Genomic DNA, 288,358 nt, shown 5'->3' with positions numbered 1-288,358 from the left:
GGGGGCTGCTCTGATCTGGTGCAGGTTGGAAGAGATGAAGGCGAGCAGCGTTACTTGCAGCAGCAGCAGCAGAAGAGGAGAGGTGTCAGGGGTGCCATCAATCACGGTGGCCCAGGCTACCTGGCTCAGGCTGGGTAACCCAAGCATCGGGCACATCGACACCCTTCCTGGGAGCAAGACCGGATGGGGGGCTCCATTGCCCACTTGAGAGAAAGAACACCGACACTAAGAGGTCGGGGGGGGGGGGGAGCTTAGGCCTCCGCTGCCTTACGACGGGCAGCTTGGGGGCATCTGGCGGCGTCCTTAGCTGGGCTGCAAGTGGCTTCATGAGACACTGTTTGCTTTCAGACAAAAATGGGTTACTTCTGGGCTTCTGGATCCTGTTGTGATTGCACACTCTCTTTTTATATTCCCTTCATGGATTGTAGGTGGAACATGGATTGAATGCCAATGGCCAGGAGCCGCTGTCATTCTCAGCGTGGGAAGAGCCCTGTGCGGGAGGGGGGGACCTGAACTCTGGGCACAGCTGTCTACACGCCCCCATGTGTGTGACCTTAGGCAGCTCACAGGGCCTCCTCGTTTCCTCGTCTTCCTGTAATGCTCACCTGTGGCTCCACACCAGAGATGGAAACCATCTCAAGACAGCTACCGCGGAAGTCCTCCTTTGTGACCTGCAAGGGTGTGCGAGCCCTCCCTCTCCCTTGGGAGCGTGCATTGATTTCTTAGGCTGGTTCACTGTATCCCAGCACCGAAGAGATGAGATCACTGAAACCAGTGGTTGGATTTGAATGGTGGAGTTTTAAACCCAAGACTCTCATGATTGGGTTTGCATGGCTGGACAGGCCCTGGGAGACCTGAGGGGTGGAAGCCTAGTGGGGTGGCTGGTGCTATCAGGAAGCAAATTGAGGGAGTGGGTGCTGAATGACCAGTGGATCTGGCACTTGCCCCTCCTCCCTCAGGGCTCACATCTAGGACCGCACCTGGGAGACACACTCTCCACCCCATAAAATGCATTGATTCAGAAATTTTATGCTCCTTGTTTTTATTAGTCAGCACACAAAATTGATAACTGAGCGTCTAGACAACCACAGTGAGTGGATGAATAATTCCAGGAAAAATTAAAATATGTATACATGTGTTTGGTTAGCCTGTATAGCTTATTGTGGATAAACTCATGGTTTTATTTCCCCCCCTCCCTTTTCAGAGTTGAAAATAGGTAATGAACTGGCTCTTGAGCACCTCCAGGAACTGGGAGGCTCAGGCTGGGAGGATGAATTTCTAGATGAGGAGGGAGAGGGCTCCAGAGGGGCATGTGAGACTCCTATCCAGGCTGTGCGGCGCTGGGAATCCCACACCCGGGGCTCACCTGGGGGCTCCCTACCCCATTGTCAGTGCAGGTCTGGGTGGTCTGTGCAGAGCCAAAGCCCCAGGACCCTCTTGGCAGCCAGCTTGCAGGCAGTCCTCTAGACTCCTGCTTTTTCTACCTCTGCCTGAGTCTTGGCACGAGCTCATCTCCCCAGATCCCTGACACAGGCTAATTGCTTGTAACAAAACTTGGCCTTAGAAATGTCAGGCATAATGGGAAGGGGGAGGAGGAGGAAAGAGGGAATCAAAAACAAGAGGAATTTGGCAGAAGCCACCACAGAGGGTGCAGCCTCCAGGACCCCCAGGCCAGCCAAGTTCATTAACTGATCCAGATTTAGAAGGTCACCACCTTGCACAGCGGTGGCTCCAGCCCAGCGGCCCCCAGGTAGCAGGTGTCATGAGAACACCTTGGAAAGGTCAGCGAAGTGTCAGCGGGCCCCACTGCACTTCTGAGGGCTCTGCGGCCTGGCCAGGGTCTGCCCTCCTCCAAATGCCAAAGCAGAAACATTTATTAAGCCAGTTCCTTCCAGTCTGCTGGGTCCACTGCTGACAGGAGGCAGGCTCCTTCGGAGGCCCGGCCTTGACTCTAGGAGGCCACAGGGCCCCCCTCTTGATCACTCATCTCCTCCTACAGCTGCTCAGATAGGCAGAGCTAGAAGCTAAGAGATGGGAAGCACGACTTTGGACTCGGCCCCCAGAAACCCGGTTCTTAGTACTTAGCTGATTGCTATTTTTAGACCTCTTGTTTTCAGTCATTTAAAAACAAGTAACAATAGGGCTTTTGGCTTCTAGAGTGTTTGCACTTCTCAGCTGAAAGGTCTGACTGAGGGCACTGCCCCAGGCAAACCTGCTGAGCTGCAGGGGAGGTTGGGCAGAGGGGTAGGGGGGCTCCCTTGGCCCTTCTGCCCCTCCTGCGGGGGCCCCACTCTGCCCCCTTTGGGCTGTGTGAGTCCCCATGCCGGGCCAGTGTGTCTGCCAAATATCATAATCCTCCGCAGCCAAATATCATTATCAAGCATTTATGAGGTCAGCTCAGCTCCTTGCCTCTCTGTTACGGTCCCCTTGTGTGTTCAGAGGCAGATCCTTGCACACAACTAAACCCACGGAGCTTGTGTTCTGGAGTCCCCAGCAGACAGGACGGAGGGGAAAAACCAGATGGCCTGGGTTCTCTTCCTGCCTCAGTACCTTCTAGCTGTGCGACCTTGGACAAGTCCCTTCACCACCCTATACCTCAGTTTCCTCATCTATAGAACAGAGAGTATGGCGCCTACCCTCACAGCATTATTGTGATGAATAAGTGAGTGAAAAAGTAAAGTACTTAGAACCATGCCTGGCACACGGTAGACATGTGTGTATTAGTATTACAATTCCTTCAGTTGCTATTTGAAATCTCCTGCTTTGCCAGCTTTTCTTTCCCTAACAACTCACTATTAGGAGAGGGTCTGGATGAACAGCATCAGCCGGTAGGGCTTACTGATCACCTACTACACATGTTAGGTTCTGTGCCCCAACAACAAAGAGGTCGGATGCCAGCCACTGTGCCCCTTGATGGAAGTAGGTTTCAAACTAAAGACGTTGGCAAGCGTGGACTCACAGAGCAACAAGGGTGGTGGAGGGTGCCAAGGGCCACGGGGCAGTGATAGCGAAGCGTTCAGTTCTGCTGTGCCAGAGGCTGGAACCAGGCCCTCCTGACCACAAATGTGGCTCTTTGGTTGGTTTATTTATTTATTTTTTAAAATAAAAGTGAAAGAGACTGAAGAGACATATCAATTCAATCCAATATCTGGACCTCGTTTAGGTTTTGTTTGAACAAAACAACTATCAAACCACATTTTTGAGATATTTGGGAAAATTTGATCATAGACTAGTTGTTAGGTGTGATAACAGTATTGTGGTTATATTTCAAAAAATCTTTCTTAATTAGAAATACATTTAGATGTTTATAGATGAAATGATATTATTTCTGGAATTTGTTTTTTTTCCAGCTTTACTGAAGTATGATTGACAAATATATTGTATATATTTAGATTGTACAATGTGATTTTTCAAAAATCTTATTTATTGATTCATGAGAGACACAGAGAGAGAGAGAGAGAGGCAGAGACACAGGCAGAGGGAGAAGCAGGCTCCATGCAGGGAGCCCGACGTGGGACTCGATCCTGGGACTCCAGGTCCACACCCTGGGCCGAAGGCAGGCGCTAAACTGCTGAGCCACCAGAGCTGCCCTACAATGTGATTTTTAAACGTATATAATGTGATGACTTACTTTACATAATCATCGTGAAATGATCACCACAATCAAGTTAATTAACACATCTATCGTTTTGCAGTTAACTCTCTTGTGTATATGGACCTTTTCAGTGTGAGAACATTTAAGATCTATTCTCTTAACAATTTTCAAGTATATAATACTCTATTGTACAATACTCTATTGTATTGTATACTTGATCATGCTCTACATATACATACTATACTTTAGATCCCCAGAACTCAATCATCTTATAACTAAAGGTTTATACCCTTTGACCAACATCTCCCCATTTCCCCCAGCCCCCAGCCCCTGGTAACTACCATTCTAGTCCTGTTTCTAGGAGTTCAACTTTTTTAGATTCCACATGTAAGTGAAATCATGTAGTATGCATCTGTCTGCATCTGGCTTATTTCACTTAGCGTAATGTCTTTCTGGTTCACCCATGTTGTCATAAATGGCAGGGTTTCCATCTGGTTGAATGGTTGAATAATAGTCCATTGTATATCTATCCCACACCTTCTTTATCCATTCATCCTTGGACAGACACTTAGGTTGTTCTCCTATCTTGGCTATGTGAATAATGTTGCAATGAACCATAAACATTGAACTATAGATATCTCTTCGACGTACTGATTTCATTTCCTTGGAATATATACCCAGAAGTGGGACTGCTGGATCATCTGGTAGTTCCATGTTTAATTCTTTTGAGGAACCTCCATACTATTTTCTCAGCTGCTACACCATTTTTCATTGCCGCCAGTGTGCAGGATGCCAGTTTCTCCACTTCCTTGGTAATACTTGTTGTCTTGGTTGTTGTTGTGGATGTTTTGATGATAGACACCCCAGCTGTTGTAAGATGATCGCTCATTCTGGTTTTAATTTGCATTTCTCTGATGATTAGTAATGCTGAACACATTTTCATATACTTGTTGGCTGTTTTTATGTCTTCTTTGGAGAAAAGTCTATTCAGGGCCTTTGCCCATATTTTAATCAGGTTATTTGCTTTTTTGTTATTGAGTTGTAGGGTTCCAGCTGGAATTTGCTTTATGAAACTTCCACGAGGCAACAGGGGAAGAATATAGATAAAAAGACGGACCAAACATGGATAATTATTGAAGCTGGGTGACAGCTTTTGGGGGAATTCATTTTGACCGTTTTTGGGGGAATTCATTTTACTTTTCTCTCCTTTTGAATCAGTTTGATAATCTCCATAATAAAAAGTTAACACAAAAACACAGTGAACCTCCTTAAATATAGTCAACTGACCTTTGGACAAAGGAGCAAAGGCAGTATGATGGAGCAAAGCTGGTCTCTTCAATAAATGAACTAGAGCATCTGGACATTCACGTGCAAAAAGAAAAAAAATGAATCCAGACATAAACTTAACATCTTCCACAAAAATTAACTCAAAATGGATCAGAGACACTGATGTAAAATGGAAAACTATAAAACTAGAGGATAAGAAAGGAGAAAACCTGGATGACCTTGGGTGTGGTGACACCTTTTTAGAGACAACACCAAGACATGATCCATGAAAGAAATAATGGATAAGCTGGACTTCATTAAAATGGAAAACTTCTGCTCTACAAAAGACAATGTCAAGAGAATGAAAAGACAAGCCACAGACTGGGAGAGAATATTTGCAAAAGATATATCTGATAAAGACTCTATCCAAAATATACAAAGAACACTTAAAACTCAAACAATAAAAAAAGGCTCAAAAAATGGGGTAAAGATCAACATAGATACCTCACCAACAAAGATAGACAGATGGATGGCAAATAAGCATATAAAAAGATATTCCATAGGTCATTAGGGAAATGTGAACTATACAAGATAATACTGCACACTCATTGGAACGACCAGAATCCAAAACCCTGACAACAACCAAATACTGGCAAGAATGTGGAGCGACAGAAACTCATACATTGTTGGGGGGAATACAAAATGGTACAACCACTCTGGAGGATAGTTTGGTTGATTCTTACAAAACTAAACATACTCTTACCATATGATCCAGCAATCATGCTCCTTGGTATTTACCCAAAGGAGTTGAAAAGTTAAAAACCTATACCCCTTCATCAAGATAAAAACCTATACATACCCCTTCATCAAGATAAAAAGCTTCCATGCAGCAAAGGAAACAATCAATAAAACTAAAAGGCAGCCTACAGAGTGCGAGAAGGTATTTGCAAATGACATACCTGATAAAGGGTTAGTATCCAAAATCTATAAGGAACTTATTAATCTCAACACCCCAAAACCAAATAATCCAGTTAAGAAATGGGCAAAAGACGTGAATAGACACTGTTCCAAAGAAGACATCCAGATGGCTAACAGACAAATGAAAAGATGCTCAACATCATTCATCATCAGGGAAATGCAAGTCAAAACCACAATGAGATACTGCCTCACATCTGTCAGAATGGCTTAAATTAATAACACAGGAAACTAGATATTGGCAAGGATGTGGAGAAAGGGGAACCCTCTTACACTGTTGGTGGGAATGCAAACTGGGGCAGCCACTCTGGAAAACAGTATGGTGGTTCCTCAAAAAGTTGAAAATAGAACTAACCTATGATCCAGCAATTGCACTACCAGGTATTTATCCAAAGGATACAAAACTACAGATTCAGAGGGACATGCGCATCCCAATGTTTATAGTAGAATTATCAACAATATCCAAACTATGGAAAGAGCCCAAATGTCCGTGGACTGATGAATGGATAAAGAAGATGTGGCATGTTTGTACATGTAAACACACACACACACACACACACACACACAGGAATATTACTCAGCCATCAAAAAGAAAATCTTGCCATTTGCAACAACACGATGGAGCTAGAGTGTATTATGCTAAGTGAAATAAGTCAGTCAAGGAAAGACAAATACCATGTGATTTCACTTGTAAATGGAATTTAAAAACCAAAAGAGATGAACATATAGGAAGGGAGTAAAAAAGAGAGAGGGAAGCAAACCATAAAAGACTCTTAACTGTAGAAAACAAACAGAGGAGTGATTGAGGGAGGTGAGCGGGGGGTGGGCTAGGTGGATGCAGGGGATTAAAGAGGGCACTTGTTATGATGAGCACTGGGTGTCACATGGACGTGATGAATCATTAAATTCTACTCCTGAAATCAATATGTTAACTAATTAGAATTTAAATACAACTTTGGGAAAAAAGATACCTTTACCCAAGGCTGCAACAGCTTTATTTTTAGTTGCCATAATTAAGAAGCAACCAAGATGTCCTTGAGTAGGTTAGTAGATAAACAAACCTGTGGTACATCTGGATGACGGATGATATTTTTCATCATTCCGAATATTATTCCAAAAAGAAATAAGCTATCAAGTCATGGAAGGACATGGAGGAACCTCGAATGCATACAACTGAGTGAAAGGAGCCAATCTGAAAAGGTACCTACTGGATGATTCCAACTATATGACATTCTGGAAAAGGCAAAACTATGGAGACAGCAAAGAGATCGGCGGTTGCCAGGGTGGGCTGGGGGGAGAGATCAACAGGCTGAGCACAGAAAACTTTTGAGCAGCAAAAATAGTCTATATGATCTGATAATAATGGATACATGTCATCACATGTTTATCCCAACCCATGGACTGTGTACCAAGAGTGAACCCCACGGTACGTGGTAGGCTTGGGTGATGGGGACGTGTTCACAGGGGCTCATCCTTGGTAAGCACCGTACCAATCTGGCGAATGATGTTCGTGATGACCGAGGCTCTGCATGTGTGAGGTCAGGAGCTACATGGGAAGCCTCCGTAGCTCCCTCTCAATTTTGTTGTAAATTTAAAACTGCTCCAGGTAAATAAATAAATACAGTCTTAAAAACACCCACAGTGGAGAGGCAGCTGCTTTGGCTCCCAGAAGACCTTGGTCTTCACAGCTGGCCACAGCCACCCGTTTCTGGGCCCCGTGTTCCCCGCCTGGCCCCATCCTCTGTGTCCATGGAGAGGGCAATCTTCAACAGTGACACCAGAGGTGAGAGGAACCGGGAATTCGTCTTCTTGAAGCTCTTCCTCATGTTGTGGTGCCCGTGCTCTCACCCCTCTGACCTGCTACTGCGAAGGCCTCTGGGCCAAGGAATTGCTCTATAATTTCTAGCCTCAGGTTGCATGAGGAGATGGTTTCTATTGCCTTAAGAGGTCTCTGTGTCCCTTGGCCCTGTGTCCCTCGGCTCCTTTGCCATGCCATTTCCAGAAAAGTCTGCCTGTGGGAGAGAGCAGGCCCACGGCCACCCTGACAGGGTCTGGGGAGTGTGCCTGCAGCCCTGTCCCCCAACATCTGCAAAATTCCTGTCCCTTTCCCATTGTTGACCTGCAGTCCTAGATGCTGGGCAATCTCCCAAGAGGCTCAATCCACACACCCGTGTTGGAGCTTAGGAGAGCAGGTGGTGGTCACCGTGGTGGAGAAGCTGAAAGGCCCCGGGTGGGTCGTGGCGGGGCACTGGAGTAGAGGTCAGAAGCTCTGGGGTCCAGAGGCAGCCCCTCTCTTATCTGGTTTGTGTCATCCAGGGCAATTCCTTTTCTCTTTTGAATCCAACTGTTCTCATTTGGGGCACTGGACAATATTTCTTCTTTTCTGAGAGTTTCCGTTCCAGTGAGAGTCCCTTGAATGGTGGCTCCTTGTCACATGAGCCCACACAGATCCCATCTCTCAGTGCAGCGCCCAGGGATGCTGGGACAGCCTCAGAGTTGCTCAGGGGCCAACCGCAGGCCCACGGGGGCCCTGGCCAGCTGCAGGGGGTGGGGGTCTCACCTCTGCAGCCCTTCCTGAGCTGAGTGGTAGCCAGGTTAAAACCGCCCCGCATGCACCTGACGGAGCGGATGCTGTTTTGCTAGGTCTGCCTGAGTCTACATTCTAGAACCTTTGGAGCAAAACTCAGGATGCCAGCAAATCAATGAGCAAGTTTTGGGTGAGCCAATCAGCTAGCCCGATTTCTTGCCATTTGAGATCTTTTCCCATGTACCTGTGATCCTGGTCTCTCCATCACCAGCCCAAAGGAACACATGTCGACTGGTTGGGGTCCTTCCTGAGTAGCCACTGGCACCCTGTCCCAAGTCCCCCTGGCCTCTGGGTCCCTTGAATGGTGACAATGGTGTCCACCATGGTCTCTATCCAGAGCCAGTTCAGTGTGAGGGTTAAAAAGAAGGTTCTAGAGCCTCTGGAGTCAGAACACCTGGGGCCACTCCCAGCTTAATGGCTGACTAGTCCTGTGTGTGAGGGCCGGTTATTTTGGCTTTCTGGGCCTCAGTTTCCCCGTTTGGGAAGTGGGGATAATAATATTCCCTATGTTAGGAAGTTCTTTTGGTGAGAATTAAATGAGTCGAGCTCCCAGAAAAGCGTCTGGCACAGTGGAGGGCTCTAAATCTGTTGGTTACACTTAGGGCGCCTCTACCTGCCGCCAGCCCCTCACCGCGTCATTTCCCACGACTGGCGGCTGGGGCAGGTGGGAGCTATTGTGTGCATGGCAGGGGGGGAAGCTACGGGACCATCACCTGCTTTACTAGCTCACAAACAGGGAAGAGGCCTGTGTCCTGGGGCTCACCCGGTACCCCGGGAAGCAGCTCAGGCATTTGGCCGCTTCCAGGGCTCCCTGTGCGTCTCTCCGTGGCCAGCAGTCCTGGGGCTGAGTTGAGGGAAGGCCAGCTCTTTCTACTGACCTCAGGCCCCACACCTAGCCCCTTCCCTAGACGGTGTCCCCGTGACAGGAACCCAGGAGGCAGACCCAGTTTTGCCCAGAATGTCTCATGTTTTGGGTGCTTACTGTGTCCACCCACTTGGCCAGGTCCTGGGGGACCCCAGGCTGAAAGACAGAAGCTCAGCCTCCTGCTGGCCTCCAGGCTTCCTTGCCATTCCCCGGCTAGCTCAGCCACCCCAAGTGCCTGTCAAGGGCCCTCTTGCCCCAAGGCCTACACCTTGCTGTTCCCTTAGCTTAGAACCCTCCTCCTCTCAGATCAACACACAAGACTCTCTCCCTGGCTCCCTGCAGGCCATGCTCCAATGCCACCTCCTCAGGAAAGCCTTCTCTGATCTCACCACTTGAATCAATCCAATACTCTCTATGCCTTTTCCCCTGCCTTTTGGTCTTCACTGAGCTTTTCACTACTTGACATTATCTTATACATTCGTGTGACTTATTTTTTGCCCAACTTTCCAGACTTGAATATATATCAGGTGTTCTTAACTTTTTTGTGTCCCACGACCCCACTGGCAATCTGGTGAAGCCTACGGATCCCTTTTCAGAATAAAGTGTTGTAAATGCATAAGACGCCACGTGCATAATACATAATAATACAAATGCATAATACACTTTGTGTATTAAAAGGAAACCAACATATTGAAATACAGTTATCAAAATACAAAAGAATCTTGAAATTTGTGATACAGGAATAAATGTGCTTCTTTAATAACACATAAAATAACAGTAATCTAGAGTGGTCGGCCAACTCCCTAATTCTGAAGTAATACTATTTCTAATAAATATTTCCAGATATCTGCAATAACTGCAATGTGATGCAAAAATATTTATTTCTGTTAGTGACAAAGCTACAGGTACTGCTAATACTAGTATGGTCTGTTGCTTACATTCATAATCGAAGGAAATGCTAAATTTTAGTTACCTTAGTGAAAATAAAGATGCATTGTTTCCTCATCCGAGTTCACAGGTTCATTGAGTTCTTAACCTCTGGTTCAGCTCTTCAGACCACAGATATCGGGTTCCCCTCCTAGCACCCCAAACCGTGCCAGACATATCACAGCTGCTTAATAAATATTTCTTGAACAAATAAAAGCCCATGTTACAATCTAATAATTAAAGGGTTAAAGTTTGATCTCCAGTCTTTCACATCCGTTTGAGTAATAAAATAATAGCAACAGGGGATCCCGGGGTGGCTCAGCGGTTGAGCGCCTGCCTTTGGCCCAGGGCGTGATCCTGGAGTCCCGGGATCAAGTCCCACATCGGGCTCCCTGCATGGAGCCTGCTCCTCCCTCTGCCTGTGTCTCTGCCTCTCTCTCTGCGTGTGTCTCTCATAAATAAATTAAAAATCTTAAAATAAATAGCAACAACTAGTATTCAATGATTGCTTGCTATGTACCAGACACTGTTTGATAGACATCATCTCATTTAATTCTCCCAACAACTCTGAGGTATGTACTAGTAATATTCCCTTTCTATGGTGCTGGAATTTGGCTAGCACTCTCTTCAGACCAGCTCTCTTCCGTCCTCATCTTCTCAGGGGACCTGTGGTGGTATCTGCGGGATCTTAGCCACTCCTGGCTTTGCAAAACCACCTCAAAGCTAATAACCACTAGGTCAGGATCTCCAAAATTGACTTCTCTTCTGCTCTCCAATCCATATGTCCGCCTGGCCACTGGCCACTTCCCCTTGATGTCCTTCAAGCCCCTCTGTGCCGAAGTAACTTCCATGAGGACTTTTTCGATCCTTCCCAGGTAGAACTGCACAGTGTCTCCACTGTCTTCTATATATGACTTACCACCACCGCCCAACACTGTGTTATCCAATTTATTTACATGCCTGCTTCTCCTTGTCATTCTGACAGCTCCCTGAGGACAGGGACCATTTCTACTTTATCTCTAAATCCCTAGGAGAGCAATGTTTGGCACAGCAGGTACACTATGGATGCTCCTGAATGGGTAAACCAATGAATGAATAAGTAAGTGCATGATTTATATGCACGAACCTAGTCAACACTTTGGCTACTGCATTTATTATTATTCACATACAACCAAAAGTCTAGTCCCATTACACAACCCAAGGGAAATGGATTCTGAAAATGCAAAGAAACGATAGAGTCTCTCTCTATTCCTTAGCTCAAAGTCAGTCTTGGCAGTAAAAATACATAGAACTAGATCACAACAGGGTATGATAGCTATTTGTTTCAGTTCTCAAATCAATTCAAACCCCGTTAATACTTAATTTAATTCCTTGGCTTTTTTTCCCCCCTAGAACATTAACAGATGTGTTATTAAGCTGTGGGGTCATCCATAATTGGTCGTCTCTCCGTGAATTAAATTTTAAAAAGGAAAAGTAAGATCAAAGAATAATCAGATTTCCTATTTATGCAGGGCAACCAAGTTAAATTATATTTACTTTCTAAAAATAGATTATTTTCTTAAGAATCAAACATTTATTTTTATCTCAAGGATTCTCAATACATCTTATGTAGAGTTAACAAATAAATTCCAGGTAATCATATTACATATTTAATAAATGCAGCCTGTATTGAATGATGTGTGAGTGCAAAGCATTGAGTAAGTTCTGGAGGCAAACAAAGATAGATTGAACACAGGAGTTTGTGAACAATAGAAGGGTGTGAACCTTAAGGGAAGGGCTGAGCAGAGATGACCATGGAACTTCTATTTCAAATACCAAATGGAAGCTTTGAGGCATTTTGAAGTCTAGCCTAGTGACATGGTAAATGGTGGAGGGGACCTTTGGGTCTGAAGATAAAGGAGTATGTGGGATAAAAGTATACTTTAAACTATACTTCCTTTATTAATTCCCCACAGTGATGGGCACCTACACTGTGTCCCCAATACCAGTTGTCACAAACAATATTCAGTTGAGTATTCTTGTACATGTTACCCTATGTGACATCTTTGGCATATGTCTCCAGGATTGCTAGGTCACCAGAATGGCTCTATCTATCCTGATAGCACATAAAATTTGAGTATAGACCAGGGTTTCTCAACTGGGGATGATTTTTCTCCCCGGGGATACTGGCATCTAGTGGGTAGAAGCCAAGGATGCTGCTAAACATTCTACAGTGCAGAAGACAACCCCCATGACAAATAATTATCTGGCTCCAAATGTCAGTACGGTGAGGTTGAGAAAGCCAGGCATCTAGCCCAGGCATACATATTTTTTTAAAGATTTTATTTATTTATTCAGGAGAGACAGAGAGAGAGAGAGAGGCAGAGACACAGGCAGAGGGAGAAGCAGGCTCCATGCAGAGAGCCTGATGTGGGACTCGATCCCGGGTCTCCAGGATCACGCCCTGGGCTGAAGGTGGTGCTAAACTGCTGGGCCACCCAGATGCCCTAGCCTAGGCATCTTAATCTTTCCAATGATCCATTGATGGAACTGAGTGATTCCACAAACCTCCTGTAAATGTATGCCAAACTTAATGTGTGTTTATGAGGTATGGAGTGGGTTCAGCAGCTTCCCTCCCCATTCATACCCACTCAGGACCTCAGAATGTGATCTATTTTGGAAATAAGGTCTTTGAAGATGTGATTTGTTAAGGATCTTGTGATAAAATCATCTTGGGTTTAGGGTAGTCCTGAAATCCAATGACTGGTGCCCTGAGAAGAAGAGGAGAGACACACAGAAGAAGTCATGTGACGATGGAGGGGGGTGAGAGACTGGAGTGATGCTGGCACAAGGCAGGGAAGGCCAGGAACCAACAACAGCTGGGAGAAGCATAGTACCATTCTCCCCTAGAGCCTTTGGAGGGAGCATAGCCCCTGCCAGCCCCTTGATTTCAGATTTCTGGCCTCCAGAACTGTAAAAGAATAAACTTCTGTTGTTTAAAGCCATCAAGTCTGTGGGAATTTGTGACAGTGGCTTTAAGACAGGAATACCAGGTGTGTGCATTTTTATTGGGCAAAGGGTGTATTTCTTGGCTGCCCAACCATCTTTTTTCTTCTCTTCTGGCCATAGCAGCACTATTCCTCTCCTACTAGCTCAGTCTGAGTGTTAGTGAGATGGTCTCCACTTCCAGTCATGTGATCCAGACACAACCAGTTAAACCAAACAATTGCTCAGGATTGGGCATGTGGCCCTTGGTCACGTCCTATGACTTCCCACAGAATCCTTCCAGCTAAGGTTGTGTTGATATATAAGCCTGCCTTTGCTGGTGGCTCTCTCTGCCACCATTGAGAGAAAGGCTGACAAGAATAAAGTTAACAGAGGACAACACAGCTGAGAGAGAGGATACCCTGATGGCTTTACTGGAGACGCTGGATCTATCCTTGAGGATGTTCATCTCTTGAACTTTCCTATCATGTACCCACTGAGTTTTACCCTCAGTCCCACATCTTCTTTTGTTTGTGTGTAAATTGGGGTAAATTGGGTCTCTGTCACATTAAGCTATCTAAAAAAGTTCTGGCAAATAGAATCCCTAGTTTTCATTGAAAGTGCAATAGAGTATCCCCCAGAATGTTTAGGAACCAATCCCCAATCCTTTTTATCACCAGTAGAAAGATTTGTAGTTCCGTGCCTAAAAGGACCATCACATGGCCACAATAATAATAGAGCATTCTCAAACCCAGGAATAGGGCCTTCTTGGTTTATTGAATTTGGAGTTTTAAAAAGTTTTAACAAGTTCCTAGGATCAACAAATTTTAGAACTGACAAATGATATCAGAGATCATTCCTATTTTTTTTTATAGATAAGAGCAAGGAGAAAGAATATATTATACACTGACAATCCAGATCATTAGAAATATAATTTATTTCAATGGTCCTTTAAATAAGCACTTGTCATTGCACATCAAAAATAAAATCTTTAGAAAAATATTTCTGCTTAGAACTTCTTTGGAACACATATATTATGTAAAGAAAGATGAGCTTGTAAATGATGCAATCATATATTCAAATGAGAAGTGAAGAGGAATATGAAAAACCCACTTGTTTTGGTCCACATTCCCTATTTGAGATGCCTGTCTGAATTCTCCTTGGTTTGTGATTCATGCAGTGCGTTCAGAAATTCCTTAATAAATAACGTCAACACTCCTCAATTGTTCGCTCTTCCTGTCTTCTCCGATCACTTCTCTCTGAAGAGTGAAGTGGATGTTTACAGGAAATGTGAAAATGATGATGTTTGGATCGTTATCATGGCTGTGCTTAGAACCAGGCATGTGGACTTGGCAACCACCATCTCCAGGTTGATACACTTGTTCTTGGTGGTTCAGAAGGTGCTCTATTTTCATCCCTTCTTCACATAACTCCACGAGGTCTTGATAAACGTCCTTCATGTTGTGTTCCACATATTGGCATGATGGAGTGATCTCCCTGACTTCCCCTTGACCCCTTCAGCATTGTGAGGCAGACAGAGCAACATCCTTTTCATCTGTTGGAATGAGGAAATAAGAGATGTTGGCCAAACAGCTCAATCCTTCCTTAACATGGGGGTTTCTGAAGCTCTCTTGAGTAGATCTTGAAGAAGACACCAAGGTAACATTGAAGAAACCCTTCTTCTTTTCCACATTCTTCTGAAGAATGACCCTTAGGCTTTGAGCAAGCAGCTACATTGTGTCCTCATGCTGGGCAGGCCTGAGGGAAGGAATGGCAGGATAACTAGGCCTGTATCCCAACCCTTGGGTTAACCTCTACAGCCCCTTTAGGAACTCAGGGGGATTTCTAACCTAAAACTGCAGCCAAGCTAAATAAGCCCCACACAGACATGGTTTGCAAGCATATATGAAGGAATCACAATACAACAGTAACCACTGAAGAATAAGGACAAATCTTGCAAAGGAGCTTACTTGTACCCATGTGTTCCAGCTCTTCTGTTGATCATGTGTAGACATAGAATCAGAGCTCCTGAGATAGGAATATCACCCAACCTCTTTGTCCTGTACACAAAGAACCTAAGACTGGAAAGGTAAAGAGAATCCTCCAATGTGACAAAATGAATTGCTGAGGTGGGTTCAACGCAAGCATCTGACTGTAGTGGTTTTAAAACATGGTCACCAAATTCTTTGACATTCCTTCTATTGAGAAGGTGTCTATGCCCCTTTTTCTTGAATCTGGGCCCTATTATTGCCTGATCAATAGAATGTGGCAGAAATGATGCTATAAGCAGTTTCCCAGCCCACGAATTTAAGGACCTAGCAGCTCCTACCTTTTGTCTCCTGGAGCGCACAGTCTTAGAATCCAGCTACCACACTGTAAGGAAGCCCAAGCAGCCCTGTGGGGAGACCAGTGTAGAGAGGAATCAAGGCCCCTGGCTCGCAGCCCTGGCTTAGCTTCCAGCCAGCAGCCAGTACCAGTTCACTAGCCATATGCGCAAACTGTCCTGTAAGGGAATCCTCAGCCCCGCCCCAGCCCGAATCAGTATTGCAGAGATGGGCCTTCCCTACTAAGCTTTGCTCAAATTGCAGATTGGTGGGCTAAGTAAATGTTTTTACACATTTAGTGGTTAAGCCCCTAAGTTTTAGGCCACCATTGCTGTTACGTAGCAATACATGATTAGAATAGTCCTTGTCCAATACACTTCCTATAATACCATCAACCAGCATCTTTTTGGGAATGGGAGCTGGGGCCACAGGGGAAGGTGCTGCATCAGTGGTTCTCAAACTTAGTTGGTTACGATGATGATTTAGGAAGCTTGTCAAAATGCAAGTCACCTGAATATTGCAGTAGATCTTATGTGGGTCTGAGTACCTGCATTTTGAACACATACCCCAGTTGCCCTAAAACCCTGTATAGTCATGAGTTCAGATTACAGTTATTCTAGTGAAAGAGCAAGTTTACTGGCTAAAATGCTTTGGGACAATTACAGCTGTCTTTTTGATCTACCTTCTCTCCTGCCTTCATCATTTTTCAGCTTGAAAAGACTGGTAGTTGAAACTCTATAAAGAGGGACAATATATTACTTTAATCCACTTGATCCTATGAGGTAAAGCTTAGTGGATCTGGAATTTTGCCTTGCGTCTTCCCCATGGCTCATCACTTGGGGTAGGGTGTCCTGGTGGTCAGAGCACATGCCCTCGAGTCAGACAAATCTGGCTTCAAAAAATCTGGGGCTTCTTATTAGGTGTGTGGCCTTAAGCCAAATACTTTCCCTTTCTAAATGTCAGTTGACTCATTTGTAAAATGGTAATAATCATGTTGCCTGTTCCATAGGATCGCTGTGAGGATCAAGTGACGAGATCTCAGCCCAATTCCTGGCACATAGTAAGTGCTCAGCAAGTACTCTGTATTGTGACTTGCCCAACAAAAGATAAAGGGGCGCTGTACTCATCCTTCAGTGCTTGAACTTATACTAGAGACGGAGAAATCAGTGGGAACCTCAGTTTGATGTAAACCGGGGTCAAATCATTGGGGCACGTTTTGAAAACACAGATTCCCGGACCGCAGACTCACAGATTCTTCTTTAGCAGATGTGCGCAGGCCCCAGAATCAGTGCAAATAATTCTGGGGAGCTGTCAGGCTTGGGATTCAGTAACACACTCAGTGTTCATTGCTTCTGAACATGCTGGACACCTTACACATTAAAATAATTGGCAAGATACTAGTCTGTTCCAGCAGATTTTCATGCATTTTATGCACCCCACCCGTGAAAATGAGGTTATCAAGCTCCTTAACAAACTGGAATGACCGTAGGCCTCCTTCCTGTTTTATCTTCCAAAGAGGCCAGGACTCCAGCATGTCCAAGGCACAGCCGGAGCGTGAGGGACATCCCGGGGCACCTCTGCTTCCTTAACCTCTTCGAAGCTTCACATTAGCCACCTCCGCACCTGACCCAGCTCTCCACCCATAGGATGGAAGTATATGTCACTCCTGGAGATTTTAATTAATCGTCTTTCTATTTTTTTTTTTTCCTTTTGGGTCAGACTCTTAAGTGTCTATCATGCTGATGGCGCTCTAGGGAGTCTTTTGTTCTGAATAGGTGAAAAATTGTACCCACAAAAAGAGTTCCCCATCCGATCAATTCTCTCTAACAACTTTATTGATTAGCTGCAGGAACATTTTTCATTTATTAATTATGAAGATGTTTCAGAGATTTCTTAAAGTTAACAATTGTAATTTTTTAAAAAAAAATACTGAGTTAACACTGACTGGCTTGCCTCAAACTGCCTACCAGGGCCCAGAGTCGTAAGGCAGGTATTTGGGGCCCTGGCAGAGGAAGCTCTTAAGGTACCTGTGAGCATAGGCAGTGGTTGGAATCTTCATTTGGGTCTGATTAATTGATTACTTGGAAAAAAAAAAAAAAAACATGGCTTGTCTTTTTCAATAATGTGTTAGCATCAAAATATCATCCCATTATGATGTCCAGGCTGGTGATGGTTAATTAATTAATAGCCGCCAGTTAAAAACAATGTTCGACCCAGGTAAATCTTTCATTTATTAAAATCAATTTTGATAATGGCTTTGCGAAGGGATTCGGGGGCAGTCAGGAGACTTGGCTGGCTCCTTCTCTCCTCCTTCCTCCCTCCCTGCCTCTCTCTTCCTCCTCTCCGCCCCCATCCCTCTTTCCCCTTCTCCCCAACCCCTGCAGTCCAGTTCCCTGCTGACCTGTCTGCGGCAGGTGCGTCTGTTAGAGCTCCCTGGGCTGTGGATTCTCTGGACTTCGCAGGCTGGCTTCTGACATCCTGGCCAGCTTGATTCCCGAGGCTTCCTGAAGAAGAAGGCAGGGCTGCTCAGAAGTGAGGGAACCTCTGTCAGGAGGTCAGATTCTTGCTTCTGGGCACCCGTGGGCATCCCCAGCCGCTGCCTTCACCACACCAGTGGACAGCCAAGGCTCTAGGCAAGTAACCCTCATCCTGGATACAAAATGCCCAATTCCATTCCACAAACAGTAGGGCTAGAAGAACCAGTACTGTGCTGAGTACAAACAGAAGTATGGGCTCAGTCTTGTCCTCAGGGGGATTGCAGATCATGGCCATAGCCTGAACCATTTTAGGATTTTAGCAGAATTGAGGGATGTTCAGGAAGAAAGCTGGTGGGTAAGATCAAAGAGGAGATGCCCGCCTCACCTAAAATACCTCAGAGGAAAAGGGGGTTGATCCCAAAGTAAAAGATCATAAAAGGGAGTGTTTCTCGTGATGAAAAGGAAAAGGTAAAAATGAATCAAACTGAGGCGCCTGGGTGGCTCAGTCCATTAAGCATCTGCGTTTGGCTTCTTAGTTTATGACCTTAGGGTCCTGGGATCAAGCCCTGCATCGGGCTCTCTGCTCAGCAGGGAGCCTGCTTTTCCCTCTCCTTCCTCCTCTGTCCCTCCCGCCTTACTCATGCTGGCTCTCTCTCTCTCTCAAATAAATAAATAAAATCTTTTTAAAAACCCAAGTCAGATTATCAATTGTGAATGATTCTGGTGAAAAGGAAAAGGAAAAGATAAAGCAAAAGAAAACAAAGAGCAAAATCCTTGGTGGCTGCTCTGGGGGGTTTCAAGGCAGCATTTGTGGGGTTGGGAAGTCCTGGGACAGAGAGGGCTGACCCACTGTGGGGTGGGGGAGGAGGGCTGGGCCAGAGGGACCCTGGTTCCCACAGAGCGGAATAGAATAGCAGAAGCTCTAAACCATGTGTTTGGCATAAGAAGATAAGTGATAAGGTTGGTGAGGGATTATGGGCACCAGGCCCAACTGGGTTCTTGAGCGAGAACCAGCCTTGCTAGTGATGGGAGCTGCTGAGTAGTAGTGAGGAGGAGGAGGAGGGCACAGGGGAGCATGAGAAAACTTGCCATGGGTTGGCGTTTGCAGCTAAACTGCATGCCAGGCTCCTAAAAGAGCTTGCAAACCTGACCTTAGTACTACTTTCGATTGTTAAGAAATTAAGGAAAGAGGATAGGAAAACAGGTATTGGCAGAAGGCCTCATTTTCAAATAAAAAGAAAGGCTAGATTCTAGCCATCTTAAACTTGAGCCATCCTCTATCCCCTGCCATTAAGCACAACACTCTGATAAAATTCCAGAACAGATTATTAAGAGGAAGATTGGGGGCTCTTAGAAATGAATCTAGAGGGTCTTCGCAGGTAATGTGGACTTGGGAATAGCAAAGCAAACTGGCCACATCTCCGTTTCGATAGGGTTATAGATTTGTGTATCACAAGTACGACACAATCAGGGCTCATCTTAATTCCAGCAAAGCAACCGAGCTAATCTTTCGCAATATGCTGATGGGCAAGTCTGTACATTCTGGGTTAAATTTGTGCAGTTAGTCTGAATCACTATCAGTAAGGAGTCTTACTGAAAAGACCTTGATTACTGACTCAAAGGAGGAATTTCGTTTAGAATTCTGTTCCGAAGCCTTCCTGGCTCAACATTTTTCTAAAAGAAGGGAATGAAGGCACAAAAGACCGGCTTCCCAGATTTACAAACCTGACTCTCACCTGGGAGGGGCCCAGTTTACACAGCAGAAGAACAAGTCAATATTCAAAGTTATTCTGTTAGGTTGGAATATGGAAATACACCAGGAGCATAACAAGAATAACAGAAAGTCTGGGTTCAGGTTAAAAAAAAATCAATAGCCGAGACACAGCATTAGGAAGTATGACCTGGCAGCAGCTGACACAAAAGAAAGGTTGGAGGTTTATCTGATCGTAAAATCTGGACGAAGCACCAGCCTGATGTGACTGCTAAGAAAGCTGATGCACTCCCAGGCTCTGCGTCAGGTGCCACCCCTTGGAAGCAGGACCCGAGATAAGGATTCCAGTACAACTAATTAATTTGGGAGGTGACCCCATGACACTTCCTCCTGTAGGTGGCAGGAGAAGTCAGACAGGGAAAGAGCCAATAGGTGAGGATGAAGCCAGCAGCCGTGCAGGAGACAGGAGCTTGAAGCTGCTGTGGAACCCCCAGAAGGGTGAGAACGTGAATCTCGGGGCGTGACCCCTGCTGAGGGGTGAGAGAGCTGCGGCATCTATACTCCGGGTCCCACCTGTCATGCATTGAAGTGCATTCCCAGGCACTTCTGACCGGGCACAGTCCAGACACTGTCCAGAGAAAGTCCTCAGGCAGAGACATCCAGGTGCTGGCTCCTGGCAGGTGCAAAAATGATAAGGCTCTAGGGAGTGTGAGCTGGGCAGTTACCCATCTGTTGTAGTTTCTAAGAATTATATAACAAGCTGTCTTGCTGGTCGACCATTATCTGTATTTAATTCTGGGTGCCACATTAGAGAGGATCCTTGAGAACCAGAGTGTTTCTTAAAGAAGGGGCCCAAGATAATAAGGAGTTTCGGTTTGAGGATCACGTCATCTGAAGATGGAACTAAGGAATCCCACCTTGGACTTAGGGGTGCAGGAGAGATTCTTGACATCTCATCTTCGCTGTCTGATGGACATCTCCAACTTAACATGTCCAAGTAGGAATTCCACTCCCCCCCTCAACAAAATGAGAACATTGTGTTTGAAATAATTTTGCAGAAATAGAGAAAATGTGACCCTCACTTCGCACTAAAAAACAAACAAACAAACAAACAAAAAAGTGGTGATGCTCTTGTTCTAGAGAAATGATGGGGAAGGAGAAGGGAATAAATATGAAAGATCAAAGACCAAATGCCAAAACGCTTAGTGTGTGTGTATGTAAATTCTTTTAAAGATTCGCTGAGTTTTGATATTGAAGCAATTGATTGAAAAAGAATATACAGACCTTGGACAAATTCGTAATCTGAGACTCTAAAAGAACCAGGGGAATTGTTTGTAAGAACTTTAAAAAATACCATCACAGAAGAACAAAATGAAAGATTATTTACTACTATAGGAGAAAAAACAGATATTCCCCACTTTTCAACAGTTCGTGTTATGCTACTTCACGTTTATGAAAGACATATATTAGTACCTGTTTTCACTAACTGAAAGAAACCCAAAGAGGATTTGCACGTTTATGAAAAAAAGCCCTCTGCGCTTGTGTGCAGGGAGCCAGTTTGGAGGCAGCGCGCCCCCGGCAGTGAGAGCGGCGCCGACTGGCTTCTTCCCTGGGAACCACACTGGGCATCTCAGCAGCAAGCCCCAGAGCTTTGAACTGTCTGAGCATCTGTGCTGTATCTCGATTTATTTTGTGCATCTGTTAGCAAGATGTGTCGTAAGGTATCAAAAAAGCCTATGAGAGGTTATGTCTTGCGTCTGGGAACGCTCAGAAATGTTTCCATATAAATTAATGGTAATTGCTTCTTTGCTTTACACCATTTGGCTCATGAAAGGTTTCATAGGAACGCTCTCCTTCTGGATAGCAGGGGCAGAACCTGTAGTATGTGAATAAATATCCCTACACACTAATATTTGCACTCATCATCTAGCTATAGGTATATTTACCATTAACTATTCACACATCCGGTGTGTAGACACACACTGCAGATTATAGCTGGGTACGACACCATGGTGATTTTAATATTAACCCCAATTCCTCCTAATTGGTGAAAATAAATTATTGACACACCCATAAATAGAATATTAAGCTAGGGAACTCTCTATGTATTGCTATGGAATAATCTTCAAGATACAGTTTTCCTGAAATAGGCAGCCTGGCGCCCTTGCCACACACACTGGCCCTGTGTGTTTTATGGGGTTTTAATGTTAGAGGATCCTCATCTCCTCATCTTCCTTTCACAGCTTCTGGGGCCTTGGTGGGCTACTTACTTAACCATGTGGCAATCCTTTAGCTTCTCAAGATTCTAGTTTCCCTAAAATGCTTTCGTCATCGCCATTGTCTGGCTGTGATGAACAAGTGGGAAGAGGATTGAGCTTGGAGGATTTAGCATTTTATTTTCTTATGAATTGGGCAGGCGGTAAGACGGAAGGGGAAAAAATGTCCCTGAAGCTATTGTAGAAAGGAGCATTTATTCTTCTTTTTCACTTAATATTACTCTAGACATGGGACAAAACACTCCCAACCCCCCCTTCCCCGAGGAGGTCATCAGCGATGCAGTGGCCTGAACCCACCGTAATGGACAAATCAGAACAAAAGCACAACAGTACAGAGAAACAAAGAAAGCAGCCTCATCCCAGATACCTGGGTTTGCACAGTTCAGGTCAGGAGCTGTGGCAAGAGTGCTCTGGGATTCCCAAGTCAGGGTCGAGCAGGGAAACTGTCAGCTCTCATCTGAGCTATTCTGAGACCTCCCGTGACGGTCAGGATTCCACAGCAAATTGAATAAGCAGAAAGACACGGTGTGAAGAGCAGACACAGGAAACGTCTCCCCCAAATTAAGAAGAGCCGATAGGATGCCAGAGGACATGCCAATGTCTAGCAGTCACAAAAACAAATTCAAGCAGTCTATTTACTTATAACTTAGGGCAATTTGTTACCGTACAAATCCAAGACACCAGAGTTAATGTTTAAGGCAAAATGAAACAGTCAGAGTTGGTCCTGATGATGTAAAGATTTTAACAAGAATCACACCGGATAAGCCATCGCTACCAGTGCTTTCTAGAGAATGAGGTGGAAATGGGATGGAACGGCTCTGTCCTCTTTTCCTGCCAAGGGCTCCTTGCAAGGGCTGGCATTCCCGGCAGCTCAGAATGCTGGGCTTTGGGGGATGCTGGAGGAAGAGTAACAATAGCATCTACCTGGCCAAGTTGTCACTGATTACAGAGTATTTTCACGTCAGTTATCTAGCCGACCTCGACACCACTAAGAATAATATATGATGAGGTCAGAGACTGTCAGCGAGGTGAGGGGCTGCTGGCTTTGTGCAGTTAGAAATGGTGAACCGGGACCAGTTCTTTCGGTGTGTTCCTTCTGCTGTACTCTTCCTGACAGTTCTACAAGCCACCCTCCTCTCCTCAAATCTCTCACCTTGACCTACCCTGATGCAGGAACTGCCATCCCTGAAGTGCCATTCTTTCAGCAAATATGTCTTGGGAAGTCCCACACCACCATGAAAACGCCTCCAGAAGGATTATTGCTTTGATGGCATTATCTACCAAGGAGGACAACTCTATCTAATAGGACCCATAAGAGATGGAAGACAGGACACATATGTTCCTAAATAAGGCCAGGGGGAGTATAAGAAATCTGGAACATGGCACTGTTGAACAGAGACAGTGAATCCAAGCAAGGGGCCCAGAGGAATCTCTGGGTAGCTGGAGAGCATTTTGAGAGTGTGGAGTAGCCCAGAGAAAATGGGTAGGTCCCAGGACAAATGTCACTTACATTGAGGTTCTTATTTAGAAATGATCCAGGTTATCTGACTTGTGCTAGGTCTTCAGTTTCAATATGGCAGACCAGCTAAAAGAGGTGAAGAGTGGTCTGGTTGAAGTAGACAAAAGACAGCCTGGATATGCAGAGATGGCCACTGGGGGTGGTCAATGAGCATTGGAAAAGGCACTTAAGGACTTTACACCTAGATGAGGACTGTAATCCCAGGATCTGGGGATCAAACCCATGCAGAGAGGAAAACTATGTGGAAAAACTACTGTGATGGAAGCCAGAGTCTCGGAGGTTGAGATGAGGGTACACACTAAGTGGCTGAGGGTGAGTGGACTGGCCAGATGCCTGAAAATGCACTGGATGCAAGTTAGAGACACAAGCCATACATGAACAGAGGCCTGGGCCCTGTTACCCAAGGTACCAGAGATTGGAAGTTGGGCTCAGAGAGGATGTGGAAATTGGGAGTTCAGAAGGACAGTATCCCATTTAACCTACAGTTCCACCCCAGTGAATTATTTTATAGATATCCTCATACTCGTGGGAAATGACACGCATACAAGAATATGTGGCATTGTTAGTAATGGCCACAGGTTGGAAACAACCTAAATGTTCATCAGTAGAGAATGGTTCAAATAAACTATGGCTTACTTATGCAAAGAAATAAGCTGTGGAGCCTCCTATGCTTAGATCTGGAGCTACCTTCAAGACATATTTTCCTCAAAATAGGGGCAGCTGGGTGGCTCAGTCGGTTAAGTGTCTGACTCTTGGTTTTGGCTCAGGTCATGATCTCAGGGTCCTGGGATGGAGCCCTGCATCGGGCTTCCTGCTGAGCGAGGAGTCTGCTTATCTCCCTCTCTCTCTCTGCCCCTCCCTCTGCTCATGTGCTCACTCTCTCTCTTTCTAAAATAAATAAATAAATCTTTTTTAAAAAAACATATTTTCCTCAAAATATGCAGAGTAAAACAGTATGTACAGTGAGCTACCATTTGTATTTCTTTTTGTAAAGCATGTCTAAGGATCTCTCTGGGCATGAGAACTGGGTGCCTGGGTGACAGAGAAGGAAGGAAATATTTTTCAATATGTCTTTCTGTAATTGTGAGGATTTGTACTGTGGGTCTGTATTACGTATCCAACAAAACAAAACAAACAAACAAAAAACCACCCCACTTAGAAGGAAAGATGACAGGAAACAGGAACTGAAACCCAGAGAAAAGAATTGACAAAGATCAGCTTAGGCAGAGGCAGGAGGTGGCAGGGGCGGGGGGGGGCAGGAGGGGCCCAATTTTGGGCCAGTGTGTTTGTTGCCCCGCATTCCCAGTCTGGGTCAGGAGGGAGCTGAAGAGTGCAGAGTGGGGCAGCAAGACCCAGCAGGGGGACACTTGACAGAGTGAGGAATGAGGAGGGGCAAGTGACCCGACAGCTAGCTCCCCAAGTGACCTGCTGCCATGGACCCTCAGTTCCAGAAGAGAATTTAAGGTCGCTCAGTCCAAAATGTGAGTGCGTGATTTGGCTGCATCATAACCAATTAAAGTCCTTATTAACAAAATTAAACTCTGTGGCCTCATCCCAGACCCCCGAGTCTGAAAAATCTCGAGAGTGGGGTGGGGCTTAGCATCCCTGCAGATTCTGATGTTGAGAATGGTTGGGAACAACTGACCTTGAGCACGCATCTCTCTCATGGCTGAATGGGATTGCCAAGAGTGATAATGCCGGTGCGGAGCATCTGGCAACCACCAGATCAAGCAGGAGGATGCAGGTGAGGGGAAGTACCTAGAAGCCATGCTGTTCATTGTACAGAGCAAAGAACACAGGCTTGGGTCACACAGACTGTGCCTGAGTCCCGAGTTTGCTGCTTAATAGCTATGTCTTTGGAGATGACTTAATATTGCTAAAGTTCAATGTTCTCGGGATCCCTGGGTGGCGCAGTGGTTTGGCGCCTGCCTTTGGCCCAGGGCGCGATCCTGGAGACCCGGGATCGAATCCCACGTCGGGCTCCCGGTGCATGGAGCCTGCTTCTCCCTCTGCCTGTGTCTCTGCCTCTCTCTCTCTCTGTGACTATCATAAATAAAAAATAAATAAATAAATAAATAAATAAATAAAAATGTTTAAAAATTAAAAAAAAAAAAAAGTTCAATGTTCTCATCTCCTACATGGACTTAATTATGCCTACCCCAGAGGCTCAAATTTATACTCTTTTTTAGAAGATTTTATTTATTCATGAGAGACACAGAAAGAGAGGCAGAGACACAGGCAGAGGGAGAAGCAGCCTCCCTGCGGGGAGCCTGATGCGGGACTCGATCCCAGGACCCTGGGATCATGACCTGAGCCAAAGGCAGACGCTCAACCACTGAGCCACCCAGGCACCCTCCATAGATGCTCAAACTTTAAATAAGATTTTATATATACGAATATATTCTCCAGCTGTTCTTCTTCTTGCTCTATTGTTATTGCAACTTCACAGGGAGGTAAGGATCTTGCTTAGAGACAAGGGGACTGTCATCACGGGAGGAATCAGATACTAACTGGCTGGCTTCGGCAGCATCCCTGAAGTCCAAACCATCCGAGGAGCTACAGCAAAAAGTGGGCCCGCTATGACATCAGTTTCCTGCAAGGATCATAATCCCATGACTTCCCGCTTAGGTCTCTGTCCTGGTGAACATTTAGTGTTTAATTATCCTCGAAATATACCATTTTATGCTTGTCGTGGGATTGTCTTAGGGTTTATGCAATGGGCCACTCCGGAGGGGAAATCACCTGCTTCCCCATCTCTGGAGGGCTTGCAGCACTCGGCATTTTTTGTCACATTTAACTGGGCTCCTGAGCATATCCCTGCTCTGGGATTGCAGAATGGAAGCTTGAGGTATTCATTTCTTCTCTTTTCCCTCAGCGTGTGTAACTCCATTAGTGACTACAGGACGCATTCCTGGCACATTTAATCCTTCATTAGGCCTGGCCAGCCGAGACCCCAAAGGCCAGAGAACTCAAAGTCTGGAGGCTTTGAGGAGTTCTTCTTGGCCCCTCTTTCTTGCGCAGGACCATATTTTACCCAGAGACAAGGCCGCAAGCACAGATTTCTCCAGATTTGGGAATTTCAGGAGAGGTTTGAGGCAGAGCGTGGTAGTTTGGTTGCAGCTGTGTTTTTAGAAAATTCTTATTCCTATTTTTTTAGTGGCTGAAGAGGGTAGAACAAATCTGACACTAAAGCTAACTGGTACCTCTGCATTCCATGGGTCAGGACTGAGCTTCATCTCTGCTTCATTTCGCTTTGCTCATTTTCTCCAGAATGCAGACTTCATCAGTACATCTAGAGTGAGGGGGAAAGGGAGAAAAGAAGAAGAAATGCAAGGTGATGAGGCATAGAACTCACCCCTGAAAGAAGTCCTTCCATGGAGCAGGGAGGATGGATGCAAATAGGGGCCGAGCAAATCCTTGGGGGTTGTGGCCTACCCTACCTTCACCAGGAAGGGGAAACTGAGGCTTACAGTGGGAGGGGATTCTGTGGCAGATTGGGGACCAGAACCCAGATGTCTGAATTTAACTAGTTTAACAACATCAGGGAGAAAGCCCTAGATGGGAGAAAGGGAATAGAGGCTAAGGAATTAGGGCTAAATTTGTCAACAGACTTGTCCCTAGGATTTTTTTTTTTTACAAAGTAATTACTAAAATATCATTACATAAGTGTCTTACTTTCTATTGCCGTGTAACAAATTAACACAAAGCTAAGCAGCTTAAAATAACAAACAATTATTATCTGTGAGTTTTTGTGGGTCAGAATTCTGGCACAGTTAGCTAGATGCCTCTGGCCCAGGTGTCTCACAAGGCCACAGTCAAAAATCAGCTGGGACCATGGTCTCATCCAAAGGCCTGCCCCAGAGAGGGCCCACTTCTAAGCTCGCTGATGTAGTTCTTGGAAGGATGCAATTCTTTGTAGGCTATTGGACTGAAGGGTTTAATTTCTTCCCGGCTGTTGGTCAGAGGCCCCCACTGTTCCCTGCCACCAGAGCCTCTTCACAGGGCAACTCGTAACACAGCGGCTGGCTTTTCTCAAAGCAAGCGAGGGAATACCCAAAACAGAAGCCCGAGTTTTTCGTATCCCAATTTCAGAAGTGACATCCTATCAACTCCGCTGCGTTCCCTTCTTTAGAAGCAAGTCACCAAATCCAGCCCACACACGAGGGGACAGGGCATGGATATGAGGAGATGAGGATCACGGGCTATCATGGAAACAAACAGGAGATACCAAGGATTGGAAGGATGTGGAGAAAAGAGAACCCTTGGGCACTGCTGGTAGGAATGCAAATTGGTGCAGCCATATGCAAAACAGTGTGAAGGTTCTTCAAAAATTAAAAATAGAGCTACCGTATGATCTACTTCTGGGTGTATATCCAGAGAAAATGAAACCAGGATACTGAAGAGATGTCTGCACTCCCATGTTCACTGCTGCATTATTCACCGTAGCCAAGCCATGGAAACAACCTAAGTGTCCATCAGTGGATGAAGGGATAAAGACGATGTGGTATATATGCCATGGAATATTATTCAGCTATGAAAAAGAAGGCAATCCTATCAATTTGTGGCAACGTGGGTGGACCCTGAGGGCATTATGTTCAGTGAAAGAAGCCAAACAAAGAAAGACAAATACTGCCTCAAATGGTAGAAAGAGAGGAAGAAAGGGAGAGAGGGAGGAAGATGGTTGGCTTTTCTGAGAATCTCCCCACAGAGAACCCAGAGCCATGGGGATACTGAGTCTTCATAGGAATGCCCAGTTCCCACAAGAAATGTCTACCACATGGGCACTTAACCATATGGGCACTTCACCTCATGGCATACCATGGAAAATCACTGCCTGCAGGCAACGAGCTGGAGGTCAGTAATATCGGATCAATGACCAGTTATACTAACTAATTTTGTAACTTCTGGCAAATCATCTCATCTCTCTGGAAATGAAATTGTTGGGCCAGGTCAGAGCAAGTAGATATAGAGCACCTGATTCCATTCTTGCACCCACGGCAGACATCGGTAATGGATGACTGCACTCTCTGTGATCAGTCCACGTGGCAACCTCCTGACTGGCTATCCAGGCGGATGGTACCACTTGGTTGAGGTTGCCTTCTAGATCATTGTCTTGGCCCAGATGCTCTTTCTTTGCCTCATTCACCTTCTCCACAAGAAGCTGGGATTATTTAGCCTACAGAGGAGATAGTAGGAGCTAAGAGAAGAAAGGGCTATTATGCAGGACGCAGAGCAGTGTTCCTCTTCCCTTCTCAAAAGCCTAGCTGTTTTGGTCAAAATACTCTCACAGGGCCCCAGCAAAGCTGTAAAAGAAGAAACTGAGCATCCTTTCAAGGGGCTAGCTTCGTACCTGGGTTCCTTGTGACAGCCCAGGGGAGACATCTTTTTTTTCCTCCTTGCTTCGGGGGGCCTGAGGTAGCCATAGAAGGGGATGAATGTTTGCCTCTTGGTCAACACTATGGACCCATGGCCAGGTGCAGGTCTCAGGAGATGGTTATGTTCCTTCAGTCCTGGGGCTACCAGGTTGGTGACCTCAGGTGCAGCATCAGAAGGAAAGGACACAGCTGCTGGGACCTGTGCCTTTCATTGTGGCTGAGCTCCTCACTCTCTTCAGTCAGCCTCTTGGTTTGTCCTGGGCTTGGGATTTCTGAATAGAAATCAGCCATGAACCGTGAGAAAAGTAAAAACCTGGAGTGCTCTGAGAAATTTGATTTCCAGGTCTTCATCTCAGGCTCTAGAGCACAACCTTGCCCCGAAGTGGGACTCCAGTCCTTGGCAGCGAGGCAGAAGTCAGGACTGAAGTGTCTCTGCTGACACCACCACTGGAGATCACTCTACGCATCATGTCCGGCGTCAGATGGAAGAGGGAAGTGCAATGATTGGTAATAAAGAGAAAGCAAGGCCAGGAGAAGGAAGCAAAAGAGGCCATCAGGGTGAAGGTAGAGAATGGCTTCTGGGTCAGAGGGACCAACATGATCACCTCACAAGACAGATGGTAGAACAAAGCAGGGTTCTGAGTCGACCATTGGCTGGGGATAGCTCGTTCTCACAGGGGGTCTGAAGGTGGTGGCGGGGTCTTGGGAGTCAGGCCAGGAGAGGCAAGTCGAGCCCAAGGGCAGCAGGCAGGATCCAGGCCCAGGGAGGAGGAATCTGGAAGACTGCAGGCTGCTGATCAGGGTGGGAGTGGATGCACAGGAAGAAAAGCCAGGCAAGCAAGGGACAAGGTGGGGCCAGGCATCAAAAATCAGGCCAGGAGGCAGTGGAGCAGGGAGTAGACAGTGGCAAGGAAAGCTCTGGGGAGGGGTAGTTTCCTGTTCAGACAGAAAACCTACTGCACACACCTCCTCATGGGATGGGACCATCCGGCAGGGTGGAGGGAGCCAGAGCCCGCAGGAGTCAAGAGCCAGGAAGTACCCATCTAGCCTAAACGGAAGAACTGGGCCAGAGATAGGAAAAGATTCTGATTTCAGTGATTAGACTTGGGGGGGGGGGGTCTCAACTCCCATGTTGTAGCTCATTTTTCAAGCCTCTTCATAGGAGTGTGCTAGATTTTGATCAAAGTGTACCACTAAGATGCTACTTTGGTACCTTTTCATGTGGCTCTAATATGAGTGGCTCTAATCCCATAGGGTACAACTGGGTAACACTTGTCAAGAGGAATAGGTAAGAAGCATAGCATAACGTTGGGCTGATGCCAAAGAAAGGAGTGTTCGCTGGAGCAAGGAAGAATTTGCCTCAAGAGTGTACAAGGGCTCAGATAGAGCCAAGACATTCCAGCCCAGTGGGGAATGACAACTCACCCAACAGCGTTTATAGCCACTTATAGAGACACCGAAATAACAGGTGCCAGCTGGCTGTGCTAATTGCCAGCTGGTCAGTGTTACTCTGGGTCTTTGAGTCACTTCAAGTGTGCTGCCACAAATCTCAGGGTTCCTAAGCATGACATGAACACAAAAAGATCAGCAGCCAATGCCCTGCGGTGAGAGGAAGAAGGATACCTGGTAGGCATCCAGGCCCCACTTAGGATGGGTTACCCAAAAATATAGACCAGCAACTCAGCGATTCTCAGCTTTGGCTGCACATTGCAGTCCCTGGGCAGCTCCACAACTTCAGTGCTGTGGCCCCATGCTAGGAGGCTCTGATTTCATTGGTTTGGGGTGGCAGTTTTAAAGGCTCCCCAAGTGATTATAATGTGCAGCCAAAGTTGAGTGTCACTGAGCCAGCTGCACAGCATTGACTTGGTCTGGGGTGGGAGGAAGGAAGGTGAGCAGAATTCAGTTTTACTTTAATTTCCCTTTGCAAACTACTAAAATGGAGGAGCACCCCTGGAAAGCCGGCCGCCTTAGGGAGGAATCATTATTGACACTAGCAATTGACTGGAAACAAGGTCAGAACTTGAGCTGAGTGCAAGAACAGGTTTCCCCACGTTGGTGCCTTCTGGAAAGGCTCTCCATCTTCCCAGTAAAGGGGTTGGCATCCCATCCCTTCAATAATTTAACAATGAACCTAAAGCCATTTCAGGAAGATGTCTACCCACTACCCTATGTTGGTGTGGCTTGGGTCAAATCACCAAATGGGCCTTCCTCATCTCTCTTTTATATTTTTTATGGAGAAACCGAGAGTGTTACTGGCAGAGCATATCTGGTCCCTTACCCTCTTGATTCCTCACTCTCCCGCTCCCTGTTTTGGAGCTTCAAGGACCCCTGACTCACCCCCTGATACCACTCCCCACCCTGACCTTACCTCCCCAAGTGGCACATCAGATGGCAATTTTCTTCTCGAATCATCAAAATTTACTTGCCTCATGTCCCAATTATTCAGAGTCCTAATAAATGATTTCTAGGGCATGATAGTAGTTTGCTGAGTTAAATGTAGCACATAGCCTTCTGGAGACTAGGTGTTTCTCAAGAGGATGGCACTAGTGAGGAAGACCAGGTAGTGGGACAAGACATGGTGGGAGCAGTGGTGGGGGGTTGGGAGGGCAAGCGAGGCTTTTATCATGCCTCAGTGCTTACAGGTGGTTTCATCTGCCCAGGATCAGCTAGAAGAGGAGAAGTGGGGGACATTGCATGTAAGAGGGATGGGGAGGTGAGAATATTGGAAAGAAATAAAGCTGGAAGAAAATTTTAGGCTATGGTTGGAGTTTATTGGTTCCTTCATGGGAAAAAATCTAAACCATTTCCTTTAATGACAGTGAAGCATATAGTTAAGCTATAAGTCTAGGGGCTGATGTGGGAAATGAGACCCCCAAGGCTGGCATCTTGGGGTCTGTGTGTGTGTACGTTCGGAGCAGAAAATCTTTTCTACATTAAAATATTCACAGAATAAGCTAGAACAAGACTCACTAAATTCTAATGATATATTACGAGCAATTTACTTTATCTTGATTCATTTCCTTGAAGGGGAAGGATTCAAGATTTAGATCTAGGCACAAAACTCTGTGATCCCAACGACAAGTTGGTCATGGAGAAGAAAGGAGAAGACACCCAGAGAGAACCCTCACAAAGCAGATTTCTATAAATTGAAGGAATTCATAGGAAGTTTCTCACTATGTAATAGAGAAAAAAAAATCAAATAGGTGACAAAATAGGGGAAAAAGCAAACGTCCTTTAACTAATTGGCTCAGGGGAATCCAGAAGAACACTGGGATGTGGCAAGAAGGGGATGTGTAGCAAGAAGGTGCTGTGTTCCTGGCCCCCAGGGCAGGGAGGTGGGAGCAGAAGGAGGAAGGAGGGAGGAAGGGAGGAAAGGCCAGACCACTGAGGAACAAGGAAGAGGCCGGACCACGCAGGCACAGGAGCAGAAAGGCCAGACAGGCTTTTATGAAATTTTACCAGAAGTCTTCTTCACTTACATTACACAAACGAAAAACCCAGGAAAATACTGTTCCCTAGGGCCCACGGGGGCAAGCAGGTAACAAAATAGCAGAGGTTTTCATGCGTCTCTTTTACCTCTGTCTTTACCCAAAGCTGTTCTACGGTGATGTGAGGTCTGTGGGTTACACTCAGTAACCACAGCAGACGTTTTGTCTCTGGTGGGACCGGTTCCCAATAATTCTCAGGCTTTCTGATCCGCAGCCCCAACCCTGGCTGATGAGTCCCGTAGTCTTCCTTTGTCTTCAGCCCCTGGGTTTGTTTTCCAGGCCCGGAGTCCCACCGCATGTGACGTGCCCGGGCCGCATACCCGGAATACAGCAGAGCATCCTTTGCAAGACGCTGCCTGAAACAGAAGTCACGGGGACTCATGACGCTCAATGGAGTGGACGTGGGGAATTTGCAGGGACCACTGGGGAGGAACCAGCAATTATTCTGAGTGTTCCCCAGAGAAAGGGTGTTACCTTGGGAGCGTCACAACGAACAAACATGATGCCCATCATTTAAGAGGCAGAAAAAGATGACCACATTTCCTCACAGCCCGATAAACTTAACCTGGCTCCCAGGGAAGATGCTAGAACAAATCATCAAGCAATCAATGTGCAGTCAGCCAGAAGGGGGCAAGGCCTGGGGAGCTTATGGACACAGCCGTGTAAAGAGTAAATCAAGTCGGACCAATTTAATTTCCTTCTATGATAGAGTGACAGGCCATGTAGATAAGGTGCAAGCAATAGATGTAATCGACCTGGGACCTCAGCAAGGCATTTGCTTCTGCCCCACGTGACGGACTCAGCGACAAGCCAGCTTGCTCTGGTTCAGGGCAGGGGTCAAAACCCTGGCAGCTCTCACACGACATGGCAGGGGATCCAGTCCCTGCCATGCTCTCCTCCTCTGTGCTCCATCGCCTCAATGATTCAACGTTTCTTGCCACGCAGTTTTATTTGACAAACATTTGTTTTGTGCCCCCTGTGTTTGTGCGGTGGTGCTTCATAAGCGATTGTTGCATGGATGGATGGGTGGATGCTTCTGCAGATGGGCTGCACCCTTGGGAGGCTGGCACAGGGGAGCTTCACCCCAACCCACCTCCTCCACCACAAATGGCCAACCAGCAAGTACCCAGCAGTTTGCTCGTCCATCTCTTCAAAAATCCCAGTTTTATATGGATACTGTAACTGAGACTGGGTGTGTGCAGCGTCAAAAGCAGGATCTGTTTGCCCAATGCTTGCCATTTTCTCAAAATCGAGAGAGAAACAGATAGAAAGTTCCAGAAGGGAACTAAATGGTCTTCAGATTACCCATTTCTCTATAGCCTAGATGATAAAATTTTAATAGTGCAAACCATCCATCTCATAACAAATTGAACGAAGTAGAACAGGGCACAAAAAATCACTTTGTGCGATGGCAACACGTGAAATGGAACTGAAGAGATTGCTATCGGGTATGACAACTGCCACCAAGGGCCTAAGCGTGATAAGTGAGGCACATCCACCTCTACCTCTGCCTCCCCTCTTGGTAAAGAAAAAGGAAAGGGAAAATTGTGTTTCAAAAAGTTTTTTTTTTATTTCAAAGTGAGACAGCCAAAGACTTTAAAGAGTCCTAAAAGACTTCTATCCAAAACTAGTGGGCCCTGACCCTAATCCTTCCCATCCCCAAGTTCTGCTCTCTGGGCTGCCTTTTTTTAAAAAACAAAAAAAAAAAAAAACAAAAAAAAAAACTCTTTTAGCTGCTTCTTTAGTTATTTACCTTCGAATAATATGCTTATGCTGCACTTCTTGATTTTATTGATTTTTTATATTGTTTGTTGGTTTTTATTATGGGCTAAAACAATTTAGCTCTCATTTGCCAAACCCTGACCACATTTCCATCCTTGCAGTATGGCTACACCATCATTTTTGGTGAATTCAATAGTCTGAGAGTTCAGGTAGCTACTGCTCGCTGCCAGGCCACGTAGTGTGCTATAATTATATGTCTTTTTGTGTGTATCTTGGACTCAAGAGTTGTTGTTGCCTTTCTTTGTTTTTGATTTTGGTTCTGCTCGGTTTGTTTTTCTGTGTACCATCCCTAGTTCTTCCTAAAGTCACCAGCAGAGCTGTCTTTTCCCTTGTTACTTTCCACTTGGGAAAACAGAATCAATAATACGCAAATGTGGCTTTCCTCCTGAATACACCATTTCTGGAGCCTCCTACTTCCCACTCCAGATAGGTCTGCTACCCCACTGTCATTCTGGGGCCACTCCTCCCATTATCCATCAGTTTTCTCCTGCCCCCATATCAGTTTGCTTGGGCGGCCATAACAAAGCACCCCTGACTGAGGAGATTCAACAATGGAAATTTATTGGCTCACAGTTTTGGAGGTTAGGTGGCTGACAGCAGGGCATTGGCAGGGCTGTGCGCCCTTTGAAAGCACTGAGGAAGCATCTTTTCCAGCCCTCTCTCCTTCTTCTGATAGTTCTTGGCTTGTGGCAGCATGGCTCCCATCATTGCATGTAATCGACCTGGGACCTCAGGACATCAGTCAGACTGGGGTAGGGGTCCACACTCCTCTGCATAGTAACTAATTACATCTGCACTACCTCTGTTTGCAGATGTGGTTGAGGACTTCAACATATGAGTTCTGGGGAGAACCAGTTCAACAGCTCCTCACAGCCCCTCCCATATTTCTAGTCTCCTAGATCTCATGTCCTTTCTTTCTTGGCTTATTCCTTCACTGGGGAGGATGACACTTCAATAGCTTTCTTCTAAAGGATGAATGGAAGGCTATTTCCTATCTTGCCTGTCTGAACATAGTTTCCCCTGGAATAGGCAAATTTTTTGTGATAATTTGGCTAGACAGAAAACTCTAAACAGAAAATCACTTTCCTTTGGAATTTTGATGGCGTTGTCCCAGCGCCTTCTGGCTTCTTGAGTGGCTCTTGAGGAGTCTGATATCATTCTGATGCCTTTATGTGTGAGCGTGTTCTTCCTCCTGAACGCCCTAGGATCTCTTGCTGCCAGGTGTTCGGAGACTGGTTTGTTTCGTTGTAATGAGCCCTTTCTCCATCTTTTCCATTTGGAAACTCACATGCTACCATGGACAGAAGTTCTTTTGTGTTTTCCATGATTTTACCTCTTCTAGTTTTAGTTTTCATTCACAATAATTCCTGTTAGTAGGATCTTAGACCCATTAAAATGATTCCCTAATTTTCTGATGATTTCACTCCCATTTTTCCTTCTATTTGACTTTTGTTCTTTCTGGAAGATTTCCTTACTTTGTTTTCTAATCTATCTCCTGCTTTAAAAAATTTTGGTTATTTGATTTTTAAAATTTCTGAACATTCTTTTTTTTAAGTACTACACGCTTTTCCTTTTCTCTGGATGCAATATATTTTCATCTTCTCCTGAGAATATTAACTATGGGTTATTGTTGTTTTTGTAAAGTTTTCTTCTGTTACATGCATTGTCTCTCTTTTCTAAATTCCTTTTAACTGTGTCTTTGTCTTTCCTATTGGATTTTTTCCCAGAATGATGGGTTATACATGTTAAATTTGTGGCTTAGCTGTTGTAACAGAGTTCTCTCAAGCCCCAAATACAATATAAAATTTTATTTTCCTGTCACATACTTGTCCAGACATAGGCTATCCTGCTTATGTGACTTTGGCATCCTCAAAATATGCCTTTCGTCTCAGGGTCCAGGTTGGCTGCCTAAACTCCCACCTGCGCCCCACCCAGAGAGAAAGGGGAAAAGAGGAAGAGAGTACTTGCCCCTTCCTTTTGTGTGCATGACCTGGAAGAGGCACACATCACTTCTGATCACACCCTATTGCCCCAGACTTAGTCACATGGTCACATCTTGTTGCAAGTGAGACTTTAAAAAGTCTTACTAGCTAGCCACATATTCAGCTAAAACTCTGGAGCTTCAGAATTAAAGACAATAGATATTAGTAAAAAGCTAACAGTCTTAGCTACAGTCCAATTTCTACTGTATTGCTCAAGGGTTAGCAGCAGGCCATAAAACTGAAATCCGTCTACATATTAAAGAAGAAAGGAATTTAATACAGGGAACTGAATTCTTTCAAAATCAGTGGACGGGCTAGAAGACTGGGCTCTAGGATTCTATGCTGAGCTCTCAGTAACTTCAGAAAACTACTACTTTGCCATACAGAGAGACAGGGAGCCAGGAGGCTGCCATGAGAAGGGCTACACTTAAGAACACTTTGCCAGTGATGCAATCCAAGAATTGGGAAACTACCACAAGTTATAAGAGCTCAATAGTTACTCACTTGCCACAAAGCTGGAAAGGCGCCCTGGGAGGGCTACTGCAGGACTCCTCCATACCCTGTTTGCCAGCAGAAAAATATCCCAAAGCATCAGGAAGATGGTCTCTATCTTCCTTCCATTCTCCCAAATTATTCAAGTGCTTCTTATTGGTGGAACCAAATCTCTTCTCACACTCTGGCCGCAAGGAGGTCTGAGGAAGGTCGATGTTAGCTTGCCAGGTTCTAGAGTACAGAGACACAAATTTAAAGGAGGCAGAGATGAAGCTAGTGCTGATACACCACATCCAAGACCCCAATGAAACTGAGTTCTTCATTCATCTTTAAAAGTGTGGCAGAAATCATAGGTGGGAACCTTGCCTCTTTATTTGGGAAGTGGACTTCCCAAATGTTATTAAAGGGAATCTTTTCTCTGGGCCTTTTAATTTCTGTTCAGAAAAAGCCTTCAAGGGGCACCTGCATGGCTCAGTTGGTTAATCATCTGACTTGATTTTGGCTCAGTCATGGTCTCAGGGTAGTGGGATCAAGCCCTGTGTAGGGCTCTGTGCTCAGCATGGAGTCCGCTTGTCCCTCTCCCTCTGCCCCTCCTGCCATCTCTAAAAATTTTTTTTAAATCTTAAAAAAAAATGAAAAGAAAAAGCCTTCGATTTCCAGCCTGGAATAATAAGCCCGTCATAAGCATCCTGGGAGCTGCAGGTGTTAACAGCTGGTGTGCTCTACTCTGCCCTCCCTCCATGTGAAGCCCTTGAGGTAAGGGCTTAAGTTTTAACCTAAAAATTCATGTGGATTTTGCAATCAACTCCATAATAAATCTTAGTTTGTTTTAACACGAAAATATTCTCTGCTGAATCTTTGGGTGAAATGATGCGCCAGAAAGCTGTTCCACACTTAATTTGTATTTTAAAAACTATACCCTGATACATGGCCACAGATCCCCCAGAGGTATGTATCCTCCAGTTTGAGAAATACAGGCCTGGATTATTTCCCTAATATCCTAAGATCCTATGACTATTTTTCTCTTCTTAGTAGGTAGGCAAAAATGAAAAACAACAAAAGAAAGGAAGAGAAGCTTGAGAAGGAATGGCCTGCCTCCTGTTTTAAAAATAAATCATAGCAGGACAAAGCTGGAATAGAAAATTCAGAACAGTGATCAATACTTGGAGAAAAGAAACCAAAAGGCCATGTTTTATTGCGTGATCCATGCACTGTGTGCAAGAAAGCAGCTAGCTGTGAACACAGGTTTACAGGGCTAGGAGGAGGTAGAGACAAACCCTTTATTCAATGAAAGGAGCCAGTAAGAGCCTGCTGGAGGTAAATTCAGTGCTTCTGGAAAATGCTATAATCCTGGTTAGGGAAGCTCCCAACCTGCATTTTTTACTGTATGAGCACCAGACAATAGCAAATCACTCCCTGCTTCCTTCCAGCCCTCAGACTGGCTGATGGTGGCATGCCCAAGACAGCACCATGTTTGGGTGTCAAGCTGGACAACATCAGGTGGCATATGCTGGGTGAATGACAATACAAATGGGAACAGAATGTGGTTAAGTAAAATGAGAAAGACATAGGGTAACTCCTTTGAGTGAAGAAAAAAGGGTAGAACAGTGAGTGAAGATGCTTAGGTGTGTGTTGCACTCTGTGGGTGGAGTATTAGCTTAGACATGATCTCCTCTGATCCTTTCAACCCTGTCTCACACCCCATTTTATGGAAGAGTAAATGAAATCTGAGCAAGGTTCATGGTTTTGCTCAATGTTACAAAGATAATAAATAGTAGACCCTAGATTCAAACCCAGGATTGTGGGATGCACAGACAGATGATCTTCTAACTCTACTCCTTGGTTTGAAAGGAAGGAGCCAGCAGGCTGGACTATTGTGTGATCTTGTGCATGTTATTGGAATGCTCAGTGCCTTTACTTCTTAGTTCCTTCATTTGCACAACAGATAATAATAGTATCTGCCTCACTGGATAGTCAAGGGGATTAAATGAGATAATATATGTAAATTACTTAGCACAGGGCGTGGTGCATAGTAAATACTCAAGAAATGCTAGCTTCTTTGCTGTGCAAACATCTGGGAACTATAGAAGAAAGGAGCATTCCAGGAAAATATTCAACAGAAGAATTCGGAATGCCATTTCGGGCAAGAGACTGGGCTAATCACATTCATTTCCTGGCCTTCTCCTATTCTGCAGAGAGTCACAGAAATCTGAAAACTTATCAGGCTCCTTTGCCAGCTGGCTTCCATGTAATTTTGACCAATGGGAGGCTGTATCAGTCTGGGCTCTCTCTAGAGAGAGAACCAATAGGAAAGAGAGTGCCTATGGGCATGCACAGACAGGCACAAAGGTAAAAGAGAGAGAGAGAGAGAGAATCAGAGAGAGAAAGATGACAGATAGATAGATGATAGATAGATAGATAGATAGATAGATAGATAGATAGATAGATAGATAGATAGATACTAGATTGATAGGAAGATTTATTTTAAGGAACTGGTTCATGCCATTGTGACAGTTAGGCTCTCAAGTCTAAAATTTGTAAGGCAGACTGGCAAGGCTGACAACTCACACAGGAGTTGATGCCACAGTCTTAAGGTAGAATTTCTTCTTTAAGAAACCACAGGTTTTGCTCTTACGGCCTTTGACTGCTTGGATGAGGCCCACCATCCTATCAAGGGTAAACTCCTTTACTTAAGGCAAGTGATTGTAGATGTCAGCCACCATGTCTACAAAATACCATCATAGCAATATCTAGATTAGTATTTGATTGGATAACTGGTTAGTAGAGCCTAGCCATGTTGACTTATCATTGCCTTTTTGATCCAAAAGACATGCTTACAAGATCTGCCTTCTCCATCAACTCTTAGCAGAGATGCTGATAGAGTCCAAGCATGGCCATTCTTCCCGAGTTGCCCATAGCAGCCCAGAGTGGTAGAAAATTGAGGAAACAGGCCCAACTCCAGGGTGGGTAGGGTCAGGAAGGAATGGATAGAAAAGCAGGGAAGAAAAGTTGTTTCTGTGGTGGGGAACACGCAAGTCAAAGACTGAAAGAGAAGGTAGACGTAGAATTCCCGTGTGACTCATATGCCTACAAATGACACAGGACACCTCCTATCCCCACTAGTTTATTAGAGATGAAGTCTGTCTGACAGCAAATCCCCCAGCCCTCTGCTCCCTTCCCTTTTCACCTGTACCACCTGAGCTTTGCTCCTTCTCTTGTCACCTCTCAGGCACTGTCTTTCCTCCAGAGTCAATGAAGAGCATAAGTGGTGGGAAGAATTGGGCCAGTGAAGCAGCCCACCCTCCAGGGCCCCCACTCCCCATTCTCTAGCAGTTCACTGCCCTGTGTGAACCATCAGGCTGAGGAAAGCAGTTACCGGACAGTTCCAGCAGGTGCCAGGCCCTTGGTGGCTCCTCCACTTACAGCTGAATGGAGTCTTCCCTTCTGCAGCTCAGCACACAGGCTTCCCTGTGCAAGCCAATGACTCCTGCCCAAAGCAATGGACACATCACTGTGGCTTTTTCCCTCTCCAAGGTCCCACTTCTCTACTAACTCCAGCCCTCATGAGTGGACCCCTTCCCTGAAAAGGCAAAGCCACGTCGCCAGAGCTTGTTTTCTTCTTGTGTGCTTCTTCCTTTCTCTAGCCAGATGTGAAAGCTCTTTGCTTGCTCCCCATTTCCTCCCACCCCATCACCTAGCCCCACTGCAGGGACGCAGTGTGTTGACAGACACATAATGTCCCATTGCTTCACATATCTCACCTTGGGGAAGCCACTTCCTCTCTGTTTCCAGACAGTGAGATAACAGAGTAAGAGGCACAATAATATGAATAGTTTAGCCAAAGCTACCAGCCATCTGTACTCCTTTTAATTATCGTAAAAGGAACACATGTTTGTTTTTAGAAAATTTGGAACATACAGAAAATAATTTTTAAAAGTCACATGCATTCTGGTGTATTTCCTGCCAGTGCAAATACCCACACATCTTCAAGGAAATTGGAATCATAACACAGATTTTTTGAAAATTGGAATATGAAAATATTTCTTTATTAGGATGCTTATAAGCATAACGTCATTTTTCATCCTTCTTTTCCCTATATTATTTTATTGGAAGACTTTTCATGTTAAATACCTTTCATGTTGTTAAATATCTTTCAAAAATGTAATTTTTCACAGCTGCAAAATATGCCAGCATATGGATGTGCCTTGCTGTATTGGCCTATTATTGGGCATTCCAGACATTTCCTGTTCCCTGCCGCCTCCAGGCCTACATTCCACTATTTAGCCCCATGATACATCTACACAAATCATTCTCAGACCATGCCTTATCTCAACTAGCCCCTCCACCAAGTTCCCAAGATCTTTCTCTTCTTCCTTTTATTCTGTCTTCCAAAAGAAGCAGAGAATCTTTAGATCTTTCTCTGTCACCATTCACCGTCTGCCCCTCAATCCCACCACGGTCAGACTCACCCACAACACTTTAATCAGTCAGCCTTCCTGAAGGTTCCAAGGGCCCTAACAACCAGGGCCAGTGCCTGTTTCTCAGTCTTCTTTGCTTTCTTTGCCTTTAGAGGACCCATGATCACATCCTCCTTTCTGAACCACTCCCCTCTCCAGGTCTCCAGGACAGGGCTCTGTCTTGCTCCCAACATTTTTCCTCTCCTTTACTTACATTTCCATTCCCACCCCTAAATGGGGATGTACCACAGGCCTTGTCCTCAACGCTCTTTTCTCTTCTTGACCAGCCATGACCACACCATTGGTGTGTGACCATGAGACCTGAGTAAGGTGGTACTGGGAGAGTGGGAATCAACAATGTGCGTACAGGTGGCTCACACTTGGCCCCTAGTCATTTGCCCTTTATAAGAGGCTTGGTATAAGGTCTTCAGAGCCTCTTCTTCTGTTTTGAGAGGGCTCTCTCTGGACCTCAGACAAGTTTGCCTTTATTTATAAAGGGTGAGTTATCCTCTCACTCAAGGGCTTTTATGGGGCTGAGTGAAACCAGCCAACACTAGAGCAAACAGGCAAAGCCTGTTGATTTCTTTTTTTTTTTTTTAATTTATCCATTCATGACACACACACACACACACACACACACACACACAGAGAGAGAGGCAGAGACACAGGCAGAGGGAGAAGCAGGCTCCATGCAGGGAGCCTGATGTGGGACTGGATCCTGGGTCTCTAGGATCATGCCCTAGGCCGAAGGCGGTGCTAAACTGCTGAGCCACCCAGGCTGCCCAAAGCCCTGATTTCTAAGAGAAAATGGCATGTGGGTTCACTCTCTAGCTGTGTGAACTTGGGGCATAGCATATCTCTTCATGCCTCAGTTTCCTTACCTGATAATGGAAATGAAGTAAGGATCATTTAAGTCATGCAGATGACATGCTGAGAGCAGTATCTCATGTGTAGTAAGCATTTACTAAATATTAGTTATTATTAACAATGTGCAGATCTTTCTCTCAGGGAGATTAAGAGGCAGAAAAGATAGACTTGCCTCCTTGTACTTCAACCCGTCTCCAGAATGGAGGGACTTTGGGGTCTGGGAGGGATGCTATGGCCCAAATACATCAAGGAAGATGGGGTGGGGAAGGTTTCTTTCCAAGCCTTAAATATGATCATCTTTTCTTACATGCATATTTGGGTTTATAGATACGTGGCTGTGTCCCTGGCTCATCTCTCAGGACAGGTTGTTGGGTTGTGAGATACTTGTAGATCAGAACTCTGCTGTGATCATCTTTGAATCTCCATGGTAAACTGCATACAACAAGTACTCAACTAATGTGACAAATGGAATAAGCTAAGGAAGTTATTCAAAGAAAGAAAAGTCAAGTCAAAGAAACAGAGGTTGGTGATGTCGTCAACATTTCAAATTCTTGACCAAGCTGAGAAGTCCGCTTCCTGATGATCACGAAGCTACAGCTGCTTGGACAACAGAGAACAAAGAGTTGTGCATTCTCAAACAGCAAGCACACTTCCCTACTGCTGATTATGAAAGAAGAGGCACAGAGCAGGGAGGAGAGAGAAAAAGAAAAAGAGAACTTTTTAATGGACATGATCTTAAGATGTTGCAAAATGAAAGCCAGTAGCTATTATTAAATTAAGAATAGTATTCAAGTGATGCCCCAGGACCTATCAGGCAACGAGCTGTGCATTAACTGGACAGCAATCATCAGAATATTCAGAATATGGAGTTTGTGAAAAACTGCATCTTGACTCAGGATGAGTAAAGTGAAAAAAGATGATGATATGCCTTGTTATGGGCACCAAGTCAGTGCAGATAATCTCAGGGCCTTCTGGCCTTCCTTTGTGGGTCCCTCTCCCTCTTTGGCATTGCTCTATCCCTCTAGTCCACGGAGGCCCTTGTGTTGGGCAAACTCCATATATGGGGCTTCGGCTGGACAGTTAACTGTGCCCCAGATCGCTCCTCAACCTCCCCCACACCTTTCCTCATCAACCTGGCCCTGAAATAAATTGCCAATGTAGGGCTAAATGGTTGTCCTCTCGTCCCCAAGTTCATGCTCACCCAGAACCTCAGAATGTGACCTTATTTGGAAATACAGTCTTTGCAGATGTAATGAGTTAAGAATCTCAGGAAAAAATCATCCTGGATTTAGAGTAGACCCTAAATCCTACAACTAGTATCCTTATTAGAAGAGGAGAAGATACACATGGAGACATACAGAAGAAGCCATGTAAAGAGAGAGGGAAGCAGAGATTGGAGCGATGCTATCACAAGCCAAGGAATGCCTAAGGCTACCAGAACTGAGATAGGCAAGGAAGTATTCTTTCCTCAAGCCTTCAGAGGGAGCACAGTCCTGCTGAGACTTTGATTTCAGACTTACAGCCTCCAGAGCTAAAGAGAATAAATTTCTGTTGTTCTGAGCCATCAGGTTGGTGCTAATCTTTTACAGCCACCCTAAGGAACTAATACAGCCAGTGGGATGCTGGTGACTGAAAATGGGTATCTGTTACCCTCAGAGCATTTTCACTTTAAACCTAATTAATGGGAGAACTGATGCCTTAAACTCAAAGGAACAAATCCCAGCTGGTGAGGTTTCAGCAGTATGGTGAGCCAGTGGGGTTCTTAGGTAGGGGTCCTTTGCAAGTTCACCCTAAATGACTCCATAAAGGTAACCAATGCTCCTGTCTATGTGGCTCAAGCAAGTAGACATGAATCTCTTAGAAGATGGTAAGAATTTAATGGATGTTAATATTCCAGTTTCCCAAGTCATAGGCTCATGTTTGTTTCAGATGAAAATTTAATTTCAAAGTGGAATAATTAAGGAAGTATGTAGAAATTGTGCTAAAAGCAGCTAGAATAATACAGAATGATATTAGGCAAGAAATTTACTTTTCAACCTGCAAACACTGACTGATCCATTTTCTAAGTGTTGCATGGAAAGGTAAGATAGAGTACAGAACAGATGTGATCTAATGCAGAGGGTTAATAGCCCTACCTATGAAGTAGTCTACAAAAAAAGAAAGAAAGAAAGAGAAAAGAAAAAGAAAGGAAGAAGGAAGGAAGGAAGAGAAAAAGAAGAAAAGGGAAGAGGGAAAGATATAAGCCATGACTGATTAAATCTTTAGGTTTAACCACAAATTACATTAACTGTAGAAAAGAGAGGACCATACTTAAGGACCCAGGGGGGATCCAATCAACAATGTCTCTTAAACTTAACCCGCATGGAAATCATCTGGAGAACTTTAGGGGGCCAGATAATTCTGATTCTGTAGATTTGAGGCAGGACCTGAGATTTTGCATTCCTAACAAATTCCCATTCAATCGAGATCACAATTTGAGAACCAAGGCTATAGAAGATCATTTTTCCTGTTACAAAACCATTAAAAATTACAAGAAAAAAAGAGATGGAGGAGGAACATTTATATCAATAAGAAATAAGAGATATGTCAACCAATAGAAATTCATATATGTATGTGTGTGTGTGAAATGTCAACCAATTATCTCATGTGTGCACAAGTGTGCACGTATGTGTAAGAATCAGATAATTTTGAACACTGAAAGATATTTGATGATCTTAAGAGAATACGCTAAGGTCTTAGATGTGATAATTTTTTAAAGCATACATATTGCAAAATTTATGGATGAAATCATAAAACGTTTGGGATTTACTTAAAATCTACTCAAGGAGCAGGTAAGCAGGAAGTTTAGATGACACATGATTGGCCATGAGTTGATCATTACTGAAACTGATTAATGAGGACTTGAGGATTCCTTATGCTATAGATTCTCTACATTTGTACGTATTTGAAACTTTGCATAATAAAAGGTTAAGGATAAATAAATCAAGCAGAGGGTCATCTTTAGGTTCATCTAACACGTATGCAAGGCCCACTGTGGGCAGCATTTTCACATGTATCTCATTTACCCCTCACAGTACAATTAGCCCTATCTTATGGAGTTTCAGATGACTGGCCCTGGCAGTAAGTGGTAGAGTCAGGAACTCACATTCAGTCCTTCTGACTCCAAGTACAGTGCTCACTCTTTTATATCGGTGCTCATCACACCTAAGAAGGCAAAGAATCATCTTGGGAGTTTATTGAAAATGCAGATTCCAGGCCTCCCACCAAAATATCTCTGAGCCAGAGGATTTGGGGTGAGTCTCAAAAATGTTATTTTTAATAAGTCACGCAGGTGACTGTAATGTGCGCCTTGAGAAACAGGGCCTTGGAAGGCTGAGACAACGGGAGCGAAGAATGCTAGAACATAGTCCAGATCCCCAAGAAAGACATCTGAGTTTAGAAGAACTCCAGAGAGGAGTCTACCAATCCCTGGTTCCTTCTGTAGGTATTGGGGTGATGAGTCTGACTTTGGCTGGGTCTTTAGGTCCTTCTATAATGGCAAATGATAATGCGGTACTACGGTAGAAGGGACAGGGTTTGAGTCTCCTGGAACAATCTTCTCAAGGGCATGGAGTAGAAAGGCACATCTAACTCATGAACAAGCCCTGATACTGTACTTCTCTTAAAGGAGCAGCTTCCCAAGGCTGTAAATATCAGCTGTTTTTCTTCTTTGCCATACAAAGGAATGAGTTCTTGTCAAATTCTAATCTTGTCTGTTGAAGTTTGCCAAAGCCTTTAATGAACATTCTGGAGCTCTCTGTCTTCTCTTGGAAATGCTAATAGAGCAGCTGGTGGAGCGAATGTTGGGAGAGGACGTCGTGAATTCCTTTTGAAACTTAAGGAGGCAGAGTTGACTCCCTTCTGATACCCCAGCCCCAGTTGGAGAAGGCTCCTGGGACCCAGTCTCATTTTTGCTAATGAGCGGGATTTAGAGAGCAGATTATAACTTCTCTTTCCTCAGCTACATATTTGAATCATCTAAGGATATGTGCGAAACTCTGAACACCCAGGTCCCCCTTCAGACCATTATATCAGAATAGCTACAAGTGAGACCCAGGTGTCTATATATTCTAAAACTTCCCAGGTGATTCCTGTGCAGCCAGGATCGAGAACCACTCCTAGTGCTTTCAACATTGTCTCTCCCTTTGAAACCTGGCTTCCAGACACTTGGTACTTGAGCTCCTTGGTGACGAGGGACCAGATATCCCGTTCTCCTGTATCTTTTTCAGCATCCAATTTTAGTATATGTGCTGCTGAAGCGAGCACCTTTTTCAGCATCCAGAACACTGGGTATAGATACTGTCCTTGAAAAATATTTCATTTATTCAAGAAGTATCCATTGGACCTACTGTGTGCCCACATGTGAAGAATATGAAATCCCTCATAACACACAGCCCTGGTTGTATAGAAACTGGCAGTGTAGTTGGTGAAACAAGATACAACAACATAGAAGTTAAAATAGTGATAAAAGAACTAAACTGCAAATCGAGATACTCTGCTGCAGTCACTTATCACATGTGAACCCACTGAGGGGTTTCAGAAGAGCGAGTAGTTTTTGGGGTGACCTCAGGAGGTTTTACCTATGAGGCCAGTCTTGCGGATTTGGAAGATTAGGCGGTGGAAAGAGAGAAGGGGAGAGAAGACCTCGGGATGTGACTTTTCCAGATAGGTGGAGATGCCCACATTTGAGCCTCCATGCTGAACTTTGCAGTGCAAAGTCCTCCATTTCTAGAACATGCTAGCATTTGGGGGGTATTTCATTTTTACTTTCTGATGGAGAATCCAGATTGATGTATTGGAAAGAAGACTGTATCATGAGTTAGGAAACCAAATAAGGTTTTTGGCAAGTCTCAACCTCTCTTATCCTCTGCCTCAGTGAAATGAAGGGCAGATACTAAGAATTTTAATGCTGTCTTTCCATCTCAATATTATAATTCATCTCCCAGAACAATGAGACACAGACTCCATTTTTAAAATGAAATTTCCACCTATTTTGAATGTACATTTTGATGAGTTTTCACATACAATCACCACCACAATCAAGAGAAGAGACTTTCCCATCACCCCCAAAAGTTCCCCAAGCCCCTTCCTAGTCGAGTGTCACTCTCCCCACTCCAGCTCCAGGTAACCATTGATGTATTTTCTGGCACTGGAAATTATATTCATTTCCCCAGAATTTAATAAATGCAATCACATAGCCTTTCGTGTCTGGGTTCTTTTATTTAGTACAATGTTTTGAAATTAATCCAGCTGTATACATCAGTTCATTCCATTTTAACACTGAAGAGTATCCCATTGAATGGATATATCATAATCTGTTTCTACACTCATCTGTTAATGGAAGTTGGGGTTGCCCCCAGTTTTTGACTACTTTAAATAAAACTGCTATGAACTTTCATGCATAAGCCTATGTGTAAACATGTATCTTCATTTCTCTCGGGCTTATGTCTAAAAATAGAATTGTTTGGGGCACCTGGGTGGTGCAGTCATCCGAACGCCTGACTCTTAGTTTTGGCTCAGGTCTCAGCGTCATTGGATCGAGCCCCATGTAGGACTCTGCACTCAGTCAGCATTCTGCTTGACCTTCTCTCTCTCCCTCTCCCTCTGCCCCACCCTCATGCTCATGTGCTCTGTCTCTCTCTCTCAGATAAATAAATATTTTCTTTTTAAAATTGTTTTCACAACAAGTATACACTTTATAAGAAATTACTAAACTTTTCCAAAGTGACTGGGCTATTTTGTATCCCTACAAATGGGTGTCCCATTTGCTCTACATTGTTGTTAACACTCAGTACTGTCAGCCTTTTTCATTTAGCCATATGGGTCTGGTTTTATCTTAGATTTTAGGTCATGCCTCCCAGCAAAGGATGGAAGGACCCTTACAACATTTCAGTGGGACTCCTGTATGATGCTGCCTGGCCCTAGAATTGGTTCAGCTTTGTAAAATATAGGCATGTCAATACTTTTTCAGGTTCAGATACAATGGTCAGTTTTACAGGAAGTTAAGGTCAGGGTGAGCCCAATGAATTGACTCAGTCTTTACCATCCATAGCAGATAAAGCCCTAAGTTCTTCTATAGTTTGATTTCACAAGCCCAGAACTCCAACCAGTGCCTCCCTGGGCTCTCCTACAGGGTTCCCGACACATTTTTAATGAAGAGAGGCTGCCTTTGGGTCCCCAGATGCTTTTCTTCCCACTTGCGCCAACCCCTTCATTTTATGACATGTTTTAATGAGGGAGGATGAAGACAGAAAATGAGTGCCAGATGTATCTGAAATGGAACTGAACAATAATTACATTCTGCAGTGAAATTACAGAAATGCTCCATTCAATATGCTTGGGAAAGAGCTGGCAGGAGAGAAATATGTGTTCTTGGAAGCACAACTAAAGGAGCACATTTTAAAGTTCTAGCATAAAAAAAAAAAAAAAGATATCTAAAACTCCCACAGAGAGCCAAAGCTTAACATGCCCCTTTCACTTTTTGGAAGGAAAAATATGAATTGAACCTCAGTGAAGAGTGAGAACGATCAACCCCACCTGCAATAGATTCTTCCCATGATGGGTTCTAAAACACTTAAAGGAAGATGGTGTATCCACCTAACCTCCCCAACTTTGGGGGAATATAACTGGGGGAAGGTTGGTCAGATCCTTTAGAATCCAGAGTCCAGAGCACCCCAATGAGGCTGCTTGCTCTTCTTCCGCCAGGCCACAACTTGTCTAAGATTAAAGGCAAAGGGTCAGAGCCCTCTGAGCCCTCTCTGCCCTTGGAGGGTGACGTCGGGGAGGGGAGGGAGGACACACACCCAGGGAGACCTGCTCACCCATCTAGCGGGCCTGTCACTCCCCTGAGAAGACATGGCACCTGCCTCAAAAGTCCAACGTTTGAGTTCGCATCAGCCTATGCATGAGCAGCAGCAGCCAGCTTGAAGCAACGGCCTAGAAAGCCCAGCCAGCCACACAGCTGTCTCAAATTGCCAGCAATCGCCATTTTTCTTTCATTTCTTTATTTACCACCACCACCCACACCAATACAGTGAGCTAGCCTACAGAAAACACAAATTTTAAAATACAAATGTAGACATCAGATCTAGGGAAGCCATTTTGTAATAGGAAGCCAAGTGTGGTGAATACATGCCCTGGTCACAATCATAGATCTGAACTTTACTACCCTTCACTGAGGTTCAATTTGTATGTTTTTCTTTGAAGAAAAGAAAACAAAAGGAATGGTTCTCGGTGTTAATATCCTGGTTGTGACATCGTACTACAGTTCTGCAATATGCTACTATTATGGAGACCTGGTAGGAAGTCCAGGGGATCTCCCTATGCTACTTCTTACAACCGCATTTGAATCTTATGTCTCTTACTCAGCCTTTGGTTCTATGTAGTACACCTCCTGGGATGGGACCCACTCACACTGCTCTACTCAGTCTACTAGGTCAGATGCTGATCTCATCCAGCAGTGCCCTCACGTATACATCCAGAATCCTATTTCACCAAATAGCTGAGCACCCATTCACTGAACCCTCACAACCTTAGAGGAAGTTACTTCACCTGTCTGGGCTAGTTTCCTCATCTTTAAAATGGGCATAAGGGTAGCACCCTCCTCACCCAGCTGGGGAGGAGTTCAAGAAAGAACACGGAAAATACTTAGCCCAATGCTTGGGACACAGGAAGTGCCTGAGCTCTCTGGGAGGAGGCAAGTAGAAAAGGAGGAGGGAGGAACCAGATCAGAGCTAACACACCTCTAACTTGACTATCTCTCTACCCTTGGCTCCAATGCCCCATTCTCTCCTTATTTCTCCTCTTTGCAGCCACTCTGACACCCACACTTGCCTTAGAGTGGCACTTGCAAGAGTCTAATTGTCCTCCTCAGGATCTCAGATTAAGACTGAGGCACAGAGAAGGCTGGGTGGGTTGTAGGGACTTTATTGTCTATTGCTCTGACATGTGATGTGGCCACCGAATGGCTGCCTCTTGCACACTGTAACTGCTGTTGACAAAACACAAAAGCTCCCCCCCCCATGCTAAGCAGGCTCCCAGTGCTGCCGTGCTTGCTTCTCCGTGGAGCCAGCTAAACGGTGACATTACCAGCTGGGGATTATGCCTTACAGTGCAAGCGTGAGGAGCCGGGGGGGAGGCGGTGGCGGAAGTGGTTTATGTGAAAGAAGTCTCCCCTTTACACACAAATATCTAAAAACTATTAATTTTGGGGCAGCAGCAAGGAAGAAATACATGAAAGGAAAATTGATTTCTATTTAAATGGTATGTTTTCATCGCCCTTCTTCAGAGCCTAAGCATTCATCTTTGAGTACCTGTGCTAATTGATTTCAAATGCAATTCAACGCAATCGCTGTAGAATAATAAATCTCAGGGCAAAAGAGGCTAAAGGGGGAACTCGAGCGGAACAGGAATGGGATGTAACCTGTGACATTTTAAAGACGTGTCTTCACCAACCTGGGGGGAGCTGGGGAGCGGTGGTGCCCTGATGGGAGATGGGATGGGTGCTGGCAGCAGTGTGTGCTCAGTTGTTGATACCATGATTAATCTCTTGAACTTGAAATCCTTCTGATCCAGGGAGTATCAATTTCTGGGCCATCCAGGGAAGGACTCAGGTAGGTGGCCTTCCCAGTCCCCAGGGGTGCTCTGACCCTCCTCTGGAGGAGGATACTCTTGGGGCTACTCTTCTGTTCCTTTTGGCCTTTCTTGGTACCTTCATCCCCATGGGTTCCTCACAGGGGCTGCTTTCACATGCCCTTCTTCTTCCTAAACTTGTGCCCATCCCTCCCCAGCGACTGTCACTTAGGGAGGTGAGCCGCTGAGCTGGTTCCTGGAAGGTCTGACTGAGCCTTGCTACAGTCTTGCTAGAGACCCAGAAGCCTCCTACAGGTGGAGGCAGGAACCTCAAATGCCACAGGTCCAAGCCCCAAAGGGTAAGTGGACCCTTTGGGTCTCATCCAGGTGACCCTCTATGGGTGCCCGCCCACCTGCACTGGAGTCCCGCCATTGCTCATCCCTGGGAAACGGGAGGGCTGAAGATATGAGAGCTGGCATGCAAGACTGGACAGAAAGAAAAGGAATTCATCCAGGGCTCATGTTTATTCAGGAGCCATCGGGCAACTTTAATGCTGCTTTTCTGAGCAAGAATCTAGTTGGTCAGGAGAAGCACTAATCTGTTGAAATGCCCTATTCAGAGATGGTTAACAGCCACGAAAAAGTGATGTGCCCACTCTTGGAAAATAATTCATGGGCAGTAGGCCCAATCTCTGGGCGCTGGGTCAGCGGGTGACCCCACTTGGAAGGAAGAAGGAAGGGGGATGGCCATCTGCAGGAGCTAGAGAAGGGCTGGGACCAGAGACCTGCACCCATCTACAGAACAGTTGCATCCTGGTGGGCTTTTGCAGTAGGTGGCTGCTAGGTTTGTGCAGGGCATCGGGGTCAAATCTTTGCAACTACCCACTTGGCATTCCCAGAATTCTGCTGCGGCCAAACTACTCCCCACCAGGACTGAACGCTCTCCAAGGGCTTTTCTCCAAAAGATTGAGATCAGGAGTTTCTTTCAGAGAGTGGACAGCCCTCCCCAGGATGTATCTACGTAGGCCAGAAGCAACGTCTACATACAATTAAAAAAAACAGAGCCATTTCAGTCAGTTTGGGCACAAAGGCAATTAATCCAAATTTCCAATGCGGAGACAAATTATCCCAAGACGATTAAATTATTCATGGACTTAATGGCTTCTTTTTTGTATTGATATCACTTCATTCTTTGTGATAAGTATTTCAGGGGCTGTATGAGTACATTTCAATTTAAAATAGCGGCTTCTGTTACATAAAAGCATGAAATGAGCTGAGTCCTCATGTCCCACATCTCTCCCCATTACCTTCATAGTCATTCATTCATTCATTCATTCAGTCTCTTACCCTCGTGGAGCTCACTGTGGGGAAAGACAGACATTAAACAGATGAACATTTGTCCCTGTGTTGTGGGTATGTGATAAGGGAAATTTAAAACAAAAAGTTCTGGCGACCAGTTAGGCGGAGCCAAGCTTTTATCTTCCCTCTAGTTTGCCCATCTCCCACCTGCCAACCTCCCATGGGGCCTACTGATCCCTGACATCCGTGATGTAGAGGCACATGTCGTGATACCTTCCAGTGTAATGTTGACAAAGCCAAGAGGAGGCCCCTCTGGCGCGGGCTGGTAGTCCCTTGTCCCACACTCGCTTCCCTCTGGAGCCAGCTCCAGGGTTACATCCACAGCTGGCGGGATGCAGGGGCAGCAAGATGCCCCACAGACGAAGGAAGATCAGTAAAATTTCTGTTGGGCCCATTGATCTCCCCACCAATATAATAGTCAGGAAGGTGGAGACGCGGCAGGGAGAAGCCGCTGTCTAACTGGCTTCTGAGGGCAGAGGACGTCTCTAGGTAAATCTGCCACTCGCTGAAGCAACTCGCCCTGCTAACAGTACGTGGGGACAAACCCCTGACTCCGTGGCCCCAGGACAGAGGGAGGTGGGCAGTAATTTGGAATAGGAAGGACCAGGCATTAAGAAGCCGACTTAAAATCCCCATTTGGTGGTGAGGGGGTTTAGGCTGGCGACCTTCATGCCGCTCCCCCTCCGCGAACAGCAAGCCAGGCGGAGTCCAGGGCCTGGGTAGGGACGCAGAAGGTCGCCCTCTGTCCCTGCAAGGCCCAGCAGGGCCACAGGGCATGTCTGGCAGGCTTCCCTCTGTGCCGGGCAAGGCACGGCCCCTCGTCCTGAAGAAAGCCCGGCTCTGGCTGCTGAGAGCCAGTCCTGTTACCTCATTCCTTTGGCCCAGGTTCTGAACTAGGAAGGGTGCTTGGAACTCGGGGCCTGGCTCGGGGGTTCCTGGGCCAGAATCACGCTCTGCCCCTGGTGGGAAGACCCCCCCACCTGGGCACTGGCCTCCCGGAATACAGTAACCCTGGGAGCAAGTGTGAGGAGCTCCTCCTGGCCAACTGAGGGCGGGGAGGGGCCAGAGGCAAATGTCACTGAATTCCACGGAGGCAGTGCCTGGTCACCACCCAGGGCCGCTCAGGCCTCCCCCTTCGGTGCCCTCTTCCCTCCTCCCAGGGCTTGCTGGGGCTGCTGGCATCTCCCCCTGGCTTCTTCCCAGCACACCCTCCTCGAGCCCTGTCTCTCCGGATCTCTCATTTGTCCTCCATCCACCCAGTGAGACATCAGCATTGTACAAGCGTCCAAGCCTTGAGCTGAAGGGAGGGAGCTCTACCCAAGGTGGGTGGGCAGGGCTTTCTGGAGTGAGAGAACATTCTGGGGAAACCTGAGCCTTCTGGTTCTGCTGGAACCACACGCAAGGCTGAGCACCTGCGTGCAGCTAGCCTGGAAGGTCGCGATGCATGTTAGGCACTGCTGTAGTTGGAACCTGCCAAGCCCCCCACCCCTTGTCCCCAGTGCACAAGATGGGAGTGACAACACTGTCAGCCAGTGGCTATAAAACTCTACAGTGCTGCCCGCTTACTGCAGGAGCCCCTCCCGGGCACCCCAAAGCTAACTGCGGGTGCAGGAGGCCCCGCACTGAACTCCTCAGTAGGTCAAACTGAGTATCTGCCCTCAGCTCTCCAGCCCCAGACCCCCCTGCAAGCTCACCCTCTCCTGGGCTCAGGCTGTCAGTTCTTTCATGGGTCTTCCTGGGCTCCAGGCCCACTTCACTCTGGACCTCCAGGTTTCCTTCAGGTTGTCACAATCAGGGCCAAGTGTCCCCACCATGCTAGAGAGTTCTTGCAGGTGAGAGTAAAAAAACTCAAGGAGCTGGTCCGTGCAACCATTCGTCTGGGAAGGGGATGGTTTCCAGCTTTCAGAGATGGGTAACCTTCCAGGTGGGTTAGTTTTCCCTTAGCGCAATGTATCTTCATTGGGATCTGATTCAGTTACCTCAACAGGTGTTTCCTGGGGATGCCAGTAACAGGCACACAGACCTGGTCCTTGTCTTCACGGAGCAGTGAGTCCCGAAGACAAAAGACAATGCAGACGAGGAAGCGGAATTTCTGACACACGGTGGTAAGAACTTCAGCAAAGGGGAGCAGAGGGTGCAGTAGGGCTCCTGAGCTCTTGATGGAGTGGAGCTCTGTGAGACAGAAGCCACGTCAGAGCTAAGCCTTAGGGGTGAGCCCTAGTCAGGGGGCGAAGCCCATAGGGAAGAAGGAAGGGAGGGAAGAGGGCGGCAGGGTGAAGGGAGAGCATGTGCACAGGACGGAAGGAGAGGGCTGGGTGAGGTATGAAGGCCTATGAAAGATACAGTCGGACCTGGGACGATGGATGCTGCTGCTGCTGATGTTGAAATGGAGAGAGATAAGGCTGGAGGAGTCGCTAGCGTGCAAATCACCAAGGTCTTCGCAAAGCCCAACTAAGGGTTTGGGCCTCGGACCCCGAACCCCTTGTTGCCAGGTGATGCAACATGCCGTCCTCTGCACCCCCGGCTCCTGGCACATAATTGCTGGTAAGCAGTGTTTATTGAATGTGCGCATGAAAGCATTAATAAGTGAATATAAGGCAGAGTCTCTAACTTCAAAGTTCTTAGAGTCTTCTTGCAAGACAAGATTATCCTACATCAAACAATTAAAGAACAGCACAAGATGGAACATAATTAAGTTCTAAATCATCTGGTTCAGGCAGTGAGTGCTGGAGTTTCAGAGAAGGGAAAGATCAATGTGGGCTGGAGGAGTTAAGGATGGCTTAAACATAATTCCTCGACATTACAGTGCCCTGGAAACAACAGTGCCTGTCTTAAAACTGAAGAGAGATAAAAGCCAATACGTAGAGCCTTATTTACCCAGTGTTGTACAGCAGACCACCACGATATTGGGGGACTGAATTAATAACATTGGCCTTGGGGGTAAATGCTGCTCAAGTGGATTTATTCCTGTACAGTGAATAATGGGCTTTGCCATGATTTATTCTCATCATATTCTTTTTTTAGATATATATTTTTTTAAAATCTCGGTGAAATTCATGAAACACAAAATTAACAGTTTAAAACTGTACAGTTCAGTGGCATTTGATACATTCGCATTGTTGTACGGTAACTAAGCTCCTCTATCTAGATCCAAAACATTTTCATCACCCCAAAAGGGAAGCCTATTTGCTATACCCTGGAGCCAGCAAAGCAGTATGGTTGACAGAATGAGCCTTGAAGTCTCACCTGTAGACTATGATGAGGTCACTCAGATCTGGACCTGGGCAAGTCGCCAATGATTTCTGGGCCTCAGTTCCATCATTTGTAAAATAGGGGAGTTTGATTAGGGATGATAACCACAGCCTCTTCAAGCTTTACAACACCGTAATTCAGAGCACAGTTGTCTTTCACATTTGAAGATGATTAGCATAAAAATAGATTTATTGGTTGGCCATGATACACACCCACACAAAATCATTGTGCATGCGTGTGTGTGTGTTTTAAGGGGTGGAGATGGGACAGGCGGAGACTAGCTCCGCTCTACTGTTTCTCCTTAAAGAGCCAAATTTAAAAACCTGTTTCTAACTTGGGCTTTTACATTTCACTTATAAATCTCATTTTTCTATATGGAAGTCTCACAAATTTTAACAACCACTTTAAGGGACACTTTGATTCATGGTTGATTCCATTTATAAACTTGGTTAATTAAATTCCTTTAAACATTTTAAATGGCAGTTATAAATTTACAATGTCCTATTTCCTTTTCAAGTACCTCATTTGACTGATTTAATAAACAAAAACCTCCCAGCTACTTACATCCTTATAAATCTAATAAATTAAACATAGGAGTATGGTAAACCTTAAGTTTCTCTGACTGTTTTAACCCTGTCTGTTAATTTTATAAGATTTCCACATAAGAGCACAAGTCTAATGAATTACTCAGTTCACATTTTAAGCTAGTATCACAAAATTTAACAATTTTCTTACAGAAGACACATTCTCTTAAATATTGCAAAGGTAAGATACCATATATGCACAGTTTCCTAAAACAAAATGCCAATGCTAACAGTTTGATTTTTAATTTTAAAAAGCCCGGAGTTAAAATATGCTTGCATTCTAAGGAAAGAGTTTTTGTCATCTGAAATAAATTTGGGGGGCATAACTTTGCCAGGCTTCCCCCGCCCCCCTCTACAGGCTGTGATTCCTTAAACAACTAGGGGCATTAAGCATAAATTGATCAGATTCTCGTTTGCCACTCCAGCATCCACGCTAAAACCACGTTTCCGGTCACTATTCATGGTTTGCGAAACTCTAGGAATGGGATGGTCCTGTAGTCCTGGTTCTCCTCGGGTTATGATTCAGATAATCTTTAAGTCATGCAGTGTCTGTAACCTCTCCTCAGGTAACCACATACTTGATTGGGTTCAATAATCTATTTGCCACTCCATTCCATTCTGATTTATTTTTTATTCTTCCCCTCTGTTAGGGCTTTGCAACTTGTATGGATATTAAATATAATAACTGATTGAATTCTGCATGTCTCCTATGGCCGTGTCTGACTCGAATTACAACTCCCACCAGCAATATTCATGCACGTATACACAACACTCACACACTCCAAGATATCTTTTAGGCCCACCTCGGATCCTGGACAAATTATTGGCAAACTCTGAATATCCAAGAGCATCATAAATCTAAAATTTTGCTTAGTGTGAGTTACCAGAGGGTTAAATAAAAACATCTGCAAATTAAAACAAATTAAATATGAAGGTGCTTACTAAATAAAGAAAGACGGGTCCGATTGAAGATCTGAAAGAAATTCCAGACTAGCTTGGGAACTGCAAATCAGTTGGTGGCACAGCCTCCACCCCTATTCCCACTCCACCTGGAAAATCTTTTCCTTTCACTGTAAGACTTTTAAAGACAACGTGAGGGATTCAGAAGTTCGTTTCTCTCTCCTCTAGACTCCACGCTTAAGCCCCTTGTACCGGCATTATCATAAAGCCTTGGTAATTGCTTGAACATGTTAATTTATCTTGCAACTCACTGGTTTCATCCGACTATTTAAAGGATTGAGAGTGTAACAGGGAAGTGCTGGAGAAAGGGGTTTGGTCTGTGAATGCAAAAATCTGAGCTCAGAGATGGATGTGTTAGGACTCGAGTTTGCTCAAAGCATTGAAACGGAGTGGCTCGCAGCATCACCCCGGCTGCTGTGGGCCCTGCGCTGTTTCCCCTCCCCTCCCTCCTCCCTCCTCCCTCCGCCCTCCTCCCTCCTCCCTCCTCACCTCACAGCTAGCTCTGTCACAGGCTCTCTCTCCCTGCCTCCTCTGCTCCCTCAATCCAGAGACTGTAACCTTGTCACAGAGTGGTAGATCGACAACCCTTCCCCCTCCCCCCAAAATCTTATTACTGTTGCTACAATCAGAGCCAGGAGCGGTTTGAATGCACATATTGATAATCACAGCTGGGACTGCATAAGCAAAATAAAGCCAGCAAAATAAGAGCTAGTGGACATTCAGAGACCATGGAAAACCCATCGATTGTTACTGTGGCTTCTTTCCGTATAGCAGAATGAGCACGGAAGAGCTGAACTCTGGGTAATTTCTAGCAAACAATGTGCTGTGGAGCATTATTCGTAGGTCCTGAAAATCGAAATGGAACCCCCAGCTCCCCCTAGAACATGCTTCGTTAGTGTGGAACAAAGAGCTGGCTGCTGGCTGGGACAGCGGTTGCCACTCCGCAGGGCGGCGGCGGGGGTGTGGGCAGGTCCGGTGGAAGCTCCAGGGAGGGGGTGCGGAGGGGGCCTGGCTGACCAGCCCTTGCATCAGAGGAGGTCCAACACAGAGGAGGGCCACCCGCCTCCTTCGGGGGGTCTGCCACTGGGGAGGTCAAAGAGGCCACCGTCCTGGCCCTGGCACTCTCTAGCTGTGGGGCCCCCTGCAGCTGCTCATCCCAGGGCTTCAGCTTCCCCCCTGCTTCCACCACAGGCCTCTTGAGGGGATCAATTATGAAGAGGCTGCCAGAAATGTCCACCGTGTCCCAGGATCCTCAGATGACCCCTAGGACTCAGAGAGGGGACTAAAGAGGAAGTTCTACTGCCCTAGTCCCGGGAGGGAGAAACCACCTGCCCGCCCACTTGCCCTCTGAGCCTACAGACTCAGTGTGTTGCCTTCAAGAGGTCTTGCACGTTACAAGAAGGTGCCTAGACGTTCTCAAGAATAGAGAGCCCTACACACACACACACACACACACATACACACACTCACACACACATTTTTTTTTTTTTTTTAAGAAAGCAAGCGAGCAATACTTGATCTAGATGCAGAGCCCACCATGGTGGAGCTTAGGGCACTGTGAAATTTCGGGAGGATATTTGGTGGCAGGGAGTCTTCCAGTATTCCCAGATCACAATCAAAAAGATAATGACCCCAAGGGCACCTGGGTGGCTCAGGGGTCAAGCAGCGGCTCTTGGTTTTGGCTTAGGTCATGACCTCAGGGTCCTGGGGCGGGGAGCACTGCTTGAGATTCTCTCGCCCTGGCCCTCTGCCCCTCCCCCTACTCGGGTGCTCTCTCTATATATAAATAAAGAAATCTTAAACTAAAAATAGATAAGGACTCCTCTGCCTCCACAGAAGGCTAAACCAGCTTTGAAGCCTTCTTGTTCCAAACAGAATAGGAGAATAGGATGGGAAGGCAAATGGACCCGTGTTGCAGCTTTTCCGCAGCATGTGAGGCATCTGCAAGGGGAACTGGGTCGGAAATTGCTGAAAATGGAAAAGTAGCCCGGAGTGACCTTCCTGGCAGATGCTGGTGGGCGCAGGTGGGAGACGGAGGGAGCGCCGGGTCCCGAACACCTGCTCTGGGCCGCACGGCCGTCCATGTGAGCACAGGAACAGGCAACCCGGGCCTTGGACAGCAGGGAAGGGAAACCAGTCCCGGGTCCTATGGGTGGAGGAGTTCCCGGAGAATCGCACCTGCTTGCCTGGCTTCCCTGAAAAGGAAGGGAGCCCCGGAGAAGCAGGCAGAGGTGGCCTGGCCCCGCGACTCGTGGCGATGACCTAGGTCAGCCCCACGCAGAGGGTGTCAAGTGGGTCTCAGCATATTTACGACCGTATGAGCTGGGGGAGAGCCAGGGGCAACCGGCTGTGGGGTTTCTCGGTGAGCAGCCACCCTGACAGGCCGCAAAGAGTGTCCAGAAGATCACAGCACCCACACGACCGACCAAAGGAAGGAGAGCCAGGAGGGCCCCGGCGTCTCCCCTCGGAGCCTCAGGGGGACTCTAAGACCTCTTGCATTTTTGCCTGGTTTGAACGTAAATGTTTTCTTTAATACATTAGCGTATGAGGGTCTCATTGATTATCATAAGATAAATGATGTCACTCTGAAAAACATTTTCTCTCTTTCATCATTTTAAATAAAGGCGACAATATATCAAATGGTAAAAACTCTCCTTAGTTTTGGGTTCTTTCTGGACCCATATATTTCACAAAATAGATTTTTCAACTCACTGGAAAGAGACCCAGAATGGGAAAGAAAAATGTAAGGGTTCCCTCCGCTCCTCTTGCCAATTTCCTTGAAGTTGAAAATCCATCTTGCCCGGCCTGATGCGGGCTAATTGCCAAATTGGGCTGCTGCCTCCTTACGTCCCTACTTATTCAGCTTCTTGGATGGTCTCCAGACCTGCTCCGAAAGGGCCACAAAGGGGTTGAAATGTGCTTTTTCCTGGGCAGGTCAGGAGAGCTCTGGGGCTCTTGGCCAGTCAGTCATTTCCATGGCAACCGTGTGCTCCCAGCAACACATCCCTTCTCTGCCATCAGGCCTCCCGGACAGGGTCACCCCCGCTGGCGGTCCGTATGGCCAACTGTCTGCCTGGCTCCCACACGCCATTCACTGGTCCCACTCCACGGAGCCAAGCCTCAGCCTGTTGGGCAAGGGAGGGATTGAAGGCAATCTTTCCTCAAGTGCCTTGATGTCTTGCTTCTTAGTTGAGTCATTTCCTAAATGCCTGTTAGCTATTTTAAGGGCAAGTCTTGGGAAAATGGCTCATATTCTGGTTATGTAAAATTCCCTTAAAGGCAAAGACTTCAGCTCATACGAGCTTTCGTTGTCAACACTCAGGACCAGTCATGGCTCCGTGAAGTAGCTTGGGTCAGTAGGAGCCAGTGTCCCCAAACTTGGGCTCAGAAAACTTGGATGTGAGCGCCCGTCAGTCCCAGAACTGACATTAACCTACTGGGCAAGGGACTCATGCTCTGCCCTTTGCAGGGAACTGTGGTGAGGATTAAATGAAACCAGGATCTTTTAGCCACAGAAGATTTTAGAAAGCAGCTCCTGAGAAAACTGGACTTAAGGGTGAGTGAGTAGCAACCAGCCCCTAGCAGTTCTAGGGGCACAGGCAAAGACCCCAGCTGGGATGCCCAGCTTCTTCCAAGTGTGGGTCTCATATTCCCAGGGATGGTGTGAACGCTCCAGACAGTCTTAAATGGAAAATCTGGAAACATCACATTAATGGTGTCGCTTTCCTGTTCAAAAGCTGTCCGTGGTTCCAAATGCCTTCTAGATGCTCAGGTTCAGCATTGCAGGCTTGCCCACCCAGGCTTCTCTCCTCCTACATGAACCCTCCTTTCCATTCAGACTGGTCTACTCACTGCCACCAGAAAACAGCTTCCATTTCTCCCAGGTTCTCCCTAGGAGACTCTCCTCCTTGGGGTCCAGACTCCATCTCACGCCTCTTTGTCTGGGACAACTTCTTTCAGCAGCCCCTCCACCTGGGTCTCTCCCTCCTCTGGAACAGAGTACTTATCACTCCTCACAAGGCAAAAGCCATGCACTGACCTCACGGGGGATGTTTTGAGCTGTGATTCAACTCTTGAATTAAGATATAACTTTTTCTGAGTCTTACCTTGTTTCTGCAAGTAGGTTGGGAACTCGTGGGGGGGGGGGGCAAGAACTGAATCCAATTCCTCTTTATATCCTCTGGCAGACGGTAGGTGTTCAATCAATGTGCACTGAGTGATCAATATGAAAATCCTTCTATCTCCAGAACTTTGTTCAGATCCAAAAGCAGAGAGAGCAGAAAACAGTCTCACTCAGTGACCTAGTTGAGAGCTCTCGTGTGCTATGATTACAGGCCGGGAAAAGAGCCCTGTTCCTCTATTTACCTTGCTTCCCCAGGACCTCCAAAGACTCAAATGCCTTACAAGTAACACAGTATGTTTTACAGAGCTGGAGAGGTGAAGCTCAGCAACTGGTCTTATTTCTCTCTCCTCTCTTCTCCTTTCATATCCTCCAACATAACTGTTCAGTTACAGTTTGATGTAGCTTAGTAATAATTGCTAGCATTTATCGAGTACCTGCTGTATGCTTAGCCTGGTGGTCACCACTTCTCACATGTTATTTCTCCTAATCTCGACACCAATCCTTTGAGATGGGTTCTATCTCCCACTTGAAAGGTACTGAAAATAGCAGTGAAGTTGTTGCCCAGGGGCACGTGGGTAGTGGATACATGATTGACACCTGTTCATCCATCTCCTTCTAAAAACCCCTATTTTTAAACTACTGTGAACTGCAAAGGAGAGTCTTCATCTTGGTGGGGGCAGGGCAGTGCAGACAATGCAGACCTGTACTGTCTTCGACCTCATACAGTCCAGCTGCTAGGACGCAACGCTTCATTATGGTTACCCCATGCAAGGTAGGACAATCAAAGCAGCCGCACGGACATGCAGGAACAGGTCAGTTGATTCACTCAGGGGGTACAGCGTATTCCTATGCAGGCCACACACCATAACAGGTGAGTGACATGATCATACGGTATTGTACACAACTCACTACTGACCAACAAAACCTACAGAACACTCATTCACTCACTCATCCATACAGCAGGTGTTCATTGAGGGTTTACTATAGTCCAGGCACTATGCTAGGGATGGTGTGGGAGTGGGGGTAAAAATAATCAACCCTCAGCATTAAAGGGCCCACTGAGAAAACAGATATGCAGATACACCATTTCGGAGCCGAATCGGGGAGTGAGCAGTGTCTGCAGGAAGCTAAAGGAGGAGAAACCAATGGTGCCTGGGGATGGCAGGGGAGGCTCTCCTGCAGCCCTGGAGTCCTGCTCTCTCTCCTCATGAATTTCATGCATATTCACATTTGACACATGTACCTCTTCCCACTTCCCCACCCTCTTCCATAACACTGGCAGATTCTCTTCAGGAGAAGGGAAATTTTACTGACAGCTCAGCCTAGAAGCTCTGGGAGCTGCCAGATAGCAGTTCAGAGTCTTCTGGAAGGGCTGAAGGTGTAGGAGGGAGAAACAAAAGTGAGGGGGCTGGAAAGAAAACTAAAGTAGACTGCCTACCTGGGAGCACCTCAAACCTTCTCTCTCTCTCTCTCTCTGAATCTCTGAAACATGTATAACCCTGGCCACCACTAGCAACAAACCAAAAAACCTAAGGCATATAACCAAAAAACAAAGCATATAATACATAAACATATATGTACACATATACACACAAATACATGTACATATATGAGTGTGTATATATCTACATGTGGATAATATGCACATGATATGTACATACACATATCAGAGCCTCCCACTTCCTCACTAAACTCAGTGCCCTTTATCCTGTCCTCTCTATGGACTCCCCAAAATAATCAAAACCGCAATTGGAGGGGGTATGGGATCTAATCTGGCTTTGAGCCATCTAGAACCCATCGGCAAGCTTGCCTAGTCCCTTGCCTAAGAAGCCATTATGGGAGAAGTTAATTCAGCACAGCCAAGCTTGTGATATGAAGGACAGAATGAATCAATCAGAACATTCATATATATTTGATGAATGAGAACCTTGAATGAATGAGTAAATGAAACTTTACTGAGGGCCTCCTCCTATATACCAGGGCCTGGGCCAGGAATGTTTAAGAGTATTATTTGGTTTAATCCTCATACTAACTTGATGAGGTAAGGATTATTATCTTCATTTTGGATGGCAAAGATTCTGAGAGTCAGACTGGATACCTTGTTGTCCCCCCACCCCAGGTAACATAAAAATGCTAGTAAGTGGCCAAATTGGAGTTTAGTAGATTCTCCGTTGTTTCACAACTGAAGCTGTGTGCCCTGCCGGATGGTAGGCACATGAGAGAAGTGTAAAAAATAGAAGATACTTGGAAAGCTCATGGATTGGCAGAGAAGAATAATATGCCTTTCAGATACAACGAGAGTGTAGGGCAAGAACAGCCATCCCCAACAGAGCATACGATGAGGCATGTCATGGGGATTTAGTGGGGGAGGGCTCAGGTCCTGCCAGGGTCTACACAAATGCCATGTGGAAGCACAGAGCTCTAAGCTCAGAAGAACATGGTGGTTTCTTAATGACTGCCAGGTTGGTCTGGTGCAGATAGATCAATGGAGAAGCAAAAGAGAAAGCCCAGAAACAGACCCATGGGTAAAAATAATTTACTCTATGATGAAGGCAGCATTTCAAGGTAGTAGGCATCCGATGGCTTAGTCAATAACTAGTTTGAGGACAACTGGCTTAGCCATTTGCTAAAAAGAAAAGCTATATTCTGGCTTTCTACACTACATTTTTAAAATTCCAAAAGAATCAAGACTGTTCACGAAAATAATTCTAAAAGAACCCTGAAAAAATTAGGTGAATATCTTAACTCAGGGGGAAATTTTTTCTAATTATATTGGCAAAGGAAGTTTTACAAATAAAAGAACAGATTCAACCTCATAAAAGTTTAAAACTCCGATAGATCAAATCAAATAGTTTCAAATTTTAAATGCTATGCAACAAACTGGGAAAACATTTGAAATATATATGAGAGATGGAAGTTAGTGTACTTGATATATAGGATGCACTTACAATCTATAAGAAATGATGCTTCAATTTTTTTAAAGAATTGGCAAAGATATATATATGGCATAATTCCCAAATAAGAGATGCAAATAAACGGCCAGTAAGCCTGTGAAAACACTGTTCAGACTCACTAAGTTTTAAAGGCAAATTAAGATTTTGAATTGGAATAGTGTTTTTTGTATTTTTCCCACTTTTATTTTTTGGATAGTGAGCATATTTACATAGTTTCAAAATCAGAAAACAAAAAATACGGTGAATGGTCTCCTCTCTCCTATTCCTGTCCCCCATCTGCCTAGTCCTCACCATTCCCCAAACAGGTGACCACTGTTACAGATATTTGTATCCTTCCAGACTTCCATTTTATGTATGCAAACAAATATCAGTATGCATTTTTTCCTCCCTTTGCAATGAAATATAGGATATTTTACGTACAGTTTCACACCTAGCTTCTTCTTCTTAACAATACATATGAGACGACTTTTCATATGGGTATAATAAGAGCTTCTCCTCTGTTTGTCATTAATAGTTTTTCATGGTATAGATGTACAATAATTTACTTAGGTATTTTCTAATCTTTTGCTCTTACAAACAATGCCACAATGAATAACCTTGAACATACGTCATTTCTCAAATATGCCAGGGTAACTGTAGAATGAATTCCAAGAAGTGAAATTACTGGGACCAAGGATATATGCATTTTTAATTCTGAAAGAGGTTGCCAAATTGCCTTCTACAAAGGTTTCATCAATTTACACACCCACCCAAAATGTATGAGTGTGCCTATTTCTCCACAGCCTTGCCAATAGAGTGCGTTATCAAGCTTCTGGAATTTACCAAATGGATGAGCAAAAGTGGTATCTCCAGATAGCTTCAATTTGCATTTCTCTATTATAAGTGAGTCTGGGCATCTTTCCATATATTAAACAGCCATTTTTACTTCCTTTTCCATAAAATGTACATTTATGTCATTCGAATCATTCCCCATTTTTTCTTTAAAGGATAATATGTAGGAAGCATAAGAGCACAAGGACCCAGACATAATCTATAAGCAGCGTAAAAACTGATAAAAATGGCTTTCAGGGGTCATTTGGCAACATATATCAAAATCCTTAAAATGTGAATATTTTTTGACTTATAAACTCCATTGGTAGAAAGGCTTCATAAAAAAAAATAATCACAGATGTAGAATGATGTACACATGTAAGGATGCTCATCAAAGCATTGTTTATGTAAAAAAAACTAGAATGTGCCTCTCCCTGGATTTTCTTGGGTGCTCACTTGTTTCTCTCTGCACCTTTTTTCCTATAATCCAGCTTTTCTCATGCCTGTCAGTGTCAATCACTGATCATCACCTCACAATGGCTGCCCAAATATGGCAGCCTCATTAACCAAGACCATCTACATTGGCTAACAGTGTTATGTCAGGGCCAGTGTTGGCAACCCTGTGAACCAACCTCTTTGAATCCCAATTGCAAATTCCTGGGAGAGGGAATATCATTGTCTCAGTAAGATTCTATTTTAGGAGGAGGATGCCACCCTTCAATAGTGATGTTTGAAGAAGAGACCATTCTTGCCTAGTGGCTCTGAAAATAGAGTAGTGCCTGGCAGTTAGAGCTTTGGAGCATCAGAAACATGCATCCATTTATCACTTCAACCTAAACACCTGCCAGTGCCTCAGAGATGGTAAGAAGGGTCCAGACCCCAGAAGTTTAAAAACACGAGACTGGTCCAATGAGCTAAAGTCATTATCTATCATATTACAAAAATGATTTCTTCAGTTGGTTGGCAGTTCAAAAACAAAGCTTATCAAATTAAGCCAAAAAAAAATTAAGCCATAATTCCTGTGATGTTAGTGCTTGAGCCTGCATCCACGTCTAGTGAATAGGAAAGAAAATACCTCAGCTACAGTATACATACTGGTAGAGAAAAAAATACTATTTCTGATGTCTTGAGAGCATTCTGTAATTGCAAAAGATCTATGCTGCTTTTGTTCTGTGGATGCAAAGGGGAGGCTTACATAGTATCTTTGTTGGAGAAGAAAGGGCCTCTGGTGAGTGGAGGACTTGCCACCAGTTTATCCTAAGCCCAGCGGAAAATTCAAGAGTCATTTCAAACTTAGGAGACTTTGGTACGGTAGACAAAGTAAGAGAGAATTCTGCTTTGAATTTCTAGTTTGGGAACTTGAGTGGATCATACTAAATGGAGTGATCCAGAGTACAGAAAAGACAGAAGTAGAAGTCAACATAGGGAAGGGGCAAAAATTGATAAAATGTTTCAGTTTGGGTTATGTTGATCTTGTGATGACATACTTCTACAGATGTTACAGGTCTGGAGATCTTCAGTGAGTCTGGCACTGAAATTTCAACCATTGAGTATTCTAATTGGGGTTAAAGAACCTGAGACACAGATTGGATGTAGGTAGTTTAGTTGAGAGGTGATGCTAGGGAGTAAAGGAAACAGGGGAGTGAGACAGGGAATTAAGAAAAGCCAATAATGGGTATGTTGTTGAGTTGTTTATCTCAGTGGGCAACTGGGACTCAGTCTCACTGGAGAGTCTCAGTAACCACGCGGATGCATGGAGTAACCACTTTAGAACGATCCCTTTAAAGATGGGAAGCTAGAGCATTTATCTACTTACTCACATCCTCCCTCAGCTAAGGGTTGCACCCATGAAATGTTAGCTCCTCCATACTTCCTACACCCAAGCTGGGCCTGGCATAGCTTTAGAAGAAGCCCTGAGGCAGGACAGCAGGGAGACACTTAGAGCATGCATTGAGTTCTTCCACATAGCTGCACTAAAATCCAGTGGGCTGGGGAGATGTGATGTGTTGCACATGAAGCATGTTCTATGGTAATCAAGAGAATTTGGGTCATATTTGACATCATGGAGTAGATAAGATTGGTCTTAGGACCCAGAGGAAAGGACAAAGAGTGATCAGAGAGGCAGGGGAACCAGGATAGTGTCACATCAGCCAAAGGAGACATGATTGTCAAGGAGAGAAAGTCAACAGCACCAAATGCTGCAGAGTTAAAAATGAGCTGAGGTCATTGCTGACTTTGGCGGTAAGAATGGGGACAAAAGCTTCGCTGCCTTTGGAGATAATAGATATAATATGAGGAGAGGGAGGTATTAAAGTATCAGGCACTCTTTCAGGAACTTTTTTTTTAAAGGGAAGGAGAGATGTGCTGATAGTTGGGAACAGGGGGGTTGGAGCAGTGATATGCTGGTAAACTTAACAACTCTAAGGAACACACATACACTGAAACTGCCAATATTTGCAGCACTTTCTGACCTCTATAATGTGAATACTCCCACTGAGGCTGATTTCAATCTACTAACATGATGTAAATGGTCTTGCAGTATTCCTGAAATTATGGCAATCAGCTCTTGTATGCTGGTACCAGTTAGCTCCAGCACACCACTGAATGGGAGGCTAGGAAGTGTTGGTGATCTTGTTCTTGTTAATTGGAGACATTTTTAATTGAGGGGACTGAGCCATTGGAGGGGGAGAGACAGAAGATACAGAGACAAGTAGAGTACAGTGAAAAGTCTTGGAGTCAAGTCCTGAAGGAAGCAGAAGGGGATACAGTAAGAAGCACAATGGCTGGTCACCTTGGGATGGAGTAGAGTTAGGATTGAAGGCCATGAAGAGGTCGAGGCAGAACGGAGAGGCATCCAGGAAGTCAAGTGCATGCCTTAGAGGGGTGGGGGTGGGGCTCCCATTTTTAATAGATAATATCGTCCACTAAGAGTTCAAGCAAGAGATGAGAGTTTAGAGCACTTAAGACCTCAGACTTAAGAAGACACATTGGAAGAAAATGCAATGAGAATACAGGGTGGAAAGGAAATCCAGCAGGGAAGTCACAGACCTGAATGTGAGTACCAGCTTCACAGCTTACCTGCTGGGACAGCTGGGTCAAGTTACTGAAACTCTTGAGCCTTAATTTCCTCATCAGTAAAGAAAAAAATTGGATTAAATGCCTACTTCAAAGGATCCTAATAAGGGTTAAAGAGGTAAGTATGTTATGGTGAGTAGCTGAAAATAATAGCGGTAGAGTTTGCTGAGCACTTAACCTTGTGCCAGGCACCGACTTTATGGTAGTAATCTCATTTAATCTTCACATGAGGTAAATTCTGTTATATACCAATTTAACAAGTGAGGAAATGACCTCCAAGTGCAGAAAACTAATACTACAGCCAGAATTTGTGTTTGAGCATTCTGGTACCTCTATTAACCATTGCACAAAACTGCCTCCTGTGACATGCATGGAAGCCAGGAGGTGACAATTTTATCCCCTCCATGAGGAGGGAGAACAGATTGTGGAAATGTTAACAAATGGCCCAGCAATGGTGTTTAATTAGAAATGAATCAAGGAATCACTTCTCAATATTCACAAGTGAGGTCAGAAATCATAAGCTAGTCATAGTGTCAATCAGCACAGTTCATAAATGTTCATTGACTTGAATGAGATACTTGCCTCTTTCCTGTCAGTATGTTTTGACTGAAGTGCTGGAGGGATTAGGAGGGCCCTGAGACTCTGAGATGGGGGAAACAGAGAGGTAGGGGTCAGAACCATCACTTTTCTCTACTAGATCAGACCCAAACTATATGGTTGGCCAGAAGGATAAGCAGAGCATTCCATGGAAATCCAGCATGTGCCACCTAACAAGGGATTTTAAGAACAGCCATGGTCAAACCTATCCCCATATCCAAGTCAACGTAGCCAAGATGCACTTCCAAAAACAAATGGTCTCAGCACCTTTCCCCCTTATTTAGTTTGGGATGGGGTGAAAAACAGCAGTTCTTGAGTGTTCTGGAAACTAGAAGCCAGGACACTGTCCCTCAATAGCTATTATCTGGGACAACGGTGGCCAGAGTCTGGACACCTGGCCCTGCTTATCTTTTAAGTCATTGAGAACTTTGACAAATTGACAGGATTGTTTGACAGGCAACTTCTTATAGGACTTGGAAGCAAGAGAGATCTACAGCACAGAACGGATGTCCTAGACTTTGTGCTTCCCACATGAGGAAGTGGGAAGGGGGCTCAGAAGGCACCCTTTGTTTTGTTTTGTTTTGTTTTGTTTTGTTTTGTTTTGTTATGCAGCTGTACTTGGTGGGAAGTGTGTAATTTTATTTACTGCTTGAGCATCTGGTAAACCAAGGCCAGTGGTTCACCTACAAGCACTGTCAGGAAAAAAATGTCAATAGGCCACAGCTTTGCCTCTTAGGACAAAACCCTTCTCTGGCCCATCTTCCATGAGGAGGGGGCTCAGTTGAGTTTCCAGGCCACAGGACATTGAGTGGTGGGAGTCACCCCACATCTCCTGTAACAAAGAGATTTTTGCAGGCAGGCCCAGCAGTTGTGAGTATGACAAACTGTCTCATATTTTTTAATGAAAAAATGATACTTCATCTTTCTAATGACAGAGAACTTGGAGGTGGCTTACAGTAATATATGCCTTTTTTAATACATGGCTCGTCATCTCAGAGCAACGGCAGTATGAAGGATGGAGCAGCAGACAAAAGGTTAATAGAGCATTGGGCCTTTTTTAATTGAAAAAATGACTGAAGGACCCCACAGCAGACCGAGTGGTAATAGCATTACAGACTATAAGTACCATTCCAGAGACTTACTATTCATCTGGGGGTAGAGCAACAGACATCAACCACGCCACCAAGCCTCAATGCCAATGGGAGTCCATTCCCAAGGAGGTTAATAAGTAGCACACGGTATTTTTCAAAAAGATATATATTAAAAAAAATACATCTCTCCTTTTTTTATTGTTCTTAATTTACTATCACCTCTAAGAAATAAACACACCATGTGTTGGCAATGTGAATCAATTCTTCTTCGTCCGTGTGTCTGACTCAAATGTAGTCATATTTTGCAAGATCAGTTCTCTTTCTGGGCAAAGTCTTATTTTTTTTTCACTCAAGGAATAGGGGGAAAAAGTATTTTAACTTCAAAGAGCACTTTCTGAAAGGATCCAGTGTGACACAGAAAATGAGTCATTTTTGATGGGCTATGGGACATAAAAAAGAGGTAATGGGTGAGGAAGTGCTTTGAGGGTATAAATATGTAAATATGAGCTTCTCCTTCAGCTCGATCTTCATGTATAGCTACACTTGTTCACATTAGGATTTTCAGTCTCCCAGGGTAACTTGAAATCTTCTGAGTCTTATAGTATACAGAGCTGAGCCCAGGAATGGCTGGATTTGTGAACATCTCAGCTTGAAGTAAAGAAGGGGCTACATGTAACCTTGAGCTTCCTAAGTGCTTCCCAAGCAAACACAGCGAGCCTGTTCAGAGGAAGACTTAGGAGCTGCCCTGGCAACAGAAGGATAGCGGTGAAGCTAATGATGGGACCTGTCACAAAATTGTTCCCAACTTGGGAGAAGCCAGCCCCCTCAGATGCATCATGCGTCTGCACGCCTCCTGGCTGACACCCCAGTGCCTTTACCCACATGGAGACAAATGGAGTGATTACGATCAGCAAACATAAGGCATCTCCCCCTACATAAAGCCCAGGCTAAGACATCACAGCAGATGATGTAAGGGTGAGACAGCCATCTTCCCAACAAAGAGCTTCTAACCCATGACTATGACACAATCACTGTGAGTCTTCTGGGTCTCTCCAGTCCCCTCCAAAAGCAAATTTCTGATCTAAATTACCAGAATATATATTCTAAGTGCTCTCAGCAATTCTCTTGCCCAGAAACAGAAATGCTTCCAGGGAATACCCTTACTTCTTTAGAAGACAAGTAAGAATTCATTTTCATTCATAATAACGCAAAATTCATCTGCTAAATACTAGTCTAGAAGATGACTTTGTCAAAGGGCTTTGAAAAGACAGGGGACATCTAGAAATGATCATTCCAGCAAGCACAACCTTGCAACAGGGCTCCTTTGCAATACCCTATTGAGTCTCATAGAATACACATCTGCTCTGCTGTTGTTCCAGTTTTACTTTATGGAAATAACACAATTTTCAAAGACAAAGTAAAATCAGTTTGCCTTTCTACTCCAAAACAATGGTGGAGTTTCAAACTCTAGTCTTCTCAGATTTTGAATATATCCAAAAGACAAATGGGTGTGAGAGAAAGGCATTTTAGCTCTCTGAGAAGTTAAAACACCACATTTGTCCCCTGAAGTCCTCTGCTGTCTGGAACAGATAGGAAGGGGGAGTAGAAGGTTTGACACCATCTGCATGGAAATTTGGGGGCTGGTTGATGAGGGGTTAATCGGGGCTAATTTGAAATGCACACACTAGAACCATTTTCCCTGGAGGACCCATAGCAGCATCTTAAGCTTCCCTCTGCTGAGAGATGATGGTCTCCAGCTCATTGTTGGTTGCTCCAGGGAGCTCAGAGAAATGATATGTACATGGACCCAGTAAAAAAAAAAACATAAAAATAATAAATGAAACTAATAATGCAAAAAGGGTTCGGAAATAAGTAGTCCCCCCTGACAGGAGCTGTGCTGGAAGCCTTGAGGAAAGAAGGCTGAAATATTAAATGAAAGATGTAAATTGTAAAAATTGGAGCAGTAAATTTTCCTTTGGAAGGAGAGGGAGCCAACAGCTCCCTCAGAGGGAACTGAGTTCACAAGGAGCTGGTTTCCAGTTCAAGTTCAATCGTAGGAGGGCAGCAACCCCTTCCTTCCCCAAAGGGGCTCAGGAGCAGGGAAGGCAAATGGAACAGGTGAGCAGGACTTGCAACCCACCATCCTTGTAAAACAGAATGCGCTGCTTCCCTGGGGGCTGCAGGGGCCTGACAGTAATGCAGGACAGCAGCTCCTTGTTAGACCTTTTTCTTTCTCAGCAAAGGTCTCTTCACCGCTGCCCACTTCTCCCCTGAGATACCCAACCAAGGAAATAATGCCACAGTGGTCAAGTGGAAAGTCCTGACAACAATGAATAGAAAAACCTAATGAGGCAAAGCTGCATGAATTTGATGGCAATATATTTCCAAGTGAGTGCAGGGCCACAGGATGGAAAGATGAGGGTGTTTGGTCTGTTTTTGCTCTGAAAAGAAGGAAAGAACAGGGGGAGGGTGGAAAGACCCTCTTGCTATTTATTGATTTGTATGTTGATGATTTTCTGGTCTTAGCCACAGGGCTGCCTTAATTTCATTTGGGTGGTTATTTTCAAGTGATAATTTATTGGGAATATTCAGACATGCTCTAGGTCACAGCAATACAGAGGAGCCAGATCTCACCAAATTTCATCCTTTGTCTCAGGCAACTGTGCCACACCACCCACCTCTGAACCCAGCCTTGGCTCACCTCCCTCCTACCCACCATCTACGCTCCTACTTTTAGCAGATAGAAGATGGGGGCCTCAGAGTCATGGGGTTAAGAGCAAAGGCCCACGGCCCCTCCCCAGCCTAGTCCCTTGCTACTGCCTCCCACTCTGTTGATCTGAGATGTGAAGAATAAGAGCAATCTGGGATTGACATCACACTCTGGGGGCACTCTGGGGTCTGATGTCCCCCACCCCCAAAGTGAGCATCAGTAGCATGTGAGGGACAGACCTGGGGTTCAGTCCTTTTGCTCACTAAGTCAGCACATGGCCTGTATTTATTAATTTAGCATTTATAAGAGAGTAACTCTCTACTGAGCATCAAGGATGTGCCAGGCACTGGATCTGCAGTAGTAAGTGGAACAGATGTGATGGATGCCTCCATGGGGCTTTGCGCAATAAACACAAATTATGCCCTAAGCACCCAGGGAAGGTGGGAAGAGATATAATTCCTGGTTCCAAAGGGCTCCATCCAGTTGAGGAGATCATGCTTGGGCTGTACAAGTGAAGGAACGCAACCCAGCTTCACAGAGTAGAGAAGCATGGTTTGGGTGGGGTAGTAGTAGAGCAGGGTCAGGACTGCAAGGGAATACATTCCTGTTGTCTTCCACTCCACGGCTGCAGAATGTGAGCAAGCACCTTTTAGACTGGTGGCTGAGGTGATTCCATCTTGGTCTGCACCTCTTCTGTGCCTTCCCAGCCAAAGCACAGTCCCAAGCAACCCTCACTGACCAGCTGGCAGCATCACTATGTCATTGTCATCCCATCAGTGCAGCATCAACCAGCTGTCTTAGTGTCCCAGGGCTGCTGCCACGAAGTACACAAACCCGGTGACTCAAAACAACAGGAACGTATTCCCTCACAGTTTGGAAAGCTGGAAGTTCAAAATCCAGGTGTTAGCAGGACCGTGCTCCCTCTGGGACTGTGGGTAGGATCCTTTCTTGCCTCTTCCAGCTTCGGGTGGTGGCCAACAATCTTTGGCCTTCCTTGGCTTATAGAAACCACACTCCAATCTCTGCCTCTGTTGTCATATGGCGTTCTCCCTGTGTGTCTCTGTCCCTGTGTCCAAATTTCTCCCTTCTTATGAGGACACAGTCCTTTTAGGTTAAGGGTCCTCCCTTTCCGATATGACTTCATCTCACCTTAGCTAATCATATCTGTAATGACCCTATTTCCAAATAGGCCACATTCTGAGGTAAGTACTGGGGACAAAATCTTTTTTTGGGAGAACACAATTCAAGCCATAACACAGACCACACCCATCAGTTCACTAAAGGTCCCTCAGAGAAGCTTCCAGAACTATCGTGCTGTAAGGCAAAAAGAAACAGCTTTCGTGTCTCTTCCTTCACCATGGCTACTGTATACCAGAAGGCGCCTTCAATCAATATTTATTGAATGATTCTTCTCAATCTCCTGATATCCTCACCCCAAACATCACTGTACCTATTTTTAAAAACAGAATCTCAGTGGCTGCTCGTCTCTCAAAAGTGCAGCCTGATTTCACAAAATCCCCACTCATTTTCTCCTCCCATATTTATTGCACGCAGTCTTTGAAAGATAGCAGGCTAGACACCGTGGGGGCTACTTTTTAACATACGCTTACCTAAAGTAATGGTGGTGAAGACAAAAGAAGAAAACAGTTGGCCACTGGCATGCTAACGTTGTTAACTCCTGAATCCCTTCCCTGGGAGGTAAGCTGAGATTTAGCCAAGGTATGGATCTGTATCGCGTAACCTTCAGGGACATGAGGGCAAAAGCAGTTTCTCTGGCCCATGAGTGAGCCTAGCCACCTACCCGTGTGTGATTCTCCTCGCGTCAGGGTCTGTGCCTGCCGAAAAGGTACCCACCAGCCCTCTGCGGCTGCTTAGATTTAATATTAAATTAATTAAAATTAAATAAAATTGTAAATTCATTCTTCAGTCACACTAGCCATATTCCAAGCAATCAATAGCATACGTAGCTACCCCACTGGATGGCACAGCTATGGATTTCCATCACTGCAGAGGTCCTATTGGACAGTCAATGCAGTAACTGGAGTGAAGCGGTAAAAATACTGCTGCTTTGTAAACATAATGGCTCCCACAGAAAGGAAGCTCTTAACCGGATGAGCACCCTGAGGAAGAGGTGAAAATAGGCTCTTGAGTGGAAACTGCAAGTTGTGTAGAAACAGTTATCCATGGTGAAGAGTGAGAGCTGTGATCTGGATACCTGCAAAGGCCCTGGGCACATTCCCTGGGTCACAGGCCCACTCTGTAGCCATCATCCCTCACAGAAGGTAGACACTGTGGTGTGCACGTTCAGCTGAGAGGCACCCTTTGGCTGTGGGATCATGGAAATATTTATGGAGAAGTGGCATCGGAGATGAACCTGGAAGGTCCAGTGGGGTTCAGACCCGCAGAGATGAGGGGAGAGTATTGCAAGCACGGGGAGTCACGGAAGAAACCCTTGCCATGCTCCCTAAATACAAAGCAACAAGAGAGGATGACGTTTCCCTTCTCGGGGGTTCCAGAAACTATAGCAGGTGCATTTGAATTAAAAAAGAAACTCACAACACAAGTAATCTCCAGTCCTGATCTACCTTGGGAACCCACCCCACATCCTAGCTCATCCAGGCGAATAGGATAAAACGAACATGTATCATGGCAATGTTTTGCTGTGCATTTACTGGAAGCCGCACACCATGCGTGTCTGCTGGGGAAAATCCCCACCCTTGAATTCAAAATGTCCTCGACTATCATCTCCCTCTCCCTTTAAAGCCCAAGTCCTTCCAGAAGATTTCTGTGACTTCCTGTGAAAGCTACAGCCTCCTCTCCTTCAGCCCTCATTGTCCTCGCAGTCTCTGGATCCTCCCTGAGCCACCTGGGCCTAAGTCTCCTACCCACCCCACCGCCACCACCCAGCGTGCATTAGGGGACCTGGCCTCGCCAGGCGTTTCTTGAGTGTTCCCTGGGAGAAACTGGAGAACTGGGAGAAAGGTCACCTGGAAGGATGCTGTGCACACTATTTCCCATTTTATTTGGCCTGGTCTTCTCCACCCCCACCTGTGAAAGCCCTTTCCTTCCCCCCTCCACCCTCCCAGCTCCAGTTCCCAATTCCTCTCCCTCCACTTTGCAAAGCAGCTTCTCCCTTCCTCTAAAGCCATGAGTGGTCAATACCCAGGCCCTGGGGGCTCAACCCCAAGTGGGCTAATCAAGGGTTTCTTTCCACATCAGAAGTTCTCCCTTATACTAGCTGCAAAGAAAATAGCATTTTCTGTTTTCTGCATCTCGGTGCAGATGCGGTATCTCGCACAATCTCCCGCGGTCCTATGGATGGGTGCAATTACTGCTCTCCTTTTGCAAATGAGGAGACGTGACATGGTGATGGTTATGGAGCAGGAAAGTAGTCGGACCAGTTTCTACACATGTGTGCGGGGCTCCAAAGCCCTTAGCCTGACTCTCTCACCCATTGCTGGGCTGACCCAGGCAGAGCCTTATTCCCCTGCTGCCTCGAGGGGAATGGGAACAAACCAATCGAAATACAGTGGGGTTTACAGAAGCTCTTTCCAAGCCGTTTAAAAACGACTGGGAAGATAGAACCCTCTGGAAGACATGTAAGATGCTGCTTGGCAGGAATTCTAATGAGCCTACAGTCTCTGCCGTGCACGTCTGGACTGTATCTATTGAGGGTTAGAAATGAGGGATTTATTCCGCCCGTGAATCAGAGAATAACTATTGTTATTATTTAGCATTGATTAATTGTTCCTCTGGCCCTCTAGGCCTCTCCGCACGGTTCCCAGAAAATCATTAAGCTTCCAGGGCTGCCTGGGCCTTGACATTCTGGGTAAAGAACTGCACTGCAAGCCCTGCAAGGATGAGGCGGGTCTCCGAGCAGCCCAACCAGGGGACCCCACGAGCCAGGGGGCCCAGCCCTCAGCGGGACCCTCCAGGACCCCTGACCCCACAGTGGCTCCCGGGCAGGGACCCAAGCCAGGGCCAGAAAGCACGGACCTCCACTTCCCAATTCCGAGAAAAACAAGCAGGCCCCGACTGTTTCCAGCGTGGAGGACTTTGGGAAATGCATGCACATCGCATAATCCCTAATAAGAAAGGGGTGCTCTTCGGGGTCATTATAGCACCGATGCCTCAGCCGCATTTGCGCGCCTGATTAAACGTAACGTTGTAAAGGGAGCCGAGCAGTGAATTTTCATCCTGACATCCAATAACACTCCCTGACCCTTTGGATATTGTCCTCCCCAGAGGTCAAAAATATGAATAAATTATGGTTCTGACAACCTTGACACTGAGTAGAGGTGGGATGAAAAGCTCTCCAGGAGAAAAAAAAATCTGACATTACATTTGTGATCACAGAGAATAAAGGAAAATCCATATCCTAATTTTGCTAAATTTAGGCTTGACGGGAAGAACAGAGAATAACCTTTGACGTGATGTTTATTCAGGAGGCAAGGGGCCTTCGGAGCTCAAAGCCAAGATACAGCCCCTGTCGTTCAACATGAGGGGGGAGTTACTAGTTCACACGGACAATTTTTATTGATTAGCAATGGTCGACCCGGGAGACTGCCATCCAAAGGAGTTGGCCCTGACACAGTATTGTTAAACAGTTAACAGTGATGCTTCCAGTTAGGTCAAATGTCTGTCCGGAGCATGGGGCCATCGCTCATGTGTGAGGAGCCTGTTTACAGACAGACAACCAAGCCAAGGCAATCAGCCGGAGACCTGCTAAACTGGGAATTTATAACAGTTGAGCAAAGGAAGGTTGTCTCTTGTTTTAGATTCTGTCGGGGGTGGGGGAGGAGCAGAAATCAGGGCCGGCAAGAAGAGGAGTGATTTACTCAGGTGGCCTTGGGGAGACCGTCTTTGGGATGAAGGGTAGGGGTCAATGTCCAGAGACCATCCATCCATCCCTCTGAGCCTGGAGCCTATCTGCCATGAGTTCAGAGACCCAGCACGCAGGACATAAAACCGACCAGATTTGTCATTGAAGCAGCAGGGAACATGTCCAGGCAGGAGCCCTATATCACTCAAAAGGCTGGACTGATGGCAGGAGAGGGATGAGCAAATGCCCTTGTCCTTGGACATCATGACCTTGATTTGACTGTGCCCTTGGAGTAGTCTGCTCAGCAGCCAGTGTGGGCTCCCCTTTCTCCTGAGTCCAAATGGGTCCACAGGCTCATAGGTACAGACCCCGGAACAGTAGAACCCAGTTTCCAGCTAATCACGGCTCTGTTGGCATTTCCATTCCATGAACAAGGGATAGATTTGATTTTGTGACGCAACAGACTTTACAACTTTTCCTATTGCTTCGATTATTCTTTTCCCTCAAAGTGCTTCCTCTAGAGGCTTCCAAGCAGTAGAGGGCAGTGGTTAAGCATCCAAACGGAGGAGCCCGACTGCCAAGGTCCTAAATCTGTCTTTACTTCTTCCTGGCTGTAGTGGATACTTCGGGGTACCACCCAGACAGCCCCTTCAGGACCAGGGCACTCGGTCCTGGCTGCAGGCAGCAGCTCCATGCCAGCCCACACTGCAGCTCACAGCAAGAGGAGCAATCAATACTACTGACCCCATTTTATGTAAAATTTTCAGAAGTGTTTGTTTATCACAGAGGGTTGATTTCATTGTAATTTCTGATAATTTTGTATAAAATATTACTTATCTTGCTTGCTGTGGTTTGGCACCGTCCCCACTGGGGGTGAGTATCTCATTTCTCTCTCCCTTGGCCTGGTGCTGGCAGGGAGTAATGGCTGCTGGTGGCACACAGTGGAGCACCTCTCCAGAAGGACCCTTGGCCAGAGGAAGTTGCCTCACACCAGTGTGTGCCCTTCAAGTATGGGGGACAGCCCACATACAGTGACTGGTAAGTAAGGAGGTTCAAAGACCCGGCCCTCGGACTCAGCTGGAGGAACCCCAAAGGGCCATCCCAGCTCCAGAGCTCCCATGAGATTGACTGTACTGGTTTCCGTTTTCTAGGGCTGCTGGAACAAAGTACCACAAACTTAGAATAGTAGAAATCTATGGTTTCACAGTTCTGGAGGCCAGAAGTCTGAAATCGAGGTGTTGGAAGGGCTATGCTCCCTCTCGAGGTGATAGAGGGAGGATCTGTGCCAGGCCTCGTCCTAACTTCTGGTAGTTCCTGAACTGCCACCTTCCTTCTCTGCCCACTCTGCCATTTTTCCAAGTCTATTCTCCCCTCCTCAGTTAGACACAGGGAGAAGACCAGAGGGTCTGCTGCATGAGCAATCAGGAAATGAGATGTCAGGCTCCCCTTCCTGCAGACATGCCATGCCCGATCTCCATGAGGGATTCTCATGAGGCTCCTCTGAGTAGAGCTGGGGAGGGATACCCTTTCCCATCCACCATGGGGAGGAATCATAGTAGCCTCCATTGGACCAGTAAACCCCACGTTCCTACCAGCTCTTCCTTTCACCGCTCAATCATTTCCTCATGTTGACTGGGAAGTTGTGGGGAGAGAGCTCTTCAGTGAGAGTCAGGTGGCAACAGAGTCATTCGGCCAACTCTTGGTGGGCTTTTGGAGCACCGTGACCAACACCCCCCCACACACACACACAGACACACAACAATTCAAAACCTTTGTCTTCATCTGTGGATCCTGGTTGCTGATCTTGATGCCACAGAGGGTACCATTCAGCATCTTATTCCTAGGATTCCCCAAGGGACCTGATTCTCATGACCCTGGAGACAGTCACTGGGGGAAATGTGTCTGCAGCCTGAGTCTCCCTCCATGAGGACAGGCTACCATTGTCACTGCTGTCATCACCCCAATCTCCACTTTAACCCAGCCTGAGAGGCACACTGCATGACTTCCAAGAGGAAGCTTCTACTGATGGCTCCAAAGAGCACCAAGTCACAAGGCTCTGTTTTCTGCACATTCCGTGAATTTTCTAGTCTAAAATGTGCTTTAAAGTTAGATCAATTACTGCCAGGTTAGCACCAGAGGTATCCCGGCCCCCTGGTGACATCCTGGCCTCCCTGCCCAAGGGCTGCCTCAGCTGTCGTTTGGGATCATCTTCACTGCAAAGCCCAAGCAGCTAACACCTATTCCAAATACTGCTTCACAAATGCCATCATAATCACAGTCTAGTAATAATAGTGAGAGCTAACACTGAGTATCTAATATGTCCTGGGTGCAGATCTAAGCACTGCACTCAGAATTTAGCTCAATGGATTCTCGTGAAGACCCTACAAGGTAGGTATTTCAGGGGAGTCTCATAAAAGACACATTTAACTTGGGCAAATCCTACTGCATATTAGTTTCTTGGAGGATTGCCATAACAAAGTGCCACCAACTGGGTAACTGAAGCAAAAGACATTTATTGTCTCACAGTTTGGGAAGCTAGAAGTCTGAAATCAAAGTGTTGGCAGGACTGGTTTCTTCTGAGGGCTGTGAAGGAGAATCTGTTCCAAGCTTCCTTCTCAGCTTCTGGTAGCCTCAGGCGTTCCTTGGCTTATAGAGCCCCCTCTTCTCCCTGCATCTTCATATTGCCTTCCCTTTATATGTGTCTCTGTGTCCAAATTTCCCCTTGTTATAAGGGCACCAGTCACATTGGATTAGGGCCCATTTAATGACTTCATTTTAGTTTGATTGCATCTGTAAAGACCCTGACTCCAAATAAGGTCCTGGGGGTTGGGACTTCAATATATCTTTTTTGTAGGGACATAATTCAACCCATACAAGTTGTGCACTGAAAGGGAGGAGGGGTGATTAAGCAGCAAGGGTGATCTCATCAGGCTTCCACCGGAAGATGGGCTGTATGGAAAAGGGGCAAGAGGAGACACAAACTTCTCCCCCATCCTATTCAGTTCCTAAGTGCCTTCCAAAGGGTCAGCATTTCACTGTGAAGAATGTAATTATAATATTTTAAGAGAGCTATTTTTCATATAACCTGGCCCCCCGAAACAAATCGGCCACAGCCTCTTTTGATGAACCGAAGAGAGCTTGACTTGTGTAGTGAGAGATGCTGTTTGACCTCCAATGAGAAAGAAGAATCTATCACTGAAGTGTGGTGGGTTTAAAAGGTTTTCAATGGACGCTCCAGCCAATAGTGATTCCTTCCTTAGACACTGATTTTAAAATCTAACTGATAAAATTGCAAATGCTACCGTATTGTCTCCATTGCAGGAACAGCAGCCGGAGAAACTCTCAGGGTTAACACATTCCTTCCTCAAGATCATTCAGCTAGTACATGGCGCAGCTCCGCTTTGGTCATTGAGTTCAGGCCTAACTGACTCCGAAGCTCTGTCCTATTGTCTGTAATTTGCCACTAAGCCAAAGGAGAAACTACATGTCCCTTCCTACCCCAATCTCAAGGATCGATGAGTCAAAGCTGCGTGGGATTTGGAGAAATCTGTTTTCCCCTAGAAGGAAGAATGTTTGTTCTTTATTCACACTTACCATGTTGAACTAGCTGTAGAGAGGCCCAATCTGGGCCTGGCTCCTCTATTCCTTTTCTCTTGGGTTCTAGACTTATGGGAAGAGGCAGAGAGAACCACCCTACCCACAGGCAAAGAGAGTATCTTTGAAAAGGGCCCTGGGGAGCAATATTTTCTCCACAGATGAGTTCCAGAACTAATTCCTGTGAAACCCAATATTTCTAATCTTTGGCTAATGTTGGCTAGCCCTTAGGAAGGGCTCCGTAAGTTATAATTCCCCTTGATTGAGTGGTGAGTTTCCAATAATAATTTTTCAGAAGCCAGATCCAATCCTATAAGGTCCTATAAGTCTATGGGGAAGCCAGGAAAAGGAGAGGGGAGGAATCAAGACAGAGATCAGCTCCTAACGGGCTATAAGGAATAGAGCAAGAAAACATCTTGTTTCCATTTAGTGAGCAGTGAAGCCATAAAGCAGGGCTTATCACCAGTCTGAAGGACACTTTGGTCTCTAAAAATGATAAAAGTAGACGTCCTGGTGGGGCTGGGGCTGGGGGCTGGGGGCTGGGACGATGACAAGAAACAATCAGTCATTTGGGGAAAATTAAGCCTGTTGTCTGCGAGTTTAAATATCCATTTGAATATAACCAAAATGCTTTGGAATCCAGTGCTTGGAAGTAATTACGGTGATGGATTTTGCATTTTGTCGCACAATGCAATTAAGGGCTAGGATTTTGCCAACATCTTAAGCCTATTAAGAGATCCTCGCGAAAGCTGGCCATGTTTTCAATGACTCTGATGAGACTGTGTCTCACCTGTGGTGCTCTCCGGCCCGGCCTGCCAGCTCAGGCCACACGCTGCGGAAAGCAGGTAGCAGCAGAAGGGCCAGACGAACCTGCCCAGCCTGCTCCCCTGTGACTCTGCAGCGGTTTAATACATCACCATTGTGGCCCCTGTCACCTCTGACAGCAAATATGATTTTAGCTGTCAGGCAGCTGACAGAAAACAAAACATAATTTACAGCCAAATTCAGCCTGCAGAAGCACACACCTGGCTCCCAGAGGCTCAAGCTGCAGAAACACACCCCTGGGCAGGATCTCACTGGACGGGCTGAACTGGTGAAACCGCCCCTCCCTCCACTCCCAAGCCAGTTGAAGGAAAGGGAAAATGGAGATATACCTACTATTTCCTACTTCAATTTCCAAAATACACTTTGAGAATTTTATGACTAATAATACATTGTGTCCATAATTATACTGTTAGCAATGAATTGCGTCCTGAAGCAAGACTTTTTTTTTTTTTTTGCCAAACTCCAAGGGAAACCATGAGACTTTGTTTCATTCACTACCTGCTTTGTAGATGGAGTCTTCTAAAGTGACACTGGGGAGTGCTCCTGTGTCCTCGGAGAAGGACACAATTTTAAAGTCCTAGATTCTCATGCTGGCTGCTTGGGGTTGGAGGGGATGGGAAGGGGTTGGGAGAAAAAAATCTGGGAAAGATCTGAAAGTCAGAAATGTCAAGATCTGTTTTCAGGCTTGGCAATGAGCTCTCGGAACTGAATGGATGAGTGTGTGGACATATGTGCTTGTATGTAGCTGAGGCAAATTTGCATCAGAAATAACTAGAAAGAAAAAAAAAAAAAAAAAAAGAAATAACTAGAAAGAGCCAAACAGATTAGGTGATGGGAAATCTAAGTTGTCTGTGAAAATGGAAAATGTTGCATGGTGGATTATTTTTTTAAGACTTTCTTTCTTTCTTTCTTTCTTTCTTTCTTTCTTTCTGAGAGAGAGAGCATGGGAGCAAGTGCAGGAATGGAGAGGGACAAGCAGACTCCACATTGAGCATGGAGCCTGACGAGGGGCTCAATCCCCAGACCCCGAGATCATGATATCAGCTGAAACCAAGAGTCAGATGCCCAACCGCTGAGCCACCCAGGCAGCCCTTCATGATGGATTATTTTAAAGGATGCTTATCAGCCTGCATCGGGGCTCTGGGCACTGGAGTGAGGAGACCTGGCTCCTAGTCTGTTTGTTCTTAATTCCTTGTGCAACCTCCACCGTTCAGCACAGGGTATTGATAAAGCAGAGAAGCTGGACCAATAAGGCCTATCCAGGTTCAAATCTTGGTTTCATCACTTACTATGGCCTTGGCCAAATCACCTAATCTTGCTAAGCTTCAGCTTTCCCCCCGTAAGATGGGGATGAAGAGTGTACCTACTGCAGAAGGCTATAGAATTAAATGAGATGAAGTATGTCAAAGTGCAAAGCACAGAGGTCAGACATAGTAGCTGCTTGAGAAGTGGTGCTATATTTGCCACATGCTGATTCATTAACAAGCAATGATTGAACACCTGTTATGTACAGTACAGGCACATAGAATCATACAGGGGTTAAAGGTATGGACCTACTTTCAAGAAGTATGACATGGAAGCAGATAATACAAGGTGAGAAGAGATAAGACCCATGAGAGTGATACCTGGATGAAGTGCTCTGGAGTTGGGAAGAAGAGAGAGGAAAAGTTCAAGTCAGGGAAGTTGTACACATCACTTCATCTCCTCACCTAGAAAAGGACATAATGATCTTCTTTTCTCTCATCTCTTAGAGCTGGCATGAGGCCCAAACGAGTTAGAGACACACACACACTGGAAAGTGCAAACACTCTAAAAACCATGGGAGTATGAGAAGGGTGATGGTGGCAGTGATGCTGATGAGAGGATTCTTGAGAATTTTGCATCTTGGAGGTCTATGAAAACCAGGAGCAATCCTCAGGTGCACAAAGTCACAGAAGATTGCCTGAGGCCTGAGAATTGTAGCATGATTTCAAATCCCCGACTCCTTTTGAAAGCTTCAACCGGCTTTTAACTGGCACATGATCAGTCGCTTACACACTCACAAATGGGAAGTTAAAAAGTCACGTGGAAAAAGTGGCACAAAGAAAACTTGTCTTTCCCTGGAACCTTCTGCTACTGAACCTCTCGGGAGGGAAGAAAGAAGGAAGAAAGACCCTTTGTCCAAATTTCATACAGCTCTAGAAATAAAAGCTGCATCCAGGACTGAATCATGTGGGTAAAGTCAATTGTTCGGGCAAAAGGCAAACGAAATATTGAGAGGGATGTCCGAGGTCTCTGTACTTCTCCTGGACATGTAGCCTTACCAAGTCTCACCAAGGAGGGACAGAGGTGCATCCCAGGGAAGTGAAAGTGGATGCAGCCAGACCTCCAAGTCCCATTCCTCCCTGACCACAGGCCAGAAGAGTATCCCCCTCCCTCCCGAAACAAGTATGTCCTCAAGCTACCTACTATCAGCTGCAAGCACCATATGTACACCTGGAGCAGCCACCCCTACTTGTCTCTGCCAGCAGCTTGGACTGGGAGAGCCTAAGGAGCCTTCTTGCTCACCTCACCAGTGGTCCTCAGGTCATGGAGTACAACATCTATGGGCAAGTCAAACATGCAGATTCTCAGGCTCCATCCCAGCCAATCGAGGGTCCAAAGTAGACGCCAGAAGCCAGATTTTTACCAAGCCCGAGGGCCACACTTGGAGAAACACTTGTCCACCAGGATCCTTTGAAACACAAATAAGGAAATTAAGGCTTCTAGGTGTGGTGACTTACCCAAGGTCACAGAACCAGCCATTGGTAAAATCCATTTGAACCTTGTCATTCAGATCCAAAGTAACAATGATATCAACTCAAGACAGTCAATTCAGTGGTCCACAAGGCTCTGCTTCTTCCCCCATGTCCCACTACCTCTCCCTACTTCCCAAGGTCTTGTTTACAAAGATGGAACAAAATCAGATGAAAATTAGAATTTGGGTCAAAAATTCTCTGAATGAATATCAAAGGAACATTTGAAACCTCTAAAATATCTGTTTCTTGATTTTCTCTGCCCCCACTTCCATCTCTTGTCTGTCTCTTGCACAAAGGGTTTGAGACAGTAGATACCTTGTCTATGTGGTTGCCGAACTGAGCAAAAGGATGGTACAAGACAATCATCAAATAGCTAAATAGATTTCAAAATTCAAAAGGAAACTGGAATTTTAGCCCAAATTAACATGGTGTATAATTAATATTTGTGCTTCCACCAATCTCTATTTATGACTGGGTAGCACCATAAGCTTTGCCTCACAAAAGACCATTTTATACACATCCACTCAGGGCTGAAAAAATAATCTTTCAAGATTATCAGAGGAATCCAAGGTGGAGGTGACTTCCCTCTCTTGTGTGCTTGAACTTGGGAAGACTTTCAACATAATGGTTGACATATAAAAGACATTTATAATAATTACTTAGGCACTAATGACAGTTTGGACAATAAGAAGCCTGGTTCCAAAGTTCCTTGACCAGCAGTGTTTGCTGTGACTAAGAACCATGTAGACAGCAGGCATCGACTTGCCCTGACCTTTGCACTTGTAATAAAAATGCAATAAAGCAATTGGTTAAAATAGAGACATGCCTGATAAAGAATATTTGCTTTTTAAAGTAACTGGCTAAAATAGGAGCATATCTGATAAATGAGTTTATGGGGGGGGGGGGGGGCGGAAGGCCAAGCCTCACTAATTAGTCAAGATTCAGTTTCCTACATAGATTCCTTCTTTACCCCTTTGAAGAGAAATGAAGCAATGGAACGATGAAAATGTTCTATAGTATTGACCAATAGCATGTCTACTCCTCAAATAATAGAGAGTTGTTTACATGCTATAACACTTGTTTTACAATTCCCTTGCTTCACAACATGAAGACACAGCCTTCTATGGTGTATTTAATCAGAAAACTGTGCTTCCCACCAGGACACCAATGTACTTGGACCATCATTGCCATAAAGCAGAAGGCACTGAGGTTCTCTGTAGCCCCTGGTCTCTTAATTCATTGCCATCTACACCAGAGTTGAAAATCTGTCTGGATCAATCTTATTTCCCTTGAGAATCTGCTGTACACTAGGTCCCTTTCAAAAAGTTCCAATTTTTTAATTAAAATTCTATTTTTTAACAACTAAATATATAAAGGATGACATTCAGTATGATTATGAGAAGGCCAGAATACATTACACATGGCAATAGTAGTAAGAATGACAAGGACGAGGGTATCATAAATATGCATGCATTGATTGTTCACCTTTTTGTGTCTCCCTAATAGCAATTAATGAACCTGGAAGGCAGCCATATTGGCTTGGGGCACTGTATAAAGTGGAGGTCCCTGGTACCCAGGAAATGATGCTTCCTGAGCCACTCTTGGTCTGGCCCTAGGGACTGACTTTAATCAAGTTACCTGAAGCTACCATCTTCTCCTGTTGGGATAAAAATGTACCTTCCTAGAGGCTCCCAACCATCGGCCAATCTGGAGGAAGCTACAGAGAGCAAAACAATCTTCAAGGATTTGCCCTTCAGGCAAAAGAGCAGTCTCTTTACATAACCCAGCAAAGGGAGAGAGAAAATTCTAGAGTCACGGCACCACCTGTCCCGGTACCCAAGCCTGGGAGCATCAAATCAGGGCTGCAGACAAGATCAGGCCTCATGTTCATAATCACTTGGCACTTACAGGGTGTCTGCCTAGACACAATCCTCTGCTGTGAAGAAAGGAAGCATATCACCCAGATAAAAACTAGAAGAAATGCCTGACACTTCCTAGTCCAACTGCATCCCGCATTTCCTTCACAGTTACAAAGACTTATTTTTTAAGTCTTGCCTATTTAGAGAGGAATCTCAATTAAGCAGAACCCATCTAATTAGAATCTCCCTGGAATAAAAAACTTTAGTAAGTATAGTGAACACTTGCACAATACTTGCCATGAGCCAGGCACCATGCTAAGCACTTTACATTAAAGCTGCATGATAAGTGGTTGAGGCAGCTTCTCTATTATTATCCCCGTCTTATAGATGACTAGCCTGGGAATCAGAGAAGTCATTGCATCTAGGTCTACAAAACTGCAGAGTGAGCACTGGTACCCAATAGCCAAGCTTCTTAAATCCAACACAATCCTCTGTTAGTAAAGATTAAATTCTGACCACGAGACTGGACGTTCCATAGCCCAGAGAAGGCTTTGAGGGTTGGGAGCATTTTGAAAACATCAGGTGTTAAAACAAAGTCGATTGAATGATGAAACTTTAGTTGTCCCAGAAATTAATTCGTGTCCTCCAATGATTTCCTGATTCTCTCCATTCCCTCTACATCACTCTCCCTGGCCTTGTGATTCATCCTTCTGGGGATGAATCCTTCTGAATCCAAAGTGCCTTCCAGCAAAAACACCCCCATTTTCGGCACTGGAAGGTATGCAGGTATGCAGGATGCAGATATCAAGACAGAGCACCCCAGACTTGGACCCCAGCCTCCACAGTTATGTGAGCATCATGCCTTAATGCCAAGCTGGCCTGAAAGGAAGTCTCAAAGACGATCTTAATAGACTCCCAAATGATTAAGAAGGGGTCACTGCTAGGCTTTACAAGAAACGGACTGACCACCACGGGGCTTTTCAGTGCATCATCAGGCCCTGGCGGAGGTAATGTAACTATTTTATAAACTGGGAGAGTGACCAGGGCTGTGAGGAGAATGGGTGGAGCTGTCATTTTGAAAGAAGTAAAGTCATGCCCTATTTCTTCCACGAGCACGGACACACACAAACATCGCCATCAACATCGGGTGACTGTGCCACTTAAGTACACTTACTGAGCATTTAGCATGTTCCAGGCTCCACCCTAAGTCCTTCACCTATGGAGGTGCTATTTGATGCTCATAACTCCATGAGGTAAATTCTATTATTAGCCCAATTTAAAGAAAGGGAAACTGTGGCACAGAGAGGTTCAGTAACTCACCTACAGATGGCAGCCGTTGGAGGATTCGGCCTCGGGCAGGCTGACTCCAGAGCCGATGATGAAACTAGGTGCTTAATGAAAGAATATCGATTTGATTAACCAAGAGACTATTCTGCTGCGGTTAGTCACTCTTGCTCTCTAAGTAAACGTGAAGTCCACACAAGACAAACATTTGACCAGTTCTCTGATAAGGCTGGAATGTCCAGTTACAAAAGCAAGAGGCCAACATCTTCTGGGAGAAATGAAGAAAAATGAGAGGAAGCAGTGGCTGGAAGCTGGAGGGAAGAGCGCAGTTGAGAGGAGGTCTGTTCAAAGTCTTCACAAGTGCCCCCAGGGACTGGCTGTCATCACACACCCGGTGCAGAGACAAGTATTCAAACCACCCTTGGTTTGGGGAAAGTTCATGCGTCCCCTGCAAATGTCCTCTGAGGGTTGAGCAGAGCTCTCCTCCCACCCTCCTGGTCGTATCTGAAACCAGGACATTTGGAGATTGGAGAAAGCCCAAATCCTTCCTTGAATTTTCCCCCTATAGTTATAGGATTGAAATGTGGAGAAGACATCCCATAAACGGTTTTGCTTTCCTAAAGTTCTTCACGGTTGCTAGGCAAATCTCATGATAAGAGCATCTGGCTCATATCCATTGGGGACTGGAAACCCATGCCTCACAAACCTCTCTCGAGGTGTCCCCAGGCTGCCCAGCCTTCCTGCAATGCCTCTTCCTCCTACAGCACATTGTGCACCAGCCGCGACACTTCGGGCTCCATGGAATTAATCAAGGCTGCTCTGCTGATGTTCAGTGTCAACGATGTTCTTCTTGTCTACCAATCTGCCCTCAGGGGGAAGGGGTTGCCTGTGGGGTGCTGCCCAGACTCAGGTCCCTTTTGTTGTGTCTCCAAACGCTCCCTTCCTATCCCAGCACTTTGTGAAAGGCTCCGTGGCCCCACTCCGTGATGGCCTTTGCGCTGCCGTTTCCCCTTCTTACCCTCCTCGATTTGGATTGTGATTAACCAAGCTAAGCTTCTGGGAAATCGAGCAATTTTACAAATTATCAATTTGCACAAATGGTTAAAACCAAAGGAGCACATATTTTACAGATTGGCGTACTCTCCCCTAAGGGTTAATTCCATGAAGTTTCCCTAAGAAAGCATTATTTCCAACAACTGACAGAGCAAAAATTACAGGGAATATACATTCCGAGGGAAATAGCCAACTCAAAGATTTTCCAGTAGAGATTCCTAGGTCTCTGAACCCCAGACAGTGCACACCTTGGTTGTTATTGTCTGGGGAGCCCATTTTCCCCACTATGCCAAGTCTCTGACTTCCTGTTCCCAAGAATACTGTTAATAATGGAGGATAAAGATACAAAGGCTTACGGGTGACCTCTACATGATTCTAGCTCAACGTGGGGAAAAGCAAAGAATTGAGTCAGCCAGGCTCCTGATTTGCCCCTGCACCACAGAATTACCAATTTTGTTGATACTATTTACTAAATTAAATTGTCTTCACACTGAATTGACCAGCTCCGGCATTGAGCGGGGCATGAAGAGTGTATTAGGAGTAGTTCTTGCCGGCAACTGGGTTAGGTTCACATATAAATTTTCAGCCTTAGAATGAAACAGTCCTGGCTGTAAAGTGTTTAACTCAACCACTCAGAACCATGTCCCTCTGTGCCTGCTGTGAGTTTGTGAGCCTTTCAACAGCTCGACTGTTCCACTGACCTATTTACTTTCGGTTTTCGGCCCCTCTTGCCACTAGGGAAGGAGGAAGGTGTTTCAGCAACAGTAGTTTCGTAATCCTAAATCCTCTTTTAGGAAGTGGTAATAATCAAAATGCAGCTTTATTCATGCTAATCCGTTCACAGAAATGGGAATGAACTCATTAGGGTGTTAGTGGCAAGCTACCAAGGAAAGAAACAGCAACTTCTTCTCTTCTAGGCCCCCAGGTTTTTGGCCGACCTCTCTGGGATCTTCCAGGTTCTAAATGAGCCGCACGAGGGCTCCCAGAGGTTTCCTGGAATGCAGAAGCAGGTGGAGAACCGTAATTAAGGCTCAACTGGAGGTGCAGACACAAAGACAGTTTGAGTTCAAAGTGCTTCCCCGCCCTGGCAGTTGCTCAGGTGGCAGTAATTGAGGACAGGGAGAAAAGTGACAGGTGCTGTGGACACCAGTCTAACAAGAACAAAGCTCAGACTTCGAGGATCTGCAGGGCAGGTGAGCATTGCTCATCCTCTTCAGCAAAGTACAAGGAGCTGCTGTGTACTTGCAATAGAAAGTAAATTGGTGACAACCCTGGATGTGGGGATTTGGAGCAGAAAACTGGGTGTAGGACTAGACTCCCGTCCTCTGACCCATTCGAGATAATCTATAATACTCTACGAGCTGGTTTGGTTCAACAATTTCCCTTCCCTTGAGCCCAACATCCTTAGACATCAAAGGGCATTGCCATGCCTGGGCACTTAGATTTGAGACAATAACACCAAGACCATCCCTTTTATACCATAAGCGGCTAGGCCTGGGAATTTGCCTCTTGGGAATTATGCTCCTCACTTAATCTGAGCCATGGAGAGGCCATGAAATAGCCTAACTAACCTTGGCTTATCAAGGCAAAGTACACTCCAAAGCTGATCCAAGACCAAGAGCATCTTGGAAAAGAATTGGGCTGCTCACATGGCCCCACGCATATCTAGCTGACAAAAGATCTTGAAAAGGAAGAACCAAGAGTTCAGAAAGTCATGACCTCCACTTCCCTAACTTCTTTCTGTTTCTTCCCCTTACCTCCTTTGCATCTCTTTCCAATAAAGGAAAGGGGGCTACTGGCCTATTAGGAGTCCTTGCCTGATTGATTCAGGAAAGTTAATTTCATTGAAATAAATTCGATCTCAAAATTGTAAGCAGACTCTTGTGAGATTTAATCCTTGGAAGCCCCCAACTGCTCTAGCCCATGGAATCATCGCTGACATGCTACATGCAAACTGTCAGATAGCTGGTTCCCTTCTTCGTTGGGCATTTGAATCAAATTGGATCATTATCTGTACCCTTCCTCACTCTTTGCAGCTTCAAAGTTCCTTGAGGGGAAGGAGAATCTAGAGTTTTCATGGTTGGTACCTGGGCTTGTGGACATTAGCAAGTTGCCTTATAAGAATTTGAATGGAAAGAGCCTGTAAAAAAAGAAGGGCCAGATGGGATGATTGATAAAGCACTTTCCAGTTTAGCATTCCCTAATTCCATGACCTCTTTTTTTTTTTTTTTTTTTTTTTAAGGAATGGGCATTTAAAGTCTCCCAACGATTTAGGACTTGGGCATTCAGATGCTTTTTCTTAGGAACTGGAATTAGAACCAAAAACTAGGCTTCCAGAGGTTGCTGATGAGCAGAAGAATCAAGGTGAATTGACAGACAGCAACATCTTTTAGAGTAATTGGAAGCAATTATCATGTAACTTCTGATTCATCAGGGACCTAGCCCACCAGCACTAAGACTTTTAAAAAGAATGTTAGACTCTTTTGCTGTTTAACATGAAATTGGAGAGAGAAATTGGTGTCATGGTCTACATTCTTTTACTACAAATTAGCAGGTACCCTTCGCTCAAAATATCCAAGGCTTTTGTTGTGGAGCCAAAATTGATCAAAGGTTACTGCAATCTAAAAACAAAAGAAAGAAAGGGAGAGAGAATTCTCCAGTTGCCTGGTTGCTAAGCAACCATAGTCTGTTCTGGTAACTGGGTCCGGGGGTCTTTGCTTTCATTTGCTGCTGACTTTCACTCCATATATAATATATACCAGCATGTTTATTCTCCTGTAAATGCCCAGCAAATAAAAAGCGATAAAGCCCTTTCACTGAAATTATTCATGTGCTAAAAGCTTTTATCCACATCACTGGTGTGATTGACAATATCATACCAGCAAGCTTCCCGAATTAGTTCTTGTTCTGCTATTGTACTCCTGGGCTTTCTTTCTTTAATAAAAGAAAAAGAGCTACAGTTTTATTTAAGCTTTCTATAGTCTGGCATTACAGCTCCTCAGTACCAATGATTAAGATGTCATGTCTATTCCAGGCACGTTTTTTTCCTTCTAGTTGCTGTCAACTTTCTAGAGAAACTACCTTTCACATGATTTTCTCCCCCTTAAAAACTTTGGGTTGCCTTTAGAGCTAATCTTCAGGAGAGAATTTGAATGAGTTATGAGTCCATTCTGAGAACCCTTATGGAAATCCAAATGGTGTATGACACCCTTCAGACTGTTTCTCAAAGTATGTACCAAGGACCACTTACATCAAAATCAAAATTCAGGTGCTAGGCCTGGGGATCTATATTTTATCCAACACCATGCGCCTTTCCCTACCAGGTAACTTTGATCCACCCTGAAGTTTGAACACTACTGCCTGAAAGGACTTGAATGTTTTCATTTGTACAAATTCATCAGTCCTGGGTAAACCTGCACTTTGAATTCAGAGATGAGGAGTTTCTATTTGGGCAAAGGCTTCAGAGTCCCTCAAAAAAAAAAAAAATTCCTATGGGTAATGGCTGTGGGCACTGGTAAGCAGACTGATCACTCCCTCTCCAGGAAAGTAGCCCAAGAGACAGAGGTCTTAATGTCAAAGATGGCCATACATGTGGGGCTGGCCATGGTCCACAGGCACAGGGAGATAGCTTGCTGGTCAACACCATCTTCTCTTTCCTTCTACCTAAAGATTTTACCTTGGCACTGAAGATTAGTAGCCAAAAGTGTTATGTTGTTATGTGGCAGGTGCAAATTTCATAAGTCACAACCTCAAGGGTTTTTCCTTTCACAGGATTTCATTTATTTATCAATATCTCATTTCTACCTGATGGCCGAAACTCAATCTTATTAATTTCAGGAAAACGTCAAATTCAGTGATGATTCAACCATTTTGGGTTTGTTTAAACCTCACTCACATTCGGGATTTTTCCACCTTCCTTGTGCCTTCCTGCAACTGATCCTAAGCTCCAGGGGAAGGAACAGAGCTTGTGTGATCTTGCTATGGCCCAGTGTGGATGGGAACAATTTCTTCTTTGCCCTGATCCAGCTGCATCCTCTGCTGCTATGTAGGTATGCCATGGGTGGTCTGCTTATCTTCCCAGGCTCCTGCAGTTCTTTTACTTATTCCTCACTTGCTGGCCAGCATGCAAAACCCAGAAATTACTCTGGCCCTCAAATGCCTACACACATCTCATCCACCATTAGGTCTGCTCCACTGCTGCCCTACTCTGACAGTCTGGAGGATTTGACTATGAGTTTTGCTGAGTCCCTGGACCTCTACCTGGAAACAAGTCACATAAGCCCTCTCTGCCTTTAGGTTTCCAAATTTTAAAGGGGATTCCAAGAAGAAGGAAGGGTTATCCCCCTCCCCAAACTAACACTCTTCATTCTCATTAACTTCTTCTCCCCTCCAACCTAGAAGTTTCTGCCTCTTTGTCTGAATGAAGATGGGAAAGATACAAGATTCATATCAGGATGTGTAAGTTTAAATCTAAGGGAGAATGGGGATAGGGGATGAGTGAAGAATAAGTAAAGGAACTGCAGGTATAACAACAATCCACAAAAGATCATACTCCTCATCTCATCACACCAGAGCTACATGGGGCCCCAGCACTACATTTATGGTGCAAAATAAACAATAGACACAGTGCGAACAAAAACACCTTCAACTTTGAATTTTCGATGCAAGAAACTTCCACCCATGCAGGCTTGCCCTCCACCAGCCTTCTTTCCCAGCGTCAACCTTTGGACAAATTTTATGGCTGCAACATTGCTTCTTCTACTTCTAACAGGCTCTGAGAGCCACTAACTGAAGAGTAAAAAATAATCCTCTTCTTGAGTGGGTTATCATAACCTGCAAAAAACGGATGCTTTGCAAGCACTGAGTGGTTTAAATAGTCATTGCATTCATACATGGCCGTTTTCCATCATCATCTTTTATATGGCATTAATTATTTTTCCTATTCTTTCATTGAAAAGGCTTTCAACCAGAGAGAATCCTAATTAATTTGAGGCAAGAATAATTTTTCTTACATCTTGCTGCTTCCAGTCTGTGATTAAAAGGAGCAATTTCAAAGTGGGCATCTTCAAGCCTCTCATGTAATATTGAGTGGCTCTGCTAAATAGCTTTTAGATATGCTGTTCATGTGTTATTTTGATGAGAGCTAGTGATGGTGTTAATTTCTGATAGAATACTACAGATTGCTGGGTTCTTTCTAACTAAGAGATATCTTTGCACAAAGGGAAGGGCTCCAGCATCTCATTTAGTCAGATTTTGCTATTTTTGCCATAATATTGCTCATGGCCTCTTCTCTTCTACGTACTCCCTCACATATTGCCTTGGGATGTATTGTTTCACTTACATGTATTTTATCTTTCCAAATGAACTGTAGTTTTCAGAGTGGGGCCAAGCTTTTTCCTACCATCACAGGGTACATTATCTCAATGAAAATACCAACTCAATTCTGCTCGCTTGAAGAGAAAAGGGAGATCATTTAATTTTATGAAGAATCATGCATGTTTCATGGCCTTCGTGGTAGACTGGCATCAGAAATGGAAAACCATTCTGACCCCAAGGGTATATGTGGGATCTGGCTATGATTCAAATCTGGGTATCATTGGCTGTTAGAGGATTATGAAAGCCAAGGGTGTAAATGAAATTGCTTTAGAAGGGGCAAGGATGCCTGGGTGGCTTAGTGGTTGAGCATCTGCCTTTGGCTCAGGGCATGATTCAAGAGTTCTAGGATGGAGTCCCATATTGGGTTCCCCACAGGGAGCCTGCTTCTCCCTCTGCCTGTGTCTCTGCCTCTCTCTCTGTATCTCTCATAAATAAATAAATAAATAAATAAATAAATAAATAAATAAATAAATAAAATCTAAGAAAGAAAGAAAGAAAGAAAGAAAGAAAGAAAGAAAGAAAGAAAGAAAGAAAGAAAGAAAGAAAGAAGTGGGAATAGTTCTCAAACAATGAGAAGTGGGAATAGTTCTCAAACAATACCATTAAGTGTCTGGATAAATTGAATAAGCCCAAAAAGGATAAGGAGAATGGCTGAGACAAAGAGAAAAAATACAACATACAACAATCTACTGCAGTAGGGAAAGCATGATCCAATGCAGGTCAACTCTCTTCAATGCTGCATGAAGAGTTAAGAGAAGAAAGATATCTGTTAGACTTAGCTATACAGAGATCTTGATAAATAGTTCTGTGGAGCTATGGGGATGGAAGCCAAGAGTGGGTACGTATGAGGACCAGATGAAGAACTGGAAAGCAAAAGTAAGTGAAGCTTTCAAGAAGTTTGTCTATGATGGGAAAGAGCAAGGGTGATCAATGATGGGGGATACAAAATCTGGGGAGATTTCTCTCCTATATTTGGAATGATTCCATCACAGAAATGGAAAAGTTCAAGGTATACAGTTATACAGAGCAACTTCTTTATTCTTTTTAAAGATTTTATTTGTTTGAGAGAGAGAACGAGAGTGAGCAGGAGGGAGAGAAAATCTGAGACAGACTCCATGCTAAGTGCAAAGCCTGACACAGGGCTCTATCCCAGGACTGTGAGATCATGACCTGAACCAAAATCAAGAATTGGACGTTTAACCAACTGAGTCACCCAGGCACCCCAGAGAGCATCCTTTTTAAAATATGTATGCTCCTCTCGCATCCCCACCCCAACCCTATACACAAACTACGTAGCACATCAATGTTTGGCCTTTCTAGGAGGATAATTCTCCAGATAAAAAAGTAAAATCCAAAGCTATCCCTTTGATGCCAACATACAACCCAGCTATCATTGCAAAATGATGTTCAAAACCCCTCTCCTAGGAAGCATAGAGAATGAGAGTTCCAATCTAATGATATAAGGATAACTGGTGTTTATGTGGTCTTTGCCCTGTGAAGTCTCAGAGGGCTAAGTCCCACCTGGCTTCTAAACCAAATGCTTTTTGAATCTCATAAGAGGACTTCTGTGTATTTTTAAATAGTAGTTTGCACCACGTATTTTAGGTCAGACAGACAGGCCTGGCGAAATTGTGACTTGCCACTGACGATGACAGAAGTGGGCCCAGATGCCACATCCCCCCAAGGTAGGCCAGGTCTTCCTACACAACAGATGGGCTGCTTCTATCTCCTCCTCACTTGGCAGCTTTGCCTTCATCCTTGACTCACAGAACAGAGAGTTTTAGCTTAAGAAGCTTGATGGGTACTTTTCCCCACCACTGCCACACCCATCAGCTGACAGTTGAAAATGGAGATCCAGAGAGAGCAAGTGACTTAGCCAAGTGCAACCAGCTAGATCTAAACCCAAGTCCTCCCATCCTCAGGCCAGCATGCTTGTGTCTGCACCATGTGTCCCATAAGCAACTGACAGGCTTGGGTGTGCATCCTAGCAGTTTGGCAGAAAGAGTAACACTTCCCTTTCTTAAGAACGTGACCATCTCCCTTCAGGCCCCCCGCCGCCCGCAACCAAGGACTTGACATTGTCCAATTCATTTCCTCTGGGAAGAGCCCTATGTTTCCTCAGCTATAAATATTAAATCCTGAGAGGTTTCCTCTCAGAGTTGAGGTACAGCTAATGAAGTCTAATATCTGTGCTAAGTGTGACCTGAAAGAAAAGAATTTTTAACTTTCAGGCCCATCAGAGGGAGGAGAATTTTCTTTCCACAATCTTAATAGGCCAAAAGGGGTTTCCAAAAAGGAAATCTTCACAAGTGGAAACTGTTGAGGCAAGAGTGGTTATTTCTGATCACCATGGAAACCCCCAATCACCACATCCCTTGCTGCCATGGTGAGGAAGGTTGCCTTATTTTCCTACCCCAATTTCTCCTAAGATGAGATGGTCCTTGAGTCTGCCAGCTTATATCAGCCACCCAGCTCAGAGTCTATGCCCTTCACATTGGCCCCAACTTGGTCCCTTCATCACCCTCCATACTATCCCTAAGACCAACTTTTCACCAGTCTGGAAAATTTTAATGCCTTAATGTCTCCTCTAAATCCAACTTCTCAATGGCCTACAGTCCTCTGTTCTCTCTCTAGGTCCAATGATCTCTATCTCAAAGTCTTGAATCTCAGTTTTGGTGTTTAGACAAAATAATGTTGCTTGTGTCCTTTAGACCAATTGCCTCCTGTGCTTTGCTGCCCCTGCTTCCTTAAGTCTTTGCAACCTGATTATCACCATCACATTAAATGAAACTATTTTTTAAGGCTAAAACTCAAGTGCTTTGTCTCATCACCCTGCTCTCATTTTTTTACAGCATTTGACACATTTAACAACCACACACACCCCCCCCCACTGCCCACCCACACATACCCACTTCTTTAAAATTCTCTCTTCCTGAGGCTTTCTTTATAACCTTTTGACTACCTCTATCTTCTGCAGTCTGATGAGTTTCAGACCTTTCCTCTTGGATGTTCTCAGTCTCAACACATCCAAAGCCAACTTAGTGGTCTTCCTTTTAAACCGACTTCCCTGTGTCTTGAACGTCATTACCATCTCCTGGCCTGGCAGGCTAGGTATCAAGAAGTCATCTTTTTTTTTTTTTTAAGATTTTATTTATTTATGCGGGACTTGATCCCGGGTCTCGGATCACACCCTGGGCTGAAGGCACTGAGCCACCCGGGCTGCCCAAGAAGTCATCTTTGATGCATTTCTATTCTCAGCCCACACATTCAATTAGACCCCAAATCCTATTGATTCTTCCTTCAAAATGTCTCCCAGACTTACACCATCCTCTTCATTACCACCTTGTTTTCTCCTTTCTAACCTATCTAGCCCATCATTGATTGATTAATTCACCTTGCTCACCACTGATGGATCCCTAAAACACTCACCACACGTTACCAACAGCAACTCCCACTTTCCATATGAAACTAAAGTCCTTGCTCTGAAATCCTTAAACATGGGGTACCTGGGTGGTGCAGTCAGTTAAGGGTCTGACTCTTGGTTTTGGCTCATGTCCTAATCTCAGGGTTGTGAGATCAAGCTCCACATCTGGCTCCATACTTAGTGTGAAGTCCACTTAGGGCTGTCTCTTCCTCTGCACTGCCCCCCCCCCAGCATTCCTCTTTCTCTCTCTTAAAAATAAATAAATAAAATCTTTTTAATAAATAAATAAATACATAAAATTTCTAAACTTGCCTGTCCTATCCTGCTTAATCACTTTGAGCTCCCATTACTCCATAGCATGAATTCTTTGCTGCAGCCAAACTCCACTTGTTGTATTTCTACCTTCATGCAAATGAAAATGATTTGCTTGTTTCCACTGCCAGCAGGTTGATGTGCTACTCTCCACCCTGGAAACACCTTCCACTCCACTCCACTCCACTCCACTCCACTCCACTCCACTCCACTCCACATTGCCCCATATTCATCCTGCAGGGTTCTGTTCAAGCCTCACGTCCTCCCTCATGTACCTGGTGACACCCGGTCACCTGGAACTCTAATTCTTCTTGCTCTCACTGCTGATACTTCTTATATCACTACATAGAACTAATTATTTTCTGGAGGGTGTAACTATTCGATTCAACATGCTATTTATTCTGACCAAGTCACTAAAATGGAAAATACAAAAGGTGGGAAGGGAATACAAAGATTGTTTTTAGTGATTTGTACTACTGGCAGTTTGGCAGTACGGAAAAGGAAAGTGAAAGTGTTCCCATAATCTCCTTTAGCCACCTCTTCCATTTTCTCTCTTTTTTTCCTCATAAATATAGAAATTTATTTCTCACAGTTCTGGAGTTGGGAAGTCCAAGATAAATGTGCTGGCACATTTGGTGTCTAGTGAGGACCTGTGTCCTGGTTCATAGACAGCTGTCTTCTCACTGTGTCCTCACATGGCAGAAGGGACAAGAGAACTCTCTGGGGCCTCCCTTGTAAGGACACTGATCTCATTCATGAGGATTCTATTCTTAAGACCTAATCACCTCCAAGAGGCCCCACCTCCAATATCATCACATTAGGGATTAGGTTTCAACATATGAGTTTTACCCCCTCCGTTCTTTAACATGGATCACTGATGTTTTCTCAATTTAAGGTAAAATCAATGGAGCCTGTTGAGGTACAGCTTTCCATTCCACCTAGCTAGAAATTCTGAAACCTCCCTTGTCTGTTATAGACCAAAGAAGAAAAATTGTTATCATGTGGAGTCCATTCCCTGACCACAATGTGATATATTTAGATATCAACAACAAAAAATATAACTACAAAAAAATCTCTATGTGGTTAAAATACAATAAAATGGAGACCAGGCTTGAAAATCCTCCAACTGACAAAACCATGTGAGCCACGTAAACAGAACTAAATCCAGCTTGTTTCATTAACAGAAGCATAACTTAACTTGCATTATTTCTTATAAAGTAAGATCATCATAATAAATACTTAAGTCATCTTCCCAAAAATGGTGTAAAAGAACCACTTTTATAAACAATCCACTGCCATCAGGAAGCCCTCCCTTGTAATAATCAATCACTGTAAAGGTTAAACTACTTCCTCATTTCCACTTTATAAGCCACCCAGTAACATCATGGCCCTGAGTTTCGGATCAGTTTTCAATTTGAAAGCTCCCAGTTTGTGAACTGTTCTTATACCCATGCTCTTTTATTGGTTCAAAGGTTTAAATGTGCTATTTCTGGATTTTCTACAGTTTCCAATATCAGAAGTGAGATCCAAAGAAGAGTCCCAGTAACTCCACAGCTGGTGAATAACCAAGTGTCAGTATCCTCAGAGGCCACTGTGCTCACCACATTCTCTGTAATGACGGAGTTCTAGGGTAGATCCGTTGGATCTGGGCTCTGCTCCCCTTGCACTGGGGGCTCTCTGACCTTTTGCACATACCTGCATTTTGTTTGTTGAAGCTTCTTGGTAATTTACCCTACCTATTCTGTTCAAAAGGAGGTGGGGGTGCACATGATTCCCTGTGTTTTGGAGTAGCTGTTGGAAAACAGGATCCCTCATAGTTAAGATGTCTTAGGGAATCTAATGGCAAAGATGGTTTCCATTTGGTCTTAAGGTCTCCACTTCCCTCCAAAACTCCTGCTTCCTATGTGTATACCCACTATGGACCAGGACTGTGTGCCTTTTTGGAAGATGGATGAACTTTTGGATAATTTGGTATTAATTATAATGACCACTTCAGAAAAGTTTAATTTAGATAAGATAGTCCATCTTAAGGGGCACCATTGAGAAAAAATGGATCCCAAACCTGTGGGAAACACTGGAGTCCCTTTGATTGGTGTGCAGAAGTTTTTAAAAGACAAATGACTCCAGAAATACCTTCTCTAAAATAATCCTTAAAGCATGCAAATAATAAATCTTTAGTATAAAACTTCTGGCCATCTGAGCAGGTAACCTTAATTTAGTACATCTATCAGAAACACAATTTAGATCAAGCTATTTTTTTGAGTTTTATATTACTGTATCTGAGAAAGGCAAAAAAAATTTAAATGAAAACTATTAGAGCTTTGTTTATATATTTACATATGTCTATGTATGCATGTGTGTTAGATATATATGATAGTTTTTTCTTTTAAGATTTATTTATTTATGATAGACAGAGAGAGAGAGAGAGGCAGAGACACAGGAGGAGGGAGAAGCAGGCTCCATGCCGGGAGCCCAACGTGGGACTCGATCTCGGGACTCCAGGATCGTGCCCTGGGCCAAAGGCAGGCGCTAAACCACTGAGTCACCCAGGGATCCCCTATATGATAGTTTTTATAGAGTGCTATGTAATTGGCTTTAAAAATAAGCACATATCAATTAAGTATTCCTAAAATTCTCAGAAATATAGAAACCAACTCATATGTTTTTCAAGTTTACATGATCTCAGATAATCTTTGATAAATAAAAGAAGGTTCAAGTTTGTTGGTTTAGTAAAAACAAGCATGTCTTCAAAATTTTCAACACTAAATGTAATGCAAACACACAACTTTTTCTACCTGGCCTTCTTAGTCAAATGAGCTCATACTATCTCTATGTTATAAAATTTGTCAACAAGAAAAATAAGATGATGGTTAGCTGTTTAATGTCTAATCCAGACATAATTGTTAAAAGCAAGTAATTTCATTAGATGTAAGTAAGATAAAAGTTTGCACTGAGTTAAACTAAATAATGGATATTTGTTGAATATCTAGATAATTTCCAAATAACATAATATACTGAAATATTAATTTCTAAATAGAAGTTATATACTTCTGGCTTCTTTTTTTGTTAAGTATTTTCCTGATAAGCCTCACTATCTCACTTTTTTTTTTTGTAATAAAAAGGCTACTTGAGTTCTATACATAAGTTTCCTACAAATCATTTTGTGAAAGTACTTATCCTTGAGATGCTCAAGGAAATTATGTAATAACCTCTGGAATAAAACAATCTCCTTTTCAAAGCTTCCATTTTGATCGCATACCAAAACTATAGCATACATCTAAATAGTATGAGATGATCAAAAATTCCAAAGACACTACCAAAAATACTTTGAGGTTTTCCTGGGGAAAACTTCTTTCAGGATTTTCTCTTTACACTAACAAAATAGTTATATGCTGAAACTCAATGTTTGCATACAATTTATCTACGCCCACGCCCCAAAAAAGCCTAACAGATATCAGGCAAAAAGAGCTATCCAGGGAGTCACATCCTTATCTTGGTACTTTTTATAGCAGCAGAACCAACAAATTAGGAATATAATATGACAAGAATGTATTATTAAGGCAGGGCTCCTCACACTGTCACACTGCCTTCATACTCAAATCTCCACTTTACACACCACCTTATCTAAATCACTATCATCTGACCCAACAAATGCACCGAACCTAGACTTAGTCACATTCATTCGATATGAGGGCTGATATTTACCAATCTTTACCCAATTTGAATAAAAATATAGGTTTAGGTGGAAAATGTCTTTTAAACATAATTATAAAATAAATAAATAAATAAATAAATAAATAAATAAATAAATAAATAAAAAAATTATAGAGTCTCAGTATCAACAGCTCTCTCTCTCTCTATATATATATATATGTACACACATATGCATGCATTATATGTATATGCGCATGTGTAATCTTCTTGCAAAGAACATTTTCCCAACTATTTTAGCTTTATATAACACCAAATATTCAGTCAAAATAATTTCCAACAACACTCAATTTATCTTCTTTTTTTTTAATAAAGAGGGTATTGAGGTTACTAAATATTAATGGCTAAGCATAAGTTTATCTACTTTTGGCTTCTTAATTTTTACAGAGACAAAATATATTTGGGCGTATTAATAACTATGTTTTTGCCACATTAAAAAAATATACCATGAAAACATATGTCTCTAAAATATATAAATTTTATAATTATATATTAATAAATTTGCTAATCTTTCATAGGATGCTGATATATGATAGACAATTCTCAACTGCCTGCTTCCTAGCTTTCCTTGGAAAGTCAAAGTCACTACTAGTTAAAATTCATAATCATATGTAAAAATAAAACTACTAGAAACAGTAAAAGCAAAGGAAACAATTTTGTGTACAAAGTATGAGAAGAAAATGGCATTTTTTATACGAAGAGTATGCAAGGAATACAGGATATGTTTTTATTTTTTTAATTTTTAAATTTTTTAAAAGGTTTTATTTATTTATTGAGAGAGAAAGAAAACACATGCACTCTTGTGGGGGTGGGTACATGGAGAGTGAGAGAGAATCTCAAGCAGACTCTGTGCTGAGTGCAAAGCCCAGTAAGGGACTCTATCTTACAACCTTGAGATCGTGACCTGAGCCACCCAAGCACCCCTTATTATTTTTTAAAGTAACTTATCCTTAAAAAAATGAACAGTTTTTTCAGAATACCAAAAATAAAAAAATAAGAAAGACAAGACAAAACATAAATACAGAAAACTGCTGAAAGCTTATGGAAAAAAATTATGTTGTGAGATCAATGCTGGCTAAAATTAAATAGATTTATTTATAAGGGTTTTTAAATAAGCTCAGTAATGTACTGATACAAATCTAGAGTTTAATTTTCTCTCTCAAAATCACAAAATGTCCTAGATTATTGATCTGCTTTTAATAAAAGATTATATAAAGTTTTCTTTACCTTTAATGTAATCATCCTAGGAAATACATTTTTTTTTCAAGTTCTATGCCCAACATGGGGCTTGAACTCGCCACCCTGAGATCAAGAGTTGCATGCTCCACCAACTGAGCCAGCCAGACATCCTAGGAAACAAATATTCTACATCTCCTCAAAATATTGTTAATATTTATTAACAGTAAATGTTAATTAATAATATGTTAATAAGATGCTTCATGTTTTTATCAGATCTTTATTTAGAAAGACAGTCTTTTCAATATTGAAAGAGCTGAGTTTTTTTTTTTAACTACGAAACTTTCTGTATTCAACCTTAAAATCTTTTCATTGACATTTTGGCTGAATGGATAACTAAGTGTTGTTTCACAGTGACCTGTGATTCTACTATTTGATTAAGTGTTTTAAACCTTTTGACGTTTTGGACCAACTTCCCCAAATCAAATTCTGAATGAAGTCTTTTTGACCTTGAGATAACTTAGTGAGGGTCCTTGGAAGATCACAAAGGATTCGATAAAGGAAATGTTAGTTAATTTAGACTTCTTTGATATTAAATTGCATGGGAAACATTATCAAATGAGAAATGATACTTAACTTTCTTAGGTTATATTTATATAGGTATATATTATTAATGTAAGTATTCAGAAATTTATGTGTAATTCCTAAAAATCTGATATATCTTGGAATAATGTTATCAGTCACAGTTGCCATTATTTTATAAAATTGTATACCATAAAATAATGAAATTTACTTATCAATTGCATCATTTTTTAGTGAATTCTCATCAGACCTTTAACCATGTCTATTTCTTAACCATGTCTATTTTTAAGTCTTTTCTCATTCACAGAATTATTATCTTACTGTTGATTTTTCTCTGAAAGCATTTATAAATCTTTTAATTTTTTTATTTTTTAACATGTTTTTATTGAAGTTCGATTTCCCAGCATATGGTATGACACCCAGTGCTCATCCTGTCAAGTGTCCTCCTCAGTGCCCGTCACACAGTCACCCCATTCCCCCCACCTGCCTCCCCTTCCATACCTCTTGTTCGTTTCTCAGAGTTAGGAGTCTCTCATGTTTTGTCACCTTCTCTAATTTTTCTCACTGATTTTCCCTCCTTTCCCCTATAATCCCTATCAGTATTTCTTATATTCCCTGTATGAGTGAAACCATATAATGATTGTCCTTCTCTGATTGACTTACTTCTACAGGTAAGAATGCTTCATGGATAGTAAGCACTATAGAATACAGTACTCTAGGATACAGGTTTCTTATAACTTTAAGAGCATAACACTGAATTGGGTGAAAATTTCTAGAACTCTAATAGAAAATTGATTGATTCATAAAATTGCTAACTCAAGATCAAACAAACATGATTTAATTACATGAGCCTGAACAAACTAATTAAAATGATTATAATTTTTGTGAGTTTATTTAAAATATTGTTGGTTCTTTCATGTTTTGCTTTCCACAGTTAATGGATCCCTTCTCTCGTTTCTTTGAAGCTCTCTATAACTTACAGTTTGATAAAGTATACCTCAAAGGCTAAAGCATTTAACTCTTTTTGCCCCACCTGATCCCTTCAGAATTCAGAAACTCTTATTTTCTTGTTTTTCAAGACATTGCGTACTTACATAAATTCAATAATAATCTGTTCTTTTTGTAACAGCACATAATTAGACAAGTCCTTATTAGACAAGCCTTAGAAAGACTAGCTAGACCTAGCTTCTTTGTCTAGAGAGACTTTTAAAGGTCTAACCCGAGATTCCTTATTATCCGGCAATTTTAAAGAACTAATGTTGACTTTATGGAGCCAGTAAAACCCCTTGGATATTAGCAAAGCTTTGGCTAAAACGTCATATTTGAGAATATGTGTAGAGTCATTATTCTTACTACCTTTATATAAGTAATCAAGCCAAGTTTAATAAGATTAGACTTATTTTACAAGCAAATTAGTTTAGCTCTGATTATTTTTTATTAAAATGAGATGCCCATAGAAAAAAATTATGTTTTAATAGAAATGTTTTAATTGAAAATAATAGAAAATGAAAATAATTTTCTATTATTTTAATAGAAAATAAAATAAAATTTAATAGAAAAATGTTTTAATAGAAAAACTACAAATACACTCATGATCAGATCCTAGTTCTGTTCATTGTCTTTAAGGATGTATCATCTATCTGTAAATCTCAGATAAAGTACCACAATAGATTATGTATAAATAATCTGTTATGCCTGTTACTACATAGACCTGTTACTACATAGACCACTCAAAAGACTTGACAGGAACATCCAATGACATCATCAAAGACAGTCAAACTGCAAATCAGGAAAATCCATCAGATTGAAACTTCTTCCATCCTGATGCCACCATCGAAATGCAAAAATTTGTATTTGATGCCTTCAACTCAAATGTAGAATTTCCTCAACTGGCTGCCCTCCAAACTCAGAAATTAAGTTTATAGTTTACTCCAACTATTAAACTTTATTTTTCTTTTGTTTTCACAGAAATGCCTCTTGTTAAATCACCTGATTACTCACATCATATAGAGGCTATGTAGGTGGAAGCTCACCTGCAACATCCCTTCCTGAAACAAAATATCTTCGTGTTCATCTTCTCCTAAGTAATCATGAAGACAGTGATTGCTATTAACATATGTTGTGCCTATGTAAATAACTCAGAAAAATTGAGGCCTGATTATATATTATTCAGAAAAGTGTAGGTTGACTTAAACAAGAATCTTAATATAAGCCTTTTTATTTAGCTAGTTGGTTAAATGTTGGCTCCGGGGAATCTCTGCTCTGGAGAATTCAATCCTGGGCTATTAGTCTCTTTGTAGTCATCATATCAACGTCCCTAGTGCTTTGTATCCTCTTCAGGGTTTTAAGTGCTATTCGTAGGTCAAATATATCCATCAGGATTAGACAACTGGAAGAACCCAAGGATGGTTATGCAAATGATGAAAACAGGCACTACGTGACCCTCCATCCCAACTACTCAACTGTTGGAGGCATCAAATACATGACTCTCCATCCTGACTAGGTTAACAATGATATCTGAGAGTTATGCTATACTGGTTAGCTATGTTCTAAGCTTGCTGAAAGAATGACCACAGAGAATTGTTAAATAAAATCAAATGGAGACCGGGTTTGAAAATCTTCCAAGTAGACAAAACATTTAAGCCATGTAAGTAAAACTAAATCTACTTTATTTCAATAAACGTAAGTGAAACTCAACTTATTTTTCATAAATGCCTCTTATCATTATAAAGGAAACTTCAGTCATCATCTTTAAATGGTATGAGATACTCACTTTTACCCAATCCCTTGCTGGCTGAAAACCCCAACTGTAACAACCAGTCATTGTAAAGGTTAAATTACTTCCTCATTTTCACTTTATTAGTCCCCCTATGACATAATATCCCTGAGTTTCATAGCATGTTTGAATTTGAAACTGCTTTTATACGCACACACACAAAATTCTTACTAAGCACTGCCTTACTGATTTGGTTTTCATTTTTCCATTTCTGCATTTCACATGATTGAAAACTTCAAAAGAAATTTTTTTAAAAGATTTTATTTATTTATTCATAAGAGAGAGAAAGAGAGGCAGAGACACAGGCAGAGGGAGAAGCAGGCTCCATGCAGGGAGCCTGACATGGGATTTGATCCCGGGTCTCCAGGATCACGCCCTGAGCCGAAGGCAAGCACTTAACCACTGAGCCACCCAGGGATCCCAAAAGAGATTTTTAAACAATTCCCAAGCTAGGAAGAAATACAAGTAAACTACAAACTATTTATAATTCAACCACAAGAGTGCTACGTGGCAAAATTTATTGGATGTAGTCAAAGCAGTACTTAGAAGCCAATGAATAGCAATAAACATGTTTATTGATACAAAATATAGACTGAAATGAAATCAACTCAACTTTCAAATCAGGAACAGCAACAACAAAACAATCTGAGGAAAGTAGAAGGAAGAAGTAGAAAAGTTTTTTAAAAAAATAAATTAATCAATAGCATAAAAACTGATCTCTTGATGGGGCCAACCTTTGGTAGATTTGACTAAGAAAGAGAGAGAAAGCACATGACCACATGGTAGCTGAGGAAGGCACAAGGTAAATTTCAGACACAAAGGCAAGTTCTTTAACTTTGCTCAGCACAGGGGAGATGCAGATAATAAAAACCATGGACCCATAGACTCCTGTCAGAATTCGATGAGCAGCATATGCATAGGACTTATCACATTGCCATGGAAGCAACAGTAAACACTAGCATCTTTGATGTCATGGACTTAAACATACAGAGCAGTGACTCTCAGTCCTAGCTTTGCATCGGGATTACCTGTGCTAATTTAAGAAATTCTTGTTGATTGACTATTTCTATTGTTAGGGGCAGTCTAATTTCTCATTGGAGTAATCACTTTTATCATTCTCCAAACTATACTGTTTTTAGTTGCTGTTTGTTTTAAAGATTTTATTTATTTATTCATGAGAGACACAGAGAGGCAGAGACATAGGCAGAGGGAGGAGCAGGCTCCCTGTGGAGAACCTAATGCAGGACTCGATCCCAGGATCCTGGGATCACACCCTGAGCCAGAGGCAGATACTCAACCGCTGAGCCACCCAGGCGTCCCTCCAAACTATATTGTTAATACAACTTTGCTTCATAAGTGTTTCCAAACTTGGAAATGTCTGTTTTTGTAATAGTTTTTCCCCTGGATATCTCTTTGGTTTCTTTTCAAGTAAGCTTGAAGACTGGGAGTATGAGGGGCATCTGGGTGGCTCATTTGGTTAAGAGTCTGCCTTCGGCTTAGGTCATGATCCTGGAGTCCTGGAATCAAGCCCTCAGTTGAGCCCTGGGTCGGGGTCCCTATTTAGTGGGGAGTCTGCTTCTCCCTCCCTCTCTCTCTCCCTCTACTCATTCTCTCTCCGTCTCTCTCTCTCTCTCTCTCTCTCTCTCTCTCTCTCATAAATAAATAAAATCTTTTGAAAAAAGACCAGGAAAGTCTGAAAATAGAACACTTTCAGCATTTTCTTTCTTTTTCCTCTCTACCTCCTAAGAGTCCATATTCAAGGGTTAGTTTAGGCAACAAAATAAAATTTTAATAGGTGAACCTGTCTTAGTTTGGGTTCCCCTAGAAGCAGACCTTGGGACAAGAATTTGAGTACCAGTAGTTTATTTGGAAGACTATTTCAGGAAGCATCAGTAGGAGAACAGGAAATTGAGCCAAGAAAGGGAAGGAGGCCAAGAAGGTGCATTAATGCCTAGGTTGCCACAGTGGAATGTATTAAGATATCAATCTCTTTTTCACTATTTGCTGGTCAGAGTGTCTATAATGCCTCTGCCCAGCTTTAAAACAATTTTTTAAAAAAACTATTCTTTTCTATTTGTGACAATAAACTAATCAAGATGAGAGAGAGGCCATCAATCACAAAACCAGCAGGATATAAACTTCTGATGAGCATCTTAAGGTTGAGAGATTCTTCTTAGATTCAGATAGGGGTCTCCAATAAATAAATAAATAAATAAAATTTAAAAAAAAATTTAAAAAGATTCAGATAGGGGTATCTTTGTTTCCTGAAATACAATAACTAAGAAATAAAAGTAATGGCAATACTGTGATTTGTAGGATCCTTTTAATGTTCCAAAGAAACATGCTTTTATAGTGGAGTAACATTTTATAAGAAGCAATGAGCTCTAAAGAAGATGAGTAAGATAAATATCGCCCTTAAAATTCCTTAAATAACCTATAAAGTACCATATACATGGTCTGTGCATTGACAAGGCAGTTGGTTTGCATTTAGACACTATGTCACATGAAAAACATGTGAAACATCAGGTTGATAATCACATTCAGCACGAGATGCTCACTCTGAGAGGAGCTCAAGGAAACAGAAACCGACAGAAGAACAGCAGATTCAAGGTTCCCACCTCATGCTCTCCCTAGAGCAGGAATCAGCCAACTTTTTCTGTGGAAGCCAAGGTGCAAATATTTTCGGTTTTGCAGTCTCTGTCACAAGTACCCAACTCTGCCACTGTAGTGCAAGAGCAGCCATAGACTATATGTAAATGAATGGACATGCTGTGTCCCTATAAAGCTTCATTTACAAAAGACAGGCAACAGGCAAGGCTTGACTTGCACTTTGGAATTTGCAGACCCCATTCTAGTTGCCCACCCATCGCCTGGGATTGGTAAACAGAATCATGGGCACTGTTTTGATGGTTTTCTCTCTCTCCTTCTCTGTGCAGGTAGATTTACAGACTCAACAGCTAGATGATGCAGTTCTCCCAGATCGAGCAGTTGCAACAGGAATGCTCTAGAGTGCCTAGATGACATCTTGCCCTCATAGAGATCTTAGATAGGGAAGCAATAGTTGACTGTCCACTAAAGATTCAAACTTATCTTTTCATTGAATAGAGTTGTCCCTGATGTAGCCGCCCAGCCACGGACTCTAGTTCCCCATGTCCTTTGCCTCTAGGTGGAACCATTGATCTCACCAATGAAATGTGAGCAGAGGTACCATGAGTCACTCATGATCCAAGATAGTGAAGAAGCAGGTGTACATCCTCCATGAGTTCATCCTATGTTTTCTGGCTGGGTGTATATAACTCCAAGGATCTAGGGGGTGAGAGAGCTACAACATGGAAGGAGTCTGTGTCTCTGAACTCCAATGATTGGTAAATATACTTTTTGGGCTAAGCCTCTAAAACTTGACACTTTTATTCATCATGGCCACTAGCGTTACCCTGAAACAATAGTCCAGCAGAGAACACAGACTATGGAAACTGCTCACACTGAGGGGAGTGTACGTAAACAACATATTATGACAATACCAAGGAGGGAATTATGGGAGAAACAATCTCTACCTGGGGAATTCAGGAAATATGTACCAGTCAGTGGGCCTAGAAAGAGTGGCCCATCTGATCTTCACAAAGCACCCTGTCACCAGCATTTGACACATTAAGGCTCAGATTCGAGGTGGTTAAATGACTTGGGCAGCCATTGACAGAGCCAGGACTCCTAATCAACTCCAGTTCCCTTCCCCTTGCATGACACTGTCTCAAACCTGCTTCTGGAGAAGTACATACCCATAATCTGGAGAACAGACTGGAATGGTCAGGATAGGGCTTAACCAGAAGATACATTCCCAGTTCCTCTGCACCAGACTGCTAGCTAGTGCCCCACTTCCAGGAACAATCCTGCTCAGCGATTCGTGACTAAGCCAACCCCTTTCCCTTACTGGGGAGAAAGAGCTAATCAGGACATGTGACCTTGAGCAGTGTGAAGGGTCTTGCCCAGGGGCAAATGTGCTCCCTGCAGCAAAGCTTCTGTGCCCACCCCAGATGCTGACCATCCATCCCTCTTACCATCCAACAGCAAGTCTGGCAGCGTGGGAGTCAAAAGGCAGGCAGAGAAGGGAGCATGGCAAGGAGGAGGGAGAAGGAGATATTAACTGTTTCTATTTTTACTTTGAAAGATTTTTGACACATTAAGGAGAAGAATTTTAATACATCTGCACACACTAAAAAGCCAGTTTCCCAAGTTCAGCTTTCCCTGCTCCAGTTCTTCCTGGTGAGATAAAGCAGCCCACATGTCACCTTGCTTTTTCTTGTCCCTGAGCATCTATCTCAAAAGCAGATTTCTCCTTCTTCTTCTTCTTCTTTTTTTTTCCCCCTATGGAAACAACAAAGCCCTTGACTCAGGGGGCTATGACCTACAGGATGAGTATATATACACCTCCCCTGACATAAATGCCAGAACACACCGCAGCCCAGCACACACTGCTTTTGCCCCTTTGGATTATGCTGCAAACAAACCCATCTCCCTTATACTCCTGCAAATGTACCACTTCAAGATGTTTTTGCAACCCTGCATCAGATGAAAACTGTATCTAAACCCACAAGTCTGTGTTAAAGAGCAGGAGAATTCAACCAGAACAGATTGAATTAAGATAAACAGCTTTAAAAATACATTAACTGTTTAAATTCGTTCTCCCCATCCCACCCTTCCCTGTTAGTATCCCCATACACAAACCGATTTGACTAGATGAGCTTAAAACTAGCCGGGATGCTGCAGGGAGGGTAAATTGTTGTGACCTTTCTGGCCACAGGTATCAAACACCTTTAAAATCTACATTCCCTTTGACCCAGTAATTCCACTTCTGTAAATTTATCCTAACGAAATAATCACACAAGCAGGCAAAGGTTTGTATACAAGAATTTCCATCAAAGAGTTTATAACAACAAAACAAAACAAACAGAAAAACACTTAAAAATCCAATAATAGATAACAATAGTTTTCCTAACTATGGTTTCTGTGCAATGACATGATATGAAGTCATTTAAAATGATACTGTTTATTTTTAAGATAGAAAAATATTAAGTAAAAATCAATTTACAAAACAGGATACAGAATATAGAGGGTATGCAAACTACCAGAAATTTATGTATTGGCATTGGAAAGCCTGGAGAGGAAGTGCACCAAAATATTCAGAGTGAGTTATGCTTGATTTGCAGAAATTCGTGTGGTGTTAATTCTTTGCTTGCTTATCCGGATTCTCTCACCGTTTTTCTTTAAACAGATATTACTTGTACTATGCAAAGTAATGAGAAAAGTGAATGAAAGTAAGTGTAGTGGTTCTAAGATATTTTTGATCACCATGGTGCCAAACTACCAGGAATGGCCAAATTTTTCACACACCTGTCAGTGGCTGCAGAATTAGAGCAGAAACACCCAGTTCAAAGTATGCTAACTAAATCTTCAACATGTCTAGTCCTGCATCTAGGCTTCTCAGGCTCTTTGTCATGATGCTTCTACGAGACTTTGTCACATAAAAAATATATAGTTTATTTTTTAATAAATTAATTTTTTATTGGTGTTCAATTAAAAAATATATAGTTTATATCTTAAAATACAGGTAACAGTAACTGGAAGATACTTCTATTCCACTCCTTTCCAGATAGAAAGAGAAACCAGAGCCCTACGGAAAGGGGTCTACTATGGAGGTTGTTTTTTGTTTTTTTTTTTTTTTGGTTTTGTTTTTTTAAGTAGGAAGAGCAGAGAGAACAAAGGATAACCCTTAGTCGACAGGTCATTTGATGGATGCCCTGGCCATCTGCAAGAGGCCTGGAGCACCCTGGATCCCGGGACGTCAGCCAGGAACCAGTCGGTAAGGAGGGCGCTGCAGCCTAGAGCCTCCAACACGGAGCTCCCCTCAGCAAAGGCTGGGTTGGTGGCGGTAAAGAAAGGCTGCAAGATTCATCTGTTTAATCAGCAAGCTCCCAGATGATGCTTGGAGTTTGATATGGATCATTCCAGCCTCTCTCAAATCGATCAACAAGTATTGATTGAGTGCCTACTGTTTGCCGGGCTTGACGCTAGGCATTTTGGGAGATGCAGAATGAGTACAGAACAAGGTCTCTGTCCTCTTCAATTAGCGCTGCAAGCCCATGCGTAGCACAGTGGGAACTGCCTGAGTGTGACAATGCGAGCTGCAGAAATGCAGAGGACAGGGCACACCTAGATCAGTGAGGCCAGGAAGACTCCAGACACAAGGGAGGCTCAGACTGGCGGTGGAGGGAGATGGGGGGTGGGGGGGTATATCTAGTTGAGGAGATATGAATATGTATTAGGAGAACACCAGCTACGGTAACAAATCACTCGGAAATATCAGTGCCCTGACACCACAGAAGCTTGCTCGTGTGCAGAACACAGGGCGCTGGGGTGGGGGTATGGGGGTAGGACTCCTCCATGCAGGCACTCAGGGTCCCACACCACAGCTTCACTTGTCTTGGTCACGAGCCCTTCAATGCTACTCAGGGCTTCAACACTCACCCAGCAAATAGGGAGAGGTGGGCAAGGATCACACGGAAGGTGCGTGTAGTCCAGGCCTGCAGGTGGCTCATGTCACTTGTTCCACATCCCACTGGCCTCAAGTCAGATCACTGACCCACCTGGTGGAAAAGGGGATGAGAACTTATGGTTTCTGGTGGGTCTGCCACTTGGTAGCAACAACACTCTGAACGGGAGACACAAACCTTTGATGGAAAGTCAGCCACAGATGACAAAGGCCAGAGGGGGGACTCAGCAGAGTCGACCGTGGAAGGGCAGACGACAGTTACACCCAAGGGGCCAGAATCCAGCATGGAGCACCGAGCCCAGGGAGGGAAGGGGGAAGGGAATAGACTGCAGCACCAAGATGCTTTAGGACTACTCACGTGGTGATAACAAATCGAAGCCTGGAAAGCTCAATCCAGGCAGAGGCCTGACTTAACGACCATTACTGTGGGTTTTGGGGACTGTAACGACTTCAGGGCCAGCCTGTGCTCCCCTGATGCCACAGTGATGAGCTCTTGAAATGTCTAAAACCCAACAGCCATCTTCGCTATGTGCTTGGCCAGAAAGGCCACAAAGTTTGCAACCTCTTCCTTAAATATTACTTGGATCTTAGGGAATGGTCACATTCTTGCTGCAAATCAGAGAGACCAGGAAGAGCTTAGTTAGAACAGAGGGTCCTATGGGTCCCTGGCTGCCCTATGAGAACCATGTGAGTGGGTTTTCAGGAAGGCTCAGAGCATTCTACATGAGGCTGTTGGGAGCGTGCCCTAAAGGCTCACAGGGACTGAAGTCCCACCTCATCCCAGGGCAAGAGAGGTGCTGGGATGCTGTCCTGTAACTATGAATGCATATGTTTCCATTATTTGCAATGAGGGCCCAAGAACAGTGGCTTTAGACAAGTCACTGGACCTTCGAAGGCCTCAGCTCTGAGACCAAACAGTACCACACCATGATGTGCAAGGCCTTCCCAGCTGTAACATTCCACCTCGTGACCACTCCCCACACAGGAAGCCCACACAGGCACCAATGAGATCCTACACTTTCAAGAATTCAAAATTAGGGGCGCCTGGGTGGCTCAGCGGTTGAGCATCTGCCTTTGGCCCAGAGCGTGATCCCAGGATCCAGGGTCAAGTCCCACATTGGGCTCCCTGCAGGGAGCCTGCTATTCCCTCTGCCTGAGTTTCTGCTTCTCTCTGTGTGTGTCTCTCATGAATAAATAAATAAAATCTTTTTTTTAAAAGAATTAAAAATTAAAACAGGGGGAAAGGAAAAGAGGAGGATCTTAGAGATTGTTAGACTAACATTGCCCAAAACGTGTTTCAAAAATATTAGTTCTGCAGACTCTTACTAGGCTGTGTGTGTGGGTATGTGTACAGTGTTTGTGTTACGTGTGCATCTACTTTTCTACATATAAAATACAAATACGTATCTTTATAGTATATATCTACCTAGGGGTGTGTGTCTTTGGTGTCTATCCACATAATATGCAGATACACATTTCTGTATAGTATATACCCATCTCGCTCTCTATGCCTAGGTAGGTAGCTGCAGTAAAAGCAGGCATCCATACGGTAAGCCCGAGCACCTGCCCAAGGTCACTGCCAGGGCACAAAGGGAAGGGAAAGAGAGAAGGTCTGTCATAGCTAATGGTAGACTCTGCTTTGAGCCATCACACCCCGCTGCTTCCCGAGGGTCAAGCCAGTCTGGAGATTGCTGGGTTGTTTCCTGCAAAACTTCTCAGAGCCCTGCCTGCCTATCAGGTGCACAGAGCAGCACCGTGGTTAAAAGCACAGACTTGGGGGATCCCTGGGTGGCTCAGCGGTTGAGCGCCTGCCTTCAGCCCAGGTCATGACCCCGGGGTCCTGGGATCGAGTCCTGCATCGGGCTCCCCACAGGGAGCCTGCTTCTTCCTCTGGCTGTGTCTCTGCCTTTCTCTGTGTGTCTCTCATAAATGAATAAATAAATACAATCTTGAAAAAAAAAAAAGCACAGACTTGGAAGCAAGGCTGCCTCGCCTTGAGCCTCAGTCTTGCCCCCTACTGGCTGTGTGACTTTGGGCACGTCCTTTAACCTCCCTGTACCTCATTTGTAAAACAAGAGTAACAATGGCAGCTGCCTCACAGGGTCTGTGTTGAGTTCATATGTTTTGAGTTCAAAACCAAGTGAAGCTCCCGTGCTGGCCATCACGAGAGCAGGCTGCGTCCTCCATCATATTTGATCCTGGGGCTCGGTTTGCACGGAGCGTGTCCCAGGGCCAGTGGCATGACCGGAGCAGTCTTCTCACCTCCCAGGGTGGAGCTGAAGCCACGACGCTGGCCCGGTGCGACGGGGCGGAGGTCAGGTCCCCAGGCCCAGAGCCTGGCCAGCCCCCCGAGGCACCCCCTGCCATCCTTGCCCACTGAGTAAATCTGGTTATGGAATCATAACTGCACATGAAATCTCCAGGCTCCGGCCTTTTCTTCCCCCCTGAGTGTTTACCCGAGGCCCGGGCAGGGACTCACTTTCGCTCAGAGCAAACGCGACAGGGACCAATGCGAGCAGCCGCCGAGCCGCCCAGAGGACGGCGTCTGTCCCCGGCACCCGGCTGGGTGTGCAGCGCCCAGAGCGCCCTGGGAGCCCGGGGAGGAGGGAGGCAAGCCATCCCTCTGGGGCTTTCAGAAGGAAGCAGTTTTTATTTTTCTTTTTTTTAAGATTTTATTTATTTATTCATGAGAGACACAGAGAGAGGGGCAGAGACACAGGCTGAGGGAGAAGCAGGCTCCACGCAGGGAGCCGGATGCGGGACTTGATCCTGGAGCTGAAGGTGGCACTAAACCGCTGGCCCACCCGGGCTGCCCAGGAAGCATTTTTTAAAATAGAAAGAATTCATTCATGTGGCCAAGACAGGAAACTGAGATGGCTTAGGATGAACACCTTCCCGCTAGGATGGCAGCCCTTACCCCTGTGTGATTTCTTTGCGATGCTCTGTGTATCTCTGTGCTCTGGCCTGTGCAAGTCCTCAGGGGAGGGGTGTGTGTGCATGTGTGCGTACCTGTGTGCGTGTGCATGTGCACGTGTGCATGTGTGTGTGCGTGTGCATGTGCATGCATGTGCGTGGGCATGTCCGTGCATGCGCATGGAGAGAGGGAGACTGAAGGCAGAGCAGGAGAGCAGCCTGTGAGCTTCGGGCTGTTCTCTGGCCCGTCCCCAGGCCCCCAGGTTTCACGGGAGCCCCACTGCTGTGCTGGGCCGGTCTGCTCCCGGTCCGAGCCCCACACCCTCCTGCACCCTCTCCCCACTCTGGCTACAAAAGCAGGCCCGTAATGTCAAGGGCAGCGCCCCCTTCTCGGGCTCTGGGTACAAGGTACCCTTAATCGTAAGTTATTAATGACTATTTATTACTCACCGGGTGCTGAGCACGCGGAGCGGAGCCTTCCCAGGGCCCAGTGTCCCCCGTGTGCAGCATTTCCTCTTAAAGGGGGAGGATTCCGGGAACCTGCTGTCTCCCGAAAGGCCAGGGGAATGGTCTGCAGGCATCGGCTTCGGGGAGGGTTAGATTAATGGACTTCGCAAATAAAACACGCGGGTCGTCTCAGCTACTCTTGCCCACCTCAAGGGGCAGACACATCAAGAGGGTCTGCGAGCTGCTGAGAAGGAAATCTCTCTCCCGGGCCTGCCCCCCCGACCGAAGTCATCCCAGCCCGTGACAGTTCAGCTGTTACAGTAGATGCTCCGTCTATGCAAACTGACACAATTCATTAAGCCTCGACTGGGCTGCTGCTCTTGAATCCATGTAAGGCAGTTTTGTTGTTGTCACTTGTTTTGTTTTGCTTACTAAGCAAAAAATAAGCTATGCTCATGTTGGACCATCAGCACACATACAATTATGTTTAAACATCCTATTCATTGTTTGTGATGTGCTCAGGAGTTTTTGAATTAACTCGTTTTACTATTTTCCCTCTGTTTTATGATTTGATGCTACGTGTAGATTCAGGAAGAGTATGTAGCAGCACAGGAATGAGAAAGATGAAAAATGAGAACTCGGCTTGCCCGAAGCAACTCGCAGGTCTGTGAAATCCCCTTATTACTCATCTCTCCCCAGAGATGTTTTGGGATCAGCACCATCTAGTGAGCAGATGGTCACAGCTGAAACTGCTGAAGATCAATCACTTATTCAGCGAGCATTTATTGAGTACTTACTACATGCCAGGGGCCATGCAAGGCACGAGGGGCCCAACTACAAACAAGAGAGTTCCACCCTTGCCTTCCAGAGCTCCCGTCAAGAGGCTCGAGAGCTGAGACCATCAGACCCAATCCCCTAGTTAGACAGATGAGGACGGAAGAGACCAAGATCCAGAGTGGAAAAGTGATGTGTCCAAAGCCACCTCGCACCTGAGAGCCAGAGCTGGAAGCCCAGGTCCGCTAGCCCGAGGATAGGCCCTGCCCAGGCTGCGCTCCCCACCTCTACCAGAAGAAAGCATCCCCAGTCGGCTTCCCTGTGCACGGGCACATGGCTGGTCATGGGACCGTGACACTGGACACAAGAGGAAGATCACATTTGAAGCCGCATTGTTGACACGGCATGGCTTCTACTGTTCGCTACCTGCACACATGAAGCACATCACCAGCTTCCAAAGAGCAGCTGCCCCATGTGTATCATTAATTACACATATATGTTAGAAGGGGGGAAAAAGCCCTCGAAATATTTATGCAAAGACATTGCTTAAGAAAAAATCTTTCTCAGGGCGCCTGGGTGGCTTAGTCGGGTAAGCATCTGCCTTTCAGCTCAGGCCATGATGCCCGGGTCCTGGGATCAAGGCCCACAACAGTCTCCCTGCTCAGCGGGGAGCCTGCTTCTCCCTCTCCCCGCAACTTGTGCTCTTTGCTGCTATCTCTATGTCTCTCTCTGAAATAAATAAATAAATAAATAAATAAATAAATAAATAAATAAATAAATAAGTAAAGTCTTTCAAAGAAAGAAGAAGAAAGAAAAATCTTTCTCAACACCAAGGGACTGGTTCTTCTCGGATCCCAGGGAATTGACAGGTGAAGTAAGAAGTGCATTGGCCTGAGATGAAGTCCGAGTGGACCTCAGCATGAGGTCCCTCCCTTCTTAGCCTCAGTCTCCCAGGCATCAGTTTCTCCCTCTCCTCCAGGAAGTGAGATCAGGAAAACAGGCAGCAGGGCGGAGCCACAAGAAAAGGACAAATAATGACACTAGCTAGTATTTACTAGCACCTTCTGTATGCCTGGAGTTTCATTACATTCAACATGTCACTGAACAGCCGTTACAGCCTGTGAGGTGGGTGTTAGGTCCCGTCCAACTTGCGAGGGAGGATGTAGGGCTTCCCCTTTCTCCCAGGGACTCAGACGGTAAATGGCAGGACTTAATTCCAAACCTGAGTCCACCTGAGTCCAGTGACCATCCTTTGTCCACCACATAGCAACAAAATGGAGCAGTTTTGCTGGGAAGAGGGGATGGGAGCAAGGAAGGTGCACGATGAAAATGAGGGGGAAGGGAGAAGGCTCAGGTGGTGAGTCGACTAATGTTTAATGAACACAAGCTACACACTACACATTCAGCTAGGCATCTGCTGGAAGGATACCAAGGAATCAGGTCCCTCCTGCCACCCCGACCAGGGCACGGGCCCAGCACTCATCCACTGGTCAAGCCAGGAACTGAGGCAACACCCATGAGTGTGTTCCGTCCCTCCCCCGCACCCCCTGTAACCTCCACCACCTCCACCCTTTGTATGCCATCTGTCTATCCGCTCACTCTGTAAAATGGGGAGACTCAGGTGTCCACTTCATTAATGCAAATGTAGATGAAGTAGTTAGGACAGCCTAGCTTAGCACCTAGCAAGTCCCCAGTGATAGAACATAACCAGAATAGTCGGAACCAGTTCCCAGCTCCCTACGGTGAGCTGTCGTTATTGCATTTTTATTTACCAGCTGAAATGATGGCGAAGCAGACACCCGAATCCTCAGAAAACAAGATCAAACATAGAGGGAACAAGGGGTGGTTTCAGGCCATCAGGTCCACCCTCCTTTGCTAAAGATACCTTGTCGTGTCAAGTGTCCGCATTTTCCTTGTTAAATTTCTTCAAGACCTAAATGAAATATGAGCATTTTAGAAATAGGCCCCTGACAGGATATCTTTTGGAGCGGCATGATACAATAGAAATATAATGTGAGCCACTTAGATAATTTTAAATTTTATGTAGCCACATTAAAAAAATAATAGTAATAATAATTGTAATTTAAAATTTTTATTTAACCCAGTATATCCAAAATGTTACCGTTTCACTGTATAATCAATATAAAAATTAATGAGGGATTTTACATTCTTTTGTTTCTACCAAATCTTAAATACCTAGTGATTATTTAATACTCACAGCACATCTCAATCTGGACTAGCCACATTTCCAGTGCTAACAGTTACATGTGGCTAATGTCTACCATTTGGGACATTGCACCTTTAGAGCAAGCTGAGTCTTTTCCTTTAAAGCCAAAACATCTCCCCCCATTAATCGGGGTGTGTGTGTGGGTCATTAGAGTAGCAGGTGGTCCTATTGGTCTCTCTTCCCCCAGGGAATGTGTGAAGAAGGAGCCTGTATCTGGCCAAAGCAAATCACACAGACCCATCCAAGGTCCCGCTGATAATACATTCATAGAGTTTCACACCCCAGCACACAAACAGGCTCTGGCTAAATAGGCTTTTACAAATACCTTCAGATCTGTGACCATCCCTCCCCAAAACTGGCTTCGCAAAGACAATACTTATGCATCCCAAACACTCCCTTTTAAATGAGCACCCAAAGCCCCCACTTTTTCTAGCTTCCTGACAGTGATATAGTTCTGAATAATTTATTTTTTACAGATTTTTCTGAGCACCACTGGAGGCTGGGTACCTTCCTAGATGAATAAGATATAGCTCCTGGCCTCAAAGCTGTCAACAAGGGAACACAGGTAATATTAGGACTCGCCTTTCTCGGATCTCTTTTTAGAATTCCAATTGGAATTCTGAATGTGTCCCAGAATGGGAACTTCCATGACCACTCAGCCTGCAAGCTGACTTCTGCTCTTGATTTTGGTTTCATTTGTTAATTTGGTATCCTCGGGGGTAGTCAGATTATCTGCCCTGTACTACCTCTACTGCATATTTCAATTCCCCAGTATGTGTAGGTTCCCGGGGCCACCCAGGCAACCCAGGGAAAGGATGCTTATCTAGCTGTGTCTCTAACCCAGGATTCTTTCCTTGTGTTCTAGGTGCTGGAGATCAGAGATCCAGACAACTGTGGGATGGCTTCTGTAGGATATTGAAAATAATCAAGAATTCTGCTTGCCTTGGATTTCTCTCTCTGTCCAGAAAGCCCATCCAGAAGACTTTTGAAAGTTTTCATGAAAGAAACAGCCAAATGAATGTCAGTAGTAACTGACTCAAAAGACAGCCATTAGATACCAGCACAGTCAATGACACTAAGTCTTTTTTTTTTTTTAAGATGTTATTTATTTATTCATGAGAGACACAAGAGAGAGAGAGGCAGAGACACAGGCAGAGGGAGAAGCAGGCTCCATACAGGGAGCCCGATGTGGGACTCGATCCCAGGACTCAGGATCAGGCCCTGAGCCAAAGGCAGAGGCTTAACCACTGAGTCACCCAGGCATCCTGTGGGACACTAAGTCTTAAGTCAATAGGTTGGTTGTCTAAATTATTTCTCATCAACCAGCTCTCATGATCATGTGTGGACAAAACCATCGTCTTAGAACTAGAAATACTCATGAGAAGGCATTGAGTTCTCACATAACATGATCACCCTCCACACCATTAGACTACATGACTGTCAGGATCCCAGGGTGGTCACACTTCGGTGCTGTAGCAAATAAAATGAGGACTAAGGATCGCTGATTGGTTTTTGCAATTCGGAAATCACCAGTAACCTCAATGAAAGGGATACTTTTGGATTGTTGGGGAGAAAAGTTTTACTATGGTGGATTCAAGAGAGACTGGAGGATAGCAATTGGATACAGCAAATATAGAGAGCATTTCAGAGTCTTTGCTGTAAAAGGGGCAAAAAGATGAAGCAATAGCTACAGACAATCAACAGAGTCTGTGTTTTATTAAGGATGTGGAGATATTATGGCATGTTTATATGATGATGGGAATGGTCTACCAAGGAGGGAGAATTTTAATAATTCAGGAGAGAGAAGGATAATTTCAGAAATGATGTCCTTGAATAGGAGAGAAAGAATCCAGTTCAAAAGCTGAGATTCTGGGCCAAAAGGAGCAGAGATAACTCATCCACAGCAAAAAGAGGGAAGGAAGAACTTTCTGGCATCAAAAGTCCAGAAATGCCAAAATTAGAACCACCAGATCAATAACAGTATTCAGTAAGAATTTATTGTACATATAAGAATAGTTCACAAGCTAGGAGCTGTCAAATTCAAAACTGATATGAAACTCAGGGCCATGACATTACAGGGTGACTTATAAGGAACGGAGAAGTCGTTTAACCTTTACAAGGATTGGTTATTACACTTGGGGTTTCTGGTCAGTAGAGGGTTGGTTAGAAGTGAGTATCTCATACCACCTTAGGAAGATTATCAAGTTTGTTTTATGACAATCAGAGACATTTACAAGAAATAACCTAACACTGGGTGTTATGCTATATGTTGGCAAATCGAACTCCAATAAAAAAAATATACAAAAAAAAAAAGAAAGAAAGAACCTAAGTCAGGTCTCGCTTATGTTCATAAGCTGGGTTTTGCTTATGTGGCTCAAATGGTTTTGTCTGGTGAAGGAATATCCAAGACTAATCTGGTCTCCATTTTGTATTTGATTTTAACCCTGGGCACAGACCCTGGTAGGTGAATGGACTTGGTAGTGGGAGTGTGCACAAGCTCTTTTGCTGGCCCTAGCAAACCAAGATCATCGTCTGGTAGTAAATATGGGGAAGGTGTGGGAGAGAGAAAGTAGAAATTATGGGACGCCTGGGTGGCTCAGCGGTTGAGCATCTGCCTTGGGCTCAGGGCATGATCCTGGAGACCTGGGATTGAGTCCCACGTTGGGCTCCCTGCATGGAGCCTGCTTCTCCCTCTGCCTGTGTCTCTGCCTCTCTCTGTGTCTCTCTCACGAATAAATAAAATCTTTAAAAATATTTTTAAAAATTAAGAAAGTAGAAATTAGCCAAACATGAAAGTGTGAGCATCCCAGAGGGATGGAAGTTAGCAGTCGTGAATTCACGGCAAGAATAGTCAGTGTGGCTGTGTGTAGTCGTCTGGTCCCATTCGGCTGTTGACAAAATGACAGGTGGATTTGGGCACAGTTGGAATTTTGAGGGAGAAGCTAGCAAGGGGAGCCTGTATGTGAGGATGTAAATATAATAATGGGCCACAGAACTGAAGGTAAGTAAGGAGGGAGTGCAGTCACGGTTGGTGGGGGGTGGGGGGTGGGTGATGGGGAGGACAGAGAGAAGGTGGTGGCTCAGTGGACCTGCAGCTACTGAACAAGAATGAGTTGTTAGGTTTGGGGAACAGAGGGAGGGAACTGAGTAGACGTGATATAAGCACAACGACTGGAGTTGAAGGATTCAGCTAAGGCTGTGACTTCTTGAGAGGATGGTGGGGCAGAGGGCAAGAGGAATTGGAAGGGGCAGGTCAAGGAGCAGGTAAGCTAAGGTAAGAAAGGATCACCTACCAAGAATTCCAGCAGGAATACTGGCAAAGGTAACAGCCAGCTGGGGGGTAAAGTCTTCAAGGAACGAGGGCGATGACTCTGGGGTTGGCACACGACTGCAACATGGTGGCAAGGATGACAAGAGATCAATGCCAAGACTTCAGGGAGGCCACATGGCCTAAAGGCTGAGAGTAGAGACTGGAGCTAGCCTGCCCGGGTTTGCATCCCTGCTCTGACATCAATTTGCCGTCGTGTGACTTTCTGTGTCATGTAATCACTCTAAGCTTCCATTTCCTGGTCAGTAGGTTGAGGACAGCAAGCCAGTGGGAACACAGTGGCATTGTGGGGACCTGATGGGTGCAGAATAGTCCCCAATCTGTGGCAAGTGCTAACAGATATGATCCCCCACCCATGCCAACGATAAGATAAGAGAATCCTTTGCCCCCTTCTCTCCTTGGTGGTCTGTGACCCTCCCCACTGTGCATACCTTGCCCTCAAGGCCCTGGTGGTCTCTGGAAAGCAGCTGACGTTTACCTACACTGAGATGTCAAGGACTTGAAGTAGGATGCCTCACTCCTGCAGACGTTGGCTTTGAAACAAGAAAAATCAAGTGCAAATAACAGATTTCCCTAATGGGAAAGGGGCCTTCTAGGATGCCCTAAAATCCCTGCCCCATCTTTCCTATGTGGCTTCCTCTCATGACCAACATTGACTTCACTGAGCAAACTCTGGCAGACAGATGTGCGTGGGCCCCCTGACTTCTAGAGAGGATGGAAACAGTGGGAAGTAGCCATGGGAAGGCCCAGAAGTGGGGGGTCAGCCATCAGAACTGAAGTTCAGTGCCTTCACAGGAAATCACTTGGACCCAGAGGCATGAAGCCACCAGCGTGGGTCACACAGCTGCTTGCTGGTAGAACAAGGGCTGGAACACAGTCATCTGACACCCAGTCTTTCTCTCTTTCCACAGCCCCACACTCAGGGACAGACTCAGGAACTGCCAGCCAGACAAGGGTTGGAGGTGCCGTTACCAACACTTAAAACACCATTTTTATGAAAAGTCGTGGAGATGAGCCTTCCCCTGACTGGTACACAGGCAGTTTTCTCATTGCACCATATGTTGTGAGGACCAAGTATAGATTTCTGTGACAAAATTCATAGAGCTATTAAAGGTTTTAAAGGAAATAATCAAAAAGCCGGAGTAAGAGGCAAAGGGGCCAGACGGTCTTCCTTCCTTCTGCAGCCCAAGCAGACCCCCCATCCAGGCTGGGAGCAGGCTGTGATGTCCATTTCTCATGCCACACTCCTGGGAAAGGTTGATGGGGACAGAGATAGTGCAGAGAGAAGAATGTGCTGGAGGGGGAGGGTCGGGGGACTGGGACGGTCGGTAGGGGTGAGGGGAGGAGGGGGACAGCACGATGGCAAGTACATGTCATATCGCCTTACTATGTGCCAGGCTCTCCACTCTCCACAGCTCTTTGGAACAGCTGTTATTATTGCCCCCATCTTATAGACATGGAAACTGAGGCACAGAGAAGTAACAAGAATGAGATTGAATCGGATCCTGGCCCTGGAAGCAAGAGGAAGCCTTGTCGACCCCTCTCCCCGCTCCCTGCCTCCTTGCCCATATGGCTGCAGCGCACAGCCATGCTCAAGTTCCCGCTTTAATAAAAGGTTTCCCTTCACCTTGTGCACAACATGCTACTGCTTCTAGAAGGGTTTCCTTTTGCCACCAACGGCCTTGAAAGGGAAACGTAAATGCCCTATTTCCTGACCCCTCACGCCTCCGGCTTCTTGAGGGTGACTCCACACCTGAACTAATGGTTGGATTTGGGGTTCCCTCCTCCCCAACCTCTCTCCCTCTTTCTCTCCTGGAGCTGTGGCTGAGCACCTGAGCACCGCCCGGCGGTGACCCTGGCACAACGCCCACGTCCCTCATCAGCCACACACAGGTCCCTCTTCCTCTCTGATACTCGACCTGGGTCATCTTCAGCAGCTCCTCTCCCACGGGTGACTCCTAAATTAGCCATTCCCAAACATCCCAAGAAGGCTTTTGGTCACAAGCCCCATGGCCTGGGATGGTGGTTCCACCAAAGGCATGCCCAGCATCTCTCCTGCTTCTGGTTTCTCAAGCTACTTCTAAAACTTTTTCACTTTTCTCAAATCGTCCCTCCCCCACAAAAATCCTATCTCGGTCTCAAGCTGAAAACAGTCTGCCACAAAGGGAAAATAAATAGAACAGACCAATTTCTCCTTGTTAAGACAGCTCCATAAGAATTGTTGTATTGCTTTACTTGGAGCTTGATTTTTTTCTTATAAGATCAGGCGAAAATGAGCATTAGTATTCCACACATCCACAGAGGTGACCCTTGGTATTCAAGAAAAAAATAACGTAAAGCAACAGACTGTTCACATTAGGATCATGTTCAGTGTGATTTTTCCCCCCAACAGTGTTTTCATGATTCAGATAATGCAATGGTAGCACTAGAAGGTCCCCTCAAGGCCATTCGGTTCAACCCCCCATCCCTTGAGGAACTGGGGAGGCTTCACTCAAGGGGCATGATCGTACCATCAAACCAACCTGAGTTCCAATCCCAGCTTGGTCACTTTCTCGTTGAGCCACTTTGGGCGTGGAATTTATATTAATAAAGGTCCCTCTGATTACTTGTCCACAAAAAGTGGATTGTGATACCCGCTTCCACCAAACCACAGAGCTGTTGTGAAGAATGCATGAGTCAACAATAAATGTCAGTCCTCTGAGCTGAATTTTGAATGTTGAATGCAATATTTGAGCCTGTAACCATGACCACGCACGAAAGCATTTCGACATTATCAGTTTCTGTCACTAGAACTCAGGATGCTCTGTGGCATCAGTCTCATTTGTAGGCAGGCCATGGGGCCACCTGGGCGGAAGCCCCCTTTTGCCAAATATCTAATCCCAGTAGTTTGTTTGCTCAGCACCAAGAAGCCTGTCATTACTGATGAGCCCTAACTGGAAAGCAGCGTGGTAAAAAGGAAGGGGACCCACCCACACTAGGTGTGAAAAGGATTAAGCTGACCCCAATTCTACAAGTTTCTGACTGTGTGACCTTGGGCAAGCAACTTAGCCACTCTCTGTTGCCTCCTCTAAAGGTGAGAATGATAAAACTTGCTCTGCCCACCTACATATTCTGGGGGGCAAATGAAATTGTTTAAGGCAGTAGCTCTCATCAGTAGCAGGAAAAACCATGAAGACCATGGGGAAGTTAATCTGATACCTCCAGTTAGATTTTTCAAAGACCCTTCAAACCCAACATGGTTAATACCAAATCCACCCCCATCCCAAATCGGCTCCTTCTCCATGGTTCTGTACCTCATCAAATGGCAACACTATTCCTACACATGGTTGCTCAGGCTAGAAACTCAGGAGTCATTAACTCTGCTTTCGTCTGCCATTCTCGCCTAACTCATCACCCAAAACAACCCAATTTTCTCTTAAAAATATCTATGGACTCCATTCACTTCTCTCCACCCTAGTTCCGGCCAATACCAGCTATTGTCTGGATCACTGTCTTGTTAACTGGCTTACCTTTCCCTGCTTGTGGCCCTCCACTGACCTTTCTGATATTTCTCTCTCTCTCTCTCTCTCTCTCTCTCTCACACACACACACACACACACACACACACACACATTAAAGCTGCTAAAAAGCCCTCCAATATTTTTGAGATAAAAACTAAAATCCTCAACACAGCCAGGCCTCTAGTCTGACTCTCCAACTTCACTTCTTATCATTCTCCCTTCCCTCAGCACTGGCCAACTAGTTGGGGCTTCTTTTAGTTCCTCGAAACCAACATGCCACAGGACCTTTGCACATGTCTTCTCTTTTTCCTCTCCCATTCCCTTTCCCTGATTAACTCCTGCTCTTCCTGCAGATTTTAACTCTAGCACTGAGTCACCACATTCTTGGGGATTTGTGTCCTGACCTCTCTGACCAATCCAGTCTTCCCTGTCATACCACCTATGGTATAACCCTAACATTTCTACTCCACAGCATCTGTCACGCTGGTAGTTTTATATTTTCATGTAAAAGAAGACATTCCATCTGACTTGTTGCTGACCGTTATATTCACAACATAAAGCACAGTGCCTAGCACATAGTAGGAATTTTATAAATATTTGTCGAATGAATGACTGTGGCTCACAAAAAGCAAATTTGAAGCCAACTCTTAAAAACAACAACAACAAAACCCTCAGGTTCATTTTAAGTTGTTAAGGGATTTCTGAACCTCTTCAGTGCCAAGAACATCTTTATGCTAGACTGTCTGAGATGCTTTCCCATTCCTCTGAGCAGTTAGGCAAGCACGCTTGGTACAAACAGAGATTCTCAAGCAATCTGCCTTCCCCAGCACAAATTCCTGTTTTCCTTGGGCACTTCCCAGCTGCTGACAAATTTGCCGAAAGCTCTTCCCTCTGCATTAGAAGCTCCTTTTTTTCTCCCAGGCTTTATTAAGCCAGCTTCAAGCCAGGAACAGCACTCCACCTCGGCTACTAGGCTTGTCCTACAGGGAGGTTCATTTCAGAAGGCTCTTTCCTGAAAGTTATCGGACTGACCTCTTGGTCTTCCTGTCTGTGAAATCTGTAACCAGCAACATAGCCAGGAACCAGGTTCTGCTCACTGAGGTGGGAGGTGAGGAGCTGATCCTTCCAACCCTGTGAGGTGGGGCCCCTGAAGGAAACCCAGATCTTCCCTCTGGGTCTTACGCCAGAGGGCACTTCTCAGATATGGCCACTGTGAGGGCTATACAAGGTGGATAGATAGATAGATAGATAGATAGATAGATAGATAGATAGATAATAGATAGATAGATTCTGACCAAATGGGATTTAACCCAATGAAAAATGGAATGCTCTGTATTTTTTTCTAAGTTCTTGATGTCATATCCAACAAAAATAGATTACCCATACTGTGGTCTGTATTTTTTTTTCAAAGATTTTATTTATTTATTCATGAGAGACACACACACAGAGAGAGAGGGAGGCAGAGACACAGGCAGAGGGAGAAGCAGGCTCCATGCAGGGAGCCAGACGTGGGACTCGATCCTGGGAACCCAGGATCACGCCCTGGGCTGAAGGCAGATGCTCAACCGCTGAGCCACCCAGGCGTCCCTGTGGCCTGTGTTCTCTGAGTTCTTATTTGTATGAAAGGCAATGAGAGGAAGAGACAGACAGACAGACAGACAGACTGGCGGGATGAGGGGAGAGAGGGAAGGAAGAAATTAAAGAAGCAAGCAGGATGAGAGGAAAGGAGAGGGGAGACACAAAGAGGAAGAGGAATGACAGGAGGAAAGAAGCTCATTCGGGGGAATTTTTTTAGTAAATCGCAGCCCAAGGAAGCTGTGTACATGGGCTCCCCGTTTTTTCCTCCTGAAGCCCGAAGGCAAACCGAGATGCTGTGTCAATTACAGGAAAAATCAATGAAGATACTGTTCAGGAGTCCTTTTCGCCATTCAATGCGGATGGTATCCTTCACTTTCTAGCACTGATTCATTTACTTCCAGCCTCTCTGGGGGCTGCTGACATATTGCTATCTCTGAAGAATCGGAAGCAAAATCACCTTTGTTTCTTACTGCAACCGTTCCCCTGTACATTTTGTTACTGGAGCCACCACATGACCTCCCCAGGCCTATAGGATTGAAGGGCAAGACCTCACTGGGTCAACCCTCGTTGGGTGCCTCCTTCAAGGAGCTCAGAGTCCTATGAAGTCTCCAACATGTAGGCTGAGAACCTCTCATATTTTACACCCTGTTTCCAGCACTGTATCTGTCCTCTAATAAATTAAAACCTGCTCTAGTGCCAGTACCATCCCAGCTCAATAGCATTATGGGAGGAGCCTTCTTAGAGATGGTTACTCCAAAGCAATGGCAGTGCTAAGGGAAGTGCAGGTGTCACAACACAGGATGAACATCCCTGGAGCAACCCTTGTAGGTGAAAGGTATGCAGCCACCTGCCAGGCTGAAATCTCACTGTTAGAGTCCTTTATTTGAGCTAAGTAATGGCTGTCTCCTTGGAGAGCATTCTAGATTTTCAACATTTCTAAGGAGGTCAAACCTTTAGTCCCCATACTGGTTTCCTATTGCTGCTATAACAAAGTATCAAAAACTTCTGGCTTAAAACAATATAAACTTATTTTCTCACAGCTGTAGAGGTCAGAAGTCTGAGATAAGTCAGCAGGGCTGCATTCTTTCTGGAGGCTCTAGGAAAAAAATTTATTTCCATGATTTTTCTACTTTCTAGAGTCTGCCTTCATTCCTTAACTCATGGATGTCTTGCTTCATTTTCAAAGACACAGCAAAGCCTCTTCTCTCTCTCTCTCTCTCTCTCTCTCTCCTGACACTGCTTCCTTCATCACATCTCCTATTCTGCCTTTGACCCTCCAACCTCCCTCTTAACAAAAAACTTTTGATTCCATTGGGCCCACCCCAATAATCCAGGATAATCTTCAAAACCCAGGAATCTTTGCCACTTAAGGGAACAGATTCACAGGTTCTAGGGTTTAGGACAAGGACATGTGGAGGAAGCACTGTTCTGTCTACCACACTTCCCCACGGTACTATGAGTGAATGATGCAATCATAGTTCTTTCCAGCTAGTGACGGAGGGGATGAATGGAGAGACTCAAGAGCCCGCCAAGAGAGGGATATTGGATATTAACTGGGGGTAAGAGTATAGAATTAAGAGGTAAAAGTGAGGGACGCCTGGGTGGCTCAGTAATTGAGCATCTGCCTTTGGCTCAGGTCGTGATCCCGGGTCTGGGGATGGGGCCCCCATCGGGATCCTTGCAGGAAGCCTGCTTCTCCCTCTGCCTGTGTCTCTGCCTCTCTCTGTGTGTCTCTCATGAATAAATAAATAAAATTTTTTTAAAAGAGGTAAAAGTGACACAGTATTACTTTCTGTGACTTTCCCCCTGGTTTTATGTGACTAAATTCAAGGGGGAAAAAACATCTTTTCATGTGTCTGTTGGCCATTCATATGTGTTCCTTGAAAAATGTCCATTCAGGTCTATAGCCATTTTTATTGTTCTATTGACTCACAAAGAGTCAATAAAACAGACCTCAATCCCCCTAGATAATTCAGAAAAACAGATTAAACAAAATTTGATATTTTTCTACAATGGAATATTACTCTGCCAAAAAAAAGTAATGAGCTATTGGTATATACCACAACATAGTTAAATCACAAAAATATTTTGAATGAAAGAGACCAGATACAAAAACTGTATTCTGCACGATTGCATTTATAAGAAGTTCAAGAAGAGGAAAACTAATATAGGATGGAAAAAACCAGAACAGTAGTCCATGGGAGGTGGGAATTGACTGGAAGGAGACATAAGGGAATGTTCTTAGTGATGGAAATGTTCTAAATCTTAATTGGGGTTGTAGATACACAGGTGTATACATTTCCCAAATTGTATACTTTAATTCGATGCATTTCTCTCTATATAAAATGTACCTCAATTAAAATTTTTTAAAAGTTAAGAAACATAAAGATAGATCAGAAGACTCATACATCCACATAATCAGACTTCTCCAAAGAAAGTAGAACTGATGTCAAGCAATATTCAAAGAGGAAATGGCCAAGAATTGATGTGAGATGATGAATCCTGATATTGAAAAATGTCCATGTGCCAAGCAGAATAAACCCAGATAAATCCCCACTTAGATACAGCATGGTGAAATTGCAGGATATTAAAGATAAAATCATCAAAGCTATCAGAGAGAGATTGAGAGAGAAAGAAAGAGTACCTACAAAAATGTGTTCATTAAACACACTCATTACGACTGAGTTATTTAAGATAAATAATGAGTTATTTAACACTACATCTGAAACTAATAATATACTATATATTGGCTAATTGAATTTAAATTTAAAAATAAAATAAACATCCTCATTAAACTGACTTTGCTCTTTTTAGCAGCAGCAACCCATGCCAGAAGACAACAGAACAATATCTTCAAAGTGCTGGAGGAAAATGTAATAAAAACTATATACTCTGCTAAATGATCATTAAAGAGTAAGGACAAAATAAAGACATTTTGAATATACAAACACTAATAGTTTTTTTTTTAACTACTTACATGCCCTCTTTTGTATAAACTACTAACAGGTGTTGTTCAGCAAAAAAGAAAAGTCAAAGTAGAGGTAAGGTATGAGCCACCCAAGGAACCCAGAAATTGTAAAACACCATTGGCAACTTTCATTAACTAGTAACTACAGTCAGTTGAAAAGACATTTCACTTTTATTTTGAAAGGTAAAATAACATAAAAGAAATATAATGAATGTTCATTGTAGAAAACTTAAAGATACAGAAGTTATAAGGAAAATATGAAGACCACCTATAATCCTGCACCCAGAGATCACACTGCTGTTTCCACTGACCCTGTAATCATCATCATGAAGGCCCTGTACATATTCTTTGCAAGATTTTTAATGATATACATTATTACATTGGGTGGGTGGTCCATAATGAATACAACCAAAATCTTTTTTTTAATACAGATTTTTAAAAATTTATTTGAGAAAGAGAGAGAGAATGGTAGGCAGAGGGAAAGGAAGAAGCAGGCTCCCCGCTGAGCAGGGAGCCCCAACATGGGGCTCCATCCCCGGACCTTGGGATCCTGACCTGAGCTGAAGGCAGACACTTAACCAACTGAGCCGCCCAGGAGCCCCCAACCAAAATCTCTTCATTTGTCTCGATATTTTACTGTTTTCTATACTGTTGCTATAAAGATCCTTCTGAACTCCAGGATCCTTCTCTGTGTGTGTGTGTGTGTGTGTGTGTGTGTGTGTATTATGAGTCACTATTTTACTAGCATAAATCTCTAGCAAAGACTTTTCTAGGAGATTCTGACCATTGTGGCAAGGCCTGGCCTTGCTGGAGCAGATAGACCTTTCAGTCCTCCTCAAACAAAAGGCAATGAAAGAGTGCAAATAGCCCTGGATCGAGAAGCCAAAATGTTACTCGATAATGGGTGCCAAGAATATACAATGGAAAGGGATAATCTCTTCAACAAATGGTGTTGAGAAAACTAGACATCTACATGTAAAAAATGATACTCAACCTTATCTTAGACACAAAAATTAACTAAAAAGGGATTAAAGACTTGAACCTAAAAACTGAAAGTATAGAACCCCCAGAAGAAAACATAGGGGAAAAGCTTTAAGACATTGGTCTTGACAATGAGTTCATGGATATAACATCAAAAACACAGGTACCAAAAACAAAAATAGATGAGTGGAATTACATCAAACCAAAAACTTCTGCACAGCAAAAGGAAACAGTCAACAAAGTGAAAAGGCAACCTACAGAATCGGAGAAAATATTTGCAAGCCATGCATCTGATAAGGCATTAACTTCCAAAATATATAAAGACAACTCAATGGCTCAAAAAATAAATAAACAATATCAATAACTCAACTAAAAAATGACTATAAAAAATAAAAATAAAATAAAAATGGCTATAGACCTGAATGGACATTTTTCAAGAAACACATACAAATGGCCAACAGACACATGAAAAGATGTTCAACATCATTAATCATAACGGAAATGCAAATCAAAACCACACTGAAAAAAAAAAACCACACTGAGACACTATCTTATATCTTTTAGGATGTGATTATTTTAAAAAATGATAAAAAGAGTTGTTGGGGATGTGGAGAAAGAGGAACCCTCACATGCTCTTGGTGGGAATGCAAAATGGTATAGTGAAGAAAAACAGGCTGGAAATCCCTCAAAAAATTAAAAGTAGAATTAGCAGATGATCCGGCAATCCCACCTGTAGGTATATGCCCAAAAGAATTGAAATCAGGATCGCAAAGAGATATCTGTACTCTCACATTCATAGCAGCACTATTCACAATAGCCAAGATGTGGAAACAATCTAAACGTCCCTCAACAGATGAATAGAGAAAGATTATGTGGTGTATACCTACAATGGAATATTACCCAGGCTTTAAAGAGAGGGAAATCCTACAATATGCAACAACATGGATGAACCTTGAGGACATATGATAAGTGAAATAAACGAGTCACAGAAGAACAAACGCTGCATGATTCCACTTACATGAGGTATCTGAAATAGTCACAGCCATAGAAATTAAGAATAGAATGGTGTGCAGAAGACCATAAGGGAAGGAGGAGAAACTGAATGAGAAAAAATCAGAGAAAGAGACAAACCATGAGAGACTCTGAACTCTAGGAAACAAACTGAGGGTTGCTGGAGGGAAGAGGGAGAAGGAATGGGGAATGAGGTAACTGGGTGATGGGCATTAAGGAGGGCATGCGATATGATGAGCACTGGGTGTTATATGCAACTGATGAATTATTGAAAACTACATCTGAAATGAATGATGTACTTTATGTTGGCTAACTGAATTTAAATAAAAAAAAAAAGAATAGAATGATGGTTACCAGGAGGGAGGGAGTTACTAATCAATGAATATAAGATTTCAGTTATGCAAAATAAGATCTAGAGATCTACTGTATAATATTGTGCTTACAGGTAATAATACTGTTTTTATACACTTAACAATTTGTTAAGAAGGTAGATCTCATAGAAAGAGTTTTTATCATAATAAAATTTTAAATGTTGTTAATCTTCTTCAAAAAGATGTTATTTTGAATCTACCTGGGTCCTTAACCAGTCAGTTGCCTCTCTGGGCTCCTGGATCCTCCTAAGTAACCCTGTAGCTGGGCAGAGGATTTGCCAGGTCCTCCCCTGCTCTAACCTCCAGTGATTCTACACCAGACAGGCAGATGCACTTCTACGCAAACCCCCAATGAGCAACCCTGACCCAATCCAAAAAGAACTCTCCTTTCCCCCACAGAAGGCCCTGGCTCTAATGTAGTGGAAACTTCTCTCTAGTTCCAGCTCCCTGGGCAAGTGACAGTGAGAACCAAGAGAGAGGTGAGGCTAACCCTGCACCCCTGGGGGGAATCAGATTTCCCCAGTGAAGACTGACCAGAGTGCTGTGCAGGTGGCCAGATCGGCATCTTTCCTGCTTTCTCCCTGGGGCCGAAGGTGACCTGTCTCCACCTCTGGCCCTTCACATTGAACAATGTGCTGCTGCAGCACTTCTCACAAGCAGGTGACAGGGAAGGCAAATCCTCCAGGATCCAGGAAAAGGCATAAAGAGATCTACAGCAAAAATCTATTTTCACTTTAAAAATGCATGTGCTTTTTGTATTTTATTCCACACTCTTTCTATATTTATTTTACTGTAAAAATCTTCCCCCTCCCATTCTCCAAGGAAAACTGATACAGCAAGGAGATGCACCACATTCATCTTTTGGCTTTAAGTACCTCCCAGCACATGTGACACCCGCCTCCCCGCCCCATAGAAAGTACATTAGCTGGTTGGAGAAGCGGGTGGGGGGGCTCTTAGGACTCCTCCTCCCACCCCCACCCTCGGTGTTTTCTCAGCAGCTGCTACTAGTCCTCAGTCCTTGGAGACCCCTTAGTTGTGACTGCTGGATTCATGCTTGACCCTCAGAGTCAGCAGACTTGGCAGTTCCTTCAACCCAGACACCCCCTTTGTTTTATAGGAGGATGCCCTATTGCGATCTTAGACCCACAGAACCCCATTTCCCAACACTATGAGGAGAGGGAGGCAATTCTTACAGCACATTCAGAAATTCAGTGTCCTGAGGGGGCAGTATCAGATCAGGACACTCTAGCCAGACCACTCCCACCAACATTCATTATCTATGTAAATCTAGCCAAAGAGAATACCCAGAACAGCTGAAAAGAGGAAAATTCAGGTGGGGTGGGAGAGAAGGTTGAACAGAACAACCTACAAACTGAAATGCAGGGAACCAGCCCCAACGCCTGTGTGGGTCACCTCCACAAGGACACCAAGGTGTTTGGCTCTGGTGGGTAAAGGATGCCACCTCACACCTAATTTCTCACCCAACCAAGAGCAGACCTACCTCCCCAGAGGGGAGCAAACCCAGCTATTTGGGGCCTAGGGATAGGCCAACCATTGGCACATTTTGCAAAAACATTTGTTCAAATCATTGGTGCATCCGAATAATTGTTTCCTTTGTCCTCTACTCTAGTACTGACAGCCTAGAATTTGCCATGAGAAACAACTGATGATGCCAGCCAGGATCTCCAGAAATCAATGGTCTCCAAAGTTTTCTTGATAGCTCACCTCTATTAGTAAAAAATTTTAGATGTGTTCCCAATATATGCACAATTAAAATTTATAAACTACCTACAGCTGTGACTGTGTGTTAGTACATTATAAAGCATACACAGGAATAGGCATTTTTGAAGGGCGAGTCAAAAATTAAATGTAGATAGGTCTAATGTTTCTTCCTCTACTCCATCCAGCCAATCATCAGGAACAACTCTCTTTGGAAGCCATGGCTGTAAGCAGCTTCATTGTCTGTCACTCTTTTGTTCTTTAAACTTTGTTGGAAGTGCCATGTCTGCTCAGCCATTCATCTCAGATGTGCCAACTTGCTAAAGAACGTAAATGTCTTTGTCACCTTGATGAATATGTCTGAGGGTAGGAAGAAGAGATGAGAGGATTAGCTCTTGCCCTCAAATTCAAAGGGTCAACCTACACATTCTGCAACAATTCAAAGTGCCTTAGTATGTGCCTGGCACTGTGTTGAGTACTGAGCAGAATACAGAGAAATACGAGAATGAGTTAGTCATGGAATCTGCTCTCTGGAGCACCCCATCTCTGCTATTGGGGGTGCCCACATCACTCAGATTCTGGGCAGCTGGGTAGAAAGAGAAATAATGGGCCATGAGAATATAACAGGAAAGCTAAAAGGTATTCGGTGTAAGCTGATTCCTGACAGATAGGTAGGACATTGCCAAAGGGGATGAGGGCAAAGGACTACCCACAGAGGGCCTCAATGTCTCCGAACTTAAGGTAATAAAACATGCCAGATGGGGCTGCCCTAATGAATATCCTGTCCCAAAGTCTACTGGATTCAGGAAGCCACAGGAAGAACATGCCTTCACTTAGAACCAAGACCTGGACTCCAGGGGTAGCTTTCCACTAGCCCACTAGTGACCCAAAGCAAGCCACTCCTCCTCCCTGAACCACAGCTACTTTGTCTGTTAAATTCAGGTGCTATGGCTTTCAGGGTTGTTGAAGAGGGTAAATAAAATAACACGTCAGCATCTACTATATAAATATGGTAAATATGGGTTCCCTGCAGAGAACAGCACTGGAGGATGCCCATGGGAATGGAGCAGCCTCCAGTGGCCTTTACTCTCTTCTGGGAACCAACCTTCTGAACTGACTACTCATGAATGTGTGCCACACCTTTCTGATCAAATTGTATTTTCATATTGGCCCATCTTAAGGCTCACAGGTGTTTCCATTAAGAGCACAGAACTGAAAAAAAAAAAAAGAAAAAAAAGAAAAAAAAAAAAGAGCACAGAACTGGGGCAGCCCTGGTAGCTCAGCGGTTTAGCGCTGCCTTCAGCCCAGGGTGTGATCCTGGAGACCCGGGATCGAGTCCCACATCAGCCTCCCTGCATGGAGCCTGTTTCTCCCTCTGCCTGTGTCTCTGCCTCTCTCTCTCTCTCTCTCTGTGTGTGTGTCTCTAATTAATAAGTAAATAAAATCTTTAAAAAAAAAAAAAAAAAGAACACAGAACCGGAAAGCAAACTTTCTTGGTCTAAATTCTGCTCTTCCATGTGCCAGCTGCATGCCTGCTAGCCAGCCTCTACTATTTCCGTCTCTTTTTAAAAGAGCAATGTGGATAGAACTAAAGGGTATTATGCTGAGTCAACTAAGTCAATCGGAGAAGGACAAACATTATGTTGTTTCAATATGTTGTTTCAACATATAATGAAACATACAATGAAACAACATATAATGAAACAAACAATATATTGTTTCAACAATATAATGAAACATTATATTGTTTCATTCATATGGGAAATATAAAAAATAGTGAAAGGGATTATAGGGGAAAGGAGAGAAAATGAGTGGGAAATATCAGAGAGTGACAAACCATGAGAGACTCCTAACTCTGGGAAATGAACAAGGGGTAGCGGAAGGGGAGGTGGGCAGGGGGATGGGGTGACTGTGTGACAGGCACTGAGGGGGGCATTTGACGGGATGAGCACTGGGTATTATACTATATGTTGACAAATTGAACTCCAATACAAAATATACTAAATAAATAAATAAATAAATAAATAAATAAATAAATGCCTGTATGCATTCATTCACCACGTATTTATTTTGTACCTACCACACACCAGAGATTCTTTTCCAACATATACACAACGCTGGGACACAGCAATGAACAAAATGGACAGAAAGCCCAGGTCTATAGGAGAATGTGTTACAAAATGAGTCTGGAACATCTTGTCACCCAAGAAAACAAGGCAGCTATCCAAGGTCACAGGAGCCAACCTGAAGGGATTCCTACTGGTCAAGGAAAAGCATCAAGTAAGACTAACCATAGCAATGGATTGAAATGCATCACCCACATTTGTAAAAATCCATGAGTTCATACTGATATTTTTTGAATGACCCCATTTGGAGGAGGCTGGACGTATTATCCTGAAAACTGAAAAAAATAAAATAAAGCATTTAAGTCGCCCTCCCTGAACGAGCTGTATCTCAAGGTAATTCAATAGTTGCTGAGAGGATATTTCATTCTATAGGAGCAGATTCTATATTTCAGATAATAAATGGGAAATAAATGATAGAATTGCATCATCTCTCAATCCCCCGAATGAATTAATGGGTCTAGGTATGATCATCAATGCCTGCCCACACCATGAAAAGAGACAACCAGCCATTATGGGACTCTTGATGCAGCACCATCTCTGAAGAATTCCTGGCAAACAACAAAAACCAAACCTGAATCGTAGAAGTCTCTAAATCTACAGGTCTGCAGGAAATACAGAGGACAGAAGACTGTGTTAAATACTATCATGGAAATGCAATCAGCAAGACCCAAAACAAACTACCCAGTTTCTGCAACAATAATTTCAAAGGCAGGAAAAAAAGAGAGTGGGGAAATATAGGAACATAAAAGCAATATCAATCAAATGCAACTGATGGCTCTTGCATATCCTGATAACAAACAAATTCGCTACCAAAAAGTCATTTATGTGTACATAATGAGTACAGAGTTTCAGTTTGGGATAATGAAAAAGTTTTGGAGATGGATAATAGTGATGGTTACACAACAGTGTGCTTAATGTCAATGATGTGTACTCTTAAAAACTATTAAAATAGTCAATCTCATGTGATATCTATTTTATTACAATAAAAAATCATTTGTGAGACTACTGGAGAAACTTGAACACTGATTGGATATTTGACAATATTAAGGAATTGCTAAGATTATATTTTGTGAAATCATGTGGTATTTGTATATCTCTGGTTGACATATTTCGCTTAGCATAATACCCTCTAGTTCCATCTACATCGTTGCAAGTGGCAAGATTTCATTTTTTAAATGACTAAGTAATACTCCATTATATATATATATAAATTATATATAATATATAAATACCACAGTATATATAATATATATAATTAATAATACTGCATTATATATAATACATATAATATATAATATATATGTGTATATATATTATATATATATATAAATACTACATCTTCTTTATCCATCTGTTGATGGATATCTGGGCTCTTTCCACAGTTCAGCTATTGTGGGCATTGCTGCTATAGACATTGGGGTACAGGTGCCCCTTTGGAACACACCGTTTGTATCTTTGGGGTAAATACCAAGTAATGCAATTGCTGGGTTGTAAGGTAGCTCTATTTTTAACTTTTTGAGGAACTTCCATACTGTTTACCAGAGTGGCTGTACCAGCTTGCATTTCTACCAACAGTGTAAGAGAGTTCCTCTTTTTCTGCATCCTTGCCAACATCTGTTGTTTCCTGACTTGTTAATTTTTGCCATTCTGACTGGTGTGAGGTGGTATCTCATTGTGGTTTTGATTTGCATAATACAAAGTTTAAAAAAAAATCCCTGCCGTCATAGAGTTTACCACTTGATTATGACAAAACAAACAAAAAAAATAAGCAAAATATATATAGCTTAGATGTAATGAATGTTATGTTGAACAAAATAAGCCAGGAATATCAGAGGAAATATAAATTTGCAGATTTTCATGCTAAATGAAATAAATCAGAGAAAGACAAATAATGCATGATTTCATTTATATGTGGAATCTAATTAACAAAACAAACAAACAAAATAAAACAAAACTCATAGAGAACAGAATATTGGCTGCCAAAGGAGAGGGAGTTTGGGGGGGGGGGTAGGTGAAGAATGTCAAAAGATAAAAACTTTCAGTTATAAGATCATTAAGTCATGGGTTGTAATGTATAGCATGGTGCATATCTGAAAAATGCCAAGAAAACAAATCTTTTTTAAAAAGATTTTATTTATTTATTCATGAAACAAAGAGAGAGACAGAGTCACAGGCAGAGGGAGAAGTAGGCTCCCCACAGGGAGCCTCATGTGAGACTTGATCCCAGGACCCCAGAATCAAGACCTGAGCCAAAGGCAGATGCTCAACCACTGAGCCATCCAGGTGCCTCACGAGAGCAAATCTTAAACGTTCTTACCACAAGAAAAAAAATTATATAACTACGTATGGTGACAGAGAGTAACTATACCTACTGTAGGGATCATTTCCCAGTGTATACAAATATCAAATCATTATGTTTTATCCTGAAACTAATATGATGTTATATGTCTATTATACTTCAATAATAAAAAAATTCACAAATGAAATACTCAAAAAATTTCAGAAATCGGCCATATTTAAATCAAGGAGACTGGTTGAGTTCATCTATGGAATATAGTCTGAGTTCTGAGTCCGAGGGACCTTCATGATTGATGGTTTAGGGAAATGAGAATCCAGGGGGAAAGAAATAAAAAAGGACAATCAGTGAGGGAAGAGGAAAACTAACAAGCATGAGGTCCCTGAATCCAGAGACAAAAATGTTCCAAGAGGTGAGTGATCACCCATGTTAAATGATGCTAATAGTCTAATAAGCTTAGGGCTGAAAGATGTATTAGTATCAGATGCAGCAATAGGAAAGTCATTGATGATCTCAACAGGAGTGGGTTCTCTGGAAAGGTATGGCAGGGGAAAGCCTGGGTAGAGTGGATTCTGGGGAACATTGAAGACATCAAGAATGGACAACTTTTTCAACTATACAATGCATTATTGTTAACTCCATTGTATTGCACACTTGCAAGTTGCTGAGACTTGCTCTAAAGCATTCACACCACAAAAAATTGAGAATATTAACCGTGTTAACTATGTGAGGTGATCAATGGGTTAGTTATCTTGATTCTGGTAATCATTCTACAATGCATATGTACATCAAATCATCAAGTTTTATACTTTAAATATATGTAATTATATCTGTCAAGTGTTCCTCAATAAAGCTAAAAAAAAAAGAACAGACTAGTCTTTTGAGGAGATTTGCTATAAAAGCGAACAGAAAACTGGGGAGGTAGCTGGAGGAGTATGTGGAGTCAAAAGAAGAAATTATTTTAGGGATGGGAGAAATAAAAGTGTCTTGGTAGGCAGTTGAGAGTGAAATGGCAGACAGCAACAACGTGATGATGCAGGAGAAAAGAATGCCCTTGGGGAGGCAAAGGCAGACAGGGTCTAGTGCACAAGTACAAGGGCAGCAGTTCATCCATGGTAACACGAGGGAGGGTGGATAGTATCACATTGACACAGACTCTTCAGGTGGTAGGACATGCAGCTGTGGAAGTTCTGTTCTGGTTGCTTCCATTTTCTCAGCGAAGTCATTGTGTGAGAGCGAGAATAGGAAGGAGGTATGGAGAGAGGAGGAGTGGCAGGTCACATGAGTGGGGCAGAAGACTGAAAACAGATTAACTGTCAGGATAATGCCTGCAACTCCATCATAAAGTTACAAGAATTCACTGAGATGACACATATAAAGTGCTTAGAATAGTTCCTACCATAATAAATACACAATAAATCCTTGTTCTTCATTCTTTTTATTAGGCCCCTCTTCCTAATCTCTCTCCATCTTCAAGAATTGGCACCACTTCTCCTGTACAAAGTTGACTGAAGCCCCATGTGTCTCCATTTGATAGTTCTTGGGCTGAACCCTTGGAAAACAGCCCCTTACCTCAAAGCCAACAGAGCAGTCCCTGCCCCAGACATCTCCCTGCACATACCCAAGGAGGAGTCAGCCCTGGAAGGCAGCCTTCCTGGCAGCAGGCACAGCAACGGAACACTGCATCCTGCTGAGAGGAGAGACTATTCAGATCAGGGAGCTCCTTGTTGGTAATTACGGTCCCAGCCTGGGCACTTCACCAGGACCTGCGGTGGCTCCTGGGCTCCTAGGGGCCGTAGAGTGACGTGGCACATGGTACAGATAGGAAATTATAGATAGCTGCAGGGTGTGCTGGTTTGAGGGGTTCTGGGCTGGGATCCTCTATGGTGAGCTGCCAGCATGAGAGTGGGTTAACTTACAAAGAGGAAGATGAGTCATCCATGTGCAGACAGTAGCAGGTGGTTGGGGAGACACTGGGTGTGATGGTGGGAAGTACTGAACCAGGAGTCCAAAGGCTTGGGATGAAATCTTGGTTCTTCCACATGAACTATGTTATCTTGAACTATTCAGGTTCCTTTTATATAAGGAGAAGTGGTGATGGTGATGATGATGATGATGATGATGGTGGTGGTGGTGGTGGTGGTGGTTGGTGGTGGTGGTGGTGGTGGTGGTGGTGGTGGTGGTGATAGCTTTACTCAGACTCCCACGAAACCCACTCCCTGCAATTCTCAAGTGCATGCTCTGAAAAGAAAGGAGATGAGAAGAGGCAAGACACTCATGTCAGCTGTCCTCTGTTTGCCCCTCCAGAGCCACCCTCCACTCTGATCCACTCTGCTTCACGCCCTGGGATGCATCTGGATCTGAACTGCATCAATGGGATTCCTTGCCTTCTGGTGTTAGGTTCAGCTAACCCAAGACCCCAGCTGCTTATCAGGGACTGGAAGAAGTGAGAGGTCATGCATCTGTTTGCCAGAGGTTGGCTGCATCCCTCTACTAAATGTCACAGCTCTTGTCATTTGTCCTCATCACCTATCCTGTTCAAGCTCCGGTGGTTTCTTGTTTATTAGCCCCATAATGCTTCATCAGCCCTTACTAACTTCCCTAAGTCCTGCCTACATCTTTATTAACCTCTCTACTGCCCAGGTTGGTACTACTATTTCCTGCCAAGATCTTTACTGAATTCTCTTTCCTACTAAGTACCAGACTCTTGTTTCATCTCTCAACTAAGTGCAGAAATCATCGACAAACACTTGATAATATTTATTGAGCAGTTAATGTATACCAGGTTTCACTTAGGTTACAAAGAGCAAAAAAGCATCACTTTACTGCAAAGGACCTAAAATCTCATTTGAAAAGTCAAGGAATATGTACATCAAAAAGTACAAGACATGCCTTGCACATGCTTAATGAGTCTTTCCCTCCTTACTAGATAGAGAAACCTGCTTTTCAGGTGCTGAATCCCTGGGCCACTTGCCCAACATGATCCCCTACAAACAAGGTCCACATAGTACCGGAGACATAATAAGCAAACCACAAGATACAGGTTGTAAGGTTTCCTGTTGTACATATACTCTATCAGAATTCTAGTTTATTGATCTGTATCCCTAACAGGACAACGAGCTCTGTGAGGACAGAGCTCCTATTCATCTTGTCAATCATTCTCTTCTTATCTGGACCACTGTGGTGGGCTCCTAGCTGTCCTCCTTGCTTCAACCCTTGCCTGCCCCCCTCCATTAACCATTATTCACCTGGTATCAGGAGTGGCTTCCAAAACTATAAATCTAACCCTACTGCTCTACCACTGAATACCTTCCATGGACTTCCCACCGCAATCAGGATAAAGTCCAACTCCACTTGCTACAAGGGCCTATGTGTTCTGAAGCCCATTTCCTCTCACCACACTCCCACATTAACCTTTCTGTACCTCTCACATGTTAAGTCCAACTTTTGGGCCACTAACTTGCTGTTCCCTCTTCCTGGACCATCCAGCTGGCTTCTTGTTCTTTTCTAGGTCTCAGCTCAAATGAGACATCTTCTATCACATCCCTTTACAGTTTATACCTAGCACCCATCACCATATGGATTAATTTTATTCACTTATCATCTATCACTCACACAGTATCATGAGAGTGGGACCTTGTCTCTGTCATTCACCACTAGATCCCCAGAGCATGCAGCACTGCTTGGGCTCACAGTATGTTCTCATTAAATATTTAGTGAATGAAGGCATAGTATTCAGGTGAGCTCAAAGATGCTTTGGAGGAATGCATTAGAAGCAAGGAGAAGCTCTTTAAGCAATAGTAAGAGAGAAATAAACAAACCTGATGCCTTATGTTGTTTTAGCAAGTAACTGACAAGAGCTGGTGGGCAAGAGAGAAGAGCTGAGTCTGCATGCAGGGGAGTGTTGGGCTATGCCCCTGGGAGCCCTTATAAGGCTGCAAACCTGTCCTTCAAAGCCTAAGAGGAGATAGGGAGCCATGCAAAGCCACCTCACTCTTTTATACCCCCTCCCCATTATCTTTCTTCTGTCCCCCTACCTTTCCTTCATCTCCTCTCATGGGTACTGAAATATTGCCCTCATCTAGCACTATCAGAAAAAGTCTCTCTTCAAGAGGTCCCAGGAACATTAGATCAGGGACCACATTTTAAAAAATAATAATAAACATCGGAATTTAAACAATGTGACAAGGGCACTATGTCAGTTAGGATGCCTTTGGCCAAATAAAACCCAAATTCAACTGGCTTAAACAGTAAGGAAGATATACTTTCTCACGTAGCTAGAGGTCATGGCAAAGGGATGCTGTAAGGTGAGTAAGATCCGTTCCTTGCAAAGTCCTCAAGGACCCAGTTCCTTCTGCCTTTTTACCTTACCATCGACAATATTAGGTTTGTCCTCAATTATCTTCCCTCATGGTCATAAAATGGCTGTCACCATTCCAAACCTCACAACAAACAGAACAATGTCCAGGGGAAGAAGAGCAAGCAACTGCTCTTCTTTAGGAATCCTTTTAAAACAAAAGCAACAATCTTTCTCAGAAATATTCCCCAAATACTTCCCTTTATGTCTCATTGGCCAGAACGAGCTCATGCTCCCCTCAAAGCAGAATGTGGCAAGAAAATGGAATTACCAATCCTGCTCAAGAGCAGAACTGATGAAGAATTGCTCTTGAGCAGAAGACAGGTGTTGGAGAGTTTGCCAAAAGTGCCAGTTATAGACGCCAGTCACGAGTCTCACATGAGTCTGAGGCAGTGGGCAGAAGTAGCAAAGTTACTCAAATTTCAGTGTAATAATCATTGTGAAATTCAGTATGTGGAAAGATTGCTTAGCCCTAAATTACAAAATAATAGGGAAATAGGTAAGTGATTCATGCAGAAAAGTGCCTAATTCTAACTCTTTGGTGGAGAGTAGAGGATGACAGGGAATGAAAAGGAAACTGGAATGCTTTCTCAGAGGAGATGCCAATAATAAAGCCAACATATCTCGACATTTACTCTACACCTGGCACTGTGCTAAGTGCATTGCATAATTCACTAAATTGTATCCCTTCAATAACCCTCTGAAATGGTTTCTACTCTCTCCTATCTTAAGATAAGAAACTGAGGCATAGAGAAATCAAGTAGCTTTTCTCAGGTCCCCAATTTAGTTAACTGACCCCTGGATTCAAGCCCAGGCAAGCTAATTCCAGATCCTTTCTTTTATTTAATCCCTGGGCCATTCTTCTTCCCTAATCATGCAAAACGCTTTTCAAAGGGACAAATATGGGCTTCCCCAGATCCTTTAACTAGAAGTCAGAAGTCTAGGCAGAAGGAACAAGTACACCTGCTAGAAAATTATTATCTGGTTGAAGTAGGAGGTAGTTAGGACCTGGTTAGATGGTACAAAAAGAAAGAGGCAAACTGAAATTTATATTATTTTTGAAGGAAGAAATACTAGCACTGACATCGATATAATTGTTTATAGATAGGTATTGCCAGAACAGTCTCATGTCAGCAGCCTTAAGAAAAATTGAATTTCAATAAAGTGAATGGATGGATCCACTCCTGGCCCAGCCAGTGCCCAGAGCACAGCCTAGCACAGATTCTCCACCATGGTCCATGGCAGAGCAGTGTCAGTCAAATGGGGAGACTGGGATGTAGGCCTCAGTAAAGGAGAAAGAAGATTCAAAGCTGATTTCCAGGACTGGAAGGATGGGGTTATGGGCAGCAGTGATGTGGTTGGAAAACATTTAAAAGAGCTATTTTGTAGAAGGAAGGAAGATGCACTCAATTTTGAATAGGTTGGGTTTGAGAAGATGGTGGCATATTTAAGAGATAGCATTAGGGGGGCAAGACTGGAATGAAGGTGAGGACTGTATACACAGGTAAGAGTTTCAGTCAAGCACATTCATTCATCCAATTATTGAACATGGGTCTGTCCTAGGTTCTAGAATGGTCCTAGATCTAGAGCTGCAGCAGTGATTGGAATAAAACCTCTGCTCTCATGTGTCTTATGTTCTAATATCCAAGCCCTTGCAAAAAAAATGACCCCTTGCACAACCTCCCACACCATTCCCTGTGCCCTGTGTGAGCACACAGAGAAAAGAGCAAAATCAAATCATGTAAGTTGGGAAGGCAAAACAAAGATGGTGAAGGAGAAAATAAGAAAACAGGGGGAGGATACCACTAGAGAAGAGTAGGAAATCAAGGGAGTAGCGTTTCATTAAAACAGAAAATGAATGAGTTTAAAAAATAAATTAATGTCCAATGGGCCCAGTCTAGTAGTGAAGAAAAAGCCACTGAATTTGACATGAGGATTGCCACTGCTCAGCTTTTAGCAATGATTTTTGATCCCTACCGTGCATCAGAATCACCTGAAGAGCTTTAAAACACACAGATGCCTGGGAGCTACCCTCAAGATCCTAATACAGTTGGTCTGGGATGGGGCTCTGGAACTATTTTTCAGTTGTTCAAGTGACTTAAATAAACAGGTAGAGTTGAGAAACATTGCTTTAAATACAGCAATATCAGCAGTGGAAGCTAGATTGCAGAGAATAAAAAAGAAGGGTGTTTTGGTTTTTTGGATTTTTTTTTTTTTTTTTGGTAGAGGAACTAGCAGTCTTAACATCAGACGTGGATGCTTAGCCTCAGTCTCCTCCTGCCTGGCTGTGTGATTTAACCCCGTTGTGTCTTATCTGTGAAATCAGGATAGAAATTCTTGCTGTGCCCAACTCACAGTTTCCTTGGGAGGTCAAGATGGGATAATAGATGTGAGAGTACTTTGAAAAAAGATTGAAGTGCTATAAAAATGTAAGATTTATATGGTTGTCGGTTTTTTTCCCCAAAGATGGCCCTAAAGATAGTGATTATCAACTATAAAGACCCACGTGGAACCAGCATCCCTTTCCACTGAGCTCACAAAGAAAACGTCCTTTGATAAGTGCTCACAGCCACTATCTAAAGGTCTAAGGCTGTTTTCAACTCTCACTTTTTCACAGCTAGCTTTGCACAGGACCTATAATGGATGCCATTTCCACAGTCTTGCAAATCCTACCTAATATTGCTAAATCACAGAGCCACCCAACATAAAACTCAAGAGTGAAGCATGCTGCTATAGAGATTAAAATAAAGTTTAATGTTATAAGGTTTCCATTTAGTTGTCAATCCTCCTTGTTACAGAGAACGGGGAAGGCAGAGGAGAGATTGAAAGATGTCTGTGACAGCAGGCAATGCTGCAGGATCCAGAAAATCCTAATTCCTCTGGCAGATGGGGAAAGATTATCCAAGATCTGAGCCAAAACCAACAGTAGAATTCATTGACCACCTTGGAGTCTACTTCAGGTACCTGAATATATGCCTATCTCTATAAAATGTCATGCCTGGTTCCCAAGAAATGAAGCAATACTCTCCATCTTCCACTTTCTGACTGCCCTTGAGGTAGCACCTGCTACCAGGTGAGTAACGGTACCTGCTTATGGCAACCAAGGTCCAACAGGTCCACAGATGACAGATGTGAAGAGCGGTATTAAAATATGCTCTCTATTCACTTTTGCTTGATGTTTTCCTCCATAAAATAATACAAGAAATACAATTGTCAAATAAATAGCATACACAATGGCTGAGTTTCTTTTTTCTAATAAGCAGCTTGCACTCAGAGCAAGAATAAAAAGATAGGCAAACTCCTACATAGAAGTAAGCCAGGTGTCAGATAACTGATGTAAGCATCAGAGATATCCTAAGGAATATCAGTTACCTTGCTCTTGCCTCTGAGCCTGCCCTGTCTCCTTCTACTCCAGATGCTATTACGGAGAAGGTGCTAATCACATTCTTGATCTGCCTGCAACTCCTCTGATACTCTCTACCCAACCTCTTCCATCTGTAGGAAAGCTTACTTCAAAGCTTCCCTCCTCAAAACAGAAGTACAGACACCCAAAGCCAGACATTCCCTCATCTTACACCACCTCCAACAGGACTGAGGCCTTTTGGCATATAAAACTGTACAACTATAGGACAAAATAGAATTTTGAAACAAAGAGATAAGAGCTTCATAAGTATATTTTAATCATTCCATCCATTGAGAAGTTACTTCCCTTGTGTGCAAACATCCTTGTAAAACCCTACTCATGAGGAGAAAGGGGTACAGAAGCCAAGGTGGGGCACATCCTTGGCTCTTTTTTTAATGAGAAACATTCTCTTCAAAGAAGATCTTTCATGCCCCCAGTGTACAAACCCTAAGCTTTTAGCATGGGAAGCAACAAGGTTTGGTGAAAAGAGGAATAGCTGTGCAGTCATTTGGTCCTATAGTAAAATCTCATTTTTTAAAAAGCTACTGTGAACTTGGCCAAGTTACTTAAACTCTCTGAGTCTCTTTTCCCTGTATCTATGGAAAGGAATAAAATGCTATCACAGAAGATTATTGTGAACATGACTTGCTATAGAGCATGGACATCCATCACATAAAACATATTGTAGCTCAGTCTCCTCCGCCACCACCCCTAGTGAGACTGAATTTTTCAATATTGGGAAGTCCAGCAACTTCTTACCCCTGTGAACAGACCCCAAGAAATCTCAGTGAGGGTGCATGCTTATAATTGGGAAAAAGGGGCCAGAACCCCCACAAGGGGGTACTTAGTAGTCCACCCATCAATAATCCCTACCATTTCTTCTGTGGAAGCAGCACCTATCAATAAATTAGCAAGTGGTGGTGCATTTTTAATAATTACACAGAAATTTTACCCGCTTTTGTTATAATAATGTACAAGCAAAATAGGGTTTTTTTCTCCTGCTCTCCAAGATATGTTGTTGACAACTACAGTTTTAGAAGCATAAGGGACAAAAAATTGCCCCAAAACTCAAGATGAAAGCTAAAATTAGATTTCTTTTTAAAACACCTTCCCTGATGGTACGTAGGTAATGTTATGGTGGCGGCTCTAACTGTGGGTGATTTCCTATACCCACAGTCAGTGCAATAAAAAAGACACAATAGACATAAGAATAGCTTAAAAGTTAACTGTAAGATTATTGTTCAAGTAGCTTCTCCAAGTATAATACCTGAGCTTCTAGAACAAGTAATAGCTGCAAACATCTGAAAAGTGGAAATTCTATGCAAGGACCCAGGAGATTAACACAATTGAACATAATAGCTTCTTCCAAAACATTTCCTAGGGACTGGATCACAAAAAGCCTGAAGACGGCTTTCCAAATATATTTTATTTATTCAATGAAGAAAGGGCTATTTGAAGTTCTTGTATCCCTTTCACATAGAGATGCTTCACTGAGCTTTAAGAGCAGCATTCATCTGTAGGCACAAAATGAGTAATTCCTCAGCTTCTAGAAAATGTAATCATTGCAAACATCTGAAATGTTAAAATTTTATGCAAAATGTCTTTTGTAAAGATAGGAAAAAACCTTGAAATAAATAGCATTTTAAACTGGTCTCAGCATTTATGTTTAAAAATTAATACTCACATACTTGTGAATGCGTACAGCATCTCCAGACGGCAACAGTGGCTGTCTCTAAGGAGATAAGGTGGGAGGGAGTTTTACTGTTCCCAGTGCATCACCCCTGTGCTTTATATTTTGTACTATGTGCATGCATTACTATTAATCTAGCTTAATCTAACTACTTAAGTTCATTAAACATGATCTCTTCAAGAGGTAAGACAACTCGTCCATCCTAGTCCAGGTCTATGATCCTTCTCTACAATCTGTACTGGAGACCAAACTTCTCCCTACCCTGGACCTCAGGTAGGCTGCAGAACCGAGAAGTTCCCTGCCTTCTTTCCATACTGAGCATCAGCTGTGCTGGGTGTTGTGCTGGCACTAAAGCATACAGTGAAGGGAAGACTGTCTCCTGGCTGACCCCATGGGATGGCTGGCCCTCAATCCCCAAGCTCCAGCCCTACGCAAGCTTCCTCCAGCCGCAGAGCAGGCCACTGCTCTTCAGATAGATCATTCTGGTTTTTCTCTTGTTGCCCCTGGCCCTCCACCCTTGTGAGTAAATAGCTTTTTCAAAGAGGCTATGTATTATCTTCCTCAGTAACCCTGAGACACAATGACCAAGAAAGGAAGTTAAAGCCCCTCTTCCTTCCACGAGAATACCCATGGAACACAGTAGAGCCAAACTCTCTTCCTGAACACACTAGTTGTGTGGCCTTAGCAAGCTATGTAACTTCTTTGAGCCTCAGTTTCTTCATTCTTGACATAGCGAATGTCACGAATATTGACATGCTGGCCATCCCTCAGAGGGATAGAATAGAGATTAAATGAGATTATTTGTTAAAATGCCTAGCATAATACCCAACACATAGTAGGTGTGCAATAAATGCTAAATGACATCATCTTCCTCATCATCATCATCATTAGTGTAACTGATTCTCACTCTCAAAAGATGATGTTTTCAAATTTCCCAGGGCTGCACACATTTCCAGCTGTCTCGGGAACCACTTACAAGCAGTATGGAATAGCAGAAAGAGTGGGCTTTAGAGGTAAAAGAGGTTTTACCTTGAGCAAAATCATTAACATCAGTTTCCTCAACTATGAAGTGAAAATAATTATACCTTCCTCTCCAGACTGGGGTGAAGATTTACAGATTATGTATAAAAGGCTCCTGGCACATAATAAGTGCTCTCTACATCTTGACTTTTTTCACTTTATTCCAAGTGGACTTATCTATTTGCTGGTCCCAACGTACCTATCTCTCTTCTGCCTCTGCATCTTTGTTCAGCCTGGTTACCCCTGCCTGCCCTGCCCTCTGCTACCATCTCCACCTCTAGAAACTTCCATGCATCTTTCTCACCTCAGTTCCATCTGAAGGCTTTTGTGAAGCTTTCTTTGGCTACAAGGGCTTTCTCATCTCTGGGCTCATAAAGTATCTTCCATGGGAAAATAGGAGGTAGAAAACGCCCAAAGCCCAAAATCTTTCCCTGTGGCCACTGTTAGACCTACCAGAAACTAAGAAATCACGCAGTAATGTGCTGAAAGAACTCCAGTCACATGTGATTGAAGAGCTCAACTGTCCCTGAGCTCCATGGACTATGATATCCATGTCATCTAGGAGGGGTCACTTGCCTTTCCAAAAGTCAACTCCCTGGCACCTTACTCAGGAGTGAGTATCTCCTCACAGAAAATGATCAATTGCTACATTGAAAAATTAAGGCACGCTGCTGCTTCTTGCATGCGGACAGGACACATCAGCTGATGTCCACATGAGCAGCTGCTGTTCCCATCTCCCCACGGGCCTGCCTCCAGCTGCTCCTATATCCATTCAGTGCAAATTAGATTGAGCCATTCCTCTCCTAAATGTTGGGCAGTTGTGAGCAGAGCTACCAAGAACACAGCCAACTCCTAGGCACGTCATCCAAGACCCTTTACAATCTGGTCCTCACTCCCTTTCTAGGCTCTTCTTTTTTTGTGGCAGTCAGTCACCTCATATCTCTTGGTGTTCCTCAAGCCCACTCTAATCTTCCCTGCCTCCTTTTTTAGCCTCTTCACCTAATAATCCTACTCATACTTTAAAACCCAGCTCAGATGTTGCTCTCTATGGAGAACCCTGCCAACCCGTCACATTTCATCCCCCTAGTTCCCCCATCAGCCCTGTATTATTGAGCTCTCCAGAGTACTAGCAATATGCCTACTCTATAGCAGTGCCTGCTTACATGGTACTGCCGTTACGCTTACTCCTCTCTCTCCTGTAAGACCATAAGCATTTGGAGGTCAAGGACGATTTCATAACCCTTTTTTTAAATTTATTTTTATTTTTTTTTATTTATTTATGATAGTCACACAGAGAGAGAGAGAGAGAGAGGCAGAGACATAGGCAGAGGGAGAAGCAGGCTCCATGCACCGGGAGCCTGACGTGGGATCCGATCCCAGGTCTCCAGGATCGTGCCCTGAGCCAAAGGCAGGCGCTAAACTGCTGCGCCACCCAGGGATCCCATAACCCTTTATCTGTCCAGCAAGGTGTCTGATAACCAACACATTTTATTTAATGAATTGATGAAAGAAAACAGAAATAAATGAATAAACGAAGCTCTTTTTCTCTTTTTTTTAAAGATTTATTTATTTATTTTTAGAGAGAGAGCACAGGCCAGAGGGGCAGAGGGAGAAGGAAAAAATCTTGAGCAGACTTCGCACTAAGTGTGGAGCCCAGTGTGAGGCCTCATCTCATGACCCTGAGATCATGACCTGAGCTGGACGCTCAACCACCCAGGTGCCCTTGAATGAAGCTCTTTCTAACAAAAGACATCATCCTTCCCAGCTTTCCCATCTAAAATGCCTGAAATCTACTCTGGGTAGATACGAGTTGGTGAGGAACTAGACAGGGTCACAGAGCCATGTTTGCAAAAGGTGGGCACTCATGGAGGGGGAGAGGGAATTACTTGTGTCCAAAACAACGGTTCCCCTAGAAAACATAAGTCAGAGAGGTCTTTCATTTCTGTATTTCTTGTTTTCACTCTCCTATGCTCATAACTCCTAAGCTCTCATTTCTAATGAAACTTGTTAAGTGATATTCTGCAGAAATTCCTAATTATTTTTTAATTTACTAAGTAGCTATCAACCCAGGCTTGAAAAACTCCATGACCAATACTGCAGTTGCTCTGCGAGGCACCATCCCCAGAATTTTTTCCCTCTGGCAATTGTCGTTTTCACCTTTAGGCCTGGCACAGGATTCCTGCACGCTGGTTTATTTTCTGGCTAATTGGTTCCTTTTTATATCATAGGACTTTCAGTGACCCATATGCAATATGGGAATCATCCTACTAGGACTTTTTTTTAGAAGATTCACAAAGGTATGCCTAACATAAGCAATATATCAACCTTTAAATCCAGATAGAATGAGTCTGTATCATATGTCCCAGGAAAGCCTATTATGTTGTTTTTTTTTAAAAAAGAACCAAAGAACTTCTTGATTTTTACCGTTTCCTGTATGACAGTGCCTCACCAAGTTCATCCCTTCCCATACATTCTGTAGTGGGTCATTTATGAGGTCAGAGAAAGACACTGTAAACTTGCCCAAGCTGTTTAGCTCATATTTATTAACAGCTTAATATACCCGGAGCTGTGCCAAAGCCTTTACATGCCTTGTTTCATCTTCCCCCAACTCCTGGAAGGTTTTTATCCTGTTCTGCAGATGAGGAGCGTGGAACACAAGGAGGCTGATAACTTAGCCCAGGTCACACAGCTGTAGGTGCCAGAGTAAGCTTCCGAAGTCAGGTCTGCTGGCTCCAGAGCCGGAAAGTGTAACCTTTACTCTGGGCTCCATGGCATGTTCTCTGACTTCTTGATCAAGAAGAGTTTTTCTAATATGTGTAATTCCTAGATAGCTCTCTAAGGGAAGATCTTACTCCTTTTAGCCTTTTATACTATATTTATATGCTCTTCTCATTAAAAGAAACTATAGTAATTATTCAAAAAATAGGATTTGAGTATTCATCATATACAGATGTACAGGCTTTTTCTAACATTTTTTAAATAAAGAAAGCTCCATGAGAAAAAGAAGATTATTTGTGTCCTTTTGGCCCACATTTTACTTTTCTAAATTTTTTTTTTTTTTTGAGAGAGGGAGAGAGAGAATCCCAGGCTCCACATCTAGCATGGAGCCCGACTTAGGGGTCCACCTCCTGACCCCAAGATTACCACCTGAGCCAAATCAAAAGCTGGATGCCTAACAGACTGAGCCACCCACGCACCCCATTCCACATTTTTAGATTTTGGTATGAAATGTCTTCTATGAGTGAAAAATGAGCAACTGCCTTTGTCATTCATTGAAAACAAACATTTGCAATGCCACTGTCCACAACTGGACACGTGTTTTTCACAGGGGACCTTATTCAGTTCTCAAATATTTATTAAGCGTGCCCTCTACATGGGACAACTTCTGGCCAGTATGAGCAAATAGCAAGGAAGAAGATGGGGCCCTGGCTTTGCAGTAGTTTACGGTCCAGGAGTTCAGCCCTTTGAGGAATTTGAGGTCCAGAGAGAGATCATAACATTAGGTCCACCAGAGTCCATAAAGCAAGAAGTTCAGGAGAGAAAGAAATCATAACCATCTCGGAAAGTATCCATTTGCCTTACTGGAAAAGGTTCTCAGAGGCCAGTTTCTCACCTCCAGCTTCTTTCATTAGTGCTTATTGACCAGTATTGGAAGGACCAGGCTAAGCACAAGACGAGAGTGGAAGAAGCCACAAGCTAATTGCAAAGAACAGAACTCAAGAAATATGTGGGTTGCCCCAGCATCCAGCAGCCTGACTGAAAATGAATTAATTTTTATTTCCAATGAATATTAAAACAGGCAACATACGAATATCCTAAAACAAACTGAAGGTCAAGCAATGCAAAGTGTTAGGCGGTGAGCTTTCCTTCCACTCTTAGAGGCAGCCTCTCTTACCTGGTTCTTGAGCTCCTTCACAAGAGAATTCTGTGCATTTATAAAGTTTATAGTGCCTTTAGCTTCTGGCCCCCACAAGGCTGTCTGGTGGCCCATCCCCAAGAGCTGGCCCAGGGGATGGGTCAGGAGAGTGGGCAGTGTAGAGTTAAATCAGGAAGTACTGCTCCAGGCCTGGTCAACCGGGCCGGGCCACCTGCTATGTGCTAGAACAAGGCCCTCCACACTCACAGCTCACCTCATAACCTTGCTAGGCACTGCCCATCTTTTAGAGAGAAAGAGAGAGAAAAAAAAATGTATGTCATGGGCACAGGAAGTGGATAGGGGAGAGATTCTGGAAAATTCCAGGGAGGTTTGAAGCGCTCACAAGGCAGGCTGGCCCAGCAGCTGTTGGGGCGTCTTTGCTGGGGTGCTGGCCTGCTGGGGTGCTGGGCTGCTGGGCCGCGTGGGGCTCAGGGCGGTGCCTCGGTGCCGGTGCCGAGGAGAGGAGCTTGCAAGGGTGTCTCCTCCTAAAAGCGCCGTCTCTGCGTCTCGGAGAAGCGCGCAGCTGCTGAATAACCTGCAGGACGGCAAGTGCAGTTGTTTACCACCCCACCCTGAACACGTTTACAAAGTAACGAAGGGTCCTTTGCAGCAAGTCGGGGATCCCGTGTGGCCACGGGCACCTGGTCGCGCCAACCCTCGCCGGGGGAGCCCAGTGACGCGGGCTGCGCCTTCCAGCCCCAGCTCCCCTCCTTGGGCCCCCCTCCCCCCGCTTATTTGGGAGATGAGGGCTCGTTAATTAAATCCCCGGGCTTAGACCCAACCGTCGCGTTATTCCAACCACATCCATCTTGCAGGCGGCGGCGGCGACGGCAGGCGCGCGGGCCACGCGCGGGGGAGCCTGAGCCGCGGCCGGGGACGCCCCGCGCCCGCGCCCCCCGCCCCCGCCGCAGCCGCGCAGACCCTCCGGCACCCGCCCTGCCCGGGGTCGGCTCTCGGCGGGCTCCTGCCCCCCCCCTCCCCGGGCCTCCGCGGCGCCCCGGCCCGGCCCCCCTCCCCCGCCACACGCGCCGACACGCGCGCGCGAACACACACACTCACACGCACACGCTGGCACGCCGGCGAGCTGCCGGCCGCTCCATGGACCGACTCCCCTGCTTCCCCTGATCCCGGCGCAGCCCGGGATGAGACACTGCAAAATGGCCCGGGTCGCCAGTGTGCTGGGGCTGGTCATGCTCAGCGTCGCCCTGCTGATCCTATCGCTCATCAGCTACGTGTCCCTGAAAAAGGAGAACATCTTCACCACTCCCAAGTACGCCAACCCGGGGGCGCCCCGAATGTACATGTTCCACGCGGGGTTCCGGTGAGTGCGGGCCCCGGTCTGAGCGGCCTCGGGTACCTGGTTTGCGGGGGGAGGGGGGGGAGGGGAGGGGGAACCGGGCAGGGGGTGTTTTGGCTTCTCCGACACACTTTGGGCAAGATAACTGCGTGGTCCTTCCACTCCCCTCTCTGATCCTCCCTACCCCCCCCCCGTCCTTTTTTTTTTTTTCTTTTTTTGAACCAAAGCCCCTAAAAGCCGTGGTCCTAATCGATGGGATTGCATTTCTCGTTATTCCTCCTCGGCATCCCTTCCCCCATCTCAAAAATGGGGGGAGGGTTTAAGGAGAACGATGATGGAGGGAGAGGCAGTGCGTGCGTGTGTGTGTGTGTGCGCGCGTGTGTGCGCGTGTAGGGGGCGCCGAGCCGGGAGATGCTCTTGCCTGAGCTGAGCGCCTTCCCGGTGCGGCGTCCGCGGGCTCGGCGGCCGGACTCGGCGGCCCAGGGCGGCCTCAATGGCGCAGGCGCTGGACTCCCCTGGCGCGGTCCTCGCTCCTCTCCCCCCACCCACACCCCAGCAAACGCGGCGCGGCCTGTCCCCCTGAAGCCCCCGGGGCATTTCCCCTTCCCCCTGCTGCCTCCAGGCACCCGCCCCCGCCCCCTCCCCTCCCCTCCCCCACGGCCTTTCCCGGATCCTGCGATCCCTCCGCCCTCTGCGGGAAGAGCCTCCTTGGGGCCGCCCGCCCTCGCCCCTGGGCCGGGTCACCCCGGGCGAGGGGCTGCACCGGGAAGGCGCCAGGTGCAGCCCGGCGCGACCCCTCGAGAGCCCCTGCGCCTTCCCGTGACCCTTAGGAGCTCTCCCGGGGGGCCCTCCTGCGGGCAGGTGTCGCACACAGCGGGCAACCTGTGGTCCACGCGGCCCAGGGAAGCCGGATCGGGGCAACAAGAGCGGAGCAGGCTCGCGGCCCCGGGGCGGGGGGCGGGGGGGGGGGTCCCCGGGCGGGGACAGGGAGCGAAGTCAGCGAGGCTCGGGAACTAAGAGGTTAAGGCCGGAGCCGCCCCCGGCCCCCCCCCCCGGTCTCCGGCATCCTCGGCCTCTCTCCGACCATCCGCGCGTCCGCCCCCGGGGAGGGGGGGGGGGGGGGGGCGCTGTCCGCGGTGCTGACGCCCGGGCCTCCCGGCGCCGCGGGCCCGGCTCCCGGCCCTGCTCTCCGCAGACGGCCATCTTACGGTCTCTCCCGCACCAGGGGTGGACAATGGAGGCGGATTTCCCCGGGTTGCTCCCTCCCCGCCCCGGGCGTGCGTGGGAGCCAGAGGGGACCGAAGGAGAGCGGCCCGGCCGGGATGCGGCCCGCGCGTGCGCCAGGTGCGCGCCCCCCGCCCCCCCGCCGCGCCCCAGCCGCCGGGGCTCTACCCGCCACCCCGGCCGCCCCAGCTGAGGCCAGCTCGCCTGTCTGTGTACTCGTGCTCCTCTCCAGGTCACAGTTTGCGCTGAAGTTTCTAGATCCGTCTTTTGTGCCCATTACGAATTCTCTGACCCACGAACTCCAGGAGAAACCTTCTAAGTGGACATTTAATCGGACAGCGTTTTTGCATCAAAGGTAGGATAGGGGGAAAAGATCCGAAAGTGGTTTTGAATTCTGGAGTTCAAAACAAAATAATGCAAAAAAAGAAAAAAAAGAAAAAAAAAAAGTAAAATCTGCCCCTCATCCCGAGGTGTTATTTGCATTGTCTACTCAGCCTGACTGCACAAAGGCTGATTGGTAACCCCTCTTTATGCATGTAGTGCCCTCTCCTAAAAAGAAAACATCAAGAAGACCAATTTGAATGGAAGAGAAAAAGACATTTCCAATATCCTCCCTAACTTGGGCTTAATTGAGCACAATGATTTACAGTTAACAGGCATGGGTAATACTGCCAAAGCCATCTACTAGATACATACATATACACATACATACATACATACATACATACATACATACATAAAAAGTTAATTGCATAAAGACCACCTAAGGCATTTCATTCTCCCACTGAGAAAAAAATATTTCTTAATGTAATAAAATAGAATTGTCTCACCCTGAAACACGCAGCAGCAAATACCATAATCTGCCCCTGTCAATTATTAGTGAAAAATCTTAGCCTAAATATATGCAGGTATCTAAGTATGGTTTTGTTTTGGTTTTACCTATTTGTTTTCATTAAACCTTTATAGCCCTTAACATATTATAAAAGCTATCCAACATCATTTTTATAGGTTGTCTTATAACAGCCTGTTTGTACATGAGGGAGTTTATGTGTGTGTATGTATGGGGTTTGTGTGTGTGTGTGTGTGTGTGTCTGTGTGTGAGGTGGGAAAGAATGAGATTTATTCAAATTTTTTATCTTGAGTGATTCTGGTCTCCTCTTAGCAACCCCCAGATAAGTCATTACTCCTTCCTTGTTGGTGGGATTATTATGCTGCTAAATGGAATGTGAGCCATCTAGTGTATTCATTAGGGGTATGAATACTTATTTTACACTTAGAGGGTTTAGTGGTTTAGAGGGTTGTGTTTGGTCATAGCATTTCTGGTTTCTGCACTCTTTTTTAAGTTAATGACAGAATTAAATTCACTAGATATGTAAGGTGTCATGAAAATGTTGTTTACTTGAAAAGCTGATATAGTCATGTGATTATTATTAAAATTTTTTAAATGCTGTTTAATTAGAAATTTACTCCCTGGCAATAATTAATTCTAAAACCACAGATGTGCCTTTCTTTTAAACTATTCAGTTCCTAGGCCAATATTAGTTCTAGAGACAACACAGAAAACTTTAATGGCAGTATACATAATACCTTCCCCAAAACATATTTCTAACTGAATAAGAATTTTCTTCCCACACTAGGCCACGACCAGTCAGAACAATATTTCCTTCTCAAAACTTCCCTCCTTTCAATCCATCTATTTCACAGGCTCTAATTTTCCCAGTATCATTTTAAATTTACCTTTATAACAGGTAAAGAATAGTTTGTAAAGAGCAGTATCAGTAACTTTGGAGGTTTTAGATTAAAGCTTTCAGTTTATGTTGCTTTATACTTTGACAAATGAAGAAATTTTTTAAAATAAAGTTCCAGGTAAAGTGATGATATACAAAACATTTAGCTTCAGTCCTTTTATTTTTTAGGCAAAAGACAAAGGAAATTCACATTGTGATTTCTTGGAATTAGAGAATCCAGTAGCAAAGTAACATATTATTGGTCTCTCTTAAATATTTTAAATAGCTGAAACTTTAAGAGGAAATGCTTACTTTTACTTAAAGCTCAACATGAAGGCAACCTGAAATTAGTGCTAAGTATCACCCTTGCCTGGTTTATCCTCTGAATTCTTAGAAAATACACACATTTTCAGCGTTTACCATAGCCTCTTTTTCTAAGGATTAGGTTACTCCAGCTAAATTGTGTTTCTATACAATCAAGCAGAAAAATACTCCTGTTTCATTATTCAAAGGACCTTAATGAGATTATCATCTCATTTCTATTAAATATTCAACTACACTCACTGATACTACCATTTCCATATTTTAATAATAGATAGTACTATACTGACTCATAGCTATTTGGCTCTTATTTGGATACCAGCGATATTTGATATTCCTTGAACACTGCAGTCCAATAGCAAGCAAGTAGTCCCTAGTTACAAACTCTAAGTCACCAGTGTTTGTGCATTCATGTGAGCTCTTTGGAGCCTGTGTAAATTGTCTCCCTGTATTTTCTGACATAGTTTGGCCTATGCCTCCTCCTTGATCAAATATACTTTTCACGTGGAACAGAAAACCAAAGAATGGCAGCTAGAACTGTAAGTTACACCACTGATAAGCCTTGAAGGATTACATCCAGAACTTGGCTGAGAAATTAGCATGTCTGTGGATTCTGAAGCAGTCTTTTCCCCAACAACCACAATCACTATGAATGTATAATCTTTCTTGGATACGATGTACCTACGATTCTTGTCTGAATGGAATGGCAGCATAAGACATAAGATGGAAAATCAGTTCTTTTGAATGGGATGCATTTAATGAATTTCTTTTCATTTTAGGCAAGAAATTCTTCAGCATGTCGATGTAATAAAAAATTTTTCTTTGACCAAGAATAGTGTTCGGATCGGACAACTGATGCACTATGATTATTCCAGCCATAAATATGTTTTCTCTATTAGCAATAACTTCCGATCACTGCTTCCAGATGTATCACCCATTGTGAATAAGCATTTTAATATCTGTGCTGTGGTTGGAAATAGTGGGATCCTGACAGGGAGCCGGTGTGGACAAGAAATAGATAAGTCAGATTTTGTTTTCCGTTGCAATTTTGCCCCTACGGAGGCTTTCCAAAGAGATGTTGGAAGGAAAACCAACCTTACCACCTTCAACCCCAGCATTCTGGAAAAATATTACAACAATCTTTTGACCATTCAGGACCGTAACAACTTTTTCCTCAGTTTAAAAAAGCTCGATGGGGCCATTCTTTGGATCCCTGCATTTTTCTTCCACACTTCAGCAACTGTTACCAGGACATTAGTTGACTTTTTTGTTGAACACAGAGGTCAGTTAAAGGTCCAATTGGCTTGGCCTGGAAATATAATGCAACATGTCAACAGGTGTGTATATTTTATTGCCTTTAAGTCTTACCCCACCAGATGGCAAATCAATATTGTAATCTCTTGGGGGTGGGAGGTATCTGATTAGTTACTTGTTGTTAGCTTAGCACTTTAGGGCAAACTCTTATGTTTTTGTAATGAAAGAATGAATCATTCTAGGTAAGAAGTTCTATCTTCTACCCCCAGCTGGTAACAAGTGCCAAATGGGGAAATTGGTGTTTCATCGGTCTCCCCTCTCTATTCCCTCCTGTCTCCTATCTTGGTGGTAAGCCTGACCGGCAGTCATGGAAATCATCAAAAATCAAGAATTTTCTTTAAATGGATAGCTAGGCCCCGATAATGCCAATGGCAAAATTAGACAAACCAAGTAGTTTTCTAAAAAATGATGCAATTGACTTAAAATGTCCCTTTTTATTTGATATTTGGGTGTTTTATCGATGTCCAAGACTAGAAAATCATAAATTGTATAATCAGCCTTTATCATTTGGGATTTCAGTGCCAAAACATGTGAAGGGTATTTTATGAGCTTGTTGTTATGCCTTATAATTTGATAGAGAGATTGACCAGAAATTCAATTTTTTTTTTGTCTATTCTGATGAGTCTTAACTCTGTACATTAGAATCACCTGGAGAACTTTTAAAAATACTGTTGCTTGTTTCTACTTCAAGGAATTCTAATGTAAATTTATCTGGAAGGGGGCAGGGGGAAGGCCCACATACCTGTTTTTCTTAATTACTCTCCAGATGATTCTAATGTGTAGGCAGAATTCAGAGCCCCTGTCCAGGGAATTTTATAAAGCAAAATTGATTGTAAGGTTTTTTTCTTTAAATCATCTGAGGAAACTGCCTCAACTCTAATTTCCTGTCTACAAATAGCCTCCGTGTCCTAACATACTGTCCAGATAGTCCTATGAGTTAAAATGAGTTCTGGGAGGACTGGTAACCAGGGATTTCTAAAGATTTTTATCTCCATCCTATAATCCTCTAAAGTCTCCCAAACTTAAGATCTGTTTAGTTGACCTCTCACAGAAGGAGGAATTATCATCTAATCAAGTGGTATATATCTAACAGGTAGGGTTAGGATTATAATATATAGTCTAAACTGGAACTTTGAGAGAAAGAGGGTGCTATTAATAATGACAACAGGATAATAAAATTTGGGACTATCCTAGTTTCCCAGGATGTATCGTCATTTTTTTGAGAAGTAATGTAGCCCAACTCCTAAGTTTAAAGATGAATCAACTAAGGTACAAAGAAAAGGAGCTATTTACCCAATGTCACTGCCCAAAATGGGCAGAAACAGAATTAGAAGCCAGACCCCCCACTAACCTGTCCTCCTCTGGTCTTTTGACCACATCATTTTGCTCCCCTCTTGTTTTATTTAAGTTCAGCCATACCAAAAGGATTGTCAGAAGTCATTCTAACTTCCTAGGTAAGAAAAGCCAAGACTAAACTTTTAAATTTCAACTGGAATGGGGAAAGATCTATGTATGAAGCTTTCAAGTAGTAAAGAACTACACATGCTTGGAAACTTCAGGAAATTGGCCTGTGTGGCCTGTCCTGCCCCCAGCTTTTCAGAAGGACCGTGGAATTAGCCATAAGTCTTCACCGTCACTCGGGCTTGAACCAAATACCTTGCTTCAATGAAAACTCAAAGGAAATACAGTCCATAGAAACTTGATTCATGAACAGTTTAATTTTGCCTGCATAGCTAATGATACACACACACACACACACACACACACACACACCAGCACTCTCAAATATGTGGTAGTATAGGTAGGAAGGTTTCAAACTACTGTATAAATATGCAAAGGAATTGGAAGGAAAATAGCCACAATTTAACTTTTTTTTTTTTAATTCAGAAAGTGTTTAAATACTTTTCTTAGACCCCGGCATGCTTAAGAAGGGCTCTGGAGCTCCTAGCTAGTAAACAAAGGAACAGAGAATATGGTTTTTTTTATAAGAAGGTACAGAAAAATAAATCCCCACACTCTCTCCAGACCAAATAAGAAAGATTTAATCTCTAGAGTAAGAGAGTGACACAGGAGGTGCCCTTAGGTTAATGACTATGAGAAACATAGTCATTCTCATTCCTGGCCTTCTACGTTGTCACCACCGAGTCAGAGCCACCACTCCTTAGGACAACTGAGAGGTAGGACTGGCATCAGACATGTACAGCCTGTACAGTCAGTCACACAGAAGCTGTGCTCAGAAGGGTCCAGTGCTTGATTTAATGCTCTACTATCTCCCTCTTGAAAATCTCAGTGAATTTTGAAGGAAGGGCCCACATTTCCATTTTATGCTGGGTCTCACAAATTATGTAGCCAGTCCTGCCCAGAGGTGTTCTGTAGTCTAAAAGATAGATTCAAAGCCAGTACTATTAGGGGGAGGGGAGGGGAGGGCAGAAAAGGCAAGTACTATTTCAGTTACATGTACAAATCCATCTCCTGGCCCAGTCATATTGACCTTCTCCGATTGAAATCAGCACTGGCCTCTGAATCCACATGTACTTATCATTCCACAGGTACTGGAAAAACAAACATTTGTCACCCAAACGGCTGAGCACAGGTATTCTTATGTACACCCTTGCATCAGCAATATGTGAAGAGATCCACTTGTATGGATTCTGGCCTTTTGGATTTGACCCCAACACAAGGGAAGATCTTCCATACCATTACTATGACAAAAAAGGAACCAAATTTACCACCAAGTGGCAGGAATCACACCAGCTGCCTGCTGAGTTCCAGCTGCTGTACCGAATGCATGGGGAAGGGCTCACCAAGCTGACTCTGTCACACTGTGCCTAAGACTCTGAACAGAAGTGCCAAATGGCCATTTAAAAAGTGCCCCAAATCAAATGGAATAGTCTTCAGAATAGAACCCTAGAGAATTCCTTATAAAGATTGTCTGCCATTTAAAAGGAAAGATGTCTTCTCTCCCTCTTTTGCACTGCTCTTTTAAGGGTCTTGGCAAGACAAATGAGTTGAAGCCACATGATTTAAACTTGATTGATAAAGGGAATGTTGCATTTGGAACTATGCTGCTAATGAAATGGTTTGAAGTATTTTCGTGTTTGTATTTTGATAATAAACTGCCTCCCTTTTTTATGAGGACTAGAGCTGTAGTTCCTGCAGCTTTGAGATACAGTCCTCATAGTCACAGGCCTCTGGCCAGTTTGGGCAGGATTTCAGTTTTGCCTGGGCGGGATCAGACTCTTTAAAATGGAAACAAAAAAAAAATTGTTTGCATATCTCATCTCTCACTCTCTATTTCTGTCATTCTCGGTCTCTTTCCCTACAACCCCTTGCCCCATCACTGTGGAGTTTAATAATTTGCTAGGAATCATATTAAATTAGCTTTGTGTGTATGTGTTGCATTTGTACTTGTTTAATGTGTTCAAGGCTCTGGGTAACTTTGATATTTCATGACAAACTGACCAAATCATGATGGATCCCCTTATGATTACTTTTAGTCCATGCAGTCGTTCTATAGCAGAGTGGTCCCTCTGTGGTGAGTGGCATATAATGCAGTGCATCTTTCACTAACACAAAGAAAATTTATGTCATGGGCGGGATTGCATCTCTTGACATGAGTGCCATTATGGCAAATCATTCTATTGCCACATCGGCAAGGGCATTCCAGCCTGAGTTTAGTGCCTCCCACAATCCCAACCCAAGCACTTGGCTGGGAAATCTCTCAGAATATAAACGCAATGAGTCAGCTTAAGAGCCTGGAACATATAGAGGAAAAGGAAGAAGAATGCTTAGAAGCTTTTATGGAATCTCTGTCTAACCTAAAGTATTGTGACCATGGTGCCCGTGCCGAGTCTTTGCAAACCAGGAGGGTTAGAGCAAAGTAGGAGATTCAAAGTTGACCAGGACAGGCCACCATGTGAATAGTGCTGAGGTGAGGTCATCTTCAGCATCATGTGTCCACCAGCACCACTCAGAACCATCTGTTCTCTTCCAAACAATTATAGACAGTGGATAGTTCCTTTTCCCACTGAAATCTGTATATCTAAATCTGTATATCTCTAAAAATTAAGCCTTTCATAAGGAAAAGCCATTGGGTAATAGCAAGATTTGGTACAAAATAACACTTGAAATTTGAACTGTGTAGACCTGCCATGAAGGAATTAGTTGGCCATTCTCTTTTTTTATTATTTCAGCCTTAGAAGTAGAAATCACATCACTCCCATCCCTGGCTTTTCACTGAGCAGCACTTTGTTCTTCCAGTTCAGCCCAAAGTCTGGCCAAGTTGATGTTAAATTTTAATAAGAGTTTTTTTTTTCTTCTTTCCAAATGCCAGTCAAGCACATTTGTAATACATCTGGGTGGGGTAGCTTTTTCTTTTCCAGAAATCTCATCCTAGATTGCTTGTAATGTTACAATGCTGTTTAAAATAATTGCTGTTGTTCAGTCATCAGCTCACTGTCCCTCTTTGGGAAGGTATAATCATGCCGCAAATTAAACCAAATACAATAAGAGAAGACAGAGTTCTGATGCTCATCTGCCTCCTGGTCCTAAAGCAGAGCTGTCCTGTCTCGCTTTTTTTTTTTTTTTTTTTTTTTCCAGAAAGCTAACTGGAGCAGCTTACATAGATCCAGATGTTAACTAGTGAAAGAAAAACCATACAGGTTCAAATGTGTTACCAATTGTGACACATTTTACAATGCTCTATGAATGGCAATCCAAACAGGAAGAGACAGGAATGGATGTTTCAAAAGGGGAAATACTAACACAGCTCAATACTTGAAATAATTAGAGAATAGACGGTTAAAAAAAAAAAAAAACCTTTAAATTCACTGGTATCATTAGATGGGCATCAAAACCACCCCATGCTTGTTCCCTATCACTTTAAAGAAGACAGTGCTCCAGTGTTCATGCTGTGCTCTGTTAGGATCGCTGTGAGATTGATAACTGACAGAAGTGTTTAGTTGGCTTTTCCTAAGCACTTAGTTCATTTGGTTACAGCTAAGTGATATTAATGCCAATGTTACATGGGCCAGATCCTGACTCTGGAGTTTTAATCCCAATGTGCCCATTAGATTTCACTAAATATAAATATGTAGACACGTTGAACCAGGCAGATTAAGAGAGCAAAAGACCAGAATCCCTAAAAACAGTTCATTGTTCTATGTGGATTTTTAAAGTAGACCTCATCATAATGCCATTTGGGTTTTTTTGTTTGTTTGTTTTTTGTTTTGTTTTTTGTTGTTGTTGTTGCTGTTGTTTTTTGGGAGGTTTTTTGGGGTCTTTTTAAGTTCAGGAAGACGTTTTACATCTCACATCACTCTTGGTTCCATCTTAACTTCAGAACAAGGGGACTTTTTCCAGCATCATTTCATCTGCTGCTTTCACAGGAACTCAGAATGTTGAGAAAACAGGCTTGTTTCTCAGAACAGAAGGCTTAGAGATCAGTCTTATCCCATTTCCAGGCAGGATTTCCTGGAACTGATCCAAAAAGACCACCCTTCCCTTTTCTTCAAAAATCTCTGAAGAAAACCCCAAGCCCTGCCATAGGGGTTAACCACAGTTCTCACAAATTCTTTCTGCACAGCCTACATCCATCCTATTGGAAAAATTAGGTGGCGAATGTGGGTAAACGATCTATCCCAGTTTTCAGCATATAGTAAGCACTCGATATATGGCAGCTTTTACTGTTACTTTTGTTAATTGTGCCCTTGACCTATAATAGTTCCAGCACAGAGAAACGCAGCCGCTAGCTGATCATATACAATCTCTTGTTGTTTTTAAAGACCGTTTCAAAGATCAAATCTATATAACCACTGTCACGACCAGAGGGTTGGCGGGTCCCATGAGTCCTGATTAGAAAGGCAGTGGTGTAAGTAACTGGAACTCCCGGGCCTTTGCGGTCAAGAGCAGTGAAACAGGAAGATCCAGAACTATTGAATCCTCACTCCTGATTCAACTCAGATACAAACCCCTGGCTTTTGCACTGTCCTTGCTTTTTTGGTTCCAGGTTAAGTACATCCTTTTGTCAGACCCTCTCCTCTTCTGGGATACTCACACCAGAATCCACCCTCAGATGTTGGGACAAATTTCACCATACAGCCCTCCAAGCCATCTGCATATGATACCTACAAAAATGACCAATTCAGTTGCAGAGGAGGAAAAAAACCCACAAACATTTAGTGACCAGCTTAATGCCAGTCCACCGACCATTTTTCATGGATTATTCTGGGAATCATGTGCAGATATTTAAAACGGGATAGAGAGCTAAAGTGAGGTATTAAGAATTCCTCCCAGACCCAGAAATCTTTCCCATACCTGATGATTAAAACATTTATAGTTCCTCTGCTTTTGCTTCTGTGTCTTAAGTGTCCTTGACCATTGTAAAAGTGGTGTATGTTTAGTAGTGGTGTGTGCCTAGCAGTGCTGTGACTGCCGTACCATCTGCCTATGACCTTGATGTCATGCACGTGACCATGGGGCTGCCAGCCAGGACATGCGAGGGGAGAGGGTCTTCCAGCCTCCTTGTGTCCGGGCCTCCAGTTATCCACGAATGTGAGTGCCATGACTAACCTAATTTGGTGGGGAAGCTAAGGAATGGAAGAGCATTTCTTATGACTTTGGGCCAAGCAGTAGTTATTGGGCACTCTTAAAGAGCAAAGAAAGGTTGACCTGAGGTCAGGGGAAGCAGGGACAGAATTGTAGAACCATAGGATACCAGAAATGGAAGAGCCTTTCAACTTCTATAGTCCTAATCCTTGACGTTACAAATGAGAACTGGAGAAACAGGCTAAATGATTTTCCCAAGATTACATAGATAATCAGTAGGAAAATTTATGACTCTCCATCTCCTCCTTTACCAGCATCAAATGAAGATGGGCCCAAAAAGAAAGTATTTTAGTCCGGGGTCCTCATGGCACAGAAAGTACACTGTAAAGGAGGAAAATTTATTCTCCCTCACCGCCCCCCCCAAAAGTATTTATTTGTCAGTGTAGACAGTTAGGGAGATGGTGCCTAAGCATACAACATCCACTGATAATAACCTGCATTCTTCCCTGAAATGACAGAAAACCCCCTTGGCAAATCATGATTCTGGTAAATCACAATTTAGTTACTGACAGTTCACAGTTGACAGCTAGAATCTCATCCAGTAATTCAATATCCACTTTATAAAACCTGGTTTTAGCAATATATATGCACAATTTAAACGCTGAATCCTGAGAACAGTTATGTACTTCTTTTGAAAATTCGTATTCAGTTTATTTAACCCAAGAAAATTTCACTTGTTGTTTTGCTCCATGTGTATTATTTTCAGCTGGGGCCTGTTGAGGTAAGGAATAACTTTTGTCAATGCCTTCCACATTGCAAGTAATTTCAACAGCCGACTTTGCATTATTGCATTAGTTTAGTATGTTAAGAAGATGCGAATAATGAATAATGTTGAACTGAGTCTTCTGGTGCAAAATAACAGACCAAACAATTTTCTGTATAAATCTGGATCCTTAAATCCCTTTTCTTCAAATTGTTTAAATGTGCTAGGCAAAAGTATCTGTGTAGCCTCTCCTTCTCCCAGAATATGCAGAACTGTGCTTTTGCTTATAAAGATTGTTGGGATCGTGTGTATGTGGCTAAAACCCCCAGATGGAGCATCGCAGGTGCCAGAGAGTTAGAGGCTCTGGGCCACCTGACTGACCTACCTGGGCTCTGTGGCCCAATTAATCAAGGCCATAGGTGAATTGACACCAAGGATCAAAATAACTAAATATGCCTCTCCCACATTCTGATTGCTTTGCCACACAGGTTTAACGTTTGAAATGGGAAAGATTTTAGAATGTCATTATTGTATTACACAGTATATCCTAAAATTTGTTTTTATTGTGATGACTTCTTATTGAAGATACGTGTTTTAACAGATGTTGTTATCCTCAATGAAGCCCATTCTCATGTTGTTAATTACAGTGAAATCACAGTGAAGAGCCTGTCACAGAAAAGCTGACGCCAATCTAAGATTACAATAGGGTTATGGGGTTAGGACCTGGATCATGCTGCTGATCCACCAGCAAACAAAGCTGTATGACACGAGGAGCTCTTTAAAACACAACTCTTGCTCCCCACCCCAGACCTTTGACTCAGAATGTCCTAGGATAAGCTAAGCTTATAAAGATTCCCAGGTAATTCTGAGGTCCCCAGCATTTGAAAACAAATAATATATAGCAAAGTCATATATACCATTTTGACCAAAGTAGCTGAATGCTTATCACTCCTCATGCAATTAGTATCACATCTGTTCCTTGAAGTTATCATAATACATGGCAATATAGACACAGTCTTAGTGATTCAACTATTCAACTGTTTTGGCAGAATTGACCTGTCACTGATTTGTAAGCAAATAGTAACTGGTTAATTTAGTCAGAATGGATTCAAGCCTGAAGACAGTCGGAGTGAGGGACATAGCTTTAATATACTTTACCCCAAGGCCAGCTCTCTATATTTCGCTTTTGATATTTCAAAAGGAGAGGCAGATCTCAGGTCATTCGTCTTTACAAATAGATAGACTGAGAAACAGGGAAGTTAAATGACTCATTCAGATTCTACTTGGATGTCATTCCCAGAGCCTAAAATATTCCTAAAGGGGTCTGATTTCTTAACCTACAGGTTATGCGCAAAATGCAAAGATCCTCAGGTTAAAATGAAACCAATCAAAAAAGGAAATTGAAGGAGTTAAAATTCTAAGACTGAGTATAAAATTCTAAGACCAACTGAACCAGTTGTCACTGGCTGCCCTGTATCAGCCTCTGTTGAATAAGGTGCCACCATGCTAATGACGTTTTGGCCAGGTTCCTTTTGATAGCTGTGCACATGCCTTTAATCGTCAGAGTTACTGAAGGCCTCCTTTGATTTTCTTTCTGTGGGAGTCAGAGACAATTGCGGCTCTTTGGTGTGCTGCTAAATATTTCACAACTGGATCTGGAAAAGGTGGCGCCCTGATGTGTAGCTCTTGCCAATTTCCGTGGTATAAATATTCTCAACATAGACGGTTTCAAGCTACTAACTTTATGTCAACCAGCTGAACATGTAACAACATGTTTTCAGGAGCTCCAGCACGGCACCACCTGAACAGCTGCTGAGTCCGAGAGTACCAAACAGGGGAGAGGCTGGCAGTGGCTTTGGAGAAACTCCCAAGTGCCCCCTCCCCACAAGGAGGCATTTCTACTTTAGTTAGATCTACTAATTTTTAGTATATTATTGGGTCCTTGAGGCTAAGGACCCTGAAGTGTTCAAAATATTTCCTAGCCATGTGACTCTTAGGAACTTCTCAACACACCACTCAGTACTTTGGGGGACTACCAGCCATGGTTTTTCTAATCTCTAAGGGCAAGCTTCCAGGTAAACATTCTTTAATTTAACTGCCAGTTGAAACCATGTTTAGCTGATCTTTTCTCATATCCTGTAGTCCATGGCCTGTTTCCCCAAATCTCAAATTTTCCCTGTCTACTTGCTTCTCATTCTCCATCATAGCATGCAGAAATCAGTGCTTGCACAGGAGCAGGAGAAGAACAGACATCCAGTAAGCTTACCTAGCCCCGCCACACCTGCAGAGGCTCCATGGTTCACATGTCTTTACTTCATTAAGGGACACCTGCTAAGCCTCATGCCCAAGGCTCGAATATGCACCAGGCTGGGCTTTTTTGCCCCCCTAAAAGTTTCTGAAGGGCAATAAATACCACAAATAAGAACTCCATTGGGTAAACATGAGGAAGGCAACATGTGATGCCTTGCCCCTACCTATGCTAGTGTAAGGCTGGACCTTGAAAGAACCTACCACTGCAGTCCCCTGGGCATTGAGCAGTTGTGCTCCCACTAGTTGTAAGCGAATTCCCCATTTAACAAGAGTGTTTAGAAACCAAATACTCTGGTGAGCCACAGAACAAGTTTGGTTTGCAAATTAAAGGTTTTTCTGATGGAAATCATTCTTAGGTGGATTTGATTAGATCTTTTGAAAGGCAATACTGGGAAAAAATGTATTTAATTCCTCAAACATAATAAGTGGACATAGGCTTTTATTCTTTATGTAGTAAATCAAAATTAGATCATAGCAGGCAAAATCTACTTTACTTGCTGTAGTAAAATATCCTGTAGGGTCTGTAAGGCATTTCTAGACTACAAATGTTTGAAACTCAACTTAAACATTGTCTATCTTATGTTTGAAAAGCCAAGGTATCCCTCTGTTTTCTGTACTTCTTAGTAGTCATTGAAATGAGCTTGCTTCTTTATACTGAATAAGCTACATTTTGTTTTAAATGAATCAGGTACATGTTCAGATGCTTTTCTGTATTCACAACAAATTGCATGCAGCCTGGGCACAAAATATACCTTCACCCCCTGGCTTTTTTCTGGACACCAAAGAGATAAGTCCATAGCCACAAGCAGAAAGGATTTGATAGCAGGCCCCATTTTGTCATGAACAAATTCACAGCAAAATCAGCCTTGAGGAACCAGTCACTCCCATAGTATCTTGAGGTAGGGAAGTAGGTTAGAAAAATTGGTAGATTATAGGAGAGAAGTTTGATCATGTGTAGATGTGGAACAAAGTCACTGAAGTACTTACAAAAAGGAAAGGGAGGTTTTCCTCTGAAATCTGGAATCTAGATCATTTTGCAAGACTTAGAACAATTGGTCTCCACATCTAAACACTCTTGAACCACATTTCAAAATCCAAATCTAAGCCCTTATTATGCAGAAAAGGAGCCTTCCGGCCAAGGGCCCTGGTAGGGCTTTATATTGATGAATTGAGATCCTATCACCAAGCATCAGCAATTAGCACTGAAATTCTCCCAGGACACAGAACAAAATATTGAAACATCACAACGCAGCATCGTTTATTCACATAGAAGAGTCAACTACAAGCATAGCAGAACTTCACAGATCTAGACATTATCTCAGGTCTAGATCAACATCTTCAGCATGGAGATGAAACAGGTGAGGTCCACAAAGTAGGAAGTGATTTAGCTGCCCAGCTAGTTAACTGCAGTTAGAGTCTGGGTCTCCTGACCACTGATTCTACTCCAGCACACCATGCTGCCTCCATTCTTTAGAAGGGAAGCTGACAATCCATTGTGAAGCATAAATCAGAAGTCAAGACAAAAGAATGTTTGTGATATCTTCTCTCACTTGACCTACTTGGTTTCACCACTTCATCTCAGTATCTCTTTAAAGCATGTTATGCCAATGTAGAATGAGGAACAAAAACTTTTTTCAGAGTAAGGATGAAACCAAAAGGTGGGAGAACAGTGAATGTAAGTTATTAAAGAAATGAGCAAGAAGCATGCATCAGGGAAAATAAATGCTTCTTATATTGTCATAACCATAGAGCCCTCCCCTCACATACTTGATGATGCATTTATTTTGGAAAATGCCATTTTATGCTGAAAGACTGGCATCGAAGACTTCACTCCTTCTCAACTACATCAGAAGCACTCTCGCTCTTTGGGAGAAGCTGCGGCCCTTAGGATCGGACTCCCATCTCCCGTGACAGGTGGCCTCAGCTGCCCTGAGAAACATGGTGCCGGACGGACAGGGCCTTGGAAACCTGAGAGGAGTCAGCATGGCTGGACTGAGGAACATGTAAATATCTTCCGCCTTCTTGGTCAACAAGGATGACCATCTTTCTTTAGTAGAGGTAATCGTGTGTATATTGTGACTGTAGTTTGTGACAAAAACACAATGATTTGCTTCGACGGCTCCCTACTTGTATACCTGTTGAGTGTGAATGTACCTGCCTCACTGCCTCGTGTGCCAAACACAGTACTGAATGCATTGTTTTTAAATAAACTGTTCTACTGTGCATTGGAGAACACTGCTGATTGTCTCTGTCCTGTCTGGAAGACCCCCACCCCCTCACCACCACTAACACACTGCATCCAATGCAGAGATTAAGTGCACCCTCTTTTTTTTTTCATTCCCTGGGTTTTGAGGAGATTTAAAAACTTCTTGGAGATTTGTACCACTCCAGGAAGATTGGGCTTGGCTGTTTCAGCCATGAACTAGCAGCAAACAGTAAAAGGACTCCCACACACTATCCTTTATGCAAATCGTGCAACAGGCCTTAAACTTTATTAATAATAATACATCTGTCTTGAATGTACAGTCACACACATCATTTTATTTAATCAATAATCAGGTGAGAAAGGGACACTAGGAACTTGGTCCATGTCGCACAGTCAGTGGTGAAGTTAGAATGAGATTGCAGCCTGATGCTTGGTCCAGGGCTCTCTCTTGCCTCTTCACCCCATTCTGGTCTCTCTTCAGGCCACCTTCTCATAGAGCCTTCCCTGAATGCCCCCATCAGCCTCCATCCCTTTGCGTGGTTCTATTTTTCTTCATAGCATTTTCTTTCCTTGTTTTTTAACAATTTTTAAAATTTTTAAAAGATTTTTATTTATTTATTTGAGAGAATGAGCAGGGGGTAGGGGCAGAGGAAGAGGGAGAGAGAGAGAAGCCAGACTCCCTGCTTAGCAGGAAGCCCAACATGAAGCTCGATCTCAGGACCCGGAGACCATGACCTGAGCTGAAGGCAGATGCTTAACTGATTTAGCCACCCAGGTACCCCGATTTTATTTATTTTAGAGAGAGAGAGAAAGAGCATGAGCAGTGGGAGGAGCAGAGGGAGAGGGAGAGACTCTCCAGCAGACTGCAGGCTGAGCACAGAGCCTGACACAGGGCTCAATCCCACAACCCCGAGATCATGACCTGAGCCAAAACCAAGAGTCAGATGCTCAACCCACTGAGCCACATATGGGCCCCAGCATTTTCTTTCCTTGTTTGAAATGAGTGTTCAATTATTCCATTGTCTGTGTCTCCCACTTACTATAAGCTCTACCTTCTACAAAGTAGGTAACTTTGCTTATCTTAATCACACTGTATCTCCCAGTGCTGAGAACAGTGCTGGGAACTTAGTAAGCTATCAATTGATATTTGTTAGATGGATGGATGGATGGATGGATGGATGGATGGATGGATGGATGAATGGATGGATGGATGGATGGATGGCCAGAGAGTCTATGTGTCACTTCTCTTTATTTCCCTGCTCATCTTTATGCCTACACCACAGACACCAGAAGTCCTCCCTCTGCTCTGACCGTGCAGCCTCAGATAGCACTGTGAATAATAATAGTTGTTGACTGAGTGAGTGAACTGTCCTAGGAATTGTTTTTCTCAACATCCATTCTCCAACATCAAGCATGTCCCAACATATTCATGCACCAAAGCATATCCTATTCTTATAGTTGGCTGATTATAATTTCAAGCAAAATAAGAACTTATGTAGGGTAAAAATATAACGTTACTGGAGAGAACCTGCCTTCAGGAAACAGGGTCACATCTGAAAGGGCCTGCTGCAAAGCTCTTTAGTTCAAACCAAAAGCCCTTACTGGTCACTGTGTACAACACTGGGTAGGATGGGAACGGGACACAGAATGAGCAAAATCACAGTGCCTATCCTGAAGGAACCTACATGTCTTATTGGGGAAACAGTTCAACACATCACAAAGGAACATTTTTTATCCTGGGCAATGCCAGGGAATGTTGGGGTTCAGGTAAGGGACAGAAAGACAGGGAGAGAGAGAAAAGAATGACCCCATCAGAGTGAACACAATAAAAATTTTAAAGGCCAGATGTAATACTTAAGTCTTATGTTTTCTGAAAACATAGCAGGCTGATGATTACCCATCCCAACAGAGAAATGGTAAGTTCTTCTAAAACAAAGCACTTCACAAACTTTGGCAAAACATGAAATTGACACCAAGTTTATTGCAGGCTCTTTTTGCCTGGGGCCACTTAGTACAAATTACATTTTAAAGGTAGAATTTTTTTCCCTAAGAAAATGCATTGCCACAGCTTGATCAAGACAAAGAGGATTAAGGAAACTGTACTCCTAAAAGGACCGATCTGACCCAACACTCCCAAGCCAGTGAAGGAAGTAGGCTTTCTGCATCAGGGTAAGCAAGAGCATGAGCTCCTTACCCAGCAGCACTTATGCAGAGTCCAAAGGCCTGGGATGGCTGATACCCACCTCAACCACTGACCTACCCCCCATTTTGCGTGTTCTGTTCTTAATGACCGAGTTACTGATGAATAGGCTGATCAGACCAGTGTGTCACACCACTCAGAATATCATAGGTGACCAGGAACTTAGGGATTCAATGAATTCAAAGCTCTCATTTCCAGATGAAGAAACTGAGGCTCAGAGGAGGAAGTTACTTGTCCAAATGTACTCTACTAGCTAACAACAATTTAAGTACTTTATCAGTTTTTTGGGGAAAGAAAGTTATTTTTATATCAACCAACATTCTTAACTCTAAATGAAATATTTGAAAGGACATGATCCTCATCTTAAGTTAACTCTTTTTTTTATTATTATGAAAATATTATTTGAAAAACCGTTAGGAAATAGAGACAAGTGAAAGAATATTAAAGAAAACACCTAAAATTTTAACCTGTTTCACCTGAGCATGTGGTTGTTCTACACCATGCATACTATGTGTTTTCTTTCTCCCCATTTAAAAATATACCAAGAGCATCTTTTCATGCCATTAAATATTCTTTGATAAGCTCACAGTACAGAAGCACTTATTTAATTCATTTTCTATTGTTATTTCAAATTTAAGTTTAGGCTCTTTGCCATTATTCATTGCTATAAATTGTGCTTTGATGAACATCTTTGTAACAATGTTTGAACATCCATGATTATTTCCCTGAATAATCCCTTGAAGTAAATTTTCAAGAGACATGAGAAAATTCTGCAAGAGGAGTCTTTTCAAAGGCAGTCAAAAATTTTCAGTAGGAGGTCGATGACCAACGTTCTAAATCTTTATTTCCCTAGAAAACTTTAAAAGGCTTTAAAAAGGCAAAAAGTTCAGGAGAAAAGCATGTATCATCATTGAGGATGACGTCCTCCACAGAGAGGTAATGCGTTTTTATGTACTATATCAACATAAATTAATAAGCTACTATTGTGTGCTACTTAAATTCAGTTACTGCATCTCTTGTTTAGAAGGCAGGAGAACTTCACACATTTAAAGAGAAAGCCCATCCCATTGCTCCTCATTGCTAATCAAATAAAAAGCACCCAGGACTATCTGGCAAAGACAAACCTTCAATACAATGATAGATAGCTCTTTTCCTTATTCCAAGAGGATGTTTATTGTTTACTCAAGCCTACCAACCTAATAATGCTTCCAATTCACATTAAGTCCGAGAACCCGAAATGAGGACAATGAACAATCTACCTTGAAGCTACACAAATCCTATAGACCAACTGTTTCTGTTGAACTTTCTTTTTTTTCTTTAATATTTTATTTATTTATTCATGAGAGACACAGAGAGAGAGAGAGAGAGGCAGAGACACAGGCAGAGGGAGAAGCAGGCTCCGTGCAGGGAGCCCGACGTGGGACTTGATCCCAGGTCTCCAGGATCACGCCCTGGGCCAATAAGGCGGCGGTAAACCAATGAGCCACCCGGGCTGCCCTGAACCTTCCTTTAATCAATATTTCCACTTCTATAGGAAATATGTGACTTTAAGCAAATTGAAATATGAATATATAGATATTCAAAGCAGATATATTAAGAGTGGCTGAAGAAATCACTACAGAATTCCCTATTCCCTATCACTGTCCTTAAGTAACTCTGCTTTTGCACAAAACATATACTAGTAAATATATTAATCACTATGGGTATTACAGTCTCTGCTACAAACTACTCAATTCTGCTATCGTAAATCAAAAGCAGCCAGAAATGATACATAAATCAATGAGTATGGTTGTGTTCCAATAAAACTTTATTTATAAAATAGGCACCAACCAGATTTGGTCCATGGGGCTATAGTTTGCCAAGCTTTGCTTTGAGTAACATGTTCTTTATGCAAAATATTTCATTTGACAGCCTCCATTATATTTGTTTCCTAGGGCTGTCATAATAAATTGCCACAGTCTCGATGGTTTAAAGCAACAGAAAAGTATTCTTTCACAGTTCTTAAGACCAGAAATCTGAAATCAAGGTATGAGCAAGGTTGATTCCCTTTTGAAGTTCTGAGGGAGAATCATTTGGTCTCTCTCCTTGTTGCTGGTGGCTGCAGCCAATCCTGGTGTTCCTCGGCTTGCAGGTGCATAACTCCAATCTGCCTCCTTCTTCACATGGCCTTCTCTGTATGTCTGTATCTGTTCCCCATTTCTCCTGAGGACTCGCCGTTGGGCGCAGGGCCTACCATAATCCGGAGTGATCTCATTTCAAGATCTTTACCTTAATGACATTTGCAAGGACCTGTTTTACAAATAAGGTCACATTCCAGGTGGACACATCTTTTAGAGGCCACAGCTCAACACACTACATCCATTTACAACATAACTCTGACCACCAGGTAGTTCAAGGACCCATAGAGAAGAGGGCATGGAAGACAATGTGGCAATGCAGACTCGGATGTGTGTATGGTGCTATTTTTCCACTTTGATGGTAACAAACCCATACTGTAAAAGCCTAACAGCATTATTGGGTGGTGGAAGCTATATTCTCAAATTACATTTATAAAGCTCTCCAGTTCATAGACAGTAAATGGATATGCTTCCAACAACAGATTCAGAAACAAATCAAACATCACCTCCAAAACCAACAAATTCTAAAGATGTTACAAGAACTCATTCCCACACCCAAGAGATGCTCAGTGCCAGGGATACTGATCTAGTGTTAAGTGAGTTTTCTGGCTGGGGTGCATGCAACCACATTGAAAGTAAAAAATGTGTACAGTGAAAATACAAAAGTTGACCAACCTATGACATGAAGTGATAAGTTCAGAAGAAGTGTCTGAAATGTTTCAGTAGACACAGTTGTTCAACACTTAAAGATCAATTTAACTCATTCTCATCTTGCAGTAGATATCATAGATATATAGATATAGAACTAAACAACTTTAGTCACAAACACTAATATGTCTGATTTTGCCTCCAGAAACCTTTGTGACCTAATCAGCAAGCAAAGCCTGTTGGGAACTAAGGTGGAAATTTAGTTGGAGACATTTTTCTCAGAAATGGAAACTATCGTTCACGAAGTACAGAAGATATAAAGGAGAGTGATCGAGTGACTTAAAGGAGAGAAAAGTCAGAGTTAAATAGAAAATCAGAAATTGGGGATCCCTGGGTGGCGCAGTGGTTTGGCGCCTGCCTTTGGCCCAGGGCGCGATCCTGGAGATCCGGGATCGAATCCCACGTCAGGCTCCCGGTGCATGGAGCCTGCTTCTCCCTCTGCCTGTGTCTCTGCCTCTCTCTCTCTCTCTCTCTCTGACTATCAAAATAAATAAATTAAAAAAAAAAAGAAAAGAAAATCAGAAATTGAACACATAGATTTGTTTTGTCCTTTTGGAAGCATTACATCCTTCAGAATGGAACATTTACAGTACAAGAAAGTTTTCTGCCTTAAAGTATGTCAAGACCAGAATGACTACTTGGAGCCCACATTCTTAAGAGGAAAATTACATGAATGTGAAGGCTTCTAAAAGAAAATGGCCCAAATGGTTTTTCCTGTAGGAAGCCAAGCATTCCCAGATGGGAGACATCCCCCCCACATACCCCCAAACTTGGATGTCCTAGATCAGGAAATGCTCTACCAGTACCAGGGAACACACAGGGTCAGTCTGTTCTTGCTCTCTGATCCAGCCCTAACTAAGGGAGGGTATTTTCCATGTAATAGAGCAAACATTAGAGCAGGAAGTAATGATGGAAGAGGTAAGCTCAGTAAGTTCTTGGTATAAAAGGCAGAGGGTTGGGTTGATCTGGATACTCTCTAAAGAAGAGAATCATGAACTACCAACCAGGGACAAGGGCCCAGAGAACTTTGTCATTCTCTTTAACCTTTATAATTTCCTACACTCCCTTCACTGCATGCCTAGACTATTTCTCCACCGTGGGTAGAGTTTACTCTCTGGCAGTCCCTTTAAATGGTCTCAACATGCTGCTTCCAGGAAGTCCCATCCATTTGCTTTCCTTCTGACCCACACTGACCTTCCTCATACGTTAACTTCCCATAGTCCCCCTCCTACTTAGCTCTAGCTTGGTGTCCTCATTCCAACTCCAAGACTTTACCTTCTTTTCGAACCAGGGATTGGCCTTGAGATGCACACACCGTAATAACTTCTGACTTGTGATGGGGCTCCCCAAGTCAGGCATTTAGGATATAACTAAGCAAGCCCACAGCACCCCCAAGACCCAGACCATGTATGAAAGAATTATGAAAATCAACCTAGGGGTTGGGAACTAGCACCTCCTCTGCTGCCAGTTTGGGGGCACACAGAAGTTCAAAGGATAGTATATGCAGCAGCACTGGAATAAAGAAAGACAAATGGACTTAGTCTCTCTGGGGAGAGAGAAAGTGGCCACAGAAAGGGAGGCAGAAAGCCGGAGTGGTCAGTTAAATTCCCAACACCCTCATGACAATGACATCTTCAAAAACCTATTCATGATTCCCAAAAGTGTTCAGGTGAAGCAAGTCAACTTCTGTTGTTAAATCACTGAGATTTGGGGGTGAATTTCTCACTAAAATATAATCTACCTTACTCAAATTAATACAATACCTCAGACTTTACACTCTTATTTTATTTTAAAGATTTTATTTATTTATTTGAGAGAGAGAGAGAACACAAGACAGTGGGGAGGGGCAGAGGAAGAAAAACAATCAGACTCCCCCCTGAGCAGGGAGTCTGATGCTGGGTTCAATCCCAGGACCCTTGGATCATGACTTGAGCCAAAGTCAGACACTAAAACAACTGAATCGTCCAGGCACTCTTACACTTTACACTTCAAAATAAAAAAGATGGTTTGCGAACAGAAATTGTCCCAATTGAACTTCTTGGTATCCAGTTACAGATCCTAACTCCTCCAAAAGGCTTGCATTTCTCACCCTATTCTTTCCTTCTAAAGTAATTAGCTCTGAGGAGTCAACACATACAACTTAATTTCAGAAGGAAGCTCACTAGATAGTAGAGATAGTTTTCATGAGTAGATACATTCAGAAATCCTTTCAGATATTCTATTGTGGCTTTCTCTCACATCTACACCTGGGAGGATAGATATAAGCATATTACTTAACAGTGGTTATCACTGCATGGTGATATTTTGGTGCCTTTTTATAATTGTCTAAATTTTCTCCAATAAATGTTTATTTTTGTGATCTGAAAAAAAAATGTTTAATTATCTTGTTTCTCCCCCTTCCCACCAGGAAACACAAAGATTCCATTCAGAATACAATTGAAAACATCCCTCATGGAATATTGAAGCCTACCCTGTGGCTCAGCCCTATCCACAAGTGACTGCCATGACTAAATAAAGCACTGACACCCAGAATGGGATGTCTTTATTCATCAGCTAAAATGTTCAACCAAACAATAGAAGCTAAACAGGAAAAACCAGTAGGCTCACTCTCACTTTTACAACCATACTAAGGAATACCAATCTCCACAGAGCTGTCCAAATAACCCACTTGGGCTGGATACCAATGGTGCTCCATTAATACTCCAGGGTATTCCTTGTGGGGAGCCTACAGACCAGAAGCCAGCAACTTCATGAACCATGACTAATGGCACTTTGAGACTTGGCCCAAAGCAGGGAATGAGGAGGGAAATGTACGATTTTCTTTCCTCCATCTAGAAACAGGACACTGAATACTTCCAGGTGAATGGGCACTAAAAGTATGGCTTCTCAGATTGACAACCAGAGGATATTAACATTGGGAGGAATTTCCAGTTCATTCAAAGGAGTGAACTGGTTTTACCCTATGTGGCTTTTCCCTGTACACACCTGTGTTGTACATGGCTTTCTGACTTCTCTAATCGAAAGGCACTGGCTTAGATTTCAAACAACCACTGTCAGGCTGTAATTAGTAATTAAATTGCCAGCTTCCAACAGCAACAATAAAAACACAGTGGAGTCCACTGAAAATTAAAATCAAGGAAGTGTTTTAAAAATTAAGGCAAAGTAGACTTAAAGGAACTATATCACTTGGTAAGTCAGGTCACTGAAGCTAATTCTAATTCCTCCTGAGAGATGAAAAGGTAATAGTGGGGTAATATGTTGCCTTAAAGAAAGAAATTTACATCTCACCACGGAGCTCAGAACAAGGCTACTTAAACTGGGGTCCACTGAGTGACCAACTATCCCAGTTTGCATGGGACTGTCCAAATTTTAGCACTAGAACTCCTAAGTCCTGGGAAACAGACACTCTACATAGACTTCAAGAGAGGTCCTTGAATCTGGATGGGAAACAAATTACATCTTTATTTTGATTAACCTGCAACTAAAATAAATAAATTTCATTCAATTATAAAAGTAGGCAACAAATCGTAGTGATATTAGCAATATCTGTGCCCAGGTCACGAACAGAAATTCCAGATATTTTCATATCAACTTTCAGTAGATATCTTAAAATATCATATGTTCATCACTACTTGGAAACAAATAGGTATTAGAATCACCACTAAGCCTTATTTAATGCATTAATCTAAGAACTACATACTACTATATCAAAAATTTTGTTTTTGCTACTTTGATAGTTGTATGCAATATAATTGCATTTCTAAAATTATGAGACAAGGTCGATAGGCTTCACTAGACTGCCAGAGACATCCAGCAGCACAAACATGGCTAAGAACTGTAGAGGCACCATGTAGAATCTGAGAGTAGCTTTCTAGTAGTGGAATTTATGGAATGATGTATCAGGCGATACACTAAAGGACTTTAAAACATTATCTCAAAAAATAAAAAAAAAATAAAAAAATAAAACATTATCTCATCTCCCTCTCTGCCATCCTCTAAGGTGGTTACTAATTCCCGAGATCATGTTAATGAAGTCCATACACTTAGCCATCAGGCAGTCTGACCTTCCCAGGCCAAGCCTGGGAGTAGAATCTCCCCTTCTGATACCCAGCACAGGACATATCCACAGGAGGCAGGTGTCAAGAGGAAGAGTTCTTATTTAGCAGCATACAAACTGGAAGGCTGCCTGCTGCTCTCACTATCTTGGAGATGGGGTTCATTTATAAATAAACATATATTTATAAGGGTCTTGGACCCACCTAACCGAGCATAGTACTTTATTTTGTCTAAATCCCACTCCCTTCCAAGGATCCTAGGGAAGTTCACTAATTTCTGGAGCATTTCCCAGCCACCTCCTAGGTATCTTCTAATCTCTGGATTAGAGTCTGTATTACCCACTAGATTCTTTCTAGAAATGGGTTCCAGTCAGATGTCTCTTAGTAAGTGAATCCCATCAACATGACATTATCATATTTCTGAATGGCTAGAATCCTAGTCACTTAGAACCTTTTTAGTCTCCTCAAAGCTTTGGCAGCACAGGGATGACACAAATAGCTTGAAATCTCTATGAGTTTTATAAATAGAGGTTAATCAGGATGCCTGGGTGGCTCAGTTAGTTAGTTGAGCGTCTGACTCAATTTTGGCTCAGGTACATGGTCTCAAAGTCCTGGGATCAATTCCCACCTCAGGCTCCACACTCAGCAGGGTGCCTGCTTGAGAATCTCTCTCTCCCTCTGCCCCTCCCCTGCTCCCTCTCCATCTCTCTCAAGTAAATAAGTAAATCTTTAAAAAAATAAAAAAATAAATAATAAATAAATAAATGTTAATCAGCTGCCTCTGAAGATTGAAAAACAGGAAGTAATCTGTAAAGGAGACCCATTATTTTCATATCATCAGAGCAGCTGAAAGCAGGATCCATTTGTTATCCTACTGAGAAATTAGCTTCATTTCAACAATATTTTTTAGCCTAGAAATGTCAATGTCTTACTACTAGAAAGTCATTGTTATTCCACAGGCATGGAAGACAGCAGTCAACTAACCAGAAGAGCTGGAGGCCTTTCTGAAACCCCTCTCCTGCCCTCCTGACATGTCATCAGATCAAACAGAACCCATAAGAGTTCACAAGATCCAGCTCCTAGATCCCCACTCCTACTGATACACAGGCAGCCGCCTCCCATCATCTAAGACATTTTAGAGAACCTTTTTGAGAAGATGACTGTTCATCTCCATAGCCCAGGATAGGAGTGGTTTTATGATTCTTCTCCTGGCACCATTATTAAGAGAGCTGCATCTCCTTCTCAAGAATGTCATGATTAGACAATATATAAGAAGACCACCCTACTTATTGATCTAGCTACTTCCTTTTACAGAGGAGAAAACTCAAACCTGGGTAAGCGAAGGGACTAATGCAAGCTCACAAAGTAAAGTGTTGACACCAACTTGCCTCTCCCAAACTATTCACCTGGGCCTGTGCTAGGATCTCCATTCATCAGTATCCTCCTTCAGTTACTACACACACTTTGCTAACATGACTGTGCACTTCCATATCTATCAGCTAGAGTTTTCTTTTTTCATTATTGAAATAATTTACATATAACAAAGTACACAAATTATAAGTGTTCAGTCCCATGGCTTTTGACACCCAAAACAACATATAAAATATTTCGACCAATCTTGAAATTTCCATTTATCTCTTTTCCATCAATTCTCTTACCCCAGAGGCAAACAATTCCTGATTTCTATCCCCATAGATTATTTTCCCTGCTCTTGGACTTCATACAAAAGGCATCCTATAGCTTATAGCTCTAGAAGGGGGAAAGGAAGAGTCATCATTTTAAATACACAGCCAGTGCTTTATTTCTAACAAAGGTCCACCTTCCAGGGAAAAGATTTTTCCAGAGCCTTATACCAGCGGAAGGAAGGGAATTCCTCTCACTCCAGCCCCTTATAGACTTCCTGTCTCACCTAACAGGGGGAAATGCAATCAACAGGGGTCAGAGCTTCAAAAAAAAAAAATAGATTAGAAGTGCTGCATCCAGGTAGGGGAGTAAGGAGCCAGAGAATAAAGGAATATCACTGAAGTAACAATTTGAAGGTCACAGCCCTGAGACACAGGTCCACTAAAAGACTGAGATATAGACTAGAAAATGTCCCTCCTTCCCCTACCTTACCACCACACCAAGAGAATAGTTGTGTAATGACAGGGTAATGAAAGAGCTGCAAGGCATACACTCTCCCAGAAGAAGAGTACTTAGGGAAGCTCAAAGTCAAAAGGACACAAAAGCAAAAACAATAGAAGAAGCTGAACCTTCTGGCCCCTGAACTATGGCAAATGTAAAAACACAGCCCAAATCTTAGTCAGGTTAACATAAAACCTTACACTAAGGGCCTGTTTATCTCAGTTTCTAGTACCCAAAACAATATGTGTGGCTTTCAAGAAAAAAAATCACAAAACAAACCAAAATGAAAAAAGAAACAAAGTCTGAATAAACCATCATCAGAACCAGACTCAGAGGTGATGGAGATGTCAAAGCAACAGATAGGGATTTTTAAATAATAATGATGATCATGTTAAGAGCTCTAATGGAAAAGAAGACAACATTCAAGAACAAATGGGTAATGAGTAGAGATGGAAGCAAAAGAAAGAATCAAAAGGATATGCCAGAAATCAAAAACATTGTAACACTAATAAAGAATGCTGTGATGGGTTCATCAGTAAACTGGACACAGCAAGGGAAGAATCAGTGATCTTGAAGATACATCAATGGAAACTTCCAAAACTGAAATGCAAAGAGAAAAAAATGAGTGGGAAGACAAACAAACAAACCAGAACATCCAAAACTGTGGCACAGTATCAAAAGGTGCAACATATGCATAATTGGAATACCAGGAGAATTACAAGAACAAGAAAGAAAGAAGAAATATTTGAAGTAATAATGGCCAAGAACTTTCCAAAATTAATCACATCAAACCAGATCCAGAGGCTCAGGGTCACTAATTTTTGGTCTACTTTTTCTGTCAGTTGAGAGGGTATAAAAAAATCACTAACTATGAGTGTAGTTTCATCTATTTCTCCCTTTAAGGGGATCAATTTAGTGTCATAATATTGAACCTCTCTTATTAGATATGTGCACATTTAGGAATATTAAATCTTGATGAATTGATTCCTTTATCATCATAATATATACTTCCTTATTTCTGGTAAGACTCTTGCTTTGAAGACACTTTTTATGATATTAAGCACATCAACTTTCCTATGCTTAGAATGTGGATGGTATGTTTTTACACCCTCTATTTTATATATATTTATAGTGAGGGGGGGAGATAGAGAGAGAGAAAGAGAGAGAGAAAGAGAGAGTGTTTGGTTCAGCCTGACAACCTGACACTGCCTTTTACGTGGGTTATTCAGATAATTTACATTTAATGCATATATATGCATCTACTTCAGTTCTCCATATAGGTATTTATTTTCTCTTTGTTTCTTCTGTTGTTTGTTTTCTGTTCCTCCTCTCCACGCCTCAAGTTAATCAAGTATTTTTAGTAATTCATTTTATATCCCCTACCGTCTGTTTAGCTATATTTCTAAGTACTATCTTTCTAGTCATTGTGCTAAAAATTGTAATATGCAGGGGGATCCCTGGGTGGATTAGCGGTATAGTGCCTGCCTTCAGCCCAGGGCATAATCCTGGAGTCCCGGGATTGAGTCCCAGGATCAAGTCCCACATCAGGCTCCCTGCATGGAACCTGCTTCTCCCTCTGCCTGTGTCTCTGCCTCTCTCTCTCTCTCTCTGTCTCTCATGAATAAATAAATAAAATATTTTTTAAAAATTGTAATATGCATCAAGATCTAATCTCAAATAATATCAATATAGTTTTGTTAACATTGTAAAATTAAAACAAGATAACCCAGTTGTTCCTTTACCCAACTTTTGTGCTCCTATTCTCAGATATTTTACTTCAACATACGTTTAATTACCCCAGAATATAGTGTTATTATTTTAGTTTAAGCAGTCCATATTCTTTTAAAGAAATGCAAATACACGCAGAAAGATACACATAAAATAATTTTTCAAAGGTATTTGATATTTATCCAGATAATTATCTTTTCTGGTGGTCTTCAATCTTCTTGAAGATCCAGGATTCCATTTGCTATCATGTCCCTTAAGCCTAAAGGACTTCTGGCATTTCTTATAGTGCAGATCTGCTAAATTCTGCTTAATTCTCAGTCTTAGTCTGTCTAAAAAATGTCTTTATTTTACCTTAATTTTTGGAGTTTATTGTCATGAGATAATAGGTTTTTAATGGAAAGCTCTTGTTTTATCTTTCAGTATTTTAAAGTTATTCTTTCATTGTTTTCTGTAGCCTGCTATTTCAGACAAGAAGTCAGCCCATTTTCCTACAGTTTCTCACCTACATGTGATAATACTCTTTTTCTCTGCTTTTAAGATTATTATTAATTTTCAATTTTGGTTATCTAGCAGCTTGACTAACATGTGCCTAGAAATGGTTTCCTTTGAATTGGAGTTCTTGGAAATTCTCTGATCTGTAAGTTAATGTCTTTTAACAATTTTTAGGGGCACCTGGGTGGCTCAGTCAGTTAAATGTTAGTCTTTGACTCAGGTCATGATCTCCAGGTCCTGGGATCGAGCCCAGCATCAGGCTTCCTGCTCAGCAGGGAGTCTGCTTCTCTCCCTCTCTCTCTCTCTCCCTCCCTCCCCCTTTTTCCCTCCCCAATTGTTCATTCTCTCTCTCAAATAAATAAATAAAAATCTAAAAAAAAATAAGAAAAAAACAATTTTAAAAAATTCTTGCTTTTATTTCTTCAAATATTTCATCTGTCCCATTCTCTCTCCCTTCTCTTTCTATTATTCCAGTTACACACATAATGGGGCATTTTTGCACTAGTCTAAGATCTTTTCTATTTTGCATTCTGTTGCTTAAGTTGTTCAGCTTGTGGTACTTTGTTATGAGAGCCCTAGAAAACTAACAGGGTACACTAATCCCATGGGCTTCAATGAAGTCCACTAGAAAGCATTTACGGGTTGGTGCAAATCTGATCTATGGCTGGAGTTCTTCAAGATACTAACTGGTCATGCCAACCTACATGTGGCCACTAAAAGTTCATCAAAAGATTTGAACAGATGGCAGATATGCATAGGAAAAGATGCTCACTATCACCAGTCATTAGCAAAATGCAAATTAAACATGAAATACCATTACATACTCATTTAAATGGCAAAAATGAAAAAGACTGACTCTATCAAATGTTGATGAGGACACGGAGAAACTGGAGCTCTTGTACCCTGCTGGTGGAAATCTAAAATGGTACTATCACTTTGGAAAATGAGCTGGTGGTTTCTTTAAAGGTTAAACACATATCTGCTCTCTTATCTAGTTATTCTATTCCTTGGCATTTACCCAAGAAAAGAAAACATATGTCCATGTAAAGACTTGTTCACAAATACCTACAGTAGCTCTATTTGTAGCAGCCAAAACCTGGAAACAACAAAATGATCATTAGTAGATGAAAGGATAAAAAATTGTGGAGCAACCACACAATGAACTACTACTCCATAGTAAAAAGAAATGAACTATTGAACTATTCATTCAAGAATATAAATGAATCTTAACATAATTATGCTGAGAGAAAGAAGCCAAGTCTCAAAGAGTTCATACCATATGATTCCATTTATATGAAATTCTTGAAAATACAAATTAATCTATAGTGACAAAAAACAGATTATTGGTTGCCTGAAGAGAAGGGTAGGGGGCAGGTGAGGGTTGAGAAGGAAGGATTACAGAGGGGACACAAAGAAAATTTTGGAGGTGGTATGTTCATTATTTTGATTGTGGTGATGATAGTTCTATAGCTGTATAATGATGTCAAAATGCATCCAATTTTACACTCTAAGTATTTGAAGTGTATTCTATGTCGATTATATTTCCATAAAAGACTTAAATTTTTTTCAGTTAGCTGAAGCTCAGTTGGCTTCTTATCCCTGCCTCTGGCATGTTCTTTCCGCTGCCCTGCTCTTCCCACCCAGAAATAGCTTATTTACTTCATTAGCTTAATACTTCTGGATTATATTTCCTTCAACTTTCTTCCTGTCCTCAGTTCTAGGGTTTCTTTTTGATTGTGATAAAATATACATAACATAAAATTTACCATTTTATTCATCTTTAAGTGTATATTTCAGTGGCATTAAGTACATTCGCATTGTTATGGCACCAGCACCACCATCCATCTCCACTAAACAATGGTTCCCCATTCTGTTTCTCCCTAGCCGCTGACAACAACTATTCTACTTTCTGACTCTATGAATTGGACTACTCTGGACATCTCATATAACCAGTGTCATTGATATATGTCCTATAACTAGCTTATTTCACTTGGAATAATGTCCTCAAGGTTCATCCAGGTTGTCATGTGTCAAAATTTCCTTTATTAAGGCTGAATATTTCATCGTATGTAGATACCACATTTTATCTATTCACCCCTCCATGGATGCTTGGTTTGCTATTGTGTCCAGTGAGTTTTTAAAATTATGATTTTTGTAGCTTACCTGGCTTATTTCCCTTTTTGGGGTGGAAACAACAGTCTCTTGTAACTTCCTATTTCCTAGCCAGAATTAGAAGTCATCTATATATTAAGTTATAATTTCATTCTTTTATCTGACACAAAAATCCTAGAATTAAGGAAAGGATATCCATATTCTATCAAAGTATAATAAATCATTTTAATAACCATAAATATTTGAGTTGCAGATATGTAAATGTATTTGTTTTTCAACATCTGAGATAAGAAAACAACACAAACAGGCACACAATTATGGCTGGGCAGATACTGGAATCTATATGCCTTGATTCTTAGTCTGATTGTTTCCCTGCTACACAGTGTTACCTCTATCCTGGGAGATAATAACATCAAATCGAGAGATGGAACATCACAAATTGGTCAATTTTTCCACAAATTAATAAATAAATTTAACATATTCCAATAAAAATTCCAACGATATTTTGGGAACAAAAGGTACACAGCAAACAAAAAACATATTAACTTGACAAAATGTTAAGTTCAGCCTTAAAAATAGCTATATAAAAATAACAAAAAAAATTCTTGAAAAACAATTAATAATGAATGACTAGCCTTGGCAGATGTTAAAACATATAAAAGAGTTACTATAATTAAAAGTGTTTTATTAGGGGACACCTGGGTAGCTCAGCGGTTAAGCGTTTGCCTTCAGCCCAGGGCATGATCCTGGAGTGCCAAGATCAAGTCCCACATCGGGATCCCTGCATGAAGCCTGCTTCTCTCTCTACCTATGTCTCTGCCTCTCTCTCTCTCTCTTACTCTGTGTGTCTTTCATGAATAAATAAATAAAATCTTTTAAAATATAAATAAAAATAAATAAAAATAAAATTGTTATTATTAGTGAATGAGTAGACAAAATAGTCAATATATTCTTTTCTAGAACAGAAATTCTGAAAGCAGATTCAAGAATTCAGTATATGATTATAATGACATTTTTAATTAGTAATTAAATAAATGGTATTGAAAAACATGGCAGTACTTGGAAATGAACAGTAAGAAAGTTACAGTCATTTCATTTCCCATATGTGAATGGAGGTGATCATGATTATTGTTTTTAACAAAATCTTTCATGTTCTCCTTCCATTATATTTATTTTTTGTTTCACTCACCAGGCCGCTCAAATGTTTGCATTAACTAACCACCTTGCAATCACCCAAAGCAAGCGTCATTTTTTACAGGCAAATTTTAAAGAATTGGGATTTATTTTATATTACCACAGTGGAGAAGCTGGGGGACTATTTTTCAGATAGCCCCAAGGCTGGACTATTATTTACAAATATTTAATAAAGATGAATTAAAGCCTTCCTGTGGGCCAAGCAGCGTGCTAGGTACTGAAGATATGAAAGTGCATAAAGTTCAATCCTATCTTCAAAATGCTGTTTAACATATCTGTGAATAAATAGATTGTAACGTGCATTATCTCTTTTTTATTGTTTGGTTATGATTTAGATTTAACAATAGGAGCATTAAAATAAGAAATACTAGGTACAAATATGAAACACCAGAAAAATTAGTCAAAAGAGTTTTTGCTTATTAGACCTCTGCAGAGAGATTAAGCAGGATTGTTAGATTCTGACACCCATGTCTGAGGATGCTCACTCCAGCAAATTTGCTGAACAAGATGGATCTTCCAGGTTCTCCCCTTCACACCACAAAGCAGTCACAGCTGGATGCTTTATCATTGCTCTACCCTCTCCCCGAACAAATCTGACAAGCTGATCGCGTTAGGCCGTGACATACAAAATATGGCATAATTGTAGACTGTAATCATCATGATGATAGCTGACTTGATAAGAGAGGTCAAATCCCATTTTTATATCCTGAATTTCTAAAATATTGTTTCGTCAAAAAAATCAATTTCTCATTTTTCTAGCGTTAACTTGAAAAGGGTATAATTGATCAAGCCTAAATCCCTTACATCACCCAGGACTCTGTGGAAGGCTCATACCCAACAAGCCACTTGAGTTAGGGCCAGGCAAACAGCAGTTGTCCTCAGCATCTAACACCCATGGGCCCGAAGAGCTTCAAAGCAAGAACACGTTTTACATCCTTTGGTTAAGACTGTGGGGAAAACACAGGCTCATGGAATATAGATGCTCAGCTGGCTCATTTGGGTTTTGTGGTCCAATTTGTGGATGAGATATTTATAAAATCCGGTGATTACAATGCTGTCTCATTAACATTCGTTAAGTGAAAACCACAAAGTACAGGATGGGAACTCCAGTCTGAGGGGAGAGGGAAGAAGAAGATGAATAGGGAGATGGGTTTTCCTACCTCAGCACAGGCAAAAAGAGAGAGTCAGAGGGAGAAGATCTCTTCCTTTAAGTTAGACTGTCTCCTTTACTGAAGGAAAAAGGGAGGGAAAGAAAGGAGAGTAGCTTTTCCATTTGTCAGTTATATCCGATTCCTAAGCAAACCAAAACCAAGGCAAGCCCAAGTGGATTTCCCCAGGAATCTGAATTCTCCCTTCATTGTATGATTTGCCAAGGAGACACCTCCTCCATGATGTCTGCCTAGACTAAACTTAACCCTACAAGATGTTTTCATGCTCCGTGAGGCTGTGTGGACTGCACTGAACTCACGGTGTTTTCAGCACAAAGTCACTGTTGTTGCCCCTGTCCCTATGAGAAGGTAACATGACTTCCAGGAGCCATCCAAGGCTACGTAGTCAGAAGAGCCTGGACTGCAGCCCCATCTGGCAGATCCTGGTTGCAGAACTTCTGATAATAGCCATTTGGCAAGGAAGTCACGGCGAGTGGTGGCCGAGCAAGGGTTACCTAAATCACACAGCATCTATCTAATGAGTAAGAATTCAATAAATGGTGACTGAAATTAGGATGATTTGACTAATATCACCGACTTTTCTTTCCTGGCCAATTGCAAACCCACAGGTGGCTTAAATAAGACAGTCCATGTAGAAGCAGCAATGGGATTATACACTCAGTAGACACTCAGTAAATACCCACTAAACATATGAATGATGCCGTGTCCAAAGGGAGAGCATTTGAAAGCTCAACTCTCTCTTCAATGATTAATCAAATTCAGTGATTATGGCTATGGCATGTGCAGTGACTTTACTCGAGAATGGTGCAAAAAATCCAGAAGGGTCTTCCTTCTTTATTAATTATAGAATCATCTAGATCTCTGGGATTCTTCCCTCCTGATATCTTACCCCGCCCTACTCAACACACGTACACACACACACACACACACACAGGAAGAGAGAGAGAGAGAGAGAGAGAGAGATTGAAAAAGCAGGGATTATTTCTATGGTGCTTAGAATCAGCAACACAGAGCCAGAAATTCCAAATGAAGATGCAGAGGCCCAGTGGCAGAAAATCTGTCACACAGTCAACGTAAACACTGTGACCCACGTCTGTAGTTTTTACCCACATTTATGTATTTGGGGGTGTGGGGCAGAGGACAATCAGCTAGAAAGTACCGCTTCTGTGACTTTAATTTCACACTGCCTTTTGTGCTTTCCCTCTGCAGAGCAGAGCTGCATGCATAATTATCCCTCTGAGGGCTGAAATGGGCTGATATAGCTGGAGTTGTGCTTGACACAGGACTGAATCTGTTCCCCTTCGGAAGGCCACACACAGGCTAAAAGATGGAAGTCACAAGTAAGAAGAGAATTTCCTAACCCTACTACCTGAAAACAATTGGAGGGGCTGCCCTCTAAGCTTCTACACTTCTCAGATGCCGGGGCTGGGTTTCTGTAAGCGGGCACCCCTGGAGGGTTGGGCAGAGGAATGACAGGAATTGCACTGATACAGTGGTTTGAGGGTCTTTTAGGCTTCAAAGCTCTGCTCCCAAACCTCCCTATTTATGATGGATAGGTTCTTATAGTAGGATAGGTTGTTATATACAGAGTTACATTTTCTAAAAAGGTAGGAAAACAAAAGCCCCCATCCTATTCATTAACATCTAGGGAAGAAGTCTGGAGAAGAGATTTTGTTTTCATTCTCCAGCATTAGAAACTTACGAGTCTTGATCTGCAGCTGATAGGGCCTTCCTCATAGCGGGAATATCCTTCAATCCCCTGTTCTATCTCCCAAACACACACTCTCCTCGAACCTACGTTCCTCTCTCAATTCTGCTTCCTCAGCATATGTAGAAGCAGCAGAAGGCCTAGGACAACTGAAAAGACGTTCAAATTCCCTCCCACCCCAAATCTACCCCTCTACCTAACTGCAACTGTGGCAAAGCAGCTGCTATTAGAGATCTATCTTTGCGCTAAAGTAATTCTTCAAGAAGGACCCTGAAAAGGGTATAATGAGCACCATAAACACACGGCACCTGTTTTCTTACTAAACTCTTAGCAAAGGTCCTGAAAGGAGTAGGATTGAGATTGGAAGGTCTGGATGGATGGAGAGCTCAGTTTTCAGGGTTAGGAATGGATCAGAGACTTAAGAGAATAGGAGACCCATGGGGAGTACCAAAGTTAGGGAGGGGGGCTAACTGGCCAACAGTTCTAGAGTCGGATGGAAAAGAGGGCATCAAAATGGAAATTGCAAAGAAGTAAAACCAAGATCGGCCAATATTCATTCATTCACTTATTCATTCATTCAGTGAAGATTCCCTGATGTATCAGGCACTATTCTAGGCTCTGCACAGTATAGTGAAAAAACCATGACCTTTAATGTTTGCCGGGTCTGTGTTGAGTCGATAGCTGAGCCTACTCACCGTAGGTACCTAAATCAATAAGCACTGGTTTTCTCCTGCTTTGCCAGGGGATTAACTTAGATAATCATGCACAACATAGTCCCTGGTACATATTCATCATTCTTCCCACCCTCTCCTTGCCCTTGCTCTACAGTTTGACTAAGATTGACTCCTGTTTCCATCCTAGAGGTCCTAGCTGTTCCAGATCACCACCCTGCCCAAAACACTTAGTTTCAGAAAGGCACTAAATTCCACTAGCCCTGGGCCTCAAGCAAGCATTCATCTACAGAGCTGTTTTATCTGCAGAATCTCAGCAGAGCAAGATCGGAGGCCATGCTTGCTGGTGAACACTATTTTTCTTTGAAAACAATGAAGCATTGTAGATAGAACAAACCACTATACAAATGAGCTGACAATCTACAGGGAGACCATATAAACCAGACAGTGTAATGAACCAGCCAGGGGGAGATGAAAAACTATCAACAGGATTTACCAAATGATGGTTCCAGACTTGCTTCATAAGGGAGAAAGGACTGGTCCAAAGAACTCATAAATTAAAACAAATCTTCAAATCATAGTCACAAGGCTGGGGCCACTAAAATGCATGGTTCCTAAAGCCCAGGCTGTAAGAAGCCACTGCATGATATAAAAGACAAAAGGAACAGCATGACAAACATTGATGCCTAAACAGCTGAAGTTGTGGTGGCATTTCCTGCCCTGAGACTTGCAGGCAATGAGGAAACCCATCTAGCCAGCCCAACTGATGTGTAGTTCTAGATGGAATATGGGATGAACTACTAGAACTCGTCTAGTGGCAAGCATGTGGCTATTCACAGTCCAAGTACAAGTGGATTTATCCAGTTTAATGGACCTCATTCATTCATTGAACAAATATTTACAGAGCACCCACTGTACAATAGGCACCGTTATTGATGCTAGGGAAGCAACTGTGAATAAAATATGGGCCTTGAACTCTTGGCCGCTCACATTTTAGTGAGGAGAGACAGACAATAAACAAACAAGGAAGGAGAGAAAAAGGGAAGGAAGGGAGGGAGGAAGGCAGACAGTCTCTTCCTTGAACTTATCACCATCCGAAATTAAAAGCTGGGGCCATACATTAGAGTGACTAGGGGCCCTGAATTACAAGGAGCCAGCCATGCAAAGACGGCCTAGCATATAAGTTATTACCCACATACTTCCTAGAATCACATACTTGTCTTACTGGAAAAGACCCTAGTGATCAAACGCAATACTCTCAATTTATGAAACTTAGGCTCTGGGAAGTAACATGATGTCTCCAAACACACACTAAAAATGAATCACAGCTCTCCACATAGGCACTTCCCTGTTATTTGTTGGAAGGTCTAAAGAGATACATGATAATCACCCAAAATATATGTATTGAGCAAGTGTTGTTGTTGTTGTTGTTGGTGTTGTTGTTGTTTGGGCACTGTGATGGCTACTCTCCAGAAATGTAACTCTCTACAGACAAATGAGAAATACACAAATGAGGTAAGCAGAGATCCATCCTGTGCTAACTGGGAATCTGCCCATTTGGTTCAAAATAATGAGGAGCAAGGATTTACCCCAGAAGGTTGGGTGGAAGAGATGAAGTAAGAAGTGGAAGACAATCCAAACAGGGGAAAGACGCTGGACAAGGTGCATGAAGAAATAGGATGGGGAGAGGCACCCAGGTGGCTTAGTCAGGTAAGCCTCTGCCTTCCACTCAGGTCATGATCCTGGGGTCCCAGGATCAAGCCCCACATGTGGCTCTCTGCTCAGCAGGGAGTCTGCTTCTCCCTCTCCTTCTGCCCCTTCCCCCTACTCATGCTCGTGCTCTCTCTCTCAAATAAATAAATAAAATCTTTTAAAAAAGAGGATGGGGAGGAGAAGAGCTTAAGCAAACTAGGGAATACGTTGAAGAGGGATGGAACCTCTGAAGCAAGACAGAGGATTTAGAAGAGGAGGAGTTTCAAGGAATATACATATGTCACCAGGATCATCCCTTACAATGGCCTTGCCCATCATTCTGCATAAAACCCCAAGCCTCCCGGTAATTTCTCAGTGAATTTAGGGTGACAGTTTTAGATGGTCTGAGAAGCTAAACATTCTAAGTATCTGCCATCTCCCAGCTGGCAGAAACTGACATCTGAGGCAAACCCAACTCCTCTTGATCCTTTTACCTTTTCCCCTTCACCTGTCCTTCACAACAGGTACTGTGCAGGGCACTGTGCACACACCAGCTCAAAGCAACCATCATCTATACAATCATTCACTTGGCATTTAACGGGCAGCTCCTACATGCTAGGCAAAGAAGATCGCATTTATTCCTCACAACAACCCTATGAGGTCAACTTGGGTGTCATGAGATAATTATAATATTTAGCTAGCAAACTGAGTTTCAGAAAGGTTAAATAATTTGCCTCAGAGGGGTTCCTGGCTGGCTCAATCAGTAGAGCATGTGACTTTTGATCTTGAGGTCATGAGTTCTAGTCCCATGTTGGGGTAGAGATCACAAAAATAAATAAATAATTTTTAAAAAATAAATAAATTTTTGAAAAATAATAGTAATTTGTCTGAGATCAACAGCTGGAAGATAGTGGAGCTAAGATTTTAATCTGGGTTGTTTAAACACCAAAAAACCCAAGTACTTCCTAATTTTTAGTACAAAAACATTTGAGTACAAAACTGTATAAAAATGAAAAAAGAAACTACTTCCTTCACAAGTTAGCTTCACCCAGCCCTAGCTGTTTGGACACTGGAGGTATTTTTGCTCTCTCTGAAATTCTTTTTAGTCCTTGGCCAAATTTCCTAGATGCAGCTCAATTATGGGCAATTGATACCAGCATATATTCTTGCAAGCTATTACTTAAACCTTAATCCAGAAAAATACAGAATTTATTAGGCCTTTGAACCTCCCCCACCACCCCCCCCCAGATGGCATGGTACCATCATCTTTTTGAGATTTAAATTTTTTTTTTTTTATGATAGTCACAGAGAGAGAGAGAGAGAGAGGCAGAGACACAGGCAGAGGGAGAAGCAGGCTCCATGCACCGGGAGCCAGACGCGGGATTCGATCCCGGGTCTCCAGGATTGCGCCCTGGGCCAAAGGCAGGCGCCAAACCGCTGCGCCACCCAGGGATCCCCTTTTTGAGATTTAAAAAAGAAGAACTAGTTAAAATGAAAGTGCTCCAACAGGGAACAGGCATAAGCAGGTTCAGAGAGCACGTGGAAGGCTGTCAGCAAGGACACCCACATGTCCTCCAAGACTGTTGCACCAGCACCTCTCCTGTGGAGCCACCAGCATGGAGCCTCTCAGGCCCTGGGGACATAGGAGGGAAGAGGCTTAGCTGCTGCTGCACTGCCACCCACTCAGCAGTAGCCCAGAAGACAGCCCTCTTCCCAGAAGGCAAAGCTGCAAGTGATGCACCAGTCTTCCACTTTATACTGAAAGTAAATGGTTGAAAGTTAAAATATACATTAAGCTGGTTAGTCAGGTGCCTGGTAGGAGATAATTTGGAAGCTTGAGGAGAGGGAGAGTTGAGAAGAAGCATTTGGATGACCCTCATAAGAGTGGGCATGAATACAGAAGATCTTTGTATTACATGTTAATTCCCATCAGACAGCATCTCTGATAGAAGAGATTAAACAACCAAGCTGACAGTGAGTTGGCCTTTGTTACCAGTCACCCCAGTGCTGAATGCATGAGTGAACATAGCAGCCATGATTGCAGAGACGAAGTTTACAATGAGTGCAATGGCACAGGCTCTCAATTACCAAGTGCCAGCACCAAGTATTACCAAATATCCAACATATGGCACCATCCCTCAAAGATATCAACCAGTCAATTGGTAGTAAGTCAATTACATTGGACTTCTTTTACCCTGGAAAAGGTTATAATTCGTCTTAGCTAGGAAAGATATCTATTCTAGCTAGGTGTTTTTGCCTTTGCCTTTCCTGTCCACAGCCCTGAGAGTAGCACTATCCAAAGACATAAGAGTGTCTGATCCACCAACATGGGATGCCCCAAAACACCACCTCAGACCAAGTGACCCACTTTGCATGAAAGGTACTGTGGCAGGGGGCACATGACCCTAAAAACCACTGGTCTTTCACATACTGTAGGACTGAGAAGCTCTAGCCTGAACGAGTAGTGGAATGGCTTTCTAATCACATAGCTGGGTGGCCACCTTGGAGATAATACCCTATGGGGAAGGTTCACTATCCTCCAGAACTCTACATATCCTCTATATGACCAGTACATGGTTCCATGTTCCCATTAGGTAGAACACATAGGCCCAAGAACCAAAAGGACCAAAAGGCACAACTATTTATCACCTCTGCTACCAGTAACCCACTTGGGGCATTTAGGCTTGCTACCCATGCAAGTTTAGGCTCTGTGCGCCTAAAGGTCCTAATTCTCAAAGAAGGAATACCTCTACCTGGGGACACAGTAAGAGTCCCTTTGAGCTTCAAGCTATAGCTGCCACTCAATTACTTTGGGATTTCCATGCCAGAAGGCCAGCAGGCAAGCAAAGGACTCAACCATACTGGCTAGGGAAATCGCCCCTCACCCACGTGAGGGGCTCCTCTTAACCTCCATAGTGGAAGTAGGGAAGAATGTGTTTGGTGATCAGGGCAAGTTTGCCCCCATACCTACCATTGAATAGCAAATGGATAAGAACAAAGCCATAACTTGAAAGGAACACAGGAACCAGGGACATAGTAACCAGAGGCTTGGGCTTATCTGAGAGACCAGCCACCTAGACCAGCAGAGGAGCTAGCCAGGGCTGAGAGGAATCTAGAATGAATAGTAAGAAGCATCAGTTACCACCCTGAAATCAGCAAAAGCTGAAACATCCCCTACCAAAACTTTATTTTTAAGTTCTAAGGAAAGAAGACCAACCAAATGTCAATAGAAGATGTTCCCAGACAGGGTGAGTTTATTTATAAAAAGGGAGTGGGTGTGAGTAGGGTGGTAGATGGACTGTAGTGTACATAAGGTGCTCTACCCAGAGCCCCACTACGGGACTGACACACTCATGTCCCAGCTGCTAAGAATACCGCATCATGGCAACTCACCGCTGAGTTCCTCACTGGGAATCCCAGCTGCAGGGATCTGTCTCCGCCAGGATGATGGTCCCAGCTAGAGGACTAGCTATATATGGCCAATGACTGGCTTGTGAAGGGATACAAAGGTTTGGTCCCAGTGCATCAATAAGGCTCGGAAGGGCCATCCCAGCTCCAGAGCTCCCTGTAGAATCACCTGAGGGCTCTGTTGCCACCCAACCACAGGTCAGTGTCTCCCTCTGTCCCATCCTGCCTTCCCCTCCTTACCGTATAGACGCCCCTCCTGAATACATTCTCAATAAACTATCTGCGATTAACTCTGTCTCAAAGTTGACTTCTAAGCACTCAACCTAAGATAGCCCTGCTCACACACATCACCACATGGCCTAGACAGACCGCACTGGAACCTTTAGCAGGAGAAGTTGCTTATTTTGGCTGTTATCTCCTTAAGTTCATTTAGTCAAATCGACCTGCCTGGGGCGACTAGGGGCCTTCAGCTCAGGTTGAGATCCTGGGGCCCGGGATCAAGCCCTGCTAAGTGCCGTGCTCAGTGGGAATTCCACCTCTCCCTCTCACTCTGCCCCTACCCACCACCCCCCATGCTCTCTCTTTCTCTGTTAAATAAATAAATAAAATCTAAAAATAACCAAAAAAATAAAAAATAAAAGGCGAATCAACCTGCCCTCTCAATATCTGGGTGAGCAATAGTCCCTCTAGGTCTTAATATGAATCTGTGAGGCTGCACAAGTTATTTAAAAAACCTGTTGCAGGGGTGCCTGGTTGGTTCAGTTGGTGGAACATGCAACTCTTGATCTTGGGGTTGTGAGTCTGAGCCCCACACTGGGTGTTGAGATTCCATAAAAATAAGATCTTTATTAAAGAAACAAACCTGTTGCTTCTTCCAACACAAAACGTTGGACTACAGCTATAAAGATCAAAATAGAGTTAAAAGATAGTACATTAAAGACATTTAATGTCAGAAAGTTCACATGAGAAAGGATTAGAAGACTAGGTCATTAGGTCAAATAATTTAATTGAATATTTTTTTACATCTGGAACACAGTAAACACTCCATATAAAGCAAGTACCAGGGACGCCCAGTGGCTCAGAGGTTGAGCATCTGCCTTTGGCCCAGGGCGTGATCCTGGAGTCCCGGGATTAAGTCTGACATCATGCTTCTTGCATGGAGCCTGCTTCTCCCTCTGCCTCTGTCTCTGCCTCTCTCTCTGTGTCTCTCATGAATAAATAAAAATCTAAAAATAAAAAGAATAAACCAAGTACCAAATGCTAGGATGCTTGCAAAAGTATTTTGAACCTGTAACAAGCTACAAAAACACTAGCAGTTATGATTACAATAATTAGCTAATATGTAATTTTAGCATCTTCTCAGGGATTCTATCTTCTTAACAAAAACAGGGTCCTGCTCTTTCATTTCATTTATCTTCAAAACCGCTAGCACAGTGTTTGTCAATTGGTACTTAAGGTCTTTCCCCCAACTTGCAAGACAGGAATCGGTAAGTAATACCATGCTTGGCAAGTGCAGATACTTCTACAATACTCTATTGAAGAGAGGTCTTTGTTTTGGTTTGGTTTTTGCATTGGATTGTAAAAAAGAGGGGGACCTACATTTCCCCAACCCACCCAAAATGCCACCCAATGATTTTAAATGTATTTCTATCTTTCTGAATGTATTCCAATCGAGGTATTTCTAATCATCTCTTATTTCAGGATGCTGGCTGTGTGTGCACCAATTTATCTTTATATTTTATTAAATGAGGAACCAAGGATTACATCTATCCTCTGCTCAAAATTTTTAATGGAACCAAAATCCTCTGAGGATTATCTTAAATCCGGGTAATATTCTTAAGTGGGACCTGAATGTAGCCAAATAGCTGCACGGTGAGAAACCTATCTGTCTTCTTAAAGTGATTCCATGAATTTGGCTCCCTGGGTCACTGAACCACTTCAATGTTGGCATATATATTATGAGGAAACAAATGACCAAAATTCAAAAAACACTCAAACAAATGCCAGATCAAAATGATTTGGAAAAACACCATCAATCCAATCCATCCCATTTAATCTCATCTTTAAATGGCCCTAAATCCTGTATTCCCTTCCTGTGAGTAAGGCTAACTTTTTTCCTTACCCTTCATCTCATTTTCTTTATCTATGTCAGCACCCCCAGCGTCTTAAGCCAAACAGCTTTCTTTTCCAGGTCTCCCTCCCTCCCTCGGCCTTCCAAGTACACATTACTTTCTAGAACCTAGCCTCCTTTGTGAAAGTTGGAATCTCCCCCATGTAAATGACCGCTCCAGAGGCCAGGCCAGGAACTGCTCAGCATCCGTTCCTCTCTGCGGGACTAAGAACAAGGTATGAGTAGTCATTTGCTATCATGTACACGTTTGTACCAATTACCAAGGACAGTGAGTTGCACTGGGTGTTTGAATCACAGGTTTCCATTTCACAAAAGAACAGACTGCAGAATTTTAAAAATTCATTTCTATCGTCAAATGTTTCTTCACATTAATGACCTACATTGACATCACACTGATGTTGCTGTTCTGTGCCAGGACAATACGATGGAAGCATTAATGCTGAAGTCTCCATGGTAGATTTTACATGCCTTTCCAGCGTACTGCTATCTTCACAACATCTTCGGTGGTTGAACTTAAAGAAATGAAAAGAGATGGAAATTTCAAATGCCATTGGCAAACCAAGGAAAGAGTCATTTTTCAGCAAACAGTTCAGAAACCATCAGTCCTTCAGATCATATCCTGTAGATGGTTACTTTTCTGCCAAGCATATTCTGCACTAATTAAAAACGTTTATAGGTTGGTCAAATTAATGAATAAATTGAAGAGGAGTGGGAGAGAGAGAGAAAGAGAGAACAAAGAAAGAGAGAGAGAGAGAGAGAGAGATGCCCAGGAAACAGGAAACCTATTCCTAGTCCTGTCCCTGACCAATAAGCTATGTGCTCTTGGATAAGTGACTTAGCCTCTGTATCTTGCATACATCACTGGTGAAATGAGAACAATTCACATCTTTCTTCCTAATGCAGAAAACTAGAAAGGAGTATAACCCTCTTATTTTGTAGATGAAAATAGACACTTAGGATAGGTGACTTAATGTCAGAAAGCCAGTAAAAGAGGCAGGACAAAACCTAGGATTCTAGGTTCAAATCTCCACCTAGTCTTCTAATTTATTCCAATATAACAAGATCTTAAACCCTAGGAAATAGGTTGGGTATTATCATTCTATTTGACAAAAAGGTAAGGGTGAGGAGATCCCTGGGTGGCTCAGCAGTTTAGCGCCTTCCTTTGGCCCAGGGCACGATCCTGGAGTCCCGGGATCGAGTCCCACGTCGGGCTCCCAGCATGGAGCCTGCTTGTCCCTCTGCCTGTATCTCTGCCTCTCTTTCTCTCTCTCTCTCTATCTCTCTATCATTAAAAAAAATCCTTAAAAAAAAAAAAAAAGGTAAGGGTGAGGTGTGAGGAAGTCAGGTGGTTCAATCATGACAGAACTTTGAGTAGAACCCAGGCATGCTACTGTCTAAACCAGAGTCCTTCCATTATATCAAGCCAAAGTGCTCTAATTTGACCTCTTTTTTTCTTTTTGAAAATACGAATATAAACTTTCTCCCAAGTAGGTATATTTAGATGTAGCAAATGTCCTAGAAGGTCCAATCTGAATACTATTTTGTTGGTTTCTTCGTTTATCACTTGAATCCTTCTCCTTTACTTGATCTTAATTTCCTATTATGTTCTACTATCTTGAGATGGATATTTAGATTACTTATTTTCATTCTTTTTTCTCTAAGATTTGCATTTAATGCTATAAATTTATCTCTAAGCATAGTTTAAGTTGCATCTGCCAAGTTTTGCTAGATCATATTTCCATTAACATTTGATTAAAAATATTTGATTTCTTCTTTGACTCAAGGTAATTTAAAAGCACACTATCTAATTCCAAAATCTTAAAGATTTTCTAGTTATCTTTATACTTGATTTCAGTCTTAAATCCTCTGTGTCAGAGAGGATACTCTGGATGATTAAAATTTTGAAATCTGTTGAGATTTTATTTAGGTCCCAGGATAGTTAATTTTGGTAAATGTTCTATGTGTACTTGAAACTAAGGTGCATTCTTGTTATTATTGAATTCAGGGTTCTATATATGTCAATTAAGTCGAGTGTGTTTATCATGTCGTTTAGGTCTTCTATATGCTTTCTGATTTTTTTAAATCTGTCTGTACTATCAACTGTTGACAGAGACATGTTAAAGTTTCCCAATATTGTTTTACATTTCTACTGGATTGACCCTTTTGTCCTCATAAAATCTTGCTTATGTGAAATATTAGAATATTTCTCCCCTAAAGTCTAGTTTCTTGAATATTAGTTATATATTTTTCCAACCTTTTTCTTTTAATCTTCCTATGTTTAAGGTATATCTCTTATGAACAGCACTTAATAGGTTTATACAGTCTTATAATGGCTGTCTTTTAGCTGAAGCATTAAGTCCATTTATATCTAAAGCAAATGCTGATGTTACTTGCATCATCTGTCTTATTATCTGTTTACTATTTGTTCCACCTCTTTTATGTTTCTTTTCCCTCTTTGTTTTATTTTTTATTTTTTAATTTTTTAAAAGATTTTACTTATTTATTTATTCATTAGAGACACACAGAGAGAGGCAGAAACATAGGCAGAAGAAGAAGCAGACTTCCCATGAGGAGCCTGATGCAGAACTCGATCCCAGGACCCTGAGATCACAACCTGAGCCGAAGGCGGATGCTCAACCACTGAGCCACCCAGGTGGCCCTTTTTGTTTCATTTTAAACAAGTATTTGCTCTTATTCTGCTTTTTTTTTTTTTTTAATTTGGGCCCTTAATGGATTGGATGATGCCTACATATACTAGGGAAGACTATCTATTTTACTCAGTTCACCAATTCAAATTCCAATCTCTTCTAGAAGTACTCACAAACACACTCAGAAATAGTGTTTTGTCAGCTATCTGGATATCCTTTAGTCTAGTAAAGCCGACATGTATAATGACACATATAACTAATCATCACAATGACTAAGTGATGTTTATTCCAGAGATAAAGCCTAATTCAATATTAGAAAATCAAACAATGTAACCCACCTTATTAACAAACAAAAGAAGAAAAATTACATGATCACATCAATCAAGTCCTAAAATTACTTGATAAAATTCAACGCCCATTCATGATAAAACTCTTATAAAAATAGGAATTTAGGAGAATTTCCTCAACTTTTTAAAAAGCATCTACAGGGACACCTGTGTCACTCAGCAGTTTTTATAAAAATAAAAAGAATCTTGTTCTACACTTCACACTTTATACAGAAATTGACTCAAAAAAGGATCATGAATTTAAGCCTTAAATATAAAAGTATAAAACTTTTTTTTTAATGTGAGAAAGTAGATGTAGGGCTAGGCAAGGTGGTCTTAGCCTTAAGACCAAAAGCATGTTCCATAAAAGGAAAAATTAATACATTGGATTCATCAAAATTACTGTTTGTTCTATGAAAGGTCCTATCTAAGAGAATGAAAAGACAAGCTACAGACTAAAAGAACATATATGCAAACCACTTATCCAGTAAAGGACTAATATCTAGAATATAAAAAGAACTCTCAAAACTCAATAATAAAACACAAACAATCCAATTAGAAAATGGGTAAAAGACATGAATAAACATTTCATTGAAGCATATATACAGATGGCAAATAAGGACATAAAAGGATGGTTTACATTATTAGCCACTAAGAAAATGTAAACTAAAACTACAAGGAGACATCACTACACAAATATTAACAATACCTAAGCTGGTGAAGATGTAGAGAAACTAAATCACTTGTATAATGCTGGTGAAAAGATAAAATAATACAATTACTCTGGAAAATAATTTGTAGTTTCTTAAAAAGTGAAACATATAATTACCAGATAACCCAGCAACTGCACTATTGGACATTTATCCCAGAAAAGTGAAGACATATGTCCACACAAAAACCTGTACATGAAAAAAAAAAAACCTGTACATGAATGTTCACAGCAGTTTTATTCATGAAATAGCCAAAAACTGGAAGCAACCTTCAATAGTTGCATAGTTAGATGAATTGTGGTACAACCACACCATAGAATAGTATTCAGCAATAAAAAGGAACAAATTATTGATAATACAATCTAGATGTATCTGTGGGAATTAAGATGAATGAAAAGCCATTCTCAAAAGGTTGCATACCATATGAGTCTACTTACATAACATTCTTAAGGTGAAAAAACTATAGAAATAAAAAATAAATTACTGGTTTCCAGAGGTCAAGAAGACTACTAGGACTTAAAAAATAAATAGAAGTCAGCAAAATGGCAGAATAAGATATCCCGAGCCCTCATCCTTCCACAGAAACACTTACTTGGCAACTATCCATAGACAAAAAGTGCCTTTGTGGGAGCTTCATAATCTAGATAGAAGACTGACATCCCAGTGGAGCACAAGACTGAGGAACGTCACTTTGAGAAGGCAGAACTATGCCTTGGTTGCAAGCTTACCAAGACCCAATTGCAGACTGGAAGTAGTCCTATTTCCCTACAGATTTACCTTCAGTCCTTTTTTGGGAGGTCCTGCCACCAACCCTCCCACCCCATACCTCCAGTAACATGTCCACCAGCCAGCGACCCAACTACACACTCAGAAGCAGCCCCATGGCTTGTCTGCAGTGCTACTAGACTATGATCCTGGAGACAGTCCCATCCATCCATGGTCCTGTCCAGAGAAGGTCTTTACCTGTGGAAACCAGTAAAGATGAGAAGAGGTAACTACTCCTCTAAATGCACAGACACCAATGCAAGGCTACAAGGGTCATGAAGAATCAGGTAAACATGAAACCATCAAAAGACACTAATAAAGCCTCAGTAACTGACCCTAAAGAAATAGATTCCCATAAACCGCTTGAAAAATTCAAAATAATCACCTTTTAAAAGGTCAGTGAGCTATAAGAAGACACAGAAAGACAACTAAACAAACCAGGAAAATAATATATGAACAAAATGAGAAGTTCAATAAAGAGACAGAAACCATGAAAAAGAAACCAACAGAATCCTGGAGCTAAAGTACACAATGACTGAACTGAAAAATCCAACACAGAACTTCAACAGCAGAGTCAATTAAGCAGAAGAAAGATCAGTGAACTCAGAGACTGGTTATTTGAAATTATCTAGTAAGAGGAGCAAAAAAAGAAAGAAGAAGGCCTATGGTACTTAGAGTAAGTCATTAAAAGAATCAGTATATGCATTATGGGATTCCCATAACAGGTAGAGAAAAAGGCAGAATGATTATTTAAAGAGGTAATGGTTAAGGATCCCTGGGTGGCGCAGCAGTTTGGCACCTGCCTTTGGCCCAGGGTGCCATCCTGGAAACCCGGGATCGAATCCCACGTTGGGCTCCCGGTGCATAGAGCCTGCTTCTCCCTCTGCCTGTGTCTCTGCCTCTCTCTCTCTCTCCCTGTGTGACTATCATAAATAAATAAAAATTAAAGAAAAAAAAGAACTCTTAAAAAAAAATAAAGAGGTGATGGTTAAAAGTCTTCCAAATCTAAAGTAGGGAAAGGGCACCCAGATTGACGAAGCCCAAAAGTTCCTAAATAGGTTGAACCTAAAACAGCAACACTAAGACACACTGTAAATTGTCAAAAGCCAAAGAAAAATAGTGCCATCTGTGTGGCTCAGTCAGTTAAGCATCTGCCTTTGGCTCAGGTCATGATCTCAGGGTCTTAGGGTTAAGCCTTAATTAGGGGGTCCTTGCTCAGTGGGGAGTCTGCTTCTCCCTCGCCTTCTGCCCTCCCTCACATACAATCATGCTCCCCCTCAAATGAATAAATAAAATATTTTTTAAAAAAAGAATTTTGAAAGCCACAAGAAGAAAACCACTTGTCACATACAAGGGAAACTCTCCCTACCCCATAAGGCAGATTGCTCAGCAGAAACTTTGCAAACCAGGAGAGAATGGGATTATATACTCAAGAAAAAAATCTGTCCACCAAGAATACTGTACTCAGAAAAATTGTCTTTTAGGAATGTAGGAGATAGGGTGTGTGAGTGGCTCAGTCAGTTTAGCATCTGCCTTCAGCTCAGGTCATGATCTCAGGGCCCTGGGACCAAGCCCGACAATGGGCTCCCTGCTTAGCAGGGAGTCTGACTCTCCCTCTCCCTCTCTCCCTCCCCCCTGCTTGTGCTCTCTCTCTCTCTCATTTTCTCTCTCTCTCAAATAATTTTTTTTAATCTTAAAAAAAGAATGTAGAAGACAAACAAAAATGAAGGAGGTTCATCTCCACTAGATGTGCCTTACAAGAAGGGCTAAAAAAGAGTTTTTCAAGTTGAATAAAAAGATCTAAACAATGAAATGACAGCATATGAAAGTAATAATCTGACTGCAAACAGTAAATATAAAGACAAATAGAATATTCTAATACTGCAAAGGTGGCATGTAAATCAATTTTTAACACTGGTTATATAAATTAAAAGGTAAATGTAGTAAAAATAACTATAACCACAGAAATTTGTCAATTCGGCACAATACAGAAACAAGTAATTGATATCAATTACATAAAGTCTAAGGAGGAGTAAAGTGTAGAGTTTTTGTACACAATTGAAATTGTTATCAGCTTAAAACAGACTGCTTTAACTATAAAATGGTCAATATGAACCCCATGGTAATGAATAACAAATAAAAGTACATTAGATATACAAAAGAAAAAGGAATCAAGGCATACAACCAGAAGAGTTATCAAACCAAAAAGAAAGATAAGAAGAGAAGAGAAGAACAGGAGAACTACAAAACAACTAACAAAAGAGCAATAGTAAGTCCTTACCTATCAATAACTACCTTAAATGTAAATGGACTAAACTCCTCAATCAAAAGACACAAAGTGGCTGAATGAATAAAATATTTACAACCCAACTATATGTTGTCTACAGGAGACTCACTTTAGACTTAAGGACATACATTGGCTGAAAATGAAAGAGTAGAGAAAGATATTCCATGCAAATTGAAATGAAAAGAGAGCAGGGTGATTATACTTATATCAGACAAAATAGACTTTAACTCAAAAACTGTCACAAGAGACAAAAACCATATGTAAGATAAAAGGGTGAACACAACAGGAAGGCTATTATATAATAATGTAAAAGCAATTAAATAATGATAAAAGGATCGATTCAATAGTAAGATATAACAATGATAAATATATATACATCAAACCACCTAAATATAAATATGTGAAGCAAACACTGGCAGATCTGGACAGAGAAATGCCTGGCATTACAATAATAGGAGACTTCTATACCTTCTCTAAAGTAGATAGACCATCAAGACAGAAAATCAATGAAGAAAGAACAGAACAAAGCAACACTACAGATCAAATGTCCTAACAGACATATAAAGAACATTCCACTCCACAGCAGAAGAATATTCATTCATGTGCATATGGAACATTTTCTGGGATAGATCACATGTTAGGTCACAAAATAAGTCTTAACAAATTTAAGAAAATAGAGGAAATTCAAAGTATTTTTTCCAATTACGATGGATTGAAACTAGATGTTAACAATAGAAAGAAAATAGGAAAATACACAAATACATGAAAATTAAACAAGATACTAAATAACTACTGAATCTAAGAAGAAATAAAAAAGGAAATTAGAAAATATCTCAATGAAAATGAAAACACAACATACCAAAACTTATAAGATGCAACAAAAACAGTACTGAAAGGAAAATTCATATCAATAAACACCTATGTTGAAAAAGAAGAAAGATTTCAAATAAACAACCTACCTCTACATCTCAAGTAACTAGAAAAAGAAGAACAAACAAAGCCTCAAACTAGCAGAAAAAAGAAACAATAAAGAGTAGAGGAGAAATAAATGAAATGGAGAATAGAAAAACATTTTTAAAAACTGATAAAACTAAGAGTTGTTTTTTTGAAAAGAAAAACAAAATCAACAAAACCTTATATAGACTAAAAAGAGAGAGAGATGTAAGACTCAAATAAAATCAGAAATGAAAAAGGAGATATTCTAACTAATCCCACGGAAATAAAAAAGTCATAAGGGACCATTATGAACAAGTATATGCGAACAAATTGAACAATCTAGAGGAAATGGAGAAATTCCTAGATACATACAACCTATAAGACTGAATCAAGAAAAAAATAGTAAATCTTAACATACCAAAAACACATGAAGAGATTTAAAAAGTAATCAAGGGGCGCCTGGGTGGCTCAGCAGTTGGGCTCAGGGCGTGATCCTGGAGTCCTGGGATCAAGTCCCACATCGGGCTTTCTGCAGGGAGCCTGCATCTCCCTCTGCCTGTGTCTCTGCCTCTCTCTGTGTGTCTCTCATGAATAAATAAATAACATACTAAATAAATAAATAAATAAATAAATAAATAAATAAATAATCAAAAACCTTCCAACACAGAAAAGCCCAGGACCAGATGGTCATATGGGTGAATTCCATGAAATACTTAAAGAAGAATTAATACGGGCAGCCCAATGGCTCAGCGGTTTAGCGCCGCCTTCAGCCCAGAGACTGATTCTGGAGACCCGGGATTGAGTCCCACGTCAGGCTCCCAGCATGGAGCCTGTTTCTCCTTCTGCCTGTGTCTCTGCCTGCCTCTCTCTCTCTCTCTCCCTCTCTCTCTCTCTCTCTCTCTCTCTCTCATGAATAAATAAATAAAACCTTTAAAAAAAAAGAATTAATACCAACCCTTCTTAAAGTCTTCCAGAATTAGAATACTTCCAAATTTATTCTATGAGAATAGCTTCAAAGTGACACCAAAACAAACAAAAAAAAAAGATAGCACAAGAAAAAAGAAAAAACTATAGGCCATCATTCCTGATAAACATGATGAAAAATTCTCAACAAAATACTGGCAAACTGAATTCAATAGCATACTAACAGAATCATACATCATTGGGGGACCTGGGTGGCTCAGCGGTTGAGTGCTTGCCTTAGGCTCAAGGCATGATCCTGGAATTCCAGGATCAACTCCCACATTGGGCTCCCTGCATGGAGCCTCCATCTCCCTCTGCCTGTGTCTCTGCCCCCCCCCCCCCCCCCGCTCTTTGTGTCTCTCATTAATAAATAAATAAAATCTTAAAAAAAAAAAAGAATCATACATCATGATCAAGTAGAGTTTATCCCTGGGATTCAAGGATGGTTCAACATATGCAAATCAATACATCAATACACTACACTAATAGGATGAAGGCAAAAAATCACACAATCATTGCAATATATGCAGAAAAAGCATTTGACAATATGCAACACCCTTTCATGATAAAAAAAAAACTCTCAACAAATTGGGTATAGAAATGGCTTACCTCAATACAATAAAGTCCGTTTATGAAAAGCTCATAGCCAACATCATACTTGACCATGAAAAGTTTAAAGCTTTCCCTCTCAGATCCAGAACAAGGCAAGGATGCCTGCTCTCATTTCTCTTATTCAACACAGCACCAGATGTCTTAGCCAGAGCAATCAGGCAAGAAAAAGAAACAAAAGCCATCCAAATCATAAGGGAAGAAGTAAAACTCTCTCTGCTTGCAGATGACATGATCTTGTACAGAGAAAACCCTAAAGACTCTACAAAAGCTGTAAGATTAAGCAAATTCAGTAAAGTAACAAAATAAAAACTCAACATACAAAAATTAGTAATGTTTCTACACACTAACAACCTGTCTGAAAAGGAAATAAGAAAACAATTCCAGAGGCACGTGGGTGGCTTAGATAGTCAAGCATCGCCCTTCGGCTCAGGTCATGAACTCTAGGTCCTGGGATCAAGCCCCATGTTGGACTCCCCGCTCATCAGGGAATCTGCTTCTCCCTCTCCCTCTGCCTCTGCCTCTCCCCCCTGCTTGTGCTGTCTCTGTCTCTCAAATGAATAAATTAAAAATTCTTAAAAAAAAAAAAAAAACTCCACAACTCCAGGGCACCCAAGTGGCTCAGTTGGTTAATCATCTGCCTTCAGCTCAGGTCATGATCCCGGAGTCTTAGGATCAAGCCCTGCATGGGGCTTCCTGCTCAGCGGGGAGTCTGCTTTTCCCTCTGCCCCTCACCCTGCTCATGCTCTCTCTCTCAAAGAAATAAAATATTTTTTAATTCCATTTACAATACCATCAAAAAATAAAATATTTAGGAATAAGTTTAATAGAAGAGGTGAAAGACTTGTACACTAAAAACTACAAAACAATGACAAAATAGATTTTAAAAGTCAGATAAATAAGACATTGCATGTTCAGGCAATGGAAGAATTGATATTGTTAAAATATCTGTACTTGCCAAAGTGATCTATAGATTCAACAGTTTGCATCAAAATTTCAATGGCATTTTTTTACAAAAATACAAAAAAGAATCCTAAATTTCATCTAGAACCACAAAAGACCCTGAATGGCCAAAGCAGTTCTGAGCAAGAACAACAAAGCTGGGGGTATCACATTCCCTAACTGCAAAACATTATAAAGCCACTTCCCTAGATGATCTGTCCCAACCAGTCTCATGGCTTTACAAACCATTTATACACATATGACTCTTAAATTTATAACTTTAGCCTCAATTTCCTACCTGAACTCCTGACTCAGTTCCAAATGCCTAGCCAGTACCTCCTCCTGAACATCTAATAGACCTCTACACTTAACATATTCGAACACTTGATCTTCCACCTCAACCTGGTTCTCTTCCTGTCTTTCCCCCAGAGCTTTTAAGAAAAAGAAAGAAAGCTTTCTTAGAACTCCCTAATAAATGGCATAGTAGTTTTAAATCAATCCTCCGAGTTCCTTGATACCTCAATGTCCCCACCTCTTGGAATCTGGACGAGCCTGTGCACAATTCTAGCCACGGAATATAGTGGAAGTGACACTATGTGAGTTCTGAGGCTCAGCCATGAAAAGCCATGCAGTTTCTTCTGGTTCTCCCGAAATGTGCACCCTCAGGAAGCTCTGCCTTTCAAAACCCTCAACCATTATTCTGTCAAAAGCCCAAGCGGAGAACTCTTTTAAAAGACAACAAAAATGGTTGTTGTTTGAGTCTGCTATTTTAGGGGTGGCTTATAGTTAATTAAAAAAAAAAGAAAAACAGAATTGATGGTAGGCTTATTCCTTCAATTACTCAGATCAAAAATTACGAAGCCATCCTTGATTCCTTTCCCTCACATTCCATATCCAATCCCTCGGCAACTTATATTAAGTCTCTTTTCAAAGTATGCCAAAATATGACCAATTTTCATCACCTCATCAGAAGATGGATCTCCTCTAGTCAAAATCCCTGGTTGCAAACAACAGAAACTGACTTGGGCTAAATTTGCAGACAAATTTAGTGAAAGGAAATCAGATGGCTCATGGAATAGAACAAAGGGGAGGAGAACTGAATTCAGAAAATGGTCTGCAATCAATGAAGTCTAAGTGTAAGGAGTCAGGGCCAAAGAAGCAGCCTGGTTGATAAACCGTCACTTCTAAGGGTGCCTGGCTGGCTCAGTTGATAAACCGTCACTTCTGCACCAGCTTCATCAGCATGAATTCTGGGCTGTCCCCATCCTTTGGTTCTTTGAGGTCTTCCCTCCAGAAATGTGTGTTTAGTTGGCTGAGCTTAGTTGATGTTCCTGGGTCCCAATTACTATGGGACGACAAAAGGGAGAGTTGGCATTTTGTTTTCCATAGGAAGAAGTGGAGACTCACCTTCCATAAAAACTCATTTCACAAAGCATTTTCCAAACAGGAAGTGGCTATGAATTCTGAGCAGCCAAGTGAAAGTAAATGTCTATGATAAGCGGTTGAGTGAAAATATACATTTTGCATCACAGACAACAGTTTTCTCTCTCTCTCTCTCTTTCTCTCTCTCTCTCTATATATATATACACTAAGTAGTATAATATATATATATAATATACACTAAGTAGACTATATATAATATATAATATATACTAAGTAGACTATATATATAATATAGTATAATTATATATATATAAGTAGACTAGATTAAAGCCTTTGATTTGAGTCCTGTTCTACCACTTGCTGAATTTGTGATCCTAAGCAAGTCCCTCAACTTCCCTGAGACTTTCCCATTTTCCCATCTTTAAGATGAGAAGAATAATATCTGCCCTGCTTGTCCTACAGATTGGTTTTGAGGATCAAATGAGCATGTGAGCATATTCAGGCTATTATCTTCATCTCATTCATCTTTGTAACACTGTTGACTAGCTTAGGGTGAGACTGGAGTGGGTGTCCCATAAATGTCTACAGAATGAGTAATAGTTAGAGAAAAGATTTGCAAAATGAAAGCCATTAATTAACTGATCCGACTATATTCTCCACCTAGACCAGAAAAGTGTGATATTGTCACCCAGAGCCAGCCTAAAGTAATATCAAATATGCTTTGAGAGGAAACCCTTGACACTGAAAATTTCTGCCACTGACCTCTTCATAAAATAAATATGGAAATGGCAAAGTAAGTTAATTGTTTCATTATATAGTATGAATTTGGCTCATAGAGCAAATTCCTTCTGTGACAAGTTTTAGGGACCAGATAATAGTTCATGAGAATCATTCTAGCTTGGGGAAGTAATGTAGCTTATGTCGATTTCTGGCCAATGGATTCAAGTTACTCTGAAAAAATAAGCACTATATGACTATAGGATAGCTAATAACAATCCCTTAACCAAATCCTTTGGAGATAGATTTAGAATTGAAATTTTTTCAGATCTTTGAAAAGGTGTTAGTGGCAAAAACCATATATTACATAACCCCCAGCAGGGTCTGGGACGACACCCTATAATCAAACACAATAATTATTTCTGCAGAGGAAATAATTCATTCTAAGTGGAATGAATGTATGAATGTTCATTCTAAGTGGAATGAACACTGAAATAGTCTCACATCAGTTGGGTTAAGCTTATTCCAAACTTCTGGTTTTCAGAGCTCTTTCTGGATTTTAAAAATGTAAATAAAAATAGATTTTTCATAAAAAGGGGAATGGGTTTATAGTGCCTTGAGATAGAAAATGCTGTACCCTGTACATATGAAGTTCTTACAAATTTAAATATTAATATTACTCTATCTTTTAAAATTCTCTATACAAAATCACTTTCAAAATATTTCTTAATATTCAACTCAGCAAATTCTGGAATTCAACCAGAGAGATCATCTATTTCAGGTAGCCACCTAATTCAGTTGATCCCTACTAATAGCATCCTATCCAGACAGTCACTCAGCCTTTGCAAAATATTCCTATGGGTGAAGAATTCACTCCTTCATGTGGCAACCCGCTGCACTCTTGGAAAACCATAAGTATGAGGATCAAAGTCAGACCTGCTGTCACTTTTACCCTGTAGTCCTAACTCTGCCCTGGGGTCCAGGAAGAACTACTCTACCTCCCTCCTCCCCCCCGCCCAGCCATGTGACAGCTAGGCAAATATTTGAAATGGGAATCACATACCACATCACTTGCCTCTTCTCTAGGCTAAACATTTGCTCTAACTCTTCCACATAAAGTATAGTTTCTTCTTCGTTACAACCTGAGAGCCCATACCAGTCTCTAACTTATCAATGTGTATAATAAAATGAGGTAGCCAGACCTAGATAAATCTCCAGCCCAGAATGCATGCAACCTGTTACCTTCCTTGTACGCTATATATCATGGTCCTATTAACGCAGCCTAAAATTACATTAGTTTTTGTGTGCAGCATAATAGTTTTGGATCGTTTCTGCATTTATAGTATAATCTCTGCATCTGCATTGTTGTCACAATCCAGGAATCTCCCTTGATTAATATTTTTCAGTCTCAGTAAAGGGCTTTCTTTTCTACTGGTCTTTGTTAAATTACATCGTTAGTTTTCATTCCAACATTCATATTTCACTTTGAATCTTGACTTCACCTTCCAATATATTAGCTATGGCTGCTAGCCCTACGTCACCTACAAATTTGACAAGCAGTCCTTTTAAAAAAAGGAAAGATTTTATTTATTTATTCATGAGAGACACATAGAGAGAGGCAGAGACATAGGCAGAGGGAAAAGCAGGCTCCCTGTGGAGCCTGATGTAGGACTCGATCCCAAGACCCCGGGATCAGGACCTGAGCCAAAGGCAAACACTTAACCACTGAGCCACCCAGGTATCCCATTGACAAGCAGTCCTTAACCTTCAGTAAAGGCTTTAATAAAAATATTGAACAAGATAGGATCAGAGCCCTAAGGCATGCCACTGAAGACTTCCCTCCTGGATGGCATCCTCCAGTGCTTACCATCTAAAATAGCCAATGGACTTCATACACAAATAATAATACCAAGTTTTAGTTGACAGATACTGAATGAACAGTAAGAAAAACAAATGCTATACAGAGAAGAAAATAACACATCTCAGAATGATCAGACCAGGCTCTATATTTGAGTAATTAATTTCAAATACAGGTTTGGCTACAATAGGACATTTAAAAAGATGTATCTCAGGAACGGCTGGGTGGCTCAGTTGGTTAAGTGACTGCTTTTGGCTCAGATCATGATCTCAGGGTCCCGGGATCAAGCCCTAAGTTAGGCTCTGTGCTCAGTGGAGAATCTGCCTCTCCTTCCCCCTTTGCCTCTCCTCCTCTCATGTACACATGTTCTCTGTCTCTCAAATAAATAAAATCTTTTTTTTTTTAAAAAGATGTGTTTCATTCCTGAAATGTGCATATATATGTTGCAACATGAAATCAATTTCCTACTATGGCTCTCACCCAGAAAGTTTACAGAGTATTAAAGGATGAGTAGTAGGATTTGAAATGTCATAAAGAAGAAGGGAATTTGCAAACGAAAAATTCTTACTCCATTATGGATCAATAAACTCCTATAAATGTAACTCCTCTCACTGTCAACTTGACTCCACCCACCCAACCCCAACATGCAGAAATCAATATTTTAAGTATATGTGTCTTTAAATTATTGGTTTCCCAAGGAATTATTCACTTTGAAAATGGATCATACAGGTGCACCTGCCTGCCTCAGTTGGTGGAGCATACAGGCAACTCTCATCTTGAGGTTGTAGATCCAGCCCCATGGTGAGTGTAGAGTTTACTTTAAAAAAAAAAAAAATTAAAGGGGTACCTGGGTGGCCCAGTCTGCTAAGCAATCAACTCTTGATTTGGGCTCAGGTCACAACCTCAGGGTCCTGAGATTGAGTCTAAGTGGGGCTCTGTGCTCAGCGGGGAGTCTGCTTGAAGATTCTCTCCCTCTGCACTTCTCCCCACCCAAGTGCTTGCTCTCACTCACTCTCTCTTTCTAAAATAAATAAATCTTTAAAATCTTTTAACTAAAAATTAAAATATAAAATAAAATAAAATGGGTCAGACATAGGTCTCATGTAAAAGGCAAGTGACCCTGGTTTTATATGGGTTCATTTGATTGACACCTAGTTTTTTTCAGAATTCCAAGAATACAAAATATCCAGAGTTGCCACTGTTTGCTTATATTGTGTAACAAACCTAATGTCAAACATGACCTTAAAACTGTTCCCACATCTTTCCAGTCAGGACACTTTGATGATATAGTAAATATCACAATGGTTCCATCTTGAAGAAATAAGGTTTAAGTAAGGATTTTGTCCCATCAAGTAGTTTTTTTCACATAAAATTCAAAAATTCTCTTCAAAAGCAATACCTGTCAAAAATTTGTAGTAAATATAAAAAAAAAAATAACACAACTCTGAAGCAATTCTAGACTCCCCAATGACTTTAAATCATGACAGTATCTGTTCTCTCATCTCTGTCTTCTATTCTTTCTGTCTTTCTTGGTCTGAAAATTAGTTACAGACACGAACAAACAGCCCAGAATGTAATATGAAACTGAAAGCAACACTGAACTAGATCACTTGGAATTGGAAATAAAAGAAAATTCATTTTTGAAAATGAAGATCCTGAAAGCTTTTTGAAATATAAAGTTAATTATTACAAATTTATCCCAACAGAAATAGCTTTTTAAGGTGTACCTGAGTGGCTCAGTCTGTAAAACTTCAGCCTTTGTCTCAGGTCAGGATTTCTGAGAGTCCTAGGATTGAGCCCCAGGTTGGACTCTGAGCTCAGCAGGAGTCTGCTTCTCCCTCTCCCTCTGCCCATCCTTGCTTGTGCTTGCTCTCTCTTCTCTCTCTCAGATAAATAAATAAAATCTTTTTTAAAAAATAGCTTTTTAAGGCTATAAACACCATAACTACTTGGATTCAAATTTAGAATATCTAAAAGAAAGCCTTCAGAAAATTAACTCAATCATTATAAAGACTCCATTTTGATAAAAGGAGATCCATATCAAATCAGACTTGAAGCACATAAGGACCTTGGAGCATCTACAGAAGGGAGTTCAAAGTCACACAGGAGACAATAATAGGATTGGGACTGAAATCCAGGGCTCTTTCTCGAGATCCAGAGTTTGTTTCCACCACATCCTTGACCTTGAGACTGAGGGTAGTGCAGTAGACACAGCATTTCCTACATCAGTATTTTCTGACTTGCCCTGACCAACATCCAACCATATCCAAAAGACAACAAGAAAAAAAAAAAGAAAAAAAAAGAAGGAAATCTAATCCATTATTTTGAGATGGGATCTAAATAACTGGGTTTTTCTTCCCTCCTTTATCCAAAAAGTATAAAGATTTATGCAAATGTAAAACTTCTTAAAGTATAAATATTTTAAATATTATATTATTTAATATTAAATTTTTAAATATAAATATTTTAAACTATAAAATAAAATATTCCACTAAAATACAGGATTCATGAGAGCCGAGTCACATCTAACATGTTCATTATTCTATCCCCAGTATCTATGTGGTAACATATTTCTGGGTGCTTTTTGTTTGTTTTCTGGTTTTTGCTACTCAGGATCCAAGCATCCTTCTTATTTTAAAGTAACTCCCTACGGTATGCAGTGCAGGTAGGATGGAGTGACCCTCTTCTCACCTTCTGGTAGTTAGGAGAGCCCCAAACTGGCTCTTGTGGAGGCAACATAAAAACACAGGGATAGCAGAGAAGTTACTCTTGGCTGCAGTGACAGAGACAGCAGTGCCCACAGAGGCTTCCTAGCCAGGCTGTTGCATGGAGTAACCCTGACTCTGCTCCAGCTCCTCTTCTCCCCTGGCCATTGCCTATTTTCCAAGCTTGAATCTCCTGCATTTCTATCGCTTCTGTGAGCTATCTGGTTTCTTCCATGAAAATTCTTTTCTCCTTAAGTTGGTTTAAGGCAGTGTCTTTTGTTTATAACTAAAAACTCTAATAGGCACATAGTAGGCATTCAGTAAATATCTCTTAAATGAACAAATAAATTAATGAATCAATTAACCACCATCATAATTTTCTGTAAAACACTTAGAGTTTTCCAGCATTCTCCAATATGCTGCATCTGGTTGCTACCCCATTTATGCTCCAGTATTTAAGTTATGGTATTTAACAAAGGCAAGTTCTTAATACAAGAAAGTCAAGTACAAAATTTTTTTTGAACTAAACTAGGGGTAGACTTCCTTTCTCAAAACCTGCCGTGATATCTCCTGGTGCCAGTTACCACTATACGTAATACCACTGAAGTAGTAAGTAATCTGATGAAGTAAAAGCTCTCAAAAGAGAAGTTTAAAATAAGAGCTAGGGAGAAAAACCAAGAATGAGCATGAAAAATGAAAAAAGTGAAATAATTTTATTGAAAAGAAATTACATTTGCAAATAGCATGAAAAAAGAAGTCTTTAAAAATGCAACTGAAACTTCAGATATGAGCTGACATTGCCATGTGTGGAAACGGTTCAGGGACTTGAAAGGAACAGCATCTGCAAACGCAAAAACTGTGCCCTCTCACAACACAAAAATCTTTGCCTTAATCAGATGACTCTATTTAACCTCATTTGGTTTGCAAATTCTTAAAAAGGCATCCATTTACCCCACCTCTACTCCACTGAAAGCTAAAATCAACCATTATTCATACCCTCCCCAACCCCCTGATTTAAAAGAGTGTGGGGGGGGGGTGGACTAATACTGAAAACTGCATTCAAATTCAATATCGTAGTTTTGTAGCAGATATATATGAGATATTAGTCAAAGGATTCTCAGAAATCTTTCAACCTAAACGGAAAATTCTGAAGACTTTTCGCATTTATTAAGCAAGAGGCCATGCTTGAAACATGGTGTACTGAAACATGATGTTTCAGAATTGCCCTAAGAAATTCCACTGCCGTGCTACCAATTTCCATTGATAAGGCAAAGTGCGTATTAACATGTGCTTTGTATTTGGGTTATGTGAACAAAAAGCCCCCAAACCAGATTTCCCCTGTCTGATAGTTGGAAACCATTACAAAATCCATTAAACCATCTCAGTAAGCAAGAGAGGAAAGGCCATTTTGTGTTCAGTGACCTATACTCAGCCCCATGGATTACGAAGCAGGCAATGTAGTGCCTTTTTGACTCTATATCTGATCTCCAGGGAGCCAGAGCTCAACTCTTTCCCGGATAAAGTCTGAAGAACACATTTCCCCCAACAAAAGTAGATAGCAAACACTCGAAAGTAGTTTTAAGAAGAGAGCAAGGGGAAAAAGGAAACCTGGGGGATGAGGAGTGTTAAACCTTTTATTATCTTTTTTGCTTCACGTAGCCTATAAATTTCCTGTGTAATTTGTGGTTCCTATAAAAAGCCATTTCAAATTGTGATGTGCAGCCACACGGGGCTTCAGGACGACCCGAGAGGAGAACAGAGCGCGCCTACGCGAAAAGACTCCCCCCACCCCCACCCCTGGCTGCCTGTGCTTTTGTGATACGGATAGGGGAGGGGAGCTTTTCCTACCCCATCTGAAGCCAGCAGATCTGGGCCCGGAGAACCGCACTGGCCTCTTTTGCACGGACTCTCCGCGCCCTCGGTGGGCTCCCAGCCCCGAGAACACACGTACTGCTCCTCTGGGCCACACTCCTGACCCAGGTCCCGAGCAACCGGGAGCAGGCCGCCCGCGCTCCGGGGCTCCGGGCCCGAGCCTCGAGGACGCCGAGACTTGTTGCTCGGCGGCGCGAACTCCCGGCGAGGGACGGCACGAGCCCGCCTGCCCGCGAGGGGCCCGCAGGTGCCCGGGCGCGGGGGTCAGCGGGGGTCAGCGGGGCACCGCGGGGCACCGCGGGGCACGCCCTTCCGCCGCCCGGGGGCCCTCTCTGCACCCCCGAGGGCAGGCCCGAGGAGGCGTGCACGCCCGGCCCCCACCCCGTCCCCCCATCCCGGGCCCGGCTCGAGGAGGGGAGCCCCAGGCCCGGGCCCAGCTCCCCTCCCTCCCCCGCGCCCCGCGGCCTCCCCGCCCCCACCCGCTCCGGGGATCGATAGTGGCCGCTGATTTTTCACGACAATTGCAGCTGTCTAATTCATCGGTGAATAATTAAATCCGAAGCAGCCGGGCCCGCCCGAGCAGGGCCGGGGCGGCGGCGGAGCCCTGGGGTCTCCCCGGCCAGGTCCCGTCCGATCGGGGGCCCCGCCGGGAGCCGGGAGGGCAGGCGGCCGGGGCGGCGGCCCGGGGCGTGGGGAACCCGCGCGGGTGCCGGGGGGCGACAGGGCGCGCCGCGGGGAGGCGGGGGGCGCGGGGCGCGGGGGCTGGGGGGCTCGGGGGTCGCCCCGGGGGCTCCGGCCCGCGCTGCCTCGCGTGGGGCTGCGCTTTCCGCGCTCCCGGCGCTGACTTCGCGGAGGGAGAGGCAACCCCCCTCGGGAGGCGGCCTGGCTCGGAGGAAGATGGAGAGGCGCGGGGAGAAGCGCCTGGAAACCGCATTGATTTAGACATCAATCCCGGCCGGCTCCCTCCGCCCCCGCGCCGCGGGGCCCGCAGCCCCCTCCCCGGGAAGCGGCTGCCTGGCCGGGGCGCCCGGCTCCGCGGGGCCGGCGAGGGTGCAGGTTCCGGAGCGCCCGGCCTCGACGCGCGCCCCTGCGCCCCTGCGCCCCTGCGCCCCGGGCCCGGCCGCCGCGAGCAGCGCCCCGCCGCCGCCAACAGGTCTCGGGAGTCGCTCCCGAGCCCCGAGCCCCGAGCCCCGAGCGCCGCCGGCGCCGCCGCCGCCGCCGCCGCCGCGCCTCGCAGCCCGGGCTCCGCAGAAGCGGCCCAGCCACCTGTGTCCGGCCGGCCCGGGCGCCCGTCCCCGTGGCCCGCGGCTCCGCGTCCTGCGCCCCGAGCGACCGCGGCCCGCGCCGCTCCACGCGGCCGCCCGGGATCCCAGCGCGCGGCCGGAGCTGCCTGGCCGCGCACGCTGGGAAGCGAAACAATCCAAAATCCAAAAAAATAAAAATAAATAAATAAAGTGGCATCGAAGCGATTCTGCGACATAAAAAGCTCCTAAAATCATCTGAATGTGCTATTTTGCTGTCGGTCGTGTTATCTTCAAACATTGGCTCAGACTCCCTTCGTAGTTACTGAATTACTTTAGGAGCTAAATAAAATACACGGAATCTAAAAAATATGTACCATGTGATTTTTTTTTTTTTTACATAAAGAAATGGTCCGGCGCGCAAAAATATTTTAAAACCCTCGATTGCTCCTGTTGGTTTTCGAATACAAGTATTACCTTTAGGAATCAGAAATGGTGTTTCTTAGTTTCAAAGCTGGCACACTATTTTTCGGGACTCTGTTGTGCTCTTATGTTCTAATTACACGGCAGCGAGACCGTTGAAATTACAGAAAAGGATTTTTAAACTCTCCCATTTTCATAGAGAGAAGAAGTGCTGGGTGTTTGTATTAATGCCTAAACAATACTGAATCCTCAATCAGAAGTGGTTACGTCCACAGCAAATAAGTGATCGTTTTAAGAAGGTAATAAATAATAATTAAAAAAAAAAAAAAAGCAATGCCCGTGCTTAGTGTCTCAGGGCAACTTGAAAACAGCTCCACTTTCAGAGAGTTAAATTTGTCCTTTTTGCAATCAACTGCAACTTTTGCCTTCCCTTTGAAAGGACAACAAAAAGATTTCACGCACAACTTGACCTGAACAAAAGGACCTCACGCCAGTTTTTCTTTTGTGGGGTGACAACTGGCAGAGAGGAAAACTTTATTTTAAGCACACATGAATTGTACTTTTGGAAACCCACGGTTAAAAGAAAAAGCGACTGCAGATTTGTGGCTCCAGATCAACCTCACAGGGCTTTGGTGGAGAGAAATCGTAGGACAGGTACTTAGGGGCAGCCCGGATAAAACTCATCTTTAGGCTCAGGATAACAAGTTGCTCTCTAAAAGTGAAACGTTCTTTTAGAGAAAAAGCTGTATTCCTGGGAGAGCCGAGCTCCAGGCCTCCCCCCACTCCCCAGGGTCCCCCTGGTCCCCAAAAAGAAGCCCTCTGATCTCTGCAGTTTCAAATCCTCACATTCCCCTTCACTTTTTTTAAAATTTCATTTGCCCCAACAGTCAAATTATATTTCTCCCACCAGCTTCCACAGCGGTAGCAGCCGCGAAAACACAGGCGGAGGGTGGCCCCAGGGAAGGTTCTGTGGTGGGTCCCGAATTCGGGGATAGGGAAATGTCCTGGGCAAGGTCTGCAGTCCCAGCACTCAGCCTCGGCGACCGTCCCCTCCAGTCCGTATCAGAGGCCCAGGCTCTTACTTCTGCCCAAACTCCTCCCGCGAGGGGGTCGGGGAACCTAGCCAGGACTGGAAAGGAGGACAGAAGTGTGTGTGTGTGTGTGTGTGTGTATGTGTGTGTGTGTGCTGCCCTGAGAGCATCAAGACTCCAACAATTTCCTCTCTATGGGAATGGAGGGAGAACGATCGAGGTTCGCCCACCTAGTCCCTGGCTTTCTTTAAAACTGGGCAGGTGGACGCGCTTGCAACTTAGCTCTGCGGAGCTGGGGGTTCCGCGGCTGCCACTCCAGACGTGTCGCCCCAGGAGCAGGTGCAGAGGCGCGTCCCGCTGGGGGTCTCCTCCTCCTTCTCCCCGCCCCCCAGCCCGCCCACTGCCCGCGCCCGGACTACTGAGGCTGCCACCGGGTTTTGCCCCGGCGCAGCGTCCCCGCGGGATTGGCCCCGCAGCCCTGCTCCCCACCTGCGAAGCCAGCCAGGCGCGGGGCTTGGGGCTGCGAGAGCACCCTCCCCCAGCCCGCAGGGTTCTGCCTGCAGCTTCATTTTTCTTTTCCTAAGAGGCCAGCTGAGGGTGGGAAAACACTAACACGCTCCAAGTGTTCCTCCACCGCGGCGCACAGTGTCAACCGAAAAGTTAAGGGCTGTCCCTAACAGCTCGCAATAACTAAACTGGCCTTTCGGATTTTAACCAGACTCACGCGGAGCAGAAGAGCGTTCACGGAAAAGAGGACCCGTTGGGCTCCACCACCTAACACACTTTTTAAAAACAAACAAGCAAACTTTCCTAGATTCGACTGGAATCTGCAAAGCGTCAGCGAATTTCTGAGCTGAGAGGCAGAAGCGGGTTAGTGGTGCTGGGCTTGGGTTTTAGTTTTCTTGCCCCTGTGCTCAACCAGCCTGAGCTTGCAAACAGAATAAAATTGAAGCTAATGGAGATATCAAACAGAGCCACAATTCAAGGCTCCTTTTCCGCCACGAGCACCCACCGTCCATCTGCAAGTGTAATCACAGAGACTTGCGGTGTCTTCATCACTGGAGGCTCCGAAAAGAGGGGAGAAATTTCTCCGTCGTTAAAAGGAACCCTGTATTATCACTATTATTATTTGTGTATAGCAACATAAGAATTCCCCCCGTCTCTTAAAATTCCCCCACAATATTGAAATAGCATTTGTTGTCCGATTCATACAAACGCTTGAGGCCTTTCTGGAAAACCATTACCATTCAATGGCTAGAAAATTGCTCTCCTTCCTTTAAAAAAAAAAAAAAAAAAAAAAAAGCACAGCAGCAGCTACAACCGACAACAAAAACTTTCTCCTCATAATCCTCGCCCACCGAATGACAAAGAAATGATATTGACTTACCCCTGAACGGATGAAGTGTTTGATAAGGGGGGGACTTTTCTGAAGATTTCTTTTCGGCAGCTACACAGACAGCTGCAATTCATGGGCGACACTGATTGCCAGAAACGCTATGGATTGGCATGGGGTCTGCAGCTCACAGATCCTGATCAATACCCCCACACTCACACGCCAGATGGTTTGGGGAAGGACAAAAATAAAATAGTCCAAATCAACCCACCATTATGTCTTTTTGTATTGCTCTGATAAACCTAGTTGTAGCACAAATGTGTTCTCCCAACACAAAACCTTCCTCAGGATTTTAACATTTGGGTAGAAATAAGCAGCCCCCCCCCCCTTCCTGGGATTTGGGCTGTGGTTACTGTTGTTTGGTAGAAACAAAGCTGATGGGCCCCTTATCCAGTCTGGGTTTACTTGAGGTCTATGTATTTTTGTGTGTGTGTGAATAATTTATAGGGTCTCTGTTTTTAATTGAATGCTCACCTTTCTCTCCCTCTCAGAGCCTAAAATAAATAAATAAATAAATATATATATATATTTATTGAATGTGAAAACGCATATGAAAAGCTCTGGTAAAAATTTCCAGTCTATCTCTACAATTACTAACTCAAGTTTTTTTTTTTCTTTTATAATGCAATAGCTTACATTTGTTGTCAAAGCTGCATTTTATTTACAGACTTCTTTTGACTCATTCAAGTATCTGATTTTGAAGAAAATCAGACCTGCGGAAGTGGTATGCTAAGAAATGGATATCCTGATCCCGGTGTAATGGCTGGTGCAACTGTCCAGATTCTAATAGTCGTGAACTAGCACTCCTGCTACCACATTTCTGTACAGTCTAATTGTGAATCAAATGCTGAGGAGAAGGGGGACCGAGTGTAGCTTCAATTTTTTTTTTTTTTAATTCTGAGTTACACAACTTCTGAAGGTTAGAGTACATGTGTAAACAAGGGGCAGTTAGAAAGCAATTCTTCCTTTTATTTTCTCAGAGAAAGAAACATCAAAGATATTTTGAAACATATTTGAAAATCTTATTGATATTCTTAAAATTATCCTCAAGTAGAAAATATGTTTTTCTTTTTAGAAAGAAAAGGAAAGGGCATGCAAGACTAATTTAGCAAAAATCAAGATGCTGACTAAAAACGCACATTAATTTCCCTTTTAAATGGGTTTTAGGTTGACATACAAAACCTCAAACCATCATTAAGAAAAACAACGTGAAAAATCTGCTTTAATCTAGCCCAATGAAATTATACACAAAGAAGCCAATACGATTTCATGATTTCCCTGAGATCGCCAATATTGATCGAGGGAAGGGGGAGGGAGGGTGGAAGAGAGGGAGGAGGGAGAGAGGGAGGGAGCAAGGCAGCAAGAATATGCAACTCACCTTTCAACTCTCCAGCACGTGACTGCTCCCAGGCACACCAAAATGCAATTCCCAGGAGCAGATTTATCTTGGTAGCCTGGTAAACGAGTTTATCATTTTGAAAAATTCTTTTAATGGCCATCTATATACTCGGGTTTCTGTATGGAGGCAGTGCCTACTCAGTGTCCCAGCCTGGGGTCACTGGCCGCTCCTGGAGCCTGAAGCCAGGGCAGGGAAGGCTGTGTTCAGACATTGGGGCATATCAGACTCTTTGCCCAGCCTTGCTGCTCTCCTGCCCTATTTCAGTCTGGGAGCACTCCTAGACCAACAGGAGGTTGCGCTTTTGTGAACTTTTGTCCAACTCCCTAAGTTTTTCAAACATTAACTGTTTCAAATTATCCCAAGTATCCAGCTGCCATATATAAGGTGGGGAGTGGAAAGAGAGACAGCAGGAGAGGGTGGAGAGGGCGAGGAAAGACAGAGAAACAAAAAACTCAGTTATTTTACCTGTCTGATTTGGTGACATTAAAAAATGTGACAGCTAGGAAAGCGTGTCTAGCAAAGCAGAGGACCGTCCACTTTCTTACCCAGGCTTTCATTCCAAAAAAAAAAAAAGGGGGGGGGGGCAGCTCCTTGAAAGAGTAATTGGCAAGGTATTCGCCAGAGCTCAATAAAGTTGATCTATGAATAACGTCACTGTACATTCATGTAACAGGATGGTGTGGGAGGGGGTGGATTTTTGTTTGTTTGTTTGTTTGTGTGTTTGTTTGTTCTGTAGCTAGAAGGGAAAGCAGGGCAGCCGCAAAAGGTCATCAAGACTAAGAACTATTTTCCAAATGAATCAAACCTTTCTCTAGCACCAGGAAGGCACATACAGTATTCCAGGCTGTGTCCTTGTTTTCTTATCAAGTTTTCTCTAACAGCTGGAAGTGGTTGGAGGGGGCTGTCTTAAGGAGACCCCCTGCTCTTCTTTTGACAGCTGATCAAAAGAAAATAGGTCACGCTTCTCAAACTTATGTCCACCCTGTCCTTAATTACTGTCTCTTTAAACAAAGGCAACATCTGCGCAACCTCAGCCAGCTTGAATCTTCGGAGGCAAACAGAGCGCAACCTGCTTTGGAAGAATCTGTTACTTTTAAGGGTTTCAATGCCGGGCAGTTGCAGGTCTTCAGCCACCACCCCTCCACCCCTCCACCCCCCACCCAGGCCTCAGAAATCTCCACCTCCTCCCTCCGCCCGCTCCCCTAGCGGCCCCCGACCCAGGGTTACGGAACAGCGGACGTTCTGGGGAGACGAAGGTGCACCTTTTTTTTTTTTTTTTTTTTAATGCTGCGTCCTAAAACTCGCCAGGGTTTTGGTCTTTCCAGAGACAAGTTTTGGATATTACAGATGTCGGCCAAGGGGCCGTGTCCCCTGCCCCCGGAGGCAACCTGGGGCGTTCCTTTCTCGGGGTGCGCGCGCGCGTGTGTGCGCGTGTGTGTGTGTGTGCGCGTGTGTGTGCGCGGTACAGGGAAAACCCGCGGGGGTCGTCCCGGACGGTCTCCGTACTCCCTGCTCCCAGGAGGAGAAGTTTGCACCCGATGGGCAACAATCGGTAACAATCTTGCGGGCACCCTCTCCCCTCCCACCCACCCTCCACTTCTTTCCAAGTCCCCAACAGGGGAGGCATTTGATCACCTTGAAGCCGCAGCTCCTAGAGTTCTAGTTTTGTTTTGCAACCTCACAGGGCCCTTCTGGAGCCTCATAACTGGGAGATTTATGGGCTCGCCGGGTAATTAAATGATGTTATTGTGTTAACTTTGCTTTGGATTACGGTGGCCCGCACCGCCGAGGGGCTGGCGTCGCCGGGCGCAGCTCGGAGGCGGCGCGGGGCTTGGGGTTCCTTCCGCCCGGGCAGACCGCGCACGCCTCGGTCTGGGGAATGTGCCCTGCATGCATTAGAAATACAGAAGCGCCTGCATTTTTAAAAGGGTCAACTACAGGCTCTGAGATAGAGACGCTTGGGAAGTGGCTCGCTAGGAGACTTGGGTTTGTTTTTTGTTTTTTGTTTCTTTTTTTCCAGCAGTACAGACTGGCTTGCTAGCCTCCAGAAAAAGAAAAAAAAAAAAAAAAAAAAAGCTGTAGGGTGAAGCAAAGGGAACTAAAGCAATGCCCTTTTCTACAGATCGCAGCTGCTCGAGAGGGACCCAGAGCGGCATCTTTAACATGATTTCTCCCCCGTGCTCTCACTCTCGCCTCTCTCTCCCCGCGACCCTCTCTTCTTCTTCTCCTCCCTCCCTCCCTCTCCTTGACGTTTGATTCTAGTGGCAGAGGAGAAAAAAAAAAAAAAGGCACAGAGCCGTCAGCCAAACCTGAAACGGCCGGCCCCGCCCCCTCCGCGGCCATTGGCAGGCGCGCCCGGGAGGCCCGCCCCCCGGGGCAGCGGCGCGCTCGGAGTGGCCGCGCCCGACGCCCATCGGGCGCCGCCCCGCCCCGCGCCCGGGAGGCTAGGTTGGCTGCCCCGGCGAGCGGCAGAGCCCTTCTGGACAGCTCCCGCTCACCCAAACAGAAGACGTCGGCGCCGGAGCGGGCTCGGACATGGCGAGGCAGCGCGCCGGCCCGAGCGGCGGGGCCCGGTGATCCCCCCTCCCCGCCCCCCCCCGCACGCACGCCCCGGCCGCCCCTCCCCGCCCCCACCCCACCCCGCCCGGGCGCGCCCGCACCCGCGCCCGCACCCGCGCCCGCACCCGCACCCGCACCCGCACCCGCACCCGCGCCCGCACCCGCACCCGCACCCGCGCCCGCAGCCCGCAGCCCGCAGCCCGGGGCGCACGCCCGCGCGCACACTCCCGCACTCGCGCGCCCTCCCCGCTCCCGCGCCCCGGCCCCGCCACGCGCGCCTCGCCCGCCCGCCGGCCGCCCCCGCCGCCCCCGCCGCCCCCGGGCCCCGATGGACTGAATGAAGGCTGCCTACACCGCCTATCGATGCCTCACCAAAGACCTAGAGGGCTGCGCCATGAACCCGGAGCTGACAATGGAAAGTCTGGGCACTTTGCACGGGCCGGCCGGCGGCGGCAGCGGCGGGGGCGGGGGCGGGGGCGGCGGGGGCGGCGGCGGGGGCCCGGGCCCTGAGCAGGAGCTGCTGGCCAGCCCCAGCCCCCACCACGCGGGCCGCGGCGCCGCCGGCTCGCTGCGGGGCCCGCCGCCGCCGCCGCCGCCGCCGCCCCCGCCCCCGCCGGCCGCACACCAGGAGCTGGGCACGGCGGCGGCGGCGGCGGCGGCGGCGTCGCGCTCGGCCATGGTCACCAGCATGGCCTCGATCCTGGACGGCGGCGACTACCGGCCCGAGCTCTCCATCCCGCTGCACCACGCCATGAGCATGTCCTGCGACTCGTCCCCGCCCGGCATGGGCATGAGCAACACCTACACCACGCTGACGCCGCTCCAGCCGCTGCCGCCCATCTCCACCGTGTCCGACAAGTTCCACCACCCGCACCCGCACCACCACCCGCACCACCACCACCACCACCACCACCAGCGCCTGTCGGGCAACGTCAGCGGCAGCTTCACCCTCATGCGCGACGAGCGCGGGCTCCCGGCCATGAACAACCTGTACGGCCCCTACAAGGAGATGCCCGGCATGAGCCAGAGCCTGTCCCCGCTGGCCGCCGCGCCGCTGGGCAACGGGCTGGGCGGCCTCCACAACGCGCAGCAGAGCCTGCCCAGCTACGGGCCGCCGGGCCACGACAAAATGCTCAGCCCCAACTTCGACGCGCACCACACTGCCATGCTGACCCGCGGGGAGCAGCACCTGTCCCGCGGCCTGGGCACCCCGCCCGCGGCCATGATGTCGCACCTCAACGGCCTGCACCACCCGGGCCACGCGCAGTCCCACGGGCCGGTGCTGGCGCCCAGCCGCGAGCGGCCCCCCTCGTCCTCGTCTGGCTCGCAGGTGGCCACATCGGGCCAGCTGGAGGAGATCAACACCAAAGAGGTGGCCCAGCGCATCACGGCCGAGCTGAAGCGCTACAGCATCCCGCAGGCGATCTTCGCGCAGAGGGTGCTGTGCCGGTCTCAGGGGACGCTCTCCGACCTGCTGCGGAACCCAAAACCGTGGAGTAAACTCAAATCTGGCAGGGAGACCTTTCGCAGGATGTGGAAGTGGCTTCAGGAGCCCGAGTTCCAGCGCATGTCCGCCTTACGCCTGGCAGGTAAGCCCAGGAGGGCCCCCCGGAGCCCGGCTGCTGCGGGGAGGGCTCCGGGCCGCTGTGGCCCCAGGCCCGCGCGCCTCGCCTCCGCTCCTGCCTCCTCCCCGCTCCGCTCTTCCTATTTTCTCTCCACTTTATTTCTTCTTCTGTCATTTCCTCCTCCTCCTCCCTTCTTCCTTGTCTGCTTTCTCTTTTTCTCCTGCATTTTCATATTTCTCTTCCTCCCTCTTGGACTCCAAGCTCTCATTGACCGACCACCCCCCTCCACCACCACATTTCATTCACCAGCCCCCCCTCCCCCGTGTGCCCATGTTACCCCCTCTTTCTGACCTTCCCTACTTGTGGGACAAGGGACCCCGGGTGCGCAGTGTGCACTAGGAGCCTTCTCTTTACAGGACTCACAGAGGCCGGGGATTGGCCTTTTTCAAAGCCCTGTGCACTTGAACTCTTGCTTAGACAATACATTTCGGTTTTCCGGGCTGCCTGGTCCCCCTCTATGGAGGCAGTTGAGGGGCTTTGCTCCTCAGAAAGGGAAAAAAAAAAATTCTCCGTTCTTCTCCCACCACCGTATCAGGCAAACTTCTTTAGTTATTAGCAGGAGTCACAATCTCGACCGCGCGGGGAGCGGGTGGCCAGGACACAGCAGCGCTTCCCGGGCTCACCTCCGGCCTCGGCGTTGGCGTGGGGGAGTGTGGCACGGAGAGAGCCGGGCTCGGGCCAGCCCCCGAGTCACTGCCCGCAGAGGGGAGCGTGCAAGGACGGAGGCTGGGACTCTCACATTCGCCTCCAGGAGAATGGAGGAGGAAAAACTAAGAACGGGAGAGCTCCCCAACACTCGCCGGCCACCCTGGCCCGGCTCCCAGCTCTTGCTGGCATTTGCCGAGGCTTGGCTGAGCTCGGAGGCAGGCTAGGCGCTCTTTAGGAGAGGTGCTGAAAGAATTAAGATGCAGGTTAGTTAATGCATCTTGGCCGCGGGCTGCAGGCTCCGCCTTTGCATGAAGCGGACGCCGATTGTGCGCGCAGCGCGGCGGCGGGGAGGGCCGGCGGCCGGCGGGAGGGGACGGGTCGACGCGCTGGTTACATTGTTCTGGAGCGGGCTTGGCTCTTTGTGCCTCCTCTAGCGGCCGAGCCGCGAGGTACAGCCCTCTATTGTTCTAGGAGCACAGATACCTCCTGTGTGGGCGGCGGGAGCCGGAGAGAAAGACGCAGCGGTGGCTGCGACCGGCACACAGTCGTGCGCTTTTGTGCGCGCAGCCCCGGCTTGGTGCGCGGGGCGGCCGAGCTGCCCCCGGGCCCTAGCCGCCGGCCCCGAGGGGCAGGGTGGCCGGGCGCCCCACACAGCACCCTGCTGCAAGTCCGGGTGGGCAGTTGCCCTCGGACCGGGGCCGTCTGTCCGGAGCCGCGGGGCCACCGAGGGCACCGTTCGTGGTGGCAGGGATCGACGTTGGTGCGGAAAGTGGGATGCGCCTTGTGTGCGGCCGGCACGGTTGGGAGCCCGCTGTGCACAACGCGCTTCCGGAGCGGCGAGCTCGGGCTTCCTCCCCGGCTCCCTGGGGCTTTCCTCGCACCGCTGAGCCTGGCTGGTGGGGTGCGCTCTCCCGACGCCCGGCAGGGCTGGGGGCGTGTTCGCCCGGCCTTGGGGAGGGGGCGTTTCCACTCTGCCCGCCTCTGCCTATACCGGCTGTTGGGAGGATTCCGGTCTCCAGGCAGTAATCATCCCTCAGTGTTGATCTGAAAAGATACAGAAAACTGCCCCCCCCCCCCAAAAAAGCTTCCCCAAATCTGTGGACTCTTAATACTTTTGCGTAGGTGTAGTCATCTATCTTTCTCCTTTAGCTCTAGTTTAATTGTCTCCTACAATTTCCTCTGATTTGCTCCTAGGAAATATTAAGCAGTGAATAGAGGGCAGTGGTGAGAAATAAACTGGAGGCTACTGACACTTCTGAACAGTGGCGTACCCCCTTTGTATTAGGCGGGGGGGGCGGGGGGGAACACCTCGAGTCCCTCTCAGGTGAGCTTGCACACCCGCTGGCTTTCTGGGCACTAGGGACCAGAAAGAACTTGGCAGCTGCAGTGGAGGGTACAGTAAAGGCAGGATGACAGCTATTCTATTCCAGAGCATGTCAGAGCGCTGCCGCCCCCTCACGCCTGTCCTGCAAAGGACAAAGCAAAGAAAGAAAGAGAAAGAAGGAAAGAAAGAAAGAAAAGAGAAAGAAAGAAAGAGAGAGAGAAGGAAGGAAGGAAGGAAGGAAGGAAGGAAGGAAGGAAGGAAAGAAAGAAAGAAAGAAAGAAAGAAAGAAAGAAAGAAAGAAAGAAAGAAAGAAAGAAAGAAAAAGAAAGAAAGAAAGGCCTTGTGCCTATATGTGTCTGAAAGTGATATGCCAAGTATGCTTTATCAGTTAGCCGACCTCAGCCCCAAGCATTGCTGGGACAAGGGCACATGTGGCATACATGGGGGTCCCCAGTCCCACCACGCACCCCAGGAAAGTCGGGGTAGGGGGGCACTCTTTAGGGGCTGGCTTGGGGAAGCATGCAGGCTTTTCCAGGGAGGAGTTTGCTGAAGCCACCTCCACAGGAGACTGGAAGCCTCCTTCAGCGAGTGGGAAATTCCTGCTGAGGACCCCGCTTTGCTCAAGCATTCAAATGTGTGTCTGTTTTATTACCCCTCGATGAAAGGGGACAAGAGCTTTAGCCTTTTTATCTGGCCATTTTATCTGCAACTACAAGTGTGCTGAGTGGTTATTATTACATAGGAGGCTTTTCAGTTTGGGGTCAGTAGATCAGTCTCTTCAGACACTGACGCAGAAGCCAGAACTGGTAAGTAGGTATTATGTGCTCAGGAGCGCTAGGGGACAGGAGCAAATGGAGAAGAAAAGCAGAGGCCTTCCCCGCCAGGAGTATCGATCGGAATCCCCACGGGGACGCTGCTGACGGCCCACACGGTAGGGCTCCCGGGGAGAAGCCAGCCCTGTTGGCTCCACGGGGCGGCTGGACCTGACTGCCAGTCCCAAGCCTCGGAGAGCCCTCTGGGCACCTCTAGCTCACCCCTATCAGGCCTCTTTTTTCTCCCCTAGTCTCCTTTTACTTTCCCTTTCTCATTTTGGACCTCTCTGGGTCTTGCCAGAGGCCCAACCAAACAGGGGTTGAGGGACCTCAGAATCCAGGTCTGATTTGGATAACTTCCTATAGACCTCACCCTCAGGTGAAGCAGACCCCAGCACTACAGGAGCAGGTTTTTCCTCTGCGCTCCCACCTGCCTCCCGCAGGTCTCTCTCCCCCGCGCCAACTGCTTGGTGTATCCACAGCTCAGGGTGGCATTTCTAAGGGCAAGGGACAAGACACAGTAAGCTCAAATCGCCCCAGCACTAGTTTTCAGAGAGGTGGACTCCAAGAGCACTATTTCGTTAGGAAAAGGTGGCCAGGGCAGCAGGTGGTTGTAGGTGTACCCAGTTGGTCCCAGTACTGGTTCTGGAGGCATGCTCCTGCAGGGCAGTTTGTATACCCCGGTGAGAGACAGCAAGGACAAACTCCCGCAGGTCTGAACACAAACACTCCCAGACATTGAGCCCGTCTCTGAACCAAGCACAAACACGAAAAAAGGAGGGACTGGAAAAAAAAAAAAAAACGGGTAAACCCTGGACAGGAGCGTCACGGAGGAAAATCAAGGCTTCCGTGGCAGGAGTGGTTTCCTCCAACGCACAGAAGACAGAGCAAAGCCTCTGACAATAACCTGCCAAGGTTTGCGCCTCCCGAGACCCAGGCTCCGGGGCGGCCTGCTTGGAACTTGCCACACATCCGGCGGTAGATAGACACACGGCCCAGTTCAGACAGCAACTCCGGGCGGCCAGGCTGGAGGCACCCGAGGGGCTTTCACCCACCTACCAAGGTGTGGCCTGGGTCACAGGACGCCCGCAGCGGCGGAGCTTGGCCGGCCCAGGGCGCAGCGGCTCCGGCCAGAGGCGCCACAGGCCTGCGTGTCCCCTTCGGTGCCAAGGAAAAGGCACCTTCTAAGCGGAGAGGCAGGGACCTTATTGTCGGAACCTCACACCCCACCGCACCCCTTCCGCTGGTCCGCCTCCGGCCCAGCTCGGCCCAAGTCTCCCGGCAGTGAGAGACCCAACGCATCCATGTCCGTGTCCAACACAAAATACTTTTGCCAGCTGGCCGGTCGGATTAATGTTGGGAAAGCTCGTTACTGTCCTTGCTTGGTCAAGCCCCGGGTGCCTGGAGAACACCTTCCTAACACACATTAGAGTGAGCGGCGCGGGCGGAGAGGGCAGGGCGCTGGAGAGGGTGGTGAAGCCGAGCGCGAGAAGCAGCCTAGGCCGCCAGGCGCCCCGGACGCGGGTGGCTGTGCATTTATTTTTATTCCAGGCTTTCCACCGTGTGGTTATGTCACTTTCTCAAACAAATGTGTATATGGAGGGAGATCGATGCTGATAATGTTTAGAAGATTAAAAGAGCATTAATGCTGGCAACAATAACGTAAACGTGTGGACCCAGATCTCATTGATCTGGAACCTGATCCGGCGCGTTTCCAGTAAGCCCGACGGCGGGCTCTTCCCAGCAGAGTGCTCGCCAGCGCCCCCGCTCCCCAGCGCCCCTGCTCCCGTTGGGCCCCGGTGTCGGCCACGGCTTCTCCCCGGCGCGGCCCCTTCCCGAGGCTTTCTGGGTCGCAGAGCTGCTAGCCATCTCTGTAGCCCGAGCGCGCCCCGCGGCCTGCGCTCCCGGCCTAGGGCTCTGCGGCTGGTGGAGTCCACGAAGAGGCTGCAGGGGACGGTGCCGGAGTCCTCCCGGCTCGCGTCTCTCTCTCTCTCTCTCTGTCCTGGGGTACCCGTCACTCCCGGGTCCGCATGACTCCCGTCAAACTGGGCCCGGGGCAACTTCTTCCCTCCTCCTAAGCCACCCAGGACGTTTGACCTACCTCTCGACTTGCGGGAACGACCAAACCCAACTTGGAAATGTCTCTCATGCTGCCCAGTAGCCGCGCAGCTTCTGGATCCTCAGATCCCCTCGCGGCTTTCCTGTGTCTTCATTAAAAGGAATCATTCACCCTAAAGTGTTCGCATTAGGTGGGAAATTAAATGCCGCCCCAGTGACAAAGGCTTGGGCTTCATCCCTCAGAAGGGTCTGCTCTAGGTTAATTGGGTCAACCCGGGAAGAATCTTGTTTCCTGTACCGGCTGCGGCAGGAAGTTAAGAAAATCAGACTGGGGAACGCCACCCCACCCCTTCCCGCTAGCTGGAGAGAACTTAGGCTCTGAGACCCGAGTGGGAGGTGTGTTTTTTTTCCCCCCTGAGGCACCTGCATTGACTGACTTTTGAGCTCTTCCTTCCTTCCCCTGAGGGAGATGGGCACCCCGTGCCCCAGTGGCTCCCCTTGCCAAATGGTGGCTTATTCTTCCAGACAGGAACACTAAGGTGAATTTTACTGAAAAGAATGAAAGAACTGGGGTGGTCGTGGGGATGGGATGGGAATTAAATTGTTCTGGCTTTTCAAAATCCTAAATCCTCCAGTTGGTGAGAACTAAGCTTTTCCTTCAAGAGGTGGTCTCAATCTGGAAGGAAAGGAGTGTTTTCCTTCCTTCTTCTAGAATAAAATGAGAAAAAGGAGGAAGAGAGAGGAGAGAAGGAGAAAAATCTTTCATGGTTCTGCCTTGAGATGTGCCAAAGGGTGAACTGGTATTTCTTTCTGTCATTCCCAGAGACGGGGCTCAGCTTCCCCACCAGTGGACTTCTTAATGACGGGAGCTTTGAGACATCTTGATTTCTTTGCCCTACCCCCTTCCTGAAAACTACAGTTACCTGGATCAGGTGATCAGATACAGAGGATGGGTGGTGTCCTTCAGAACTGGAAGACAACTGTCCCCCTCCCCATTGACCCCACTTGAAAAGCTCCTAGGTTCTAGGAGGGATGAGTGCATTTAGACTGTCCTTCATATACATCTTAGAACCCCAAAATAGAGCAGGGGTTCTGGTGAATGGTGAGGGGAGGGCAGAGGGGAAACTGATTCCCCGGATTTTGTCTCCAAGAGGAGAAATGCTTTACTTCCCTCCAGAGTCAGGTCTGTCTGGAGGTAACGGGGCTCTGGGCAGGTTTACCTTCTCAAGCTCCAAACCTGAACCTTAGGGAAGGAGTGCTTGCCTCTCCTTCTGTCTTTGACACAAGACTTTATTGTCAGGTCACTCTTGGTTTTCTGTCCATTAGTATCTGTTTCTAAAGGAATATCAGAGGAAAGAGGTTGAGGGAAGACAATACTGAGCCTCACCACACCACAGCTGGTGGCTGATGTTGGCAGAAACTGTCTTCGGGAAGAGTGGTATCATGTAGGGGGATCCCTGGAGGAATGAAAACCTCAAAGGAGAAGGAGAGAGATTTAATTTCTGGGTTCTTGCCAAAGGAAGGGAAATGAAAGGGGAATAAATAGAAATAATTCCCTGGATAAAGGGCCCTGGGGAGAAGGGTGTGTATGGAGTAAGGCCCTGGGCCTTAAACTTTATCTACAGACTCTCTGGATTATCCTCACCCCTGACCATCTTAGAGACACTTTTTTTTTTTTCTCTTGATCTGGGGAAAGTCACTTTCTCCAGGTGATACTTTTCTTGGTGGAGAGAGAACATTATGAAGAAGCCTAATGGGATCATTTATGGTATCCTGTACAGAGCCTGCTCAAGACGGGCTGGAGGCCCACCAGCACCCCTCTTCACCCACTCTGTCCCTCCACCCCACTTCATTGCCTTTGGGAAAGGCTTTTTGTTATCAAAGTCTCACTCAAGGCAACAACTCTGGAAAATGTGCATAGGTTCTTGTAAGCACAGGGAGAGGGAAGGATGGGAAACTGGATAATCAGCCCATCTGATACCTGACAAGGTGTGGGATGGGCAAAGCACAAGGGCAGGCTGTGGACATGCATATGGAGTTAGTCTTATTTAGGGAGCAGGATTCCTAGAAGTTGTGGACATTTTTTTATGAAAAACCATCCCCACGCAAATTGCCCCAGAGGGAAGGGAGGCTCTGCATTCCACTTTGGTGCCTCTGTCGCCATTCGAAGATCCATTACTCTCCTGTAGAAAGCAGACTTTGTTTGGGTTGGAAGCACACCTCCAACGTAATTTAATCAGCATCGGACTTTGGCTCGTGTAATCAAATATACATATACTTTCTCCTGCAGGAAGAAAAATAATTTCTCTGTAACTGGTATTGACTTGAAATCATGTAATCTCTGGAAAGCATCACATTTTTAAAGGGAAAGGCAAAATTAAGGGGGAAAGAACCCACAGGTTTGGTGGTGTGCCTTACCATCGCTAAGAGAGCCAGTTACCACCTAAGAAAGGGCTTCTTCAATTTTAGATATTTCATTCCAGCTGCTTTTGTACAGTTAACCCCACAAATCTATACAGGTAGGAAACGACGTTGACTGGCCCACCAGATCCTAGGAATTTGGGCTTTATATTTGGGTTGAGACATCCTTGGAGGAACCTTTTGGTGTTCCACAGGCAGCAGCAGCAAAATCTCAGTGGGCCATGAGCCCTTCTTTAATGGTGATTGGTAGCTATTGGCAGCTCACTCCCTACTCTACCCTCGGGGCCTTAAGCGTGAAGCTCTGCCCTAGAGCATCCTCCCCGAGCAAGCCCGGACTCCCCACCCCCAGGGCGAGGCTTTGGGCTTTACCCAAGTTGAGTCTGTTAGGGAATCTGTTGTAAACACAGATCCATTGATTTGCATTTGTCAGAGAGTAAAGTTAAACCAGTGAAAAGAGAAGCCCTTACCCTTTTATGCAGGGCCAGGGAAACCTTTCATATTGATCCTATTGATCCAACCTTTCCCTTTAAGGAAACCACATAGTTAAAGACCCTCGTTCAATAGATTTACCCTTCGTGCTTGTGATATTCCTTTAAGTGTTCTCATCTAGGATAGCTGGGCATTAAGCCCACACTCCAAACCAAACAAAAATGAAAAGGAGGGGGGTAGGAGGGGAGGGGTCAGGAGGCAGAGTTGTGGGAAGTGAAATTGAATCAAACTGAAATGTGTAATGACTCTGTTGGAGATGTTTTTCTTGTTCTTCTGAGATGACATGCAGGGTTAAGAACAAAATAGATGCATTTAGCGTCTCTCTCTCTCTCTCTCTCTCTCTCTCTCTCTCTCTCCTTTTTTCCACAAAAGAAAATCTGTTTATATGCTAGAGTAGCAATGTCTCAGGAGCATCATTTTCTACTATAAATGTATTTCAATCCAGCCACTAGCTTGGTTGATTCAAGCTGGTACTTCAAAGCAGTTAATACTTCCATAAAAATTATTTTGGTTCATTTGTAGCAAATCAGGAGTAGAATAGAACTGTCCCAGAAATGCCATATTTTGGACCACGTATTTGAGCATGGACACCAAAGTCACTTCAAAAGACAGAGGGCTTGGAGTTTTGTGTTCTGATGAAAGTAGGTAGAAACCAGGCCAACAGAAGGGGCAACCTTTTTTTTTTTTTTTTTTTTTTTTTTTTTAGAGCAGTAGAGATAGAATAGGAATTGCTAAATGTTCCTCAGTATCCCTCATGTTTGCAAATATGAAAATGAAAGTCCCCTTTGTTTCCAGAACTGTTGGCATGATCCATTTCATTTCTTCCTTGACCCTTTTTTGTTCTGTAAATAACATCCATTTGTGATTTTTTTTTCAACATAGTACATGCATTATTCCTAATTGGCTATCTCTTGGGTTGTGTTCAGACATTCATGTTTGTTTTCTGTGATTGAAAAATATTAATGATTCCTTAGGTGAGCTAATGTATTTATCTGCTGAGTGAGTTCAAAGGCCAGAGTTCAGCTATGGTTCAGGTTAATTGAACAGGAAGCAGTGAGCTCTCCAGGCTATGTTGAGCAAGGGACCAGTCCCTTAAAATATCACACTCAGCAAACACACAATTTCACTGTCCTCATCCTGGAGTCTGATGTAAGAGGCTCAGATCAACTTGGATTGCCTGTTTAAAAACCCAAAGCAAAGCACAGCAACTGCAACAAAACCCTCACAGTCCCCCTCGGGGAAGAAGAGTTTTCTCATTGGCTAATTGCTTTATTGGTAGCACTGACCTGCAGAGCAGCTGCAGGGGCCTGCATGAAGGCTTAGGCCTCATAATAATGTGCTCCATTAGAACAGGGCAAGGCATTTTTTGTTTACTCAATTGGAGCTCCCTGCAAAGTGCCATTAACCCCAGTCCAATCGTGTGTGTGCTGCAAAAGCCAAAGGTCACACCAGTCAGGCTGTAGGCATAGCCAGCTCTACCCTGGTGGGAGGGAGGGGACATTCTGCTGGCATTGCCCTCCCTAAGCTGGGCCAGTCCTGTAGGCCCCTTCAGGGCTTTGACCGCAGCAAGCAGTTGCACAATTTGTTTACATTTCCCAATTGCTGAATCATGTTATTGATAATTAAACAGTTCTGATCTGAGCGCCATCAATCACACCAGAAAAAAAAAAAATCCTCCTACTAACCCTCTCTTTTCTATTTATGTTTTGTTCATTGTGCATTACAGTAAGTAGAATTGTGCAAACGGTGCTAATTTATTAGCAGGAGTGTAGTCTGGATAAGTGCTTGGATCCAGAGGAAGACAGACCTGCAAACATGGCTGGGGCACGGCTGGGGAGTTAATTTGGCAGAAAGAAGGTTTGAGGTGGAGCCCCAACCTAGTCAGGGCTTCTGTCGAGAGCACCTTGAGCTAGAGTGCCATCTGCCGGGAGTCTTCTAACTGCAATAAGCCCTGCACCTCCCAGGAGGCCCAACCCCCTTCCCTTACTTTGCTCCTAGTATGCGTCCCCATCCCCCACTCATATATTCTAGAGGGACTTTTTCCTTGTCCATTGGGACTCTAGCCCCTGCTTCTCCTAATTCATTGTCAAAGAGAAATCAGTGGCTCTGCTGTGATGGGTGAGGTGATTTTGCCCATCCTGCATGCACACTGAAGTAATAGTCTCCTCCTGCTTGAGAGAGGAGGGGTGGAGAAAGCAAAAAAGTATCTATGGGGGAGAAGAGGAATGGTGGTGTGTGTAGGTGAAACGGTTCAGTTGATGGTGCCAGTGAGAGCTGTGCCAGCTGTAAGGTGCTCTACAAAGGTAATATATTGTACGAGAAGAGGGGGTAGGAGAGAATTAGTATTGGCAGGGAGGACGTCAGGAAAGAGATACGCCAAGTCAGCCAGCCAGAGGTGGGCCCTGTGAAATCCCCTGGGATGAGGGAAAGTGAACCGACCAGCCATTTTGCAATTGCAAAGAAGTGAGCCAATGAGCTAGATTTGGAGCCAAACTGTGGAGCTGGCTGTAGCTCTGTGGGCGGCAGCTGTTTCCAGGCTGGCCTCCCATCGATCTCGGCCCAGAGCCCCTGGCTGCTTAGCGCCTGTGGGTGGGGGTGGCGGCCTCCGCGCCCCGCACGGGCTTCAGCACCACGAACAGCGCCACGGGGCGCCCCAGAGCCTGCGCGCTTGCAGGGCGCGGAGCCAGTTTCCATCTCAACCCAGAAAAAGGAAGATGGACCCTCTACTACTCGGGTTAAGTCTGGGCAGGACCCTGATCAGTAGCTCCAGCTCTCTAGATCTCAGCGCCCCAGACATAACAGGGCCTCGGATTTTCCTCCGGCGCCCCATGGCTTCAGTTCTCTGTGTGAGGTCACCAGTAATAGAGGGAGAGGAGGGGATGCCCAGTGAGAGGACAAAAGATGCTAAACGACCCTTTTCCTTCGGAAAAGGAAGAGCATTACCTCTGTTGGGGGGCTGAGGGATTGAACTGTTTTACTCCATGTTACTGCCTCTTGCAGACGCTGATTGCCACTCTCAACACAGTATGTTAGATTCGGATTGCCTTTCAAGGTTTACAGTGTGGTTGCCCCGCACACAGGTGTATACAAATGGATGCTTTCTTCTCCCCATCTCCATGCTGATTTTTGAAAACATGGTTTTCATTAAATTAAACAATATCCTTACATTGTTTCAGCAGTGATATTGCAGGGAGAGCCAACTAAGAGACATTACCTCCACTAAATCTTGAAGCTGGGTTTAATATCTTGAGTCGTCTTTGATGGGCTCTCTTTAAGAACCTCTGCACCACTTCTGTGGGCTAAGGGTTGAGTCACTTCCTCCAGGCCACACAATGGAGTCAGGTGGGCCTAGATAGGGTAAGAGCTAACATTAGGCACAGACCCCTGACTCTGGCCATATTTGGTCAGTTGGTCTGCTTTATTTGTGTTTTTATTCCGGAGAAAAGAGACAGATGGGTCCTTTTGGTCTTCAGTAAGACACAACTCACATCTCTCTGGGTTTCTAGTAAAATGGCCCTTGACTTCCCAAAGCTGATTAGAGATTTTATTTGTTTGTTTGTTTGTTTATTTGTTTGTTTGTTTGTTTGTTTTGGAAAGGGGGAAGGGGGCAGGGGAGGAGAGAGACAGAGAATCTCAAGTAGACTCCAGGCTGAGCTTGGAGCCTGATGCAGGGCTCAATCCCACAATCCTGAGATCATGATTTGAGCCAAAATCAAGAGCCAGACAGTCAGTCATCTGAGCCACCCAAGAACCACTCCCAAAGCTAATTAGAATGTAAAACTTCTGCTTTATTTGAAGGAATTTTAGTTCAAGCCTGATTTATTGCTGAAGTGGTTCTCAGGGAGGTAGGGCACAGGAACAGACAAGTGTGTCCACTTTAAAAGAAAGTCAAGAATATGATAGATGGATTGTCTTCCCTGTGACAATTCATCTTTAAATTCCAAGTGGCTCTTAGATAAAAAGAAGGAAAATACAGCCCAAAATAAAACAAATGTGAGAGAGCATTCACTCCCAATATTAAAAAGAAAATACTTTTCTTTGTCTAAATAACTAAAATTTTGCCCTAAAAAGGAGCAGGAACATATTTTAATTAGAACTAAGAACTGGTTTTAAATCTATTTGATAAACACTGATTAAAGCAGTTTCTTCAAGCTGTATAATCTTTGAATTTGCAGGCATGCATTTCTTAGTAGTTGGGTTACACCGTCAAAACCTTTTCCGGTAAAACATGGATTTGACAGTAAGCAAAGCCTTTTTTTTTTTTAAGTCTATTTTATATGTATCACTGCATCTTATTAAAATAAAACAGTGCACTCTGCAAGGACTTGTACCAAATGCATTTCCTTTCTGGTAAACTCAGTGTGCTTTTCAAAAGATATTTCAACAAGACTGCAATATGAACAGGACCTTTCCTAGACTTCTTTGATTCCAAATACTAAAAAGAAATTGGGTGGAGTAAGGAACTTTCTGCTTTTCTGAAACAATATGACAGACTCCCAAATCTAAAAGGTATTTTTTCAAATCTTGGGTTCATGTGTCTCCTAATGTATACCAGAGTTCAGTTCATGTTCAAGGCACAAGGGTGGATTCTTTATTCATCTCAACGTGCAGTCTCTCTTTCTTTCTCTTTCATTCTTCTGAAAAGGAAGAGACCACTTTTCTGATGAAGGCCAGTTCCTCAACCTGGTTCTGGGCTCTTGCCTTTACTTGCCTTCTCAGCACCCCAGCCCTCCCTGTGCTTTCAACCCCTTCCTCTCCATTACCTTTTTCCTGTCTGCATTTTTGTTCTCAAGTTTCTCTTTTTAAAAAAAAAAGAGTACCGCCCTTCCCCCCGCCTACCCCCAACACCAGTTCTAGCTTCATCTCTTCCCTCTCTTCACTTCTGGAGTTGCTTTAACTCTGTGTCTATTTCCTACATCCCCCTTCAGGCCCAGCCTTCTGCAGGCTGGTTCTAGCCACTCTTGTTTACTACACCAGCTCCTACGGGTGTCACTGTTGAGGTTTTTGAAGCCAAACCCAATGGATGCTTCTCAGTTCTTACTTTAATGTGGCCTGTCCTCAGCATTTGACACACTGCTGACCACCTGTGCCTTTCTCTTGACTTCTGACATAAAAATATACTCTCAACTTGTTAAGATCTGGCCACTCCTTGTCAGTCTCCTGCCTGGGCTCCTCTTGCTCTGTCCACCTAGCTCAGCATTCTGGCCTAGGCTATTTAATTTTTACGCTCAACATCCCCACCCTGGAAGATCTCATCCATTTAGTTACCATCTGTCTGTGCTGAGGACTTCTCAGTCTCTCCAGCCCTGATGTCTCTCCTAGCTCCAGGTCCTTATTTCCTTCTGCATCTGAACATCTTTGCCTGAATGCCCTCAAATTCGGTTTACCTCAAAGTGAACTCATGTTCTTGCCTCACTCTGACCCCTTTACCACTACCACTATAAATGAGACTCTTCATTTATTCTCTCTCTCTCTTTCAGTCATATCACCTTGTACACACCATAAGCTAGGAAATCAATTTGGACTCTCTCCTTTTCCTCTTTCCCCTTGAGTCAACCAGAATAGCCATATGGATTTTTATCTCCTAAATATCTGTCTGTATCTCTCCCTTCCTTGTGCTACTGCCCTGTTGGAGCCATCCCAACTTCAATAGCCTCCTGACTGGTCTCCCTATCTCCAGTCTTGACTTCTCCCATCCATTTCCCAAGCTTAAGCCAGAGTGACTTTTCTGGAACCCAAATATGATCACATTACACCGTTATTTAAAACTCATTGTTAGCTCCCTGTGACCATTGGATGAAGGTCCAGAACCCTAAGCAGTGTGTACCAGTCCGTAGATAGGTTGACCCCTGCTCGTGTCCAACCTCATCTCACATCGCTTCCCGTGCTGTACTATTGCCAGCTCCTCAAACACATCAGGCCATTCTTGGCCTAAAACACTTTTTCACACACTCAAATAACTTGAACTCAATTTCAAATCTTGGCTTCGATGTCCCGGCCTCTACAAAGTCTTCTCTAGTCTCCTAAATTGGGATGCCCTTGGACAATCCCTTCCATTGCACATAGAACACAAACAAGTATCACCTACTGATTTGTCATTGTCTTCCTGCCAAAGATTCTAAGTTCCACTAGAGCAAAGTTTGGAGATATCCTACAATAGGCAGCCAATAAGTATCTGTGAATAAATTAATAAAATATTTTTCTTTTGTATGACACTGCTTCTTCCCTCCCTTATACCCCCCAAGTTAGTAGATGGCATTTGAAAAAAGAGTCACCAGTGTTGAACACTACTGATCCATCATTTTGGAACAGTATTTCATATTTCACAATATCAATTTCTCATCAATGTCATTTCCCCCCTAAGTGAGGATACTATGGGTATTAGTTTTAAAGAGAATCTTAAGGTGGGGTTAAATCTTATCCAAGTTTCAGATTATCATCATTGAGGTGAGGGATGTAAAATGACAATCAGAATAGGGACCCATTTTACCAGTTAACACTAGTCCCCAAGGCAACCTGCTCTAATCAGGTAGTTTTTCTTGCTATTCTGCTCATACATTGTCTTCTTTGCCATGACCATGTCTTTTTGTACAGTCCTTTCCCCTACCTGAAATGTCTTATTTCCTGTCTCTCTTCAGGTCCCTTGCTGGCCACCTCAGTTATTCCTTATTTGGGTGTTCCCATTCTACTCTAGCCCATTCTTTTCTCTTTCTTTCCTGAGCTCTGGCTGTCATCATCCTTTCCAAACTACATAACAGATTCTTAGCAATGGTCTTATGCCACTCTCTAGACCTCTCTCCTATGTCTCCCCTATGATTCTCAAGAGGAGATATTATAATATTATGTATTATATCCCACAGCTACTGGTCCGCAGCTGACCCCATAGTAGGATTTTTTTTTCAAGTGAGACATTTGATAGACTCCTGCTTGTCTTTATGGATTCCCCTAATTTCCATCACTCTTCCAGGGAATAGGTTGCATATATTGACTTATATCTGGCATTCTTTGCTAGCCTCTGCTCTTCAAAAAGGAATAAATATTCTTTTCTATAAATGTTTCGATCGTTGACAGAAATTCTTGTTTACATAACCAAAAATAGATTCCTATGTCACCCTGAGATGATAGTTTAATATGGAGAAAACAGTGCTCAAAGATCGTTCTACTTCCACACAAAGCTGAACATTTTAGAACATTGATGCCTGTAAACACATCAGCAAATGAGAGGGACTCGTGTCCTCTTTTAAGTCATTCTAGCTACCAGTAAATTAAATTTGCATTTAAATAGCCATTACTCCATATTCTGCAAATACTTAGGTTATTGACTTAAATTTACCTATAAAGAAAAAAGCCAGAGGTCAACATTTTTATATTCATAAGTTTATTCTTTTCCATTCTCATTTCCTTATCCTCTGGCAAATGTGTACATAAACAAAATTACCTGAGATCTTTGCAATCCAGTAGTTCAAAAATTTTCAGATATACCAGCTTTGCCTACACAGTACTGAACTAAGTAGTTAAGAATGAAAAAAATAAACTAGTTTTTTATCTCTCATTTTACTGGATTTTTAAGATTTAAGTGGATAAATCCTCACTTACCTTCACAATATTCATATAGAATTGAATGAAAAGATATTTTACTATTATTTCAACCTTAGTGAGAGACTAAAACTAAGAGAATTTGCTATATATTTTAGGTGGAATTTATTTATTTCCCTGAGATGTTTTATCTTTTTTATAGTTATGTTTTGGTGTTCATATTACATAAGTAATGAACTAAGAAGACCAAGCATATATAAACAGAATTTAGGGTTAAATTAAAACATTCCAGACTTTTTCTTTCCCCATGCCTTTAATTGCATGTGTTTTTGTGCTGCATGATAATCAGATATTCTCAGTAAGCAATTAATTGACTTAAGTGACTGCCATTTGTGTACCTTGCATAACCCAACCAAGTTTCTTTTCCTTTTTTTTTTTTTTTTTTTTTTTTTTGTATTTTGTGATTTTTTTCATTTGTTTTTATTGAAGTTCTATTTGCCAACATATAGTATAGCACCCAGGGCTCATCCCATCAAGTGCTCTCCTCAGTGCCCAACCAAGTTTCTATTGACATGGAGGCAGAGATAGGCAGATTGATGAGCAGAGTAGGAGGCAGCTCCAGGGCCTGTCTGAAGAGCCTCAGACCCCCCAGTTGGGGCCACTCTCTTCTCTGGCTGGAACACCATCGGCTGGCACCAAAAACCACACATTCTCTTTTTTTCTCTTATGCCTGGAACCTCTACCTCCTTTTCTGCCATCCGCCTAAAGGAATCAATCAAGCTGGACCCAGCAGAATCAGAACTGCTGGGTTTACCCCTCCCCGACCAGTTTTCCCCACCTTAGAGCTTTGGACTCAGGCTTCCATAGGCAGATTCTGGAAATTCAGTTAATAATGGCAGAGTGGGGAGTAGAGTAGGTAGGTGATTGAATTAGGGGGGAAAGGGAGGAAAATCAACAAGAGAAAAAGGTGGGCTTTTCTGCTATAAGCGAGACCAACTCAGGAGCCAACTGTCCTGCCTCCTTAGACCTCTGAAATTCCATGGAATAGACCTAACTCTGAGGTTGTGGAGGAGCCCCAAGCAAAGAAGAGTGGAAGTCTGTGGCAGGTCCTGGGAACAGTATCTACACAGACCAAGATCCTTCCCTCCTGGGCTGTTGGGAAGGGGTTGGAGGCACTAAAAATTCCTTTCTCATCACCCCTTCACCCAGCTGATCTTATAGGGGTAGCAACAGGTTAGTACAGTAGAATGAGTGATCTTTGCTTTGGAGCCAGACAGCCTTGAGTATTAATTCTAACTCTGACATTTACTATCTCTAACCTAACTGCTCTGAGTCTGTTTCCTCCTTTATAAAATGGGAATAATATGTCCACATTGAAGAATAGATGTAAGTATTAGAGATGATCCTTATAAAGTAGTTGTCAGGTAACAGCCTGATGGGCTGTCTTCAGAACTTCCCCACAGAATCACTTACTTTGAGTGGTGATCCGAGGGAGAGATGACTTTGGATGTTGAGAGGGGGAGAGAAAGGAAATAAAGTACAGATTTTACTGAATCTATTATATACTATGTATCAGTTATCTATTTCCATAACAATGCCAAGTAACAAGCCATTCCCCAAACTCAGCATTCAACAGTAAACTTTTTTTTTCCCTCACAAATTTGCAGGATTCTGTTGATCTAGACTGGTCCTTGCTAGACTTGCTCATGCATCTTTGGTTCAACTGGCTTGATCTTGTGTCCGTGGGTCATCCTGCGCCACATGTTTCCTGTCCTCTTCTGGGCCCACTCTAGTGGCCTCAGCATGTCTCTTGCGTGCAATGGCAAAGGGGAAAGTGCAAGCAGTGAGATACTCTGCAACATAGCGTTGGTGAAAGCAAGTCACATGGTTGAGCACAGAGACAGAGTGGGAGGGTTACAAGGCAAGGAGCATGGGTACAGGGAAGGGTGAATTGGAAGTTTTTATTCTGTACTTAACACCATATAGTTTAGCTCACATTTAATTTTGCAGGAAGCCATTCCTATTGTAGGAATAGGATAGGATAAGAAATTTGGCAATAAATAGAAAATACATGTGGAAATATTTCAATATACTTTATTTTGTATTTTAAAGAAGTAATAAGTGTAGCCCGGGTGCCTTAGTGGTTTAGTGCCTGCCTTCAGCCCAGGGCCTGATCCTGGAGTTCCGGGATCGAGTCCCACGTCAGGCTCCCTGCATGGAGCCTGCTTCTCCCTCTGCCTGTGTCTCTGCCTCTCTCACTCTCTCTCTGTGTGTGTGCGTCTCTCATGAATAAATAAAATATTTTTTAAAAAAATAAAGAAAGAAGTAATAAACCTATGGCTAACTTGATGGGAGCCACATTTCTTTGTACTATGTCTATTTGTGGACATGCGTGATCTGCTCTTCTAGATCATAGCAGGCAGGCCTCCTAAACTTTGCTTTCCTTCATCTTCCCTTTAGCACTAGTGTGGGGCCTAACTGTATAGTTGGCACTCAGTAAATAGAGAATGCTACGTGATCCCCAGGGTCACACAGCTCTAGTGTGAGGTCCCCTCCAGCTGACCTCATGTGGCTCTCCATGTATTTTTTTTTCCATGTATTTTTTTAAAGATTTTATTCATTCATTCATTCATTCATTCATTCATGAGAGACACAGAGAGAGAGGCAGAAACATAGGCAGAGGGAGAAGCAGGCTCCCTGTGGGGAGCTTGATGTAGGATTCGATCCCAGGACTCCAGGATCACGCCCTTAATGAAGGCAGATGCTCAACCACTGAGCCACCCAGGTGCCCCTCTGTGTGTATTTTTTTTTAAATAAAGCTTCAATTTTCACTTTTCTTTTTGTTTTCCACTGAAATAATCACTGAATATCTGATGCCTACAGGAGTTAAGCCATTCCATTCAGATTTCTGTTATTCTGTGCCAACAAAATCCAAACACTACAGTTTGCTTAGGGTTTGCCAATGAATACAGAACCAATTTAGAGATGATATCCCAAAGATCAAAAGATTTACTCATTTGTGACTCTGACAATGTCTAAGGTTTGTTTTTGTTTATTTGTTTTTTCTTAAGCTTAGGTTCTAATCTGGGCTATTATTAAGACCTAAGTAATGTTAAAAATACTGGACAGTTTTGTCTTGATTCTTAATGCGGGTGTTAAGAGATGCCTTCCATTAGTGAGTATGCCCCAGATAATGTGTTTCTTTGCATCTTCCCTCTTCTCTGCTTGTCCCCTAATGGTCTGGTACACAGAGGGCTACTTGAGCTGATTTATATGGATCTCAGTTGCTCTCATTTGTGCATACTTAATTCAGAGAGGTGATCCCATTGATTTCTGAGCCCCACTTTCAAGACATTGTACTTACAGAGATATCTCAGCTGCTCTAACTACATTGTCTGAAAAGGAAAACATTTTAAACCTTTGGAAGCAATTTTGACGGACATTTCATTGTGTTCTATATTACTTACCTAATTAAATTTCCTTCACATCAAGGTCTGTTTAAAATTAAATTGAGAAATATTTTTGAGTTCCATTGGGCAGATAACTTTGTTTGGCTAGATTTGTTCTGCGTACATATGAAATGGCATCCTATGAATCAATACCCAGTATGTAGACTTCCCATAGATGTGAAAAAATGCCACCCTTATTAAGCAGATGTAGTCTCTCCTGTTATTATAACAAGCTGTCCCTGGCTACTGAACTCGTTTACCTTAGAATTCCAAAAAGCCCTCACATTTTTGTGCCTGCAGTTTGGCAGGCTGATTTATTCAGATCCTGAGTGTTGTGAACAAAATTCATAGCTTCTTTCATAGATTAGCTGGAGTCCAGGGATTCCCATGTATAAACTCACAGTCCAGGCTCAAGGCAGCTGGCTTCCTTGGGGGCATGCGGTCTTATTTGCATAGCTGAAAGTGGAGAATTCCAGAGTGGGTTTGAAAGCAAATAGGGTGAGTTGTCTGAGGGTTCATCCCCAGTGGAAGAGGTGTGATTCTCAATGTTTTGTATCTTTGGAAGCAAGAAACAGGAGAAAGGCCTTATCTCGCAGCTCCACCCACTCTGCTGTTGAAGACAGAAAAACTGCCCCTCCTCATCTTTTATCCTAGCTCTCCTTGAGACAGCCCTTCCATTCAATTCTATGGCAAGGGAACCTGTGGAGATAAAGCTGTAATTGGAGAGCTGGCACTCCATAGGCACTGCTTTAATATTTTTAAAAATAGTCCCAAAGAACTACTTTTCATTGCACTGTTAATTAGCCTTTAAACATTTCAGAATTCATTAGAATCTTTCAAGGTCTTCAGGTTTATCCTTATCTCATCTTAGTCCATTCAGCCTGCTATAACAAAATACCACCAACTGGGTAGTTGACAAACAACAGAAATGTACTGCTCACAGGTCCAGAGACTGGAAATCTGAGATCAGAATGCCAGCCTGGTTGGGTGAGGACCCTTTCCTAGGTCACAGACATCTCATGTGTCCTCACGTGAGGGAAGGGACTGGGGATCTCTCTGGAGCCTCTTTCATAAAGGCACTAACCCCCTTGGGGATTAGATGGAAGGCTCCATCTTCATGATTTAAGCACCTCCCAAAGACCCTAGTTACTCATACCATCACCTGTGGGGGATTAGGATTTCAACATATGAATTTGGGGGCCAAATATTCAGTCTGCAGCAATCTCTGTGCCTCAGATTATAAGTACATCATCAAGGTACTGTGAGCCTTCAATGAGTTAATGCATATAGATGCTTAGAACAACTGGTACATCATGAATGCTTGCTAATATAGCTATTAGTATGACTGTTGGTTACTATTACCTTCTGTGAATTCTCTGTGTATCAGTAGGAGGCTTGGCTTGAGTCAAAAATCCTTCCATAATTTTTGTACTCTCCCATAATTGTTGCTTGGTTTTGTCATCAAGAGCATGAACTTTGGGGCTAGACAGGTCTAATTTGTGTCCCAGCTATACCACTTACTAGTTAGCTATGTGACCTCAGGTAAGTAATTAACTTTAGGGAGATTCAGTTACTTTCTCTGCATCATGGGGGTAAGATTGCTGTCAGACATCACCTAGTTGGTGTGTAGGCTAAATGAGATACCACAAATGCTTAGTGATGCACTTCACACACTTAATTCTTATGTGCTCCATACCACAGATGACACTTTATTTCACACAGACACATCTATCCTTCAGCATAACATACACATCATTTTCACTGGTGGCATCTGTGATGAGAGGGATTGCCAGACAGCACATTGGTCTCAGGATACAATCCTTTCAAACTGATCAGACATATAGCAGTACTATTTACTCCCTCCCCCACCCCACCCCCTCACCCCTGTGTCCTTGTAAGACTCAACAATTATGGACATTTTTGCTGAGCTCGTGCTTAGAACACAGAAGTCTACTATGCATGTAGTAGGTCCTCACTGAATCCTTACTAACTTAGGTTGGGATAAAATCCATTTTGGCATGATATGTGTTGGGTACAAGCTCTACATTCAATAGAATTTTACAGTCTTACATGTGAAAATTGCAGCCCAGCCAACGAGGCTCAGCTGTCTTATATCCTCATCATGATCACAGGTTGGGGGTCATATCACATTTTCTCAGACACCACGTGGTTATGAGGGTAAGAGTGCTGAGAAGGGTTTCTCCTTAACATCTTTTCTGCTTTCAGTACGTCCGGATCCTGCCTCTTTATCAAGTTTCCCAAATCATTCTTTGTGCATTCACTTGAGTTCTCATCTAACTCCCTGAAGAGCTCCTGTTTCGGTTCACACCATCATCATCTTTATTCCCAAAGCCAGGAGCCTTAAAGAAAAGAAAGAAACCTCACAGACACCCCGCTGCTGCTTTTTCTGAAGTAGCAACTTTTTTGCTAATAGGACTTTGAAGCCATGGGCCTCTGAATTCTCAACACGCAAGTCTATTTAAACAGTCTCTAGAATCCTTTCCTGACCCCAGATTACTCCCAAGCATTAATTGTCCTAGTGGTTTCATGGCCACATTATTTCATATTCATTAGTGTTTTCATGAAAAATTATAACACTAATTAGAGCAGCTTCCAGTTAATTCACTTGGTGATTCATTTTCTCTCCCTCTTGGTGTTCTGCATGTGGTCATCTTGGAGAACGCATCCAAGGGGTAATTGCAGCTCTATTCCCTGAGTGATTGCCTAATGCCATTAGTTCTGATCCACAGGCACATCTTGCATGGCTCTGATGGGGTCTAGTTACAGATGCACCCTGTACCTGCCCTTGGATACAGGGAGGGAGGGTAGCCTGCAGTGAGGACTGCTCTTCTAGAGGGGAGGGACGGGTTTAAGGAGGATGAAGTGGGGGCAGAGCTTCTGGGTGGGAGGTGAGCCATCACTTGAACCTCTTCTGGAACCTGAGTAAGGACAGGATAGTGCCCAGAGAAATCTGCCTTGAGAAGCTGTACTTGGAAGAGAATAAGGCAAGCAAATTCTCTTTGGTTCTTGCAAATGTGTGGCCATCACTGACTACACTCTGGAAGCCTGCTTCCCACTCAGAGTTCTGATGCAAGTTCTTTTCATTAAAAGTTTATTTGACCACATACCCATTAGGATGGCAGCTATCAAAAACCCAGAAAATAGCAAGCATTAGATGTGGAGAAATTGGAAACCTTGTACACTGTTGGTGGGAATGTAAAATGATGTGGCCTCTATGAAAACAATATGGCAGTTCCTTTAAAAATTAAAAATAAAATCACCATACGATCCAGCAATACCACTTCTTGCTACATACCTGAAAGAGTTGAAAGCAGGGTCTCTAAAAGATATTTGCACACCCATATTCATAACGGCATTATTCACAATAGCCAAAAGTGGATACAACCCAAGGTCCATCAACGGATGAATAGATAAACGAGACATGGTATATGCATAAAATGGGATGTTATTCAGCCTTAAAAAGGAGGGAAATTCTGACACATGCTACAACATGGATGAACCTTAGGACATTATGGTAACTGAAATAAGCCAGTCACGAAAAGACGGAGATGGTGTGATTTCATTTATATGAAGTATCCAGAGTCCTCCAATTCATGAAAACAGTAAGAGAAATGGCAGTTGCCACCAGCTGGGGAAAAGAAGGATGGGAGTTTGTTTTTTAATAGATACAGAGTTTCCCATCTGAAAAAGTTCTGGCAATTGCTTGCACAATAGTGTGAATATATTGGACACTAACAAATGGTATACTTAACAGTGGTTGGGTGGTAAATATTGTTATGTGTATTCTAGCCCAATTTTTAAAAATAGAAGGTCATTTATATTGTAATACTTGCTTAATCTTAAAAATTAGAAAATAGAAAAAATAGAAAAACAAAAATGTTCCACCGCTCAAAGGTAGCCATCTTAATATTTTGTTTTAGTTGAATTTATTTTTTAATTACTTAGATAATGCATTAAAACATTTTCCATGTAGAAACTCAAAACCTTAATGATCAGAATGAAGTCTCCTTTGCCCACCTCCTGTAATCCAAGTCTCTTTTTTTTTAAATTTATTTATTTATTTTAGAGAGAATGTGTGCACCCTTGTGCAGGGGGAGGGTCAAAGGGAGAGAGAGAACCTCAAGCAGACTCCATGCCTTTTTTAAATTAATTTTTTAAATTTTATCTATTCATTTGAGAGAGAGACAGAGCACAGGAAGGGGGAGAGAGAAGCAGACTCCCCAGTGAGCTGGGAGGCAACATGGGGCTCGATCCCAGGACCCTGGGATCATGACCTGAGCCAAAGGCAGATGCTTAACCATCTGAGACATCCAGGCACCCCTAAATTAATTAATTTATTTGAGAGAGTGAGAGAGAGCACAAGTAGGGGAGTGGCAGAGGGAGAAGGAGAGAGAGAACCTCAAGCAGACTCCGTGCCCAACGTGGAGCCCGACTCAGAGCTCATAACACTGAGATTGAAACCAAGAGTCAGACCTCAAGGACTGATCCACCCAGGGGCCCTTCCCTGTCTCTTTCTCACTTCCCAGTAGTGACACTCTTACAGCTGCAGTGCTGTCTGCCAACCCAAGTGCTTGCAATGCATTTATTTATCAGCGTGTGTACTCACAGAAGTGTTTATCTCAGAGGCTTGCCCATCCTGCTTTAACACAAGTCCCATTGCATTAAACACATCATTCTGCAGCTTGGTGCTTTCAGTGGTCAGTCTACCTAGTTTCTATATATAGCTGAGATTCACCCAACCCAGATCTGCTGCATTGTATCCCGTGGCATGACTGTTTTCATTTCCTTGGCCATTCCTGTGCAGATGGGCAGTTGGACTACTCGTTGCATTTTGCTATTTGCTGTATTTGCTGGGCAATGTGGAATGAACAGCCTTGTACACACGGAGTGAGTACTCCCTGGAGAAGATACTGAGAAGTGGACTGCTGGGTTGTGGAGAAGCACACATTTGAATTTTGATAGATATTAACAAACTGAGCAATGTGGGGAAAGCACCTATTTCCCCAACACTAGCCAACAGTTAATGTATTGTCCATCTTTTTTTTTTTTTTTGCATAGTTAATGGATAAAAAAATGGCATTTTGTGTTGTTTTAACTTACATTTTCATGATTCCTAGTGAGCCTGAATATATTCACAGACCTGCTGGTTATATGTATTTCTTTTTCTGAAAATATTCTGTTCATATCCTTGGCCCTTTTTTTTTCTGATTTCTTTCTTTCTTTCTTTCTTTCTTTCTTTCTTTCTTTCTTTCTTTCTTTCTTTCTTTTTTTTTTTTTGCACTTCTTTGATCCTGGATGCTAATAATCCTTTGTTTTATACGCTGCAAACATTTTCTCCCATGCTTTTTTTGTTTTGAAGTTTAAAAGGGTTTCTTTTAACTTTCAGCAATCAAATTAATCTTTTAGTGTTGTTTTACTTTATGTGTTTCGCTTCCTGGGTAATTTTTAAACACTTGCCTCTTTATTTTTTTAAGACTTTATTTTTTTCTACAATAGTTTAAGTTTACAACATAATGAAAAGGAAGCTAGAGGGATGTCCCAGATACCTCCTGCCCCACACATGCACAGCCTCCCCCACTATTAACATACCCCCACCAGAATGGTACTTTTTTTTTTTTACTAAGAAAGAATATATACTGACATATCAGTCACCCAAGTTCATAATTTTAGTGTTCACTCTTGGTGTTGTACATTCTATAGGTTTGGACAAATGTATAATGACACGTATCCATTATCATACAGAGTAGTTTCACTGCCCTAAAAATCTGTGCAATGTCTATGTGTCTTTCCCCCTTTCTCCCCTACCAGGCAATCGCTGATTTTTGTGTTGTCTCCATAGTTTTGCCTTTTCTAGAATGTCATATAGTTGGAATCATACAGTATGTAGCCCTTTCAGATTGGCTTTTTTCACTTAGTCATAAGCATTTAAGATTTTTCCATGTCTTTTCATGGATTGATAGTTTATTTCTTTTTAGTGCTGACTAATAACTATGCAGTTGTCTGGATGGACCACGATTTATTTATCCATTCACCTGCTGAAGGACATCTTGGTTGCTTCCCAGTTTTGGCAGTTATGAATAAAACCACCCTAAACATCTGTGTGCAAGTGTTTGTGTGGATGTCATTGTCAGCTCTTTTGGGTAAATACCAAGGAGCACAATTTCTGGATCATATGGTAAGAGTATGTTTAGTTTTGTGAGAAACTGCCAAAGTGTCTTCCAAAGTAATTACTATTTTGCATTCCTACCAGTAATGTATGAGAGTTGCTGTTACTCCACAACCTTGCCAGCATTTGATGTCAGTATTCTGGACTGACATTAAAATTTTGGTTATTGGGGATCCCTGGGTGGCTCAGCAGTTTGGTACCTGCCCTCGGCACAGGGTGTGATCCTGGAGTCCCGGGATCAAGTCCCACATCGGGCTCCCTGCATGGAGCCTGCTTCTCCCTCTGCCTGTGTCTCTGCCTCTCTGTCTGTGTCTCTCATGGATAAATAAATACATCTTTAAAAAATTAAAATAAAATAAAATTTTGCTTATTCTAATGGGTGTGTAGTGGTATCAGATTATTGTTTTATTTTGCATATTTCCCTGATGACATATGGGGCATCTATTTATATGCATATTTGCTACTTGCCATCTGTATATCTTCTTTGGTGAGGTATCTGCTAAGGTCATTGGCCCATTTTTTAATTGGGATGTTTGTTTTCTTATTGTTGAAGGGTTTTATTTTTTTGTCTTTTTGTGGAGTTTTAAGAGTTCTTTGTATAGTTTGGATAACAGTTCTTTATGAGATGTGTCTTTTGCAAATATTTTCTCCAAATTTGTGTCTTGTCTTCTAATTCTCTTGATTATTCTCTTTTGCAGAGCAGAAATTTTTAATTTTTATGAAGTCCAGCTAGCAAAATTTCTTTCATGGATCATATCTTTGCTGTCATCTCTAAAAAGGCATCACACATCCAAAGTCATCTAGGTTTTCTCCTTTGTTATCTTCTAGTTTTATAGCTTTGTGGTCTACATATAGGTCTCTGATCTGTTTTGAGTCTGTCTTTGTGGAGTGTGTTAGGTCTATGTCTGGATTCTTTTTTTTTTTTTGCATATGGATGTCCAGATGTTCCAGCCTATTTGTTGAACAGACTATCTTTGCTCCATTTTATCAGTTGACTATAATTATAGGGGTCTATTTCTGGGCTCCGTATTCTGTTCTGCTGATCTATTTGTCATTCTTTCACCAACACCACACTGCCTGGACTACTGTAGCTTTATAGTAAGTCTTGGTCTTATAGTGTCAGCCCTCCAACTTTGTTCTTCTTCAAAATGCTGTTGACTATTCTGGGTCTTTTACCTCTCTGTATAAACTTTAGAAAAAGTTTGACAATATCCACAAAATAAGTTGCTTCGATTGATCGGGATTGCACTGAATCTATAAATCAAGTTGTTAAGAACTGACCTCTTTTCAATATTGAGTCCTCCTATTCATGAGCATGAAATACCTATCCATTTATTTAGTTCTTTGATTTTATTCATCAGAGTTTGTGCTTTTTCTCATAGATTAGATAGATAGATACCTAAGTGTTTCAACTTTTTTGGATGCTAATATAAATGGTATTCTTAATTTCAAATTTCACTTACTCAGAGATCCCTGGGTGGCTCAGCAGTTTAGCGCCTGCCATTGGCCCAGGGCGTGACCCTGGAGTCCTGGGCTCAAGTCCCACATCGGGCTCCCTGCATGGAGCCTGCTTCTCCCTCTGCCTGTGTCTCTGCCTCTCTGTGTGTGTGTGTGTCTCTCATGAATAAATAAATAAAATCTTAAAAAAAAAAAACAAATTTCACTTACTCATTATTGGTATATGGGAAAGCAATTGATTTTTGTATGTTAATATGTATCCTGCAACCTTGTTCTAATTGCTATTAGCTCCAGGAGCTTTTGCTTTTTGGGTTTTTTTGTTTGTTTTGGATTTTTGTTTTAATTCTTATGGATTTTCTATGTAGATGAACATGTTATCTGTAAACAAAGTTTTATGTCTTCCTTCTCAATCTGTATACTTTTTACTTCCTTTCTTGCCTTATTACATTAGTTAGCGAGGACTTCCGGTACAGAGTTGAAAAGGAGTGGTGGGAGGGGCCCACTTGCCTTGTCTCCTCCTTCATATCTGATCTTAGTGTGAAAGCTTCGAATTCCTTACACTAAGTATGCTGTTCACTTTAGTCTACCCTTTCATTTGTCAGGAGTTTCTTTTTGTAAATGATGTGAGGTTGGAATCTATTTTTTCCTCACATGGATAACCAGTTAATCCATCACTAGCTTCTGAACAATTCATCCTGTTCTTAGCATTTGAAATACAGTATTCTCTTTACTGTGTATTAAGTTCACTTTTATACTTGGGTCTGTTTCTGAACTCCATTCTGTTCTATTGATCTATTAATTCCCATGTCAACATCACACTGTTTAAATTATTTTTGCTTTATAATGTCCTGAGGTCTCGTAAAGCATGTTTTACCTCTTCATCTTTTGTTTCTGCATTTTCTTAGCCTTTCTTGCACTTCCATTCTTCCATGGGAATTATAGAATCAGCATCAATTTATATATTATTTTGACCTTTTCAATTATATATAGGGCATGGAGTTCACTTATCCAAAATTTTTGTTTATATTTTCATTGAGAAAAAAAAAAGTTTTAGCTTTGGTCTTTCCTTTTTTTTTTTTTTTTTTTTTTTTTTTGCTAATAGTTATTCCTAGGTGCTTGTGTTATTATGAATATTTTTTTCTGTTGCATTTTCTAATAGGTTATTTCCGCTGTATGGAAAAGAATGTATTATTATGAAACAAAACTTGTATTCAGGGAGTGCATGAAACATAAATGAATTACTTAGTGAATTATTGTAAAGCAAATAGAATATTGCCAGATCTCCAGAAGTCTTCCATATTCCCTTTCCTTATCAAAAACCCATCCCTCAGTCTAAAATTTAAGTAGTAACCTGACTTTTATGATAATCGTCTCTTGGCTTTGTTTTATAGTTCTTAGCACTCAAGTATGTATCCCTAACTATTAGTTTTGCCAGGTTTTTAAACTTGATAGAAATAAATTCACTTGGAGTGCATTTCTTTTTTTTTCTTTTTTTTGTGCCTGGCTTCTTTTTTCAACACTCTTTTTATGTTGTTACATGTTGTTGCATATGGTAGTAGTTCTTTCTTTTTCATAGCAGTATAGTATTCTGTTAAATTAGCATGCCATAATTTGTCCATTCTTCTGTTGATGGGCACTTGGATTGTTTCTAGTTTTATTACAGATAGCTGCTCTGAACGTTCACGGACATGTATCCTAATGTACATGGCATATATTTCTGTAGGGTTTCCTTCATTTGGGTTTCCCTGGAAGCAGACTCTGAGACAAGGATTCTAGTACAGTTCATTTATTTGAAAGTTGATCCCAAAAGCACTGGTAGAGGATAAGAGAAGTAAGACCAAGACAGACAGAAACATAGTAAGCATTGTTTTATCAAGTACATTCCCAGAGTGGGCAACTGGAGCTTAATCCTACTGAATAACTCTCTCTGTTCATAGAAAACATACCTCAGAGTTCTTGCACCTTGGTTATGTTAGGATATTTATCTGGCAGCACTCATCATTCACTGATTGGGAGAAGCTCCTGGGAGGGGGGCATTGATTCCTCAACCCTTCTGACATGACCTGCATGTGGACAGAGGGGGTTTAGTAACTAGAGAAAGCCACTAGGCAAAGAGATAAAGGTGCTGGCAATTGGGAGTTGGGTTGGCATGCACTACAATGGTGACAGCCAAGGGGGTGTGCCGGTAATGATAGCATCTACAATAAGACAGTCTACGTAGGAGCAGAATTTCTGGGTCAGAGGGCGTGCATATATTCAACTTTATCAGATACTGCGCAATAGTTTCCTAAACCATTGTACCAACTTACACTCCCACCAGCAGCATAGGAGAGTTCCTATATCCTTGCAAGCACTTAGTATTGAGACTTTTCCATTTAAGCCACTTTGGTGGATGTGTAATGTTTTTAATTTGTAATTTCTGGATTACTAATAATTGTGTCTTTTCGTATAGTTACTGGAAATGTGGATTTCTTCTTCTGTGAGTGCCTGTTCAGGTCTTTGCCTACTTTTATATTGAGATGCCTGACTTTTTCTTATTGTTTTCCAAGAGATTTTATGGATTCAGGCCCATGTCTATCTTATGTGTTGCAAAAATACCCATGGCTCTCCTTTTATTCTCCCTCTCTCTTTTTCTTTTTACTCCTTTATTCGTGTCTATTGATATGCAGAATTCTTCATTTTAATATGCACTAATCTGTGAATTTCCTATGGATTAGTACATTTTGAGTCTTGAGAAATCTTCCCCATGATTATAAGGATAGAACCCTATATTATCTTCTGTAAGCTTTGTTGCTTAGCCATTAACATGAAGGTCTGTGACCCACCAGAACTTATTTTTTGTGTACAACATGAAGGTAAGGGTTAAGAATTAAGCCCTGCCCCAATACCTATCTAGTTACCCCAACTGTATTATTGGAAAGAACACACTTTCTTCATGTTCTATGGGGCCGTTGTCATTAAACGGCACTTGTCATTAAATCAAGTGTCATTAAATCTTATTGTTAGATCCGGTATCCATATGTGTGTGGATCTGTGTGTGGACTTTGTCTTCTGTTCCACTGGTCTAGTTATTTGTCCTTATCCCAGTACTACACCATGACAATATTATTAAAGGTCTTGATGGTTGCTATAGCAAGTCTTCCTTTTTTTTTTATCAAGAATAGTTAGACTATTCTTTGATTTTTTGCATTCTCATAAAGATTTTAGAATCAGCTTGTCAAATCCCAAAATCTGAACAGCAAGAAAGAAGAAAAAGAGCAATGAAGAGAAATCTGCTGAGACTTTCATTAAAGATTTGATCAGATCTATAGATCAACATGGAGAGAATTAAACTCTTTATAATATTGAGTCTTCCAAACCCTTTATTTAGATATTCTTTAATTTCTCCAAGAAAGTTTAGTTTTCTCTGTCAAAATAGTACATACCTATTGTTAGATTTATTTCTATATACCTGATGTTTTGATCCTGTCTTTTTCATTTTCTGTTTGTTGTGTTATAGAGGATTTTTGTCTACTGATACTGAGTCCAGGAACCTTGCTAAGTTCTCATATTAATTCCAATAGTTTATCTGTTTGTTAATTTGGATTTTTTATGCATACACAATCAACATTGGTTTTTGTATGTTCATTTTGTAACTGACCACCTTCCTGAATTATCTTATTGGTTCTAGTAATTTGAGTAATAAGGCTCCTGGGTTTTCTAGGTTAAAAAATTCATATTAACTTAAAATTAGGAGAGTTCTATTTCTGCCTGGAAAAGCAGTATAGGGTAGCTGTTAGGTACAAGGAGTCTGGAATCAGACCACCTGACTTTGCATCCCAGCTCCATTACTCACTCTGTAACCTTAAGTAATTTGCTTAATTTTCTATGACTCAGTATCATTAATTGCAAACTACCTCAGAGGTTGATTGTAAAAATTAAATGAGTTATACCTATCAGATAATGCCTATCAAATAATGAGCGCTCAAGTTATGTGGACTTTTGTCATCTTACCAATTAGTTTCATTCCTTTCTAAATTTTCACTTATTTTTTTTCTTATTTTTATTGCATTGACCACTTTCTCAGCATAATATTGAACAGTAGTGGTGCTTTCAGGCCTCGCTGAACACTCCTCGTTTTTTTCTTGTTCTTGTAGGGCTAGTTGTTTTCTTTTTCATCTGTTTCACATATACAAAATCATCTCTAGCTAGACTTATGAATCTGGTGTTTCACTCTGAGAGAGGGAGATGCTTCTCCAGAGGGATTTTTTTTTTATCAAACTATGTACTTCACATAATGGTGAAAAACATGAATAATGAAATTATTTGTTTGTAAACATTACTGAGATCCTGTTGCAAAAGGAGGCATCAACCATTTATATACCCACCTACTTACCATTCTACATAGATTTGTTGCAGTAGCCTTTCCAAGGAGGCTATGTTTGTTAATGTTTGTAATGTAGTGATACTCCTTTGGATGTTTGGGATGAGTTTAGGGGGATTCATAGCCACATGGGGCTGCTGGCTGGTTCTTTTTTTTTTTTTTTTTTTTTTTTTTTTTTTGGCTGGTTCTTTTTGTAGAACAATATAACCTTTTTGAGCTTTTAATTCTCATTATATCCCAAGTGAGAGTATGTCTTCAGTTATTTTTCTCTTCATCAAGAGTCTATACCCATACTTTTCTAAGTCATTGTGTAACTGAGAATAATTCCCTATAGGAAAGACCCACTTGAATGACAGAAATTCTAACAACTTGCACCGTCAGTGTTGCTCTAGGTTTCCTCCAATGCTGTGTATTTGTCATTCTCCTTCAAGTTTTTATCTTTCTCATCTTGCCTTACTGTTTTTTCGTACCTACTGTTACTTACAGAGTTCTCTTTTCTTTTTTTTTTTTTTTTTTTAAGATTTTACTTATTCATTCATGAGCAGCAGGGAGAGAGAGGCAGAGACATAGGCAGAGGGAGAAGCAGGCTCACTGTGGGGAGCCTGATGTGAGATTCTATCCCAGGACCCCAGGATCATGACCTGAGCTGAAGGCAGATGCTCAATGATGAGCCACCCAGGCGACCCTAAAGTTCTGTTTTCTTAATCATTTTCTGTTCCTGTTTCATAGAAACCATCTCCTTTGGCATCGTATTGAGATACCACATGATTCTCTAAAATATTCTTCAAGTTTCTATAACATATTTTCAGAAGAATTTCCTATGATTGATTCTCAAATGAGAGAAACCCAATGAGGCCTGATGTGGTCAACAGAAACAGTGTGTGTTTTCCTTACAACTTCCTTTCTGGATGTCTATGCACTCACCTTCTGAGACCTGCACTAAATTGCCAGCCGATACACCTAACCCAGCTCCTAACCTCTAACGAGCTTTCTTTTAATTTGGCCCTGCTGGACTGACAGGGAGTCAGCTCCTGCATCTGCTCCCAGGTTGCTGACAAGCCAGTCAAGTGGGGTATGTGCATCCGTCCCCATATCCTGCACACCACAGCCTCCTCTTGTCCTGTGTCCGCAGAGAGCACTCTTCAGTAATGCAGTCTTCCACGCTGTGATCTACCCGTGCTGGTGTCTCTCTTCCACTTCCCATCCCCAATTTCTGTTTCCTAATTGTTTTCTGAGAGTTGCAGTTCTCAATTAGTAGGTTGAAGGGAGTGGAAGGCACTCTGGCTGTTTCAGAAGATATCTGCCAAGACAAGTGCTGGCCCCTTAATTTGAATTTGGAGGAGTCAAGTATTATTTATTTTTTTCAATTCAGATCTTACTTTTCAACCTAGTTCCATTGGCCTTGTGTTTAGGTGAAAATTCCCCAGGAGTTCCCTCTATACATGTTGACCGCAGTCCTGGCTTTCAGTATAGTGAGTTTTATCTCCTATTCTAGGTTTTTGAGATGATTTTAGTGGGATGTTAGGAGAGGCTACATTGGCTCCCTTCACCATTTTAAGGCAGACGTTTCTATCCAGAATTAAGTATTTGTTTTAGCAACTCACAACTTCCTGGATAGCTTGCAAGGAATGCAGCTATGCCACAGAATTAAAGATCTTTCTTTGCCAGACTTCATCATAGGCAGAATTAATAACAAGAAATTGCCATTTCAGAGGCTGAATACCCCAAAAGACTTATTCTAATCACCAGATAGGAAATAAAAGCCCTACTGGAGTAGAAGTAAGAGTATCTGGGTTCTCAGAGCTCGGTCATGGACTAGCTGTGGTCAGCCTGGGGTTACTCATGGCACCCCTAAGAGCCTCAGAGTACTGTATCCAGAATAAAGGATTGGACCAAATGGTCTCTCAAGTCCACCCATTCTGGGACTCAGTGGCTTTACCAGCTGTCCTGAACACCTGCTATTAGAAACTTGTCCCTTTTGCACTCAGAGTTTTTGCTGAAAGTAAAGTAAAGGGTGGAAGCACATCCACACTGGGTGTGCAAGCTCCGGCCAGGGGCAGAGCCTGCTGAGGGGGTGTGGGGCGGCATAAGGTGCCGAGGGCCAGTGCCCTCCTTTGGAAGATTCACCTTCTATGGCCACCTGGGCCTTTTTCTGGCTCTACCTCTGCCTATAAAAGTTGTCAGACATCCAAGGGCTCCTATTTCCTGAGTTCCCTCCAGTGCCTTTGTATTAAAGGTAAAAATAAAGACAGGAAATAAAACTTGTTTTCTTCAGAGAATGTCTTTGAGGTGCAGGGAACTGAGAATGGTGGCTTGCTGGCTGCCTTTCATTTAACAATAAATGGACATCGGGGAGTAGCTCTAACATTTGTCCTGACCAACCTGCTCACAATCCTCCCAACGCCCGAGCAAAGGCAGGGGCAGGATATAGAGGAGGAGCAGAGTTTATCATTTATTATCCACATTTCCAGATGAGAAGAGGGGACTGCAGGGATACCCAGATGGGCAGGAATTGCCCCACGTCAGGAGCGAAGCCCGAGGTGTGGCTAGAGCACTCAGGGGCGACCACCAGCCTCCTGGGGCTGCTGACATCTCTGCACTTTAGACATGACCTCTTCCAGAGTCTCCAGAATGAGGGGCGTGTGCGTGTGCTCATGTGTGCCTGGCCCCCATGCTCTCTCGATTCTTCTCCCTCCTCTCTCCTTTCTCTCTCTCTCTCCCTTTCCCACCTACTTCCCCACCCCCAGCTCATCTTTGATCTAAGAAGCCAGGCAGTGGTTCTCTTGCTTCCACGAAGCCATTCAACCCGGAGTGCCTTGGCTCTTCAGGATAATTTGCCAAATGGTTTAGAGGATTTTCACGCCAGAGTTTTGTCTGCACTCGCAGTTCGAAGGGAATGGTGGAAAGATAAAACCCAACAACCCAGAATGACTCCAAGTCCATTTGCGTGGTGCATCCTCCCTGTCTCTGCTCTTGGCCTCTCAAATGGATGTGGGTCTGGATGTCACTGGCTCCACTGCCTAAGTGGATTGGCATCTGATCCGTGAGGAAAGCCAGCTCCCAACCTGGAGACAAAGCCATTAAGTTTCCCATCTGATTCAGGCCAGGGACATTTGCAGAAACCAGAGTGAAGTTAGAGTTTAGCTCTCGGGGGCCAAGTTCACCATAGTGGCTCCACAGTAATCTGGACCAAGGTCAGGGAAAACTGCAAGCATTTAACTGCAAACTATTTATAGTTTCCAAATTCTAGCACAAGATAATGAAAGGATTTGATAAGATCCTGGCCCTTGCAGCCACTCCCCCTTCATCAAGCCCTACCACCTTCCAGGTGGATGATCAGTGCCCAGCCACCCCTGACCCTCAGGGGCCAATGCTTAGAGCAGGAGCCCTAAGTCTGTGTGTCAGACCCCTCCTCTCCCTGTCCCCATAGCAATACGCCAGCACATACTCTTTTGCTGCCTGAGAAGCCTGCATTGCTAAGACTTACCAGCATTGATGGCTTTCGGGACATTGTGTACTGTCAGAGTATGTAACTCTTCTAGTCTTGCTTCCCTATTTGAATGCAGGGGATCCTGTTGCTGTTTTAAAGGCTCTTGGATATGCAGATTAGTTCCAGAGACAGGGTGCCCTCCTGGGCATTGTTCTTTTGTCAGTACCAAAGGACCACTTCTTTGGAGCAGGGAAGGAAAGGGAGTTTATTTCCCTTCTTACCTGCACCCCATAGGTTTCTGTGATGGATTTATTTCACTTAGCATGTACTCTCTAGCACCATCCATGTCATTGCAAATGCAAGATTTCATTATTTTTATGGCTGAGTAATATTCCATTTTATATATATAATGGAATATATATATACGTATACATACACACACACACCTCACACATCATCTTTATCCATTCACCAGTCAGTGGACACTTGGGCTGTTTTTATAATTTGGCTATGGTAGATAATGCTGGTATAAACACAGAGACACATGTACCTTTGGAATTGAGTGTTTTTGTGTCCTTTAGGTAAATACCTAGTAGTGCAACTGGTAGCTTTAGGGTAGTTTTATTTTGGAGGAGCCTCCATACTGTTTTCCAAAGTGGCTGTACCAGCTTGCATTCCCACCAACGGTACACGAGGATTCCCCTTTCTCCACATCCTCGCCAGCACCTGTTGTTTCCTGTGTTGTTGATTTTAGCCATTCTGACCCTTGTGAGGTGATATCTCATTGTAGTTTTGATTTGCATTTCCCTGATGGTCAGTGATGTTGAGTGTCTTTTTCATGTGTCTGATTTCACTCATATGTGGAATTTAAGAAACAAAACAAAGGAGCAAGGGGACAAAAAAAGAGAAAGAGGAAAACCAAGAAACAGGCTCTTAACACTGGGGAATAAACTGATGGTCACCGGAGGAGCAGTGGATGGAAGGAACAGGTGATGGGGATGAAGGAGGGCACTAGTTGTGAGGAGCACCGAGTAATGTATGGAAGTGTTGAATCACTCATTATACTGTATACCTGAAATTAATAGTACACTGTATGTTAACTAACTCTAGGAATTCAAATAAAAACATAAAAAACAAAAAAACAAAACAAAACAAAAACCCCATAGGTTTCTTGGAACAAGGTTGGAGCTACAAATATGAACTTACTTGTAATTAGTTTTTCCAGTACAACTCAGCTTGTCTTTCCAGCACAGCTCCAGCCCTGGTACGTGTGCCCTCTTTGCTGGAGAGTCTCCCACTTTGCAGAAGCCCTTGTTGTTGTTGTTGTTGTTGTTGTTTTAAGATTTTATTTATTAATACATTAGAGACAGAGATAGAGAGAGAGGCAGAGGCAGAGAGAGAAGCAGTCTCCCCTCAGGAAGCCTGATGTGGGACTCGATCCCTGAACTCCAGGATCACGCCCTGAGATGAAAGCAGAGCTCAACCACTGAGCCATCCAGGCATCCCAGGAACAAGCCCTTGTAAGAGGACAGCTTCAAGCTCTCCAACTGCAAGATGGCAGTGATTCTCCTTAGCATATTTTCCAAACCCGTATACTTGGAGGTCAAGTGACTGCTGACGAGTGCACACCCCCATGCCTCCCCCCCATCTCCACCCTATGCCCTGGCAATATCCCATTGAACTATTCAGGGGAAGTATTTACTGGATGCAAGGAGAATATGGTCCTTCTGCATTATTTATGAGGGGCTACAATACCCATCACATGTAGAATGTATTTGGACATAAATTAGTGATGTTAGGAAACACCAGGGGTCCCAAGCCTATTAGGATCTCTGACACATATATGAAAACACATCATGGTCTTACCTTTTCTACAAGGCTGGGAATTGGCTATGAGACAACTTCACACTGAAAACAAATCTCCTTAACCTTTTATTTGCCATTATCCCTCTAGGCAGTTCATCTACCACTGAGTAAATCTTGGAAAACCATTTCAGATTATGAATTCCTAATCTGACCTTATTTTTAAAAGACTTACTTATTCATTTTTGAGAGAAAAGGAGAGAGAGAGAGCATGTGGGGTGGAGAGGGGCAGTGGGAGAGAGAGTCTTAAGCAGACTTCAAGCTGAGTGCAGAGCCTGACCCTGGGCTCGATCTCATGACCCTTAGATCATGACCTGAGCAGAAATCAAGAGTAGGACGCTTGGGCGCCTGGGTGGCTCAGTGGTTGGGCGTCTGCCTTTGGCTCGGGTTGTGGTCCCAGGGTCCCGGGATCGAGTCCCAGGTCGGGCTCCCTGCGGGGAGCTTACTTCTCCCTCTGCCTGTGTCTCTGCCTCTTTTTCTGTGTTGTTCATGAATGAATAGATAAATGGAGTCTTTAAAAAAAAAAAAGTTGGACACTTAACTGACTGAGCCACCCAGGTGCCCCTAACCTTACCTTCTTATACACCTTTTTCCTTCTTTCTCTTTGAAGGGAGAAAGAATACTTACATGTACTAAGCACCTCCTGTGTGCCAAGGGCTACAGCTGGCCTTGATGTCTGGAGTGGGGAGCATAGTATCCCCATTTTATAGATGAGGGAAAGGAGACCCAAGGTCACCCAGCTGATAACCAGGGCTCAGTTGTCAAGCGGAGGCCTTTTATCCTGCATCTGACTTTCCCTGGGCAGGAAGGCACAGGTTTTCCTTGGCTGCTATATCTATCACCACAGTAATGCAACGTACGTAACACAGAACCACAAAACCAACAGCGTAAAGCCATACACATTTCTCTTTGCTCCAGAACCTGTGGGTCAGCTGGGCGGTTCTGCTGCTCCGGGGCCACGCTTGGGTGGTCTCAGCTGGACTCACTCAGGCACCTGCAGTCAGCTGCCGGGGCCACCAGGGCCGCTGACCCAGGCTGGCCGGGGTTTGTCCCGTGGCCGCCAGGCAGCGGTCCAAGAGCGTGAACAAGCACATGGCTTCGCGAGGCCTGGGCTCAGAACTGCCACAGTGACTTCTCCCTCATTCATTTGGCTCAAGCAAGTCATCCGAGCAGCCCAGGTCGCCAGCAAGGGCGAGCGGACTCCACCTCCACCTCGTCGCGCTGGGAGCAGCTATGGAGTCGCGTTGCAGGGGGTACAGGTGTTGGGAAGGGAAGAGTTGGGGCCAACTTTGCAACCAGGCTGCCTCGGTTCCCGCGGTGGGGCTGCGCTGTCCCCTTGGGGGCACCTGCTGCCTGCAAGCCTCTGCTCCCCCCCCCCCAAGCCTGCGCTGGGAGCCTCTCCTCCTCCATAATAAGGGGCAGGATGGCTGCTGCGGAGAACTTAAACTCTTTCCATTTAAAATGATTCTCCTCCCAAGCGGAAAGAGGGCGGCCAGTCTGGCAGGGGTTAAGTCTTCCACGGATCTGATTAAGCAGAGCAGGCGCCCGAGCAGGAGCCGGTGCGGAGGGGAGCCCGGGGGCGGGAGCCCGGGGGGGGGGGGGGCCGCAGCCCGCGGACCGCTCCTCCTCCGCGACACCTGAGGCTGGCGCTTCCCGCAGATCCCGCTTCGGAACTGGCTCCCCCGGCGTCGCGTTTTGCTGGTGGAACCAGGATTCCCCTCCTCTCCAGGAGCCCCGCAGCCCACGTTCTCGCCGGCCTCTGCAGGGACCTCCCGGGTGCAGGACCTGCGGTTTCCAGGGAGGAGGGGTGAAGGACAAGTCCATTCCCGCGGGACTCCAGGGCCACCGCGGCCCACTCGGGAAGTCAGAGGGGCGGGGCGCGCTTGAGCGGGGCGGGGATGCGCAGAGTGGGGGCGGGGACAGCTGAGTGAGGGCGGGGATGTGCAGAGTGGGGGTGGGGACGTGCAGAGTCGGGGCGGGGACGTGCAGGGTGGGGGCGGGGACAGCTGAGCGGGGCGGGGACGTGCAGGGGGGAGGGGGATATGCAGAGTGGGGGCGGGGACCTGCTGAGTGAGGGCGGGGATGTGCAGAGTGGGGGTGGGGACGTGCAGAGTCGGGGCGGGGACAGCTGAGCGGGGCGGGGACAGCTGAGCGGGGCCGGGACGTGCAGGGGGGAGGGGGATATGCAGAGTGGGGGTGGGGACGTGCAGAGTCGGGGCGGGGACAGCTGAGCGGGGCGGGGACAGCTGAGCGGGGCCGGGACGTGCAGGGGGGAGGGGGATATGCAGAGTGGGGGCGGGGACAGCTGAGTGAGGGCGGGGATGTGCAGAGTGGGGGTGGGGACGTGCAGAGTCGGGGCGGGGACGTGCAGGGTGGGGGCGGGGACAGCTGAGCGGGGCGGGGACGTGCAGGGGGGAGGGGGATATGCAGAGTGGGGGCGGGGACCTGCTGAGTGAGGGCGGGGATGTGCAGAGTGGGGGTGGGGATGTGCAGAGTGGGGGTGGGGATGTGCAGAGTCGGGGCGGGGACGTGCAGAGTCGGGGCGGGGACAGCTGAGCGGGGCGGGGACGTGCAGAGTGGGGGCGGGGACTGCTAAACGAGGAGGGGATGTACAGAGTGGGGGTGGGGATGAGGTGAGCAGGGCAGGGATACGCAGCGTGGGGGCGGGGACTTGCTGAGTGGGGGCGGGGCCAGCTGGGCGGGGGCGGAGCCATCTGAGCAGGGGTGGAACCAGCTGAGCGGGACAGGGCTGTGCTGAGCGGGGGTGGGGTCAGCAGAGTGGGGCGTGGCCAGCTGAGCAGGGGCGGGGCCAGGTGAGGGGGTGGGACCAGCTGAGTGGGGCGTGGCCATGTGGGCGGGGCGGAGCCCTCCGAGCAGAGGTGGAACCCGCTGAGCAGGGTGGGGATGTGCTGGGGGTGGGGGTGGAGGGAAAGTGGGTGCTGGGGCGGAGGTAGGAAGAGCTGCTGCATTTCTGGAGGACAGCGACAGGCCGGAAAGCTGATGAAAAAGAAACTGTGCTGAGAAGAGACAAGGGTTTACAAATCCAGCCCGAAATATCAGAGATAAGAGGACTAGCGAGGGGAGGCCGATGTTCGCACACCCCGGAGCCCCCCCCCCCCAGCAGGCCCCGCTTGCCCTGCTACCTCACTCAGGGCCTGCCCTTGCTGCCTTCCGCCAGCGAGTAGCTCCTGAGCGCCTCCTAGGGTCTGCGAGGCGGTCTCAGAGGTCAAACCCTGGAGGGTCTTGCCTGGGAGGGAAGAGAAGCTCTTGGGGTCCACTCTCCACCTAGGGAGGTGGGATGAGTCTCCCCAAAAGAGGCACTTGCCCAACATGGGGCTTTCCAGGCATTGCGGGGTGTGCATATTAACACAATTGTGTATATTAAGCTTGCGAGGAACAGCCAAGATGTCCCTAATTCTATCTGCCAGAGAAGGGATGAACAGGTGTCACTAAGACAGCATCTTGCCTTTGGTTTGGGACAGCACGTAAAGTGGTAGAATACAGAGGGAGAGGCCCACGCAGGCGAGTCGCCGCCACGGGGGAAGGCCCGGGGCACCCGTGTCGGGCCCAGTGAGCCCCGGTGAAGGAAGGCCCGGGCAGCCCGGTGACCCCACAGCTAGGGAAAGCAGGCCCGGCTTCGCACTTAGGTCAGCGGGAACTGCCAGGCCCTCATCCATTTCCACCTTCTCCCTTTGTCAGTTGCTCAAGAAAAAATAAGACACGAAGTCTTTCCTTTCAAATCTTAGGAATACAACTCATTTCCATGAGATCTTTTCCTTTCCTAATAGTTAAGGCCCGTGTGCGGGAGCGCAGAGGACCTTCCCGCACTGATTCTAGCAAACTGCGAGGCTGAATTCTGTGCAGTTTGGCTGAATTCACGGGACAAAACCCCCAGTATGAGAAGCTCCCGCTCCAGAGCAGCAAGTGCTGAGGAATCTGACCTGGTGTTGGGCTCCTCTTGCTTCATGGTTTCCCCCCGGCCTAGGGAGGCTGGGAAGGGGCCTCTGGGCCTATGTCCTAGCTCCAGTGCCAGTTGTGTCACCCTGAGCAGGTCCCTGAACCTTCACCACCTGTAAAATGAGAATCTACATCTCCACCCCACCTTCCTCCCAAAGGTGTGGTAGGAAGAAAGTTCTGATGGGCTTCAGCCTCCAGCTTTGGCTCTCACTCCCCTCACTGGGCCTCCAGCTCCCCATGTGAACACTGACAGCCCTGGGCCAGACAAGCGCCCTCACGCTCCAGGACCCAGTGAGGAGGATCCAGTTGTGGTACGAGATGTGCAGGTGCCTTGAAGGGCTGAAGCCACTGCACCTGTGGCACCAGGCATCAAGGTTAAGTGTGGGTCCAGGATGACTGCTGCCTGTATCTGCCTCACAGAACCAACTAGCTCCTGTCCCCCTTAACGCTCTATGCCCATCACCCACCCCCCAATACACACACACATACACACACACACACTCACAGCTGAGGTCACTCACCTGGGGCACCGGGTCCTCTCAGGAAAGACCAAAAGAGAAGATAAGGCAGATGGTGGCCCTGTCTCTGCCCCTACTTTGCTTCTCCCTGGCGTCCGGTCTTCCCCTCTCCACAGCGGCCCTGGCTTCCAAAGACCCTTTATCCCTTAGCGTGTGAGTACCAAAAGACCTTTGTCACAGTACGGAAAGTTAGTGGTGGGTGAAAATGAATCTTTTTTTGTTGGAGAAACTGCGTGGTCACCTACCTTTGTGGCACCAGGGCTCCTCCCCCACCAGGAGTGGAAAGGGAAGGCACAGGATAGTCAGTGCAGGGCTTCTCCTTGGCCTCCTTAATGTTTTTCTCTGGTCCCTGGTATCAGCCCTCCGCCTGTCTCACCTCCCTCTGAATCCCCTCCTGATGTGAGGCACCTGCCGCCTGCCCTGACCACATACTGTCGCGGTGCCCATATGTGGGTGCCAGACAGAGCCGTGGCCAGTCCCTCTGGGCAGCTGAGGGCAGCTGGGTTCCTGAGGATCCCCAGGAGCAGCCTGACCACACAGGGAGCTGCAGTTGGAGGCAGAGGGAATGGTCCCTTGTGGAGAGTTCGCTTTTCTGGTTCAGAAAGATGAGCCACAGGGAGCAGCACATCCCTGGACAGATGCTTGCTTTGTCCTGTTTCCAATCCTCTGAGGGGAAAAAACAAAAAAACAAAAAAAAACGCACGGTGGCCTCTGGGGGAAAAGTGAGTTGGCATCTTAAGATCTCAGGGAGGGCCTGTGCCTTGGACCAGAGCTTCCCTCTTACTATTTCACCCTGGGAAACCGGTGATTTGAAAAAATTTGTCCAGCCAGGACCCTGCATTTCTTAGGCAGGAACAGTCCCTTTGTGACTAATCCCAGATGCCTCTCTTTGTGTATACCTGCCAGTCACAGGCCCCGGACCAGCAGGAGGCAGCCAGCATTACCAGTGTAAGCTGATACTATTCCTGCCCCCAAAAAAAAAACGAGATGGGGAAAGGCCCCCATAATCTGGGTAGGTAGCCTCACTGTAGATAAACAAATGATGCCTCTTAGTCTCTAAAATAGAAATAAATGCTCAAACCCCATGGCCAACACAAGGACCACGTACTCCGTGAGAGGAGAAGTCAAGGATGGAGGAGGGCTTTCTGTGCCCACATCCCCACCTCACCACCACAGAATGCACACATTAACCTCTGGTGTGCCCCCCCCCCCCCCCCCCCCGCTTTTCTCCTAGAGAGGGAGAAGCAGCAGATCCAAGTGGTCTGCAGGAGCCTGGACTAACCTACCTTCCAGAGGCAGGATGTACCTTGTGTGGCTGGAACCCTGGAGAGACTGGATCCACCCTCACCGCTGATGAACACCTGCTGTCTGTTGGGTTTCTGACACGTTCCTGGGTCAGAGGGAGCTATCTGACTTCTTCCTAGCTGTTTAGAAATGGCTATTTGACTGTAGTGTAATATGTTCACACCAAAACCATTTACACTCTCGCTGTGCCTGTGGGGATGGCTCACTTCACGCCTCATACCAGCTTCCAGACATCATTCGGGCATAGGCTTTCAAAGCAGGTGTCCAACCTCTTGCTCTTATTTTCCTTCAGCTCCAGATCAACTGCTCGTGTAAGAGTCATGGGGTGAATGCTGTTAGTGGTGTGTTTGTGATTTCTGTAACTGTCAGAGGTGGAGAGCAAACCTGTCTCTTTGAAACATGTGAAGAAATAAATGCCTTATAGCACCAAAGACAAGTGTGGGGTGCCTGCCAACTGGCTGGTATAAGGACTCTGGACAGGGTATGTACCTACTGTCTCATTATTTTGGGCTCTTGGACTTGCTGTAAGTTTGTAGACCACAGGCTACATCTTCGCATTGGTTGGTGTGGAATCTGGTGGATTGGAAAGCTGCTGGAAAAGCGAGCACAGATCTCTTGATTTGTTCTTTCTCTACAGTTTGCTGAACATTGAGACTCTAACGTTTTTCTCTTAAAGTGTGTGTGTGTGTGTGTGTGTGTGAGCAAATATAATCTGACCCGCCAACATGAACCAGCACTATTGCCTAAATACCCAATTAAAAGTACAAATAAAGCATTCTCTGAAGAATAATCAATATTGATAGGAAATTTGAGGGATGTATGGTTAATCCAAAGGCGCATGAATTGACAGAGGACCTCCGCCGATGTTTGTAGAGGATATTTGCCCAGATTTTGTTATCAAGAGATTACCATGCACCACTGTTTACGCAGAATCCTTCCAGTGAAGACTTGGTATCTGGTGTCCCAGGAGGCTGGGGTGGGGACAGTACTCTGGAACCAGAAGTGGCTGGTTCCCATGTCTCAGAAGGGTCCAAGGAGGTTTGTAAAAGCACAGGTTCCTGAGCCCTGCCCTGCACAATGAAAATCAGAATCCCTGGGAATAGAGCCCCAGGGCTGCCCTGCAGATAGATCCCCTCTGATGTACCAATGGCATGGGTGCCCTTTCTGTAGAGGAGAAAGAGGGAGGGTTGGAAGGGCGGATTCTTACCCTGGGTCTGCAGCATACTTGGAATGGGACCTCAGGTCAATGCCTTACCCAGTCTAGGTCTCAATTTATTTCATTTTAAAATGAAAATAATTCTGCTGACTTACCCACCTCAGGATTCTTGGGGAAATGCAATTAGAGGGAAGGTGGGGAGGAAGCACTTGTCCATGCCCTCTTCGAGCTCTGCTGAGGGCAGCAGCATCGTTACTTCCATTAGATGAGGAACACAGGCTCTGAGAGGTGAAGCAATTTGCCAAGGTCCCAAGACCTGAAGATGAAGGAGCCCTGTTGCGAATCCAGGCATGCCTGGTTCCAGAGCTCTCCTTTCCATCAAGGTGCTTCTCTGATATTTTAGCTATCAGGTATATGCTTGGGAGTCAGCTGAGGCATGTGGACCAACAGCATTGGCATGGCCTGGAAGCTCATTAGAGATGTAGGTTCTTAGGCCCCTCCCAGGCTCCCCGCCCCTGAGTATGCATTTGAACGAGTTCTCCAGGGATCCTTTTGCCTTATCTCTCTCTCTCTCTCTAATATTTTATTTATTCATGAGAGTTACAGAGAGATAGAGAGGCAGAGACACAGGCAGAGGGAGAAGCAGGCTCCCCAGGGAGCCCAGTGCAGGACTCGATCCCGGGACCCCGGGATTATGCCCTGAGCCACTCAGGGGTCCCCCTTTTGCCTTCTCTAGGGTGAGAAGCACTGTCAAGGAAGAATGGAGATTGCACAAGAGAGTAAATCTGAAGATAAGGGCATATAGTAAATATACAGAATCCAACACAAATGGAAGATCCTCGCAGGGATGAGCAAGTACGCGGCCTTTATTAGGCCGAGCCCATGAGGAGTGAAAGGCGTGGAGTATCTCAGCCTTCCCGTCTGAGCTTCCGTTGCCAGGGAAGCTCGCCTCCCCTGAGAAAGTCCCACCATCCAAGTGAATGGGTTTTATGGTTTTAAGGTGGAAACAAATTGCTTTCATCAGTGTGTGTGTGGGTGTGAGTGTATATTTAATTTTCAAAGATAATATGATTACTTTTATGTTTAAAAAGAGAGAAGGAAAAATCAGGAAGAAAGTGTTTGCCAAAGCGACGTGTCATCCCTTCCCATGTATTTCAGGAGTGATCCCTTTATGGCAGAAAGCTCCCACCGGGGAGGACAGCCGGTTAGGTGAGGGGACGGCCAGCGTCCACAAGATCCTCTCTCTGCATGCTGGTCCTCAGGTTAACTTGTGAGGCCCATGAGTTTGAAGAGCATCCCCGATACTCCAGCTGTAGCAGCTCCCCTGCCCGAGATGCTCTCTGCAGAAGGTCATGCCCGGCCCCGGGGCCAAAGCAAAACTGGCAAACCAGGGCTTTGAGAAGTGCGGGCACACATCCGGGCAGCACCCAGACTGCTCGATTTGGGGGGTGTTGGTCCAGTTCAAAGGGATTCCCAGCCTGTGCCCGGGACATCCAGTAGGATTTGACTCGGGCAAGAGCATCTCTGCTCCCTCCTTGCCTTTCCCGGATTAGCTCTGCTGGTGCCTCACGACACCCCTGGGTGAGCTGGGCTTGCTTTCCAGTGACTCCAACATGTGTTCTCATGATTAAGTTCCTGATTTGTATGCACCCTGTTACTTAACCCTTACGAGGCTCTTCTGAGACAAGAACCAGTCGGCATCCCAAGTATTCCATTGGGTTACACAGACCTACCCTGCCTTCCGGGGACTTGAGGGTGAGGCAGAGAGAGTGACACCAAACTAGTGTCCTCCGTGGTTTGGGCTGCTTCCCCCACCCTCAGCCCCTGCCCTCTTGTACCGGCTTCGCTTCAAACTATCCAAATTGGAATCGGCTAAACCAACTTTTTTTTTTTCCAGTCTTTCCCTCCTTGTTTTGTTTTTCCTTAATTTTTCAGAAGTCTGGAAGAAGGGGATTTGGGATGATACCATCATTCTCTCACTTCTCCTTTCATTCTGTTAACAATTTTTTTTGAAAGAAGCTTTGATTTTGAAAAAGATCATGCACCTTAAAAATTTGGGGGGCTCCAGAAAGTCATTTCAGCTAAGCTGTAAACACTTCTAGAAAGCTGAAAATGAAAGAGGAGCTGCCTGCCCAGGCTCCCCCGGGGGACCTGGAGCCATCACTCCCTTCACGGTGCCTGATTTCAGAGATGAAGAATTTTCAGGGTGTGCTGGAGGCAGGGGGCTGCGGCTGGCCAAGACCAGACTGCGCAGAGCAGCCTTGCTGTTCTCACCGTCCTCTCTTCTCCACTAACCGGTCCCTTCCATCACCCGGAGATGAACTGGGAAGGCTGGTTATTGACAGCTGGGCAATTGGCACAATAAAGTTTAACGGTTTACATCCTCTTGTACGATTTTGTCGATGTTTTCAATGGCTCACCTTCTCGGGTGCTGGTTCTCACACTTGTACTGACTCGCTCCTTCTTCTCTTTCCCTTCAAGCGTGCAAACGCAAAGAGCAAGAACCAAACAAAGACAGGAACAATTCCCAGAAGAAATCCCGCCTGGTGTTCACCGACCTCCAACGCCGAACACTCTTTGCCATCTTCAAGGAGAACAAGCGCCCGTCCAAAGAGATGCAGATCACCATTTCCCAGCAGCTGGGCCTGGAGCTTACGACCGTCAGCAACTTCTTCATGAATGCCCGGCGCCGCAGCCTGGAGAAGTGGCAGGACGATCTGGGCACAGGAGGCTCCTCATCCACCTCCAGCACTTGTACCAAAGCGTGATGGGAGGACTCTCGCGGTTGGGCACAGGTCACCTCCAGATGGGGACAACCGACACAAAAGAAAACACAAAGGAAAAAAGACACCGGATTCTTAGCTGGGGCCCTTCACTGGTGATTTGAAAGCACAATTCTCTTAAAAAGAAACTTCTATTCTAGCTGTAATCATAGGCCAGGTGTTCTGTTTTGTTTTGTTTTTAATGGCTATGGAGTCCAAGTGCAAGCTGAAAATTAATCTTTTTGAACCGGACATTGTCCTCTCAGCATGCTGAGCATCCCAGAAACCCAAATGAGGCCTTCCTGGAGCGAAGTGATTCCAGTGTGGTGTCAGCCAAGCTCGGGATCTCGCCAGATGTCAACAGTCCCACTCTGGGCCCTGTTGCAGTCAGAGTTCCCACCTGTCACAGTGGGAATTTGGCCTGTGTAAAGATTCTGAGTTTGGGCTCCTAAGATGCTACCATAAGAGATTCTTCTAGCAACAAGAATGACCTCATTTGCTTTCCAAGTGCTTAGCCTCATCATACCACAGTACACCAAAGTTCACAGCCATAACATTTAAAAAAAAAAAATCAGAATAATTACTGAGCACAACTTTTAAATACGGAAATTTAAAAAAAAAAAATCCAAGGACCTGTTTTTCCAACTCAGGCATCATTCCATTGAATGGTTTGGAAAGCTTTAAGTTGATCCAGTTTACAATTTTCTTTTCCTTACCTCCTGGAAATCTCACGTGGTCTTGGATCCATCAAAAAAAAAAAAAAATCAGTTCTCTTGAGCTCAACGTATCAAGCACAACGTAGATAAACAGAGAAGTAAGGAAGGTTCTGGATTCACCACATCTGGATTTTCAAGACGCTGATTGTGAAGTCATTAGGGAATCGTTGGGAATATGGCTTCAAGCACATTTTGCAGTTTGCTACAAATTCTGTTTGTACATAATGCAGACGCACACTCAGGAGGCCAATTTAACTGTTACGGTACATGGAGAAAATGCAGCATTTTAAAAGATCTAGATTTTTTTAGATCATTGATGTATCCTCCTCGGTTATTAGTCACCTGGTTCCTCCTATTGTGCATTGTAACTACCACATGATCCATTCTCACTATTTCAGATTTCTGTTGTTTCCTCATCCATCCCATCGGTAGGGACGTTTTTCAGTGTTTTCTAGCAAGAAAAAAAAAAAAGGAAGTAATTCAAACCACCATACGTGTAACTCATGAGGGTCATCTGGTCCCAAATCTCTTCCATTGTCGATTCATCCTTGCAAAACAGCTGAGTAAATCTGGAGAAAACACAGCACACCAAAGAAGCAGAATACTGCAAACCAAAGACATTTATTACTTGCCATTTTCTAGCCTAAAAATACTGTGATTACTTTTAGAAATCAGAAAACCTCTGCAACTCCGAATGGCATTCAGCTCTTGCATTTGGCTCACCATCAGGCTGAGCGGACGGGCTAGCGAAGCCACCCCGGGGGTGGCTTTGCCACGCCAGCCCTGGCTCCTGGCTGTCACCTTCCCACAGCACGCGGAAGAGCGCCCACACGACTCTGGGAGGTTGCGAAGGTCACGATGTGCATATTTACCAGTGAATGGCCCCAGGTGGGCACCACGGGGGAGGGGTTCGAAGCAAGCCAAACGCTGCAATGATTCTTTACAGACACTTGAGACTGACTTTTTTATGAATTACTTAATCGAAACCAAAGAAACTTTTTCTGCACCTAATTCTGCAACAAACAAAACTGTTCCATTAAAATGAATAAATAAATACGTAAATCCGTGAAAATCACCACCACCAAGAAGGAAGCACGCCAGAAAACAAAAACAAAAAAACCCCACAAAATCAAAACCAAAAACAAAACAAAACAACAACAACAAAAAACACAAAAAACAGCGAGACACACTGTGTTTAAACAGACCTCTTGGGACATTTTTTGGAAGCAGATTTTAAAGAAAGGGTTGAGACAGGAATAGATATGAGGAAAAGCCTCGGCGGCTACTGCTTCATTTGACAACTCACGCGGTAATCTTAAAGTTGAAGATTGTCTTTAATTTGTGCCTATGCAGTTTTTCAAAAGAACACGGAACAGAGCAACAGAAACCTCAACAGCTACAATACCAAAGATGAGGATTTCTCACATCTTTTGTTTCAATTCGTTATCTCCTCTTGTCTGGCTAAAATACTAATAGCGTCATTGATCTGTGGGAAGGTAATCAATTTTGTTTCTGAGCAACAAAAGGAAAGGGTCATTGATTTGATTTTATTGTTTCCCTTTAATTTTGTTTTATGGCTTTCTACCCCAACATGGAATCTCTCAAAAGGTTCCATGGACTCCAAGTTTAAGATGTTGGGATACTGAACTGTTCTCTCTACTCCTCGGAGTTTGGGGAATAATGTCACTTGAATGTTCTTTGCTAACCCCTTAGACTTGGTTCCTTCTATGTTCAGAGTCTCAGCATCAGGGGAGGGAAGGGGAGTGAGGGTCAGGGTCAGAGGTCTTGGTGACACATCCTCTCCTGAACCACAGAACCAAAGAGTTTATAGAGGAATCAACAGCCTCATTTTCATGTGATTGCTACATCCTAACGGCTTCATTTGGGGGAGGGGGGAAACATGTAAAAATAATTGCCAGTTTCTACTTTTCTATTAGCTTTTTAAAAATCGGCTGTAAAGTTGCATTTCTAAAGAAAGAGATATATATATAATATATGAATACATATATAGATTCAACTTGACATTGGTGATAACCCCAAATTCTTGCTGTCCGAATCCATGTCTTGTTTTGGTCAAGTGCTTCATTTATTAAGCATTCAGTTCCGAATTCTGCTCATTTCTCATGCCATCCCAGAGCCCAGAGTCCGTTCTCCACTGTGGATGATTTGGAGTACTCAGATTTCTGTGAAAGTTCCTGAAAAGGTTGAAAGTCCAACTCCAGCATTTCAACATTTAGCCTGTTGATAAATGGATCCATGGTGCAAAGGAGTTTTTATTTGTATCTGGAGTCATCTCTAGTCTACGCCTCAGCCACCGTCAAGGTAGCGAGTGGGGTCTGTCCATGAGGCCGGGCCCACAGCTGGGCTGGGGCCAGTGGGGTGCTTGTCTTCTGTAACTGCTGGGGAGGCTCGGTGGTCCATTCCCACTAACTGTGAAGATGAGGCCAGTCCAGAAGGTGTTCTCCAGGAGCTACCCCGTCCTATCAGGGTGTCCAGATCCCCTCGGTGAGCAGATCCACCGAAGGGACTTCTCACAGGGGAAGCCCAACTTGTGTTGCGATGGGCTGACCAGGTTTCCCCAGGGTGGCAGTTACCAACCTGTATTGACAGGCCTGTGTGCAACCACAGCAGGCACTGGAGTAAGGCAGTGATACTTAATCCTCGGGGGCTTGTCTCAAGCCTGGAGGGAAAACACAAAGCAGGGTTTGGGGCGAATCCCAGCATCCTGCCCCCGAGTGCCCCATTGTCCGAAGTGCCACCTCCTTGCGCCCACCACGGGGCTCTCCCTTGGCAGGGGCAGCAGTCACAGAGCTTTGAAGGAATATGACTCTCCATGGCTTTTGTACTCCATCCGATCGCAACATTTTCCAGGACTTTTCCTGGTATCCTTTTGTCTCTTGCTCATACCCCATGTCTTCTTTGTCAGACGACTGAGAAAAAGAGCATGTTTCAGCCGGGGAATGCTCCATATGGGTTGATAAAAAAGGAGTTTCAGCTCAGCCCTTTCTAAATGAAATCCTTGTGACTTGGGGCCAGTGTTTTGGAGATTGGATTGAGGGAACAAGCCTGCTTGGTTTGGTTAGCGATCCTTTGGCACGCTAATCTCACCATTTGGGTTCCGGCACCCTCTGAAGATGTCAAAACCCAAAGAGGCTGCCTTTGTGGCCTGAGATTTCCGTAGTGCTAAAACCTGTTGTAGCCACGTACACGCCCTCCGTGTTGCTGGTGACCCGAGGAGGACGTGATGATGCAAAAGGGGCAAGAACTTCCCTCCAAGGACATTTGTCAAATGTTTCTTACTGGATAATGTCATCCCAGAGAGAGGTGCTTGCTTCTGGAAAATTATTTACATACATCTATGAGTACACATGTGTATTCATATATTTATGGATCAGAATTATAAGCCCTACAGAATTTCAATTTGTGAAAAATCTGAAAGCAAAAAAAAGATCCTGCCAATTGAAAGGTAATGAAATTTGACCCAGTGGGTTTCCTCAAGCATTTTTAAAACTTAAGTTAATCATTTCAGAGAAAATAACCATTTGGACTTGGTTAGACTTGAGGATCTGTTTCTTCAATCCAAAACAATTCCAGGCATGCCTCAGCCATCAGCAACAAAGTGGACAGTGTAAAGGGACAGTCTAAGCCAAAATTCACATTCTTGAGGCAACAGAAATCTAGAGGCTATTGAGTGGAAAAAATAACTTTTCTTTATTCCTGTAGAGAAATAAGCTTGCTTCACTTTTGTTTGCAATGTGATTTTGGTACTGGGGATATAATTCTTTCATCCTGGGAAAATTTTTTAAAGAGCCAGTCTAGTTCTTTTTTAAAGGAAAACAACAACAATAAAAACTCAACCCTGATACATAAAGGCTTTTCCAAAATGTAAAATGGTAGGTTGTACCACTTAAAGGGGAGGAAAAGGAATGAGGTGCTCAGGAGGCCACTTCCTCTGGAGAGGTCAGAGCATCAGCTTTGCATCTTTTGCCATGGGCTCTTGGCTACTGTGGGCTTAGAAAATGTAAGCTAATTTTCATTTCAGCCTAAAATGAACCCAGAATTCGGAAGGTAGATCCGACACACACACGCACACACACACACACACATGCATTTTTGTAATTCAAACGGTATATTTGAAAGCCAAATATAAATACCTTTTAGATGATCTGTCATTTCATCTGACCTGTGCTGGTCACCCACCTTTTAATGCCAATAAATTAAAGTTGAACTTTTTTTTTTTTTTTTTTTAAATCACTACTACCTGGTATAGGCTGGGAAACTTTCCCACTTTTGAAACAATGCTGGTAGAATTATTGAAGTGTCTGACTACCATTACCCAAGTGTCATGACAATATACCTCTGCAGTGAACTCTGATTTTCAGCAGGTAGTATAGTAGGAATTTTTAAAAATATAAAAAGAACAGCCTGAGTCCCAATGTTGTTGAAGAATAATGGACTCTATTAAAAAGCAGAGGAAAAGGGATGATACATGTGTTGAAGGTTGACCCTAAAGCCCAAACACAAGTCCTATGAAAGTAACTGCCATGATTCTTAACAGATCAGAGATGATTTTTGTTGTTGTTGTTGCTGCTGACACTGTGTAGTTGGACTTGTTAGCCTAACCAGGAAGAGTGGGTAAGAAATGGTAGATAGAGAAGGGATAGAGCTGGTGTGCCTGTAACTTTCAAATATTCACATGCAAGACTGGATAGCTAAATAATTTTGTACATTTAGCTAAGACCAAGTCACCTCTAAAACAACAGGAGATTATAGTTTTCAAATAAGGCCCCCAAATCCTTACTAAAGGAAGAGGGGGCTGTTTGTTGTATAAGTCTCATAAATTAATGATATTGGCTTTAAATATGGCTGTCCCGATGCCCATTTTCTGCCCATGATTTATTTCTTTCTGAGGGAGAGGGGTGGGGGTTTGTTTTAGAAAGTCTCAGAATGTGTTATAAAATACCAAAATAATGATTAATGTAAGGCCTTATGTATAGGTAGACACAAAGCCTATAATTGAGGCCGATTGGGCTATTAGATGAATCCCATAGGGACTTGAAATGCTCATTGTTCTCAGATACCAAAAGGACTCTGACAGTCTGAGACAGGTTAAAGTGAGAGCCCAAGCTGTCCTTATAGGTTTTTGAGTTTGGTTGACTGGAATCAACTTGCTGAGACCTTTTTAGTGGAGAAAATGTGTATAAGGGAAAAAAAAAAAACCACATTGCTACAGGTCTGTTCATTCCATGGAAGCCTTCCACATTGCTCCATCTTCAGCAGCAGACATTTCACAGAGCATAAACCTTGGTAGATAAGTTTGCCTAAAGCTTATACAGTCTGTCAGCGTGGATGTATATGGATTTAGAGACATCTCTCGACATGTATTCTCATAGCTGTCCTTATAGCAACACACATTACCTATGGGTGTCCAGACTGTGCACAGACATCTCCATACATGTATGCTGTCATCTGTTACAACAAATGAGTTCAAATGATCACTTAACATCTATGTGAGACTTCTACAATGTGCATTGCTTTATTTATTATAACATCAAAAACTAAAGTGCAGGAAAGAAAAGTATCCCAGCATCTTCATGGTGTACACTTGGAATTACTTTCATTTGGGCACATCCAAGATAAACTCAACTTTCAAGAAACCTTGGATATTGTTTAATCATCTGTGTAAGAATGACACATATGCTTGATGACTTCGGTTGAATAGCTTTATTCTGGATCTCTCATAACTACAGCTAAATCCAAAGACCTGGAAAAGGACAAGAAAGAAAAAAGAAAAAAAAAGGAAAAAAACAAAAACAAAAAAAAAATAGCAAAGTGCAAAGTCATAGGAGAAAAGTGGGCTCTGGTTTCCAGGGTTGAGACAATGGGATGTGGTGTCGTGGGGGCTGCACCAGCTAGAGGGGGAGGTGGGGATTTTTTTCTTTGTGCTTGTCACATCGAAATGGTCTTTATGAACATGAGGAAGTTTTAGAGGTTATGATTTCCTGCTTTATTTTCACTTAGCTATCGAAAGAGGCTATACATTTTGTCCATCAAAAAAAAAAAAAAAATGAAGACCGTCAAAAAGAAACATTTTTCCCCCCTTTGTCTCTTTGGGTTATGACCCAACAGGCTATGTACCATTAATGTAATTAATTTATTTAAATTAGTTTCTAGCACACAAATGTATAGGATTTTGGTAATTAGTTCATCATCTTAGGTTAATTTTACTCCTCGTGCTTATTTATCGAAATATAGACCAATGGTGCATCAGAGATGCAAGATTTCTTTTAGGATTCTCTTGAAAGATGGTTTGCTTTATAAAGCAGTGAAAATCTGTTACAGACAGGGAAAAAGTACAGGTTACCAAAAAAAAAAAATCAAGGTATTTTTCCTTCTCGAATTAACTTTGAAAATAGTTTAATGATTATTAAATTATTTAATTTAAGTTTGCAGCCCCACCTGGTACCAGGCAAATGTCACCTTTTAATTATTGGGGCCCTCAGAGCCTTCCTATCGTAACTTATTTATTTAACTTATTCAGCATCTACAAAAGGTGCACTGTATAGTTTATATTTTTTATTTAAAACAATAGAGAGCACTGCAGTTTGTTTGCTGTCAGAACAACAGAGCAAAGTTTGTGGACGAGCAATGACTATTCAACCCGAACCTGTGCGTTCAGAAAACACATGTCGAGACCCTGCTTCACCAGCCTGGATTTCGGGGCTTCTTTACAGAAACTGGAAAAAAATAAATAAATTTTCAAAGATCATAACAGCAAAAAGAGAGAAACCCTTACACTAGCTGCTTCCAAGAATGAACTCTGTATGTGTGTAAAACAACAAAACAAAAAGGGAAAAAAAAAAGCAGAAAAAAGAAAAAAAAAAAGGAAAAACTTTCTATTTCTAGTGAGAACCAAAGAAGGCTACCTCACTGACTTTTTCCATTTGTAATTTTAATCGTGTTGATGACACCAAAGATACCAAAGATTTCTTTCTCTGTGCGGTCTGCATTTTGCTTGTGCTCTTTTATAATTTTAACTATTCTCTCTGACATATGGTATGTACAGCCACAGCTCAGATACCCCAAAGAAATAATTATCTATGTGACGGTGGCTGCTAATTTGGAAAGGGATATTTTCTGTGTTTCTCTCATTTGTTCACTGTCCCCTGCACATGTTCAGGATGCAAGTTCAGATGCTGCTGTAATTGGACTCCTTAAATTCCAATTCCAAATTGGTGAAGAAGACTGGTTGGAAGTGGCCTTCAGTCTTAGCTGTGACCTCTGTCCCCGCTTTGGAGCTATCACAGTAAAGATTTCTAATTAACTGAACCATAGAAATTCTAATCATTGAGCGAAAGAGCTGGAAGGGACCTTAGAAATTTAGTCCAACCCCCAGAGGCTCAGAGGAGTGAAATAGTTACCCAACCGTCTAGGGGCAAAGCCCAGACAAGCCTCCTCCTGCCTTCTGCTCCAGCGCTGTACCCATTGCTCAGAGCTACCTGTGCATGAGATGGGCCATATGTTGGCAGAGAGGAAGGGGGCAATCCTTTAGCAATGAGTGGGGTCTGGGGCTTGTCACTTAACATTTTCACTCTGTAGAAGCAGCCACAGGCATTTCAATGCCATCTGGTTAGCATCTCAACATAAAGTCACATAAGATGAGTTGCTTGCAAAGGTGGCCAGTCGTAAACTATTAAAGCTCATAGAGGGGTTTTTGCCCTGGAAGTAGGCATTGATCCGTGTGACCACTTTTGAGCCTCTGCATTGCAAAGTGTTGTATATAGAAACGTTTAATTCAGTGAGAAGATAAAGTCCATTCTTGGTCTGTGGAGTTTCATTATTATGGATATTTTTAGGTCATATTTATCAGAGAAAGGGACTTTGATCACTGCACAGGTGAGAGTGAAGCTGTTCAGCTTTTGTCTTTTTCCTCTTGACGTGTGGGTGTTTATACTTTGTTTCTAGGCCAGCTCTGTATATATGAGAAGTTTAAGCCTTACATCCTTGGATCCTTAGGGATTATTCATTGTAAATGAAAGATAACCCTAGAATTTCAGAGGAATAGATAGATAGACCACTTTCAGAAGTGATTAGTTAAAGTTGCTTCTCTCTTCCCTTCTTACTCATAAAATTAATTGGTCCTCTGTAAGTTTCTTTTGATTCCATTAAATGATTAAATCACTATTAAGATCCATTCCTCAGAGTGATTTGTATGTTAGCCAATGAATCATTCTCAGCTTTTGACCAGATGGGTTTTAGACATATGCAAAGATCCACCTCTAGTCTGTATGGCTCTTTATTGAGTACTCATGTTTTTTGCTTCACATACTGTACTTGTCTTTGAGCTTTTTAAGAGACTATTAGACAAAGAAACTAAGAAGGGAAAAGACCAGTCAACTCATCCACCTCATGCATCAAAAGATTAGCTGGTAGAGGAATTTAGAAGACAGATTGACAAGACTAGGAGACACATACCCCTTTGCAGTTTCCCATACAGACACCTGTGAAAGTTCTCCCTTGTTCAGACAAGCTCCAAGCTCCATCTCCCCCCGCCCCCCCCCCCCATATGAGGCAAACTTGCAAGGCCTTCCTTCCAAACAGCAAATGACTTTGGTTTTCTTCCCAAATTCCTATTAAAAACAGAATTTTCAGAATACCTGGGAGACATAAGAAAGAAGATCTGCTGTTTGGGCAACAGAGTGCTCCCCTAGAAGCAAAACAAACTCCACCCTCCCCACTACCAAGCCCCCACAAGAGGGAACCCAGAGAGAGTGATTGCAGCCTGAACACAGAAAACATCCCAATTGGCAGTCTCCTCCTCAGCAACCCCCCCCCCCCGCCCCCTCCCAGCCTCATGCTTCACTTGCAAAGTGTGACATAACCACGGGACGAGTGCCTTGCTTGAACCAAAGCAACGATTTAGCCAGTCTGGACCTCTCTGTGCTTTTTTTAATCCTTCCTGTGAATACCTCAGCTTCAACTGGGCCTCCATACAGTAAATTGGTGGGCTTATTGTACTGTGGTGCTTTGCAATGCAACCCTGCAAAGAACAAGATTTGTACTAATACCAAAGGTTCTTTCTCTCTGTCTCCTCCTTCTGCCTCCCCCATTCTTGTCCCTTTTCTAGTTTTTCACGGTTCCAAAGCTTTAATATGAACCTGGGCATGTTGGCAATGCAGACCGCGCAAATCCTTACCGAATTTTCTCAGATATACCTCATAGATAATAGTGTTTAGAGTAATGTTATTATAGCGTATGTAATAAATTATTCACTGTTTCTTTTGGTAACTGTGATTTAAAAAAAGAAAAAAGAAAAAAAAGCTTTATACGTTTTAGGTTGTGCTTTTGTAATAGACAAAAAGGTGCGCTTAAAAAAAATGTATGTTCTTTTTTTTTTTTCCCCTTTGGATTTTATTTATTCTGGATTGGGGAAAGTTGCAGAATGAGCCCAAAGTTTACAGTTTCATATTTTGCTGAAGAAACAATCTGTGTTCATTTGCTCTGTTGAAAAAAAAATTATTTTCTACATTTGTGCTACTTGGTCTGAACAATTAATTGTTCTGTGTTAACAGTGTAGTATTATAATTAGCAACTGCCAATCAGTGCTATAATTTTATGCATGAGGCTAAAAATTTAGCAGTGTGATGCATTGTGGTCTTAATAGCAACATTTTTCATTTTGAACTAGATCTTCCCCTTTGGTTCAATGGACTTTATTTATGCATGGGTGCCGATCGTTTGTTAGCAGTTGTTGAACAGTTGTGTATACATTAAACTGTGAAAATGTACACAGTTCAGCCTCAGACATTGGTAATATTGGTTTTATTGGGAGATATCTCACCTCAAAAAAACCTTTACATCTATTGAGATTTCAAAATGAGTCCAATTGAATCGAATTCAAATTTTAGGAGAAAAGTCATTCCAAGTTTGAGTTACCAACGTGCATTCCACAAATCGGGATCCTCATAACTGACCAGCAGTACCACTGTATTTGAGAGGGGTTTGGAAACAAACATTGAAAAAAACAACTCAACTCTGCATTTTTAATTTCCTCGAAAAGGAGTCACTTTGGCTTTATGTTCATGACCTCAGACCTAACTGGCCGTGTTAAATGGAGATATGAAACCATCCAGCCCTAACTTCTCCAAGATCTCTGCTTGGGAATGCCCACTTTGTGCTTGTTTTTTTTCTGATATTTTGTGGTCAGGTCGATTCTCAATAGAAACTCAAATGGTGTTAATAACGGTAATTATTCTGGGCTTTTTTTTTTTTTTGTCCATTTTCCTGGACAACCCCACCAAGTGTTCCAGTGATTTGGGCAAAAATAGATGGCCATTCCCCAAAACATCACCTGTGCAGTCATATCGTGGTTCTTCCTCTCAAGGGACAGACGTGACCCTGTTTCCCGCCCGACAATGTTTCTCCTGTCCTAGAGGGGAGAAACCCAGTTTTGGAAAACCATCTTTGTTTAAACTCCCCAGTTACCTGAGGCCTCTATATCTCAAAAGGCATTTTACAGTTGCAGTGGATTGGGCAAACTTGCTCTTTCTTACATTTGGGGTCTGAAACTCATTCTCAAGTTTCATACCGATTTCCCAAACCAATATGCTTGACGTAAAGCCAAACCAACTGCCAAGCACACTTTATTCTGCATAGGAGAGTGCAGTTTGGGAAACAGTGGTGGGAAAACAGCAATCTGCTATGCAAATTATTAGAAACTGCCGACCAGTAGAACGTTCCTATTGCCAGTCAATGAGAATTTTGGGGAATGCGCTTTCATTAATGGAAATTTTTTTTTAATTTGGCCTTATAAAGTAGATTGTGATAATGAGAGCTTTGTAATATACAGTCTTTTTAATTTTTTCCCCTGGTTAATTTGCCAAAGATGGGATTGGATACCAGAATTTTAAGTTGGCTTCTGTTAAGACAGTTAATGATTGTAATAGTGTTCAATCTTCCAGAAAGCTTTGTATGTTCTTCCGCAATAAACAAAATAGATCATTTGTTTCAGTGAAGTTCTCCTCACACTCACAAACCCACAAACTATTCCTCTTGATGGAGATACTGAAATATCTACAAAGTTCAAATGCATTTTCATCCAAAGTAAACAGAGGAGTGTCTGAGACATGAGCGTGCCCAGCCCTTTTTATGACAAGCAATGCATGGGTCTGGCTCACTAAGATTTGCCAAGAAGACTTGTCTTATGAAACGCAAGGAATATTTCGTTATGCCATTTTATGTCCTTTTTTTTTTTAAACTTTGTGGAAAGTGATATGTTGAATCAAGTGTAAGCTGAGTTTTCCAGACAACTGAAGTAGCTACATCGTGAATGTTATTTTGTTATTAAAGGGTTTTTACTCAATGCTTTGTGCCAGTGGATGTCCTTTCCTTGGAGACACAGAACTATGGAATTCCCTCAGCTTGGCCTGGATTTCACTTCTCTCATGGGGGAACGTGGGCCTAGCCTGGGAAATTAAAGTCATGGGCTAGAAGGTAGATTTGGGCATTAGGAAGAGATCTCCATGAGTGTCACTTTAAAGAGAGCTGGGACCAAGCTTGCTAACCTTTCTCTCAATCTCTCTCTCTCTCTCTCTCTCTGTCTCTCAACCCCAGCACTTCTCTGAGATCCCTTGGCCTTGAGCACATGCCAGCATGAAAGCAGACCCCAATTCTTACAGAAAAGGCAAGGAAGAAATCACAGCAACCCCAAATCTTCAGTGGCCCACCAGGCACTCATCTCTCCCCAAGCTGGGCTTTACCAGCCAAGGCTATGGGTGAACCATCTGGTTTGCTTTACCGTCTTGTCTACTGCAAAGCATCCAGGTCCCCACAATCCAGTGGGGCTCTTTCAAACCAGAATCCCCCTTACCATCCTTCCTCTGCATCCTGGTTTAGCTGTTTTATCTATAACTTTGTAGACAGTTACTTGGCAAACAAAGAGAAGTATGAGTAGGTTCTTCTTGTCGTCTTGTTTCTAATTTGTATTTTAGCTATTCCCAGTTCTTGGATCTGGAAAGATACTAGAGGGAAAAGGAGACCCCACTGCCTCTCTGTGCCTTGCTCATCTCTGAGGGGACCGTGCATTGCCCATGCTGTTGATCTTTCATAGGAGACAGGCTGAACCACAGCTGTTGAGTCAACCAAGAACAGGGCATAGTAATGCCTATTTTATCTCTTCTTGAAAGTCCTACTAAAAAGAAGAACTTGGGATTTCCCACACACACCCCATTTTCCTTGCTTTGATTCAATTTGGCATTTTAGTGTAAGAGTCAATTTGCTCTCTAGGAAATTTTTTTTTTTTTCAGATTATGACAGGGAACCTGCTACCTAGGAAGAAAGATGAAGTATTTGAAGACTAGCTATTGAGTCGGTTGTCATACCATTAACAGATACTTCCTTGAAGGCAGAATTTATTTCCTTTCTTACCGTGTCATTTTGTATCTAAATGGTGCCAGCAAGCTTTTAACCATGCAAGATTGTAAGACATCTGCCAATTGGAATTCCTGAAACAGGAAGACTTTTTTAGAAGAACAGGTTCTTCACACTAAAAAAAATTATAAAGAACATCTAATTTAGGCAGGCAGGGACTGAGATGACGTGGGCAACACCTTGGTGCTGGTTATTCTTTCAATCCATATCTCCAACCACCAGATCTTGTTTCCTCCCCTCAATCCTAGAGCAAGCAGTTCAGGCCTTTCTCCCTCAGTCCAGGATGCCAAACAGTTTTATGGACAAAAATGATTAGGATTGACCAACGTTTCACTTAGTTCTCTTCTCCATCCTTTGCTTTTCTCCAAGAAGGTGTTTTCCTGTACTGCAGAGAAAAGAGCCTAGCCATTTTTTTCATCTTTCCTATTCTAATATTTCTATACAAATTAACGTTTTATTAGTACAAGTAAAGTAGGTTCTTTCTTGGCCAATGAATTCTTAATAGAGAACCTATTCCTTCCACCAAAGTGAGTGAGAACAAATTCTAAAATTTTTTTCATGGGTTTTTGTTCTCATTATTGAGTGAATCCTGGCTTTTCGCTTACTTTAGGCCCTGACCTCAAAGGTGTTGCTTTGGGGTATTAAAAACACCTTTTAATTTCACATCTTGGCCTGTAGGGCTTGAATCCTTTCTTGCAATCTATTGGTTGCCTTATAGTTTCAAGGGTGACTAGGACGAGGGAAAGGAGGAAGAGGAAAAGAGAGAATAATTTGCCCCAGCTCTATTTAAAGTTTTAAAATGTAAAGAAGAGACTTACTAACCCATTGGGAAATGGCTATAGAGCGGTTAACCCCCACTGTACCCATTCAGAGCCCCTACTCTGCCACATGGCTTCTAGGTCAGCTCTTCCAGAAACTCAGCCTTGTAGTAGAAACCCTACCTTTCATAGGTCCTTATCCAGATTCTAAGATGACAAGAGATCAAAGAGTCACATGCACACCTCTTGTTCTATTTCCTTGATTTTTCAAATATTATCTCCAAGAAAATCATAGAGGAAAACTTTAAACTTTATTTTTAGTCAATCCCTTTGATATCACCTCTTATATTTAAAATCAGGAAAACACACCCATAAAATTTGTGCTCCCTTCTGTTTTGAAAAAGTAAACTCACATGCTAGTTAATCTACATTCTTATTTTTCTTTACACTCTGAGCTATATTTCCAAAGCATATTATAACACAGATTTCACCCCATCTCAGACATGTTAAGTCAGACTGTGCTGAAAGATTTTCCAGGGATGGTCAACAGGGTATATGTTCAGTGGCTGCCCTGAAATCCTGGTGGGGATGAGGATCACACACCATTATCAAGGGGCTGCTCACCCCTTGATAAGCTCCCAGTCCTTTGGAAGATTTCTTTGAATGTTAATTGCATTTTTCAATTTTGCTCATTTCCCACCCTGATGTTTTGTCCACAACATTACTTACACTGGATTCTTTCTATTTTTATTCCTATCATTAAATGGTAGTGCTGTAAATTCTGCAATTAATGTCAAATAAACTGCTTTCATTCATTGACCATGGCTCACTTGGCTTCTTTTCTGTTTTCATGGGATGTATTAAGCATCCTTCTCCTATTGCATCCCATTGCAGTTTTATAAAGAACAATAAAATTACTTAGCTTAGTAAGATTGCAACTTCATGACCTCTCACAGGAAGTGAGGCACATTTTATAATCAACAAATCTATCAACCATGTTATCAGCCACAAAAGGTTAGGAATACCCTATAACTACTGCCTTATTCTTAACCCACTAAAACATTAAAGATGACCTATCCTAACCCTGTCCTTGTACAGATACCATATGAAGTCATATGGTGATTTAAAAAGGGGATCACTGTATTGTCACCATATGAAAGAATGAAAACAAATAAATTTGGAGCCAGAAACATCATTTGGAATTTAGGCTCTGCCATAAATTATATGGCTTTTGGCAAGTCATTTAAAATCTCTGGGCTTCAATTCCTCCAACAAAGTTAAGGTTAGGATAGGTTATATCTGAAGTCCTTTAAATCTCTTGCTAAATTTTTTAAAGATATTTATATTTGCTATAGGTCATGTCTTATTATTTTTTTAAAGTTAATGAGTTAAAGGAGTTCTTTTATTCATTTTAAATTTAAAATCCCCTAGCTGCAAAGGAGTTCCATTAGGTAAACCTTTGGTCTAAGTGAAAAGACCCACCTAAAACCCAGCCCATGAAGCACTAAGTGCCTTTATCTAGGCTAGTGGTTTTCAATTCTGGATATACATTAGAATCACCTAGAGAGCTTTTAAAATATACTGATACTTAGGTTCATCCCAGACCAATCAGATTTGACAAGGGGTGGACCCCAAACATTTATGTATGGGGGGGAGGGTAGCTTTTGTTATATAACAAACCACTTTAAAACATCGTGACTTAAAAGAAACAGCCATCTTTAAACACATGCACACACACACTCAAAAGAAACAACCATGTTATAGCTCACAATTTTGTTGGTTGTCAATTTCGACTGGTCTCAATCAGGTGGTTCTTCTGGTGTTGGCTAGCTCATGCATCTGCATGTCGGCTCCCCAAGGGGACTGACTAGTCTAGGATGGCTTTTGTTTGGACCCCCTGTGGCCTGGGAATGGAGTTAGTATAATTGCCTCTGCTGTATCCTACTGACCAAAGAAAACCATAATAGGTCCAGCCCAGATTCACAGGAAGAAAAATGAAAAGAGACTCCAGCTCTTTTTTTTTTTTTTTAAGATTTTATTTATTTATTCATGAGAAACAGAGAGAGAGAGGCAGAGACACAGGCCAAAGGAGAAGCACTCCACGCAGGGAGCCCAATGTGGGACTCGATCCTGGGACTCCAGGATCACACCCTGGGCTGAAGGCAGATGCTCAACCACTGAGCCACCCAGGCGTCCCAAGAGACTCCAGCTCTTGATAGGAGGAGGTGCACAATCACATTGCCAAGGGAGGAGAAAGAATGCAGACCTCCTCCTCCTCCTCCTCCTCCTCCTCCTTCTTCTTCTTCTTCTTCTT

General features: G+C 43.8%; 2 protein-coding genes and 1 long non-coding RNA gene across 4 annotated transcripts; 2 read left to right on the top strand and 1 right to left on the bottom strand.

Annotated features, from left to right (window-relative positions):
* Positions 1-151,879: 151,879 nt before the first annotated feature.
* Positions 151,880-222,471, bottom strand: LOC119870722. 2 transcript variants are annotated; one of them, XR_005353446.1, is made up of 3 exons: positions 222,202-222,471; positions 153,857-154,035; positions 151,880-153,332 (listed from the first exon to the last, which is right to left on the bottom strand). It is a non-coding gene; the product is annotated as an uncharacterized LOC119870722 (long non-coding RNA). The 2 variants fall into 2 exon arrangements; XR_005353445.1 differs by lacking the exon at positions 222,202-222,471 and having other exon boundaries at positions 153,857-154,146.
* On the top strand, positions 153,826-170,534 carry ST8SIA3 (ST8 alpha-N-acetyl-neuraminide alpha-2,8-sialyltransferase 3). Its single transcript, XM_038525929.1, has 4 exons — positions 153,826-154,118; positions 155,551-155,673; positions 158,146-158,703; positions 161,230-170,534. The coding sequence occupies exons 1-4, from the start codon at positions 153,940-153,942 to the stop codon at positions 161,510-161,512; spliced, it is 1,143 nt and encodes a 380-aa protein (XP_038381857.1). The 5' UTR covers positions 153,826-153,939; the 3' UTR covers positions 161,513-170,534.
* A 2,647-nt stretch (positions 222,472-225,118) lies between the features above and the next one.
* Positions 225,119-286,863, top strand: ONECUT2 (one cut homeobox 2). Its single transcript, XM_038525928.1, has 2 exons — positions 225,119-226,370; positions 271,862-286,863. Exons 1-2 carry the CDS (start codon positions 225,119-225,121, stop codon positions 272,146-272,148), a joined length of 1,539 nt encoding a protein of 512 aa, XP_038381856.1. The 3' UTR covers positions 272,149-286,863.
* The last annotated feature ends 1,495 nt before the right edge of the window (positions 286,864-288,358 follow it).

This window comes from Canis lupus, chromosome 1 (assembly GCF_011100685.1).
Source record: "Canis lupus familiaris isolate Mischka breed German Shepherd chromosome 1, alternate assembly UU_Cfam_GSD_1.0, whole genome shotgun sequence".
Classification (NCBI taxonomy): domain Eukaryota; kingdom Metazoa; phylum Chordata; class Mammalia; order Carnivora; family Canidae; genus Canis; species Canis lupus.
This window is presented reverse-complemented; position numbering and strand designations above follow the sequence as displayed.

Coding starts and splice junctions, on each gene's coding strand:
- ST8SIA3 (XM_038525929.1), top strand. CDS start 153,940: ATGAGACACTGCAAAATGGCCCGGGTCGCCAGTGTGCTGGGGCTGGTC. Junction 155,674..158,145: donor ACAGCGTTTTTGCATCAAAG/GTAGGATAGGGG, acceptor TTTTCATTTTAG/GCAAGAAATTCTTCAGCATG. Junction 158,704..161,229: donor ATAATGCAACATGTCAACAG/GTGTGTATATTT, acceptor ATCATTCCACAG/GTACTGGAAAAACAAACATT.
- ONECUT2 (XM_038525928.1), top strand. CDS start 225,119: ATGAAGGCTGCCTACACCGCCTATCGATGCCTCACCAAAGACCTAGAG. Junction 226,371..271,861: donor GTCCGCCTTACGCCTGGCAG/GTAAGCCCAGGA, acceptor TTTCCCTTCAAG/CGTGCAAACGCAAAGAGCAA.